The 242453-nt window shown below is 42.4% G+C and overlaps 4 protein-coding genes and 1 long non-coding RNA gene across 11 annotated transcripts; 2 read left to right on the forward strand and 3 right to left on the reverse strand.

The window, feature by feature from the left end:
- Window positions 1–828: 828 nt before the first annotated feature.
- On the reverse strand, window positions 829–78972 carry AFG1L (AFG1 like ATPase). The gene is made up of 13 exons (XM_048493185.1): window positions 78846–78972; window positions 75990–76213; window positions 69947–69998; window positions 67585–67686; window positions 65740–65870; window positions 57137–57236; window positions 49314–49372; window positions 29895–29977; window positions 26899–26969; window positions 26542–26642; window positions 19003–19143; window positions 9229–9342; window positions 829–2879 (listed from the first exon to the last, which is right to left on the reverse strand). Exons 1-13 carry the CDS (start codon window positions 78955–78957, stop codon window positions 2742–2744), a joined length of 1428 nt encoding a protein of 475 aa, XP_048349142.1. The 5' UTR covers window positions 78958–78972; the 3' UTR covers window positions 829–2741.
- A 33-nt stretch (window positions 78973–79005) lies between these two features.
- Window positions 79006–115084, forward strand: SNX3 (sorting nexin 3). Of its 2 annotated transcripts, none has more exons than XM_048493247.1 (4): window positions 79006–79140; window positions 112086–112181; window positions 112365–112489; window positions 114412–115084. In XM_048493247.1, the coding sequence occupies exons 1-4, from the start codon at window positions 79057–79059 to the stop codon at window positions 114515–114517; spliced, it is 411 nt and encodes a 136-aa protein (XP_048349204.1). In that variant the 5' UTR covers window positions 79006–79056; the 3' UTR covers window positions 114518–115084. The 2 variants fall into 2 exon arrangements, with proteins under 2 accessions (XP_048349204.1, XP_048349195.1); XM_048493238.1 differs by lacking the exon at window positions 79006–79140 and adding an exon at window positions 96019–96417.
- Window positions 115085–117649: 2565 nt separating this feature from the next.
- Window positions 117650–148150, reverse strand: NR2E1 (nuclear receptor subfamily 2 group E member 1). Of its 4 annotated transcripts, none has more exons than XM_048493200.1 (9): window positions 147258–148135; window positions 140214–140359; window positions 131177–131264; window positions 129332–129567; window positions 127987–128133; window positions 122353–122449; window positions 121811–121960; window positions 120626–120731; window positions 117650–119028 (listed from the first exon to the last, which is right to left on the reverse strand). In XM_048493200.1, exons 1-9 carry the CDS (start codon window positions 147280–147282, stop codon window positions 118866–118868), a joined length of 1158 nt encoding a protein of 385 aa, XP_048349157.1. In that variant the 5' UTR covers window positions 147283–148135; the 3' UTR covers window positions 117650–118865. The 4 variants fall into 4 exon arrangements, with proteins under 4 accessions (XP_048349157.1, XP_048349165.1, XP_048349174.1 ...); XM_048493208.1 differs by lacking the exon at window positions 147258–148135 and adding an exon at window positions 130269–130414 and having other exon boundaries at window positions 140214–140244; XM_048493217.1 differs by lacking the exon at window positions 120626–120731 and having other exon boundaries at window positions 147258–148150.
- Window positions 148151–176744: 28594 nt separating this feature from the next.
- Window positions 176745–238268, forward strand: OSTM1 (osteoclastogenesis associated transmembrane protein 1). 3 transcript variants are annotated; one of them, XM_048493277.1, is made up of 7 exons: window positions 176745–176836; window positions 181482–181608; window positions 219792–219906; window positions 226621–226718; window positions 232697–232846; window positions 234875–235040; window positions 235954–238268. In XM_048493277.1, exons 2-7 carry the CDS (start codon window positions 181603–181605, stop codon window positions 236007–236009), a joined length of 591 nt encoding a protein of 196 aa, XP_048349234.1. In that variant the 5' UTR covers window positions 176745–176836; window positions 181482–181602; the 3' UTR covers window positions 236010–238268. The 3 variants fall into 3 exon arrangements, with proteins under 3 accessions (XP_048349234.1, XP_048349218.1, XP_048349226.1); XM_048493261.1 differs by lacking the exons at window positions 176745–176836; window positions 181482–181608 and adding an exon at window positions 211952–212323; XM_048493269.1 differs by lacking the exons at window positions 176745–176836; window positions 181482–181608 and adding an exon at window positions 211952–212317.
- On the reverse strand, window positions 194148–211934 carry LOC125430924. Its single transcript, XR_007244258.1, has 3 exons — window positions 211757–211934; window positions 208802–208918; window positions 194148–197003 (listed from the first exon to the last, which is right to left on the reverse strand). It is a non-coding gene; the product is annotated as an uncharacterized LOC125430924 (long non-coding RNA).
- Window positions 238269–242453: the final 4185 nt, after the last annotated feature.

Genomic DNA, 242453 nt, shown 5'->3' on the forward strand with positions numbered 1-242453 from the left:
GACCGAATCTCTAGAAATTAATTGCTGGCCTTCTGTTTATTCAGCTTTGACAGTCTGAAGATCATGCTTTGTAGGTTGTGAGTTTTATATGTCTTAAGATGACACGATTGCTGTGTGTACCTTCCTTGTGAATACTGCAGGCATATCTGCCAGTGTTGCAATGTTCTCAGGATTTTGCTAGCATTGGATTGCTTTTTTCTGTACTGTTAGGATCACATAGGATAATTACTGTATTAGTATATACTCATGTATAAGTCGAGTTTTTCAGCACATTTTTGTGCTGAAAAAGCCCCCCTCGACTTATATATGAGTCAGGTGTATTTTAAAAAATATTTTAGGGTTTTTAGTTTGTCAGCCACCAGGGGGTGCAGTTTTTAAGCTAACGGCACCAAAATTTCAGGGTATCATCAGGTGACACTCCTGATAATACCTGCCAAGTTTGGTAAAGTTTGGTTCAGAGGGACTAAGTTATGGACCCCCAAAGGGGGTGCCCCATCCCCCATTATTTCCAATGGGACTTCATAGTAGATGGGGCTACATTTTGAGGGTCCATAACTTTGGACCCCTTGAACCAAACTTCACTAAACCTGGGTGGTATCATCAGGATAATCTCTTGCTGATACCAGCCAGGTTTGGTGATGTCTGGTTCATGGGGTCCAAAGTTATGGATCCCCAAAGAAGGTGCTCTCATCCCCCATTGTTTTCAATGGAAACTAATAGTAGATGGGGCTACCCTTTTGAGAGTCCATAACTTTGTATCCCCTGAACCAAACTTCACCAAACCTGGGTGGTATCATCAGGAGGGTCTCTTAAAGATACACTGAAATGTTGGTACTGCTAACATAAATATTCCTCCCCTGACAGGTTGTGTGAATGTTCCTTCTAAAATGACACCTGCCATGTGCAATTTTAAAAATATGTACACTAAAAATAATGAACTATTTTTGAAAACCAGGGTAGTTTGAGTCACAGTGAATAGGCATGTTCATTCCAGTTTTTATTGTAAGATCCATTGTTTAAAACCCTTCCTTACAAAAAAGCTAAGGTTTTTGTACTTTTAAAGTTATTGTTGGTACCATATTGTTCTTGTTGACCCTCTTTTCCACTTAAAGAGCTAGTTTACCGTTTCTCTTTGAAACAAATGTTCAAAAACATTTAACCTACTGATGCCTCAATTAATGTAATTTTATTGGTATCTATTTTTATTTTTGAAATTTACCAGTAGCTGCTGCATTTCCCACCCTTGACTTATACGCAAGTCAATAAGTTTTCCCAGTTTTTTGTGGTAAAATTAGGTGCCTTGACTTATATGCGGGTCGACTTATACACGAGTATATATGGTATGTTGCTATGTCATAGGGAGACAACTCAGGGTGGCAGGAACACTGAATTGTAGCTGGGTGATGATTTGTTACAAAATAGAATTGCCTGTCATTAACTGTTCTGACAACACATAGAAAGTCCTCAATGTACACACATATGTGTCTGTGTGAGAGTGAGATCTTCTTTCAGGGCTTGCTGAGATTCCATTCTGAATGTAGGTACAAATTGAAACCATGAGTTTTAAGGCTCCCCTACACATGAAGCCTGTCAATACAGTGCTGACTGGCAGTTCACAGCAAACACCATTGTTCTTGTGCTTTCTATGCTTTCACTTAATTACATTTTTACAATTATTCATATTGTCAATACATTCCACTATTAAAGGGATGAGGTCCTTTGTAGTGTATTGGTAAAATAATCTTAAAATCATTATACTCATAAAGGCAGAACCATAACTCAGAGAAACCGGTTACAACAATATGTGATGGGACATGGAAGTTCTGAAACTTCAGTAGGGCTCATTCCACACATGCAGAATAATGCACTTTCAAACTGCTTTCAATGCTCTTTGAAGTTGTGCAGAATAGCAAAATCCACTTGCAAACAGTTGTGAAAGTGGTTTGAAAATGCATTATTCTGCATGTGCAGAAGGGGCCCAAGTGTCTGGAACAAAATCAGAATAATTCAAAGAGAACAAACAGGACCTACCGCTTTACACCTCATGCCTATCCTTTGCAAAACACTGAAGGTGACCACAAATACTTTTGGACATCCAGGATTTGGCTTGTACAAGGTTGTAAGATAAAATTTTCATAAAAAGATTTAAAACTATCCTCCATTGGATAGTTAGCAAGTAAATCCCCTTCAACTTTGCTTTCCAAACGCTTGCATTTTTAAGGTTGAAATGCAAGTGAATGCAGCATAGGCGGAGCTGGGGGGGATGGGGGCGCTACGGCCTGGGGGTACGCCATTGGGGTCACATGGGGGTGGAAAATTGTCCCCACGCCCTCCCCCTTCTACCATGCTCCCTCACTTAACTGAGTTTGCTGCTACCTTCGAAAAAGCATCCTGGTGGGAACTACACTTTCCAGGAGACCTTGCGAGCCCCACAGGAGTTTGGGCCCGCTGCAGGTATTTGGCCTGGCAAGGTCTCCTGGGAAGTGTAATTCCCACCATGCTGCTTTTTCTAAGGTAACAGCAACCTCTTAGCAGCAAACTCATGAATTGCTAGGACATCTAAGGTACTATAGTGAGGGGGGGGCTGCGGTGGGGAGGGGTGCCATTTTGCCCCAGTTGCCATATACCCCTCCCCCATGGCACTTGGGATGCATTGTCAAATATATTTTCTGATTGAGCTAGAACTTTTTTTTGTCATGACCACTTTTTATGTTTGTTTATTGACACTGTAGCTTTTAAAGCTACAATACGCTCTTCTTGTTCCTGTCCCCATCCTTCCAGTACTGTTCAGTTTGCATTTCAGTGAGTCGTGAGATGGTACGCTGAAAAGCAAAAATCTCCTCTTCTCCCGTAAACATAGAGAGTGCTTTAGCAGAATCCTAAAGGGAGGCAAAAGAAAAAAATGTTTTAGGAAGTGACAAAAAAACCCAGTAATTTTTTTCTACAAAGAGAGATTTTGGACTATTCTCACATGCCCTGAAACATCTATTCCCCCCTTCCCTTTTGTATTTACCATCCTACCGAGTTGTGAGAACTCAGAGAACCCAAAAACTGCATTTACCATTTTGCTATATTTGAATTGTTCTAATTAGAAAGCATTTTGGACAATTAAAACAAGATTGCTTGACCAAGAACAGTAACATTTAGTTAGTCAAGCAAGATCGATATGTTCCCCCTTATCCCTTGGCATCGATCTTGTGGCTGGAAAGATGGCCTCATATTTACTACTGACTGATGAGCCCAGGCGACGTTGGGTTCTTACACGAGCCAAATGTAATGTCTTTTCCCCTGCACTTATCCAAGGCCGATTCAGGAATTTGTCCCTTTCAGACAGGGTATGTTCACATTGTCCATCCCAGGTTGAAACACTGGAACATATGTTATATTCCTGTCCAAATTATAACCTCTTGAGAGAAGCTCTGTTATCACAAGCTATGTGCAACATCTCCCCCCAAGTTTGTATAATAAAATTACAAAATAGTAATGATGTTGAGATTTTAGGGAATACGGCACATTATTTATTGCAGGTGCTCTCATCCAGAGAATTTTAAAATGCTTTTGTCACATGTGACGTCGCTCTGCCAATTGTTTTGATATTCATGCCGAATAAAGGTTGAACTTTACTTTTTAATTAGAAAGCTACATTACATTGTTTCTAGAGTTTTTCTTCAAGGAGCAACATAATTTTAATAAAATGAAGAGCTCCATGTATAGAAACTGGACTCAGAGGTCCCCAGATACCTATCTAGATTGAGTGTGGTTCAGCTCTCCTTTGCCCTATTTCATCAACAGTCATGCTTCTCTGGAACAGTAAAAACAATGTTTTTAAATATTAAAAAGACTAGGGTGGCTGCTAATGTGTCTCTGTGCAACTGAACACTTGATACAAACGAGAATGACACTTCTGGACATTGTTCTCTGAATGATCCAACAAGATTTTTTTTCTTTTCTGTAGCTCGGGCAATTTTCTGAGATGTTTGCTATTAGGCAGCTGTTTGTCGCATATGAACATCTTTTAATTTTAGATAGTTCTTTTGAGCTGACTCTTATCCTTTAAAAATACAAAGTTCTGAAACTGGGAAAAAGGGTTGCTTTGTGTGATTTTTACTATTTACAAACATTTTGTAAATTGAACAACACATATACTCTAGCCCATGTAGGTGCTGGTTGTTTTGGAAGCCTCTGAGACTTATAGTCTCTGTGTCACAAAACAATATTATCTTTACAGGTTGTTCATTCTCTATGATGGGCAAGCAAGCCTGGTATTCTCATAACTACAACGACAAACACATCTATTATTGCTAGTTAGTGGGAATGTCACTACATTAGATACATACATTCGCTTAATACTATTGACCTAATGGGGCCAAAATGTCAATGGGATGAATACACATCCAGTCCCATCTTCTCTTATCTACTTCTATCACCCACTTGTGTGCAAAATTGCAGCACAACATGGACATTGGCAGCATTTTTCAGAGACACCTTGTGTTTGACATTCCTAAAGATCAAAGAAATGTAGTTCTTCTAAAGTGCAAAGAAATTACCTACTGGGAAGCATGGATTCATAAAACTATTGTGCTAAGCCTGGCTGAGCTCAGGAGGGAATCATGTTACAGCTTGACGCAGCTGCAAAGCTGGAGGGAAGACAGAGTCTAGAGCAGGGGTCTGCAACCTGCAGCTCTCCAGATGTTCATGGACTACAATTCCCATCAGCTCTGCCACTTAGCCATGCTAACAGCCATGAACATCTGGAGGGCCACAGGTTACAGACCCCTGGTCTAGAGCTTACTGGGAGTCAGAGCAAGACAGGTTCAGTTCATAGTTGGAGTGGAAAAGCCGAGGGTTGTAGCATAGTCCAGGTAAGTCAGGCTGGTCCAGAGGTTAAGAAGTCTGATGCAGTCAGTAAGTGGCAGCAGCAATAGACTAAGGCTGTCTGCAAAGTTGCTTCTGCAACACTAGCTTTTCCACACCTTTTATGGTGCTTTCCTTTTACCTAATTGTCATCCTGGAGACATAGTAAGCTCTCTGTGCATCTCTGAGCATTCAGTCTTGCACTACGTCTTTTAACTTGTAACTCCTGGCAGCTGAATAACTAACGTTGCCTAACTGGTTCAGGTGAGCTAGGTGGGCCATCAGTTCTGGGACTGGCTCAGGGGAGTGAGGAGCTTCAGCAGGTACTCTGGCATCCTGCTGCCGACTTGTGTGTGGATCAGCTTCCTTTTGCTGAGCTCCGTCTTCCTCATTATGGGGGCTCTGGTTGTCCGGCCTACAGAGGCGTTCCTCCCATTGGGCAAAGTGGGCAGCTGCCCAGGACACCACCTTCTGGTGGGCGACAAAATTGCAGGTTCGTTTGTGGGGGATTTTGTATTTTCAGCGATTTTATGTTTTTGGCCTGCAGGGGGGGCAGATTTTAGGCTAGCATCACCAACATTTCAGGGATTTTTTGGGAGACGCTCCTGATGATATGACCCGGGTTTGGTGAGGTTTGGTTTAGGGAGTCCAAAGTTATGGACTCCCAAAGAAGTGCCCCCATCCCCCATGGTTTCCAATGGGAGCTAATAGGAGATGGGAGCTACACCTTTGAGGGTCCATACCTTTGGACCCCCTGAACCAAACTTCACCAAACCTGGGTAGTATCATCAGCAGGGTCTCATGAAGATACTCTGAAATTTTGGTGCTGCTATCTTAATAATTGAACCCCTGACAACAGACACCCCCTAAATTTCCCCAGATTCTCTTTTTAAATCCACTCCCTTTCTGTCAATGTTTGTTTTCTTTCTTTCTATTATTCTCTCAATGCCTAGTAAAGGTTGTTGTTGTTGTTGTTGTTGTTGTTGTTGTTGTTGTTATTATTATTATTAAATCCACCCCCTTTGGCATGGATTTAAAGGGAGAATCTGAGGCCCCCAGTTTTAACATTGAAAGGGATGCTGTTTCAGGGTGGGGGAGAATCCACCCCAAAATAGCATCACTTTCAATGTTGTTTAAACTGGGGACCCCAAATTCTCCCTTTAAGGTGGATTTAAAAGGAGAATCTGGGCTCCCTAGTTTAAACACAATTGAAAATGATGCTGTTTGGGGGCGGATTCCAGCATCACTTGTTTAAACTAGGGAGCCCAGATTCTCCTTTTAAATCCACCTTAAAGGGAGAATCTGGGGTCCCCAATTTAAATAACATTGAAAGTGATGCTGTTTCCCCCAATGGGGGGGACTGGATACAACACCATAAAATGTTTTCATAGCAGTAATAAAATATTTTGAAAGCATTTTGAAAATGTTTTCCAAAAATTATTTCTGCTGTGTGGCATGGCCCATTGCTGTGTTCAGATTTGTGAGTTGGGGGATGTTTTACAATGCGATGGTGACTTTGAAATGACCTGGTGGAAAAAAATCATTGTTTGGTCACGGTGGGTAGGGTGGCCGCCCACGGGGCGGGGGCATCAAACCCAGGTTTTGCCCAGGGCTCCAGTTTACCTAGGTACGACTCTGCTGGCCTGGGACTTCATCCAGTTGGGGCTCTGGTGATGCCGGGTCATCCTGCCAATACTCTGCGGCTGAGGATTCTTTGCTGACTGAGATCGGACCCATAATAATTATTTTCCTTTCACTACATGAGAAATTTTCTATTCTATCTCACAGCAAAACCAACATGGAATTAGGATATATGAAGAGTGTATATATATTGGACAGTTTAGGTTTTGGAAGCATTTGAATTTGCTTGCTGTCTAAAAACATGATGGCTCCCTAACACTAATCTGATGAATTCATCATGGGATTAATAGCATGTGTGAGGAGCTAAGGAGAGGCACGGGCTGAAAAGTCAGAATCTAAAGTGTTAATCCTTCACAGAGCCTATGTGTGTAAGTGATAGGCTGTGGATGGGCGGAGTTTTAGAAGGGGTCAGAACTAGGAGGGACAGAATTAGGAGTTCAGCTCTGAGAGCTAGAGACAACAAATGTGTCTGCAAAAGTCCTGTAGTGTTGGTGGGAAAAGAGTATTGGGGGGAAAGGGACCCTACTCTAGCCAAAGAAATGAATTTACTTCTAGGGAGATAGGAATTCCTAGGTTCTAAGAGCAAAGCTAGTTCATCATCTGAAGTTAGTGGCAGACCCAAGGGAACTGACAGTGAAAGAGTTTGTGTCAGAGCAAGACCATTCTCTAGTCAGAAAGGGAATTTACAATATATGTGGGATAATTTCCATCTCTCGTTCTTTAGAAGGATTTACTTCAAAGGCTGTGAAATGATCCTAAAATTTGGCAAGTTTGAAGGGAAAGCGAGTTAGGAGTTTACTCCTTTCAGTTTTGTTTACAGGCACCAGAGGGGACAAATGAACCTCTGAGTGCCAGTTTGGATTAAATCTGTGAAACATCTTGAAAGTCTGTCATGTTTTAAAGAATTAAGAGCTCTGCGACCAACTGAAATCTTGACAATCAGCCAAACGTAATCTGTGCTTAACTTTAAAAACAACTTCATAGTTGTAAAAAAACCTGCCGTTTTCCCTTATTATCAATATTCCCTCCATTTCTATTCCCCTGAAGTGTTTAACAAAATTCTATTTATTGTTGAACTTTAAAAAAATTCTCGCGTGGTTATCTGAGGTAAAACAGAGACAGAGTGAGCAGGTGGCAGGAGGGATCACCACAGTTTCCCAAGTTGGTTCAGATGTACAATTATTTTAAAGCGGTACAGGGAAGGACAACTGAAGAGAGACCCCCCCCCCCCGCAAAAAAGTTTATATATACCTATAGATATATAGGTAAACACAAAAGCTGATTAGCAGCAAAGATCAGAAGAAAATAAGATCTTAGGAGAATTAGGGAACATTATTTGCCTTTATATAAAAGGAAGATGGATGTTTTAAGTCTCATGATCCCCTGCCTTCACAGTATCTTTTAGGAAAGGAAAAAAAGTTGACCAAGCTTACAATGAATTAGCTGCACTCACAAAGGCATCAGCAACAAAAAGACAATATGAATTCTCATGGGATATGTAAACTCAAAAATTGTTTATTGCATTGTTACAAGCAGTTGTGTCTCTCTTCAAAAGATATACCAAGGTATAGGTTAATTACAGATAACTACTACTGGACAAACTCTGGAAATAGTTTGTCAAAAACAGTAGAGACTTTCTTGCTCTGTATACACATCCTGTGTGCATTACCATTAGGGTGTATGAATCCAGAGCAAAAGATACACTTTTACCAGTTCTGTATTCTAGTAGCCAGTAACTGAACAACAGATCTGCAGTGCAGAGACTGACTACCTTGTGTAGCTCACAGAATTAGAATTTGCATTAAGAACTATTCTGATATTGGCTTGGAACATAATCCCCTCTTCTGCTTGTGGAAGGGCAATTTTTGCAGATTCTCCCCTCTCATTGCAGCTCCCCTTTACTCCCCCGCCCCTCGTCCAGTGAAGCTCTGCCCCCGCCCCTCTTCCAATGAAGCTCTGCTTCAGTGCATAAAATCCAAGCCATTCTACTCCATGTATCAGAAACCTATGTACAGTAAAGGTATGAGGTGTCCCTTGAATTGTACTAAATTGATTGTGACTCATCTACCTTTTCACCAATTATTTATGGCATATGCAAAATTGCTCTGTGTAATATATCGTAATTTCAGTGCAAGCTCTCTTCTAGTTCTTTCCTCTAATATCTCTTTTAGCAATGCTATTTTGACCAATAGTTTTTTGTTTGTGGGAGAAATTTGGAGTTCGTTTTCCAAATCTTTAAGTTGTGCCTGGATATTGTGCTCTTTCTCTTTTCTCTGTTTACGAAGCTTAATTTCTGAGGCGATGAAAAACCCTCTCATTACTGCCTTGCTTGTGTCCCAAATCGTTGCTAAATTTGGGACAGGGTTTTTATTAATATTCCAGAATTCTTTTAAAATTTTAGAACCTAATACTCTTAATTTCTTTTCTTTTTTTAGTATCCAATCTTTTAGTTTCCAGTGGTACAGATTTTTTTTAGTTTCTAAGACCAACATTATTGGATTATGATCTGACTGGGATCTAGGAAAAGTCTGGATATCTGTCAGATAGGAGCACATGATTCAGAATAGAATTATGTTAAATTATACTAGAAAAAGGTGCTACGTTGACCCTGCCAGAAAGCAAGAAAATGACTCATTAAATACTAACTTTTTTGTTTTTACATTACTGCCAACACTCTCAGCAAAGCCAATTATACCATTTTGCAACTAAGGCCCTAATGTTCATAGTGCTTACCTGGCTTAACCCCAAATCATCCATCAGTATTCTACTTTCGTCCTGGCCACTATCATGGTGTTCTTGAAGAAATATGCTCTGAAGTGGTGCTGATGCAGAACAAATGACACGTACCTGGAAGAGAGGAAAATGGCCACCATTCAGAAGTGTAGCTGGGCAGGAGTGCACCCAGGGCACACTCCATGTTTTCCATCCCCCTGCGGACCCTCCCCCTGTGGCCCCCTCCCCCCATGCCCCTCTTCCCATGCCCCCCTATGCAGTGGCGTAGGAGGTTAAGAGCTCGTGTATCTAATCTGGAGAAACCGGGTTTGATTCCCAGCTCTGGCGCTGGAGGTTTATCTGGGGAACTCAGATTAGCCTGTGGACTCCCACAGATGCCAGCTGGGTGTCCTTGGGCTAGTCACAGCTTCTCGGAGTTCTCTCAGCCCCACCTACCTCACAGGGTGTTTGTTGTGAGGGGGGAAGGGCAAGGAGATTGTAAGCCCCTTTGAGTCTCCTGCAGGAGAGAAAGGGGGAATATAAATCCAAACTCTTCTTCTTACCTTTTCAGCCAGCAGAAGACAGCTTTCTACTGGCTGAAAACAGGCCAGGTGGAGCAGTGCTGTACCTTCAGTGTAGTGAAGACAGTGCTGCACTGCCTTCACAGAGCTTCAGGTGGAGTGGAAAGGACAATAATTTCAAAACCTTCCTACCACTCAAATTGCCCCATAACCCAAACAGGCTTACACCACACAAAGTCTGGCATAAGTCTGTGGGCTCTGACGGTAGTGTTCCTGGTCTGGAACAATAGTCAGCTCCACCCCAGGGAACACCCATTTCCAGGTTTGTCCACTGCAGAGCTTTGGAGCAGCTGAATGTTGACATGATTGTTCTCTGTAGTGCTGTGGGTGCTCCTTATACTGGCAGAGGGGGAAAACACGTCAGCATGGACCTCCGCCACTCCCAATGGCCATTCCCCATCCCAACCTGGATTGCGCTGATAGATAACAGCAAAAATTGTTTCTAATTTTCCTTAATGTATGAAGTTGTCAACATAATGTAAAATATAAGTACTATTATTCTTTCTTCAACTCTTTCAACCACCAGTTAATAACTTATATTTATCTAAACACAAACTTTAATATCGACTAGTATAATAGATTACCCCCCACAAGGAACTTTACATTCAGGAAGATGGGTAGCTCTGTTTGGACATTCAGTAATCTATTCTTGTCAGTCAGAGAAACATTAAATTGGCACCAGAGGCATGTAGAATTCAAACAAAGATTTAGATGTTTATTTATTTACAAGAAAATGGAAATAAATCAGGAAGGGTTTTAAGCCAAGAATCACATTAATAAGTATATACAAGAAGCTGGTTCAAAGAAGATACTTGTTTACAAGATGTTTTCAATAACTTTAAATTGCTGTTACAAGGGTAGCACTGGTCACTAAATCTACTGCCTTCAAGTTTGTTACAGTTATTTAGAAAAAAAAGTACTAATCCTCTGGAGGTGCTTCTTTTACTGTTTGGAATCTCTTATTCCAGTGCTGACAAGACTTAATTCCTCACTTCAGTTAAGTGTAAGAACATAAGAACAAGCCAGCTGGATCAGACCAAAGTCCATCTAGTCCAGCTCTCTGCTACTCGCAGTGGCCCACCAGGTGCTAAATGACTAACTCCTAGACCAGGGGTAGGGAACCTGCGGCTCTCCAGATGTTCAGGAACTACAATTCCCATCAGCCTCTGTCAGCATGGCCAATTGGCCATGCTGGTAGGGGCTGATGGGAATTGTAGATCCTGAACATCTGGAGAGCCGCAGGTTCCCTACCCCTGTCCTAGACTTTCTCCATTATTTAAACGTCTGTTTCACACAGCCAGAGGACTTGTGGTTTTCTTCCAGAAAATCTAATCCTTTCTCTATTTACACATCCATCACCCTCAGGTGCTTCAGTGCCCCATATCTAGGTGAGTTCTCCTCAGAGAAATTAAACCAAGTCATCAGTATGATTAATTAGAGCTTCTGTGTAACGGTTACCTACAGGACCTTGGCATAGATTCTATCACATAAATCTGCCCTTATTGGCCCTTACTTCGAACTTGAAGTAAGAATTGGCCCTCAATCTCCAGGTTAATCTGTCAGAATAACCTGCACACTCTGGTGTTCCCAACAATTCCCCCTCTGCACCAACTGCCTTCAGGTTAAGAACGCCCAGCAGTTCTCCCTAGCCAATCTGGCTGCAGTCTCCATTAGCCCTTTAGGCTCGCAACATTCTAACCAGCTTAATGTCAAACCCTGGATCTATGATCCAAATCAGACTCTGTAACTGAAAGGAAAATTAGAAACAATTTTTGCTATTATCTATCAGCGCAATCCAGGTTGGGATGGGGAATGGCCGTTGGGAGTGGCGGGGGTCCATGCTGACGTGTTTTCCCCCTCTGCCAGTATAAGGAGCACCCACAGCACTACAGAGAACAATCATGTCAACATTCAGCTGCTCCTCCTCTGGGCCTGCTCCTGGCCCACCCCTGCTATGCTGGTGGCAGGGATGTTGGGAAGCTGTGCAGCATTCAGCATGGTGTTTCAGTGCTGGGGGCAGGGCGGTGGCTGCTGCATGCCAGCAGAATCACCCCCACACCAGGGTAAATCACCCCTCCACCAGGGGATGGCAAATCCGCCAGAGCGGCTATGAGCTGCTTCCACAGGTAGATTTGGCCCACACCTCTGAATGGAGCTCTTGGTTGTTCATATAACTAACTTTAAGTTCAAGGCAGGCCCCCCAACCTTCATATAGTAAAGATCTTTTCACTAAAGCATCTACAAGTATGTGTGCCAATGCCATACAAATAGTGTAATGTTTATTTTTATTTATCCACAATATTTATATGTCACGTTTCCACTCAATTCAGGATCTTCAAGGCACCAAATCTTGAACATATCAGACATTAACAAAGATTTAAAATATAAAAATATATAAGACAATGTAAGATAATATATAAAACAATTAAATAAACATAAGTACATAACATATAAGCATGTGAAATCACATAAACAGGGAGCAGAGTTAGTAATAGTTAATGAGGGATCACCAAACAAAAAACCCCCCTTCGTCACCTACTGGCAGAAGGCAGTGATAGAGGGAGACAGATGAATCTCCTTGGTGACAGAATTCAAAATCACTCTTGGCCTATGTAAGAGAAGGGAAGGGGTCTCTACAGCATCTGGAAAACCTTACTGAAATATGTATGGATGTACAGATTTCTAATAATTAAGTGCAGATAATGATGAATGTAGTGAAATGATTCATAATTCTATAGGAAATCTTTGTAAAATTTACAGTAGTGCTGAAAAAATATCTAATTTGACAGTTTATGTTCAGGTATCAAAGTAAATCTGCCTCCACAGTGGCAGACTATTGTGAAATCAATATCCCCAGGTGAGACTTCAGCTGGAAACCCAGTTATCCTGGAAAAAAAAATATTGATACAAGAAAATATATTGAAACATAGATCAGTGTCCTAAGTGAAAAAAGGGACTCTACTGGAGTCATAACTAAGCCCACAGAAAAAAGTTACAGAAGATGACTGTAACAGAAATTATTGAAATCTCTTGGAAAGTTTTTGCAAATACAAGAGAACGGCTTTGACAAGGAATAAAAGAGGAGCGATCCCTTTCTTCCAGAAAGGAAGCAGAAGTTTGGGTGAGAAGAAAGAGATTGGAGTCCTCTTGAGGCTGCTGGACAAAAGGAAAAGGAGTTTTGCCTGTAGTCTTGATTTAAAGGCAATAATCCTGTAACCAGCAATAATCCTGTAACCAGAAACTCCTAAATAGAGTTTCACACTTGTCACTGAAGCCCACTGGCCTTGAAAGATCCAAGGACGGCACTGTACATTTTGGTGCCTATATTAGGTTGAATACAAAGATGCTGTTGTACAACTACTAGTGGAAGGACACTACCATTGATGGAAGATTATTTTTATAGACTTTTCTTTCCCCCCACTTCAGAAGCCCATACAGTCTGCAGCGCTTCCAGCTCTTAAGCAACAAACTTTCAGGGGGCTCACTGGACTGCAGCAATTGGAATATGTGAAAGTCCCCATTCATGAGCTTTGCTCTGCTCATGGTACAACATGTTTCTGTTGGTGGGGGAGGGCTGGGGGGGGGGCTGAGAGAGGAAAAGTCTCCTTGTTAAGGTATGGAAACTTGAGGAGGATTTTTTTTAAACCCATACTAAAGAAAGCAAAACATTCCACAAAATGGTAGGACATTGGTTGTGGAATACAAGAAGGTCTTGCTGGAGGGTTATGCAAGCATACCTGAATTTCAGTGACTGGAGGGGAAAATAATCTGTAAAAAACAAAAGCTTCTAAGAATGTTTTTAAAATGGGGCAGATTTGGAGGGAAGCAGGTTTATAACATTCATCCCTAGCAAGGTCATAAGCACCAGTCAGCAGGGCACACAACTCCCATTTGATGACAACACAGTCATAATTACATTGCATAAATTTGAATGAGGTAAAAAATAAATGTTGTCAGAATGCTGAGGAAAGTCACCAGAACCCACCAAAATGGATGGGTAACCTCTAAGAGCTTAAAAATGATTGTGAAAACGGCCCCAAGGATTTTGCTGAATTAGAGGTTTTTTTGTAGAATTCTTTGCCAAGACATTCTTGAGAAAGGTTTTAATCTCAATCGATATTTCCTGATTGCATAAATATGTAAGTATGTACCTATAATCATGCATTGGATGAGGCTTAATGTCTTCCATTACTTTTTTTTTTAAAAAAGAGCTTTTTAAAAGTTGTTTTAATAGTGCTGATTTTGCTTCCATGATTGGAAAACCTTTGCAAATTCAAGTTAAGTGCTGTGTTTATCATTACTATTTCATTAGAGGTCGCACAACCTGGACTAAAGCGGAGTGGCTGTTCCTTCAAAAATTAATATCACTTTGGGACAAATCCATTAACACTTCACTGTTTCGTACACTGTGAAAAGATTATGACTGGCAATCATTTAGGGAGTTAGTGCATTCATTGGCTGTACAAAGAAATATTAGAGCTATATCAGAATAGAAACACATCTAGATGATATCAGCAGTTTGGGGGTAATTTTGATAGGGCTACTGTTTGGCCTGTGAAAAGTTCTTCATTTATCAAGATAAAGACCTGAGAGTTAAGCTCAAAGGTTACTTTGTCAGAGAAAGAGTGGTGTGTGAAGACAGAATATGACAGCTGTCATTAAAAATCTTTTAAAAATGGGATCTACCGCTAATGAGCAGAAAAACTGCAGGGAAACCCCACCCATTGTTACATGCAATTAAAAAAATTAAGTAATTAGGAACTTATATGTCACAGAATTTAGGCAGTTGTTGTAATCTCAATTTTGATGTGGTAATTACCAAATTTATAATTTGGATAATTTATGGATATCTTTGAATCTGTCTCTCTGATAGAATTAACATCATTAAAAATGCTAGCATTGCCAAAATTTATCTAATTCTTCCAAAATGTTCCAATTGATTTGGTCTGGGGGAAAAATACTGAAGATTGATAGGAACTTGGCTAAAAAAATGGATAGCTAATCACGCCTGTACTTTCAGGCAGCAAAACTACTATGGCTATCAGGGTAGATTAACATAGATCATAACCCTGAAGTTGTTCAGAGAGAGCAATCCTTTGTGAAACTATCTTTAAAAATGTGGGCATTTTAAAGGAAAAGCAAACAAACAGAAATTCTGTTCTCAAGTATTCTGTGTCATAGACAACATTCTTTGACCTGCTGTAAATATCTCCCCAGGTATCTGTCTTCTGTAGTAATGGAGCTAGCTTCTAAAATCAATTGGTCTATGCTAGAGTATAAGCATCCTACCTTTTCACTATTGGAACCTGTAAAGTTTCCTTGCACAAGGGATTCATAATGAAAAAAATTCAGGAAGAGACAAATAAAATTCAACAGCACTTATTTTTTACAAAAGATAAAAGAATCTTTTCAAAAATTTTATGCTTTGCTGTTTTTGATGTGCTTTGGATATAAACTCAATGCTTTTTTCTATCCTCTGTCCTCCTCATTTTTGGGTGAGTTTCTTGTTTACAGAAAACAACTGTATAATGTTACAAAAGAGCAACATGCTAGGAGCCATATGAATTACACAAGTGATTGATTTAGTGATGAACCAAGGGCTGATTTCTTACACATTTGGTAGAACTGTGTTAGGGCAAAATGATTTTGGAAAAATGGCTATAGTCAGAGGATTTTGTGTCACAAGGATTTTGTAATCCACAACTGAGTTGCTCAATTGTGTGGTAACAATTCCACAATTATAGCTATTTATGTGTTCACCATGGATAGATTAAGTTTTGCTAAGCCTCAGAAGATAAATTGCTCCCTGAGAAAAAGTACTAGACTAATAGAATGAAAGCAGCTTATGGTTCAGTTAGAATCAGAGCAACACAGAATGCTTAACATGTTAAAAAGAAACCATTCACAGAACACAGTGTTTAAATGGACTGAATAACTATTGGCAGATGTTGTAAGAGGGAATGTGTAGATAAAACAACTAAAACAATTTTAATTACAACAAAGTATGTTTGGAGGACAGGAAATTACTCTCCAAGTATAGTCACCTGTTGCCCGCGGGCCTCAACATTTCCTATATCAAGAACCATCTATGTGCCATTCTGCTTCCATAGTACTGCCTACGGTTTACCGTATATACTCGTGTATAAGTCGACCTGCATATAAGTCGAGGCACCTAATTTTACCACAAAAAACTGGGAAAACTTATTGACTCGCGTATAAGTCGAGGGTGGGAAATGCAGCAGCTGCTGGTAAATTTCAAAAATAAAAATAGATGCCAATAAAATTACTTCAATTGAGGCATCAGTAGGTTAAATGTTTTGGAACTTTAAAAGTACAAAAACCTTAGCTCAACCAGCAACCAAGCTAAAACACAAGAGTTAAAATCCTTCAAAACTGGATTCCTCATCATCATCTGGATTCCTCATCATCATCTGGATTCCTCATCATCATCATCAGACACCTGTAAAATGAGCACAGGGGCCCCCCAAGGCTGTGTACTTTCACCACTTCTCTTCTCTCTGTATACCAATGACTGCATCTCAAACGATCCATCTGTTAAAATACTGAAGTTTGCAGATGATACAACAGTGATTGGTCTCATTCGAGACAACGATGAAACCGCATACAGACGGGAGGTTGAACAACTAGCCTCGTGGTGCCACTGGAACAATCTAGAACTGAACACACTTAAAACCGTAGAAATGGTGGTAGATTTCAGGAGAAACCCTCCCATCCTACCTCCTCTCACAATACTAGACAACACAGTATCAACAGTAGATACCTTTAAATTTCTAGGCTCCATCATATCTCATGACCTAAAATGGTCACCTAACATCAAAAATGTCATCAAAAAAGCACAACAAAGAATGTTCTTTCTGCGCCAACTCAGGAAGCTCAAACTGCCCAAGGAGCTGCTGATACAGTTCTACAGAGGAATCATTGAGTCTGTCATCTGCACCTCTATAACTGTGTGGTTTGGTTCTGCAACCCAACAAGATCGACACAGACTTCAGAGAATAATCAGAACTGCAGAAAAAACAATTGCTGCTAACCTGCCTTCCATTGAGGACCTGTATACTGCACGGGTCAAAAAAAGGGCTGTGAAAATATTTACTGACCCCTCGCATCCTGGTCATAAACTGTTTCAACTCTTACCCTCTAAACGTCGCTACAGAGCACTGCACACCAAGACAACTAGACATAAGAACAGTTTTTTCCCGAATGCCATCACTCTGTTAAATGAATAATTTCCTCGATAATGTTAAACTATTTATTATATATTTATTATATAATTACTGCACTACTTTTTTTTCATCATTCTTATTACCCATCTCCTCCCGCTTATGACTGTATGACTATAGCCTGTGCTGACATTACATTTTATTTCATTTTATTTCATTTTATTTTATGATTTTACATTTTATGGTTTCGTTACTATTGATTGTTTCCTGATTGCTTACTAGACCTATATGACAATCATTAAGTGTTGTACCTTATGATTCTTGACAAATGTATTTTTCTTTTATGTACACTGAGAGCATATGCACCGGAGACAAATTCCTTGTGTGTCCAATCACACTTGGCCAATAAAGATTCTATTCTATTCTATTCTATTCTATTCTATTCTATGTCCAAATGTAACCCAACTTAGATTTTAAGAGGAATATTATCAGAAATGGAAAATCTACTATTAGCTTCCATTGTAAACAATGGGGGATGGGGCATCCCCTTTGGGGGGTCAATAACTTTGGATCCCCTGACCCAAACTTCACCGAACCTGGCTGGTATCATAAAGAGACTCTCCTGATGAGACCAGCCAGGTTTGGTGAAGTTTTGGTTCAGAGGATCCAAAGTTGGTTCAGAGGGTCCAAAGTTATGGACCCTCAAAAGGGTAGCCCCATCTACTAATAGCTCCCATTGAAAACAATGGGGAATGGGGGCACCTCCTTTGGGGGTCCATAACTTTGGACCCCCTGAACCAAACTTTACCAAACTTGGCTGGTATCATCAGAAGAGTCTTCTGAGGGTACCCTGAAATTTTGGCACCTCTAGCATAAAAACTGCGCCCCCTGCTGGCCGGCAAAGTAAAAAAACCCAAAAAATTTTAATGACCCCATATAAGTCGAGGGGAGCTTTTTCAGCATTAAAAATGTGCTGAAAAATTCGACTTATACATGAGTATATACGGTAATTTCCTTTGCTTTACATTAAGTTTTTTTCCTTCACCTTACCTCTTGAGTGTATTCACATTTTAGTTTTGAAGGATATGCCTACAAAATGTAATGCATAAAGAGGTCTATAGAAAGAAAGCAAATGCTTTTCATGTCAGCAACATATGCAGCTTAGTTTATTTTGTAATGTTCACAACAACTCTGTAAGGTAAAGGAGTATTATTATGGCACCCATTTTGGATGGAGGTGAGCTGAAGCCAAGAGAGCGGATCACCTGAGGCAGAGGCGTAGCAGGGGAAATGGTGCTTGGGGCAAAATGGCACCCCCAGTACTCCCACAGCCTGCACCCCACTTACCTGAGCTGGCAGCGATCATGGGCTGCCTGGTGGGGCAGGGTGGAGGGGGCCCCGGCTGCAGGGCCCGGCCAAGGGGTGTTTAGCTGTGGCTGCTGCCAGGCCTGGCAGGGCCAAGCCGAGGGGTACTCAGCTGTGGCCTCCACCAGGCCTGGCGGGATTGGGCCAAGGGGAGCCCTGTAGTGGCTGGGCTGAGGGGCGCCCTGTGGCGGCCCAGCTATGGTGCTGAAGGAGCAGCCTGGCGAGGCTGGGCCCAGCTGAGAAGGGAAAGGGGATGGGTGTGGGAGGCAATTTTCTGCCCCCACGTGACCCAACAGTGGCCCACCCAAGGCATTTGTCCCCACCACGCCCCGTAGTAGCTACGCCACTGACCTGAGGTCATGTAGTGAGTTCAAGATAAAGATGAAACTTGTCTGGGGACACAGCTCAGTCTCTTCAGACTACAATTTGTGACAATAGTACACAAACCAGGCCATTTTAGTGGCTGCTCACAATGCTCATTTCTCTGGGTATATGTGGTTAAATTATTTTGTGAATTGTGCACCACGTATGTGTTAACTAGTTTTCAAACTGCAGCAGACAAAAGTGACATTAGAGTATTAGAAAATATCTGAATCTTCTCTTGGCACCTGTCCTCTAGAACAATGTATTAAATCTGCAAGAATCTGTAAGAATCTATAGTGTGCTCACCTTTTTGTCGTAAAATGTATCAATGAGAGTAATGAAGCGCCGAGCCTGTGTCCTTTTTGCCATTGTAAACAGAGGTACATAATGAATGAAGACCAAGTCAAAAACTGAGGCTACTTCCAAATAATCACTAGCACCAAGTGGCTGAAACAGAAAATGGGAAATGTGATAAATCAAAATAATTAAAAGATGGGAACCACACCACAATTAAAATGTTAATGTCATACTGCAGTGGAACAGAGCTACTTGCTCTATTTTGTTGATAAAAGTCTGAGTTACCAGGAAACTAATTCCATAATGTGTTTATTAAGCTTAGCTTTATGTTGTCCTCGTTAATCACCATGTAATTTGTGACAGCATCAACATGAAGATTTTAATGTTCCCTGATCATTTTTCAACAGATCCAAACATATCCTTAAAAACTAAAAAAAAAAAACACAACACTGTACAGGGACACATTAAAAAGAAAAAAGGAATCATGATAAAAAGTTCTATCCTCAGTCTTTCACTTTCTAGATGGCTCTCCTATTGATATCTCTAGCTATGAAGCCTAGAAATAAAATTTTCCTGGCACATGAACAAAATGGCACAGATAATTTACAGTCTTTTTTGATTGCTCATACTGAAAGGGTATAAGAAACTTATGGGTGCTATTGGTATGCAGACCTTGCTTATTGTGATGTAAAGTTTTATGGTTCTTAAAGATTTGATTTAATTTTTTTCTTTCTTGAATTGTGGTAGCTGCTGATATTTCATTTAATCATTGAGACATTCTAAGTCAAATCATTTATGGCATGCTGCTGTACTTCACTGTACTTTTAAAATATATGGACTGATCCAATAGGTATATAAATAAAACACAATGCAAGCACTTTTAATTTAAAATAATTAGAAAATGTATAACTAGATATAATTAAATCATGAACTGAAGCTCCAGCTACTGCTTTACAATGGCTGAGGAGAGATCATGTAGGAATAAATACGTTATTCATACGATATAAACTGGAATAAATTTATCAAATCTAACATCTGATTTTACAGAAGTTTCCACAAATTAAATAGCAGTCACAACATATGGAATAGAAGATGATGGATAGATCACTCAGTACATTATGACACGTTTGGGAAAATAATAGTAATACAGATCAACTACTGGAAAAGAGACTGAAAGCTAAGGCTTCGTCTTTTTTTATTCCAGGAGAACATGACCCAAATCCTATCATTTTGTCAAGTGAAGTTTGAAATGTTACTCTGGTATACGAAGCCTTTCCCCAACTTAAGTGTCTCTTTCACAAGAGGAACCCCTTTAGTCAGAGGAAAGCTCCTTAGATTGGAAAGCTTCAAACTATGCTCAGTAGTGTGGTAGGAGTTGAATTTATATACTATTCCATGTGTAGAACTGGGTAAATACTACTACTGTCTCCAATAGCATTTTTATGGGGAAGACAAAAATACCTTCACGTTCTGGGATATACTGAGCGGACCCCAGGTGTATTTATTCAGATGGTGGTGAAGCATAAGTGTAGCTGCCACAGGGACATTCGGAGACAAACGCTCCAGGCGCCCCCATGGGAGTCACGTGGGGGAGAATTGCCCTTCACACTTCCGGGAAGGAGGAAGGGCGTGGCTAGGCCTTAGTGCAATGTGCGCGCACCGGCCAGGCCAAGGCCTGCCTGGGCAGCATACGCACATCATGTCAAGGCCCAGCCACACCCCTCCTCCTTCTCAGAAGTGGCTGGGTCTCAGCCCCCCCTTCCCCACGGTGCCCCCCACTCCTTCATGCCCCCTCCACTTACCTGTTGGCTGCTTTTTGCAGCCTGGTGGGAAAAGCTTTTTGCAGCCTGGTGGGAAAAGCAGCCTGGTGGGAACTACACTTCCCAGGAGACTTTGAAAATGCGGAGGGGGGGGCAGGATGCCACTTTGTCCTGGACGCCATTCCCCCCCATGCCAGTTTGGTGAAGACAGCTTTGCCATCAATGCATCAGCTGAATCTTGTCCAGAACAATTGTTTTAGATGGTTTGTGACTTTTTGACATGCCTGATCCCACAGTTGGAAATAATTCAGCTACCAGCTGTGATTTCTGCAACATTCCTTGAAGGAAAAATCCCTCTTACTTAGTTTGTCTCAGATGCCAAGATAAATATATAATAAAATATAATAAAAATATAATAAAAACATTGATCCTTAATATACTCAGGCTTGTTTTAAAACCACTGTCTTTTCCCTTTACAATAACCACTGTCTTTTCCCTTTACAATAATCTACTGCCTTTTCCCTTTACAATAATCTACTGCCTTTTCTGAAATGACTTTATTACCAGGTATCGCTGTCTCTGCAGAACTGAATGTTAATAGAGGTGCTAAGTGTGCAGAGAAGTGACAAACTTATTGATTAAAAGATAGAAAAGCTGATAGAATCACTACCCTTACAGATGATCACTTGCCTATCCCCTGGTGAGTCTTCTCAGTTTCTTTACCCACTAGACACTGCTACTTCCAACAAAGAACAGGTGAACTATGACCAGAGTTTCTCTGTTTGATTCCTTTGGTAAACACCTAGTACCACTGAATTAGATCCTCCAATAAGAAAACATGTGGCCTGCACCAAGACTTTCTGAAAAGCATCACTTCAGTTTTGCCAGCTGCCCACCGTACAGCTGATGTTCTTTTGCAGGCATTGTGAGGGTGGTGGACACATCTGCTAAGGATATATCGAACTGGAAACTGGCAGTCTGTCGCTGGCAACACAACCTTTGTGTCTTCACAGACAATGTTTCTTTGTGCCAGGGCTCTCAGGACCAAGGACTCCAAAATGTATAAATGAGCCAAACTTGCATTTTTTAAAAAATAAAATGCTTAGGAAAAAGAAAATAGACCAATTACTCAAATCCAAGTGGGCCATATAAAGCCAATATGCTACAAATGTAGGAAAAAAAACTTGAAGTCTGGGATCCAACTTGGTCCTATGAACATATAATGGCAGCAGCCCTCCAGCACCTGAACCTCTTCCAAGTTATGCCACTGATGACTCTTATTTTCATGTACCAGACTAGACCAATCTCGTCAGATCTTGAAAAGCTGAGCAAGCTTGACCCTGATTACTAACTCAATGAGAGACCACCAAGGAAATCCCTGGTTGCTATGCAGAGGCAGGCAATGGCAAACCACCTCTGCTCATCACCTTGAAAACCCTATAGGATTGCCATAAATTGGCTGTGACCTGATGGCACTTTCCACCACCACCTGGGTTTAGTGATCCACGTTCTAGATTGGGGTGTGTGGAGGGGGGGGGGGGAGAATAAACCACTGTTTCCAGTTTCTGACACTGATCACTCTGAAACAACGTCCTTCAGTTTATCCCATTGGAAAATGGTTTTTATTTCCTTGAATAACCCACACAAGTCATTGAAGTTTATCTAGAGTCCATGGTGCTGCTTTGTATCAAAGATCGATTAGCACGAGACAACAGAGAATCTGGGTCATACAATTACCACAGTATCAGGATAGCCAATTGTGAAAGGTAAAATTTACGAAGAGAGTGATGTTTCTGTATCTGTCCACAGCACCCCACATACCTCAAAAATGCGGCTTTTGAAGAAATAATTATTCTAAAGTCACATAGCTTGCTCTATGAATAACTGATTTGCTTGATTTGAATACTCAATGGCACTTCAGCAAGCACCATCTTTGAGCGTGTTATTCTACCTCAAGTTTAAAACAAGATTATCTAGTACAACTCCTTCTCTTAATGACATTCTTTACCCTTGCACTTAATAATTATTGTAATAAATTATGGGGGTTTTGGTCATTAAAACTGGAGCAACCAAAAATCCCACTTCACTAACACTTTTGTTCTCTACCCCCATCAGATCAATCTCATCTTCCATCCTCTCTCTTTTCTTGTCTTACTCAGATCAAAAGCCATCCTACCCCCCATCCTCTCTCTTTCCTTACCCTGCTCAAAACAAATGTTAGAAAATTCTGGTCCCTTTGTTCCCATTTATACAAAACACTTTCATTTTTACATTTTATATGTATATTTATATTTTATATCACTTAAATTGTCATGGTTTTCCATGAAACTTTGGGAACTATTTGGTGTGATGCTAAGGACTGTCTGTTTAGAGGACAGCACCTTAATCCCTCTTCATGGCTACAGCTCTCAGAGTTCCCTGAAAATGAGTAACTACAAGGGTCACATTCCCCCTATTTAGTTTTCAATAATAATCACTGAAGGTGACTCTGTTCCAAATCCAGGCCTAAAGTCATATTGAAGTGGGTCCAGAAGATCCGTTTCTTCCAAGAGTCCCTGGAGCTGAAAATAAACAACCTACTTCAGCACCTTGTCTAAAAATGGCAGACTGAGAACTCACTAGAAATCTTCCATCACAGTAGAACTCAGGGTGAGTTTTTTCAAAACAGGTCTAATCACTGCTTCCTTGAGTGCTAGTGGCACAGTTTACACCCTCAAGGAAGCATTTACCATGTCCCTTGCCCATTTAGCTAGTCTCCCACTGGCAGCTTTTGTCAGCCAGGAAGGGCAACAATCATGAATACAGGTGGTAGGCCTCACATCTTCAAGGATCTTGTCCATATCCTTGGGATATATGGGCTGAAAATATCTGTTTAAATCAGATACGCAGATGTCAAAAGTACATAATCGGAACATGGATCCATGCAGTCATCTAACCCTGAGATAAGTTGGGCAAATTGATCACAACATGCCCGTGTGTGGTCAAAATGCTTAGTGGTATGATGTAATCGTCTACAAACAACACAAAACAATTGGATGATTATGTTCAGATACAATAGTGGCAAAGAAATATTACCTTTATATCATGACCTGGCCGTGGCATGAATGTTAAAGTAACTATGGCTCTGACTATGAATGGACTGATTCACCCACTGTATTCTCCACGCAGTTGCGAGCACATACATCACTACCTATGGTTCCAGATTCATCACATGGAACCAATTTTCTTTGTATAAACCAGACCCCAGTTCTTCAAGGGTATCTTAGAAAAAGAAAAGAAAAAACTTCCAAACCAGTGCTGAACTTCTGCAGGAGGAACCGAGGTGCTCTGCTAAGATCAGCACAAGCAACTCTTGGATGTGGTGGTGCAGAATGCCATCACAGCTGACTTATGGCGACCCCATAGGGTTTTTGAGTCAAGAGATGTTCAGAGGTGGCTTGACATTGCCTACCTCTGCACAGAAACCTTGACTGCCTTGGTGGTCCCCTCTCTAAGTACTAACCAGGGCCGACACTGCTTAGCTTCCATGATCTGATGAGATTGGGCTAGTTTGGGCCACCCAGATCAGGGCAGCTCTTAAACCATGTCTGAAAACCTTTTATATGGTATATTAAATTATTTTAATTAATATTTGAAGTTCAATTCAGTTCTTCCCTTTTAAAAGGAAAAAAACAAGTTTTCTTTCAGGCTGAAATTTACTACTAGAGGAAGAATCTGCAATTAGGAAAACAGAATGGCCTTTGCTTCCATAGTATGTCTCTGTGACATTTTTTACTGTTATCAAGCTACTACCACTGAACAATTGTTATTTGGTAAGGAACAAATTGATCCTGCTGCCACAGAGAAGTAATTGACTGTAAACAGTCTTAATTACTATCGAACTGACTGTTGTGGGTTTTCCAGGCTGTGTGGCTGTAGTCTGGTAGTTTTTTCTCCTAATATTTCACCCATATCTATGGCTGCATCTTCAGAAGTATGTCACAGTGAGATATGTTTTTCTCTGTGGTGTACACCTTGCTGTGACCACTGAAGAAGGAAGCTGTAGATGTGGGTGAAATATTAGGAGCAGAAACTACCAGACCATGGCTACACAACCTGGAAAACCCACAACACCCAGTCTTAATTATCTTAAAAAGTCACTTGCTACCATCAGAGGGCAGTATTTGCCATTATAAACTTGCTAAAATTTGTAAGGAGTCAGGAAATGTTGAGAATGGAAATATCCCAATACAATGAGAACATAACAATACTACATCTATACTTTATACTGGAACCTCAGAAAAAAAGTAGATATCAAAATACAATATTTCAGTATCAATGAGTTTATAATTTGGAGCAGCATATGCATTTTTTTGTATTATCTTCGTGGAGAAAATACAGATTTAACTTTTTTTACAAAAAGTAGTGAATTGGAAAAAAAACTAATAATACTTTACTAATTCATCACAATCCAGAGTTCAACTTGCAATGCCTAAAAACAAACATATGTGACTGCTCAAATGAAATAATCAAAATCTATACAAGGTTGTTGATTATAAAATTCTTCCTCTGGGGCTCTTTATATTTATATTAAAACCTCCGTGTACGCATTGACTGGGTCGTCATAGCATAAAAATCCTAGAAGATGCAGGTGACTTGAAATAGCTAAAAATAAAAGAACTATATTCCCATTTCAAACTATTTTATTGTTGAAGGAATTGTGAATATTTACTCTTTCTCACAGTCAATTGTCTTTAACGCAGAACTGTTAAAACTCTTTCTCTGAAAATTTGCAGGGCTTGAATACTTCATAGAAATACATTTTGTTGCATTTAAAATTTAGTTTGTAATCTACAACACTAGTAGAAAGAAAGCCCAGACAAACGAAGCAGGAATTTTCTTCAAGTACAAATGCACAAGATCAAGTTGTTAGTGATACCACATAGGCAATAATGACACGCTACCCTTTTACTATACATTTCTGTTGTCAAGAGAAATGACCTTGAACCAATACATTTGTTATAAGAGCACTTGTTTTCAGGGCTGGTTCTAAATGAACCATGGAAACGTCTGCCTATAAATTGAGATTTAGAAGGGGAATGGTTGTGTACACATGGATTTGGGCACATACAAAACCTACACACCATGTAAATCTTTAGTCACAAGATACCTGAACAAAAACCAGGACTAATCAGCAACATACGTCAAGGCAGCAGGACAGAAAACACTGCTTGGAATTTGCCAATCTGATGGCCCATTGCTCTGACCCAGCAAAACAGAACAGAAGTTCATTAATACCTTAAAAACTTAACAAAATGAAGCATGACTTTCCTGAAGTAGGGCTCAGTTCATTAGAGGCATCTAGTGAGGTGAGCCGTGCTTTATGAAACCTTGTGGTAGAGTTGATTTCGTTTGTTTTTAAGGTGCAACTGGACTGCTGTTTTCTTAAACTTTCCTATATAAACGATCCTTCTGTAATCAAAGTCCCTTAATTCTTTTTTTGACAATAAAAAAAAACTATGAATCACTTTGGGGCATTAATACAGCAGAATGCTACATTTCAGCATTTAAATTACACCGTTGATTACTTTCAAGAGTGACTTCTTGTGCCACCTCTCAGGGGAAACCATTTACCACATTTTTTGTCCATTCAGAGTTTAACTTTCTACTCTGCAAATTGAGTTTTGTTGTTGTCCAAATAAATTCAAATGAGACTGGAAGGCTTGTTTGGATCTGAGATATGATTAAAAAAAAAAAAAGGTGGGGGAGCCGAAAAGCCCAACTGATAGAGATTTGACTGGGTACTCACTCTGTCACACAGCTCTTCAAACGTGAAGTCTGCAACGGTTCCACATGCTTTATTCACTCTCAGCTCTCTGCCTTGTACTTTTAAAATCCTTGGTCTAGTTACTATGGGAACATGAACAAAGACTCAATCTTGTCTGGATAATTACTATAAAACTCATCTCTTACAGATAGGAAATGCATAGCTTGATGAATAATAGCACATGATTCAACACATAAATTAGACAAAATGCTGATACAATGACTGCCACTTGAGTGTGGCATCAACCCATATACAGCAGTGGAACTTATTAATTGGTCAGTGGAGATTGGGCATTGTGTTCTAAATGTATTCTCTTTCAAGAGAAATTAACTTACGTACAATCATTTTGTTTTTGAGCCAGCTCATCAAACAACTTATCCATGACAGCCTCCACATCAGCTTCACTTGTGCTACAGTGAAAAGAATAATAGAATATGAAATTAATAACACTTGAAGCCAACATCAAACAGCTGCCTGAGCTTGCTTAGCTTTTTGCCCATGAAAAAGAGAGAGAGAGACAGACAGAGAAAGAGAACAGGATGTTATATTGTAAATATAAACATTAGATTTAGAATACACTTAAAAGCAGAGAACATTAACTCTCAGGTAGAGGATTCTGTTTTATTTGCATACACGGAAAGACTTCTGTGTTTCAAGCTGTTTTCAGTAATGAGGCAACTTGGGCAAGGCAAGGCAAGGCCATCCACTATATGCACACACACAATGAAAAAGACAAGCTGCTGTCAATATCTCACATGCAAAATAAGAGCAAAGAGCAAAAAGCTGTCAAGCATCTGAAGCCTAACTCAATCAACCAACCCAGAAGGCTACAATGGCCAACGGCATCAAAAAGAAATAGAGAGCTCCAAGAATATTAGCAGACTCAAATTCCTCTGTCTCTCATTGCAAAGGTCTGGGAACGCTTGTGAAATGGACCCTGAAGCTCAATCCAGGTAAGACTGAGGAGGTGTTTTTTTTTTGACCAGGTGAAGGAATAAGCCCCAATTCCCTATTGGAAATTAAGGCAACTGTATACCTGGTGGCAGTTTACAAAAATCTGTTTAAAAGACTCCAAGCCATTGTTTGCTGTTCTGTCCTGACCACCAAAGTAGGAGCAAGAAGGGCTGAATCCCAGTGGGTATTGCTTGAGAATTTGTCTAGCTACTGGTGTGTTTATGCTTTTATTTCCCTTCTTCTTTTGAAGATTTTGTTGGAGTCCTTTTTGACTTTCAATCAGACTGATACTTATTCTGGACCCGCTTCCTTCGTCCTTCTGGATTTTTTTTGGTATCCAAACAAATTTCCTTGCTTTTACTTGGAAGAAATTGTTGCTAGATTTTCTTTTTGCATTGTCAGCATGTGTCTAGAGAACCATTCAACACAGCTACTACAGGGAACTAAATTCCATCCTACGCTGTATGTATTCTTTTCTTTTCCTTTCCTTGTCTGGGTCCCAGGCCAGTGTTCTCACTGAGCCTCAAAGTTCCATTAGGGTGGCTCCACCCCCTGCCCCTTGCTAATTCCACAGATAATAGCAACATTAAAAAAAATTGCCTGATGGAGGGCAACCCCCTCCCTTAGATCACCAAACTGGATCATCAAACTGAAAAGATTTGGATCTGGGTACTTAAAGACTAGCCTGCTCATATAAGAGGGGTCCATCAACACAGATTAACAGAGACACTGTATAACCTCTCCTTCTAAAATTATGTGCATGGTTACCAGAAATGGGTCTCTATGAAGGTGCCCACATGTGGATTTCTTTCCCATGGAAATTTAGACCTCCAGTGGATTTTTTCTTTCTCTCTCACTAGAGACTATTTTGATAAATGAAGCTCTGAGGTGGCTCACTAATTTTAACTCCAACAAAAGTACACAACAAAACCAAAAATGTTAGTAGCCTATTACTCCCTCTTATCTTGCCCCTAGGAACAGAATCCTCTGGAGCAAGAAGGCATTCTTCTGCCTTGACACACTATTGTCTTAAAAGGCTGAAAACAGTGCAAGTCATCCCCATAATATGACAGCTGAAACAGGTAAAAAGTATTCCAAATACATACAGTCTAAATTAAATGCAAATCAATTTATGACCAGACTGAGAAAAAAAACAGCTTGCAAAAAATAAAATCCAGAAAATCCAAAAATCCATTCATTGACCCTCTAATTTAATAGATTTATCAACAAATATTAATTCTATCAAAATATCAATTGATTCTTTCTCTACAGGAGATGGAATTCTGAACCCACTGCACGAAATGACTCACCATCTCCAACAGGAAAAACGAAGGAACTGCAAATCCACAGGAATTGTCTGTTAAAGAACCTCACCCTGAGATTTTTTTTCTCTTTTCCCTGGAGTCTCTAAAAACCTCTTAAACCTTGACTCAGACTCTCTGATCTAGCAACCCTAAGTATAAGATCTAAAAATTAAGTTTCAGCGCAGGATTCTATGAAATCCTTAAAGGTGAACAAAACAATAGAGACAGTCCAAACAGTAAACTGCAATTATAGTCTTGGACAGAGGCTGTTCATTTGCCCATTTTGCTTGACAGAAGCCCAGTAATTATTTAACATCTTCAAAAGTAATAAAAATATGAAAACAATGCGACAATACAGCTATGAGTAGATTGGTTCTTGTATTGGCTTGATTAAAACCACTTGCTTTCCTTAAATATTGAAACAACTTTGCATCACATAGACTTGTATTCTCAAATTGCTCTGAGGGTAAACTATCATTAGGGAAACAGAAATCAGAGCTATACAGATAAATTGTACTTATAGCTGTGTTATGGTATCATTTAATTTTTTTATCATTTCCAAATACAGAATAAATACTGAAGTAAATCAACATCCTAGATACAAGCAGATCATCTGTCAAAATAAGACAAGTTTTTGAATCCACAAATGGGAACACCCAACAGTAAATGAGTCCTTGTCAGAGGATTTGTATAAATAATTACTTTACTACAATAAAGGATGCTCTTTTATTTACCAGGGAATTGCACACTCTTTCACAAGAGGATATTCATCACTTCATAAGCCATCTGTCACTTCAGTTCTGCAAACACCACACCTCCCCAAAATCTAATTAGTTTTGATTCAGTCACACATTTTGAATAATGCCGCTAAGATACTGAAAATGTTGTTGGATGGAATTAGAGCTGTGGCAACCTGGAAAGCAGTTGGATTACTCTCTCACAGGGTAACAATCTTCCAGTTCTATGAAGGAGGTTTTTTTGGGGGAACTCCCCCACCCCCGCAATTTACTTGCCTCTGGAATGAATTATTGACTAACAGGAGAAAGGAAAAGAACATCCTCAACTTCAACAACTTACAGGTAGTAAAGTTTCCCTGCAGCAGGAAGTCCTTGTTTCCTGTAGTCTATTCCTGAATCCAGTTGAATGGTATTACAATATTTCTGTATACAGAAACAAAAAGACACAATTATTACTTCTCTTGAGCTGCTGTGGAATTACAAAAGGTTTTCCTGTCTAAAACGTATTTCTCCAGCCCACCTGTTCTCAGCATCACAAAGAAATTGAATGGCGGGTCTGACAAGCTACATACCAGGATGGATCATTCTCCTGGAAAATGGACTAGTCACATTATTGCTTCCAAGATCCCCATCCCCCCAATCATGCAGCATCAAAGATGCATTAATATGCACGTTGTAAGATGCCCTGGTCTTCCTTCTAAGAGCTCAAGATACTTTACAGGCCCTCTTTCCCCTCCTCCTCATTATCCCCATACCACTTGCATAAGGAAGGTTAGCCTGAAATATGACTGCTCCAAAATCATCCAGTGATCTTCATAACTAGAATTCCAGTCTTGCTGATTTCAGTCAAAATCTACAGGATCTACAGGTATCTACAGGATGCAGGTTCTCAACTTTGCTTATGTCAGCCATTAAGAAAATCACAGCAGCAGAGGACTGAGTAAAAGTTTATTGAAGATTTACAAAAGATGATGCAAATTTATTTATTATTATTTATTTACTTAGACTTGATAGACCGCCCAACCCCCGGAGGGCTCTGGGCGGTGTACAATAAACATAGAAAGCATTTACAATGTAAAATCATAAATAATATACCAATAAAAACACTAAAATACATTATAGCAGCAGTTCAAATCTGGCGAGTCCACAGTGCTTTGGGTTATTCAAGTACAAAATGGGCAATGAAGGCTTGCAATGGGATTAGTAATTTGCACGCAGTAGTTCTGCAAGTCAAAACAGCCCAAGTTCTATGTACACTCACTTAAAAGTGAGTTCTACTGAAACCAGTGAGGTTCACTCTCAAATAAGTGTGCAAAGGACAAGAGCCATAGCAAGGGGGAACTGCGCCTGGGGCATGTGAGCACTCTGCGCCCCCACTACGCCCTGGAACGTCCCCGCCCTGGAACGTCCCCAGTGCATCATGCCCCCCACCTTGGCGCTACGACACTGCATAGGACTGAAGCCCAAACACACCATGGTCAACACATGTGAATAAGTCCAACTTCTAAAATATAAAAACAGAGATATAATTACATCTGTAATCTAGATTTTTAAAATTAATTTATTCATATGCAGAATTCAATTGTACAAGTGGAGGGGGTTCTAAGGTACGTTGTTCTAAAACTATTACTTCTGCACATTTTCCCAGGGTTATAATGGAGGTTGTTTTAATGGGATGGGTTGTGCAAATTACAAGTGGATTGAATTTATAAATTAGCAGTGTTCCATAAACTCTTGTGCAAATCCTGACATAAGAATACACGCAACTCTTTGTGCAAAGACCAAGCATTGCATATGCAAAAATCCTATGCATCATTGCCAGTAGCATTGCCAACTCCTGCTTGGGAAATTCCTGGAGATTTGGTATGTGGTGTCTACAGTAGGGAGAATCTGGGGAGAGAGTTCACCTGAAATCTCTATGATATATTATAGAATTTGCCCTCTGAAACAGCTATACAGTGGAACCTTGGTTTTAGTTGGTAATCCATCTGAAAAGAATCGATGAAAACCGAAACCGATGAAAACCAAGGCAAACTTTTCCATAGGAATCAGTGTAAATCCAATTAATCCGTTCTAGGCACTCCAAAAAACATACAAAAACACATTTTTGGTGAATAAACATAGTGTTCAATGCTGAAAACAGTAACAAACAATAACACTAGGACCAGCTTCAGAGCCAGTGGACCAATGTCGCACCAGAAAGCTGTCCAAAGAGGTCTGTTTCTGATGCCTCTTTAAGATTTGTCTGAAATGGGGCAAGACATTGACATTAAACAAGTTGCAGACACAGCCTGCAACAGCTTTGTCTGGGTGATTTTTCTCCACAAACCCCTGCACCTTACTGCAAATCGATGAAAACCGAGGCAAATCGATGAAAACCGAGACAAATTTTTCACTGAAAAAATCAATGAAAACCGAAACCGATGAAAACCGAAGGCAATGAAAACTGGGGTTCCACTGTATCTCTGTAGTTTGGGCAGCCATTGTAATTCAAGGAGAATGCCAGGCCACATTGGAGGGTGGCAATCTACAGGGGTCCCCAGACTTGCTGATTCTGCAAGCGAAGCTACTGAGAACATCAAAATGGCTGGAAATGAGAAGGAACTGATTTTGGCCTTGGGGAAAAAATGCTGTTTAGTTGCCGTTTCCAAAAAAGGGGAAGATGAGCTCCCTGCACTTCCACAGGAAAACACTGCTGTAACGTAAGGGCACTTATATAAGTTCTGCTTTCTGCGCTGCCACCAATAATATTTTTCTTCTTTAGCCCACTCAATACTGATTTTCCACACGGCCACCACCCTGACTGGGGAACACAGACAAATAAAAGACTGGAAACTTAAAACGTTTATTTGCTGGCTTAAACAGAGGCTTCTCAGGTAAACTGGAGAGGAAACAAGCGTGCTGGTTTCAGAGAGAGTTTGCTTAAACTTAACGGTTTCAGGCAATGAATGTTTCTTAAAGCGTATGGTTGCCGGCTCTTCACGTAAGTTACACGATGGACACTCACAGGTGTCCCTTCACTTAAGGTTTTACTTTAAAGATGTTTCTCAAAAGATGTTACTGAGGAGGTTTCACACTCCCTTTTAAAAATAAAACACCTCAGTCCGCTGTTCCTCCTCACAAAAATAAAACACTCAGTTTTCGCCCTGTGGGATTCAGGCATACGGCCTCCCTCTCCCACAATCCCAAAACTTGGCTTCGCTGCCACAGGATTTGGGCCTCCCAAAAGCTGATGTTCCCTTTGAGGACAGACCTACAGACTTTAGAGGTTTCCCTCACAAACAAAACACCTGAGGGTGGACACTTGCCTTTAGGTGACACAATAGCTTTCTCAGCTATTCCTAACAACAGCCACACAGCAGTGAGAGAACTTGGTGGATTCATTTCACTCTGTCTCAAAAGTACCTGAGGGCACAAAAGCTCATACAGAGCCAAACAGTCCGAAAACTCAAAAGCAAGAACCCCTCAGCTGACAGTTTATAAAGACTCTGCCTTTTTTCCTCTGGCCAGGGCTTAACTCTTAAAGGGGCGGGTCCACCCTGTAACCTGATTGCAGTATAAGTGCATTCGTCACAACTGCCAAGCCAAGAGATAGCAGAAAGTCTGCATTTAAGGAGAAGCAGCAGGACCATGGCTGTGCAATCTAGAGCCAAACTTTCTCTGGTTGCCAAGAATGAATGCACAGGAACACAGTATTCTACTACTTCTCTGGAAGCATCCCAGGGTTCATCATCACCCCAAAAGCATCACAATCTTTAGTGAACAAAGATAGCTATAATGTAGGGCAGGGGTCCCCAAACTACGGCCCGGCGGCCAAATGTGGCCCCCTGAAGGCATTTATCCGGCCCGCCAGGCATGGCGGCGATGGCTCCATTCATGTGCAGTGGAGGCTCGAGGGAGAGGAGGAACCGGCCCCAACGGGTGTTGATTGCAGTTACATGATGGCACCCCCAAATCTCCATGAATTTTCTGACCCAGAGTTGGAAACCTTACATGTGGCAACGCCTGCTCCGCCCTTCCCTCTCAGCTACTCCAGGTGTTGTTCTCAGGCTTTCTGTTCCGCCTCACTCCCATTGGCATCAGCCAGGCTGGCGAATCGCTTGCTGGCTGCTAGGGAGGAAAGCACCCAGGAAGATACCTGATCCTGGGTTAGATGGAATGCTTCATTGGGAAAGTTCTGCTTTTTTTTTTACAGGGGAAGGTATTCCACAGCCTCCCCAACAATATTTGGAGCCCACCCTGTACTTGACATACTTTGGTTACTGTTCTAAAAATAGACCATGACAGAAAGGCTGAAAGGTGAAATCAAACATTTTACAATCATTTGTGCATAGGAATTTGTTCATAGTTTTTTTTAGTCTGGCCCTCCAACAGTCTGAGGGACAGTGAACTGGCCCCCTGTTTAAAAAGTTTGGGGACCCCTGATGTAGGGGAATAGCAACTCCCCTCTCCTGATATTCATACAAAAATGTGAGGAGGTAAGGCTTTCACTTCTCTTAAGAGGGGAATCCATACTACAGCTGGCTCCTGCCACATGCTAACATTTATAACAGTATGAACAGCCTAGTAGTTAAAGAGGAGTTCAATGTTATTAATTTAAAGACAATTTAATTCTTTCATTCAATAAGAAAAGGCCCCATTTTAGCTTTCAAAATTCCGTAGCAGAAAAAATCTGGAAAATTTTTTCTGAGGCAACAGAAAAACAGGCAAGCACTTATGTATCTAATAGTAAACTAGTTGGCATTCAACCCCCACACCCCATCCAAGGTTTTGTAAATATACTGGAAGAACAAAAAATCAGGAGTGTGTTACACTTGTATAACACACTTCTCTCTGTGATACACCTCTGAAGCTGCTGGCCACAGATGCAGGCGAAACTTAGGAACAAGATCCACCAGACCCCGGCCATACAGCCAGGAAAACCCACCACAACCAATTCTGCTGTACTTAGTTTGGAGAATGCCAGAAGCGTGGAGGCCGTCCTGGCCTTCATAGGCAAGACACTCCATCGGGTGGAGGTTACAACAAAGAATGTGCATGGACCCGTAGTTACTGATCATACCCACTTGCAATCTGGTGCCTTAAGATGATTAGTGTTCAGATTAGTGTAGTTGTTGTAGTGGGCATAGTGGGAGAGGCTGTCCTGTAGATATGAGGGCTCAAGGTTATGAAGTCAATACTTTGAACTGAGCTTGGTAATTGATAGGCAGCCAATGAAGTGACCACAGAATATGAATATGAATGCTTTGTTAACTCCTGACAGCAGTCCAGGTGTGGGCATTTTGTACCAACAGGAGCTCTCAAGTTGACTTTAAGGACAGATCTACATAGAGTGCATCACAGTAGTCTAGTTGCCAGATCACTGAGTCATGGTATGGGGCCATCTTTAAGGCTAAATAGAATCATGAAAAAAAGTGTGAAAAAAGTCCTTTTTGCAAATGTATTAACTTGCTTCTTCAGATGATCATCCATTTCAAATGACCAGAATGACCATCCATTGTCTAAAATGGTGATAGTTGTATGAAAATTAGTAAAAACAAGTTCGGGCTCATGAAGAATCAATGGGGAGGGGCAATTTAGAAATACTGCCCCACCACCCAAATAGTTCCCTACAAGTGTCTTCAAATTTTAAGAGGCTTGAGAAGGTTGATTTCTCCCTTCCACCATTCTTCCCATTAACTGACAAGGAACTGTTCTAAACATTTTTCTTCCAGAGCGCAGTCATTATACTTCATCTGTACTGAGCCAGGCGCTCTCTCTCTGTCTGTCTGTCTGTCTGTCTGTCTGTCTGTCTGTCTGTCTGTCTGTCTGTCTGTCTGTCTCTGTGGAGACCCAGGCCCTGATGGATCTTTCTCAGTTCTGAAGGGCCTGAAAGACAGAGATGTTCCAGCAGGCTTATGGTGAGGACAGCAATGGTGTACATCTACAATGATCTTAACTGTTGGCTTGGATTCTGAACCTGCTCCTTCTCTTCTCTTCTCTACTCTCTTCTTCCTCTAGCTCCACTTTCCAACCCCCATCCCTGAGTCTTCAACTGGCATATTTAATCTAGATCCTTTTTTTAGTTTTGGGGAGCAGTTGTTTTTAGGCATCATATGCCAGTCCTGGGCTATTTTTGTATAAGTAACTTTTTATTATATTTATATACTAGCAATAAAGCCCATTGTGCAAAAAAATACAATGAGCTCTAGAAAACTGTTGCTGATCATTGCTATCATTGTTCATGGCAGTGGTCAGTGGGCCCTACCCCTTTTTTGTTACACAACAAGCTCCCATCAGCACCCCCTCCCCCTCCGCTCGCATGCTTGCATAGCTCTTTAAAAAGTGAGTTGTCACCAACAGCATTGCCTTTTATATCAATAAGATATATGTAAATTGTTACATACCTGTTTTTATTTTCATGTTGTATGCTGCCCCAGTGCAGGGAGGATGGGATATAATAATAATAACGTTATACTTTTCTGTATGCCTGGAAAGTCCACATGGGGGTGCCGGGTGGTGGAGGTAGTTTTATTGTTAGAAAAGCAAGTGACTTCTCATAGGTTTTGTAAATAAAAAACTGAGGACTTTCTCAAGACTTGATATTCCTGAAGAGCTAAAGTTTTACTTGCAAAACTGAAGCGCACATGTACATCAATAAGAGTAACATTTAGGTGACACTGAAAGCATGTTGGTGTGCTATTCAGTGCAATAAATAATAATAATAATATTTTTTTTAACAAAACCCACTTAGGGTCAAAAAGAAACAGAAATGAATATTTAGGTTCATATGCTTCTAAACTGAGATGAAGTTTTTAGGAGAACATGGAAGCTGAACAGGTTACCCTTGTCTTCATCTTTAATTTTTTTTAAAAGAAAAATAATAAATCCAGTGGCAACAATACAATTCTGTTTAGGTAACTGACTTTTCCATCACAAGACTGATTAAAGCCTACAGGCATGATTGCATTTCACACTTGCTAATCACCATCAGGGAATTCTAATCAGCCGCTAAAGAACTTTTAACTGGAGTCTTCATATTTTAGCCTTTAATTGTCAAAGCTACAATCCTAACAATCGGTTTACTTTTTTTTAAGTCCTCAAACATTCATATTTTGCCAGATAGTATTAAATATCTCCTGCCTTTCTCTCCGGAAAAGAAAAAGCTAGCAAACTGCATAGATGCGTATTGTGCCAAAGGAACAATTGAATACCACAGCCTCGAAGGACTGTGACTTCTTACACCATTCAGTTTGAATGCTTCGAATTATTCAGCTACTCAATTTATTATGAATTGGTTTATGTATTTACATATAGCAAGGACAAACACAATTACATACTGAAAATGTAATTAAGAATGTTTTAAAAAGATTTGTCATACTCTCATTACTGTAAGAGAAAAAAAATAGGTTTCAAAAGCTTTTCAACTTAGCCAGACAGTAATAAAATAAATCATTTGTTTGAATGGAATAATAACCCTAATATTGTTATAGCCATTGAGAAGTACATAGTTATCCAATACAGGCATCATAAATTGGCTGTAACATTCAAACTCCTAACAGACTTTAAGGACTGTTGGGTATTAATATACAATATATATATTTAAAATATATAATTTTCAATAAAATACATTCACAAAACAGTTTAAAAAATTAAAGAGGCATGCATGCACATGAAAGCTTATATCAAGAATAAACCATTGTTGGACTGAAGGGTGCCACAAGACTCAAAGGGTGCCACGAGACTCAAACATTTTCCTGCCGCTTCAGACTAACATGGCTACCCACCTAAATCTTCAAAAATCAAAATCTAGCAAACAAAACAAAACAATTGTGAGGGATTAAAACAAAAGAATAAAACCCGTAATTATCCAAGCCACACTGAAACAAAAGTTTGCACTTGCTTTCAGAAAGAAAACAAGGGGAACCAAATTGACCTTCCAAGGAAGGGAGTTCTGTAGCTCCTGGACAGCAACACAACAGCAACTGGACAGTTTCCAATCCAGGCCAATCTCACCTCTTCTAGATTCAGTAGGTCTAGTAAGCACAAACATAAGGGTCACAGGTGCAAACAGCGGGCAGAGTACCATTGCTGCATCGGAACAGATAATGCATCAAGATGTATGTCATCTGACCTAAAAGCGTCTAGCAGCCCATGCCCCTTCAGGCTGCAAGGCATGGAAATACTCCTATTGAATCTATCTGGTATGCTAGGAACTCAGTTTAATCAAGGTGTCAACAGATTCCAGCTTGCCATGAATGGTGTGGTATCACATGACAATGATGTTCCCAAAGTTAGGGTGAAGTATTTAAGTGGTCCCTCAATACCCTCTTTACTCCAGGCCATTTTTTTACTTTGCAAATCTCATGCAGATCCTTTAACCCAGGAATATTATCCCTGAGGGGTCCGAAGCGACTGTCAAGGTGCGGGAGGGGGGGAAGAGGAACACAAGGAAAATCAGCATGCTGTTGGTGGTTGGCTGTATACAAGCCACTGTTATTAGTAAAAGGAAAAATTAAGGGAATGATCACAGGTCCGGTGAGGACTTTTACTACTTTTTCAACCAACTTAAGATCTCAACCAAAAGCTGTGGAGAGCTATAACATCTGTTTGTCAGTTATACCGAATTCCAGAATGAAGAGTGGGGACTACGGTGCACCCACAAGTCAAGACAGACCAGCATGTCTTTTTTGAGGGGGAATCCATTCGTCCGTCCGTCCATCCATCGCATTTATATCCCGCCAAATTCTCCTGAAGACTCAGTGTGGCTCACAGACAAAAGCAAAAATAACAATGCAATACAATAGAATATAATAAATAAGTATAAAAATATAAACATTATAAACTTTAAAAACAAATTACTATAGATGGCATAAAAAAATCTATCTGGGGACATAAAAACCGGATGCATGTATCATACCCAGATGGGGCCAGACAAGATTTAGAAGGAGGAATGCCCGGCAGAAAAGGCCTGGTGGCACCACTCTGTTTTACAGGCCCTGTGGAACTGAGACAGACTCAGTTCCGTAAAAGCCCTGGCCCATGTCATTGCCAGCTGAACATCCCTGGGGCCCAGGATCATCAACAGAGGGGTCTTTGAGGGCAACAGGAGGAGAGGCGGTCTCGCAGAAATGCAGGTCCAAGATCACTAATGGCCTTAAAGGTCAATACCAAGACTTTGAAGACAATCCAGTACTCGACAGGCAGCTAATGTAAGTCTTTTAGGACCATGTGTTATATGGTCCCGGCTAGAAGCTCCAGTTAGGAGCCTGGCGGCTAAATGCTGCACAAACTTCAACTTCCGGATCAACTTCAAAGGTAGGCCAGCGTAAAGTGAATTGCAGTAGTCTAGTCTAGAGGTGACCGATGTATGGATTACTGTGGCTAGGTTGGTCTGTGATAGGTAGGGGGCCAGCTGCTGCATCTGGTGCAGATGGAAAAATGCTGCCTGGGCTGCCAGAGTCACACCCAGGCTCCTCACCAATGAGGCAAGATGGAGTCCCTCACCGTCCAGGGCTGGCAGCTGAAAATTCCCCGATTAATCCCCCTGGCCAAGCCACAGAATCTCCATCTCCGATGGATTTAATTTCAGTCTGCTCGTTCACAACCAACCAGCTATGACTTCTAAACAGTGTTAGAGAGTATTGCCGAAGGCTTTGAATATGACAGTCACAGATGCAGGCGAAATGTCAGGAGAAAATGCAGATCCTCTGAAGATGCCAGCCACAGATGCCGGCGAAATGTCAGGAGAAAATGCTACTAGAACACAGCCATACAGCCCAGAAACCACACAATACCCCAGTGCTGGAGAGCCTTGAGGGGTGGGGGAGGAGGCCAGCCAGCTGGCCCTCCATCATAAGAATGAGCTGGGTGTCATCTGCATATTGATGACATCCCAGCCCAAAGCTCTGCACCAACTGGGCCAGGGGTTGCATATAGATATAAAACAGCATGGGGGAAAGAATAGCTCCCTGCGGCACCCCACATATAATGGGGCACCACCTGGAAGCCTCCCCCAACACTACCTGCAGCCCACGGCTCTGAAGGTACAAGGTCATCCAGCTCAAAGCTGTCCCACGAGCTCCAGCATTGGCAAGGGAATGGACCAACAAATCACACCATGTCAAACATTGCGGAGAGATCTAACAATACCAACAGTGCAGACTCTGCCCTGAAGGCGGAGCTCATCCATGATGGCAACCAACATGGTCTCCTTTCCATGGCCAGCATGGAAGCTAGACTGGAAGGGATCTAACATTTTGGCTTCATCCAGGAACGACTGAAGCTGCTTCACAACTGCTCTCTCAATTACCTTACCTAGAAACGAAAGATTCGAGACTGGGCAGTAACTGGCCAGATCAAATTGATCCAAAGTTGGTCTTGTCAAGAGCGGATGGACCACTGCCTCTTTCAGCCGTTCTGGAAACACTCCTTGCTCAAGGGAGAGATTAATAATCTCCATCAGGGAGCCGCATAACACATCCCTACTGTTTTTCACCAGCCAGGAAGGGCACAGGTCAAGAGGGCAAGTGGTTGCTTGAACTGCAGCCAGTATCCTGTTGACTTCAGCAGAGTCGAGCAGAACAGAAGATGGGCAAAGGGCCTCTAGTTCACTTACTGTATCAATGGTGGCAGGCAGGTCGTGGAGGAGAGAAAAGATTTTATCTGCAAAATAGTTCACAAAAGCCTCACAGCTAGAGGCCACGTTCTGCATTTTAGGACTTTATGGAAGAGGTTGTAAGAGTCCGAATTACCCTAAACAATTGGGCTGGGCATGAGATCACAGAAGCAATGGAGGTGGCATAGAATTTCTTCTTAGCCTCCTTCACTGCTCTCTCATAGTCCTTCATAAATGTCCTGTATATGAAATATGAGAATCTGTAACAATTCTCAACGTTTTACTAATAGGTAATACATACTGGAATTCAATGGTGGAAGAACCAGAAACAATTACTGACATTTGGTAAATTATCAAGTATGATGGAAATACTGCTGCTGGTGGCCATAAGGATGGCGGTTTTTGTTAGAATCTATGACAGTACAGCAGAAGGTCTCAATTTAAATACAATATTAGCGAGGCAAACCAACCTACCAGTTCAAATTCACATGATTAGCATCTGCTATTTATTTATGTAGAGCTCAACTTTCTCACTGAGACTCAAGGTGGATCATACAATATAAACAATGTAACTAGACAGCATAAGACAACCAAAAAACAATACAACAGGGTTGGGATTATAAAGTTAGAAAAACAATACAACAGAAAAGGGTCTGAGCTTTGCTAGCTCCCAGCTACACTCACTGAAAGGGGCAAATTGCCAGCTAAAGATTAGACTAGGTCTAACTCTCAGCTCCTCAACGTTTTGAGGACCTTTAATTCAACAAGTTCAGGTTTATTTTGACCCATTAGTTCTGATAACATTCAGTTTTCAGTGAGTGCAAATGTGTTATTTTGGTAGAAGAGACAGTCCTCTTCACCCCCTTTTTTTCTTTTCATTCTTTTCAATCTCTTGCTTGTTTTCTTTTTTTCTCTCTGTTAAGTTTCCTTGGTTTTTTTAACAGTACTGAAGGATTTTTTTTAAAAAAAATCTTTCTGGACGTTCTACGAACTGGTAGGCAAAAAAGAAGATGCACATGTACAGGCCCCTGTTGATCTTACTTGTTTAAATGGTCTTCTTCAGACGGCAGAGGCATAGCTAGGAAAAATGGAGCTTGGGGTAAAATCTGAGTTTTCCAGGGGCCACCCCATAGGCGGCCACCCTCCCTCACCACGACCAAACAATCTACTAGCAGCAAAGCCCATTGCTAGGGAGATGCAGTGGGCTCTAGAAAAGGGTAGAAGAGGAAGAACATCCCCAGCAATGGACTTTACTGGACTGTAACAGCCTCCACCCCACCCTTGCTCAAAGTGTGACATTTACCTGGGGGTGCATCTGTGGCTCGGGGGTGGGACAAGTTGAGGAGTGTGGCTTGAGGTAGAAAGGAAGGTGCAGATAGGTGCAGGGTGGTGAGGGGGTGGCAAAGGAGGGCTTGAGTGGAGGAGGATAGAATAGAGTGGGGTTGTGGGAGGGTTGAAAGGGCAGATTGGGTGGCAGATTGGGAGAAGGTGGAAGGCTTCAGGTGGGGAGATTGGAAAGGTGAGTGTTCGGGTGGGGCAGGATGGTAATGTGTGTAACTGACAACCAAGATCACATTTATTCATGCCATAGTGTTCCTTTTTACTCTATATGGGTGTGAAAGTTGGACAACGAAGAATGCTGACAAGAAAAAAGTAGATTCCTTTGAAATGTAGTGTTGAAAGACAGCGTTATGACTATTGGGGACTGCCAAAAAAACAAATAAGTGGGTTCTAGACCAAATCAAGCCTAAACTGTCCCTAGAAGCTAAAATGATTAAACTGAGGGTATCTTACTTTGATCACATAATAAGACAAGAATCACTGGAGAAAACAATAATGCTAGGAAAAGTTGAAGGCAGCAGGAAAAGAGGAAGACCCAACATGAGATGGATTGACTCTAGAGGAAGCCATGGCCTTCAGTTTGCAAGACCTGAGCAAGGCTGTTAACATCCGATAGAATGTTTGGGACGACACTGATTCATTGGGTTGCCATAAGTTGGAAGCAATTTCACGGCACTTGCACACACATGGCTTGCATTACTGTAAGCCAACCAGAGGTTTTATTTTTACACAGGAAGGTGGGATGTAAGTATTCTAAATAAATAAATCCCAAATGGGAAGGGGAGCCAAACAGCAGCAACCTGCTGCAGTTCTCTTAACTACAAGTTCTCAGCCTCATCTTTACATCTACACTAGCTCTGGAAATGCAACAAATGATTAGCTGTTCTTGTACCTGCAGCTGGGCAAGTTATCTGTAATTATGCTGCCCCCCTTATAGCTATGAACAATCTGACTGACCCCGTGTGCACTGATGCCAGAACTTCCTAGTTCCAGTGAAGCCTTAGACTTTTTGTACTGCTTACTCACTAGGTTTAAAACACTTGCCTCCCTCCTCTTCTATGTACTGTTCATTACTCTAATTCTCAGCAGAGCCCCTGAAAAAGTATCATGGTTCTTTTGTTCAACTGCTTGCTTATCTTTGTAACCTTTGTGTGTAAATGTATAAACACCTCAGTTTCACCATGATACTGCCCACTCTGAGGGTAAGTGTGAAGTTAGATGTATTTTGTAATCTAATAAAATAAGCTGAAGAGTCTGACTTACGGGCTGACAAAAGTCATAGGAAAGAGACTGGGCTTTTAATTAGCTCTACCTGGGGTTATAAAATGCATTCTACCAACAATAGGAGCAGTGTGAGGTTTCCACTGTTAATTGTATGACCTTCTGAAGATGAAGACAGTGATGGATATGATTGCTGTTGGACTCTTTAAAACAAAGATCTTCGACTTTCAGCACTTCTCATGGGAACACAAACTTCTATAACAAAATGGGGGGAAAGGGAATCATCCGGGATTTGACGGAATAAAAAACTTGGTCAAACTATTGTTCTGTATGCACTCAGTCTTTGTCTTCATGTTCAGATGTTGTTCAAACAGCAGACTTAAAAGAAAATAATGTCAATGAATCCTCCCAAGCACTATACATGACCTCTGGGGTAATTAGCAATCATTGAAAAGCAACAAGACTAAAATTTTCTATTCTTTATTACTGTCAGCTCTTATCTTGATCAGCATTTTAATAAAGATGGTTCGTTCCTAAGACAGTTCCATGAATCAGTCATAATTACATCCTGACACGCAGTGAATAGTAAAGCAATACTAAATATCACTTCATCAACCTTTCTAACCTTTATGCAAGTATTAACAGTAAATAATTTCTACACAATCCAACAACAGAAAATCTGCATATATCTTAGCTTTGTAGAGAGACTACCCGAAGTGAATTTGCTGTGACCTACACCAGCAAAACACAATTGGGCATAATTATTCAAGTTCCTGAGATATTCAGGTGTTGCTTTTTTCAGAGTGTACAACTTCAAGTACAAAAGGCTACTTGTTCTGCATAATAAACCCACAAAGGGTTAAGGCAAATGCTAGTTTCCTTCTTTCCTAGCATTTTGTACAGCTTGAAAGGTTTATAGAGGAAAATGGAGAATAGTGTGCCTATATATAAATGTTTCATTTTTTAAAAATACAAAGTTTTAAATTTAGAGATAAAAACATTTTGAGAACACATCCCTAGAGATGTTGGATCAGAACTATGGTATATGACAGAGCTTAGCTGCTCCTGCTGAGTTGCATCATGACAACAACTGCAACTTGGAAATGTGTCCTTATGATTGATTGAATTGAATTATATTGACTTTACAAAATATTTGTAAGTATTTATAAATTGATTTAGCTCTTGAATTTATTATTTGGTAAAACACAGTATGACAGGTTCCTTTCTGAACTGTATTGTGCTCTGGATTCTCAGAATAAGAGTCTTTTTGATTCAGCCAGTAAAATTTAAATTCCTACTGTACATTCTCATAAATCTACGCAGTAAAGTCAAACATCAGCTTTGGTTAACCAATACAAAAGTTTGACAAATAATACCCATCGTAATATACAAAATAAAATAATGTTACTTGGAGATTAGCAGGTGAAATCAACATTAACCATAGGAAACAATTAATTTTTTTTAAAAAAAGAAAACATACAAGATCACTCCCTTTTTTAAAAAGAAGAGGATTTATTATTTTAGGAACAAACTACCTCTTTTCTCACTATTGTACTCTTTTGGGGGCATGTTTTGTACTAATTTTTAAAAGCATAAACATCACTCACTGAAAGGATGAATATAAACCCATTGCAAAAGCTGATTCATAAGTCTATTCAAATAAGAAAGCAGTATATATATATATATATATATATCTTTTTGCAAAACAGAACAAAACTTGCTACAGTTTGCACTAGTCCAAGAGTGCATTTGTTCAATAGGAATACGTCAAATATAGAAGATGGCACATCCTTTGGTTTAATTCTGCCTGGGATGAAGTTTGCTTACTGTGCTTTATGTGCTTCAAATTTGATTTCTATTTCTTTATATTAGCCTGCTCCTGCCAGAGCTTCAGAGAAGAGAAAAAAAGAGACATGTTGATTTAAGGAACCAGATTTCCCAGAACCAAATAAAAAAAGGATTAATATCTAAGCAAAAGCCAATGTTGGCTTACGCCTAACTCAGATGAGGTCTCTTTACCAATAACTGAAAACTTTTGCTGCATTTTGTTTCAAGAGAATCCAAAAGTCCTTCCTGTAAAGCAGACAGGGAAGAGGGGGAGGGTGACACAGTCCATTCAGTTTTTCTGTATCACAACCATTATGTAAGCATAAAACACTGCCTTTATGCTGCCAAGCCACAATGACTCCTCTTACATCAAAGCAGTTTCACTCCTTGGGTTTTTTCTTCCAAATTTATTCAAGCCAAGGGCAGGGAGACAACAATTCATACACGCTAATTACACCTAATTATCTATTCCTCCCCCCACCCCAACTTTCGGCCAGTGTTATTTGCTATTTGGGTTTCTCACAACCTCCCCTTGCCCTGTCCATCCAGCTCAACAGTAAAGTCTTTGAAGAAAACAGTTGTGGCTTTTTAGAATATTCACAATGTAAGGTTCAACCAAAATGAAATTATTCCCATTGTTAGTTTTGCTACGTTTTGTGCATTACATACGAAGGCCTCTTTCTTAATTTGGCAAATGCTAACATCTTTGCACGGAAAGAATCGCCGGTTAACAGGAGCTTCTCCTCATGCTTTCTTTTCATGATCTAAATGAAATGTTTATTGGATTAAAGTTGTTCTCTGCAGACCTCCACGGTGGCCTGTGACAAAGCACTTAAAAGCTTTATTAATTGGCCTGGACTTTTGGGGTGGGGATGGAAGAAGAAGGGGGAGACCTTATTTCATGTTACATAACGAGCAAAGAAAACTACTGTGTGCTAATTAAATGAGCGCATCCCATTACACTAAGAATGCAATAGTAGATATGTCACAGGATTTTGAGTCAGATCAATTTGCTGAGGTAGAAAAGAAGGGGAACCATTATTAAGGTCATGGTGGAAGAGATTATGAGAGTTAGCTGTAATTATATAACCACTGGGAGACAAAAAGTGAAGAACTGCAACGTATAGCTTGGGGAAAATAATTGGTGCTATTACATGCATTAGAGACAATCTTACTAGAGTTAAAAAGCATCAGACTGAACTAAATGTTTTTTTCCCAATCCTTGTCTAATTTTTGTACACTATTCCTTTAAGAGAAAACTCAAGTAGTATACACAGTGTGTTACACATTGCTATACTGCAAGACATTTCCCAGAAAATCAGAAGACACTCAAATATTTAAAGCTCTGATTTTGTGGGGGCAAATATAGTCACATTCCAACTGAAATTCCACAATGCCATTCAAACAGCCGTAAAGTACAATGCGATGTGAACATGAATTTTGAGGCAGTTGGTTCTTGAATTATATTACTGTTTGCATGTGTGCATATGTACGCTCTCTCTTTTCTAATGCTAAGCACAGTGATTCACAATTGAACTGTATTGTAAATCCAAAAGTAATCCATTTAATTAATACAGAAGAAAGAGAAAGGCAGAGCCTACAACTTCCACAGCTTGGGAAAAAAGAGTCTTCTATTTAAGACTTACTTGGGTATTTACTAAGCAGGGAAACAAAAGGCCTAACATCTTCAGTAATGAAAAAGTCAATTGATAAATGAAGACATCACAATATCAAAGAACTAATCCTAGCAATTCTGACTCAGGTGACAGCTCAGCAGAGGTCAGGGTGCTGACACTGACCACAAAAGCAAGTTTGCACTATTCAACATGCTGAAAACTACCAGTCTGTCACAGCATTAGAATGGAAGTAACTGACACATCAATTTAATCACCAAAATGACTTTTTAAAACAGAAATTGCCAATTGACAAATCCGTGTGCCTGTAAACAGGTGGCTTGACAAAAGCAGAACATACAATCGGAGACATTCTGCATCTCCTAAAAGGGTCTAAAAAGCTGCATTTTTGACACTGATTTAGCTAAGATTCAAGTACTACATTTCCCTTGACCATCTATTTCACTATAATGACAAATTCAATCGTATTGCATTCATTAATAATGGGCTAGCAAATAGTCAAGGCAGACACTTAGTAGGAAATAAATCTAGAAGAAGAATCAAAAATTAATAATTCTACGCATGTTTACTTACAAGTAAATTAAATGGGGCTTACTTACAAGTACTGGATTGTTCTCTTAGTATCACCGCATAAAAGCTAACAAGCACCATAAGAGAGACTCATCAGCAGGCACAATGGCTAGCGTGAAATTAGGTCATTGTGTTGACTAAGAAGCATGAAATTAATCAAAACACTTCTAAGGGACAAGGAATGGCTGTTCTGGACCCCCCAGGCAGAAGGAGGAAACTTAAATAAAATGTTAGACTTAACAAAGAGAAAGTTTTGTTTCACTGAAACCATGTGCTTCAGATTCCCATTGACTTCAGTGGAACTTAAGGATAGTTATATGTTTTACATGGCACGCATTACCTTAAGTAGTTCTCCTGGAGTTATATATTTGATGCTGAAAAGCAAAATATATCTCCACTTTCTATCCACCACATTATTTTAAAATCCACCTCTTTCGTGCATCAGTTTTATACGAGAGTGATCCAGCCACTCTGAAGTGGAAGCTCACTGGGTGCCCTTAGGCCAGTCACTCAGCCGAACCTACTTCGCAGGGTCGTTGGGAAGACAAAGTGGAAGAGAGGAGGCGGTAAATTACTTTGGGTCCCCACTGAAGAAAAATCTGGGGCACAAATGAAATAAACATATGGTGAATTACTTTTAATTCCTTAACATCAAGGATACGTTGAACAGTCCCACGGAAACCAATGAGACTAAAAGCACATGGTTGGATCATGAACTATATGTTCAGCATTATCATTTCAGTATTACCAAGTAATCCTGATAATTGGATTTTTGTTATTGTAAATGTTTGGGTTGAGCTATTTGGATTTTTGTTATTGTAAATATAAGATGATGTCTCCTGATATACTGAAGTTGAAACAAAGTATGGTTTATTGGAGGGTTTATAAAATACCATCAATAAGTAACCCTTATTTCTTTCAACACAGTGAACACATTGATCTAAATAATGAAAGATTAGGTTCCAGTACAGGCCATAAGCAATTGGAAAGAGTGCTGCAACTAATACCATATGCAGTATCTGTGCACTAGCTGCCCCCCCCCACCCCCATTAATTCCAGTAGAGCTGTTTTAGATTCCTTTGTAAGAGCCAGTAAAGCAGATGGAAGAAGTACCTGCTGGACTTCACTCACTCACCCTCTTAAAAAATATATGAGTCCATAAAATCTACAGCAAGCCACAAGCCATCTTCGTTCACAATTAAAAGCCAACTCCAAGTGCTTCACTTATGGCTGCTTCCACATGCCAGTGATTCCTGTGTCGCTCTTGTTGCTGCAACTGCAGAGAAGCCCATGCTGCACTTTCCAGGCACTTTCAGCACACCACAGCCATCACTTTCCCCGCACTATTTTCAAGCTTTTTCCTAAATTAAAAACCCTGATGATTGCTATAGCATTACAATACTGTAACAATCCAGTGGCACAATCAACTTGCTCCTTCAAGTTCCATCTTCCGTTATAAGAGTTTGTAGTCTATGTTGTTGCAGTATATAAGGAGTATACTCCCCCCCCCTTTTCATCTCTGCAATGAAAAAGGCTACAACTAACTTTAAAACATTTAAGCTGAGAGTTCACGGAAGTCAACAGTTTGTATCAATTCATCATTGTAATGTTAGAGCAGTGTGGTAGCCACGTATTAAAAAATACACACACGCCTGACAATAACCGTTTAGTGACACAGGCTATAAAAATGGATGTTGTAAAAGGCTGAAGGAAAGAAAATGATGCCATTACGGGCAGGATCTTGGATAAAAAGCATATTCTAGCCCAGAAAGTCTGATAACTTAGTTACACTGTGCTTTTCCAAACAAGATAGATGAAAAGCATATTTGGAATAAAGGTTATCGATGGTGGGGAAAGGAAACTGGAGCACAATTTTACCACATGAGGATGCTCCCCCAATCAAATGCTGCTGTTGGATAGCCAAAATGCCCCCCACCCCCTCCATGTGAAAGCAGCCTAAGTCATTTTCCCCTGTAGTGGGGAAATCTGTAGTTCCCCTGTAGTCTGGAAATCTGGATTCATGAAACGTTAAGGCACAATTTTTTTTAAATTCCAAATTCTGATTTCTGGTAGGGACAATCCAGTAATGATAGAAAAAGAAATGTGCTTATTTCTGTTTCTGAAAAGCAACATTACTGGCTGTACAAATAACAAAAACAGGCAACTGTAGCTACTGCTGTACTGAGTTTTCCTAGGGACGGTACTGTCTCCAGGAATCCTGAATTGTTCAGTAAACTGATTAGATTAGTTTAAATAATACAGTTACATTTTTTCTCACTGCTGAGTTTTGCCACATCAATATTTGGGATGAAAGCAAGGTAGCAGTGAACAGAAGTGGAAACTAAACGTCTGGCTCAAAAAATATGGCACAGGAAATATTAACTTCTACCACTCTTATTTGGTTAACCTCTATATTGCTAAAACAAATAAATATGAACACAGCACTTCAGCAATAAATATATTTATGAGAACTTTGGGTGTAGGTTGAGATAAAAATACACAACAATATTTATTCATTTCTAAGGTAGAGCAAAACCAAGAACCCTAAAATAAGTGCATCTTCCCTTACCTTTAGTACTGCAATAAACGGCACAAAGTTAGCTCTCTGGAGCCCATTTTTATAGAGGTCTGAAAGAGAATACATTGGTATTACCTTTGCTATTAAGCTGTCTGCCAAGATTGTCTTTGGGACTTAAAAATAAATGCTCTACATGAATTGTGAAATGAAGAAAGAAAAGAGAAGAAATGCATGTATTTTCTTCTGCTGCAATTATATTCCAAATAAGAAAAAACCGAGTATTCCAAGAAGTCTCATGAAAGGTATCTGAGCAAAATGAGAGGTGTATGATAAGGTCTTTATATAATAACGCTGGTACTTACTGTTATTGAACTTCCATCATTAACAAATGTGTGTGTGTATGAAATATAATACGGCCCAATCTAAACAGAAGGATGAATTCACCTATGAAGGGGGTGCAAAGCCACGCTGGTGGAGGTGCCCTCCCCGGGACACTTACTCTGTTGGAGGGGCAAATCAGCCGGTGCTCTTGCGCCCCTGCCACTTCCACTGGCAAAGCGGGGGCATTCCAGAAGCGTGGCTGGGGATGGAGCCAAAATTACTTGGCTTCCAACTGGCCTTTGCCTGCCAGAACACCAGGGTCTGGGGCTTGGACATACCACCCTTTTGGGTGGCATAAGTCCATAAAGCCCAATGGAAGGCTTTTCAGTGATGGGGAGACTTTTTTTGTTTTTTGCTTCACTGCGCCACCAAGAAGCCTTCTTGAACATGGTGGCATGGTGCTGTTGTGGCGCTGCATCCCACTGCCAGGGGCGCTGGATTGATCTTTTAGTTTATGAACTTACAGAATTAAATATATATACCCAAATCATTATGTTAAAACAATAGGGGAATTAATTTCTAATCATACTGCAAGAAACACATTACTATAGGTCATAGCTGGATGTAACCGGACCAGGGAGGGAGGTACACTTTGTCCAGAAGCTTAAGCGGATCCAGCCTGATTTGCAAGTCATATAACATAATATGGTCTATTTATGGAATTTTAAGACTTTGTTTTCCTTTAGTGACTTCTGAGCATGGGATTGCATGCAGGAAGGGAGATGTATATGTTTTAAGTATGTTTTGGGCCCCCAAAAAGTAATGATTGGACTCTAGGCAGTAGCTTGTCATGATAACATGCATAAAGTATCATTTTAAAAGTCTGGAAAATAATATGACCCTATGAAGCACTACTAAAATCTATTTTAAGATGGCAGGCAATTGTTCATATCATTCCAGACAAAAAAGCAGATTATGACAATATATGGTTGTGTTGTTGCCAGCTCTGGGTTGGGAATTTCCTGGAAATATTGAAGATTTGATTGACTGTACAGTTTTTTAAAATGTTGCTTTGGCCCTAAATTGCCACCACAACACAAGAATCTACACTATGTTACTGAAATTAAGCTTTGCCAATTATTTTGTGGCTGACTCTGCCTTCTGCAGCTTGAGGAGGTCACAGTTTTAGGTTGAAGGGACATTGGTGGGATATACTGCCATTTAGTCCACCCTCTATAGCAGCCATTTTCTCCAAGGCAACTGATCTCTATAGTCTGAAGATAAGTTGTAATTCTGGGAGCTCTCCAGATCATCACCTGGAGGTTGGTACCTCTATGTGGTGGCTTTGAGCCATAGCATAAATCTTCCAGAGGATGATTCAGAAAACTATGTGGGAAATCATAAGAATCCACCTGCTTTTGACACCTGAAGTTTTTCTATTGAATTGTTTTAAAATGGAGGATGTTTCCCATCAAGCTGTGTTACAAAACATATTGCAGCAGTCTTTACTCATACCGTTGGAAGCAATGTTAACTGCGCTTAAATGCTGTGAAGAGATAAAACACAAAGTATTGTGCTGGCTCCCATAGCTCAATTATAGGCCCTTTCCGCATGGGCCATTTACAGCGCCCTAGGGACGGCAAAAACGCCGTCCCTAGGGAGCTGTTCGCATGGGAGGCGCAGCTGCATCGCAGCCACGCTGCCCTCGCTCCCCCTCAGCGAAGCCGCTGTTTTCAAACCTCGCTCCCCGAACGGCAGCGGCTGGAAGGCGCCATCACCCCCCCTTTCCCGATCGACGTACCTTCCCTGTGACCTTCCGGAGCATCGCCCAGGCCTGGGGACACGCCCCCCCGCCCTGCGACTCCAGAGCTGTCGTGCAGGGCAGGGGGGCGTGTCCCCTGGCCTGGGCGATGTGCCAGAAGGTCGCAGGGAAGGTACGTCGATTGGGCGACAGTGCAGTGCCGTCTTCCCTGTCCCTACCGGGATCGGGTGTGTTGGCATTGTATATGCCGACGCCCCCCCCCCCCCCCCGGATGGCCATGTGGAAACAGCCATTGTGTTAATTAAGTTAATTAATCAATGAGAATGCTCTGTTATTCATGTAACAGTGTTTAATGTATTGAGAACACTTTACATCTGTATCCCTACATGCACCATTCACACAGGAGCTGTTGTTCAATGAAAATAGAACAGATTGTCCCCATCAACAGAAAGAGAAAAAAAATGGCCACAACAGTAGTTAGGGGTTGGGGAAGAAGAACATGGTACAAGGGAAAGTAGTTTATTTTACCTTTTAGATCCCAACATGATTTGTGATGAATTTCATTGGGGATCTCAATAAGAAACTTCTCTAACTCCCACCCTGGACACACTTCCTTTTTTTCTCCCATCAAACAGACCCATCAGGAAAAACTAAAAATGAACACAATTGAATCAAATTGCACATCAACTTGGTGTTGTCAATAGCTGGGAAACCTCCTGAGAATCTTATGTATTGTATTTTGAGTTCCATAATAGAAGACATGATATAAATATAATGAATATAGTTTGCCACTGAAAGTGTATGACAAGGATTGCATCAGAGCACCTTATCGGTCTCTATCAAATGAAACAGGAGAGGATTCATGGCTAGGTAACAGAGCATTTAGTTTGTATAAGGAAGATTCAAGGTTCAATCCTTAGTATTGTCTGTTTAAAAAAGGATAGATGGTGATATGAAAATCTTCAATCTCCCTAACTCTGGATAACTCCTACCAATCACAGTATTTATTTATTTATTTATTTATTTATTTATTTATTTATTTATTTATTAGATTTTTATACCGCCCTATCCCCGAGGGGCTCCAGTAGATAGTACTGACCTTGACAGATCAATGGTCTGATACAATATAAGGCATGTGTCCATGAAATACAGTTGTGTCCATGAAATACAGTTTTCCCTAGTCTATAGGCCACTTCTCCATATATACTATCACACATTATTTGTAACAACAAAGACAAAAGCAATAGGGTGGGCAATAATGAATGTGAAATTGGGAAGTCATGGGCACCTTGGATTCTATCCAACACAATATGTTGGTCTGGTTGCTTGGTATCTATAATAGATCACTGGGTAGCAGAGGAGGAGCTGCAATGGGTATATCTGGGGCGGCTCGCCCTGGGCGCGGCCACTGCAGTCACATGTTGGGGCAGGGGCATGTCGGGGGGCGTTTTGGGGGCTCGCAGGTAATTCATGGTCCGGGGCTCAGTTTCCCCTCCCTTCATCACTGCTGGGAGGGAGGGGGAGGGGGCTGGCATCTGGACATGGTCCACCCACCCTAGCAGATGGAGAGGGAGGGGAGGGAGGGGTGGCATGCAAGGGAGAGAAGGGAGGGGGCCCGGCATCTGGACATGGCCCACCCACCCTAGCGGAGGGAGGGGAAGGGGAGGGAGGGGTGGCATGCAAGGAAAGGAGGGGGGGAGGGGAGGGAGGGGTGGCATGCAAGAGAAGGGGAGGGAGTGGCATGCAAGGGGGAGAGATGGCCAGGTGTAATCAGTTCACAGGACAATAGCAGATGGAAATGCAGTGGTTGCTCAATAACTATTGAACTGTCTTCTAATAAAGACTCAACAGCTCTCAAGTGTCACCATGCATCACAGTCACTATAAAGAATGTTTGATAGGATTGGTGTTTGAACCAGATTGATGTACAAACACTCATACTAACCTTTCCCATAAAGTTTTTGGGGATACTATGAAGAACTATACCACAGCTTTAAACTTCAGTAGCTTAATCAAAAACACTATACAGGATTAGGAATAATTTGTCAATAAAGTAGAGTGAAAAAGACAGAATTTTCATATATGCATTACTTTCCTCAGTACCCTGTGGGCGCTCTGCAGAGCCTGTAACTAAGAAACCAAGGATAAACGTTTTCTCTGAAGTGGAAACTTCCTCTTTCAAGCTTTTATTATCATGTAATATTTATGATGGGCAGCTCCACTTCATTAGCACTACTCACCATTTCCCCTATGGGGTTTCAACACTTACTAACAGCATGGGCCAACTTAGGAATACAGCTAGTGATAAAAATGCTGTTTAAAATTTCCTGCCATATGATATATGCTGTATCAGAATGGGGGAGCAGAAAGAAAGCTCCTGAAAAAAAAAGTCAACTGCACTTGACAGAAGCCAAAACTGTTTTGAGGAGAATATCCAAACTAAGAACCAATATCAAAAGAAATGGTGTAATGTACCATTTTTCTTAGATTTTTAATTCCTTCACCATGTACTTTAAAAACATTAAGAAAAAAAGATTTATTGATTGATTTTAAATGCTTATATGAACAAAGGGATAATTTTAATGGGTCACTTGTATGGGTCACTTGCTAATGATCTGCTGATATCAGTCTTCTGCAAAATTACTTTGCCTTCTATAAGATGATGTGACCTCTTTTTCGTATTCGACTGAGACAGTAAACATATAAATCGCATGGAAGGATTGTCAGCTGTAGCTTCAATCAAACTATCACCTTCTGTACACATGAGGCAGTTCTAAATGGGTCTATATGCAGACTGACAGTCCAACTTCAATGAATACAAAGAACAGATCTGAACTGGATTTCCAGGTGATCCAGCACTAGTGTCTGCTGGCCTGTAAAAATAGATAAGGCCCAACACAAACTATGATGTCTACACGGCTGGTTTCCTACAGCACTTGTGGGGATGTCCTGGGAAGATATGTAGGATTATGCCTATTGCCTGGGCATCATTCCAATCCATGTATCTCTGTCATTATAACACCAATTCCAAAAACCAGCCCAAATAGCTAATACAGACCTTCCAAAAGATTCTCACCCTTAAACGTAAGCTGGAGTTATACCAGTATGAATCAACTTTGCTTAGGATTACACTGTGAGTTAGCAAGTTTTCAAAGAGTTCCAAATATGCAAAGGAAGTATCATTTAGCATGTCTTAATTATATTGAGAAAAAATTGCTTGCTAATTATCTCAATTATCTCAGAGACTGTGAAGGACATAGAGGATGTGGTGGTTTCTAAGGTCTTCTCGGCCTCAACGTTTTAGAAGTTCACAGGAAGAGACCAGCGCCATGAACTATACTATTTTCTCTCCTTGTACCACACAATTCCAAAATGATGCCAGCTATATTGGTTGAAACTGCTACCTAAATATCAATTGGATACAGTCTCAACCATAGAGTAGTATTATATTTCACCACCTTACTTAGCATCACATTAGCATTATAGATTCTTGGCTTGTCCAATATCTGAATGGATATTCTTCAATGATTTTACTTGTATTTGGCAAAGTGGACCCAAATTAAAATATTTTCCCCAGGATGTAACTCTAAGGGGTTCCACAAAATTTTGCTTTGTTCTCCTTCCAGCGTTATTACATTATATATGAGGTACTCAAGCATTATGGATTTATTAGCTCACTCATAGCGGTATCTTGTTAGGTTAGTTCCTATTGAACTAGAGCCCCAAAATTTGATGCATATTTATCTTTATCACCTGGTTCCAGAACTGAAAACAGAAATGTGTAAACCTCTTAAAACAGGGGCCTGAAAGTGTACTTGCCAGATGATCATGGTGCTTGCAGGCCACTTGCAAAGTATGAATACTACCTATGCAGTTCAGAATATAACTGTTATGGAAAAGACCAAGAAGGAACTGTCTGCAGGTGTTTCTCTACAAATTGGTAGGAAACATATTCCCAAATATTTATATTCAGGTCATCCCGATAGCTGAAATACAGTACGTAGTGAAAAGGATGCAATAAAAATGTGAGGCATAACATTATTTCACAATAGAGGCGAATATTGGAGCTCAAACCAAACCAAACGAATTGGTTGAAATACTGGGCAGTGGTGGTTCACATACCTTTGGGAATCAAGCTATACCCTGTCTCACAGAAAGAAAGAACCTGAATGCTGAATTAAGCTGCAGGCACTACTTGGACCTTCTTTCTGTGGCAATGGAAGGCTCTGCTGTGGCCCTAGTGCCTGCCCAGTTCTCCCTCCTCCCCCATCCTGATTCTTCAGTTGCATTTTAGATGTTATTTTAAGCACCGCTTATGCCAAAAAGTTTATTTTGGACACTATTCAGCTTGGCACTTTGTTAAAATAACATTTTTAGTGCATCTAAAAGCTATTAGCAGAACTTGTATTTTGCTATCATTGTGCCTGGGCTTATATAGATACAAATATGTAATTCAGAGATTTACTAGGCGCCCCCGAAGTGCTGCAGAAAAGTGTTTTGCAGCACATTAAACACTAAAAATGTTTTCACTTTGTGAAATGTGAATGAAAGGGGAAGGGCATGCTAGAATTTTTAAAATTACTGGGCAACTCCAAGAACACTTTTCTGTGAACAAGCCCCATTAAATAGACCAGAACGGGATCAGAACACACCAGTTTAGGATGGTGTTATCAGTCTTTAAGGTGCCATAAGACCTGGAGATTTGTGTTCCAATAGACTCAACATGCCACCCCCCAAATACTTCTGTATTAGATTTACTGCCCTGACTATAAACCATTACTCATACACAGGAAGTCTGTCTATATACAGAAAGTCTGTCTAAGTCTGTCTATATAGTTATTCAGTGATTCCACAGCTGGTAGATTATCTTTTGTCCCCACTGTAATCCTTTTAAGAAAATAAAATGTTTTAAAAGGCAAGTACTTCTAAGAACAGTTTGCTTCCTTTTAGGCTTTTCCATAGCAATGAAGATAGGAAGAGTTTTATTTTCAGATCCCATTTAAAAAAAAATGTTTCTGTATTATTCAGTATATTTCCACTAAATTTTCTACTTAAAATAGTTTTAAAGGATTTTCATTTCAGTAATTTTCAGTTGTTTTCTACTCTGCTAATCCAAATTTATGATGATAGCCTTTGCTACTTTGCATTCACTTATTCTGGCCATATTTCACGACATGCTTACATCAGAGTAGGTCTCGATTATTTATGCTTGAGAACATGGCTGGAACCAGTGGTGGGATTCAAATAATTTAACAACTGGTTCCGGTGGTGTGATTCAAATAATTTAACAATTGGTTGTTTACAAGCACCATTTTAACAACCGGTTCTGCTGAAGTGGTGTGAACCTGCTGAATCCCACCACTGGCTGGAACCTCTGTCTCTTTCTAACCTTCTCCCATTTTATCCGGCATTAGTCTTTCTTTGTTATGGTTCCATTCACCCTGAAGTCAGCAGAAATTCCAGTCAGCTGTCTAGAGAGCAGTTACCCATCTTCCTCCTCCCTTATGTTGCCCACTGCTCAAGATATCGGCACTTCAAGCCTACCAGAAGGTACATATGCAACTCATACAGCCTTTATAGCCTAGCTGTGTTCTTCACTTCCACAGTGGTGATGGAATCCATGGAAGCCTGACACTGATGGACTACTGTAAGGCCTAAACAAAATAATAATAAAGGAGAAACAACCCAAGAGATCTATCTTAATTAGAAAACGAATACATGTAAAGCTAGCTTCTTGAGACATCTGTTACTTTCACTGAAAAGGCTAACAGCAACATATTGTTTGTTTCTACCTTCTGGCGGTCTGTTTGATGTTGCCACAACGACGACACCATTTTGGAACAGGTTTTCAAAAAGCTGCTTAAGTATCATGGCATCAGCAATGTCTGTGACCTGAGGAAGATAACACCATCATTAGGTCCCATTTTCTTCTGTTGGCAAATTTGCAACTGATTTTGTGGTTTAAAAAAGAGAGAGAGAAAGAAACTTATTGAGTAAATGGTGGAAGATTCTAATTACCACTTGCAGGAGAAACGGCAGAGATAATTAATAAGCAGTGAGGACATGGCAGTCTTTTCAGACAAGTTAGCTTTTTACTATAGAGCTCCACTGGTTTCTAAACAAACTGCTAAACAGCCCCATGTTAACGTTTGTTCTAAAACTACAGGTGGGAAACAGGAAAAAAAACAGAACTCAACATTTAAAAGGCCTCGTTAATTTGAACCAACAAACACACACACGCACACACAAGCCCCAAAAGTTCAAGAAAAGAAAATACACACCAGCTGCTTTAGATTTCTATTACCTTCCCAGCAAAGGTTCATGGAGGTGACTTTAAATGGTCACGGAACTTTTTAGAAAAAAGGACAAGTAGCCAAGTATACATAATTAGCTGCTGTTGAAAATAGAACGATATGACATAGATACTATTGTGCGATTGTTGCACAAAACAATTCAACAGATGGCCCATCACAAAAAATAAGCAATTTCATTGTTCTTTTTAAGTGCCTTCTATTACTGTCCATGAATAATCAAAAAGGCACTGCAGTCAGTTCCAGCACAGTCAGCCTCTTCTAACCTTCACAGACACAAATCATTCTCTCTCTCTCCCAGACACACATGCACACACCCTTAATAAAAATCGGGACAACAATTAATAATGAAAAGAAACTTTTGTCTGAAAATTTTCATTTTCCTGGTTATTGTTCATGAAATTATTACAGCTGGGCTTAAGACACTAATTTTATTATATGCAGATTTTTTTAAAAAAATGTAAACTTACAATAGAGGAAAAGAATCAGTATAAACAAGAGTATTAGAGAAAAGCCAACTAACAGCCCCATCTGGGAGGGGGGGCAAATCCACTCTTGGGAGCCACGGGGAAGCCATGGGATTTGCCTTCCCTGGGGTATCTACCTTTGCGAAGGAGCGATCCTGCTGGCGTTCGGCCACTTCCCCCCCAGATGCAGGAATGAAGCGCATGACACTGCAGCAGTTCTCTGTATCACTTTTGGTACAGCAGGGGTGAGCCATGGGCGTGGCTAGGGGAGGGGCCAACTGTAGTCTGCTCCCTTTTGGCTGTTTGCCGCCTAGCATTTCAGACTATAGCTTAAGTCTGAAAAGCCCCATAAGGGGCTGCTGGGTGGCGGAGAGGTCTGTTCTCTTTCCAGGCCTCCCCACACCACTTGAGAGCCCCTCTGGAAGTGGTGGCTGGGACCCAGCCTGTGCATGGGACAGTAAAAGGGCCATAAGAGAAGATAGCACTCTTGGACAAAGCAAATGGCAGCCAGTGGCAGAACTAAGTGTTTTTACTGCTACTTCAACCCACAGTTAACCTCTATGGTTTTCTAAAGTTCATGTGTATGACATTTAGAAAGGATTTCATCTTGTGAATTTACACAAGACTTTGAGCTTGACAACTAGAACTAATCGTGTGTTTGGTAGTTGCATGTGCAGAGATGCAAAGAAACAGTCAATTTTAAGTAAGCAGAAAATTTGGATATTTCAGCATGGAACTAAAAAAAAGCTACTAAAATCTCTGCGACCAGTCTTGATTAAAACACTGGTATATGCAGAACAAGCAGACAGAAAGGAGAGCAAGAAGGGAAACATATTCTAATTCTAGTTAAGAAACAGTGGCACAAGAATAGACAAATAATCTAGATTAGCAACAGAAAAGTATGGACAAGGAATAGCACTTTGGCACATTAGAAGGCAAACTACTGATGTGTTACAGGATAGTAATGGGGCCTCCTTGGTTGACGTTTTGATGTTGTACAATTTAAATCTATTTAACTACCAAAATACACTATTTTTTTAAAAAGCTACATAATTAAAAAAGCAAGAGTCACTTTGCATATTTGGATACCAATTTATGTCCTTTTGATCTTGTATAGCCTTGGAAGAGAAAGACAAAAGTGAAAACATTCTCAAAGCTTAGGTCCTTTCTGCGCCTAGCATTCATTACAAAATGAGAACAAAAGAAACGGATACAAATTAGCAATAAGAGGGATCTGCTAATGGAGAGAATGGAGAAATATCATTAGCATTTAAGAGAAAAGATTTTTATGACCTAAAGTTGCTTTCTTTTCACTTCAGTAAAAAAAAAAAATCAAATAGTTAATTTATGCGCACAAGAGCTTCAGGTCGCTCTGATTGGTACAGTTCCTTGTAATGAAAGACAAATATAACCATAGATAAGCAGTAATTAGTGCAAGGCCAGAAACAAGAGCCTAAGGGGTTTTTTTACTCCATGTTTTCAACAGTTTTGCCAGCTTACAAAGTCTATCTAAAATGTCTTTTTAATCAGATCTGTGGTACCAAAAACTGCATAGCATTCTCAATGATCTGTCATTTCAAGGAATAGGGAATCTATCTTTCTTGTTTACTATGGCTGAAATGCCTAAAAGAGCATCTAAACCATGGCCATGAGCTATGGAAGGGAATCAGTTTCTTCCCAGCTTTGCAACTGAAATGACAGGCAAAGGCATCAGCAGTGGCATACCTAGGCAAACTGGAGCCCTGGGCAAAACCTGAGTTTGATCCCCGCCCCCATGGACAGCCACCCTCCCGCACTGTGACCAAACAATGATTTTTTTCCACCAGGTCATTTCAAAGTCACCATCACATTACAGAACATCCCCCAACTCACAAATCTGAACACAGCAAAGGGCCATGCCACATAGCAGAAATATTTTTTAAAAAACAATTTCAAAATTTTTTCAAAATGTTTTATTACTGCTATGAAAACATTTTATGGTGTTGTATCCAGCCCCCCCCCCCCCAATTGAGGGAAACAGCATCACTTTCAATGTTATTTAAAGTGGGGACCCCAGATTCTCCCTTTAAGATGGATTTAAAAGGAGAATCTGGGCTCCCTAGTTTAAACGATACTGGAATCCACCCCCAAAAGCATCATTTTAATGGTGTTTAAACTAGGGAGCCCAGATTCTCCTTTTAAATCCACCTTAAAGGGAGAATCTGGGGTTCCCTAACTTTAACAATATTTTCATTAGAGAAGTGATGCTGATTTTACAAGTGGATTCCCATCTCTGAAACAGCATCACTTTCAATGTTTAAACTGGGGACTTCAGATTTTCTCTTTAAATCCATGCCGAAGGGGGTGGATATAATAATAATAATAATAATAATAATAATAATAATAATAATAATAATAATAATAATAATAATAATAATAATAATAATAATAATAATAATAATAATAATATAGCCTTTATTAGGCATTGAGAGAATAAAAGAAAGAAAGAAAGAAAGAAAGAAAGAAAGAAAGAAAGAAAGAAAGAAAGAAAGAAAGAAAGAAAGAAAGAAAGAAAGAAAGAAAGAAAGAAAGAAAGAAAGAAAGAAAGAAAGAAAGAAAGAAAGAAAGAAAGAAAGAAAACAACAATTGGCAGGAAGGGGGTGGATTTAAAAGGAGAATCTGGGGAAATTTAAGAGGTGCCTGCTGTCAGGGGTGCAATTATTAAGATAGCACCACCAAAATTCCAGAGTATCTTCGAGAGCCCCTATTGATGATATCACCCAGGTTTGGTGAAGTTTGGTTCAGGGGGTCCAACGTTATGGACCCTCAAAGGTATAGCCCCCATCTCCTATTAGCTCCCATTGGAAACAATGGGGGATGGGGCACTCCCTTTGGGAGTCCATAACTTTGGACTCCCTAAACCAAACCTCACCAAACCTGGGTGATATCATCAGGAGAGTCTCCTGAAAAATCCCTGAAATTTTGGTGCTGGTAGCAGCTAGCAGCTAGCCTAAAAACTGTGCCTCCTGCAGGCCAAAAATGGAAAAAACACTGAAAATGTTTTAAAATCCCACAAACGAACCTGCATTTTTGGCGCCCACCACAAGGTGGCACCCTGGGCAACTACCCACTTTGCCCAATGGGAGGAATGCCTCTGGTCTGAGTGAACTGGATCCATAGCCATCACTTGCATCCCGCTCTCTCCTTCACCCATTGTTAAGAAGAATTATCTGCTAGTCATTCTTTTAGGACTGCATTTGTACATAATGAAGAAAAGTTTTGGATTTATACCTTGGTTGGACCTTGGCAATTCTGCTAAGGATCGTCATGTGCCCAGGCCTGACCCCGAAGCCTCAGAGGTGTGTTGCGTGCCAGGAACAAACATTAAAGATATTGCAGAACGGATTCCAAAACTGATCCAACCTACAAATCACTACCTATTTGTGATGGTCCACATGGGAACAAACAGCACAGCCATGAACAGCATTACAAGCATTAAGGCTGACTATGAAGATCTTGGGTGGAAGTTCAAGTGAATGGGGGGGGGGGGAAGGCAGGTGGTTCTTTCTTTGATCCTTCCATCAGAGGAAGAGAAATGAAACAGGAACTGAAGAAAATGGAAACAAACCACTAGCACCACTAGTACGGCTGGCGGGGAAATTTGGATTCTGGGACCACAGGCTAGGTTTTCTGGAAGATGGTCTACTACCTCACAATGGACGTCAGCTGTCAAGATCAGGGAAGAATATGTTTGGCAGAAACCTGGAGGAATTCATCAGGAGGACTATACAACAGCACAAGGGGAAGGAGAAGACCAACGAAGGACAGCATAGGCCCACCTGGGAGGGCCAGGTTGCGGGCGGATATGATTGGTCTGTTTAAGTATTTGAAAGGCTGTCACTTGGAGGAGGACAGGGAGCTGTTCCTGTTGGCAGCAGAGGATAGGACTGACAATAATGGGTATAAATTACATGCAGAAAGGTACTGGCTGGATATGAGGGAAAAATTACAGTGAGAATAGTTCAGCACTGGAATCGACTGCCTAGAAAGGTGGTGAGCTCTCTCTCACTGGCAGTCTTTAAGCAGTGGCTGCTAGACAATCACTTGTCAGCGATGTTTTAGGCTGATCCTGCATGGAGCAGGGGGTTGGACTAGATGGCTTATATGGCTCCTCCCAACTCAATGATTCTATGAATTGGGGTTTTTGTTGTACTGAACTTACCTCCAAAAGAGTAATAACAGGAATTAACACAGTAAGACAGCTTCCAGAGCAGCCTCACTGCTCTAAAATGTAATATCTATCACCCTAAGCAAACTCCAAATTTTGCACACACTTTGATTTATACAAATATGTTATCAAGGTGGCAAACAGCATGAACTTATTTTGTTACATTTCCAGCCTATGCTTTATTCAGAATCCAATTGGGGGAGAAGGTTAATATTGATATGATCCTTTATTGCTTACAATTGCTTACAATTAATTCAATTTTTCAAAAAGAAGCTTGAAATCAAACTAACAGTCTAAACATTCCCAATGCTCAGGAAGCACTATTTCCTTAAAAACTAAGAGCTGTTGAGAAGATCTCCCATATTAACATAATCAGCTGAATAAACTATAGGGCAGTTATCCAGAAAAGAACCATCATTTAAATCAGTATTCACAACAGGGGACTGGAAGATAACTATCTGTAATTCCATTTTCAACTAATGGAATCAAAGTTTCAAGTAAGCACACTGAGCAAACTGGTACAAACAACACTGAGCTTAGAATTATCCATAGTTCAGAAGAGCTCAATGGTAGGAGGGAAAGTCCACAAAGTTGTACCCAGAGCAAGAAAGATATGGGTGGGTGTGGGATCAAAGTCAGTCCATAGACTAATTAGGGATAAACAAAAACCACAATTTTTACTAAAAATGTACAGTCAAACAAAATGACAGCCACAAAGCAGGGGCAAGGCACGATAACACATAGATATAAGGCAGCTTGAACTCTGCTTAGCCGACTTTAGAGGGAATGTTGCCAGCACATGTTGGATACTCCTTACTTCTCCCTGTCCCCTGGCCATAGCTTTCAGTTTCTGCCATAGCTGCCTAAATGATCTGGATGATGTTAGGAATGCTAACTATCATAAAGTGAAGACATGCACAAAAAAAGTTTTTTTTTTAATCTGCAAGCTTCACAAGGAATGAAGGTAACAATGATTCTACCAACAGATTGTATATGCATCTGCAGGACATTGCTCTTGTCACTCTATCCCAGTCACTTGACTGATTAAGTGGACAATCTGGAGAACTATTTTCCATGGATTATAAATAAACTTGATAGAAACATCCAGTCCCCTTTCAGATCCTCCCTAGCTGTTGAGCATGCAAAGGAACATAAGTGTCCTTTTTAATACTTTTTGCCACAGGAAGCAGAAGCGTGTTGGAGCTCTGACCTGTGGTTTAACGCTTTGAAACTCAGTGAGTGACCCTTGGCAAGCCACACAGTCAGAACTCAAGTCCTGATCTGCAAAAAAGCTAGTAACAGTGACATGTCCCGCAGTGCTGCTGTGAGGGCCAAAACTCCCAAAGCAGTATTTTATCAGAAACTATATTTTGTTTGGTAGTTTGGCAGACTGTAACCTGGATGGCCCAGGCTAGCCTGAGCTTGTTAGATCTCAGAAGCTCAGCCAGGTGAACCTTGATTAGTATTTGGATGGGAGATCACCAAGAAAATCCAGAGGAAGGCAACAGCAAACCACTTGTGTTTGCCTCTTTCCTTGAAAACCCTATGTGTTCATCATAAGTTGGCTGCAACTTGATGGCACTTTACTCCAGTTTGGCATGTGTTCAGTCTTATTCTTAAAAAATTAGGTACACAGTAGTCCAGTACTCTGTTCATAATTCCCTTCCACCTGGTAGCGCTTTGTGATTTCTATGCTCCTTTTCTCCATTGGGAAGACTATTGTTGCAGTATCTCAGACCCAAAGATACCATCATCATCTACACATCTATTGTCCAATCAGTTACCCCTTCAAAATCAAACCTCACCATACTTCAGCATGATGACAGTCCTCCGAATACATTTCCAGAGTTCACACTTACCTCAGTTACTCATTAAACAGTATCCAAGGCCTTAGAGTCAATATATACTACATATACTACATAACCATAGCCTACAATGCCAGATTCCTATCAAAGGAGTAAATTAGGCTGGAATGGGTGTAATTTGTTTCTGGCTAATTCAGGCTATTTATCATAATCCTATTCTCTACTGGTCATTTACAAATGGTCTATAGCACAGGAGACAGACATGGTAGAGACACAATGGGATTACAAGTATTTTAATGATGAACTCCTCAACAGATTTATCACCTGTCAGGAAACAAACACACTTGATTGCCTTGTGCCACCTTGATTACTCTTAACCCAGCTGTGAATTTACACATGCCAAAGTGAAAAAATATGGGTACATTGCAAATGGGAAGTGGCAGGATTCCACACAGTAATGTCTGCTCTCAGGAAAGATAGCTCTAATCCTGGGCTTCTTATAACAATAAAACTGGAATAAATTGTACAAAGTCTCTAGTCAAGATCCCAGAGTGACAGAAAACATTCTTAAAATATGAAAAGGTCACCCGAGGCCTCAGTGTAGAGAGCACGACTCTGCTGATTAAAGCGCTGTATTGGACACAGTGGTGGTGAAATTCAGAAAGGCATCCACAGCTTTGCTTCTTTGCTTTGTCTTTGCTTTCCTCTTATAATTTCAGTGGGTGTGCTGGCCAGAAAGCTGCACCAGCACTGCCTGTGCCATTTAGGCTACCATGAGGACCAGAACACTAATCAGCGTAGATTTTACTCTTTCTCAGCATAATGCAGAATGGAACTATTCTTCACAAGGCCAACCCTGTGTGTGCCTCAAAATGCTACCATGGGATAGGGGCATTTGCAGGGAAGAATAACCAGGAAATGAGAGGACTTATCAGTCCACTGATTTCCCTCTCCCTTACAAAGACACCCCCTCCCCCATCCCAGTGACCACCAGATCCGAAACTGGGTATGGCCTGGGACAGCATCTGAAGCAGAGAGTTGATGGGAATAAGAAAGGTTAAACACCTCTCTTATCCCTAGCTCTCCTGTATGAGGCTTCCACCTTGCCCTTGTACTCACATTACTCTCAGCAAACATGGATTCTGAAACACGCAGGTGCTCAAACAATACGTAATTCTATCCATAGCTCAAGGAAAGCCCCCTCAGGAGTTGCAAAGGTAGCGGTACAATTTCTTCTCTGCTTTTTCCAAACTCGGTAGATAAATTTGAATCCTAGGTCTTTGGCTAGATATACTGGATGTGTCCGGGAAGGCCATGCTATGATGCTAAACCATAAATCTGGAATCTCTGCAAATTCTTATTTAGGGCAGCATACGGCTGCTGGCTTTGCAGATTGGGCAGGCTTGCAAGTCATGCTTTTGGTAGCCTTTCTGTGACACATCGCAATCTTCCAAACATTTTCAGGTAAAGGATAGATCAAAGATTGTCTTATTGTGTGATATCCTGGTAATTAATATCAGACCAAAATTCTTATGTGGCTTCTTAGTACATCTTTGAAGTACACTGATATTTTCCAGGAAAAAGAGATGAATACGCATTTCTTACCTGAAATTCATCAAAACAGAGGAGACAAGCCTCCTCACTTATTTCAGTAGCTATAGGGGCTATCGGATCATACGACTTAGCCATTAACCCAGGTTTCCTCCTCGGTAAGCTCTGCTTAAGGCGATGTATTCCTGAAATGAACGCAATGTATACACAAGCTCAGTAAATGTGCTAGAGTACCTAAATTAAGTTAAAAATAAACATTACGTTTACACCTCCAGAAACATTACAACTAAATCAAAACTGTGAGCTGTTCTTCCATATTATGAACAAAAATAGTAATGTTAAGTGCTCTCCATTAGCTGTTCTCACTGAAAGTGTAAGATCCTCTTTTCTAACACATTTTTACCCTTTTGGGGTATGTATTATATGCCACGGCATGAGCCTATGTAACTGGCATTCTTCCTGTTCTTCTTCTTCCTAGGAATTACCAGAAAGACAATGGTGCCTATTAGCTTAAGACTTTCTGTACAATCTACAAAAAAAACAGCACTTCTATATCGAAGATGTACCACTTATGACTGGGTGGGAAATAAGGAGAAACACAACCTCAACTGCATTTGAAAATACTAGGAAAGCAAATCTTTTTAAAGTTCACAAAATGATGTGATCATGAAAAAAAGGAAAGAGGTGCTGTTCTTGATGTATCTCAAAAAATAATCACATACAGACTGAAAACTAGTACAAATATTGTAAAGAACTCTCTCCTGCAAAGGTTAGAGACAGGAGGAGAAGCTGTATAAGATGGCACTGGTAGAAGGTGTAGGGAGGTCAGAGGAGACAGGATAATTAACAGATACAAGGTCCCTTCACAGAACTGGATAAAAGGGAGGTAGCTGACTGAAATGCAGGGATCTTAAGGTAGAAGGTATGAGCGTATCCAAAAGTTGAAGAAAAAGAAGGATGAGGCAGTTCAAGGGGGAAGATGGCCAAGGAGGGAAGGAAGCAGTAAGAACCCGCAGACTAGACCACAGGAGAATCAGAGCTACACTTCAATGAGATATAAACTGTGCCTGTGGAGAAAGGTAAAGGTCTAAATTTTGTGTTTTTATTCATAACAACTAAACAAATGTACAGCTGAAGAGTCTGATGGAAATATGCTATATATAAAAACAAGCATCTTACTCCACTTAGGTCTTAGGACATCACTTACTACACAAAATGCTGCTATAATTGCAGAGGAAGGGGTTACTAAAAAAAAGTGCTACTAGCAGCTGTTTATACCTGTGGTAACATACACCTTTCATCACTGCTCAAGGATTAGTTTAAAACCTTCTCTAAGCTGACATGTATCCATTTTCTGAGATCGCAAACATTAACATATTCAGTGGCAGCTGGCAGAATGTCGGTATTCTTTGTCACCTTAAAACTTCAGTCAGTAGTCAATAAACAGATTTAGAATTAGCCAGAAGTGCACAAGGTGGAGAGAATTTGCATAAAAACCACACAGAATTTAATCTCCATTTTGTGCTCAGTTTTTTTTTTAACTGCAGTATCTCCAACTCATCTGTGCATGCCATGCCTACCACAAGAAGGTTCAGCAACCATTTCCTGTCAAAGCAAAGTTAGGGTAGCAATAAACCTGGTCCATTGCCTGAGCAAGGGAAGCTTGCATACTTCCTCGGCAGTTTGTAGGAAGAAGGAGCACTCAAGGTGACTCTCTCCTAGTTGAAAGGTCACATATTCCTAACAAGCAACCTAGTAACAACCCATTTCCTCTCAACTTTTCAATCCCAGCTCTCCCTGTGCCATCAGTTCAGTTCAAGAATGGAAAGTGGACAGGAGAGATTTAACTAAGATCACATCCGTACAATGCTGCATTATACTGGCAAGGTTTAAACTTACTTTTGTGCACGTCTAACATGAAGCCATGAAAATGGACTCTCTTTTTTCTTTCTACTTGTATATGGGAATAAAATATGTCCATCACCATTGTCTTTCCCGTGCCTTGAAATAAAAACACATGCCCAACAGGTTGTTAATGTAAAACACTATGTACTGATTACATTAATGACTATTCATTAGCACTGAGCTAATGGAATCATAATTGTGATCTGAATGTTACAAAATCATCACATTTGGAAAGAAAGACTTCAGTTTACATGGATTAGAAAGTTCACATTATCAGCACTAGAATCTAACCTCGTACATTATCAAATGGAAGCTGCTGATTCCATTTGAAATAACCTCAGTATTTTCCACTGTGAAGAAATGGTGGGTATTTCTTTTCTTCTTTCCTTTAAAAAAATGCACTAACTGAAAGAACTGCTTGCTGGATCAGATAAGAAAATTCCAACCAGTCCAGCATCCTGCTCATAACTACAGCCAACCAGACACTTCTGGGGAACTCACAAAACAGCGAGCAGACTCCTGGTTCTGGCGGGTTTTCCGGACTGTGTGGCCATGGTCTTGTGGATCTTGTTCCTAACGTTTTGCCTGCATCTGTGGCTGGCAGTGGCATATCTAGGCCACTGAGCAAAACCTGAGTTTGATGCCCCCCCCCCCCCACGGGCAGCCACCCTCTCCCACCGTGACCAAACAATGATTTTTTCCACCAGGTCATTTCAAAGTCACCATCACATGATAGAACATGCCCCAACTCACAAATCTGAACACAGCAATGGGCCATGCCACACAGCAGAAATATTTTTGGAACATTTTTCAAAATGCTTTCAAAATGTTTTATTGCTGCTATAGAAACATTTTATGGTGTTTATCCAGTCCCCCAATTGGGGGAAACAGAATCACTTTCAATGTTATTTAAACTGGGGACCCCAGATTCTCCCTTTAAGGTGGATTTAAAAGGAGAATCTGGGCTCCTTAGTTTAAACAGGTGATGCTGGAATCCACCCCCAAACTGCATTATTTGCAATGGTGTTTAAACTAGGGAGCCCAGATTCTCCTTTTAAATCCACCTTAAAGGGAGAATCTGGGGTCCCCAGTTCAAACAACATTGAAAGTGATGCTATCTTGGGGTGGATTCTCCCCCACCCTGAAACAGCATCACTTTCAATGTTTAAACTGGGGACGTCAGATTTTCCCTTTAAATCCATGCCGAAGGGGGTGGATTTAATAATAATAACAACAATAACAACAACCTTTATTAGGCATTGAGAGAATTAGTAAAGAAAGAAAAAAAAGAAAACAAGCACATTGGCAGGAAGGGGGTGGATTTAAAAAGGAGAATCTGGGGAAATTTAAGGGGTGCTCTGGCTGTCAGGTGCAATTATTAAGATATAATTTCACTTCACCAAAATTTCAGAGTATCTTCGTGAGACTTCATACTGATGAGGATATCAATTCCAGGTTTGGTGAAGTTTGGTTCAGGGGGTCCAAAGTTATGGACCCTCAAAGGTGTAGCCTCCATCTCCTATTAGCTCCCATTGGAAACAATGGGGGATGGGGCACTCCCTTTGGGAGTCCATAACTTTGGACTCCCAAAACCAAACCTCACCAAACCTAGATGATATCATCAGGAGAATCTCCTGAAAAATCCCTGAAATTTTGGTGCTGCTAGCCTAAACACTGCACCCTCTGCAGGCCAAAAACCAAAAAACACTGAAAATACAAAAAATCCCACAAGTAATAAACGCAACTCTCCATTTTTCTTTAGCGTTTCACCCACAAGGTGGCATACCTGGGCAACTACCCACCTTTGCCCAATGGGAGGGCAACACCCTCTGGGGGTTGGCAAATCCTAGAGGTGTAGGTCACAGAGGGAGAGCTCCTCCGCCGCCACACACTGTGTCCACTGTGTGTAACAGATTTCTCTCTGTGATACACTTCTGAGGATGCCAGCCACAGATGCAAGCGAAACATTAGGAACAAAATCCACAAGACAATGGCCACACAGCCCGGAAAACCCACCAGAACCAGTTGAATCCAGCCGTGAAAACCTTCGACAATACAAACAGACTCCTCTTTACATTTACCCCAGCAATTGGTCATATTTCCCTTAGAACCAGTAGGTTCCTTAGAAATCTGTGCAGCAAAAATGAAACAACGTTAATACGGATACATCCAACTGTTCCTTGGTTGTCAGCACCAAGACACCAATCAATATTTAGTCATATTGTTTGTTAGTAACAAAATTAAAATGTTTAATTATAACCATTGATTAAATTTGGAGGAAATATGTAAACATTAAGCTAGACCAACACTTAGATACTCATTGGTTGAATACACTGGCAAAACACTTCAAACTTACCAACATCTCCATAGACATAAAGGCCTTTTAAAAGTTTGTGTCTTGAAAATAACTACAGGTGAAGAAGGGAAAAGAACATTATGTTTAATTGTGTCTATATAAAAAAGCAAAGAAAAAAGAAATGTGCATTAATTAAAGGACGTCAGTATTGTTTCATCAGTTCAGTCAAGCTACTGTGTAAAACGGGTTGCCATCCAACATTAGATTTTGAGTTGTGTTGCCTTTATTTTCTACATTATTCTGTTTTAATTGTTTTTATGACTTTTAAGTGTTTTATTTGTACACCACCCAGAGCCCTTTGGGGGTGGGCAGTATAATAAATTAAACAAATAAAAAAATAATAAAAAGTCAAAACTTGGGGTGTAATTTAATATTAGACAATTTTAATTTTAAATCTTTCTGGAACCTTGGCACTTTTCTCAGACTTGTAGAACAAACTATCTTATCTATGCCCCCCCCCCCTCCACTTTGGATTTAAGTATCCTCAGATGGCCCATGTTAAGAATTAGATATATAGATTGATTCACATCATGAAGATATGCGTTCATACTGTAATATTTATCAAGATTCACATCATGAAGGTATGTATTCATACTGTAATATTTATCAAACTTTTTATCCAAGAATTGCTAAAAAGTGTTCCAACAACAGTTACTCTGTAGCAGCAAAATCCAGTCGATTTTCAACTGCTTATTCAACTGTTGACTAGCAGGCTGAACATAGCCCATGTGCTATTTACTAAAGCTCGCTAGATGCTTGACAACCTGTCCGAGGCCATAAAATAGAAAGTTTACCAGCCTTAATGGTATATATGTCTGGTGGGGTGCATTCAGCCTTGAAGATCACAAGTTATGAAGGTATGATAAGCAGACATTAAAATGATCACCTAACTATAACTTAGCCTCCCCACCCCTACTTTTTAATTGTCAGTTAGAAAAACCGGAAGTACAGTCAGTTTTAAATAAGATAAATGGCAATCCAAGCCAGAACACATTCATATTACAGCGGTCCTTACAATGGTCCTTGGAGGAAGGAGAGCATTAAAACTATTTATTCTATAAAATAAAAATGCAATGTTTACAAGTATGTAAAGTCAGTATTCAGGTCATGATTTTTAAAGATACAGTACAAGAGCTAATTTTGTGTCTCAAGTTGGATTTTGGTTAGAATTTAATAGATAGTGAAACTATTTGGAAGCGTTTTGGGTTAGAATCTAGGCAGAAGCCTAGACCTGGAGTCACCAAACTCTGCCAGGCATGTTTAGGAACTTGAGTTAGCTACGTTTTCTTGTTTTTACTCTATCTTGAATATCTTTTAAAATTGTTTTTTAGAACACTAGTTTAGTAAATCTTATCATCTTTATGATAAGATCATCCAAATTCTTTGGATTTGGCCAAATTTGGCATAGCTACTGCATGACTGATTTGGCTGGAACTCAGCAGGCAGTTGGTCAACCTTGCAGAGGTGGCTTACAGGGTTAACACCTGGATAAGGCTGGATACTTTGTTCTTCAAACTCTGAACATAGGATGTCAAAGAAATAGGTGGCAGCCCTACCTGAGGTTGAGGGACTAGGACCCCTTGACATCCACCATCTAAGCAGTGGCGTATCTGCCTAGGGACAAGGGGGGGTCAAATGCTGGAGGTTTGGTGCCTCCAGGTCAGATATTAGTCTTCCAATATTTTAGGTCTCAAGAAGAGATAGCTATATTAACTGTTCCTCCTGCTCTGACAACAAACTGTATTATAATGAACATGTAGGAAGAATATGGGAGGGGCAACATATCAAGGAGCAACTTGTAAATAGGCGGACCGGAGAGTTGTAACTCTTAGTATCCTCAGCCAATGGGAGAGCAGAGAGGGCCTAGTGGAATTGGGAATAGGAATAAATGTGCTGTATATGTAAAGAGCCAGTGGAGTCTGCCCATGTTTCTTTGAAAATAAACCTACTTAAAACTGTCTCCTGTTGGCTTGAAACTGCAAAACGAGCAAGCCTTCAGTAAACAGAAATGTATTGGAACATCTGAATCATGAGCTTTAAGAAGCTGCAGTCTGATTCTTATTTACAACTCAGGATTCCAAACTACGGTTCAATCCTTATTTGTAAGCAAGATACAAACCACAATATGTAAAACTGCATGAACTGGATGTAAAAACAAATTAGTTTTGACTATCTACTTTTCAATCCCAGCGTGATATGCAAGCAGAAGAGGAGGGAGTGTGTGAAAATTAATACTGCAGTCTACTGTAATCAAACAGAGTATATGTTGAGACATTTGCATGAAGCCAAAGGACTTTTTCAGCATCCCTATTAACACGGACAATTAAGATATATCTGCATTACAACACCCAAAAAACAAAATGACAAATTCTAAGCATTTCTAAACTGGTTGACTTCTGTGTAAAACAGGGTGCTGGACTGGTCGGATTCAGAAGGGCTCTTATATTCATTTTGAGTCATTCACCATTAGTTTTAATCTAAGGATTTGTTAAATGCAAGAAGTCAGTTTTATTCGTAAGTGATCTGATATTAGGGACAAGCTTGCAGATGACACACAATTCTTCAAGTTGGTAAAATCCCAAACAGACTGCGAAGGATCTCTCCAACTGAATAAGAAAGAGAGATCCATTGGAAGATGAAAAAATCCTAATTATATTTACAGATTAAAATTGTATAGGTCCAAACAAACTTGTAGGAATATATTTACGCCATACAAAAAACCCACTATTTGAAAATCCCTTAGTGGGAAAATCTCTTAGTGGGAAAATCTCTTAGTGGGAAATAATTGGAGACTTGAGGAGTGGAGTCTGTGGAAGGACCTCAGTGGGATATAATGTCACACATTTTACTAAGGAAATGATCTCTCTGGAGATCAGTTGTAATTCCAGGGTGGCAAACCTACAGCAAATGCTGATTATGGCTGAAAATGATGGTAAATAACTTGTACATAAGGGTCTGAGGAGAACTTGTACGTAAGGGTCTGAGACAAGGAAATGCGTGACCCTATTGCTCACTGCCACTGTCCCCTTTACAATGAATGGCACTATTAAAATATATAAACAGAATAGTTCAGAAATGTTGGCCTATTTCCTATTTAAAGGTAATACATGGCTTCATTCTAGTATTATAATGTTATCTAGTAATTCTGTTTTGACCTCAGATGAAACAGCTGCATGAATACCTAAAAAAATGAGACACACCATAGGACTATAGAAAGGTCAATACTGTCTACTGCAGCTCTCCAAGGTCTTTCGCGTCATCTGCTATCTGACCTTTTTAGCCGAAGATGCAATTTAGCAGCATGTAAAGCACATACTACTGCTTAGCCATGGCCCAATACATATATTCCATAGGCTAATGAAGATAGTTTTTCTTCTCTTGTAGGAGTACTGACACTATCTGCTATTTCAATCTCTAGTAAACTGCTCAAGTAACAGAATCCCTGCATATTATGCAAAAGACTCCAAGGACAAATATCCAATATCTCTAGGTAAAATACTCTTAAATAATAAATATGAAACAATGTATTGTCGAAGGCTTTCACGGCCGGAATCACTTGGGTGCTGTGTGGTTTCCGGGCTGTATGGCTCATGTTCGAAGCTAGCAGTATTCTCTCCTGACGCTACTCATGCATCCCTCTGAAGATGCTAGGCACAGACGAGGCTTAAATCGGCCAGGAGAGAATGCTGCTAGAACACGGCCATACAGCCCGGAAACCACACAGCACCCAAAATATGAAACAGTTTTGGACAGCTGATAAAAGCCAGTGTTGGGCTAAATAGAACATTGGTCCGATGTTATTATGGACAGTTTATCATTTTGTTAAATGTTCTCGATCTCATTATTTTGCCCAATATTCTGTATATCCTTTCTGTTTCATTGTTTTTCTATCTACTCCTGTATACCTATTGGCTCTCTGCCAGCACATGACTATTGTCTTCCATAAGATCTTTGTTTCCCTCTCCAACTACAGTTCTCACTTCAGGTACCAAACATAAGTGTAGTGGAATGTTTACAGTCTGACTCTGGCATCTTAGAACATAAGAACATAAGAACAAGCAAGCTGGATCAGACCAAAGTCCATCTAGTCCAGCTCTCTGCTACTCGCAGTGGCCTTCTGCGGCTGTTGCTCCCGATCACCTGGTCTGTTAAGGCATTTGCAATCTCAGATCAAAGAGGATCAAGATTGGTAGCCATAAATCGACTTCTCCTCCATAAATCTGTCCAAGCCCCTTTTAAAGCTATCCAGGTTAGTGGCCATCACCACCTCCTGTGGCAGCATATTCCAAACACCAATCACACGTTGCGTGAAGAAGTGTTTCCTTTTATTATTCCTTATTTCCTTTTATTATTCCTTTTATTCCTAATTCTTCCCCCCAGCATTTTTATTTATTTATTTTATTTATAATTGTATTTATAAAACCGCCCCATCCCCTAAGGGCTCTGGGCGGTGTACAACAAGTATCATCAACAATAAGGCAATAACATTATTAACTATAAAAATTACATAAAATTACATAAAATTACAGCGTTTCATATAAACCATATGGCGTCCAACATTAAACTATCAATAAGAACCCCCTCCCGGAGAGGGGGGCGGTATAGATGTTGTAACTCCCAGAGTGGTAATAGGGAGGGGCAGGAGGGGCGCACACTATCAGCGGCTGGCCTCCCCAAAGCGTCCCGGTGGAACAATTCGGTCTTACAGGTCCTCCAAGTGAACTCCTCCAAGATTCCGCAGGGTCTGGACAGATGGTGTGGGAGAAAGTGTCTCCACCAGGCTGGGGCCAGGGCTGTAAAGGTCCTGGCCCGGGTGGAGGCCAGCCGTACCGTTGAGGGGCCGGGGACCACCAGTAAATTGGCCTCTGCTGAGCGCAGAGGCCGTGTAGGGACATATGGGGTAAGGCGGTCCCGAAGGTACGAGGGCCCCAGGCCGCGCAAAGCCTTAAAGGTTAATACCCATACCTTGTGGATGATCCGGAACTCCACTGGGAGCCACTTTTCAATGAATGCCCCCTGGTTCTAGTATTGTGAGAAAGAGAGAAAAATTTCTCTCTGTCAACATTTTCTACCCCATGCATAATTTTGTAGACTTCAATCATATCCCCCCTCAGCCGTCTCCTCTCCAAACTAAAGAGTCCCAAACGCTGCAGCCTCTCCTCATAGGGAAGGTGCTCCAGTCCCTCAATCATCCTTGTTGCCCTTCTCTGCACTTTTTCTATCTCCTCAATATCCTTTTTGAGATGCGGCGACCAGAACTGGACACAGTACTCCAAGTGCGGTCGCACCACTGCTTTATATAAGTATCTTCTTGCAAAAGGTTCATTGCAGGGCCAGACTACTACCTTTCCACTATTAAAGCAGGATAATCCAATTACTTGAGGGTCTATCGGTTCATCTGTGGCATAAAACAGTGATTGTCACAGTAATTTTGTAGAGCACTTATAAGCTAAGCAGAGTCAACACAGTCTACTCACTGACAACAAAACAGATTTTGGAAAAAAGGAATGACCTTTGTAAAGCAGTAGAGGTGATTTTTTTGTAAACTGCCAATCTTCAATTCACATTGGAACTTTAATATATAGAGCACGCACAGCTACCTTAATAGCAAAATCCTCTTTTACTTCAGCTTACATGTTCCTGCTGGCCTTGTGAAGCTTCCCCTACTGAAATCAGTGGAAGAAATACTTGTGCTCACTCAGAGCCCACAGTGAAATTTGGGTGGAGGTTCTTGTCTATTATTAATACCTAAATAAGTAATCTAATTTTTAAATTATTTTATGTGGAAATAATGCTCAAACATGCTGCTGATTTAGCCTGCCAATGCAGCCTCGTGAACACTGATACTTTTGGAGACGAGATACCATGGTTCAAAAGCCAAGCTCATTTGTATTAGTGAGCTGACTCAACCCATTTCTTATGTGACTATTTCTAAAAAGGGATGGTTAAATAGTACCGCACAGTGGTCATGTGTCAGAAAATAAACCTAATCTGAACATTTAAAAAATAGGGATTCCTTACAATGATGACAATACAGCCTTACCTTTGATAAGGTGTGTTTTGAACTGATACTGTAGTCTTTAAGGCTTTCATGAAGCTTCTGTAAACACTGTATGACTTTCCGTTGTTGTTCATCATTCTTTAGCTCCTCTGATTTGACTAGAAATTCATAATGTTCTAAAGGTCCATTGCAAACCAATAGTGCCTTAGAATTAGCATCTGCTGGAGTGCTACTGGTTGCTTGCTCAGCTGCCTGAATTGCATAAGCTGTAAAATACAAATTATTTTTCTGTCAGTCTGAAAAACTGCCAAGTTCTTTCCACTTTTGCTGGACTAGATTTCCTTACTATAAACCTTTTTCTGGGGCCAATTTAGCTATTACTTTCTGCCTGTTACTAAAAAATACATAAGGTTTAGCATGCAGGTTAGCCTAAACAGAGACAAGTTGTGACCCACCAATCCAGCAAATTATATGCTCAGTGAAGCTCTTTTTCTTGCTTCCCATCCAGAACTACAAAAACATTTGTCAGACTCCTGCATTCTACAATGGCTGGTGGACTGTGTTTGTATTGATGGAGCACAATTTTGTTTAAATCAGTATGTTCAATGCAGGCATTTAAATGTTACTTTGCATCAAAGAATCTTCCACATGGAGCAATATTTGAGTGGCAACCACAAAGAAAAACATGTACATTAGTTGTAATTTATATTATGAGACATAATAGTTACCCCACAACTTTCCTATGCTGTTTGTTCTTCAGTGAATACTTCTACTATTTAGAAAGCCTACTTGAATTTTAGCTTATATCTTTTATTATTTTGTCTTCAGTTAATAATGTTAGCAACTGCTTATTTTAAATCTGTCAGTATGTTCCCCTCTTGCTCATCTTTTTCTCTCTCTTTTGCTTAAGATGATGTTACTGGATTTTTTGTTCTTTTCATATATTTGTAGTAAAAATATAGGAGTGACACTTAATAAGACTGTAATTTTCCATGTTCATACTTCTACTACCTTCTACCTGCTTCACCTTCAATATCTCACAACTCAAGTGTTTAATATTTATGATTTAATATATTCCATGACAGTTTACTGTTTATCTTGTACAAACCCCAAAGCTCAGGCTAATAACTTCAAACCTTTTCATTTGGATAATTTAAGTAAATGCACTGTCACTTAACTTTTATACTACGTACTCAAACCTACTTACCTATTGTAAATAAGAATATGAAAATGTACATAATTGCTCAGAAGTATGAATATAATCTTTTTACTTGTGCAGTTTTTAATTTAAAAGGTTATATTAACAATGAGAATGTAAGCTTTGCTAATAACAACTGAACTGATTGACACTGATTAACATATTTTTGATTGAAAAGTTAAGATTTATTGCTTTGCATCAATCCATAATTAATCCAGTAATGTGTTTTGGGGTTGGGGGTGGGGGGGTGGGTTTGAGATGTCATGTTTCAGAATGGAATTAACAAACACCTGTACTGTAAAAATGTTCATCCATATTTGTGACTAACATTTTCATAAACATAGGTAGTTGAAAGCAAAACTCTAATTTAATTTAACATGTTTCCATATGGGAGCATCAGAGCTTAAGATCTGCGCAGGAGCGATGATATTGTATCTTGGGTAATATTCAGACTTGGCCAGACTTTTTGTCAAAGCATATTGGATGAGACACCATCAGTTTCATTGACTATTCATGCCCTTATACTCATGAGAATCCAAGGCAACAATGATAATCAGGACAGACCCAAAAACCAGTCCAGTGTAGTGGTCAGTACTTGACGTCACTTAGGATCTGGGAGACCTAGGTATGAATTCACACTCTGCCATGAAAGTTTGCTGGATAACCTTACCCTAATTATTGTGAGGGGAAGGGAATGAGGCAAGACACTTTGAGAACAGTGAGGTGTAAATTAAATAAACACATGAAGAAGTGGCATCCTCTTCATGTTTATCTCATTTGGCTTTGAAGCACCTGTAAAACATTGGCTGAGCCATCTACTCCAGTGATGATCTGATGATAAGATTCTTTAGTCATCAACAAATTATAAAGGAGCTGCAGAAAGTCTGGTAGATGAACAACAGTCCTGGTCAACTCCTGATGTAACACCAGTTCAAAAGCTGCTTTACAATGGATTTAAATAAATCAGATAATAGCAGACAAATGTTGTGACAGTTCACCAGAGCACACTAATACACTCTCTTACTATGAGAAGACTTGCTCTAACCTTCATTTTTTTAATAATAGGCTAGTCCTTCTAGGGTTTTAATTCATAGCAAATAGCTGACTAGGATTAAAGACATGGAGCAGCTAAGGATACCTCGGTTGAAACTTCAGTCAGCAAATACACAAATTAACCCCAAGATTTCACTTCCCGTACCAGGTGACGGGAGCTCCAGTCCAGGAAATGTTGTGCTACATGAAGTATGCTAGTCCTTAAAGTGCCATAAGGCTCCCTTTTTAATTTTGGCATAACAAGCTAACACGGCTGCTCTGGAAATTAAAATGCACAGATGTTGTTCAGCTACTCTCACACGTCGCCGTTGTCGCCATAAAACAACCTGGACTTCCCCTGAAAGACCTAAGAGACCAAGCATCGCAATTCCGCAAAGGTCTCTTATATAGAAATGTAGGCCAAGGTGGGATCACCAATACATTTGCACCTACAGCGGAAAAGAAAAATAATTTGTTAAGTACCAAGGCTTTACCGGCCAGCGAATAGGAAGCGGCATCGCCGGCTCCTGGCTGGGGGAGGGTTCTCTCAGGACTCCGAAGTGAAGCGTCATCATCACACCCCAGTCTCAGCAGTGACCCCTCCGGATGGCCATTGGCCGTCACCGCCCCCCCCCCCACCCACCCCCACCCAACCAAGAGCCACTGACCTCTCCGCGGAGCGCCGACCTCAGACCACCCGGATGCCCAGAGGGCCGCGTGTCGAGCTACTGCCCGCAGAAAGCAACACCCAGTAACCAAGGGCGATACGGGCGGCGCCATCTTGCCGAAGCTCCGCCCACCCCTTCGCCCAAAACTAGCTGTATTGGAAATTAATAATCACGGTCACTGCAACGGCGGCCACCGCTTCAATCAAGGTGAATGCAGCCACTTTCGACTCGGACGCTTAGCCCTCCCTCAGAAAAACTACGAGATCCAGAATGCCGCGCGCGATCCAGAAGGCAGGTAGGAAACAACCGGATGCCATTGCATGCTGGGAAGTAGAGTTTTCCTGCCACAGTGAGCCGAACCAAAGGGTGGCCTGAGATGTGGTTAATACACGTCTCGTGTGGATACAACCCCGTCTATAAATGTGAGGCGAGTTATATTGCTGCTATTGATTTTAAGATATTTTAATGTATTTCTCTTATTATATTGTGTGTATTTTGTTGTATATTGCTTTGTTTGTTGTTTTTTATTGTATACTACATTTAATAAATAATAACAATAATAATAAATAATAAAAATAACTGAAAAAATGAAAATGAAAAACAATCATTGACCAACACAGTCAGAATTTTCAGTACAGATATATCAAAATTTGAACTTGAAAAATGCGCCTCAATAATTATAAATAAAGCACAAATAAAAAACAGTGAAGAAATTCAAATGCTCAATGGCTAAATGAGCAAAAACAACATGAACGAAGCCTACAAATACCTGGGCATTCTGGAACTAGATAACATCAAACATGGTCAAGTTAAAACTGCAGTCAGCAAAGAAAATACACAAAGAGTTAAAAAACACATTGAAGACAAAATTAAATGGTGGAAACACTATCAAAGCCATAAACACCTGGGCCATACCTGTGATTCATTACACTGCTGGCATCATTGACTGGACTCAAGCTGATTTAGACATTTTGGACAGAAAAACCAGAAAATTGATGACGATCCACTACGTTTTACATCCTCATAGTGACACTGATTGATTATATCTGCCCTGCAAAATTGGTGGCAGAGGATTACTGCAAGTAAAACAAACTGCAGAAAAAGAAAAGCATGCTTTTGCAGATTACATCAAGGGCAGTCAACAACCAGCCCTGAAAGAAGTAAAAAAAAATCTGAACTTATTGAAGGTGTCTGCTGCAAAAAAAGAATACTGAAGTAGAACTTTAAAAGAAAGAACAGAAAACTGAATTACATGGTCAATATGTAGATAAAATCAGTGGAAAAGTGGACGTTGCCAAAACATGGCAATGGTTAACATCTGGAACGCTAAAAAAAGAAACAGAAGGATTAATTCTCGCTGCTCAAGAACAAGCAATTAGAACAAATGCAATAAAAACAAAAATAGATAAAACATCTAACAATGCCAAATGCAGATTGTGTACTGAAGTGGATGAAACTGTGGATCACATACTCAGCTCATGCAAGAAGATCGCGCAAACTGATTATAAATTGCGGCATAATTCAGTGGCTAAAATGATTCATTGGAATTTATATAAAAATTATGGTTTTCCCGCAGCCAAGAACTGGTGGAAACATAATACTTATCAAAAATCAGCAAGCCAAATATTGGGCATTTCCCCACTTGCCACGACCCCCGTATGCCCCGCGCTGCTCTCAGCGCAAAGATCATTTATCGACTCTGAAAAGCGCCAGCCACGAGCTTCCACGGGCCGATTGGAAGAGAACCAGAAATGAAGCGCGCTGAGGGGGGCGGATTTATTAACAGCGTCGAGAGGCTGTTTTCATTGTCGCATAGCCTCTGGCGAAAGTAGTGGGGAGTGCCGGGGACCCCGCGCTACTTGCCTACAGTAGCGCGGGGCAGAAGGTAAATGGGGAAAGGCCCATCATGGGACTTTAGAATTCAAACAGATAAAGTACTGGTGCACAACACACCAGACATTACCATCATTGAGAACAACGAAGTGTGGATTATTGATGTTACAAAACCCAATGATGTCCGGGTCGAAGAAAAACAACTTGAAAAAATTACAAAATGTCAAGATTTAAAGATTGAACTGCAGCATCTATGGCACACAGTAGCAGCAGTGATCCCAGTGGTGATCGGTGCACTGGGTGCTGTTCCAAAATCCCTGGGACAGTACTTGCAACAACTTAACACCAATAAAATCACTGTCTGCCAAATGCAGAAAGCTACTCCACTCAGCTCTGCAAACATTTTACGCTGATACATCATGTCTTCCTAAGTTCCAGGGTGGAACTCGAAGCGCAAAGAAGGCCAACACCAACCAGTGATCCGACGGTTGTGATAAAATGTGTTTGTTGTTTTTGTCAATAATAATAATAAATAATATGAGGCATACAGGCTGCAAGCACAGTATTTCTTTAAAAATATGTCATTAATATCGTTAATATCTTTACTTATTCTGTGTCAGAGAACTGCAACTCTTCTGTACCACACTTCATTAAAAACGGTCGTTACAGACTTATAAGTACATTTGTGGAATTGCCAATTCTGGCTTGGGAAATTCCTGGAAATGTTAGAGGAGATGCTTAGATAGGGTCATCTTTGGGATGGCAAGGAACCTCAGTGAGGTATAATGCCATGGAGTTCCCATTTTCTCCAGGGGAATTGATCTTTACAGTCTGGAATCAGTGATAATTCTGGGAGAACTTCCAGCCCCACCTGGAGGTTGACAACCTTTGACGCGTGTCAGTAAAGTTGAAAAGCTTATGCAAGATCACTGGTGGTCCCATTCCTCTATTTTTTAACAAGCTTGTTTCCAAGTAAGCTTGTGAGAGTTTGCAGCCCTAAAGCCGATTCGCTGAACACAGGAATTTGGAGTTAGATCTTTGATGTACTATGGTTAGTATTTTCTGTTTTGACCGGTGTTGGCTGTCAGTAGTCAGGTAGGAGGTCTTTCACATCCTCTACAACTTGATCCTTTTATCTGGAGATGCTAGGATAGGTGAGGCCTGGAGATCTCCTGGAATTACAGCTTGAAAAAAACGGCTGCTTTGCAGAGTAAAACCTATGACATTATTATATCACACTGAGGTCCCTCCCTTGCTCAAACCCTGCCTTCCCCCAGGGTCCACCCTTAAATCTGCTGGAATTTCCCAACCCAGAGCTGGCAACCCTAGACACTGAATCTGGGATCTTCTATTAAAAAGTGCATATTGTTCCACTGAGCCACAGCCCCTCCACCAACTTGCCTGTAATATTATTTAACGCTCTTATGCAGTTTGACCAGGAAGTACATTCTTCCTTTGTCTCTCAAGACTTGTTTATCCCACCCTTCCTGTAAGGAACTGAGGGTGGCAGTTGTGATCCCCCCCCCCTTCCCCACTGTATCCTTGCATCAACCCTGTGTGTTAGGTGAGATGGAGAGCGTAACTCTCCCAAAGTCAGAGGCTGATTCCGCACGGGCCAAAAACAGCAGTGTGAAAATGGTGTGAAAATGGTGTAAAAGGATTTAAAACAGTGTAAAAGGGTTTATACTGTTTTCACGCCATTTTCACACTGCTGTTTTTGGCCCATGCAGAATCAGCCAGAGTCTCTTCAACTCACTGGCTGATCCAAGTGGCAAAAGTGTAGCATGGGAGAAGGAAGTAATAATCCCCCCCCCCCCCATTCCTGCTGCTACTGCCTGACCCCACCTTCTAGTGATGTGTTGGTTAGATTGTAGGGCTACCATCTAGGAGGATCAGGTTTGAATCCACACTCTGCTATGGAAGCTTGCTGGGTGACCTTGGGTCAGACACAGCCTCACTGGGTTGAGTTGTGAGAATAAAATCGAGGAGAGAAGAATGATGTAAGCTTCTTTGGGTCTATATTGAGGATAGAAGTAAATATATAACAAGTCTTATACTGGCTCCAGGCAGGAGGGGGGGTGCCACCCCCTATGTGTCCCTCTCCACTGACTCCTGCACCTCATTGGAGCCAAGATGGCAGCATAGGCATATTCTCCCTCTCCACATTTTGCTTCCTTAGGTCCAAGGAGGTGCAGAATGCCTCTAGAAGCTGTTGGAGCTGGGTGGCAGCAGCAGGTGAGATGGCACACACCTCCTTCCATGCTGCTCCAGGGCTAGGCTGCATACCCTTCCTGAGACCCAGTCTGGAAGGCAGTGACAGTTGCAAGTCATGCCTGTTGCCTCACACATTTTGGTACCCCAGGCAATTTTTAGATTTCTTAGGCAGAGAACTATTCCTGATCATGACAGATCAGGATTCTGAACTCAGGTTCCCCCGATTCAAGACAAACACTTTAAAGCCTTTTCCTGAATAAGGGTGTGTGGTATTGTATCTGTAGACTTTCTGCCCTCACACTTTTATCCCACTATTTAACAAGTTACATGACGTGTATTTTCTATAATGCTCAGCTTGAATAGGGTGGTGACCATCCCACAGGGAATGTGAGATGCTACCTGGGATACGAAGGTATGGCCGTATGTGTCTGTGAATGTCACTGAGTATAGCCTATAAAACACTGCCATGCTTGTTTTATTCATCAAAAGAACTTCATCAACAGATCTGCATGTGTTGATAACACACAGCACTCATAGCATACATAATCATGCCTATACAACAAATGGCACTACCATTTCAATATCAAGCTTTCTTTCATAATTCATGACAAAGGTTCTGGTTCAGTTTACACCAGATTCATGTGTCTGGGGAGGGGCTGCGACTCAGAGCATCTACTTGGCATATATAAGGACCTGGGTTAAATCCCTAAAATCTCCAGTTAAAAAGAATCAAGTAGGAGGTGATGTGATGAAAAGGACTGAAGAGAAGCCTGACTGTATTGTGGATCAGATTTGCACCTATTTTCAGTTTGCCTTTATCTAGTCCAGGGGTAGGGAACCTTTAACACTCAAAGAGCCATTTGGACCCGTTTTCCACGGGAAAAGAAAACACTTGGAGCCGCAAATAATTTTTGACATTTAAAATAAAGATAACACTGTATATATTGGAGTTTTTTACCTTTTACTCCACTCATTCTGAGAAGCGCATGGATGCACCCGCCCTGCTGCCTGCAGGGTGGGCAAGGATGGGGCCAGCGGCTCGGCCTTGCTGGCGGTCGGGAAAGCACCCACCCCACTCAAACAAGGCGGGCGAGAGGGGCCGCCCAGTTGGCCACGCATTGGTCCCGCCCTGCTGCCTGCAGGGTGGGCAAGGATGAAACCAGTGGCTCGGCCTCGCCGGCTGCCGGGAAAGCGCCCACCCTGCTCCAACAGGGCGGGTGAGAGGGGAAGCCCAAGGCGCGGCCCAGCCGCCCGCGGGCAATTGGTGCGCCCGTCCTGCTCCCTGCAGCGCTGGCAAGGATGAAGCCGGTGGCTCGGCTCGTGGAGCCGCAGTGCAAGGGCAGAAGAGCCGCATGCGGCTCTCGAGCCGCAGGTTCCCTACCCCTGATCTAGTCCTATCATGTGTATTGTACTTAAAAACACCTACAGAAGAAGTGTATTTCCACACAACAGTGGGAGTTGTAATTCTTCAGAACAGTTCTTCAGCATTCCTACTTAACATGGAAGCATCTCCCCCTTTTTCTTCATTTTAAAAAAATCTGAACTGGTACTTTCTTTTAATTGCACTTTCATGGTGTTGATGAAGTGGTCAGGCCAGCTACTCACTAGCTTATTTTAGACTGAAGAACAGCTTTCAGCTTTATGTAACAACAGCAGTTCCCCAATACTTCCATGCACTGAGTACAGGTTGATTTCCAACTGAAAAGTTATTTGAGCAACTTAAAACCCACAAATCCTCTATGTACTTACGTGGAAGTAAACTCCTATGACCTCAGTAGCACTTGCTTTTGATTTGACCTGTAAAGGATTTAGGGGGATGGACACGGCTAAGTGGTAAAGTACTTGCTTTCAATACAAGGTCCCAGATTCAAGCTCCAGCATCTCTAGCTTGAAAGGACCAGGCAGTAGAAGATGCGAAAGACCTCTGCCAGAGGCTTTGAAGAGCAGCTGCCAGTCTGACAGTACTGATCTTGATGGACCAGTGGATGGATTCAGTAAAAGGCAGATTCATGTGTGCGATAATTTTGTTAAGATTAAAGATGAAAGCTTGGCATATCTGTACCTTCTAATTCCAGCTGACTGAAACATTATGCTTCAAACATTTTCCCTTACTTACCAAGAACCTCATTTATAAGAAGGCTGTGATTACCTTATGAGAACTGCCTCTTTGCCCAAAGAACCACCTTTCTGTATAGCAGCTTCACCACTTTTGCTCTCTGACCTTTCTGTTACATTTGGTCATTTGCAGCCAATCATAGGGCTTTCTGGATGGTACCTCTGCATTTGGAGGATAGACTGCTATGCGAATAGCCTTTTAGGTGAGTTTTCATGGCAGCTGAGTTTTGGAGGGCTTTCTGCTGAATCTTGGATCTTTTATTGAAAGCTACAGAATTTTGTATGAGTACATTTGGCATGGTTTCACAGTGTGTCCTGTCTTAATGGTTTTCACTGGTGTATGTTTGCATATGATATGAGCACCTGACTCAAGGAAAAGACAGTTTCCAATTAAATAAATAAATAGCGATTGTCCCTAAAATAAATTTTTGCCAAGAAAGTGCAATACTCTTATGATAATTTTGGGAGGGGGGTATTAAGGAATTGAGTTATTGCCAGTGTGGTGTAGTGGCTAGAGTGCTGAAGTAGGAGCCAGAAGACCTAGGTTCCAATCCATGCTGTTCTGAGAACCTCACTTTGTGGCCTTCAGTTGGTTACATACTTGCAGCTACACAAGGTTGTTGGAGGAGGCAATAGAGGAGAGGAGAATGGAGTCATCCACTTCAGGTTCCTATAGGGGAGAAAGACAGGATATGAATGAAGCAAATAATGTATTGATTTGTGCCTGAATAGGTCAGCTTCAGTTGCTGGCCAGGGCCAAATTACTACACTGTGTTCCTTTTGCAGTTCAAAAGTCTAAAGCAGAATTCGAAAAACCTTTTAAATCTCTTTCACGGGTTGCCCTAGCAGTCTCCTTGACTTCATTTACAGGTTTTTTTTCCTAGCATGACCTGAACCATAGAGTGCAACTTCAAGCATCCTGCACGCTTCTTTAACAGTCAGCAGGTGGAACTATTGATTTAGCTACCTCTGCTGTAATGAACCAGCAGGCCTGAGCCCCAGAAACTAATACCAGACATTTGGAATGTCAAAAAATCACCAGGCACAGCAGTATCAACTGTGCCACCCTGAAGTGGAGTTACACCCTTCTCATTCTACTGGCTTCAATAGACTTAGAAGGGAGCAACTCTATTTAGGATGTGTATGATGTGAATCTAGCAGAATGTAGCAGAAGCTGCCATGCATTTGGGCCTGCTTTGTCAGATGCTAGTCCCCAAGGGTTTCTGTCTCAATAAATATATTTAAGCAACCACCAGACTTTGCTTTAATTGATAGGCATGACTATTCCTCTCAAATTTGCCAGAATAGAGTTAAACCAGTATACATAAGCTAGCACCGTCACATTCACTATATACTTATATAAAAGAATTTTATATATATAGGGGGAGTAATTTTGTACTATTGCCTCCCTTCAAAAATGTAGTTCCAGTTCTGCTATTCTACTTAAATTGAATTCAGAATGAATTGTATCTTCTAAGACTGTTACCCAGATATTTTTTCAGAAAAAATAAAACACTTGATTGAATTCCCAGTTAAGAAATTCAAGCATCAAAAAGGGTGTTACCAGCTCATATAGAAACTAGTATTGATTTGTTGACTACATAGCTTATGCTGATTTAATTTTTCCTGTATTTTGAAATCAGTCTTGAGTCTCAGTGAGAAAGGAGTGCTATAAAGTTAAATACCGTAAACAAATACCAGATTTTGTCTGTGCATGTTCAGGAGTAGGGAGAATGAGCATACAGATGCCTCACTTTGGCCATCTGTTACAGTATCCTGTCAATTCAGTGGTGGTAGTGGGGGGTGGGGGATCAGTGGAGTATTTTCCCAAAGTCCTTCTTCTTTGCATCCCATCCTATGCTATGCACATCACACCATTTGAAAGCTGTGCACATAACTCCCTAAGACACTAAGGAAAAATTTTATTTGTAAAGCCTCCTTCAGCATAAGTTTTGAATTGGCACCTTTTCCTAGATCCCAGAGGAGATGCCTTGCCCCTGAAAACCATGAGTTGGCAATGAGTGCGCTTTTATCATGTGTTGCTGTGACCAGATATCTGCTGGATAAGTCCGATCCATTTCTCAAGTGGAGAGGTGTCTGCAGATTGTTTTACAGTGCAGTGCTCATCTGAGTTGTATCTCTCTAGCGCACACACAGGCACACAGAAGTCCACTGAAGTGAATAAGTTTAGAAGGCAACTGTTCTTAGGATTGTACTGTTATGGAACAATCATAAGCAGGTCTATTCAGAATCCTACTCAATGGGGCTTATTCCCAGAGAAGTAGCTGGAGGATAGGGTGGCAGGCTATCCTGACATTTTTCACAAATACACACAAGCAGACATACAATTAAGGAGTTGTACTATGAAAATGTAAGCCCTGTTACACCCTGCTAAATCCATTGAAGTCAGTGAACTTAGAAGAGGGTAACTGATTAGAGTTGCACTGTTATAGACTGACATAGGTCAGTCCGTATTAAAAATCAGATGTGTGTTTTTCAGGTGGAGGCAAATGAACTTCCAAGGTGTTAGATGGGGTGGTTGCAGAATACACAGTCGCGGTTGGAAAACCAAGGGATGTCTCTAGAGGAGATCTATTACATGCTGCTCATCTACAGAATCCAAGGCAGACATTAGCACACAGACACCTGTCTGCCTACTTATCAATCTAGTGACTAGTCTTTCCTTCCTTCCTTAGAAGCTGTGTGCTGTCAGATTCCATTGGAGAAGAGAGGGAATGCCACTGATTCCTAACACTGGTGCCCATGTGTTCATACTGCCCGCCAGTGGGTTTTCTGGCACCCATTTGGTTCTTCCTTGAAGTATCTTTTCTCCAAAGCAGATAGATACTTTTGGCTTTCCTCTGCTTCACAGGCATAGGAACTGTTCCCGAAGAAGCAATGGAGCAGTACCTTTCCCATCTGCATGCAGTATATATTCAGAAATAGTTGTCCTTAATTGTAGAAGAGGAATACCGGAAACCACACAGCCCGGAAACCACACAGGACCCCGGAAGAGGAATAGTTTGGATTTATATCCCTCCTTTCTCTCCTGAAAGGAGACTCAAAGGGCCCTACAATATCCTTTCCCTTCTCCCCCCCCCCCCCAACAAACACCTTGTGAGGTGGGTGGGGCTCAGAGAGCTCTGAAGAACTGTGACTAGCCCAAGGTCACCCAGCTGGCATGTGTTGGAGTGCACAAGCTAATCTGGTTCACCAGATAAGCCTCCACAGCATAAGTGGCAGGGGGAATCAAACCTGGTTCTCCAGATTAGTGTGCACCTGCTCTTAACCACTACACCACATTGTAAAAGGATGTTTGGCTTGCAACCAAAAACCCCAGAACACCATGTTCCCCATTCCCCTTTTTCAAAATTCCAAGGATACCCACGATCTCAACAAGATTGGAAACCCTTCATGTATGTATACTGTGCAGAAAGGCTACTTTCCTGTGCTTTACTTGAGGAGGGAATATTGTTCCACTTACTATAGAACTGTATAGTCCTGATTTTTATTTCCTGTTGCCTAAAATGATCCTTAAGGAGCAATTCTAATAAGATCTACTTAGAAGTAAATCTCTTTTTACTCAGTGCATCTTACCTCCAGGAAAACACTGCAGCCTTAATCCCTGTGGTAAACCTCTGCGCTGAATAGAAAGGTTTCTGCTTTGCTCTGTAATATGAATTTTTAAGGTTTCCTAAGTAGCATATACATATCTCTATTTATCATTTTACTTGTAAATGTTCTTATGTAAATACAGTAAATACATTTTAAACAGTAATCATGACAAATTAGTTATGTATGTAATCCAGGCAAATTTATGATTTTACATGTCTCATTGACTTCCAATAAAGTTAAACGTGTGCCTAATTTTTCCACTGGAATCAGTGGGACTTTAAAATGTTTATTTTGTTTTTTACTCCATTTTCATTGAAAATAAAATCAACTTTGTATGTACAGAAAAAATAAAAATGAAAAATTTTGATAGATGAACTGGGAACTATGAGATTTGCAAAATATTTAACATTATTTTGTACTATATTATGTACATAGTTTGATAATAATATCATGTCTTTTTATGAATTTTATGAATGGATTTTCTCTTTTTTGTCTCTGAGTTTTTATGAGTTTTGACTCACTCTGAATTTGTTAAATATATCAGCACCTGGGCCCATTTAACAAAAAATTCCAGTACAAATCACTTTGAATTGAACAGATATCTCAAAAAAGCATTGCAATCGTCAGAAGCAATATTTTTAGAAACTCAAACAAGGAAATAAACAACTTCAGAAAAAGTGATTTAAATAACAAATAACTTCTCCTTATAAACAGCTTAGCTCCTTGAGAACAATGAATAAACAAGGAGACGAGAGTCTTCCCCCCGCCCCCCCTTTGCATTATTAACTCTCATCATGATATGAATGGGTGAAATGTCAGGAATAATTGGAGAAAATCACAGCATAATCTTCAGCAACAACATCTGATTTATTTAAATTGTCACTGCTCATTCTTAATAAATCCTCTCTTTAACCTTTTGATCTACAATCCGTAGGCTAAAAACTGTGTTTGTGTGCTGCGCTCATATTCTGTCTTATATGGTATCAACATATTGCATGTGGAATGAAGTAGCAAACTCTGAATCCTGTAGAATCACAGAATCATAGGGTTGGAAGAGACCACAAGGGCCATCAAGTCCAATCCCCTGCCATGCAGGAACACATAATCAAAGCACTCCTGACATACGATCATCCAGCCTCTGTTTAAAAACCTCCAAAGGAGACTCCACCACTCTCCGAGGCAGTGAATTCCACTGTCAAACAGCCCTGATAGGCAGGCAGTTTTTTCCTAATGTTTAGGTGGAATCTCTTTTCCTACACCTTGAATCCATTCCTCCGTGTCCTAGTCTCTGAGGCAGCAGAAAACAAGCTTGCTCCCTCTGCGACATGACGTCCCTTTAAATATTTAAACAGCTATCATGTCCCCCCTTAACCTTCACTTCTCCAGACTAAACCACCCCAGCTCCCTAAGTCTCTTTTTGTAGGGCATGGACTCCAGACCTTTTACCATTCTGGTTGCCTTCCTCTGGACATGTTCCAGGTTGTCAATATCCTTCTTAAATTGCGGTGCCCAGAACTGAACATAGTACTCTGGGTGAGGTCTGACCAATGCAGAGTAGAGTGGTACAATTACTTCCCTCAATCTAGACCAGTGGTGGCGAACCTTTGGCACTCCAGATGTTATGGACTACAATTCCCATCAGTCCCTGCCAGCATGGCCAATTGACCATGCTGGCAGGGGCTGATGGGAATTGTAGTCCATAACATCTGGAGTGCCAAAGGTTCGCCACCACGGATCTAGACACAATACTCTTATTGATGCATCCCAGAATTGCATTGGCTGTCTTGGCTGCCGCATCACACTGCTGACTCATGTTCAGTTTGTGGTCTACTAAGACTCCCAGATCCCTTTCACACGTACTGTTGTCAAGCCAGGTGCCACCCATCCTATATCTGTGCATTTCATTTTTTCTGCTTAAGTGTAGAATCTTACATTTATCTCTGTTGAAGTTAATTTTGTTAGTTCTGGCCCAGTTCTCTAATCTGTCCAGATCATTTTGAATCCTGCATTTTTGAAGATGGGGACAACATTAGCTCTCTTCCAGCGCTGAGACTTCTCCTGTTCTCCAGGAGTTCTCAAAGATTACACCTAAAGATTATAGCAAGTGGTTCTGAGATTATTTCTGCCAGTTCTTTTAATACCTTGGGATGTAGTTCATCAGGCTCCGGAGATTTGAATTCATTTAAAGTATTCAGGTATTCTGGTACTAGCTCTTTATTCTGTGTTGAATTTCCCCTACTGTATATCCTGATCCTTTCTTTTGGGGAAAAGCCAAGGCTCAGAAGACGTTGAGTAGAAGAAGAAGAAGAAGAAGAGTTTGGATTTATATCCCACCTTTCTCTCCTGTAAGGAGACTCAAGGTGGCTTACAAACTCCTTTCCCTTCCTCTCCCCACAGCAGAGACCTTGTGAGGTAGGTGGGGCTGAGAGAGTTCCGAAGAACTGTGACTAGCCCAAGGTCACCCAGCAGGAATGTAGGAGTGCGGAAACACATCTGGTTATGCCTTTTCTCTGTACCGTCTTTCTTGGGGCTGAACCGACCCTGGGGCATGCCTCCAATCACAGCATCTGGGAATTCATTTGAGACAAAATTTGTGCTAAATATAGCTATGAAGATTTCTGCAAGAAAAGCGGTATTGAGAAGATGGGTGCAATCTTGTCTGCATTACTTGGAATATACCTTTCCCATAATGCAGGTCCTTCTTTTCAATTACAAACAGCAGGGTTTTAATTGTGCATCTGTGGGAATGACATAAGCACGCCCGATCCAGCTGTACAATTATAACACTAGACAAAGGAGACAGCGTTGTTAAAGGCACAGTCAAATTTCCAGTGTGGGTCAGACTTGTTCTTGATAGCATACCAGAGTATGAAGTATGTGTTGCTGTATCTCCTTAGTCTAGTAGTGAATGAGGTAGGGAGAGACTTACAGAGCTCTATTAATTTTCTTTTTATATTTCTGCCTGTGAAACAGTGTTACGATCCATTCTGCTCTACCATGCCAATAGTCCTTCATTGCTAGTGAATAATAGGTGGTTTCTTAAGGTACACTAAGGGTGTATATGTCTTGACTGATTTCATACGGAGACAGTTTCTTCAAGTGTTCATCATTCCTGCTGTGAATACAGATGTGTTTACAGAGCATTCACTTCCCTTGCCGCATCATCCCCTGGTTGCAATCCCTGCCCTGCCACTAGAGGGCTTTTCTCAAGCTTTTTAACATTGGCATTTCCTATTGGAGCAAAAAATGTTAGTTGTTCCCATGATCTGACTTCCTCGCTTTAATCTAAGTAAGTCTCTGGCCCCTTTTCTTAGTGGATGTATGAAGTGTTGTCAAGTTGAAGCCAGTTTATGACAACCCCAGAAAGGGGCTTTCCAGGCAAGTGATTGAGCTGGAGGGATTTGTCATTGCCTGCCTCTACAGAGTTTCAAGTAGTGACCCTGCTTACCTTCCAAATTCTGATGAGACTGGGCTAAACCATGCCACCCTCCCTCCTCTTACCTGCCTACCTATCTATTTAATTATGATTAAAACGTTCAGTATAAAATTTCCCTGATGGCGATTTAGTTAATAGCCATTGTCCATATAGTAAACTTGCATTTCCACCCAGGAAGAGGGCACAGAGTGGGACCAATATAGCTCTGTCACTATACGGTGTCAATTATATGCCTGACAAAATATTTCAGTTTTGCAAACTCTGTGAAACTGCTTACTGTTTCACAGAGCTATAATGTCTGCAGGGAGTGCATTCCACCATGTAGAAGCCAGAGCTAAAAAGTCAGGAATTTAGGTAGGGAAATTGCTGCCTTTGGCTCCTGAGATGGGGGAGAGGGAGCACTTTGGAACTTTTGCAGTGCTTCAGGAAGCTTGTTATTCCAGTCAGTGGCATAGTGACCATGGGGAGGGGTGTGGACAGGCGCCCCGAGTGGATGCCGTTAGGGTCACATGGGTGGCAGAAAATTGCCCACACACTCCTCCTCCTTCCCCCCTCACCCTGCCCCACCAGGGCCAGTGGAGGCCGCTGCACAAGCCCCTGCCTGGCCCCATCCGGGGGGGGGGGGGCAGAATGGGGGAGGGGGGGCCCTGGAGCCCATGGGAATGGGCGGAAAACTTGGAGTCTGCCCCAGGCTCCATTTTCCCTAGCTACACTGCTGATTCCAGTCCACAGCCGGTCTGCACATGCACAGTCCCCATGTGGGACTGCACAATATACTGCCAAGATAAACTAAGATAGTCTGACAATATAAACAGGTACCCTTAGCTTTCCACAAACACCCATTTCGGTTTCTCTCCCACAAATGTTTTGATTCATGTAAGTCACACTAGTTAAAGCCATCAGAGATTGCAGGCTATGTACTTTTATCACTAAACATAAATGGCATCACAATGTTATGGGAAATCAGGTGAAAAATGGAGCCAATATTCATCACTTTGAAGGCTACTTAGTATTATAGAAGCCCTCCCAATAATACTAAATTAACAAGGGTAGCTGCAATTATGCAGAAGTGAAAGACACTCCAGATGTTCAAACACACTTCCCTCCGCTTGTAAGTGCAGAGCATAGCAATTCTGACTAATACATGATGTTGTTGATTCATGATCTAGGATTAAGAACAGACTTCTAATTCAGGATCTGAAACTGCTGAATCTCTCTTCAGTGAAATTGTAACTTTTGCTCTTTGGGCTACAAAAATGTCCTGGCCACATTAATCTAGTTGAAGAATGTGTCCCTGGTAGGGATTTACCTGTGAAACAAGCAACTTCTATTCTGATTTACAGTATCTAGAAAGTGTACTAGAAGAGGGTTGGAAGAAATCCTTACAAATATCATCCCAACATTAGAGGCTATACAAAATCTGGATTATATTTTCTGGACATGCAGAAATATTTTTAAATGTATGCATTTATTGTTATGTGCTTACAAAGTCGCCCCCCCCCCCCCCATTATTCTGATTTGGCAGTTTCAGCCATATTACATATAGTCAATCTTACAGTTTAAGACTATTCAAAGTTAAAGAACATTCTTTGACAAATAAGTTTTGCACAATTCGATTTATTTGTTTAGACACATTTCTTAAAATTCTGATGAAAGGCTCTTACAGAAATGATTTTTTCACCAGAGCATGCAAGAATTGTGAAGAGACAGGATGGATTTAGATTCTTTCCAAGAATATGACTAACCTGTTTTATCTGAAAGCCAAGTAACCAAGAACCACTTTACACAAGCACTGCTGAATATAGTGCAATCACTTTTCCAGTGATTTTGGAACACTGACATAATCTTGCATTTGCACCATATTTTATATTGCAAAGTTATCACCTCTTTCAGTAAAGTGTTTACAACCAGGTTAAACAAAGTATGATAATGTGCAGCCTGACGGCAAATTGAATTAGTCACAAAACTGACAGGACACACGACTAGCCCAGTCCTAAGCATGTTTTATCAGAAGATTTAGTGCAGGGGTAGGGAACCTTTAACACTCAAAGAGCCATTTAGACCCATTTTCCACGGGAAAAGAAAACACTTGGAGCCGCAAATAATTTTTGACATTTAAAATAAAGATAACACTATATATATAGGGTTTTTTAAACCTTTTACTCCGCTCACTCTGAGAAGCGCATGGATGCGCCCGCTTTGTTGCCTGCAGGGCGGGGAAGGATGAAGCCAGCGGCCTTGCCGGCTGCCGGGAAAGCGCCCACCCCGCTCCAACGGGATGGGCGAGAGGGGAAGCCCACGGCGTGGCCCAGCCGACTGTGAGCAGTTGGGGCCTGCGGCTCGGCTCATGGAGCCACAGTGCAAGGTCAGAAGAGCCGCATGCGGCTCTTGAGCCGCAGGTTCCCTACCCCTGATCTAGTGGGACTTCCTCCTAAATATACAGCATTAGAAGTTATTCACATAGGCTGCAATCTTAAGGACACTTTCCTACCCCGAACTGTATAACATGGGACTTACTTCTAAGTAAACCTGCCTAGGATTGCTCCTATAATTGTCTGAGCGTTTGGTGGCCATGTTTCTTGCCTATGCTTGGTCTATAATGTGCCACTAGATACTTTCAAATATCTGGTCAATTTACTTCAGGAGTACAGAAATGAGTGCTAGTAAGAACAAAGATGTGTTATAGTGACTAGTAAAAAGGATTTTTTTATGGACTACGTAAGCATTCAGGTAAGAATGATTGTGAAAAATCCCCACTAAGCAGGGTAGGCAGAACTGGTGTACTCACTGTCATAGAAGCCCTACCTAACAATACTAAATTTGAGAGGCACCAGTTGTCACCAACTGTTTTTAACGAGAACACCTTATATTCTGACATCATAATATTTTAAAAAATTAAAATTTTATTTTTAGTTACCTCATTTATACACCCCACCTTTCTTTCTCACTGGAACTCCAAGCAGCTATCTATCAATTGTATTCTCACAACAACCCGGTGAGGTAGGTTAGGCTGAGAGTCTATGAGAGGCCCAAGGTGAGCTTCCATGGCAGAGTGGGGACTCCAACCCAGGATCTCCCAGATCCTCGCCTAGCACTCTAACCTTTACAGTACCCTACACTGAAAAGTGTTGTGTCATAAATGACTTTGTTCTTTGAGAAAATTATTAGGTAGGCTAAATCAATGCTTTTAATTTTAAAATTGCAAAGTTCTCTTACATGACGTGAACAGAAAGGAGCACAGGTGCTAGCAACATCCAGTGTGATCTCCTGGAATTACAATAGATTTTCATATTCCAGATATTGAGCATGGGACCTTCTGCACACGAAACATGTGCTCTGCCTCTTCTTTAAAACTAAAGTCAACATGTTTGCACATGTTTAAGTCTTCCTGCAATGCGTTAGGAGTCTTGAATTGGGAGTTGCTACGGTGGAAGTCAGCAGTTATGCAGGATAAGGCAATGAAAACCAATGGACTTGGGGGTGCCTTATTTTATATATGATCGCAAGTTTATTTTATGTACCAGTATGATTTTAGTGTTAAAGATACAGCTACATTGGAAGCTTGGGAAGAGAGTAACCTTCCGTTTTCTATGATGTATTAACATTCACATGTCTTAACTAGTGCATGAATGGCACAAAAGGCCAATATTTCAAAACGCCTTCTGAGAAATAAGATGAGGGATCTTTTTTTCCCATTAATCCTTTGCCAACTATAGATGATGAGCATCTGAAAGATTAGACCAGCAATCTGTACGACCACTGAAGCCTTCTACCCCTTCCCCCTTTCACTCCCGGCGGGCCCTTAAAGAATATTCTTCAGGCTCTGTTCTCGTTCGCCTCCTCGCCCCGGTTCCGACGGAATTATGGGACTTGTAGTTCACTAAAGTCATGCTTAGGGCAAATGGATGTCACAGTAGACTACAAATCCCATGCATCTTTGCGCGAAAACTAAAGGTTGTGCTCTTTCTCCACGGCGGGCGGCGGCCGGGCCGGAGTGAGGCTTGGGGGCGTCGCTTTGGCTCTTCGACTGCGGGTAATACAGCGCGAGGCGAAGGGCGTCGGGTTGCTTGGGGCATCTGCGCGCCCCCTGCTCGTCGTCTCTCCCCCCCCTCCCCCCGCTGCCTCTTTTCTGCCAGTTTGTTTCTGCGACTCTCCGGCTGAAGTGAGCAGGCAGGGGTGGGCGGGCGGGCGTTGGAAATGGCCGAGACTGTGGCGGACACCAGGCGCCTCATCACCAAGCCGCAGAACTTGAACGACGCCTACGGGCCGCCCAGCAACTTCCTCGAGATTGACGTCTCTAACCCGCAGACCGTCGGCGTCGGCAGGGGCCGCTTCACCACCTACGAAGTCAGGGTCAAGGTGAGCGACGAAGGGGAGGAGGAGTTGCTGCTGGTCAGTCTTCCATTATGGGGCAGGTCTTGTCTGGGTAACCCCCAGGTAGTTCATGCCTTCCTACTCAGACCTCTGACCTCTCTGGTTAATTGGAAGGGCGGTGTATTTTAGACGGAAGAATCCTCTTCTTTCTCCCCCTTCCCATTTATAAGAGCCTGCAACACCTTTTTTGAAGGCCCATTGTGGCTTTCCATCGAAGATGCTGACCTTGCAGGGGAACGGCTGATGTGTCTTCATTATTTCCCTGCATCCCAATAGGTAGGCTTTGGAGGCATGTAGGCTTTGGAGGCACACTTCCCGATGCTTTGGTCTGGTCAGTACCGGCTTGGGAACCTTCCTGTGTAACTCATGTTCAAGGAGAGAGAGAAAGGTATCATATAAATCAACAAACCATGCTGCTAAAGCAGACTTGTAGTTGTAGGTGTGGGAGGAGGTTTAGTTTAACTGTGTCCTTGTGCAAGTCCAGAGAGAACATAGTGTCATGGTAGAGCATAGTGAAGATTTATAGTAAAGATTTTAAGAAATATATATATTTTACTTCTCTGTGAACACATTAAGTTCATCATGTTAGCAGCAGTGCTACGTAATAAGAGTGATACAAACTGGTGGCAGAGTGCCTAAGACAATTCGGGCAGTCTGCAGGGTTACTGATTCAACTAACTTTTCTGCTGCAAAATAAAATGGGTGTCCTGTGTGTGAGAGAGTAATGGAATTTACTCTAGTATAAACTTCTGTGAATCAGTGCTGACTTATCAGATACATGGACTATTAGGATGATCTGTGCGCGCACGCACACACACACACACACACACACAATGGGGCAAAGCCAGGGTGGTGTAGTGGCTAGAGTGTTGAACTAGGATGTGAAAGAATAGACTTAAATTTCTGCTCTGCCATGAAAACTTCTTGAATGACTTTGGGTCAGTCAGACACTCTCAACCTAACCTATCTCACGCAGAGTTGTGAAGATGAAATTAAAAAGTGGACAGTGATGTAAGCTACTTTGGATGTCCATTGGTAATGAAGATGGTGCAGTGGTTAAGAGCAGTGGACTCTAATCGTGAGAACCAGGTTCAATTTTCCACTTCTCCACATGAGTGGTTGACTCTTATCTGGTGAACTGGATTGGTTTCCCTGCTCCTGCACCTGCTGGTGACCTTGGACTAGTACAGTTCTGTCAGAACTCTCTCAGCCCCGCTTACCTCACAAGGTGTCTGTTGTGGGGAGAGGAAGGGAAAAGGAGATTGTAAACTGCTTTGAGATTCCTCTAACAGGAGAGAAAGGGGGAGGTATAAATCCAAACTCTTATAAATATTACAAAGAGAGGCCTGTTTAAAACAACATACAATCAAAAGAATAATCAGTTGTAAACTTATTAAGTGGTTTTAGGCAAGCTTCATTCTTTCTCAGTCCCTGTCTGGCACAGTAATTTATAGACCTGGGCAAAGTAATATATTGACTTGGTTACCACAGTACACTTCTCATATTCACCCTGGAAGAAAGGTGCTTGGAGACTTCCATTGCTTCAGCTAATACAGTCCTCATTCGAGTATTGGGAAAATAATCAGAATCAGCTGTTTACAGTGCTTGGTGTGTAGTAGAAAAGAATGCACATGTTTCTGGTTGGAATGGATTGGACTAATGTTCTTGTACAGAATTAGTTCCAGCACTAACCACCCAGATACTCCTTGAAAGATCACAAGCACAGCATGATAAGTACTTGCTGTTTGTTACTATTATCTTGTAATTGGTGACATATTTGTGGCCAGTGAATACGCAGGTTGTTTGAATCCATCAAGATTACTGGGACCAATGCTGATTCTTCGTCCCCAATGATAAGGTTGTCTCTGCTAACCAACATTCCTGTAGGTAACCAGGGCATATATTCTGTTGAAGAATACTACACATTGACTCTGTTAATCCTGTCCCTGTTAAAAGATAATCTCAGACTGATAGTTTTACTCTGTCAATTGGCTGAAGGCTATTAGGCCTTTTAAATCTGAGAAATAATTGTCAGCAGGCTGCCAGTTGTTAGTTTGGGAAGAACTCAGTAGATCGAATAGAAACTGCCCACCCTACACATGTACTTGCAGGTTATGGGTTGGAATTGAGAAACAATGGCTGAATCCAAAGAATATCCACATGATCAAATGCATCAATTCCTGCAATCTTCACTGGCAATAACATTTTGTCTGAGGCTTCTCTAGCCTTTATGAGCCCTTCTGGTGTATTGAAAGAAACTGTTTGGTTCAGCGTATTGTCGAAGGCTTTCACGGCCAGATTCAACTGGTTGTGGTGGGTTTTCCAGGCTGTGTGGCCGTGGCCTGGTGGATCTTGCATCTTCTGTGTCTGGCATCTTCAGAGGTGTGTTACAGAGGGATCTCTGTGACACACCTCTGAAGATGCCAGACACAGATGCAGGCGAAACGTTAGGAACAAGATCTACCAGACCACGGCCACACCCTGGATAACCCACCACAACCTGTTTGGTTCAACTTTATAACTGAAAACAAGTAAAGAATCCCTTTCTAGTATTTAACATTGTTCTGTTTCCTGCTTTGTATGTTAGGAAAGTTGAGGGTGATAATACAAACTAGATCTAATGTCTTGATATATCTAACAGCTAAGTAAGGAGTAGACCTTTTCCTATCTTAGTGTGATTGCATAAATGTACGTTCATACTTTATTCTTCCCAGCTTCTTAAAGAGTTCCTGGATTCAGTTCTTGATGTTACCAGTCAAAATGACATCCGGTAGGAGGACTAGAGAGGCAGGTGTACTAAACCTTGGAAAGCAGCTGTCAGTTGAAGTAAAGGCTACTGATCCCAATGCTGTGACTTTCATAAGAGCTGTATAAGAGGAACTTCACTTTAGAAACTGTCACAGTGGCATCCTTCTTCCTGTCCTCAGCCCCACCCCCCAGTAAAATCAGAGTGCTTTTTAATTTGAATTGTAAATTAGTTGCACTCTGTGAGTATGTTAGGTGGTTCTGTATGAATCTGTTGCCGCCCTTTCATTTTTACCCTAACCAAAAAAACTCAGGGCCTTATGTCAAATGTGTGCTGTATGTTCCATGCTGGGATCTTACACTCTGGCCCTGAGGCCCAGATGGATCAGGAGAGGGAGCTTAAACCTTCCTCCTGCATCATTTTTCCCAACCTTAAATGACCTGGCTTGGGGGAAAGAGACTATTTGACCTGTTGTAGAAAACTATACCTCAGCAGACTCTTGACCAAATAAAAATTGTAAAAAGAACTGTTGCTGCATCCTTCGTACAAAGTATCTCCAGATATAAGGATGATTCCTGAAATGACAATGCTGCAGTATGTGTAGGCACCAAGGTAACTTCAGTTTTGGGTTGCAAATGTTGCTTGGAATACACTTTGTCTATCTAGTTTATCATTGGGTGCTGACACTTAGATTGCAGTTTAGTTCAAAACATTACTGGGCTCTTAGTACCCCCCATATACCATCTGGTCTGTTTTAATCTTGACCACTCGATGTAGCTTGGTGGAGAGCATTCCCTAATCTTTGACAGTAAGCTGAGACTTGAATAAACATTTCAAAATGGGAAGCAGTGGATTGTGGGTGGCTTCCTTACATTCATCAGTAGGGTATGAATCCAGATTCTTCGTCTATATTAAGTTTCCAGCATTTGCAATAAAAGTAGCAAAATAATGGAACCTCAGGTATACCCTGTTCAGGATAAAGATGACAGGAGATTTGTGAATTCATCCTCCATTTCCTGGACCATCTTTGTTCTAGAGTGAGTGGAGCATTTTAAAACAAAGATGGTCCAAAAGATGGTGGATAAATTTACAAATCTCCTGTTGTCTTTGTCCTGAACAGGTTATGCTGGTAAAGCCAGAATTTAACCTAGAACTTCAAATGAGATTTTTTCAAGAGTGTATTTAGAAGTTGCTTGCATGTGCTTCCTTAAGTAGCCGTTAAAGTATTAGTAACCATTACCTTTTGCTTAGTGTCCTTCACTTGGTTCCTGTGTGTGTGCATGTGTGCAGGGGAATGTTTCCTGGTTGTTTAAAAAGCCATAGTCAATGTATGCACCTTAGTCTTCAGAATATCATAGAACAGAAGAACCTGTTTGGGTCAGAGTGGGGACAGGAGAGAGAAGGAAAGGGGAGAGGATCTGTAAGTGCTAGCAAGAGAAGGAACTTCTTTCTGGCATTCTTGTCTACTTCCTTTTGGGCGAAAGAGTGATGGACTAGACTCTACAAAGGGAGAAGTAACATGTTTGCTGCCCTGTATGTCTGTGACAATGAAACACTTGGCTTCTTGTGTCTCAGTTGGAGAATGTTGAAAAATATCTCTCCTGTGTATTGTCGAAGGTGTTATGGGGTTTCTGGGCTGTATGGCCGTGTTCCCGTAGCATTTTCTCCTGACGTTTTGCCTGCATCTGTGGCTGTATGGCAATGTATGGTAAGCCGTGTTCTTACCATACAGCAAAGGAATCACTGATCATATAGGGAAACTGATAAAGAAACATAACCTCTAAACAATCTGCAGACCCACTAAGAAAATTCAGCAAATGTTACGTTCACCAAAGGATAAGAGGGATCCTCTAACCTCTGCAGGAGTCTACTGCTTACTGTACAGCTGTGGACAAGTCTACCTACGAACCGCGAAATGCAGCACCCAGACACAAATCAAAGAACACGAAAGGCACTGCAGACTAATTCAGCCAGAAAAATCAGCAATAGCAGAACACATGATAAAGTTGGACACAGAAAGTTATCTGAAAACACAGAAATTCTGGGCCACTCTGACAACCACTACATCAGACTACACAGAGAAGCCATTGAAATCCACAAGCACATGGACAATTTCAACAGAAAGGAAGAAACCATGAAACTGAACAACATTTGGCTACCAGTACTTAAAAACACTAGAATCAAGACAATGGTTAGTGAACACCACTGAAACACAGGATGTCTCCAGGCAGGAAGCAATCAAATGGATTAAAATGCCAGGCAACTACTATGCAGGTGCCCTCACTAATTGATTATGCAACTTTATTGTTACTTACATATGCTAAAATGGGTGGATTCCACTCAATACATGCAAATCACACTTGCAAATTGCACCCTTCACACTTGTTAACCAATACAAATGGTTCTTTCTCCCACCCTGGACATTCCACAGGTATATATACTCCACTTGCTTTACTACCATCAGATCCTCTGAAGATGCCAGCCACAGATGCAGGCAAAACGTCAGGAAAAAATGCTATTGGAACACGGCCATATCTCTCCTGAGGGTAATTTTTGGATGTGTGTATCTTGTCAGTGAAGTGTAGAAGATATATCCTGTTAACTCTACTCCACAGATATTCTATGCTGTCTCTCTCCTTATGAGCCTGATTGAATTATGGAGTTCAAATGACTTGAGGTTCTAGTGTAAAGTTCCTTTTTGTGTGTGTCCTTTTCTTTATTTTAAATAGATTCCTGTTTCAAATTTTGAAGCTTATTTGCTAGCCATAGTGAAGGGAGCTTGCTCCCCTCCCTATTCAGTGGCTTTGTAATTAAAGACAAAATAATTATATTCAATATGGTATCTGGAGTCTGCTTTGGATTAACAACGTAAACAAATTGAATTCTTGCAGTCAATGACTTGTATCACCACGAGAGGTTTAGTGGGCCTACCCAAGCAAATTTTCTCCCAAAACTCCACACTGATGAAAGCAATGGGATTTTTGTATTCCTTTTATGCCATTTATACATGTATTGCAGGGAGCCCTTAAGTGGCTCAGAATCCCAAGGCTAAAACTAATTTGTAGACTACACTTGATTTGAGAGCTTAGAAGGCTTTGTAGCAATGGCTGGTACCAACTACATGAATCTGCACACAACTGGAGTACATTGCCTTCACAAAAGACAAGGACAAATACATTTCTATGACTTTACTTTATAAAGTTACTATTGATTCTTCTAATGGAAACCCCTTTCTGTGTAAGCCTCAAATCAGATACTTAAAAGCTTTTATTACATTTACCACTTAACCTGTATTAACTTTTAATACAAAGCACATGGATTTAATTCTTCCTGTTCAAATCTTTAAAGGTAATTGCTACCCTAAACATTCCATTCAAGAAAAGCTTCATTGATAAGTTGTTATAATGCTCTCTAACTAAATACAAATCCTGTTCTTACCCTTTTGGCTTTCCATTACGAAAGACTCTAGATGCTGTATTAGTGAAAAAATTGAAGGTGAGGAAGGCATAAAACTTCATTTTAATAGCACTTCATACTTCCTTTTATGTGAAACGGGTGATAATGGTAACTGCAGATGTGCAGTAACGTCTGCGGATTTTCAGTTAAAGACATGCTTTGTATTTTACAACAGGAGAATCTATATGCATGCTTGCAGTAACTTTTTAAAAATGGTTGATTTTAATATTGGGATATTGGACAAGTGGGTGTATCTGTAGACAGTTGCCAGGGTTTGGATTCTCTGCTAGTTATTTGTTGATGGAAAAAGTTACATTTAACAAGACTGATGATGGAGGGCATAGATATATAATGAGTGTGGATTAAAGAAATTGCCCGGATTGGTTTCTTGGGAAAACCTTTGAAACTTGTTGACTTGTTGGAAGATCCCTTTGGAAGACTACCTCATATAGAATATTGTGTCCTGCAATGGCAAACCAGATTGGGGCTCACTGCCTTTGGGGGCGTCATCTCAACTAGCCATAATGGCTGGTAGACCTCCATGGGAAATGCCATCCAATCACAGCCAACTTATGGTGCCACCACAGGGTCCTCAAGACAAGACAAATTCAGAGAGATGGTTTGCCACTGACTGCCTCTGATTGGAGAGATCTGGCTAGCCTGGGCCATCCAGGTCAGGGTCGACACATTTAGGATTGATAAAGTTAGGTCCCCTTTAAAACCATGTGAGCAAATGGCAATTGCTGTGTCTTGTGGCCATGAATTCCAAAAGATCATTCCAGAAGATATGGAAGGGGTAGACCTGATCTGTTGTCCCTAAACTTCCATTAGAGGGACTCCGAGTTTTGGTCTTATGGGAAAAAGAGGCCATTCAGTATACCATGCATGATTTTATAAATCCCAATCAGATCTATTCCTTCAGCTTCAAAACTGAGAGGCCCCAAATAATTTAATTGAAAGTATAATATTTACCCATAAATGATATGAACGTATTCTATTCACTTCACTTGTAGCCTGCCTTTCTCACTAAGATTCAACTATAATGTGAGAATGCCATGAGTGTTGCAGTAACTTGGGACAATAGAAGAAAGCCTTGCTATGGATTTGTTGTCTGGCTTAAGCAGAAATGACTAAAAGTGACTTACCTATATTTATTTCGATACCTTTATCTTGCTTTTTCTCCTTTGGGCAATTTATAACAAAGCAGCTTAATACACTGTTTCCCCCTCTTCTATTGTATCTTCATAACCCTTCTAAGGTAGGTTAAGCTTAGCCTGACCCTTTTGCCCACCCTCAAGGTCACTCAGTGAGCTTCTGTGGTAGAGTGGTGATTTGAACCTGGGCCTCCCAGATACTAGTCTAGCACTTTAACCATCATGCCTTTCTAGTTTGCTTCTAGTTTTGTTGTTGTGACCAGTTAGCATTGGACAGAATAATGTCTTCTATTAGTTAAAAGACCTGAGTTGGCTTTTGAGTTTAAAAATCTGCATCCTCAACTGGAACAAAGCATGTTTCTTATTTCTAAGAAAAGCTACTAGTATAGATTGTTGCTCACCTCCAGCATAGTAGCTGCTATACTAGTCTAGATTGAAGCCTTGCCTTCTGCCATTAAAGTTAAGTGATGGTCACAGAGGTTTATTCTTGAAGGCATCCTTCCTACTAAATTGCAGAAAGACTGATGAGTCCAAGTTCCATGGGCAATTAAAATTCTTACTTGTGGACTTCATTGAGGCAGGCACCTGGCGTCCTCAGAAGGCAAATGGCATTAGAGTAAGCGCAAGAAGAAACTTGAAACCCAGGGACAGTTTTAGAAGTTTGCATTTTGACATCTCTAGGAATTGAGAAGGGGTGAACAGTGGTTCTCTGGATGGATTCCAATCAGTATTCTAAATTCTTTCAGCAGTTTGCTAAGGAAAGAGTATGATAACAGCATAAAAATCTAATGCAGAGTTGTTGAAATAGGCTTTTCAGGATCTAGGGAAGACAGTAATGTGGAATAGACATCGGCTTGTATCTAGTATCCCAAAGCAGGCACACAGAGCTTGCGCCCCAGAAAGGCATCAAGCACTACAGCATCTGGAGGAGAACTCACCTCCCCTTATTTAGTCTCTTGATCATTTGTTTCCTCGCCATGGGCTTAGTAGAACAGAAGTTGATGGAAGTCCAAGCGAACGGACAACTACTTGATGTGCGTAATGTCCAAGATGTTGGTAGATTTGTGTGCAGCACAAGTCACAGTGACACTAATGACTTCTGGAGTTTAGGGCAGACTTTTATTAGAACCACTCTTTTGAAAGTTGGGAAGGAAGGGAAAAAATGTAATGTACAGCAGTGTTCTTGTTACTACTAAACGAAGTAATCTCACAAGTCAGTCTGCTAGTAGTGGCACAATTTCCAAAGCTATGTTAAGAACCTGAAGACACTTGGGCTTCAAGACAGCTTGGTCACTTAAGGTGTTTCTAGAGAACGGAAGGGGAAATGCATATGCTTCTACATTTGACTTTTCCTAATATTGTCTTTTCCAGTGGCTCTTGTCTTCTCATAAAGGGACCAAAGTACAATAGCCTCAGTTTAGTGATTTTAACTTTCAAGAAGAGTTCAGGCTTGATTTGATCTAGAACCTACTACTTTGCCTTTTTGGCAATCCATGGTAAAACTTTCTTCAGACTACGTTTCACATTAAATCAGTTTTCTTCCTCCCAACTTTCTTCATTGTCCAACTTTCATGTCCAGAGATAGGAATGGAGAATTATCTTGGTCTTGGTCTCTAGCAGACCTTTGTATACTGAAGGATCTTTTCTAGTTCCTACATGGCTGCCCTTCTAAGTCTCAGACTTCTTCTGATTTCTTGGATACAAACCCTTTTGGTTGATGATTGAGCCAAGGAACAGAATATGCAGGAATACCATTCACATATTGCTGGCTTGAAAGTTATGACCTTTGTCATTAGTTTGGCATGGTCATCAAACAGTTACTCACCATATGATTACCTTGTGCTATCCTTCACCCAGGTACTAAATTCAGTTGGCTGGTGTCAACAGTCTGAAGTCCACTATAATATACCATATTACCTTGTTCTGTTTGGTTTTGAAAATGTTGTGGAACATTTGTTTTGGCTTGAGCCTCTCCTCCCCTGCTTTTAAAACAAATGTGTGCAGATCAGCATATTTCTAAAAAGCTATGGCATGGTATCATGTGAGGGAGGGGAACAGACAAAAGTTTACATAGGAATTGCCCAATACATGTAGTTCTTCCAGTTTTTAAATTGGTATTCTATAGAGCATAACTGGAACTGTCGAGAACCATTCATACTTATACAATAGACGCGTGTGTGTTAGACATGTGAAGTTTTAGTCTTAGTATCTCAGGATATTTACATTCAGCATCACGAAATGAGTGTATAACTGCTAATCTCCTGAATGTGCAGCTGAGCTGCCCCTCTGTCTTAACAGGATGGCCAGATGAGAGCACAGACAGATTACTGGATAGATCCAACCAGTGGCTACTAGCAATGATGACTAAAGGGAACCTCCATATGCAGAGACAGTAAACCTCTGAAAGGCAGCACCAGGAGAAGGCCCTGGCCACTGTGCTCTGCTTGTTGTCCCTCCAAAGTAACAGCTTGTTTTTTGAAACAGGCTGCTGATCTGATCCAGCAGGGCAGTTATGATCACACAGCAACTAACTGACGGCCTCACACTGAGAGTATCTGAACTCTTGCTAATACTCTGCATGACTTGATCAGCAGGAAAGCTCTTGACTCTGAGTTTCAGACTTTTGTCTTTGACTTACCTTTTTGTTGAGATTTTATAGTGATTGTGCCTTGTTGGGCTTTTGCGTATGTTTGCTGAAAAGTACGGCATGAAACTAAAAATAAAGAGGGAAGAGATAGCTATATATGGTGGGGAAAACCTTGAATTTGCTAAACTTCCATAGTTCTGCTTACATTATCTTGTAATTCCGCATGATACTTGAGCAGCTCTTGCATTTGAAACTTGATAGTGAATATCACATAATCAGTTTCCACCCTAGGGTGTACTGTACTCTGCACCCACAAGGCTACATTACCCTGCAGTCCTTGGTATATACTAAATCAATAGTATAATATACTCAATCCACTAGGACTGTGCTGCGTGCTGTGTAGCCAAGCCGTTTAATTATTTTTTCCCCTCTGTGTGTTGTCTTGGTTGTGTTACATAGTCACCTTTCACTGTGGATAGTGTAACACAGTATCAGTACTCCCAGCTTTTCTCTGGTTAGCTGTATTGACTGTCCCAGAAACTTCAATTAGTTCAAAATGCTGTGATCACTCTTGACAGGAATGGGGCACGTGAGATTTCCATAATGAAACAACTCTCCATCCATCCATCCATCCATCCATCCATCCATCCATCCATCCATCCATCCATCCATCCATCCATCCATCCATCCATCCATCCATCCATCCATCCATCCATCCATCCATCCATCCATCCATCCGTCCATCCAATTTATAGGCCGCCCTCCCCTGACGGGCGCATTTGCTTTGTTTTTCAAGCAGTGCTGTGATTTGTGTTCTGAAAAACTTGTATTGGACTGTTAGCTATCCAAGAACTCTGCTGCTTTCAGCCTGGTGTAGAAACAGAATATAAGTTTTAAATTATTCTTTAATGAGATGGAGGGAGACACTCTTCCTGTATTTCAACAGAAACCCTGTGGCTCTAGTTCCCCTCAGAAGGGATCCTGCTAAAATCCTTTTCTGGAGATGGAAAATATCCTGAACAGCTGATTCCTCCAACCAGATAGGGAGACAGAACTACTGTCCAGTTCTCCTGGAGGCGGAGGCCATCTTACCCCTTCTCTCTCTCTTCTTTTTTCTCACTTCCTGTCCTTCTTACCAGGCTGCATCTTTGCCAGTATTGTTCCTGCCTCTAACAGGAGAGCATGGATCTCTACTAGGCTCCTCTGCTTTTCTACTTCTGTTACTATTTCTATGGTCTCATCCTCTTTCTGTATACCTTTAACTCTCCTTATAATTCTTCAATTTCTTACACTCTTCTCCTGCCCTTTCAATACTTGAAATTCCTCCCTCTCCTCTCTATCTTGAGCTTCCCGCCAAAACCTCCTATGCATCTTACCTGACCTGTGTTCACTGGCAAAATTGTTTTATGGCAGATTTATGTTGCCTTGGTCTGTTATGCCCTTAATGCATCCATTAATTTTATTGTTGCTTGTTAGTGTTGCTTTATTGTTGCATTTTTTTACTTAGCTACCTCAAGCAGCCTTCTTGAGAGGTATCATATAACACTTCTAAATAACTATCTTCTCCAGCAAATTCAAAAATGTCCTTCAAGTACCAAAAAAGCAAATGACATGTTAACCACTAGTGATTAACTAACAGAAGGCAGTGGAAGTACATTAACAGCTTCCAGATAACTACCTCGTTATGTGTATACATTCTTCACAGACTTGTAAATTCCTTTAGTGGGTTGCTGATTATCCTTTTGGTCAAATACCATGTGCAATATGACTTTCCAGTGGTGATCATTTTAATTATTATCTGTAGTGATTTCTGACATTTACATGTATAAGATTGTCTTATACCAATAGATAGCATAAAAATCAGTGCTACGGTAGTGGAATTATTTTGTGTAGAACCATGCTTCTCTGAAGGGGAAAGACATATGTTAGCAAGACTTTACTTGCATTTGTGCTACATCTTTAAAATGGTGGCCAAAATGGGAAGATCTGTAAAGCACCATATGGATTATACTAATTTGCCTGATTATGACAGTTCTACCCCTAATGGTTTTGAACACTTTTCTGATTCAGTGGCAGGCTTCTTCATATTGTGGGTTGGTGACTGATAGACTAATTCTGTGTTTCTCTTTTTGGAGTGGACAAATGACCAGCTTCCTTAAAGGAGCTAAGCCATCTGGACTTCTGTGGCCCAGTAGGTGGCTAGACCAGGATCATCTGATATGCATGCACAAGGTCCTGGATTTAGTCTCCAGTTAAAAGGATCAGATAGTAGGTGATGTACAAGACCTCCCTGAGTCCCTGGTGAGCCACTGAAAGTCAATATTGAATAGCATTGACCAGTGGCCTAATTCTATATCAAATGGATTACATGTTGCTGAAGTTACCTAGTCCTAACTTGTTATGCAAAAATGAGTCTCTGTGAGGGAGAGTGCCAATTATATGTCTCTCTCCCCAGAGTAAGCTGTTGTTTTCTCCCCCCCCCCTTTTTTTTTGCCATAGGGTGAAACAAATGAATATAGCTACATAAAGTAGCACAGATACTCTTATTTCTGGGAACTAGGTAGAGATGCTGGTTTGGTATGTGTATACATCCTATAATGTAGCCAATATCCTGATACCTGTTCATCTCAGTAGGACAATTTTCTAGGATATGTGGCTCTTTCTAACAGCTGAAGGATTATGCCATTGCACACTGATTCCAGGCATGTTCTTCAACATTTTAGTCAATTGAAAGAAGAGTCTACTTGCACTTCTGCTTGGAAATATAAGAAGATGATAAGGACAGCTGCTGTGTCCAGAATCTTTTCTGTCTACTCTACCAGGTTTGGTCATGCTGTGATCATCTTGGGACACTAGAGAGGCATATCTTTCTGCTTCTATGTAGAACTGTTTCCCAGACCATCAGCCTTCACAATAAAACCATGTGATGTCCATTTTAGCTATAAATTCCTATAGCGGGCTCTTGTTCATTTCCATATCTAGCACAACTCATTGATCTTTCCTTTCTGGGCTTCCCAGAGCTTCTTTATCTCTCTGCTGCTGTATCTAGATATTTTCATGTTGTCTAGCCACCTTCGCCTTTAAGCAACTTGACACATTATGCAGCTCTCTCAGAACACCTTGGTCAAATCCCCTTTCGAAACAGCTATCTTTGGTTCAGCGTCAGTCAACATCACTACTGGAAACTGAAGCTGAAATTCTATGAATTTCATTTTTAGCATGTTACGCTTGTTGCCTTCGTGTACATAAATTATGCTTGAATGTACTTGAGCACTCAAGTAACCTACAACAGCAAAGTCTTGAAATCACAGGTATAATCCTAATCTATTTTGGCTACCTTAAATTAGAGGTGATGGGAATTTTGTATTCTTATTGTGCAAGAAAATGACATTTTCTATAGTCTCTGATATTGCACAGTTGCAAAAGCAGAGTTGATGCACTGAAACTGGCTAGAATTGAAGGTATAAAAGCAAGGCCCAGTAAATTTGGCCCAGATTCGAATAGATCTTCTGTCTGGCCTAAAATTAGACTAGAGAATTTGCATGCTAAATCGCCAGCTAGATAAAATCTAGATAAAATGCTGGATATACAAGTTTTAAACAGTCTGTTGTAGGTGCTCTAGTCTCACTTTACAAAAGGTATTAGTGCAGTTGCAAAACCAAATGTTGCATTTAATATGAGTACTGAACCTTCTAGAGGCAGGCTCAAAATAATTTCTTCATCTTCTAAGGTGACAAGAAGTATGACAAATCTCCCTTTTGCCAAGACTTCAATTGATTGTTCGATAGTTTTTTCACATTTTGCTGAAAAGGAACCTATCTGGAAATGATGAGGAAAAGTTTAATGCATTAAAGTATAAACATGATTATGTCAAAAGTTCAAAGAAGGAAAAATGGAGGGTACAAGTACAGGTACAGCTCATTTTACCCAACATTGTGCTTGTAAGCTGAGTGTTGTCCAGAGATTAACTTTTATAAGCTTCTGTTCCAAGGAACAGGACAATATCTGAGGAACTCCTTTCACTGCTTCATCTTAACTTACTGAATAAAAGAGCAGTTAACAAGAAGGATTAAGTAATTTGAGAGAGTGGAATGTTAAAGGTGAAAATCTCACCTGCAGAAAACACTAAAACTGTACAGGGTTTACACACTTACAATGACTTAATTTGGAAGGCTGAGCACAGTTAAGAAGCCAAAAGGTGAAATCAGAGAGCAATAATCCAGTGTTTTATTTCTGGGAATCTTTACCCCATGCTCTGAGAGAACCCTGCAATGGTGTTCCCTACCAGGGATACAAATACCTTCATAAAAGCCAGCATCTTTTTCAATACAAGCATGACTTCTAGCATAAAGGAACTTGTTAAAGGGTGATTTTTCTCTTAGACATTAATACAATGAACAATGTTGTGCTTACCTGGGAAAACACAAGTGCGGTCCTAATGCTGCTTGGATTGAGTTTCACACGTGCATTTACAGATGCTGCTATATGTGATGAAATACCACAGACTTCATCACTAAACTGGGGTGTTCCTCGCTCTCATGACCAGCTTTCCAAATAAAAAGCTCCAATTGCATATTTGAATGTCTGGAGTAATTTTAATACACCTTAGAAAAACAAGTATATGCGTTTTCAATTGCTTGGCTTGTTATACAAATTGTAGTTCAAGGACAAGTCTTAAGAACTGACCTCCATACCTTTTCAGTGTAAAGAGCTAATAGAAGTGCTGCTTTTGTCCAGCCTCACTCAGTTCTTCTCATTACGACAACCTCTGTTCCACATGGCTCTTATGCATGGAGGTGCCATGATATCCAGCATAACCATTTTGGATAGTCAGAGAGGATACTTCCTCCTTCTTTCTCCGGTGGAAGAGCTGGTTAGATGTAACCCACTCACATAATCTTACAAGCATTGTTAAAACTTGGATTCTCTTCCAGCCCCTGTTAGATGTACAGCTAGTGACAAACTTAAGTCTGTTGCTGTGAAATGCCTTTACATTGCACATTTCCCTGGTAGTAAATTGCTACCACAATGGAAGGAGATAGTGGTGTATTTGGCCCTTCTGCAAATGCACCTCTTGGCGTAAAGTCTATTACTGAAGCCAGTAAACTACCTAGTAGATGATATAGCAAGATCTGGACTATTGTTTGACATATCCCAGGGTCAGCAGCAGTCTAATTTGGCAATCACATTGTTGGGATACGCTATCCCAGAATGTAGATAAGAATGGTATTGCCTCATACCAGCAATGTTCTGCCACTTCTAGATGTAGCAAGACAGTGACTGTATAATGCAAATAAGGCTGGATTATGACATAGCAAAGGCTAATCTCACAAAAGGCTGAAAATGTTATTCTGAATGTTCAGGAATTTTTTGAGCCCTAAATGGATTAGGATGGACCCAACTTGTGTAGTTCTAATGCAATTTTGATGCTGTGGAGCCATCTTCATACGTTTAAATGTATTTACCTGGCAGTGGGAACTAATGGGCTACATGGTAGTCTGTTGAGTGTTGTCTCTGGAGATAGATGAGGACAAACTGTTCTGCGTACTGCGTGTTTACACTTGGGACTGAATTTTCTTAATTCAGCAGTGAGCCTTAACAGTGTGATAGCCCTAATGGAGGAGGACTTGGAGCTCACTTGGAGCTATTCCTATTTTTAAACCTTCGTTGTTGATCTCTTTGAACTGACAGTTGGAAACCTCTTTTTCAGACAAATCTTCCTATTTTCAAATTGAAGGAGTCTTGTGTCAGGAGACGATACAGTGACTTTGAATGGCTTCGAAGCGAACTAGAAAGAGAGAGTAAGGTAAGGCAAAACATTCTGAGGGAAACTTTGGCTTGCTGCATGATCGAGCTTCACAGGGATCCAAAGAATTCTGGTGAGCTGAAGGGTGAGCCACTCTGAACCTAGACTGTACAGTAACTGGAACACAAGTTCATTTTAGTTTTCTGCATAAAACTAATGTTTCAATTCCTAATTATCTTTCAGGTCGTCGTACCTCCATTACCCGGAAAAGCTTTTTTCCGTCAGCTGCCGTTTAGAGGAGATGATGGCATATTTGATGATTCTTTTATAGAGGAAAGGAAGCAAGGGCTTGAACAGTTCATAAACAAGTAAGTGTGTGATTCTAATCGTTGAGGTAGGGAAGAAGCTCAGTGAGGCGTGTGGTGGCATATCAGACTAAACTGCTAGCAACATAGCCATAACTACCCAATACATGCTGAAAGATTCGATGTCTACAAGGGCCAGTGGAGCTTCTGCTAATGCAAAACTCAGCACAAATTATCAACAACTCCTGAACTGCTTTCCAGGCTGAGCTAAGTACTGAATAGTCACCAAATGCTTAGCACTTGCCGCAGTGAGGGAAGAATTTGTAGTGACCTGGGTTTTGCTTCAATTTGGCTTAATTTATGCAAATTGCTAAAATTGCAGCATGTGAAGATCGAATCGTACAAATAAGGCTGGGGGAAGGGCTGGGTAGGGGATGTGTGTTGCATCTGATAAACAAATCTGAAGACTGGGTTGTAAATCTCTGATCATAAGCATTCAAGGATGCGTAATATAACTTTTCATATGAAGTGTTGGCTTGATTTCTGCACAGTCACACCTTGGCCTTGAATGTGACACTCCATTGAGGGTAATGGGAGTTGAAGAACATAAGGACAATGACTAGCAGTTGTGGCTGTCAAACAGACTCTGCATAGGCTTTGCAACACAGAAATGCTGGAAGAAAAGAGCAGGTGGCCTCTTTCAAGTACTATTTAATAGATTTTCATAAGAGAAAGGTAGTTGTGCAGGTATGAACAGGTAGGTGGTTGTGAGGTGATCCTGCCCCACTGCTCAGCTGTCTTGAGTCTGAGAGGCTAAACATTATTGGCTGCATTTTACTCAGCGTGGTGTACTGCTTAAGAGCCAGCATGGTGTAGTACTTAAGAGCAGTGGACTCTAATCTGGAGAACCAGTTTTTTATTCCCCACTCCTCCACATGGGTGGCAGACCCTTCTCGTGAACTGGATTTGTTTCCCTTCTCTTCCACATGAAGCCTTCTAGGTGACCTTGGACTAGTCACAGTTCTTTGGAACTCTCTCAGCCCCACCTGCCTCACAAGGTGTCTGTTGTGGGAATAGGAAAGGAAAGTAGTTTGCAAGCTGCCTTGAGTCCCCTTACAGGAGAGAAAGGCAGTGTATACATCCAAACTCCTCCTCTTCAACTGCATCCCTGTTGGCTCCCATTCGGCAAAATTGAACCTGGACAAGTCAGTGAAATGTTCCCCCCATCCCATGAGGTCTTGGTCTTTAAAATTGTTATGAAGAAAGTTCGTTTAGACATGCTGGACAAGTTAAACTTTCTGAGATGAATTGTTTCAGTTGTGTGAGGATTCATGAGCATTGATGGAAACATAGCAGCCAACTCTGGTGAACAGTTAAAGTAGCTCTGATCTTCTTACTGCTGCCATCATTTTAACTTAATAGTTTTATCCATACTTAGGCCCCTTCTTCAGTTAAGGAGCTTGGGCAGCAAGACCTTGGGCTACTGCATTTGAAAGCAGGAGCAGCTGGACAGAATGTTTCTCTGCCAAGGTTTTGAAGGTCACCTGATCTTAGTGATCACTCTGCTTCTGCCTGGCCTGAGGTAAAATGGTCACCACCACTGAGCCTGTGGGTATAGATCAGTGGTAGCGAACCTTTGGCACTCCAGATGTTATGCTCTACAATTCCCATCAGCCCCTGCCAATTGGCCATGCTGGCAGGGGCTGATGGGAATTGTAGTCCATAACATCTGGAGTGCCAAAGGTTCGCCACCACGGGTATAGATAGTGGTGAATACCACACAGTGTGTACTTGGAGTTTTTACAAAGTCTTGCCTTAGGAAAGAACATTTAGGAATCCTGCTATAAATTCATCTTCAAAAACTCTCCTGAATTGTTAGTGGTTGTGCCAGTCGAGACAACAGTTAGCAATTATTCGTAACCTCTGAAATCACACAGGAAAAGTTGGGTCGGATGGAATAACCTTTCATCTTATTTTTTCTTTAGAGTTGCAGGCCACCCGCTGGCGCAGAATGAACGATGCCTTCATATGTTCTTGCAAGATGAAATCATAGACAAAAGCTACACACCATCCAAAATAAGACATGCTTGAATGCTGCCCAACCCTTAACTGGCATAAATGTTAGTGATTAACACACTTTGTCTATGATTTCTAGTTTAAGGTTTTAGCATGCTGCAGACAAACTGGCACAAGAAGTCTTCAGTATACTATCAGCACTGCTTGGTCTTTGCATCCCTTTTATGGCATTAAAGAACTCTAAGTAAATCTGTCATTTTCAATTAAATGTCTTTATAAAACAAAATCTAAATATTTTGAATTTCTTCCCTCTTTTCATTTGCAATGACCTTGTGACGTTTACTGACTTGGCCTTACTCAAACTTGCACTGTTCCGGTGTTGCACGTTCACTTGTATTTGATTAAGACACTAGAAATGTTTGTATTCAACCTGCAAATCTGATAACTAACATGGTGCATTGTTTTCAATACTCCTTGTGTAAAATAAGCACTTCTGTAGTTGTGTTCTCAAGATGGGGTGGGAGGGAACCTTTGTACTGAGAAGCAACCTAGGAACTATCTTTATATTGTGTAAAAAGAAATCAGATTTGTATACTAAGATCATTTGTCTAAAGCTGTTTTGAAATAAAAACTAAAAATACATTTTCATGTTTTTATTGATAATAAGAGAGATGGATCTTGGCTTCTTCCGTATTTTTGGTTGGTTCTTTATCCAGACAGGTGCTCAGCTGCAGTATATTGCAAGCCTGATATAGTCCCACTTCCAGTAGCAGTTTCTCTAGAACAGGGGTCTGGAACCTATGGCTCTCCAGTTGTTCATGGACTACAATTCCCATCAGCCCCTTCCATGGTGGCAGGGGCTTATGGGAATTGTAGTCCATGAACAACTGGAAAGCTGCAAGTTGCAGACCCGTACTCTAGAATTATTACTATACTTGCTGCTGGTATTAAACAGCCACATCAGCCTGCATTGTCAGACTCTCCCAGTGAAGCCGCAGTCATCAGTGTAAGTCACATTGAAGTGGGGGAGGGCACTCCAGAGTGAATATGAATAGGGCTGAGCTGTTTGTACTTTGGAGCTAAGTTTCTGTCTACTCCGAATCCAGTACTTAATCAGCCACTGCTATCTACACTGACCTTTTAAAATCTAACTTGTAGAATACAGACAGCCAGGAAACTTTAACTGCTTTTGAATGTTTGGATTAATACTAATACTTCATTGCTTTTGCTCCACGTATTTGCACGTTTGATGTAAGCCTTCTTTCTGTTTAAAAAATGCTAAGAATGTAAAAGGCTGTCCTGAACACTTAAAGACCCATGGAACAAATGTAAAACTGTGCTATAGAAATTTAGGGAGGAAGTGATAGTGTGTGTTGCTGCCACTCTGCATTACTTTATGGCACATCAAATAACATAGGGGGCAAATATATGTATACTTTAGTGGATAGTGTACTCATTATGTCAGTGGAACTGGAGGAGGTATGTTTAATGTCTACATATGCAGTAGAATATCAAATTGGTAAAATGGGATGTACTACTTCAGACCGGTAAAGCCCTTCACAGCTGTTTAATCTGCAGTTTCTGATATTTCTTTTCCTGTTTTTAAGGAATCCTATTACCTTGGATCAATATTCAAAAGTAGTATTGCCTACATAATGAAGCAGTACATTCTTCTGCCTAATTTTGCGGCAGGTATAGACACAATTAATTAAACCTCTGATGAGATAATCCAGCGTAAATGGGAAGCAAGTGGTTGTCCCCACTAGGTTTAAACCTGTGTCCCAGCATTTAGGACATCTAGTTTAGGTTGGGAAGAGGTTTAACTCCATCTAAATCAGTGATTTCCAAACATATTTGGGGCGTCATCCCCTTTGGCTCCCAGGCTACTTCTCTAGTGTCCCCCCCCCCCCCCCCGAACACGCATCTCTTTCTTGGTGTTAAGTCTACTGCAAATTCAAAACAACTTCTAACACTGTAAACACATGTATATATTTCACAAATAAAACATGACCTAGTCAAAGTAAATCAGTTTATTGATCTGTTTCAGCAATATGAAAGAGAATTAAAAGGAAGGAAAGAAGGATGGAAGGAGAAAGTGTGTGTATGTTCTGGCTGCTCCAGGAGAACTCAACATCTGTGGCAGCTTTTTTGCAAGGGAGAAGGCTGCCTGTGGCCTGTCAACAGGGGCGTATCTACAGAAAATGATGCTCGGGGCAAGCACTAAAATTACACCCCCCAACCACTGATACCCCTGAGCACCCTAAACCAGAGGTATAGGAACCATATCCCTTCAGCCTGGTTCCATCTAAAAAGCTAGTCCTTGTGCAAGCCCTTGGGTCATTATTGATCCATGAGGTGATGCCACATCATAATATTTATTAGGCAGACTATGTTTACTGATTGGTTTGCCTTCCCCAATTGTCTTTAAAGTTTGCTGCATGGGGAAACTTGAATTGGGTGAAGTGGAGGTTCAAAAATGGCTAAAATAAATAAAAGTTTCACCCCTGCAATTCCTCATTGTTAGGCTGTCTGTACTGGGCAAATGGCAGGATGGGTACTCTGATAGGGGAAGAAGAGGAAGAAAAATATATTACTATTAATAAACTAGTTCTTTTTGTCCCCCCAGAATCTGGTTTAACAATCCAAGTGGTTAAAATGCATCCATGGAGACTCACATGCTTTACTTCCTCACCCTCTCCCCAATAAACAGACAAAATCCTTGCCTATTCCAGTACTTAGGCTTAATCCCTGATTTTTATGATAATGTTGCATGAATTTATAAATCAATATTAAAACCAGGTTGAAATCAATAACTTTAACTCTGTTGACCAATAATAGCTGTTGACCAAGAAAAAGACAAAGTTAAGGTTAAATGGCATATGACTTTCAATCCACTATAACCAGTTTTCATCAAGCTTAATCTAAAATCAGTCTTCACTAGTTAACTGTTCAATTAAACATCATTTTGGGGGTGAAGGAGGTTTTCCAGGCAGCCTAAGTGAAGAGCAGAGCCAGGTCCAACTCTCACCTGGTTCCAAATGGAACTTACTTTCTGAATTAAAGTATTAAGAATGACTGTAATGTATAAGGCTGTTTCAAAACAGTGGCGTGGTGACTCAGTACATATTCAAAACACTCTGTGGTAAACAGCCATTTTGCACATTTTTGTTTGATAGAGCTAAATCAGCAGTTCATTTAAAACAACCATTTTAAACTTTAATATATTTTTATTCTTTGTAAATACAATGAGTACAATCTTAACTTCACAAATCAGTTAATCCACTTTGTACAAGAGAAGTTTTACTCAGTCTATGATACTTCAAGTGCTGATTCTTCTCAGTGCTAGTTTCTAAAACAAAAACGTGAAAAGTACAGCAGCTATCTTAATTTTTCCCTACGTTTTCCATAAGAATATTCTCGTCAAGCAGCTCATGATACATGTTCTTGTAGGTGGTAGTGAATGGATGAGAGATATAAAGGCTTTCAACAGTATCTGGACATTGTCTGTAAAGAAACTAGAAATGTTTGTATTGATCAACCATTTCCCATCATTGACATTTCAAACAATTTATGGTTATTGGCAACTCAGGTCTCCTTTTTGTACATCTCATTGACAAAGAGTTTTGGCCATCATTGCCTTTGGTTTCAGCACTGTGACAGTGGAACAGTGATCCATTCACTGAATCAATCCTCTTTATTGGCTTTTATTTGGTTTTGCTGTTTAGTCTTCTTTTACTGTACTTTTTTTTTAAAGCTCTTCTGTCTGAGATGTTAAACTGAACTGAAATTTTGGCAAGGTTCAGAAGCAAAGCTCACCAATTCATTTTTTCTCAACAGGAGCCTTGGCCCATTTGGATGCAAAATGTGTTTGCCAATGTACGCTACTTTTTTAAAAAAACATTACAAAGGCCACTTTTATGTTACAACTGAAGTAAATGTTTTGATAACCTGGTATTCAATGTTGCCTGTCATATAAAGAGCATTCACCAACAAGCTACTTTTAAAAAAAAATTTGAAGGCCACCTCATGACACTTTACAACAGAACAATGTTTGGTTACCCAAATTTTCAAAGAATGAAAAAGCCTAAAGTAACTTTTTTCTTTACCCTGTCAAATCTGTCAGCTAAATGACAGACTAGCACAGCCTTTGTTAACTATGAAAGACAACTGAATTGACTTCACCATATCACTATAGGAGAAGCCGCAGCCAAGATCCATTAGCTGCAGTTCTTCTGAGGAGCACAAGAGCTGTCCATGGACTTGTCACACTTTTCAAGGCGGCAGAATCCTAGCTATTGGGCTCATTTTGTCAATAGATTAAATATCTTCAGGCTTCCACTTCCTGTAGAGTTCTTAGCTGAGGCCTACTTTCCACAGACTGAAAAGTTCTCAGAAACGGATTTTTTAAAATTGCCAAGTCAATTTAAATGTCACTGGATTTGTACATATCTGAAAGTAGTCTTGTAATTGGCACATTTCCAATGGTTTTCTTGAAAAACACTTCTTCTATTGTTGAAGGACTAATTGAACGTAAAGCTGGCAAGAGCAACAAGAGTTTCCCAAAACGGCAGGGTTGTGTTGGGTACCTGCAGAGTTTTAAAAAAAGATTTTAATCCATGTCATTTGTCCTGATGAAAACTGGATCACATTAGCATGTCCACTTTGTTTTTTTTTAAGTTTGAATTCCAACCTTGAATCAATGTGGTAGACAAAGCAAGCACCGGCCCGTTTGAGACTGGTTCAAATCCCCATTAAGGCATGAAGCTCATGGGACAATGTTGGGCCACCCACTCTTTTCCCATGGAAAATGGGTTATCTTCTACAAACCTTTCCAAATTCCTCGGAGGAAGGCAAATTGAAACAGCATTTGAATAAGTCGCCTGCATCACATCTTCCATGGTGTACTTCTGAAGGTGTTATGCTACCACATTTTGTTTGCTGCCACCTGTTAAATCTTTCTTTAAGATCGGTTTTTGCACAGATTTCAACCCACTTTGCATTCAAATAATGCCTGCAGATCGGAACAGTGCCCCACTAGAAAGCACATTTTCATATTTTATTAGTTGGGAATCCCAGGACTAGAATACCTGCTGGGTTGTTCAACAGCCACCATAATATACTACAAATATCAGACTAACACTGCTACTAAATTTGCCATCTGTAAACCAGAGAATTATAACTGCCTGTGTGAGGGAGAAGGAAAGGATGGAACAATAGGCACGTGAAAGGGGAAGAAACATGGACATTTACTGGCATTTCTTTGGGAAGGTAGAGGAGCAACCTTGGCATGGGTAGGAAGGTGTATGGGGTTTGAATTCAATCCAATCCAATCCACTCATTTCCAGCAGGAAGGCTAAATAAACTCAAAGTGCTTGGGCTGTCACCTGTAAAGTGCTGCTCCATTAGGAAGCTAACTGTGTTTGCAGGTTAAAATAGCAGGGAAAAGCCTCTCTTATGAATCTAGAGTCCCTTACTTTCCGTTGTTCTCTTGACCAGAAAGGATAACAAACAGAGGCGTAGCTACCAAGGGGAAGTCTGGGGACAAACACCCCAGGCGGCTGCCATTGAGTCATGCCATTGAGCTCGGTCCTAAAAATGCTTATTTTTGCTGGCTTGTGCCCTTTGATTATATAACCTCCTCTGAAAAAGACTCATGAACCCCAACAAGATTACAGCCACCTCACCATCTCTTGAATCCTATACATGAAGGCTACTCCACAGCAGCCCTTCTTGAGAGTGCTGATAAGAACCTCCAGTGTGGTGTGGTGGTTAAGAACAGTGAAATCTTATCTGGAGAACCGGGTTTGACTCCTCATTCCTCCACATGAATGACAGATTCTAATCTGATAAACTGGGTTTCTTTCCCTATCTCCCTTACAAGGTGTCTGTTGTGAGGAGAGGAAGGGAAGGAGTTTGTAAGCTACATTGAGTCTCCTTATGGTTAAGAAAAGCAGGCATAAATCCCAACTCATCTTCTTTATTTCTGAATGTTTGTGACGGACTTTTGAGGCCCTTGATAAATTGATCTCAGTATCAACAGCTCTTCATTTGTTACTCCCATCAGATACACTTTAAATATGTTGCTCTTTATTTCTGCTAATGTATCTCAGCTAATTCAACTGCATTAACTGACTGCACATATGGCAGATTCTGTGTTTGAAGAGTTAAATTCAGTGTCTTCACCTGGTATGAATGTAGCTGTTCAGAGTGAGCTGAGCTTCATCTTGAAGAGCTGCAATGGCAGCAGCATTCCGAAAACTTCTCAGTTCAGAACCACTATGCGTCGGAACTGAAAAGAAAAGAGTCCATTATACTATTACCTGAAGACTTGATTACTTAACAATTTCATATGAACTCCTACAGGCATGGCACACCCTGGTGGGTTTTTATCTACTCATGACATTCTGCTGAACTGTACTGCTTATTCCTTGGGCACTGCACCCTAAAAGATCCCAGTGGATAACAATTTTAAGAAGAAACATAACATCCCATTAAATGGTAAGTTAAAAATGAAGTAAGAAATTAAAGTAATAACTGCTACTGGTTTAATATTAGCTGCCAGATACCAGCCAACAACCATGGACATGCTTTCACTAGATATCAAAGTTTGGACTTTGGTAAATATTTAAGGGAAGGAACTTGCATGTTTGTGTTGTTCCAGTATGTTGCTTGAATTGTACCACTAAGAGGGGCATTGTTGACTGAACACAGAGATCATAATAAGCTGCTAAAAAATTCTCTGCAATGAAGAAGAGTAGAAGAAGAAGAGTTGGATTTATATCCCCCTTTCTCTCCTGTAAGGAGACTCAAGGGGGCTGACAATCTCCTTTCCCTCCCTCCTCCCCATAACAAACACCCTGTGAGGTAGGTGGGGTTGGGAGAGTTCAGAAGAACTGTGACTAGCCCAAGGTCACCCAACTGGTGTGTGTTGGAATGCACAGCCTAATCTGAATTCCCCAGATAAGCCTCCACAGCTCAAGCGGCAGAGTGGGGAATCAAACCCGGTTCCATGTACACCTGCTCTTAACCACTACGCCACTACTGCTCCCTGCTGCTGGAATGCTTGTCCTCACATTGGTCCAGAAACCATAGACTCCCTCACAACTTAGAACAAAGCTGTTGCTCTCCCAAAGAAAGCAGCCTAAATATGCAGGGAATTTTAAGGGCATCCGGTTCAAAGGGCATGTGCATAATTTTTACATGGGCATATTTTCACTGCTGCTGGGCAGGGGTTCTGACTTGCAGCTTACACTGGATAATTGTTAATGCATGACATTTAGTGCAACATGACACTGGAGATAAGATCCTGATCCATCATGCAGCCTTTTGGTTTTGATTTAAATAAGACTATTTTTGTGTTATTCTTACCTGCTTTAAAAGTGACAATGCATTTGAGACAGGCAAATTCTGTAGCATCTAAACGAAGCTGGCGAAATCTGGCCACGACCTCTTGTAATGCCTGTATTTCTGAGATAATCTTATTCAGCTTCTGAGAATCCGTGTTGTCACCATTCATGCCTGGGACACAAACATGTGAAATAAATACGCTAATAAGCCATTTGAGGCCCTTGATAAATTGATTTCAGGGGGTGGGGAATCACAGTATCAATAGCTCTTCATTTGTTACTCCCTGAGATCTGCTTCCACACAAAACTGACTATATTGTAGAAAAGTTAGTATGAAATCTTCTCTTGGATGATAACAAACACAGTAATTTGCATTTAAATGACAATGCACGCAGTCATGAATGCAACAAAACAACATTATTTGCATTTAAATATAGATTTATAAATGACAGGTATACTCTATTGTTTAGAAGGGATTTGTTATTCTTTACATGTTGTCCTTTTTCAGTAATGTATTTTTATGGTAATTTCTATAACAAAGTCATTAAATTGTGCAATTCTTACCCGATACAGCCAGTAGAGTGTTAGCATCAACTGGAATGGCCCATTGTGCTATTCCTAGAACAAACAGTTCCCTCCAAGCATCTTCCAAAAGCATCAGCTGTCATATAATAGAGGTAGAATATAACATGGTGTATAATTTATAGATTGATAAACAATTTCAATATGTAAATTTCGGTTGTTTTAAAAATGGCTTTAAAAGGCCTGTGCCGCTGTTTCCTCCTTAGAATATTTTAGTTATCCCTTTCTCATTTCAATAAAAGAGCCCATGAGCTGCAAGGAATATTCACTGCATTTTTATTCTGCCTTTATTCCAACTGCAGACTCACAGGATGTTGCCCATCCAGTTGTGGACCAGGATAGATCTATTCAGCTTTAGCTTGGTAACAGGATCATTCACCCTCCAGTAATATATTTTGTCTGTTCAGATCTGTATTGGGGGAGAGCTTTGAAGAGTAATTAAGCCTTCATACAGGGGGTGGTATGCAAATACAAGAATACCTAAGCATTCTTTTATGACACCTACATGAAGCACTATTATTTATTCAAAACTGACTTAGTCATTGGCGTTATGCACTCCTTTTCACAGTTGTAAATAATGGGTTGGAGTCAATCAAGAGTTTCCAGCAGGTGCAAGGACTTCTGCCTTCAGAGCACAACTTTCTCAGCCTGGCTGCCATAGGAGGGAGGTGAACCAACTTCCTCCATGCAGGGAAGTTGCAGTGTCCACAGAAATTCTGCACTGCACCCAAACAACAGCTGAATTTATTACAGCTGAATTCAATAACTCAAATATGAGTTAAGTGCAAAGGCCAAATATCCCCTCCCCTGTGCTTCTTCAAGCCTCACAACCAACTTCCTCATATTTCTCCAGTGAAATGATAACATGATCAGACAGGGAGGTCAAGTTATGACAGCTAATTACCATCATAGGCTGGCTAGTACCTAGAAATGTTTTCTCTTAGAGCACATGCAGGTGTCTGCCTTCCCTGCTCTAGATTCAGCATGTTGCTCTAAGTGAGACAACTGATGTTTTTCTATTCAGGAGATTTCACAGCTTTTCATGGGAAGCTATTTATGTGGTCTGCACAGGCAGTGCTGGTCTTACACTGGATGACTGCAAACTTTGAATCAGCAGGATAAACACAGACGGAGGCACAACCACCTTTTGAGAGGTAGTGATCAGAAAGCACATGAAAGCACTTTTGATGCAACCAAGCCTGTGCAGCCCCTCCAAATACAGCATTTGGACCTGCTCATCCAGGCTGAAAAATATGCTGCCTGATCAATAATCATGTCAATTAATTACAGAGGGTTGGTTTGAATACCCTGTAAAGAGTAGCTTAGTTGATATGAAGCATGTTTTCAATTCCATACTGGTGTATAAACACTTCAACTTTGTCAGTCTTTTCAAGGATGTCAAAGATGTGTGATGAATTCCCAGAGTGACTTTTTGAACAACACATTTGGGTGACTGTCTCTACTGACTCTACTCTTTGTGGGAGAGGAACAGTCCAGAGAACTGAGTGTCAGTCTTCCCCAAGTGAGGAAATTAAGGGCCAACCATTTTGCTGGATCTCTCTCCCAAACTTTGCCATTGCATGGTCACTGCAAATCTCCTTGGAAGAGTGGAGATACAAGAGAGAGTTGTTTGTACTGTTCTCATTATATTGAGGACAGCATTTGATCTTTGTAGTTACACTACCTAGATGCAGCCTTTGGGACAATCAGCAGATAAGCTTTTGATTTTGTACTTGGGGGTCTAATTTAACCATATTTGTGGTCAGGAAGGAGTTGTCCGTATCTCATACCTATCCAATCACCATCCTGTTCCTATGTCTCTAGTAACCGTAGAATTAAGGCTGTAGTGCTATATACATTTTTGTAGGCATAAAGTCCTATTGAGTTCAGTGGTATTTGGCACTGAGTAAACATGCACAGGATCAGGTTACCCATAGAACAATAACATTCAAAGAACAATTTAAACTCTCTTTCTGTTAAAATTAAAATTTGCATTTCATGGAAGTTGGAAAACAATAAAGGGGGGAGCATCTGCAAATGGGAACACCTAAACTCTGCCACCAACTGCCTGGACACTAAAATCCTAAGAGGATAATGGTGCAATTAATGAAATCCTTGGGCTTTAAAGGCAGATTAATTTCATGAAGTGATACATGAAATTTGCCTTTAATTCCAATATTAGATGTGCAGCTAGTTCATTTAAAATGACAGGATAATCTGATTCCTGTCATGGATAATAAGCCTCTTTTACCGAGATATGCACAGTGATATCTTTAATCTACACTAAACCATCCCTACTACATTAAGGGGACTCTCACTTCAGAAAAAGTTTCTCTCTCTCTCTCTCTTACACTTTTCAGTTCAATTTTTCTCAACAGAAACATCCTTTTGGAAAAAGTTCCACAGTAAAGCAAATTAAGCCTAACCTTAAATAGAAATGCTATATAGTCACAGCTATAATGCTGAAAGGAGTTAAGTCAATTTCACCAGTTGTCAGGACTGTGCCTTTTCAGTACTATTGGAAACTTGGGACTGACAGTCTTTCAGAAACACAGTCAGAATTCTGCTGCTCTGAGGCCCCACCTTCAATAACTCAGCAAAGGCCCCAAACAAAACCTACAGCATTGCCAACTTTGGGTTTCCAAGTAGGTGCACAGCTGCAGTACAAAGCTTTCTGAGCATGCTCCACCTGGAGCACAAGAACTGTTGCTTCTTCTTTCCTCAGGCTTTCCCTCTGGAGCTGCGAGAGCCATGGGACTTGCTATTTCTGTCCCTCCCTCTTACCACAGCTACCTGCAGCTTCAAGCCCGTTTCCAGTGGGGAAATCTGACAAATGCACTCGGGTCGCTAACGCTGGGTTGAGAAATTCCTGGAGATATGGGGATGGAGCCTGGGGAGGGACCTTAGCAGGGTACAATGCTATCATGTCCACCCTCCAAAGCTGCCATTTTCTCCAGGGGAACCGATCTCTGTCACCTGGAGAGCCCTTGCAATTCTGGGAGATGACCAGCCCCCACATGGAGGCTGGCAACCCTACTCTGAAGTCAAGTGGGTATCACACACTCCCCCTCCAGCACTTCAAGAATGTGCATTTAAAAACCCAGTTCTCTAACTGAAACCAAACCCAACTCTTGCTGTTAGCTCCAAGAGGAAATAACAGAAGCCTCAGGAGGGAGCAGCTTTAAGAAAAGGGGGAACTAAAGGATTGATGAAGTCATTCTTGAACTGGTCAAGACTCTGGCCTGAAGCCTTGTCATGGTTCACTTTTTTAAAAAGTGACAGTGCTGCCATCCAGGTTCTGTGTAGTTTGGACCAGAGACAACTTGCTTCCCTCTGCTTTCCCCCCATCAATTAGGTTTCTCTTGCTTTGTCTCTTCCTCCTTGCAGATCTCCTCCTCACCTTCTTAGGCTGTACTCTCAAAACTTTTTGGGAATTGTTTTTGTTTTTTGTAAATGAAGCTGTAGAAGAAGGGGGGAAGCTATTTAATCGCCTCCTGCAGTTTTTTTGTCTGAAAACCACCCCTGACTTATTAATTGCAGGGGAAGGAAGAGTTAAATAGCTCATCTGCTCCTTGCCAGCTGCATTTGCAGAAAAAAAATGTGGTTTTAAAGAAAGGGGGGAGGGAAATGAGATGTAGTTTTACATTTAGAGTGGTGTACAAAAGCTGTTCTTCTTTCACACACACCCCATAGACACACACACACTATTGCAGAAGTCATAAATCTGATCACATTAATGAGAATTAATGTCAATTAATGTCTCAAATAAATTGGGAATATTGAAGCGGCATTTAAACTATCACCGAATTCAACTTCTGCATCTCCTCTTCCTGCAATTGTGATTTTGAGTGTGCAGAGGCCAGAATAGAGCCGTGCATCAACCACTGGCAGTTGTTTACATGCCCCCTCTTAGTTTTGTCAGTATTTCACTTGTACGAACTACAGTGTGAATTTCATTTTTTGTGCTGCAAGCTTACAGAGAGAGCTTCAGACCGACTCAGAATTCTCAAAAGCATTCAATACATTGGAAGGGACTCTTGTGGAATGTGTCGTCTGGGATTCACATTTGAAGTAGGTGAATAAACATTATGTAAGGATTAAGTCCAGAACTCTAGACATAATTCTTAACTGTGCACATCATTGCCTGTCACAACAAACTGTCATAATTTGAGGACAAATTAATCTAAGTGGGGAACCCACAGATTAAGTTCTACTCTGGCTCATACAAATCTCAGCTTAATTGACACCATGGGTCCTGATCCAAAAAAAGCTGCAACCCTGTTCTAAGCATGCTTTTTTAGAAGCAAGTGCCATATAAATTCAACAAGACACTCTCTAGTAAGGGTGCCTGGATCCGCAGACTTCATCTTGCCTAAATTCTGTTGAATAAAATCCATAGTCTGAGTGAGGATAGGATAGGCCACGAAATTTAATAATCCCCAACACTATGACTCTGTCTCTCCCAGCTGGCCTGTCAGAACTTCATTTATCATATTTTGATCTCCTTCCTCAGGGTGGAGTACGTGGCTTTCCCCCTCACCACAGACATATGAAGTTAGGCTGAGTGAGAGTGTCTTACTCAAGTTTCCCCAGTGAACTTCATAGTTCAAGTGGGGATTTATCTCCCGGGTGTAACCATTATACCACTCTGCCTCTTAATTTGGCAAAGTTAGAAAAAACTGAAGAATATTTTAAAAATAAATAATCAATTGTGTTTTCAAATAAAGGAATGTGACATGATTTACTTATATTGTAGGTCTGAATGTTTCTTCTGCCTCTACATCTTTCACTAAATCCTTTCTGCAGAGCCAGCTCCAGTCAACCAATTTGCTTTAGCAAATGCAGTGGAACAAACAGAGAACATGTGCTCTGTGGACAGATTCTTACAATGCAAAACAACCTGAGATGGCTCAGACAAACCAGCCAGTACCTGCTATAAAGGAAGGCAGTCGGGCCTGGGGGATAGTGCGTGTGTGTGTGTAGTGCAGTCAAGTCCAATCCTATGAATTAATGTCCTCCAAAATATCCTATTGTTACCAGCCCTGCTCAGGTCTTGCCAACTGAAGACTGTGGCTTCTACTTAAGTCAATCCATCTCATGTTGGGTCTTCCTCTTTTAATGTTGCCTTCAACTGTTCCTAGAATTATTTTATTTTCTTGTCTTCTAATAATTTTATTTTCTAATTTTTTCTAATTTTCTAATTTTAATTTCTAATTATTATTTTTTTGTCTTCTAATAATGTGACCAAAGTACGATAGCCTCAGTTTAGTCATTTTAGCTTCCAGGGTCTAGGGACAGTTCAGGCTTGGTTTGATCTAGAACCTACTTATTTGTCTTTTTGGCAGTCCACACAGTCCTAAATATGGCAGTTAGAGACAAACATGAGGAAAACCCATTCATAAAAGGAAACCATTCTGGTGCTCAATTTCACACTGCCTGGCAGCTAATACTGACTTGTAACAATTCTTGCCACAATACGAAATATACTGGATGACTGAGATTTTGCAGGGTTACATTTTTAATCAGTGGTTTTGCAAAGACAGTACTTCTAGTTATGTATGACCTGGATCAATTCTTTCCCCTCCCACACACAATTTCATTTTATTTAAATCTTACCTGGTCTTGTAATGACAGCGTAGAAAAGGCTGGAACGCTCTTGGCCCATTTAATACTCATGAAGAGAAGTCTTGCTGCTGATTCACAAACAGATTCTGTAGCCACTTCATAGAGATACATTGGAGTACCGCTGACTTCATGTGGATACTAATTAAAAAGGTTTGTTTTTTTTAAAAAAAATGTTAGTTGAGAAAGTGCTAAACTTTGTCTATAGAGTTTTTTTCCTTCTGTGAAGCAGGGTATGATCAAAGTGAAAAAGGAACATGGGCAGTGGTGGGGGAAGCTTTAGAAACCAATAGCATGACGGGCAACTGTTATAAGATCATCCCCCAAAGAAGATGCTGCTGAATAAAGCACATTGGTTAGATTTTCAAGAGATAATTGGATCTAGACTAAATTTTCTGCCAGTAGGAAATAACTGGAGAAGGTAGATTCTATACAAGAGAATGGCTGCTAATTCATTAAGCAAGGAAAACCAAAAACCTGTGAACCAGACTCTGTTGTTCCCCAAGCATGCTCACAACAGAAGTAATGCTGATTGGGAAGGCTGCTACTGGATCCATGTTTCCTGGATGGACTTGCCTTTGTCATAACAGCTAAAGAGCTGGGGGATGCTCATAGATCCAGCCTTAGTGACAGTGACAGAAAAGCTGGTTGGTGTAGTGGTTAACAGTGTTTTCCATCACATGCATCCAGTTTGCCAACTCTACCCTTTTTTACATTCAGTTGATCTGGCCATACTGAGCCATGCTTTTGTAAGTGTATGGTAGGATTACTCTGATGTGATGCCCTTGAGGTTGACTGGGAAACTGCAGCCACTCCAGAGCCCAGCAGCCCAACCATTGTAAGGGCTATCTGGGGGGAGCATATCTTGTCCAGATTTAAACAGCTACATTGGCTGTCAGATTATTTCAGAATTGACAATTCAAGGGGCTGATTATGTCCCTCATAACCTGGGACTTACATATCTGAAGGGCTATCTCCTCCCATGTGATACCGTGCACCAAAAACTGCCACTTGCTGTCTGTTCCTCCACTGAGGGTGGCCTGCCTGACACCAACCAAAGCATGCATCTTTTCCATCAAATACTTCCTGGGGAATCAACCCTGCTTAGCTTCTCAGATCAGAACTAGCCAAGTCAGGGAATAAAAGTTTCTTAATTGTAGTTGTGTTGGGTGATGTGTAGGTTGTATGAAACAAGTGAGAGTCATGTCTGTACATCACACACACACACACACACCATTTGGAAAGGCATCAAGATTGTAAAAGCTGACTGATATCATTTTCAGAAGTTTGTCAGGCTAACATTACTTCTTGATGAATCAGGAACAAAAAAGGAGCTGACCTTTGGGGTTGGTTGAGCCAAGCCCACCAGAGCCTGCCTTTCTGAAGTTGTAGAAACTGCAGCCAGTTCTAAATTATGGGGTTCCAGCTGGGTGACAGCAGTGAAGAAAGCCGGGGTTGGTAGAGCTGCAGAGGGAAAGTGAGGGGTGGCTCCATTATCTTCCTTGTGCCCTCTGAAATAAAGAGCTACTTGTTTCCTTATTGTGGATGTCCTTGGTCCCCTTTCATGTTGAACAGCTGGGGACAAACAAATAGTAAACAAATAGTAAAGCTCCTGTGAAGGAAGTGAAACATCAGCTTGGCTGGGGACAGAGTTCACATCAGGCTCTGGCAAATGAGAATGATGCTAATGGTACTCAAGGAAGTGATCTGTAATTTTCTGTGGGAATAGTCAGACAATACTACTTTGCAGACCATCCTGACCAATCAAAGCACTGGGACTGTCAAATTCAATCAATTATTTTTTCTCACTGCACTTCTTCGTGCCTTTTTTTGTTCTAGTGGTCTCTTTTTTGCACAGCCAGATTTTAAACAAAACTATCTCCAGCCAAACATTTGAGTATAAACATGGTAAAAGTCCTTCCTGGACTAACTCAAAATATGAAAAGACAATGACAAAACTTGCTGCTTTCTAGATAGGAATGATCTCTGCATTTCTTGAGGGACATGATCAAGTTCAGATATAGGCAACAAACATGCAAATTGTCCTTTGAGGGGACCACTATACAAAAATATCCTATTATTATAGCTCTGATATAGAAATAAGAGGTGCTCTGTTTACATCTTTAACAAAAATCAATCGCTTTGCATGGGATAATATAGCATAGCAGTTCCAATCCAGAGAGGTGTTAGCATTTCTAACACCTGAGGGTACAGTATCCCCAGTTCTCAGGTTCTTAGAAGCAGCTGGTTGGCCACTGTATGAACAGAATACTGACCTTTGGTCTGATCTAGCATCACTTTTCTTACGTTCTTAATGAATATAATTATTGTGTGGATGTGCAGAGGCATCTTCCTCCATATCACACAGCAATGGAGGCTGTTTTGTATGATACTTTGCTGGATGCTCATGTATATTCTTTGCCTGTCAGTCAGCAGAGAAGAGAATATACATGTTTAAGCAAATACAGCAATACCCACAAAGTAACAATTAGAGACAATCTCCATGTATGAAAAGTCGATCATGGGGCCTGTCCTTTTTTGCAGTGCAGTTTGCTGTACCCAACGCAGTAACTCTTGAATAAATATTCACTTACACAGGCATACAAACTGCTTCCTAGATGAGGCAGTTTGACTAACCTGTGTTCTATAGGCCTGCTGAAAGCCACAAAGAAATTATGGTTTTACGATCAATGCAGATGATAAGTTTGATGTCCTGCCCTTATGACAAGATGACAATTTAGCATTCTGGGACCATGTCACTGTACATGTTCTGTATGCTTAGCTGAAACCGCAAAACTGATACAAAATTAAGAGGAAAGTCAGATTATGTTACAATCCTAAATAGAGTTACATCCCTCTCGGTTCATTGATTTTATTGGGCATAAAAATTCATAATTCAGTTTAGGATTGCACAGTTAATTTTTGTCTGCCTCCTACTAAGTAGTCCTGCTGACATGCACTCACATAGTGTGTTATGTCAAGCAGTTTTATAGCATTTATGCCTCTAGCTGTAGTCCCAGTTGGGACTGTTAGGGACTGCTACCTGTAAGCAGGAGGTGGGACAGGTCTACCTTTGCAATATGGAAGGCATAATAAAGACAGAAACTGTTCCAAGGAAAAGACAACAGTTTTCAATCACTGTACACATTTGATGTCTCCACTGATAAGAAGTAAGCACAAGTACCATCTTTATTCATGTTGACTTCCAAGCATTTCTTCAGCCGGCAAGCCCTACATTGGTTCCGGTGTGTCTTGTCCACTGGACAGCCACCCTAAAACAGAGGATTCCTTTTGTGAAAAGTGGACAAATGGTGGATCTCAATAAGGAACAATAGGGAATGATATATTTCACCTAAGTTATATATACACCCTTCCCCTTTCAGCTCACATGGAGTCCATTTTGTGTTTCTACTAGGTAGTGAGTCATTATTTCCCCCCATAAAATCACTTGAGAAGAGAATCAGTAGTAAGCCATTTTAGAAGTTCTAGATTGCCTTCAGAACCCTGGTCAGCTCACTTCCAATCTATGCCTATTCAGATCTTCATAATGCAAGTATTTGAATCTCCAAGTTTCAGTGTCCAGTACCCACTTCCTTTCATCATTCCCCAGATCTCTGGCCCTTTTACAGATACTTGTTTCTAGATCTCTTCCTGTGGTGTCCCTCTGCTTTTCTCAGCACAGGGTTTCATTAATTGTGTACATCAGGTCACTCACTCCGGTTTTTGTCTATAAATGGTCTTTGTTGCCACCACACCCACCTCTTTGCTGCCCCAGTTAGCCATTATCTAGCCCAGGGGTAGGGAACCTGCGGCTCTCCAGATGTTCAGGAACTACAATTCCCATCAGCCCCTGCAAAGACAGAGGCTGATGGGAATTGTAGTTCCTGAACATCTGGAGAGCCGCAGGTTCCCTACCCCTGATCTAGCCAGTTACATGGCAGGAACCTACAAAGAAACTCACCAAGCTGGAACAAAATGGAGACAAAACTATCATCTATTGCATACAGATGCTTAATGCCTCTATATAATACACAGAAATCATGGTTGGCTGGATCAGGAGGTCTAAAACTACACCCATAAATTCTAGGTTGGACACCATCACTGAATAGAAGACACTTCAGTTTAAAACTGGATGTGATGAGCCAAGCTATAGTGTCAGTGTGTTCCAAGGACATTTTGATACTTAAAAAGAAGAGACCGGCCTATTTGTTCACTACTTTTTAACAAATTTGCAGGAACATAGACAAGATAAAACATTAAAGACAACTGGCCCATTTTGATGGTTCAACAAAGAGATAAGTTGGCTCCTCATGTTTTAAGGGCTGGCCCCTACAGCCACTTAACTGGCATGTGCTGACCACATCATAAGGCCAAATAAAAAAGTAATCCTACAGATCTGACTGTAAAATGTAAAATATAATTAACTGCTGTAATTTCTATCTTAATTTCCACTGCCATTTTTGGAACCTTCCTGCCAGAGGCATAGTGAGAGGGGCAAGGGGAGCTCTTCCCCTAGGCACAAGGCACTCTGCCTGCCACCCTGGCAACAAAAATCTGTAATCTGCATCTGATTTTTTTTACAAGTAGCAGCCAGTTCCTAAACCAATTTGCTCCATAGCTGTCACTTCCATGTAACACAAGTAGATAGCTATTCATTTTGATTTTTGTGGGATTCACTGCTTAAAGATCTGATACCACAAGCCTATAATGACATTTTTTCTAACCACATAAGGAAGATCTTCTGGAAAAAGCAGCAGATGGCCTTCATTTTTAAGCACAATGAAACCATAGAGGCTCCAGCTCTCTTGTTGTTTCTATCTGACACTGGATGCTTGGACTGAGCAGGAAGCTAGCTCCCAGGTGCCAGAGACACTCCTTCCCTTAAAGGAACATAGGAGGAAACTAAATTCATGCTCACCTGTGCAGAAGAGTGAGGGCTCGAATCATCACACACACACACACACAAAAAAACTCCAGACAGTTCCCAATACAGAGCCTTATTACATACTTAATATTTGCCCAGGGAAGGTAGTTCCTGTAGGATTGCCAATCTCCGGGAGGATGGAGGGGTGGAGCCTGGGGAAGTGGTTTTTACAACGGCCATCCAAACTCCAGGGATCAGTTCCCCTGAACAAAATAGTTGCTCTGAAAATACCTTTATGGTATTTTACCAGCTGAGGGGCCTTCCCTCCCCAAACCCCGCCCTCTCCAGTCTCCTCCCCTGAAATCTCCAGGAATTACCCCAGCCAGAACTGACAACCCTAAGAAGTCCATGGGCGAATCCCCACTGGGAAAATAAACCTTGCGCCTCCCCCCTCCCCTTCCATAAGATACAGCACCTTTTCATCCTGGTCTCTGCCTCCTCACCATAGTATGCATCTGTTGAGGGGGTCAAAGTTAATCCCAGGATCAAAAACTGTAATTATTTCTATGAGCCCGCGATCTGCTCTGCGGCTCTTTTTGATTGGCTGTTGCATTGGGGAAGGAACGCTACCCTGCGTTCCCTTCCCCTCTGCTTGAGGAAGGACTTTTTTGAAAAAATTATGGCTGCGCAGCTTCGTAGAAACATAGGAAGTTCTATTTTTTAACTTTTTGGTTGTGCAACTTTGTATGAACACTCTGCGCTAGATCTCATTCTCTTTGTAGGTTCATGCCTACAAAGCTACGACCAGCACAACCCCACCCAAAAAAACCCTTTCGAGCACTCTGTGCCCAACCCACTGCACTCTGATTGGTGAATGCCTCCTAGGGCAGGAAAAAGAAACCTTGTTGTTTTTCTGCTGCCTCTTTACCAGTGTGGCCTCAGCCCGCATTTTTCAGAAAGGTGTACCTTCTTGCCGTTTTTGAAAAACGCGGGAAAAGAAGGGAGAGCACACGCCAGGGCTGGGATGGAGCCGAGTTGGGCACTGAAGCCATGGGGACTCCTTGCCCAAACCGTGACTTTTACTGTATCACATGATTTTTTTGCCATGGAGAATCGCCCCATGTGTGCCCAGCAGAAGCTGGGTCCCCCAGGCTCTTCCTTATGCCCTCGACCTAGAAGTCCAGCAAGGTCGCAGCATGAAATCAGCCAGCTCATCCGGTGACTATCTAAGGGGTGATTGGCAGCTGGTTTCTAAAGTCATGTCGCAAGTAGGGTGTGGCTGAGGCAAAGTGGCTGATTCTACTAAGGCAGAACTGGTCCTCAAGAGGTACTTCCAGGGAACCAGAAGGCTCGCAGGGTCACAGGGTTCAGCAGATATCTGTCTTTCCTCACGCTGCAGACTATGAGTGAGTAACCGTTAGAGCTGTTTTTGCTTCACCCTGGGCCAGGGGGTCCTAACATTCACTTCTGGAAGTTTAGGCAGCTACCTAAGTTTTTTCCAACTTCATGGCTTCCACTTCTCCATCTTCTCTTGCAAACCATTGGTGGAAGGAACTGGTGCAAACTGAAATATATCTGAGATTAAGCACCATTGTATCCAGTTCTCCAGTGTTCAAGCTTGACAGAGCAAAATAACTCTATCTAGAGTTATTTCACCCCCTGTACCCATTGATTAGAGCAGTGACATCCCATTCTTGTGAATGGGAGAGTACACAGGGCCTAACCTGGACTGGATGGCTTCTCAGAGCCTCGGATTTCACTCAACAACCTATCATCACTGTCACATAGATGCAGCTGCCCCCTTGATTGGTTAACTGGAAACCGATAAGATTAACCATAGTAACAGGGGCATTTAATCGATTCTTTTTTAAATTCATTTTTATTTTATTAGTTGGAATACATATAAATTAACAGTCATTCTGACTTAGAATGGTTCTAGTAATACCAGATCTACCATATCCATTAAGAACTATGTAGTTTACATATGTAAGTAACAGTTACACAAGGAACAGTATCTTAAGATTTTGGTACACAAATACATTATGAAAATACAGATTAAAATGTGCGATAATAATTATAAATAAATATATAGGTAAATAACAATAATAAATGAATTAATTAATAGATTAATAATAGTCTTAAACTACGCAGATAGTAGTAAAGTTCTATTTTGAGTGTCAAAATTGTATATTGTAGTAAAGGTTTCCATACTTTATAAAAAGGGTCGAGGCATTTTTGTGACTAAGAGTTGTCAATTTGTCTGCTGTTCTGTAGTCTTGTATTTTTAACAGCCATTCATCATATGATGGCATTTAATCAATTCTTACGCAAGCAACGGAGTTATGGCTATTTTCCAAATCCATTTAACAAACTCCAAGTAGCCCTTGCATGGGGAAGTTTTCATGAATCACTTAGTTCTCAAGCAAACTAATGACATGGCAAAATAAAAACAGGATTATAGGTCCAGAACAGGGTGGATTTAGAGCCGGGAAATCTACAATTGACCACTGTCTCACTCTCTTTTCTTGTGGACAAATATACCAACCAAGGACAAAAGAAACTATACGTAGCATTTTTGGATCTGAGTAATGCCTTCGACAGTGTCTCTAGGACCCTTCTCTGGTCCAAACTAGACCAAATGGACATGGATCCTCGTTTATTCATGCTAATTCGGAAATTGTACAGTGCAACCTCCTGCCAGGTAAAATTGAACCATTCGGGCTCACTCTCCAACAAAATACCTACCTCAAGAGGAGTCAAACAGGGGTGTGTGCTGGCCCCGCACCTATTTAACTTATATATAAATGACCTGCAAGACCATCTCAACACGGTAGAAGGACATCCACCGAAAGCAGGAGGCCATCCTATTCCATTGCTACTGTATGCCGACGATACTGCTATTCTATCGCAAACCAGAGTCGGCCTTATGAGATATTTAAAAGCATTCTTCAACTACTGTGATATAAACGAACTGAAGGTTTAACTTCGTAAAATCCAAAATAGTAGTTTTCTCAACTTCGCTGTAAACAGATGAGATGAAAAATCAGTAACATCCATATTAATCAGGTCAAATCTTTTAAATATTTAGGCCTAAATTTCCAATATAATTTCCAGTGGTCACTACAAAGATCTTGCTCCATAATTTCCGGGAAAAGCCTGCTATCAGGTATCGCCCAATTCTATTACGGGAAGGGTTTTCAATCCATCATTGCTGCCCTGAAGATTTTCCAAGCAAAGGTGATTCCAAAGACTCTTTACGGGATCCCCATATGGATCAATGCTTTCAACTCAGAAATTGATCTAATCCAAGCATCATTTCTGAGAAGAGTAATGGGAGTCCCCAATAGTATCACCTTCACTACTCTGTGTCTTGAATGTGGACTATCCACAGTCAAAACCCTAGCTTGGATTTTCACAATAAAATTCTGGCTCAAGATCCACTTTAGATCCAAGGATGACGACATTACCGTACACCTACTTAAAGATAATTACGTCTCCAAATGGTCCAAGGCTATTACCAACAAAATTAGGAGCATTGGAATAGATCTAACTGTCCTTCAAAACAGCAATGAGAACTTTATCTTCTGCCAAATCAAAGACAGACTGAAAGACCATGAACGCCAGGCTTTCTATTCATCCAAAATTCCAGTCTGTTCTCCTCGAGCTTTGGGCATCCTTCCCAAGTATGGAGTTTTAGCCAATTACCTAGCAGCTACTTTACCGGTTGCCCACCGTCGGGCATTTATGTTAGCCAGATTCAACAGTCTTCCTTCAGCCTCTACCAACGGAAGGTATCACCAAATTCCAAAACAACAAAGACACTGCCGCTGTGGCTCCATTGACTCTCTTACCCATGTCCTCCTAGAGTGTCAAATGAATGCAGATGCGCGTCTCAGATTAATTCACCCTTTACTAGTGGCGAGGAAAATTTCTAACCCTACTGTTTGCCATATCGCTTTCTTCTTGGAGATTACAATGCTCATACAACACGTATGGTAGCTCTATACTTGACAACCATTTTAAAGTGCTAATTTATTCCCATTTTATTACTTTTAACTGTATTTTATATATATATATATATATATATATATATATATATACCAGTACACTAAACCAAATTGGTTCATTATTTGGCACAGAATCAAATTTTTAAATATAAAATATGATACATAAAACAAACGTAGAACTTCTTATAAAAGATAGGTATCGTCTCCAATCTGTCTAATCTGCATGGTAGGATACCTATTGCTGTATCATTTTGCTTTTAACTTGCTAAACAGATCTATTTTTATTGCAATTTTATATTGGATTGTATTTTTGCACTGATGTGTAGGGGTATTTGTTGTCATTTGCTCTGGCTGTTTCTTTTAAAAAAAGGAATCTGAAGTGATTTGAGCCCCTTGGGGTCAACCGTCAGGTTATGTGGTCTGTTTCCTTGCTGCTGAACTATACTTGAGACTGAAGAATGTGTCTGTGTAAATCTTGATCTATTTATGCCTATTAAAGGTTAATAAAGATAAAGAAAGATCACTTAGTTGAAGAAGAAGAAGAGTTGGATTTATATCCTCCCTTTCTCTCCTGTAAGGAGACTCAAGGGGGCTAACAAACTCCTTTCCCTTCCCCCCCCCCACAACAAACACCCTGTGAGGTAGGTGGGGCTTAGAGAGCTCAGAAGAACTGTGACTAGTCCAAGGTCATCCAGCTGGTGTGTGTTGGAACATACAGGCTGATCTGAATTCCCCAGATAAGCCTCCACAGCTCAAGCGGCAGAGTGGGGAATCAAACCCGGTTCCTCTAAATTAGATTCCACCTGCTCTTAACCACTACTCCACTGCTGCTCCTGGTGGCTGACATGAAGGCACCCAATGGCCTCCGCTTCCAGATCTAGAACCACAAACCTGGTGAAGTTAGAACCGAGATTAGGTACGCCTTACTGAGGGGCAGCACTGGATACCCCACCTTTGTTTAACATGGCATCTACTTCCTCCCGCCCTCCCAATGCGTTTTGCTGGGCTCCCGCATCAAGCAGAAATTCCACCAGTGAAACCGCATTGGGATGCAGGGAAAAGCTTCACCCGCTTGAGCCCCCTTCCCCCCCTCCACTCAGTTAGAAAGGGAGAGGGTGCCTGCGAGAGGGCCAGGGAGAGGCACGTGCAGCCTGAGCCAATGCACACTCACTCTGGAGTCAACCCCACTCTGTTCAAAAGATGCATAGGAGGCTAGGTTTACTCTAAATGGTTTTTTTTTTTTAGAAATCCCCCCTTTTCTAATGCAGATTAATTCCCCATATAGGTTTATAGAATAGCAGACTTAAGGTTTAGTGCTTGAGTCCCCTCACATTTTGCAGGGAAGAAGAAGAGGGCCAGTAGAGGTGAGAACCCCCAGGAGAGTGTGTGTGTGTAAAGTGCCATCAAGCCCCAAGTGACTTATGGTGACCACAGCAAGGGGCTTGCAAGAGAACTGATTAAGCTGAGGCGATTTGCTATTGCCCTCCTCTGCAAAGTTTCCTTGGTGGCCTCCCATCCAGGTACTGATCCTACTTAGCTTCTGAGATCTGACAAGATCGGCCCTTCACACCCTAAGTTTCTGAAGGCAGCAAAACAACAACAACAACAAAATTCAGATGGCTGCTGTGGGCTTTCCAGGTCAATATTCAGATGGTTGTTTCACAAGGAGTTCTGGAGCTTCCCAGCTGCCTTCTGATTTTTTTCCTTGGTACCATCAGAGTTCGTCTTTGTACAATGGGTTTAATTTTAATGGGGGTGGGGAGGAAAGAGGAGAAGATCACAACAGCTGGAGTTTGTGGGGTTTTTAAAAAAATGTTGCAAGTATGATTTTAGAGACTTACAAACACACCATGTTTATTATTTTTTAAAATAAAGAAAGTGAGGCCAGAAGCACCCTTAACCTAAAGGCTAAGCAGCGTTGCCAGCGGGGCTCTCCTGCCTGCCTGTGAGGCACACCAAGTCGCCCATGCCAAACACAGCACCAGCCCAGCCGCCTTTCTGTCAGCACTGCAAGCACTGCTGAAGGGGGGAGGCTGACCTGGCCGCTCTACAAGAGGGGGGCCCTTAGCCATACTCCTCTGCAGGAGGAAACAACCCACCCAGGGTGTGGGGGAGGGGCACAGCAATGATCCTTCACCTGCAATCAAGCGACCCAGTTCAGGGCACCACAAGCCAGTCTTGGCCACCCCACTCCTCTGCCTAGATCGGCTGGACCTCCACTTTAAAGGGGAGAGAGGTGAGTGTTCCTTTTTGGCCTCCCCCCCCCCCATTCCAGTGACTCCCTCCAACAGTGGGCCGCTAAACTGGTTTAGGGAAAAGTAAGCCGGCTGAACTCCCTGGGATTCCTTCCCAAGTAAGTGTGGGTGGGGTTGCGAAGAGCCCCTGGTGGCCTCACCCAGTGGGGAAACCAGAACACCCTAAAACTAACTCGTGGCCAACTCTTTAGAAGAAGAGCTAGGATTGATCCCCCCCCTTCCCTTCCTCTCCCCAACACAGGTGCCTTGTGAGGTAAGTGAGGCTGGGAGTGGGGAACGAATATGGTTCATCAGACGAAAGCCTACGGCTCATATGGAGGAGTGGGGAATCAAAGTCAATTCTCCAGATAAGACTCCACCTGCTCTTAACCACTACACCATACTCAGAGGAAAGACTAGAGAAAGCTAATGGGGGCTTCACTTGCTGGTAAAGGGGTTTAGAATTGCAACTCTATGTACAGAGTCATCTATGTTTACTCGGAAGTAAGAAATTACTCTCATACCCATGCTTCTAACTCTAATGGGATCGGCCTATGAGCCGTGCCAGCTTAGTGGACTGCAGCTGTCAAGAGGGCAAAGTTGAGGACAGGGCTGTCCCTTCAATAGGAGTCGCTTAAAATGTGGAAATGGGCAGCTGAAGCCTTTCAGGACTTGGTGATCAATGACAACCTTTGGCCAATAAGCTTCTATTAAAGGGACAGTACACACACACACTGTCCAGGCACATGGCAACCCTCCCAGAGCACATAATTTTAACTGGACCCACCCAGCCCTACCTGGCCAATCTCCTTTTCCTCAAGCAATTAAAGAGTCTGGGATGGGATCCTTCCTGAAACATACCTGAAGCCCACCGTGATTAGTGTCTGAGCAGTCTAGTTCTGCCTGCCCTTTTAAAAATAATCCCAAACTGGAGTGAACCCAAAGCGTTGATGAGTTTAGAAGCACGGAAACCTTTACCGTAAATATTCTAAAACTTTGACCGGAACATAGCATTTAATACGGTCGCTTGACTTCTTCTCCCCAAAGGGACCAACCCGTTTCGGGGTGTGGCTGAAATCATGCGGGCAGTTGGGAGAAGTGTACTGTAACGGGTACCTGGTTTCCAGATTTGCATACGTAAGTCCTGTTCCTTCGGATGCTTCGCTTGAAAAACCCGGAGCATCCATCGCAGGCATAAACCCCATAGTGCTTGCCGGAGCTGCGGTCGCCACACACTTTACAAGGGATGTCTAAAATCCGGCCTGGAAACAGAAGGACAGGCGAGAGGGAGAAAGTGAAAAGAGTGACCCGTGGGATGAGGGCAGCAGGGCTGGCGGAACAGTTGGAAAGCCAGCCTGCAGGGCTCTGGGCTGCTGTCTCGCAACAGGGACTGGGGGTTAAATCCCGGGCCTTCCATTTCCGAGCCCCCCCCCCCGCCCCCTTCTCGGAACAGAGACAGAAATCCCAGCGGGAGAAAAGTTTCCTCAGGAACGGCAATCCCCAGTGCACTGAACGGTTCCAACTCGATCTACTCTAGTTTGCTTAGAAACAAGCCCGGTTACTATCAGTGGGATGTAACGTCAGGTAAGCTTGTGTTAGGGATGCCAATCTGATTTCAAAAGACGCCCCGCCCACCCACGTTCAAGGGCATTTTAATAAGCTTTAAGTCGAAATCCTGAACACACCGTTGTGCCAGGTGATTTGTTCACGTGTTTAGGATCGCTTCAACAACGGTTGTCTGACCCTTAGTTGCGGCATAATTATCCCCGCCCACATTCTTCAACAGGATAGTCGGCCCGAAAGTGGCATTTACTCGCAAGTAATCGAATCCTCACTGACCCAACTAGGCCCAAAGTGATCCTTGCAAGTGTAAACGAAAGCCTTTTCGTCGCAGCGCATCAACAGGCGCTCCTTTGCAGCCGGTTTCATAGCATTTGCTTCCTGGGAACTGCGTCTAGGGCGGCGTCCAACCGCCAGGCCTCGAGCCAGGCCTTGAGTAACAGCGCCATCCAAGGCTGGTTTACTCCGAAGTAAAACCTATTGATCTTGAGAGGGTTTACTCCCATGTGAATTTGCCCACGAGTCAGACCAACTGAGTTTGGTTGGGCCGAACTTCAGGGAAGACATTTCATTTCGATGGCTACCACAGATGGACTAAGAAAGGGGTTTTAAAAACGAGAACAACAAACATTTGACATGCAAACAAGTGGCTCTTGGGGCGGGGGGGGGGGAGGTGTCGTTTTCCTTCCTTCGCATCTAAGCATATTACTGCGGGAAAGTTCGTGCAATGAAACCAAATAAACGTAGTAGAACGATCCCGTAACAAGTGTTTCTTTGCATTCAGCTATTTAAATAACGGAGAGTCACTTTTTAAAAAAAGGTGCAATGGGCAGACCGACCATTGAAAGTACCCCAAAACCTACCCAGAGAGGGCAACCCTGTGGCCTGCCTGCCTCTTCACTCCCCCCCCACCCCCACCCCCCGCAAGCCAATAGGAAAGCTCGCTCTGGGAAAGTCCAGACGAAACTGATTCGAAACAATCCGAAACTCTGTCGGGGGCGTCGGGTCGGCCTGCTGCTGCCCCCCAACTCTGCACGCCTCCAGCCAGGCTCCACCACACCGGCTCCTTCTAGGTCGCGGCGGTGCTGCCCGCCGCTGACTCTCCAGGCCGAAGGAGACCGCGGAGGTCCCGCCACGCCGCCTTGGTGCACCCTGGCCTGGCGTGTCCTCCTCGGGAGACGAGCTGGTTGACCGGTGCGGGGAGAGGGGGCACGCCGACCTGGGGCTTGTTCGCCGTGGGGGGAGCGCGCAGCGGCCGCGATCCGCCAGCCCAGGAACCAGGGCAGCCCAGGACGTGGCGGCGGATCTACGGGCGGGAGCGATGCTCTGAAAGTCCGGCCGCGCTTCCCTCCGGTTCTCCGGGGGTCGCCCCACCTTGACTCCCGGGGGCAGAGACCAGGGAGACATTGGGGGACGCGTGAGCTTAATGACTCCCCCCGTGGAGCCGTCCTGGGCTGCCTCCCATTAGTGCGGCAGCTTCTCCCCTCCATGAAACGCGGCAGCTGCTCTCGGCCGGCGGGGCCGCAGGCAGGCGGGGAGGGGGGCGGATTAGACGGCGGGGGGAGGACCAAAGCAGGCAGGACAGCGACGGCGAGGGGGGTGGACCAACTCTGGGGGTTCCCCTGCAGCGGGAAGCGCAAGTGGGGCGAGCGGGGCTTGGCTTGGGGAGCGGCGGGATCCCCCGCCCTGCGCGCCACCTGCCTATTGGGCCACCAGTGACCCGGCAAAAAGAGTAGCATGGGAATGCCGAGGCCACACAAAGGCCCGGGGCAGACGGAGCCCGCCGCTCCCCTTCCTCCTTCCCCTCCCCTCCCCTTCCCCGCGCTCGCTCGCTTGGCCGCCCCCCCCCCCCCGCCGGCCCACACTCCGCGCCGGGAAAGGAGGACGCTCCTCGCCTCGGCTCAGCGGATCCCGGAGAGCAACCCGTCCCCGCAGAATCCGGACGGCCACCCTCGGCCTCCTCCCGCGGCAGCGCCCCCCAAACCACCTCCCTGCGGATCAGCCCCCCCCCCCCCGCTGGGCTGAAGGCCGCGCTGCTTTCCTGCAACCCCTCCTCGGGAGAAAGCACCGCGCCACATAGGCGTGTAACACCCCCCCCCCCCTGCACTTCTCCGGCGGGTCCTTCGCGCAGCCGAGGGCGGCAGGACTGAGCCGGCGGAGCCTGCCCTGAAGCCTCCAAGTCGCGAACGGCATTCCTTCGAAGTAAGGCCGCGGGAGGGGGGGGGGGCACAGAAGTAGGTTCTGGGGGCAGCTATCAGGCAACTGAACCCACCTCTCTTCCGAACATGGGGGGATGGAACTTGCCCTCCACTTGTGAAACGCGAATAAAATTAATACCCATCGCTTTAAAGGTCAAAACGCACGCACCCCCCCCCGCACCCCCCTCCTGTGTCACGGACGCGAAAAGGTTTTTTTTGGGGGGGGGACGCTTTTTGAACATACAGAATATCAATATCGAACTGGATGTGGAGAATGAGCGAAAACCACTTCTTTTCGAAGCAGCCCCACTTCAATGGTGAATATTTCTTTTTGCTGAAATATTATCCATTCCGTTCCACGGGGCCTGTTCCCACGCGCAGCGCCGTGCCGTTAGGATCGGGAACGCCACGCTCCGCCGAGCAGCGCGCCTACTCAGCACACGGCGCAACCTCTGAGTAAACACAGAAGAGCGGCCTGCGAGGGGCTGAGCGATGAAAGATCTCTGATGGGGCACCTGGGGTGTAACAACACAAGTGCTGCTCCTTTGTACGCTGTTGCATCTCGCCGGCAAGGGAGTCGCTGGCAAGCTGGCGGCTGTCCTGCCTTCAACTTTGCCGGGACCCCAACTATGAAGTGACTTCAGGTGTCCATTTGAGTCCCTTTTGGCCGCCGGCCGGCCGGTTGGCCTCTCTTGCGCCGGCCGCCGCGCACCTTCGCCTACGGGGCTGGCCCAGATTCTCCTCTCGGGAATCCAGATTCCCTACCTGTTGCTCCTGCTCTGCGCAAGGCCAGGGAGCCCTCGACGGCCTCCACCGTATTTTAAATAAATATTGAACATTTTTTTAAAGACTGAAGCCTGTTGAAGATGCCTGCTTATTTATTTCTTCTCCCCGGAAGCACACACTCTGTCTCACAACTACTCAGTCCTCCTCGGCAGGCCCAGCGCACCAACAAAAGTGCAATTCAGCGAAGGCAACCGGGCACAGTCCAGCTCGTTCAGGGCCCGCTCATGTCAGTGGGGAGCAGGTCTGGGGGACGTGCCCGTGAAGTCGTGCTGGACGCGGGCGGAGAACATTATTTCAGGGTTTTTCCCCCACTCCAAACGTCCCCCCTTCTTCTGAAGCTCTGCAGGGATTTGTGGGGGAGGGCAGCAGTCTCTGGGCCCATTAGGCCGCCTGCCCTCCCCCCATCCCAAATGCCAGCAGAGAGCTGAGAAAATTCCTTGGGCCCCCGGAGTCCGCCAGGCGAGCGAGGCAGCCCCGTTAACTTGACACGAGGTCACCCGATAACTGATTAACCCCGTTTAAAGGCCCCAGAAGTCTAACGGGAAAGACAAACGGGGCCGGGGCTGCGCTGGGAAACCGTTTGGAGCATCCCTCGACGGGGCGTCCCGGGGGGCTTTTTGTGCCGCCTAATTGCTTAAAGATATATGGCAGCTTCGATTACTGTAATTACCATCAGAGGCTGTTGAAAGAAGCGAGGCTGCTCGGCCAGGACTCCTCGGCGGGGTCTTGTTACCACCCAAGCAGAGAGATCACATCTGACATCACTCCAGCCTGGCGGAAGGAGCCCGCGCCAGGCCCGGCCCAGCAGCCCCGGCCCCCGCCGCACCTCCCGCGGCTCCAGCACGACCTGCTCGGGTCAAGAAGCAAAGCCGCCGCCGTCCCGGGACCCAGCGCCCTCCCCCTGCCCCGCGCCCCTGCAGGAGGCTCTGGGTGGGCCGGGCCGGGCCGGCCCAGCCCAGAAAGAGCCCCCCCTCCCCGGGTCGGGAACTCAGGTCGCCCCGTCTGGGAAACGCAGGCCGGCGGCCACGATCCCGGCAACCCCGCGCGTACTGTTTACTCCGACCTAAGTCCCACTTTGAAAGCAAAGGAAGTGGGCGGCTACCCTGGTAGCCAGTACTCCAGGCTGGAAAAGCTCTGGTATTTCTGTGGGATTTATTTCACCGCAAGTATATTATACCGCAAGCCCAGGATCGCTACGCAGGGGCGGGCAGGCAGGCAGGCGATGGCGAACTGTGCGTCTTCTGCCTTTAACCCCCCAACCCCCCCCCCCCCCGTCGCCAAAAGTCGGCCGAGACTTGACAGCACTTTCCACCCGCTAGTATAGTTAGGACGGGGCAGTCCAGTCCTTTAGGGCATTTTAACTTGGAGACAAGTTTCACTGAGTTCGACCAAGAAGTTGCGGACGGGATCGCAGCCTTTGAGCAGGTGCCTCCACGCCGGAAATCAAACAGGACGGAAACTTGCCTTACGGGGTTGGGATTTTGGAGCCCAGCTCTGAGCGGTCAGACAGCCGGTTGGGATCGACGCTTCCTCGGCGGAGGAGCGCAACTGGGTCGGGTTGGGGGGCTCGATGCGGAGTAGAGAGTTTGGCCGCGAACTCTCAGGAACAACCTCCATCTCGGGCGGGTTACAGAGAAAGCCGCCGAGCCTCTGGAGAAAGGATTCCGGGGGAGCGGAGGGGACAGTATAGGACTGGGTTGTGCCTCTGGCTCCTACACCAGACCGTCCATGTTAGTTCCCAGAGGAAATGCAAGAAGCTGGTCGGACTCCTTCCTTCCTTCCTTCCGGATCTCCGGTTTCCCGGCAGGGCCCGTCTCCCAGCACATTTCACGGGGGTCTCAAGTCCCGCTGGTGTCAACCAGGCCCGTTTCCTTTCCAGTATTTGGAACTACAGTTTAAGAAGGGGGTCCGGGGGTGGCTGGAAAGGGCGCTCCCTCGAGACCGGAGGGGTTTCATTCTTCGAAATTCGTGGGACTTTCAGCCATCTGCCGGAATTTGAAATAGCTGTGAATTAGGTCCGGAAAAAAAATCTTTTTTAGTAGGGGGATATTTTAAGATGCACCCTATTTGTCGTTAAACTCATAATTTTTACTACCGGGAACTACTACGGGGATATAGTTGGGACTTCAAAGGTACAATAATTTGGGGATGTCCAAAAGCGTTCCGCGCCTTTTCGGTTTCTCCCATAGCCTGTATTTCGTGCTTGGGCCACGTTCTCCGCCAGGACCCCCCAGGTCCGGTCCAAAAGCGAAGCGATCGACACAGGCCTCCCGGCTCTCTCGGCTGCTGGTCGTATCCGAGAGGGGGCCGCGATGCCTGGTCGAGGAAGGCCAGCCGGGTTGCAATCCTCTGCGACTACGAAGCCCCTCTGGACTTTTACCTCCGAGTAAATTCTGGGGGGTGGGAAGCAAGGTCCCGCTGGGTCTTTTTCGCCGCTCCTCTGACCCTTTCCCTGAAACCACAAAGTCCCCTCGGGCACAATTTTGGCAACTCTTCCGTCTTGGCTGCAGCCTCAATGTTTCCCGCGCGCAGGCTGGGACCGGGGCTGGGAATCGAGTCTGCAAAACTTTCCTACGAGCTGCGTCCACATTCACGCGCCCCCCGCCCCCCGGCCGTCTGGGGTCTTGAGGAGCGACCGGGACGACCTGACTCTGCCGGATCGCTGCTCGGTCTTCAGGCAACAGCCCCTGCGGGAAGCGGCTCGGAGGCCAGAAGGCTGCGTGGAGACCGGCGGCTGCCTGCAAGAAAGTTTTGACAAGGAGGCGGGCGGGCGGCGAGGACATTGAGGCGAGTGAAGCCACGACGACAGCAAACAGGCCGGACAAGTCAGGAGGGGGGGGCGAGGGGGGGCAAGAACCAGGGAAGCTGCCCTCGGATGCGGCACTTTTTCCTCCCGGCTCCACGCACGTATTTCTCCCCTCCCCCCAACCCCCGGGCCGGTTGTAAAAATGGTCTCAGCCCCCCCCCCCCCCAGGATCTGGGTCTCCAACGGGATCAGTGCCCCCGGGGGGATGCTCGGCGTTGCCGACCGCCGCCCCCCCCCCTCCCGGTACCAGAAACTGGCCCCACCGGCGCGGGGGTTTTCAGCCGCTGGAGCTCCGCGGGGGCCGAGAGCCGTCAATCCGCCTCGATCCCGGCCAGTGACAAATCCGCCGCGGCTCGGAGGTGTTCCCGGGTGGAGGATTAAGGGGGAATGTGACTTCTCAGGGGTGGTTTCTGCTTCCCTCTTTCGCGGGATTATGGCGGGGACCGGCCGGGGACCGGCGGGGCTGAGCGGCTGCTCTGCAAATCCGCTTTGGCCGAGAGAGCCCGGCACTTGGCGGCCCTTCCAGCCGCGGGGGTTTCAGGGGACGGCGTGATCGCCCAAGACCTCGACCGAGGGACGGAAACTGACCACCCCCACCCCTCGCCCTGCCGCGGCAACCACCAGCGAAGGCCGCCCGTCCCGTCTCGGGCCAGCCCGCCCCGACGGGAGAGTTCCTTCCAGCCCCCCCCCCCCGCCTCCGCCTTGGTTAAGGCTCCGCGCCCTTTGGGTGCCTGGAGCGGCCCGCGCAGCCCCACTCCCCGCCGCGCACCCCCCTCCCCGCAGCCCCGCCGAGGCGCGCGCGGCACCCACTTGTTGAGCCGGCCGGCTTGCTCATCCTGCAACTCCCGCCGCCGCCGCCGCCGCCGCCGCCGCCGCCGCCAGAGGAGCCTCTCCGGGCCCGACAGGTGCTGCCGCCTCCCCGCGGAGTCACAGTCCCGGCCGCCGCCCAGGGGAGCCCCGCATCGTTCTCCGGCCGCCGCCGGCCTCCTTCTGCCCAGGCCCCTGCGCGGCTCCTCCGGGCGGGCGGGGCGGGGCGGGGGGCTGGCTGGATCTCTTGCGGGGGGGGGTGGGGGAGAGACTCTCTGCTCTCCAGGCGCGAAGAAGTTGGTCTTCCCTTTTTTGGGATCGCCGCGGGGACGGCCGGGGGGGGGGAGGGATTAGCCGCTGCCTGCCGGAATCAGCCGAAGGCAGCCGCGGGCCGGGGGAGAGCAGAGCCCGGCGGAGGGGCTCAGTGAGGCCGGCCACAGATCAGAGGCGGACAAATAGTAAACGGGGGGGGGAGTGGGGGCGCCCGAGGAGGCCGGGGCTGCTCCGCCGAAAGTGACTGGCTCTGTCCTGAAGAAGAAGGAGAAGAAGAAGAAGGGGGGTGGCGTGGAGGGAAGCAGAGGGGCTGCGGGAGTGCTGTGTCTGTGTGTGTGTGGGGGGGGGGAGGAGGAGGTTTCCCGAAGTTCATCCCATCGGCTGACTTTGTGCTTTGAGCCCTCAGCCTGAAAACGCCCGTAATATCCGCCGGCAGCGTTGACAGGCAGCCCTCGGGGAGGGGAGGGGGCTCTCCAGGCGCCTCTTGCCCCCCCCCCCGCCACCGCTCACCAGTGCTTGGCGGGGTGTGACGTCACCCAGGGCTGGGAGGGCGGCGGGGTGGGGGGGGGGGTACGAAGCGCTAATGATATTAATGAACCTCTGAGCGGCTTCTGCGCAAGAGTTCTCCCAAGTGGTCTGTGCGCCCCCTCCCCTGCGCTGGGGCCTCTGGACGGCGTGGGGGTGGGCAGAGCTTTCCTTTGGTGATCCTGGCGACGTCGAGCCTTTCTTTAAAACGAAACAAAAAAAAAAAGCCGACTTCGCTCCCGGCTGGCGGGGTGGGACGTGGGCAAGGCGACGCGAAACAACGGCGCCCCTCCGTCGGGCGCGCCGAGAGTCTCACTTCGGGCCAAGCGGGAGGGGGCCCCTCGGGCCAGGCTGGAGCCGAGTGAGGAGCGGCCGCGGGGCGGGGGCGGGGGCGGCCCTGGATGCCTCCTCATGCCTTGGGAGGAGAGGCCCGGAGCCGGCCCCAAGGCAAGCCCCACTTCCACGGAAGTGCCCCCCCTGCCCTCGGAGTTGCTGCCCGGGATCCCTCGCAAGGGGTCAAAAGGTGAGCCGCCAAGTCCCAAGTTCCCTGCCGCCTCCCGCGCGTCCCGACACCGCTCCGTGGCCTGAGGCAACAGCAGGGGGCGGCCGCCCGGTGAGAACAGCGGCCCAGGGGACTGCGAGGATGGGGGGGAGGGGTGCCCGTGCCTTCATGGGCCAAAACAATGGTGTGAAAACGGGGTAAACCCTTTTACATCTCTTTAAACCATTTACATCGTTTTCACACGGCTGTTTTTGGCCCATGCGGAATCCCCCCAGGGACACTCCCAAACCCGCCATGGAAAAGATCAAAATGACACCTGCCTTCGGAATACCCACCCAGCAGAATTGTTCTTCATAACTAATGAGTTCAAAACAAATTATTGCTTGTTGTGTTGGGGGGGGGGGGGGGGGGCTCCGACAGGCATGCACACACCCTACACCCCTGCTGCAGCAGGCCGGCCCCTGGAATGCCTTGGAACACCTCCTTCATGCCTGGTCACGTCCCTGCACTGGCGTGGGCCTGGGACATCAACCCCCTCCCCCCCTGCCCCATTAGTGCTAAGCCACTGGTCTCCCAAGATTTTGATCTGGTCTGCCTGGAACAGAAACAGGGCCATATCCAAAGGGATCATCCCAATTGGTCCTCTTGGGGAAAATTCAACCCAATAAACTCCCCCTCTCCACCTCCAACACCTCCATATCTTGTTACAGAGCACAGGTTAGTCTGTCAGAGTCAGATGTGAAAATGACCACCTGGAGGACCTTCCAACTCCTTATCTTCCCACCATCCTTGAAGGGCTGCAGGTTGACTGTGGTCCTGGTGGGCTTTGGGCAAGGATCTTCTGGAGGGCTTCAGATACCTTCTAAACACTCACAGGGGGAGAAGAGTTTGGAAGGCCTGATACCCCCCTCTTTCCTGCCTGCCTGCCTTGTGCTCTGTTGAGGAGCTGCAAGCCCTAGAGCAGCCTGGAAGGGGAAAGGACTGGCTCCTCCTTTAAAACTAGGAGATGAGATGTTTGGCTTTGCCAAAGGCCATGAGTAGATCTGACCCCTCGTCTGATAGGCTTGGCCTTCCCCAAAGAGCCTGATTTTACACCTTCTGGAAAGTGGGGGGAGGGAGGATCTGTTCACCTGCATTATGTATCATCAAGTCTCTTTTGATCTATGAATCAAGGACCTCCAAAATGTCCTCTCATTAATTGCCTTGCTCAGGTCATGTAAACTGAGGCCCCCAGCTTCCCTTACCTAGTCAATTGCTCTCATGTTGGGTTTTCCTCTTTTCCTACTGTCTTCAATGTTTTCCAGCATCATTGTCCTTTCAATGTTGTCCTTTTAGCTTCTTTAATTACCAGATAAAGCTTGGACTCTCTCTCTTTGTGTGTGTGTGCGTGTGTGCGTGTGTACTTCATCAGGTTGTTTAGGAGTGTGAAGCATGTTTAGTGTTTCCCATGTCAAAATTATGTGTGCGGTATTTTTTTAAAAAAATGTCCAGGAAAACTTTCTCCTTGGGTTAGGTTTTCACGAGAGGTTAAGGAAATATTTAAACATTAGAGATTGGTATAACAATGTAAAAGTGTAATTATTGATTAACTGTTCATAGAGGTCAACATAATTTATTCTATCCCTTAAAAGAGTTATTGATTATATATGTCAATTATATATGTAATATATAAAGACAAATATGTGTATAATCCATCGGGGTGTCATTTTGTACTTTTGTATTCTTAAAAAAGAAGAAGAGAGATTTAGGACCCAGCCCTGTTTTTGTACTGCCTCAGCCCACTGAACAAAAGAACCAGTACCAGTTCTGGGGCAGGGATTTGATTCCACAAAGGGCTGGTTTTAGACCTTGGTGGTGGCAGTGGCAGGGATTTCTCAAGTCTCCCTCGCCCCACCCCCCTCCATCACAGGCTGCCTGCTACCTCTCAGCAAGTTGTCCCCCATCCTCTCAATCCCCAACTGATAAAAGGACCAAGTGAAAGAGAGCCATTATCTCAGTCCCTGATCTTTAAGAGATTACTAAACTCAAACTTTAAACCCAATCAGAGGCTCTGTCAGTAGAACAAGAGCTTATTAACCTCCTCCAGGGAAGGGGACTTGTTTGGGACTTTGCATCCTTTCCACTGGGGGGTAAGGTAGATGGGGGGCAGGCAGGGGGTGCATGCAGAAGACACTGTAGGTCAATCCCATCAGTGGGGGAAGGGGAAAGATGAAAAGAGCCTGCAGCATTGTTTCACGGGTGTGTCAAGAGGATGTTTTTACCCCAGGTGCCCACAGATCTTGCTGCAGATCAGCTTTGGCTTCAGTTCCCTAAGGACATAAGGAGGAGGGGAGATTCCTGGATTCCCAGTCTCCATGCAGCACTTATCATGGTGTATTCATTGCCTGGGGATTTGCAACACAATCCTTTTACTTGAAGGAGGATGCGGGGGGGGGGGGGGGTTAGTGAGAGTTTCTGCTTGTCCCAGCAGTGGATTCCGAATTCCAGGTAGGCACCTACTAAGCCTGAGACAAATCTGCATAAGAAGAAAAAGAGGATTATGCAGTAGTGGGACAGACCTTGGGCAGGAGATGCGATGGATGGATGGATGGATGGATGGATGGATGGATGGATGGATGGATGGATGGATGGATGGATGGATGGATGGATGGATGGATGGATGGATGGATGGATGGATGGATGGATGGATGGATGGATGGATGGATGGATGGATGGATGGATGGATGGTGCTCCAGGTGTACAAAACTTTGGAACTACAGAAGGTCAACTAGGCCCACCTGGGCTGTGCAGGTAGAAGAACATTGCTGAATTTGAGCATATCCCAGGAAAAAAAATTCCTTCTCATTTCTGTTGCAAATTGGTACTCTCTTGCAGCACTATTCTGAATTCTATGGAACATTTCCTTATGGGAGCAGAGTTCTCACCAGATTACAGTTGATTGACTTTCTGAGTTGTGATTCACTTTCCAGATTTTGCAGTTGGAAAGCATTGTTTGTATATGTCATTCTGCATAAAAAATAATCTTCATTTTCCTGAAGAGTTGCTGGAGGAAAAAAAATAGAAATGGGCACTTGAAGCTTTCATGGTGTAGGTAAAGAACATCACCTGCTAAATAAGCCTTATTAAGGGGTAGAGGGTTTTTTATGGCAGATTAGTGACAGTCCTGTTTTTCTCTTCCCCCCTCCCCTCACACATACTTTGTAGCCAGCACCATATTGGAAGATGCATTTCCTCTTGTGTGGCAAGGAACGCTTCTTTTAAGATACTTCTCTTGACTATGGTTTCTTTTAAATAAAGAGTTAACTTCATAAAATGTATCTGCTGCTTGTTTTAGAATATCAGGTTTTGTTTGACTAATCCAGCAGATTGATTACTCAGCTTCAGGAAGTGCTTTGGATTGCTATTTAAGATATGGCTTACATCAGTGGTGGTGAACCTTTGGCACTCCAGATGTTATGGACTACAATTCCCATCAGCCCCCGCCAATTGGCCGTGCTGGCAGGGGCTGATGGGAATTGTAGTCCATAACATCTGGAGTGCCAAAGGTTCGCCACCACGGGCTTACATGCACAATCTCTAGCCATTGCTGTAGGCCTTGAGATGATTCCTGATCTTGTGAGCCCAGTTCATGAAAAATAGATTTTATTTGGATTATATAATTTTAAAAAAATCTGTTGTGGTGTATCTGTGAAAATCTGTGTACAGATGCAAGTCATCATTACAACATCCAATGTTTCTGTGTTACAGTTAATCAAATGTGAACCAGCCCTTGATGGTTGATCTTAGAACGTTAGAACTGTCTCCACCACAAGCTACTGGATTTGGGGTGAAGTTATATGAAAGTTCTATCTGTGGTACTAGAGCTGTGATCGTCAAGCCACACATACACACTGTCTCGTGATGTGGCATAGACATGAATATGAATCAGGCTTAGATTACTGCAACTTCAACTAACGTGTGAAAGGGCCACCACAGATGGAATGGCTCAGACATTCTTGGATCATATCTGGTGCTGTTCAGTGGAGCCAGTTTACTTTCCAGTCATTTGCCATTAGGGTTGTCAACTGAAAAAAATTGCCCTGACCTATTTACATCTAACAGCAGACTAGCTGTTTTCAGATTTTTAGTCCAACCTTGCACATGATTATTCAGGAGTCCCACTCCCATGGCTTTCAATGGGTATTTGGAGTACATGTGCATAGGATAGCAGCAGTTATCAGTGATACAGTTAATTGATTACTGTCATTCGTAGGCTTACTTTCTCTCCACTGGAGTCCCAAAGTGGCTTTTAACATTCTCCTCTCCTGTATTTTATTCTCATAGTAATCCTAAGAGGTAGGTCAGGCTGTGGGTGATAGGTCCAAAGTCACTCAGCATTCTTCTCTGGTAGAGTAAGAATTTGGACCTGTGTCTTCCAGACCCTAGTTCAACATGCTAACTACCACATCACCCTGGACTTTTTAGGCATGCTTTTAGCCTAGAATGCTAAACGCAATAAGATATTTGGGGTGTGTGGTACTCATAACGCAGGAACTGCAATTCCTGAATCTGAATAAGTTTGAACCTTAGCTAGAATTCCAGATGGGAGACCAGAATATTCTGCACTTGCTGTCTAAAAGTAAATATATTAGTTGGGAATTTTAATATGTGATCAAAGGTTTGCTTGATTATCTGCAGACAGACCCTTATGTAACTTTGAACTTAGGAAAGTATGGGTGACTCAGATATATCCCTAAATGCATGGATGCCACTAAAAATGGCATCTGTGGATCCAGCTATCTCTGTTGCTAAATAGGGATGCCACAAACTTCACAGAAAACATGTTCAATAAACAAACATACTCTGTTCAACAGCTCAAATCACGCAGGAGCTGAAGAATTGATCTGTTCACTTGTCCACTGTCTTGAATGGCTGTTGAATAGCTTTGCAGTGATACTGTAGCTGGGGTAAAGGTGTTTTCTTTTCTTTTCTTGCCTTGCAGGGGCTTTTGCATCTGCACGGTGAGGTGAGTCTACTCCAGGGCAGTGGCGTTCCTGCCTAGGGACAGGGGGTACCCTATGTCCCCGGGCGCCCCCCATTTGGTCACGTGGGGGGGCGCCAACATTTCAGGGTGGCTCTAGGAAGGCCTCCTGGTAATAGCATCCAGGTTTGGAGACCTTTGCTTCTGGGGGTTCAATTTTATGGGCCCCCAAAAGGCTTATTTTGTTTCCCCGCTCCTGCACATGAAAGCCTGTGGGCTGAGTTCTCTCAGAACTCTCTCAACTCCCCCCCCCCACCCAGAAGCAAAGCTCACCAAGATTGGATGCTATTACTCAAGGCCTCTTGGAGTCACCTTGAAAGTCTGGCACCTCTATCTTCAAAAATGTGCAGCCTGCCTCAGAAATTCCTCATTAGCTACAATGGAGCAAAGTCACTGCAAAACAAAGAATCTTGGGCAAATTTCTTGGGCTGCCTGGAAGGGGTGTATTTTTAAAGCTAGTGACACCAAAATTTCCGGGTATCATCTGGTAACTATTCTTAGGATGCCACCCAAATTTGGTGAAGTTATGTTCAGGGAAACCAAAGTTATGGTCCCTCAAATGGGTAGACCCCATCTCCTGTTAGCTTCCATTGAAAACAATGGGGATGGGGCACCCCATTTGGGGGTCCATAACTTTGCACCCCCTAAACCAAACATTGCCAAACTCAGGTGGTATCATCAGGGCAGTCTCTGGATGATGCCCTGAAATCATGGTGCCGCTAGCTTTAAAAATGCGCTCCCTGCAGGCTGAAAAAACACCAAAAATACCCCCCAAAACCCAAATACTTTGCATTCGCATTTGGTAATTTTTGGGCAGGACATAATCAGACAATTTTTGTCTGAATGTGCCCAAATTTGTCCAGATTCCAGCCGAATCTGCTATTTGTTTCATCTGAATCTCCAACCCTCAAAAGTGATGCTGTTTCAGGGTGGGGGAGAATCCACTCCCAAAAGCATCACTTTCAATTTTGTTTTAACTGGGGACCCCAGATTCTCCCTTTAAGGTAGATTTAAAAGAAGAATCCGAGCTCCCTAGTTTAAACACCAATGAAAGTGGATTCCACTGGAGGTGTTTTGTGAGAGATGATGCTGACATTTGTTTGGTAAATGTTTTGCTGGGGGTGATTTGTGAGAGATTTCCATGCTTAATACCCACTTGCACTAGCTTGGAATTGTTTCTCAGGCTAACAACCTACCTCATAGGGTCGTTGTGATTAGGAAATTAGGAAAAGAGTTGGTGGGTAGAGAGCCATGTATGTTTTGATGGGAGTGGGAGGTGATTTGTGAGCTGGTACAAAAATAATTGTTTGGTCATGGTGGGGGAGGGTGGCCGCCCATACACCGGGCCGGGGGGGGGGGCGCCAAACTCAGGTTTTGTCCCCGGGCGCCAGTTTGCCTAGGTATGCCCCTGCTCCAGGGTCATGGATAGTTGGATCAGGGAATTAAATGATGTGATGGAAGAACTAGAATTCTCATAAGGCTCATGTGTGAAATAACATCAAGAACACAGACTCAAATGAGCCCTAAAAAGTAAGTTTTTTAAAATACAGCATGATAACAATTGGCTGAAAGACTGATTTGCTGACTGTTTATTGATGCAATTCTTGCTGTGCAGCAAGAAGAGGTCTGTGAAGTAGGAGTGCTATGTGAGAATCTGCATTTATGAAGCACAGTTAACTGCACTGCGCTATACTACCTGAATATGTGAAAAGTAAACCAACAAAAGGCTTAAACGGCTTGTGAACAGCTGCTGAACAGACCATGAACCCAAACTGATGAATGCTGGAGCATCCCTACTGGAAATATATGTGTATGTGAGAAGTCCCAACAAGGGACAACAGACTTATGGCATCCCAGCAGGGTTTTCAAGGCAAGATGCATTTGGTTGCCATTGACTGACTCTCTATAGTTACCCTGAACTTCTCTGGTGGTGTTCTCTCCAAATACTAATCTGGACTGACCCTGCTTAGCTTCTGAAACCTAACAAGGTCAGGCTAGTCTGGGTCATATAGCTCAGGGCTGGTAATATCTAGTACAACTTTATTTCACTTTGATTCTTGCCTATGATCCACAAAACATAGGGGTGTTTTCTTTGTCTGGTGTATGTGTGCACTGTTGAAAGCACCTATCCTCCTTGGTTTAGGAGGTTTTCTGTTATTTCGGGGCAGCAGGAGCAAAAGCAAATTGTTTCCATACAAAAAAAGGTGTTGGAAATGCACTCAGTTACATATAACCCCTCCTCTTGCTAAGATTCAGGGTCACTACCTCTCTCATACTTTTTCCTATGACATGAGCATACTGGACAATTTTACAACAACTGATGATAAAATTAACTGCAGTTGTTGAGCTTCTGTACTGGGTTATGCTATAGGTCTTTGGCATACTGTGCTCTTTAGGTTCCTAAGAACCACAACCAGGGCTCTTCAGATGCTGAAGAATGGCTAGCCAGGCTAAGGCTGAGCAACATACTCTTGGAAAAGACAAAGTTAGGACCACATGTTTACTAATATAATTTCTATTTCTGCCTACAGAAAGAGGAACAAATTATGTATAATTTAATAAGGCTCTAAAAGAATTAAGGCACACTATAGAATAATGATAATGCAAAAATAAACACTTTTCATTTTTCTCAAAAATTATGTGTTTGTGTGTGTGTCATTCCTGCTTTAGCAGAATCACATCATAGGGCTGAAAGAGATGGAATGCTGGTTTTTCATGTGGGAATGAATGGAAACACTGCTATATCTAATAGTAAACTCGGTGGCCCCAGTGTGGATGGCAAGAAGGCCCATATACACACAAGACAAGAGTCTCTATGCACTTGGGACAATTCCCAGGTCTGCAGAAACATGTGGTCATATACATTAATCCAAAGAAAACCCAGATAGTTGATGGAGACTGAGTATGGTCCAGAAAGATTGGACTGTCAGGAGCAGTCGAGAGTCAATTAAAACATAGCACTGGGGAGAAGACATTGATCTGCTCTGTTGAAGGCTTAGAGACTCCTAGAGGGAAGATATTTGGAGTACAGAATAGGATTTCCACTTGCTTCTCTCCTCCCAGCATTTCCTGCAAATCTCCAGTTTGTCACTATGCTTAATATTCATGTGACTAGCTGTCACATCGTGGACATGCTACCCTTGGGAATAAGGGGTGGAGCAGAGTCATAGCCATAGATAAGGCAGAAGATCATTGCAGACCTGAAGAGAGAGCATGACACAGATAACTGGAAGGCCAACTGGTACTATTCCCCTATGGAGCAAAGGCCTCCTCTGGGTAAAAGCCTCCTCAACAGAAAGGGTCTGCTCAAGAAGCAAGGACTGGGAGTAGCCAGGAGAAGAGGAATGAAAAAGTCTCATCTGCAAGTAAAGGGGTGTCTGAGTGGAGTCTGAGATGGACCTGGACCCAAACAGACTTGGGGCCTTAGCACACTAGAGAGTCCCAAGCCTCCTGGAGATTTGGCAGGTGACATTCCTGGTCCCAAGAGAAGTCAGGAAGTAACTTCCATGCTTAGTTGGACCAACTCACCCTGGCTTAACCTTGCAGAAAGGGTGCAGAAGCCTGAACAAGAGTTTAAGGAGCTGGAGGGAAGACTTAGGTTGGGAAAGGTGGCCCAGCATCTTGGCATAAGCAAATAAAGGTGACGAAATATAGTATGACTGGGTTACAGGATGGTGCTTAGCCCCTAGAGATGGTATTGTTTAGGTACAAAGTAATTAAAATGCCACTTTTATGTTCTGGGGTTGATTGCCCTTGTGTCCTGACATTGGAGGAAGGTGGTAATACCCCAGGGGGATAAGGCCCTGGCCTTGGGAGCATCATGTTGGCACACATGCGAAAAATGATGGACACATAATGGGGCCACCCACAAACAAGATAGGGATTTTTATTTCCTCAGGGAATACTTGAGGTAAGCACTAAAATAAGAGTTTGTAAATTAACCCAAAATGAAAGTTGTCCCTGTCAAAACCAGCCTGATGTAGACTAAATATGTCCCAGAAGGAACTGAATGTTGAGAACAGTTGGGGGCTTGTTGGAATGTAAAGGGGTGGGTGTGAATGGAAAAATAAGCCTTGTTATACCTCTGACAATATAGAAAACTCCCAAGAGGAAGATGTTTAGGGGTGATATTCCTAACTGTGCCCTCTTGTCTAATGATTCCTAATAGGCCCCAATTTGTATTGCATTTAGTCTGGGGAAAAAATAACAATCTGTATTAGACATAACAGACTGGCACCATGAACAGCAAATAACAGTTGAAGGCATATTGAATATGAACATTATCATCACATCCCTTCATGCTGGCTGAGGTGTCTGTTCTCCTCCTCTCCCCCGCCGCCCCCCGGCTTTAGCTTTCAGGAAAGTAGACCAAACAGCAGAATTAGGGAATGGGGAGATGAGACAGGGCTCGATCAGGCGCAAGAAAACTCAAAGCAGTTCAAAAAACAGGATTGTGGGCACACAAGAATATCAGGAAAGGAGCTAACAGAAGTGTCAGGGCAGAAAGAAAGAGACACAACAAAGGAGCAGATCAGTCAGCTTTTGATGGATACAGGCTTTTGACTGATTGGCCAGCCAGCCAGCCAGTGGCCTCCTTGTACAGGGACTCCTGGAGGCAGATTCCCAAAGAGACTAGAATGCACAAGTCAGCCGCAGGTGAGCTGAACTGAGCCCGAAAGGCAAGCCTGATTGCTGACAGTCTCTTTCTAATGTATCTTCAATGAGAGGCAAGAGGAGGAATAATGCCAGAGACCAGCCTGCTTGCACTAACAAAAGCTATCAGTCACCAAGCATTCTCCTGGTCCCTCCATTCAGAGCTGAAGCAGTGCAGGCAATTCAGCTGCAGTTCACTTGCAGCAATGAAACGGCCCATTAACTTCATATGCCTTTAGAAAAGAACGTGCCCAACCCTGGCTTGGAGGCCTCCACTGGTATCTGGCCAGTCAGAACTCTGGGAGACAAACGGCCTCACAAAGTGATTCTAACAGCACTCTGAATTTACTTCTTAATTCATTTCTTAGAGAAGTTGATCCATTAAGCCAACTGCTAACTCCAGCCAAGATTAAGTGGGTCTAATGGTAATAGTCTTATGCTGTTGTTAACTAAAGAAGGGGGCAGCTCTGCTTCTCGTAGATTGCCAGTGCCACTCCCTTTTCACTGCCCTGGTTCCCATGGCAGAGAAGCAACCTGGGGACCAAACAGCACCTCCTTCTGCATGTGGGGCCTTTTTGCCTCTTTTCTGGCTTTTGTGGATGCTGCCTTGGGACGATGGGATGTACTGGCAAAGGCAGTTCAGAAGGCACTGACATCAATTACTTTTTGTACAACTAAAGCAGAGAATACAAGCAGGTCTACTCAGAATCCAACCCTAGCCTATTCAGCGGGGCTTAATGCGAAGGAAAGTGTTATTAGGATTGCATCTCAATTGCATGCAGTGTTGCTATATTTTTACTGGCTTCACTAAAGTCTTCCTCAGAGTCACTATTGTGTTTGCTTGTTTATGGGTTTTTTGTGTTTTCTATGAAGCAGCAGAGAGTCAATGTGGTGTAGTGATTGAGAGTGTTGAACTCTAATCTGGACAACTGACTTGAGTTACCCACTCCTCCACATGAAGCCTGCTAGGTGACCTTGGGCCAGTCACAGCTCTTTCAGAACTTTCTCAGTCCATGCAGAAACAGACAAAGGCAAACCACTTCTGAAGGTCTCTTGCCTTGAAAACCCTACAGGGTCACCATAAGTCAGATGTGACTCGATGGCACTTTTCACTACTACATAAAGCAACAACTTTTGCCCAATAAAATGTAAGGTATTAAAAATGAGTGGGCAACTTGTTCCTATCAGTTACTTCCATATTACAAAGAGTGTCTCTTGCTTAAATTCTTTGTTACAGCACAGAAGGGCCAGTATAAAACTGGCAACCTAATAGTGTATCATACCTACTTATAAAATGCTTACAGTTGGAACCTGACTTTCTTTTGCAGTTTAGGGAAGTAACAACTTTTATAAAAGGATCAAATATTAAATAGCATAATGAAATGTATCTCGTTCTCAACATCCTATTTAAAATCATTTCACAAAGATGAGCCTTGATAGCTAGACACAGCTCAAACTGCTGCGCTGCTTTTAGGCAAATTAATTTTGCTGCCTGCTGCATCTTGTGTGGAATGGTCTGGAGTGCGATGGATGAGAGGGATTCTGCTTTCTCCAAATGGGCTTTCCTCTAGCCTGCTTTGTACAAGTGAATGGGATGAATAAATTGGATAGTCACTTCTACCCAGTGGTGTAGTGCCAAGTGATGCACCAGGTGTGCGCCCCTGTGGGGGCGTGGCGAGGGCATGGCAGGGCATTCTGGGGTGTGGTGGATGGGGGTGTGGCAGGGGTGCAGGGCACATGCGTGGCCCGGACGCAGTTCCCCCTCGTTCCACCCCTGCTTCTACCCTATGGAAGTGAAAGCCACACAGGAGGGAAAGAGGTCTTGGAAGAGAGGGCAATTGACTCCACACACCTCAGTTCATGTTGTTCCAAGGGTCAGATAGAATTATGTTCCTTTTAGAGGTTATTGCCAGTGATCTGGAAGCCTCTGGCATTCTGCCCCCCTGTTTACCTGGTTGTATTGCCTATTAAATTTGGTCAGTTTTGTATAGAGTGCCTTACACCTGTAGGATAATCAGTGTTGGGGATCCTTAAGGTGATGGGGTGTTTTCTGACAAGTGTTTGTGGAAGAGTGTAAATATGCTGATCCAAAACTTGCAGCACGGGTGTACAGTCTACGGGGACAAGGGGTACCACATGTCCCCGGGCACATGCCATCTAATCATGTGGAGGGGAGTGCCGGGCCTGGGGTGCACTTCCGGCTCCGGGCGGTAGACCTAGGCACTGCCACCAGCTTTGGGCAGTAGACCTGGGCGTCGGGGTGTGTGTGTGTAAAACTCAGATTTTGCCCCGGGGTCTATTTTTCCTAGATATGCCTCTGACTCTCAGGTTTGGTATAGAGAAGCAAACTTTGTTGTCTTAGACATTTCAAAGGATATCCATTTTGGCCACGGCAAAATGACATCTTGTTTGGCCCAGAACTTGCCAGACACAGTGAGAGATTATTAGAAACGAGGCATGGCTCACTGTGGACTCTGAGTGCATAAGTAAACCTTTTTGGGGCCTTGTAAAGAGTTGGGTTGTGAATCAGTGAGCTAGAATAAAATACTACCAACCTCCACCATTAGGAAAAAATACATAGCCTGGGAAAACACACATTTTTGGTTCCTCAAAGACGTATTAATTTATTATTTCAAAAATCACTTTATTTATGAGTAAAAAGTTGCTTGGTCTAATAATGCCAAATCAAATGTCCTTTACAGGCATTGCTATTTTACAGTTGCCTTAAAATACATGATAAACATTTGTTATTGCAGGATGATTTGTGAAGATAGCCTTGAAGTTGTATTACATTCTGACATTGTAGGATTTCCAGGAAGTGAATATCACACTGCTAAAATGTGTTTCAATATCACCCATGTGTGATTCCTGTAATTATTCCTGGAGTCAGTTTAATGCTACTTAAATCATAATTTCTGTGCTTCTGGTTACTGGATTCTTGCAGAAAGTTTATAATATTTATTTATTTATTAGATTTTTATACCATCCTATCCCCGAGTGCACATGGTCCAGAATTCCAGCAGGTACTGGTATACCTAAGCATCTATGTTTACCCTCTACATAATTTTGAAATGTTCTGTGTTGTGGAGGGGAAGTTTATTAGGTTCTGCTCTCTGGGCATGTGGTAAGTAATCTACATTGTATGTGCAGCATATTCTTCAAGAGACAGATGCAGACCACTATATTGTACAATAAACTACAATTCTCTGTATTGCTGTTCATAAAATAATTATGCCAATTGACATCAGATACACTGAGATGCTCAAATAGTGCTAACACAAATGGATGTGGCCACATGCATACATAGTTATTAATGATTCTTCTAATTTATTAGAATTATTAATTTATTAGTGAATTCCTTTTAATAGGCCATTACTGCAATAACATGGATAGAGCATAATGCCTGTTAATCAAATGCAGAGAATCAGAAGAGGGAGATTTGTGTTGTCATAAATACCTTTGGTTCCAGGTATAATGGTTTGTTTGAGAAGGACTGTAATCATGCATGCAAACAACATTTTCAGAGCAAATGCACATAACAGATTATTGTACAGTCTCACAGCACTAGTATTTAACCACTTTCCCAGCATCAAGAACATTTGTTTAAATATTGTTGACACTGCGCATATAAGGCCATTGATGGTAAGTGGTTCAAACTAGTGAATACTTGTTAAAGACCTCCTGGGGTTTTGGTCTGTATGAGATTGAAGTATCCAATCACCTCATGGATAAACAACAGGTCCTTGCCTTTCAGTTCTTTGCATATGAGAAAGTGACTCAGAAATATGTTCATCAGTGTATAACCAAGGTGCACACTCCACACTAGAAGGAGAAAATGAGCTTGGCCAACATATTCAACACTAAGGACTGTAATATATCAGAAGCTTAAGCACCACAGCTGATTTTGTTTGTATGTAATTGCCACAAGGTACACCCATAGTGCCAGATCCTTCCTACTCCTCCCAACAAGCTTTATTTGGAATAGCAAAGTTGATGGGATTTTTTTAAAAAAGCAGTATAAGAATCAAACTATGGAATTTAAGGGGCTTTCCCACCCCTTAAGCAGTGGCAAAGCTACAAAATTCCCCGAAGCCACGTCAGCCGGTCTGAAGAGTTTGTGTATGATACATGTAATCCAAATCCTAATTTCTCTCTGCTTACTCACACTATACATTTTCATGAACATAATTAAAGCGTTTAAGGCATACCTTTTTTAAAAGGATAGAATATATGTAATGGTCCTGTGTGTGTGGGTTGGGGGGAGGAACTACCATAATGAGAACATGTCTTGATGGAGTAACCTCAGAATCCTCAGTATCATTACATACTTGAGCTATTTCTAGATAATTTTACTTGTGCCCCAAACAACCTGAAGTCTAGTAAGGTCTCATGAAGTGTTTCATATCGAGTGTATTTTCCACACATACACCATCTAGCACTCATGAATTAAAATGGCTGTTTAGGACTTATTCATATCTTAGCTTGTGCCCTGATGTGGCGGTACAACAGCACACCCTTCCTCTTCCACTGTGCAGATCACAACATAGAAGCCTTCACACATATAATACATTCAGTGACATTACATATAACTATAAATTGATAGTTTATGCAAATAAACAGATTTAATTGGAAACAAATATATCATGACCTTGGGAAAGTATGGGAAACGGTACTGACAGGATAAAAAATAATAAAGAACAGTGAATGAAATTGGCAAATCTGTCTGGAGGCTTCAATCTTGGGCAAAAATCAGTTGGCAAGGAATAAAAATGGGGCAGGACACAACTTTGGTAGGGCATGCGTGATTCATAGCAAGATTCAAAGTTCTGGATAATAATATATTCAGCGTATTACAAAAAAGGTGTAACTTCTGTACCTCACAATAACCAGAAACTGTAGGGTAATAATTGTAGCTCTTGAAGAGAAACAGGAAGGGAGCCATGTAGGACAGCGAAGAGTTGCAGCATACCTCTTAAATCCTTGATCAGTTTCCTGTGGTTTTGGAGACTGACTCGCTTGAAATGTGACAGAAACTTACCCATATATACTTGTGTATAAGTCGACCCACATATAAGTCGAGGCACCTAATTTTACCACAAGAATCTGGGAAAACTTATTGACCACGTATAAGTCGAGGGTGGGAGATGCAGCAGCTACTGGTAAATTTCAAAAATAAAAATAGATAGCAATAAAATTACATTAATTGAAGCATCAGTAGGTTAAATGTTTTTGAATATTTATTTCAAAGGAAAACAGTAAACTAGCTCTGTAAGTGGAAAAGAGGGTCAACAAAAACAATATGGTCTCAACAATAACTTTAAAAGTTCAAAAACCTTAGTTCAATCATCAACCAAGCTAAAACACAAGAGTTGAAATCCTTCAAAACTGGATTTTTGGTCAGGGGAGGAATGTTTATGTTAGCAGTACCAACATTTCAGAGTATCTTTAGGAGACCTTCCTGATGATACCACCCAGGTTTGGTGAAGTTTGGTTCATGGGGTCCAAAGTTATGGACCCCCAAAAGGGTAGCCCCATCCACTATTAGCTCCCATTGGAAACAAGGCGGGATGGGAGCACCCACTTTGGGGATCCATAACTTTGGACCCCCTAAACCAAACATCACCAAACCTGGCTGGTATCAGCAAGAGATTATCCTGATGATACCACCCAAGTATAATGAAATTTGGTTCAAGGGGTCCGAAGTTATGGACCCTCAAAATGTAGCCCCATCTACTATTAGCTCCCATTGTTTCTAGCAACCCATGGCATCCATAAAACTCTACTCCATCACCACCTTTCTAAAGCATTTACTTTCTTCCTGTTAGCTTTCTTCATTGTCCAACTGTCCCACTTGTACACAGTAATGGGGGAATGCTATGGTCACCAGTAACATATCATTACACTGATTAATTTCATATAGCTCCTTCATGGCTGCCCTTTCCAGTTTCAATCTCCTTCTGATTTCATGGTTGCAGTCTCCCTTTCAGTTGATGGTGAAACCAAGGAGTAGAAGATATTTTTTGAAAATAATTTGTATTGCATTATAATAAAAATCAAACATAATAATCATTGTGAAGTTTGCATATATCTGCTATTCATCCAGTTTGCATATATCTGCTATTCATTCATCCAATATCATTACATTCTAGTTCAATTTTTTAAACATCTAATAATTAATATAAAGTTCAATAAATTCTTATCTATATTGTCCTTAATGTCTTTGTTGACCAGATTGTAGTTTATAAAATTAGTCCATTTATTGTTCACTGATTGATATAATGCAAAAGAACGTTATATCTTTTCTTGTACTCTGCAGAAGGTCCGCTATGCACCAAAGATGTCAGTTTTGCCATTTCTGGATATTTGGTGAGTCTTCTCATCCATTCCATGAGATCTGGGTGATGTTCAGCTTTCCACCTTGTTGCAAATACAATTCACCTGTCGTTACCACATGTTTAAACAATTCATTACATACTTTTTGTATATTATTTGGCATAATACTTAATAGCATACATTTAGGATCTAATACAAAATTTATTTTCAATATCTTTTACATCTCACCATAAATTATAATCCAATATTTTTTTGTTTTGGGCACGTCTACCACATATGATAAAAAGCTGCATCAGTATTTTGACATTTACAACATTTTGGCTTCAAACTTTTAAAACTACCTTGGCACTTTCTGCTTTAACTATCACCAAGAGTTGTTTCCAGTCTTCACTGTTTTCTGCCAGTAATGTACTGTCTTTGCAGATATCAAATTGCTTGTTCTACCAATTTTCACTCAACTTTCATCTAAATTTAATCCAGCTTTCCTTATGATATGCTCTGCATATAGATAGAGCAGATGGGAAATAAAATACATCCTTGTCTGATAGTTTTGCCAATGAAAACCACTTTGTTTCCTCATATTTTATCCTAACAGTAGCCTTGTGTCCAGAGTAAAGATTGCACACACCCTTTTTAAAACCAACCATAGCTTTTCATGATCTACACAGTCAAATGCTTTTCAGTAATCTATGAAACACATAATGATTTTCTTCTGAAATTCTTTTGTATGATTGAGAAACTAACATACATTTGCAATATGATCTCCTGTGCCTCTTCCTTTTTTAAAATACAGCTGAAATATCTGGCATTTCTTTATTCATATATGGTAACAGTCTTTGTTGAAAGATTTTGAGTATCACTTTACTGGCAGGATAAATTAATGTGATGGTATTATAGCTGCTTCAGTCTTTGGCATCTCCTTTTTTCAGAATTGGAATGTAAATATTCTAGCCTGTCAGTCATTTTTTTGTTTTCCATATTTGTTGTCATATTCTTGTTTAAATTTTGATGGATTTTGTTTCTGTGGCTTGAAATAGCTCTACTGATATCCTATCTACTCATGGTGATTTGTTTCTCCCAATGGCTTTGAGTGCAGCTTTCACTTGACTTTCTAAAATTGCAGGCTCTTCTTCAAAAGTTTCTTCTTGGAAGAAATCTGTCATCCTTCCATCTCTTTTGTACAGTTCTTCAGAGAACTGTTCCTTTTCTTTATTGTGTACTATTCAGTTAATGTATTTCTGTGTTGAACTTTCAGAATGCCTGACTGTGCTTTAAATTTCCCTTTGATTTCTTGGATCTTGTGGAACCGATCTTTTGTTCTGCCTTTTTTATTGTTCTATTTCTTAACACTTGTTATTAGAAGTCCCTGGAACACTTATACTTCTGTTTTGGTCACCTTTTACTTTGCTTCTTGTCTATCTTTAGGAATTTTAAGAGTTTCAGTAATCCACTGAGCTTTTTCATTTCTTTTGGCCACAGGAAAAGTCTCTGTGCATTATTCCTTGATAATAGCTCTGATTTCAATCCATAGTTCTTCAGATTCCCATTCACTAAGTTCAATATGTTGCTTATATGATCTTTAAATTTTTCAGGAACATTGCTTCAATTGTATTTTGGCACCATGAATACATTGGTGTTTTTCTTCAGCAGTAGTATACCATTATAAAATGGCAATTGGGGCAAGCTCTAAGCACTGCACCCTCTCCCACACAGTTGCACCCCCCCCCCAAAGACAGAGGCATAGACTTTCTTACTTGTGGGGGGGCTGGGGCTGGAACAGAGGCCCCAGTGACATCATAGGGAGGGGCCTCCATTGTCACTATCTGTGCAGGTGGGGCCATGGGGGATTTAGGGATGGGCAATGTACAGAGTTCAAAATAGTAGCTATCATCAAAGTCCTGTAAATGAGTATAAGCATATTTTGAGGAAGTTCAGAACAGTGCCTATGGTCATGACCCCAAAGAAAACCCATAGTTATGCCACCTAGAATTTTATATACCTTGCTTTCTTAGCACACTGCTTAAAAACTCCACCTTAAACACACAGACATTCAGAATAAATTATTAAATCACATAAAAATATAAAAACACATAAATCAGTTTATGAGAAATGACTGCATTCCTGTGCATAGTTAATTTCTGTTCTTTAGGTTCAACTTGTAAAACACATTTGGCTTCAACAAATGATATTCAGATAGCTGAAGTACAACATTAGCTTTTAATTAACAACACAAGCTATTTCTTTATTCACATTTTTAAAAATTACATTACAATCAAATACTCCCCTAATCTCCTTTTACCTCTACTCCTGCTCCCATAAGCATCCTCTCCTGCCATATTCACCCATCCTTCCCAATTTTCCTATACAGATTGCCTTATCTAAGTACAACCCACTTGTTAAGATGTTACAATTCAAAAAAGCTGTGCTTAAATGACACTGAATGTGTTTGTTCTAATTGATGTTCTTTGAATGAACTAATTAGCTATAACATTAAGATCAATTTCTTGAGAGATCTGTTTATGCTCATGAAGAAGAGCCATCTGATTGAGCCTTGCCTGTCTCATGCTTGAGCATAAAAAGGTCTTAATTCTATGGAGCCATGAGAATGACTTTTCTGAGGTACAGAAGGAAACAGGTAAGGTAAGGCCTGTTCTGATAAATTTAGCTAATTCTGGTATTGGCTTTACACAGACATTAATTTTCTTTGTTTCCCAGACACATCCCAAAGAGCTAAAAGTTTAACTTTCCTCTTTCTTCCAATGTCTAAAAACATACCCCATGGAGCTGTAGTCGAGCAGCATCCAAGTCAGTTTTGTAAATGTTTAAAATACATATACCATCATCCTCTCCTATAGCAAACTTTTCATTTTGTGCATGGGTTGGGATACAGCTGAAAAGTGATTATGTAAACTGCTGTAGATATCAATGATTTCATAAAATATTTTCCTGTAGAAATCCTTAGGAGATGGAAACTGGTGAGGATCACATCCAGCATCAACACGTTGTGTAGGCTTTTTGCACCTCGGAACAGTAACACTGTCTAAAGTCTTTTGCTGTCATGACCATTTGGGACCAGAACTGTTCAAAGTTGTTCTGCAGTTGCTTTGTATTCGCCAGTCAAAAAGCAGAAGTTCTGCTTGATGGAACCGTAGAGTACTTTTTCTGCCAAACAGAAGCAGTGATAACGGTAGCATGAAGTAAGAAGCAACTCTCAACAAGCTTCATGTATATCCATCTGCTTTGGATATAGTGCCCTTGGTTCTTCAACCTTCACAAGATCCACTAAGATGTCCAGCATCATTTGATGCTACATTATAGCACTGGCCATGACATCCGTCAAGAGAAAAATCAAAGTGACAGAGTACATCTTTCAAAATAGAAAAGAGAGTTGTAGCAGTGGTGGATTCAGTTTCATAAAATAAAATTAAAAATTCTCCACAAACATATCCTTGTAGCAATGCAAAAGCAAAATGAAACCTGTTCTTGTGTGGTGATATCTGTGGTCTCATCAATAATTAAACTGTATTAAACAGCTTTTTAAATCTCACTAGTATATACAGAACACTGTGACACACCATCTCAAACATTTAATTAACAATGGTAGGTGAAATCCATTTGTAGTTTGTATGACTCAACCACGATTTCGCTGTGGAATATCTTCAGCACATACCCTGTTTCCCCGAAAATAAGACCTACCCCCAAAATAAGCCCTAGCATGATTTTTTGGGATTTCTGGAGGATGCTTGAAATATAAGCCCTACTCCAAAAATAAGCCCTAGTTACAGATTCCCCGGCACAGCTGATCTGCTCACAAGGGGGGCGCAAAATCATGGGGGAAAAAATAAGACTCCCACTGAAAATAAGCCCTAACGTATCTTTTGGAACAAAAATTAATATAAGACCCTGTCTTATTTTTGGGGAAACACAGTAGCAGCAAGAACTGTTTCAGGTTTGACTCTTCCTCATCATGGCTGTGTATTGCACTGCCCTAACAGATTCCTCCAGATCTCTCATTCGGGTCTACACTATAGGATGTTGTAGGTGTACAAGAGTAGCACAAGTATATCTTTGTTTTGGGTTGTCTCATCATAGGGTTTTTGAGATAAGAGTTAATCAGAAGTGATTTACAGTTACCTTCTTCTATTCAGTACTAACCAGGGTTAACTGAATTGTTGCTGCCATTCTCTATGATAGATCCTCTGTCGGTGTCACCTTCTACTGCTGCTACTGTCCAGTAGCTACCTTTCAAAGATTTCTGCATTCCCATCACCATTGGAACTGTCCATTCTCTTCAGCTGATGTAACTGTTGATCCCTTTCATATTACCCATTCCAATAGTTCTTTGGTGTGCATGTTTGTGCCAGTTTCTGTTCTATGCAGCCTATTAAGTTTACCTTGTTTTTGGTCACCTATAGAATTTGCAAGTATTGATTGTAGCCAGCCCTAGTGTAAATGCACAGATTGCTTTGCTACCCATTCCTGAACACATATACAGGTGGCAGGAAAATAGCAGAAGTTTGTTTCTTTGCTGACCCACAGTGGACAATGTCAATATACATAAAATGTCCCCTCTTCCCCACTTATTTATAATTTATTGTATTGGTTGTATGCCTCCCTTCCCCTTTCCCAGTCTTAGAAAAACCTGTTTGAATAATTTATGTTGATATGTTAGTGAGTTATTTAGAGGCTGTAAAACCTGCTTGGACTAATGCAATGCTGCATTGCAATCATGACAATTAGATGTAAGAGACTCCCCCCTCCCAGCTCTAAGAAGTCACAGCAGCTGTACAAAGAAACTTGCCTCTTAGGTCTGTCTCCAGATGAACAGGACCGCCTCATCCATCCCACAGATCCCTTCTTTCACTCCTACCTCAGACAGTGAGTTAGCTTGCCGAATCTGCCCAGGATAGGCCTACATGGGGAGAGACAGAGAGAGAACAAGGTAGATGCACCATTAAAAAAAATAGTGTGGCATTTGCTTTTAGAGGTTGCTGCTGACAAATCTATCTATTTAGGGCAAATTGTCAGTGAGAAACTTCCGCTCGAACTCTTTGGGACAAAACTGGCTCTTTGAAAGGATAAATCCCATTGCATGAAGGCCTGAACAATGGCCAAATGTGTTGCTGTTGCCTTTGCTGCTGCTGCTGCGGCTGTGGCTGGGGCTGGGCCTCTGACAAAGGGCGGATTAATTGGTGCTGTGGCTGACTGGTTCGAGATGGCTCCACTCAGAGTGCTCTGCGGGGAGCCCCATTGACTGGGCCCCGAGTCCCACTTTTCACAAACTCCAAACAAAAGTCAATTTCTTTCTTATAAGATGGGCAAGGATAGAAAGAGAGCGAGCGAGTGAGAGAGAGAGACAGAGAGAGAAATCACTTGGTGTTTGAGCTGGGGAAGGTGACTTGTTGGATTAGAAGACGTCATGCTCTCCCGGGCTGTCTCTCCCATGCTTCAAAGTTGTCTCTCTAAGAACACAAAAGATTTTTTTTAAAGTAAAAGCAAGTCATCTATTTGGGTGTGTATTTCTCTCTCTTTCTCTCTCTTCTGTTTTCTACGTGTGTTGTATAAATTACACCTAACATACCATGCACAGTCTAGTAAGGTGAACACAACAGTATATGGTATGGAGAGTTTGTACATTATTTACATTATGAGGTGTAATTTTAAGTCTTTCATAATAGTTGAAAGTATATTTTTTACAGTGAGATCACTCTTAAACTTACTTATTTTAATAAGAGGGGGCTTCACTTACACAGTTATCAGAAATGTTATTATTTTAAAGAATGTTTCCTAAGGAGTGTTTGTTGTTGCATTACATTGCATTGTTATTGCATTACAGCCGCATGAAAGTCTCAGAATGTAGCAAGGAACAGACCTCCATAGAACAGCTCCTCACTTATCAGGATCCTTTTTTAAAAATCCAGATCAGGTGAAGTTTTTATTTTGGAAGAGGTTCCTTGTAAAATGGGAAGTAGATGTCAACTAGAATGGTTATGAGTTTCAGTTTACAATGACACAACAGTGTGAAATGGGGCACAGAGAAGTCAATGGGAGATGAAATTTCACAACCACCAATTTCCATAAGCAGCAAAGGAACATAACTTAAGCAGAAGCAGTTGAATGAGAAGCAAGGGGAAATCAACATAACCCGGCTCCCTGCAGATTTCAGATTCCAGCAGTTCTTCAAGAGGCAGAATTTAGAATGGATTTTTTTGTGCACTACTTAATTACTTTAGTCATTATGATGATTGCATAATAGTTGATTTCTTATTTCATCATCGTATTCAGACCTTTTAAAAGCCGCAGTCCTCATAACACCATACAAGGGGAATGAACAAAAACATTGCTTGTGCCTGCTGGATCCCTCGTTTCAATTAGTGTCGGGGAATAGACTTATTCTACTTCCTTAGCACAGGAGAGAATAAAAATTTGCTTGAGTTGCCTGGGTCTCCTGCTCATGGCAGCATTTATGAAGAGAGAGGATTTAGGCTTCCTTTTACCCCCATTCCTAACCCCTGGAGTAGATATCTTGAAATTATTCTCATTAATATTTCCTCTAGTTTGATGAACTTCGGCGAAATAAATTAGAAAGAATATCAAATTGGTGCCAATTCACTTATAACACCTAAAAATATTGCTTGCGATGCAATTGTATGAATTTGAAATAGTGCTTTTTAAACAAATAGCTGTGAATCTATAAATCAATTTAGATAAAGAGCTTTGGTTTAAGCTAATTGATAACCTAGTCCCCAAACTTTGCTCCAGCAACAAATAATTGAATTGTACAAACTGCTATTTCTGTTTAACACAGTGTAATGTGTAGTCTCAAACAGTTAACAGCTTCACACCTAAATATCCTTTTTGGGGGTAAAGGAAGAAAACCCCACTGATTTAAATGGAGTAGACCCCCAAGCAAGACCGAGGCCCCATAAACAGCAGATCAAACACAGTTTCAGACTGCAAGAAGGGTGATTGCAAAATTGACCCTGCCCCTTCAAATTTCATGTTAAAAACAAAACTATCCCCTGCATATAGATATGAGGGAGTAGGGCATGATCTTGTTTACTACCTTTCTATGTGTTAAAACCATATACATTCCTGAGATAATTGTATAAGCTCACTGTTCTTGGCTGGTCATAATTTTTGGCATCCTATGAGATGATTTGTTTGCTGGTTTTTATTGGTGCATACTAAGGTTGTAAAATAATTAAAGAATTTTAATTGATTAATCATCTGCCTACATTATAACTGATTAATTTAGTAAATGTAAATACATTTTTGGTTACCTAAACCTTAATCTAGACTTCCTAGATATGAAAGGAAACCAATAACTTGAAGCTTATATCAAATGTAACATTAATTATTAGAATAAAATTGTTTAGTTACTGTTTTTCTTTTAATTCTGCATTGGTATACTATCAGAATAACCTAAACTTAGCCTTTCAACAGCCCAACAAAATATATTTTTATCTATACTTCTATTTATACTTTTATCATAGCCTATATGATTAAAATGTAGCCTTACTGGTCAGTTTTTTTCAGATTAGCGTCTGTGGGTGGTGCTGCTACCATGCTGCCCGGTCGCCTCCATAAAGCTTTCTGGTGATATGGGGAAGCAAAAAAATAAAATAAAAATCAAAGACTACCCCCCTCCCAGCCCCTTGAAAACCCTCCATAGGAAAACCCCAGGATGCAACATCACTGCCTGTCACTCCCAGGAATGCTCTGCTCTGCTCCTTCTCCATGCCAGTGTTGAATCAGCCCCCAGAACAACTTTGCAGTGGTCCCAACCTACAGGCTTAACCAGTTTTAATTACCAATGCCAACTTTGCATATTTATGTGAAGTGAAAATTCTTTCTAGTCCTCTTTCTAACCAGGTTAGATATATCAGACCAGAATCCAGGTTCATTCTTTTGATAGATCTAGCAAAAGGGAAAGGGTTGTGGTCAGAGAATCTACTTGGAATGCAGAAAACTCATGTTCAGTTTCTGGCATCTCCAGTTAAAACTCAAGTTGTAGGTGATGTAAAGGATCTCATCCAGGGACTCCGAAGACCCACTGCCAGTCTGAGTAGATAATACTGACCTTGATTGACCAATGGTCCGATTCAGGGTTGGGTTGTGGGGTTTTTTTGTACCATCAAATCACAGCTGATTTATGGTGACTCTGTAGGGTTTTCAAGGCATTGCCTGCCTCTGTGTCATAGCCCTGGTATCCCTTGGAGGTTATCCCTCCAAATATTAACCAAGGCCCACCCTGCTTAGCTTCTGAGATCTGACAAGGGGCGAATTCCCAATGGCGATTAATCCTGGGATAGTCACCCGAAATATCCAGGTTCCCTCGATATCTCCTCACAGCCAAACTGCAGAACACAGATCAGTCCCGTTTCTGGTGCACCTCCCCCCTCCCTTATCATGGGATTTTCCTGGACCTGCTTTTTATGCACCTTGAAAAAACACTCCTATAGGAGCTAATAGGAGATGGGGGCTACACATTTGAGGGTCCATAACTTTGGTGCCCCATGAACCAAACTTCACCAAACCTGGTTGGTATTATCAGGAATGTCACCTAAAGATACTCTGAAAATTTGATGCTGCTAGCTTAACAATTGCACCCCTGACAGCAGGCACCCCTCCAAGGGGCAGGCCTAGATGTTTTCTCTAGAAACATGCTGCAATGAGGATGATGGAATCTGAATGAAAAGGTGCCGATTCTTTTGAAACTTGGTTGTATCTAGATTAAATTTTCAGTGGGAATTTGGCCAAGATCGGGCTATCCTAGGGCTATCCTGATTTGTTATAAGGCTGATTAATGTGTTAATCATATGTTCAAGCAGGGGCATAATGAGGCAGCCCTGGGCAAACTGTAGCCCTGGGCAAAACCTGAGTTGGATGCCCCCCCCCCCCACCATGGGCGGCCACTCCACCATGACCAATTTTTTTTTGCACCAGGACATTGGTGCCTGCAGGGAGTGAAGTTTTTAGACATATCAGCACCAAAATTTCAGCATATCACCAGGAGACTGTCCTTATGCTACTCCCCAAGTTTGGTGAGGTTTGGTTCAAGGAGTCCAAAGGTATGGACTTCCAAAGGGGGTGCCCCATCCCCCATTGTTTCCAATGGGAGCTAATAGGAGATGGGGGCTACAGTTTTGAGGGTCCATAACTTTGGCCCCCCTGAACCAAACTGCACCAAACCTGGGGGGTATCATCAGGGCAGTCACCTGATGAGACCCTGAAAGTTTTGAGACTGTGCCTTCAGAAATGTCCCCCCCCCACCTGCAACCCCCATGGACAGCAATACAGAAAACTCAATGCAGAACAAAGATTCTTGGGCAAATTTCTGGGAAGTTATGGACCCTCAAAGGGGGTACCCCATCCCACATTCTTTGCTAAGGAGATGGGAGCTACCCTTTTGAGGGTCCATAACTTTGGGCCCCCTGAACCAAACTGCACCAAACCTTGGGGGTGCCATCACGACAGTCTCCAGATGATACCCTGAAATTTTGGTGATGATACATACAGGAATGCCCTCCCTGCAAGAACATCCCAAAATTTGCCCAAGAATCTTTGTTCTGCATTGAGTTTTCTGCATTGCTGTCAATGGGGGTTGCAGGCTGGGGGGGCAAATTTTTGAAGGCACAGTCTCAAAGCTTTCAGAGTCTCCTCAGGAGACTGCCCTAATGATTCCCCCCAGGTTTGGTGAAGTTTGGTTCAGGGGGGCCAAAGTTATGGACCCTCAAAACTGTAGCCCCCATCTCCTATTAGCTCCCATTGGAAACAATGGGGGATAGGGGCACCCCTTTTTGGAGTCCATAACTTTGGACTCCCTGAACCAAACCTCACCAAACTTGGGGGGTAGCATAAGGACAGTCTCCTGATGATACACTGAGATTTTGGTGCCACTAGGCTAAAAGGTGCGCCCCCTGCAGGCCAAAAATGGAAAACCACTAAAATACCCAAAAACGAACCCAGCATTTTGATGCCCCCCACAAGGTGATGCCCTGGGCCGCTGCCCACCTTGCCCAATGGGCATTACGCCAGTGTGTTCAAGCCAGTGATGGTGAACCTTTTCAAGACTGAGTGCCCAAACTGCAACACAAAACCCACTTATTTATCGCCAACATGGCAATTTAACCTGAATACTGAGGAACTGTCACAGTGGGTAACCTGGCAGGACTGTTCTTTTTGTACAACATTCTGCCTCTTTGATGTGTTGTGTGGTTTCTGAGCTCTTCTGCCTCTTTTTTTCTCACTCTTCCTCCCAAGGGTTCAGGATGACATGCACTGTTCTTTCCTTTTATCTTTATGGTAACCCTGTGAAATAGATTAGGGTGAGGGACAGACATAGTGTATTTCCAGGAATTTCATAGCAAAGTAGGGATCTGAATACATTCTAGCCCTGAAAACCTCTATACAACACTGGTTGTCCTAAATGTCAGTTCTAGAAAAGCAGGTACTTGCCAACATTAACCATGGGGAACACTGCCTTCCCTGGGCTATGGTTTTCACCTCCTCTCCAGTGTGCGTGTGTGATTGGGCCCATAAAAGTCAAACAGTATAATTAGTAATACTATTGACTCTATTCATAATTATCATTATCATGCTTCAACCAGTATAATCTATAGCTGAAGGTGCTCGTTTTTAGGACAGCAAGCAGCCAAGGGCTATGCTGGCTTCCAGGTGGAGGAAAGACCAAGGAGAAAGAGGCTGGCCTGCCAGAAAGAAGATCGTTTGTGATTTTAGTGAGAACAACTCCACCAGAGTGAAGTGTCTGAAATGGAGCTGAAGAGCGTCAGAGAAGAATAGAAATAGACAGGGAGTAATTTCATCATCTGAAGAGAAGAAGGCTAAATAAAAGGGGGTTAATGTAATGACATAAAAAGAGATGGGAAAGATTGGAAAGCAATAAAAATTCAAGGGACACAAGGAAAATATGGGATATGGGAAAATGGAATTAAAGAAAGATGGGACTCGGGAAAAGGGTTTTTCTCAGGTGCCAATATCATAAGAGCAAGCTGTGGTTTTGCACAGGGGTAGATAAAAATGTCAAAATACATCGGCATCAGCACTATCTTCTTAGGGATGAAAAGGATTTTTGCACAAGACAAAGGGTGATTCCCCACGATCAATTTATCACATGATACTCATGGTAAGAGTCCTGGTTTGGGCAAGGAGTCCCCATGGCTTCAGTGCCCAACTCAGCTCCATCCCAGCCCTGACGAGTGTTCTCCCCCTCATCTCACGCTTTTCAAAAACTGGCAAGAAGGTAAACCTTTTTGAAAAATGCAGGCCAAGGCCACATCGGTGGGGAGGCAGGAGAAAAACAATATGGTTTATTTTTCCTAGGAGGCACGCACCAATCAGAGCGCGCAAAGAGGTTTTTTGTTTTGTTTTGAGCTGGTCGTGGCTTTGTAGGCATGAACCTGCAAAGAGAAGGAGAGCTAGCGCAGCGTGTGCATACCAACGAAGCTGCAGCCAAAAAGGTAAAAAATAGAACTTCCTATTGGTTGTGGTGGGTTTTCCAGGCTGTGTGGTTGTGGTCTGGTAGATCTTGTTCCTAACGTTTCACCTGCATCTGTGGCTGGCATCTATGGTCAGCCACAGATGCAGGCAAAACGTTAGGAACAAGATCTACCAGACCACAGCCACACAGCCTGGAAAACCTATCACAACCAGTTGAATCCAGCCATGAAAGCCTTCGACAATACATAGAACTTCCTATGTTTAAACAAAGCTGTGCAGGTAGAATTAAAAAAAAACTACCTCAAGCAGAGGGGAGGGGCCTTGGGGTCGCGTTCCTGCCCCATCACAACAGCCAATCAGAAAGAGCCCCACAGCAGATTGCGGGCTCATGGAAATACTTACTGTTTTTGATCCTGGGATTAACTTTGACCCCCCTCAACAGATGCATGCTGTAGTGGGGAGGCAGAGACCGGGATGAAAAGGTGCTGTATCTTATGGAAGGGGGGAGCGGTATTTTCCCAGTGGGGATTAGCCCAGTGTCTGCATATGAAAATCCATTCCAGTACCTTTTAAAATCTGAAATGCCTACTCTTCTTTGTCTAGAAAAGTAAACAGAGGAACATTTGTCACTGTAAGGAGTGAAGATTCCTACAGCAGTATTTGTTCTGACTCCATGATCCCAGTTGGATGTTAATAACCACAGTAATTCAGGGTGGTTCTAAGCTTTTGGAGCCATGAAGTCATCACAACAGTCCTCTTGAATCAATTAACTCTTACAGTTTTGTAATCATCTTGCCAGCAGCAAAATAATATGTGAATATTCTAGTTTTTACACTACTCTAGTTTACTTCTAATCTTCCCAGTGTATTTTGATTAATTTTCAAAAATATATCAGTTATCTCTCTCCTCTCATTTAATTTGACTGCTGCTTACATACTTACTTGGTATATCTTACTTAGGAAGCTCTTATTTTCCTGGTATATTTTTTCAGAGAACCTACCCATACTCAGATAGGGAAAGCTGGTTAATAGGGCTTGTAATGATTAGAGTTTACTGATGCTATACAAATTAACAGCGAGAAGAAATCTCACAATAGCAGCTTAAATTGTAGTACAGCTGTTTGGAGAAACTTGCCCATGCTGAAAAATATGCACCATTCTATATTGGTTTCGCTAACCATTTAGGTGAAAAATTACTTCCTGACAAATTCTAAGATTTTCTTTGGAACATTTTTCATAGTGCCAAAAATGTCTCTTCTCAGGGTACAGTGTTCTACAAGACAAATAAGATCACCAGTACTCATTATGGTTACACCTTGAACATACCAGAAGCACCATCATGGATTCACAAATCACACTGGATCGTATAAGCTTTTCAGTGATCTCAAGATCTGCTACAAGAGCTCCCAGTCTCTTTGAAATAATCAATATGGTGCTGGTTGCTCAACCAGTGTTCCATCCAAATAGGAAATGTATAAAGAGGAAATTACAAACAGGTGTGTTCAGGTTGTTAATCCTCTAATTTAGAGATACGTAAATTCAAAGGGGCAACTAGCATTAATCCATTGAAGATGCAATGACTGCACATACATTAATCTACACCACTACACCAGCATGATGTAGTGGTTAAGAGCAGGTGGATTCTAATCTGGAGAACCGGGTTTGATTCCCCACTCCTCCACCTGAGTGGCAGAGGCTTATCTGGTGAACCAGATGTGTTTCCACACTCCTAAATTCCTGCTGGGTGACCTTGGATTAGTCACAGTTCATCAGAACTCTCTCAGCCCCACCTACCTCACAAGGTGTCTGTTGTGGGGAGAGGAAGGGAAAGGAAAGCCACATTGAATCTCCTTACAGGAAAGAAAGGTGGAGTATAAATCCAAACTCTTATCTATCTATCTATCTATCTATCTATCTATCTATCTATCTATCTATCTATCTATCTATCTATCTATCTATCTATCTATCTATCTATCTATCTATCTATCTATCTATCTATCTATCTATCTATCTATCTATCTATCTATCTATCTATCTATCTATCTATCTATCTATCTATCTATCTATCTATCTATCTATCTATCTATCTATCTTCATATATATTTTCTTCATATATATTTTCTTCCTCTTAATATATATATATGTATGTATATAAATCAGAATGGGCTACATTTAAACCCTAACCTCTCTTCTCAGTAAAATAAATTTAGAAATTAATTGCCAGAGTGGAGTACAGGGGTAGAGAAAGAGTGCCTCTGAATATACATGAGTTTTCTTGACCGTCTCTCACTGCTGAAGAATCACAGCCAGCTTCTACACAGCTGAGACTTCAGAATGCTGGGTGTGATTTCCATGAAGCCATGAACCCTGGAACTTCTCCGCTCTATCCCTATGCTCGACAAGCTAGGGATAGAGGGGAGAATTATCTGCTGGGGCCTCTTGGATTTTCTTTCCCCAGCAGGACCTCTGCTCACTGTGGTGGGGAAAGAACCTGGCAGCCCCAGCAGCCGCTTTCCATCTTGCCACAGCAACTGCCTTTCCCCATCTCAACTGCCTTTCCTCATGGCAGCTGTGAAAAAGGCTGTGAAAAAACTCTATGCTGGGGATCATTAGGAAAGGAATTAATAATAAAACTGCAAGGATTGTCATGCCCTTATATAAAGCAGTGATGTGACCGCACTTGGAGTACTGTGTCCAGTTCTGGTCGCCGCATCTCAAAAAGGATATTGAGGAGATAGAAAAAGTGCAGAGAAGGGCAACAAGGATGATTGAGGAACTGGAGCACCTTCCCTATGAGGAGAGGCTGCAGCGTTTGGGACTCTTTAGTTTGGAGAGGAGACGTCTGAGGGGGGATATGATTGAAGTCTATAAAATTATGCATGGGGTAGAAAATGTTAACAGAGAGAAATTTTTCTCTCTTTCTCACAATACTAGAACCAGGGGGCATTCATTGAAAATGCTGGGGGGAAGAATTAGGACTAATAAAAGGAAACACTTCTTCACACAGCGTGTGATTGGTGTTTGGAATATGCTGCCACAGGAGGTGGTGATGGCCAATAACCTGGATAGCTTTAAAAGGGGCTTGGACAGATTTATGGAGAAGTCGATTTATGGCTACCAATCTTGATCCTCTTTGATCTGAGATTGCAAATGCCTTAACAGACCAGGTGATCGGGAGCAACTGCCGCAGAAGGCCATTGCTTTCACCTCCTGCATGTGAGCTCCCAAAGGCACCTGGTGGGCCACTGCGAGTAGCAGAATGCTGGACTAGATGGACTCTGGTCTGATCCAGCTGGCTTGTTCTTATGTTCTTATGTTCTTACCCTCTTCACCTCTTCCAAAAGAGGTGGCAGTTGCAGGAGTGACCTACAAGCTTCTCTTGTTGCCAGGGAAACAAAGCAATCTGGGAGGCCCAGCTAGGATAAGGTTCAGTGGGGAAAGCCCAAAGGAGGCTTGGCCAAAATAGGGTGCAAGGGGTGCAACTGGGCAAAGGATGGTAGTTAACACAATAACAAGCTGAGGAGGCTGAAGCTGGTTTCCAGTTTGTGCAATTATCATCAGTATTTCTAGATGGTGTCACAAATAAGAACATAAGAACATAAGAAAGAACCTCCTGGATCAGACCAGAGTCCATCTAGTCCAGCACTCTGCTACTCACAGTAGCCCACAAGGCAGGAGGGATTGGATCCCTTGGTGGGCACCGTTAATCTACCAACACTTTTCTAGAGACCATTAACTTGTTTGTACAACGAGCTTTACTGCTAGACCTTATATTTGTGGACATATCACTTTTATAAAACATCAGATTTTGTCAACTTTACTGCATATTAACAATTGAAGAAAATCATTGACTTAATTCTCTGGCTTTGGGTATTAGTGAATATACAGTCATTGCATATTCAGTGGAGTAATGGTAGCTGTTTCCGTTAAACTCATGTGCTGCTAAGTTAGAGGACTACCAAGCTGAGAACACCTGTCTTTATAACTTGGTGCAATTTCTACTTGGATTGAACATTGGTTGAGCAACCATATTGGTTGTGCCTAAAGTAGGCCACACCAAACTGATCACACTTGCAATGCACCCACACCAGGCACCAAGTGCCATGGATCAGCCGTGTATCTGTGTGGGCTGACAATAGCAGCCTCAGCACCTTTGCCAATTCCCACAGGTAATGGCGCTGGCTTCCAATGTATTTGCATTGAAACCAATAGAAATAAAAACAAATGTAACTATGAAACGAAAACACATGATATTGAATGTTATTAAAAGGAATAACACCTTGAAATGAAAATGAATTGCCCATTCCTGACATTAGGAGGAGAAAATTGATGAACAGGCAACATTTGGCCACAATAATTGCATTGAATGCAGGAAAGAAGGTGGTCATTCGCACAATCTAACAGTTTTATTTTACAAGGAAAAAAACCCTGTGCTGAAATTATTAATTTCCATTTAAAAATTGCAGCTTCAGTCCTAGATTGTCATTAGGTGTTATAAATTCTGATGCAATTAGTCATGAACGTGGTGAAATGAGCCATCAAACATAAGATATAACTTAGGCTAGACTTTGATGTTTACTCATATGTGTAGTCTAGTGAATAATATCACCATGTATTGTCGAAGGCTTTCAAGGCCTGATTCAACTGGTTGTGGTGGGTTTTCCGGGCGGTGTGGCTGTGGTCTGGTAGATCTTGTTCCTAACGTTTTGCCTGCATCTGTGACTGGCATCTTCAGAGGTGTATCACAGAGAAAAGTTGGTAGACACAGTGTGAAACAGACTTTTCTCTGTGATATACCTCTGAAGATGCCAGTCACAGATGTAGGTAAAATGTTAGGAACAAGATCTACCAGACCACAGCCACACCGCCCGGAAAACCCACCAGAATCAATATCACGATGGTCTGATAATGATCTAAGGAGAACAAAAGTATAAAATAGAATCCCTGGAGATTCTTATGTCAGTTCATTTATCTTCAGAATGATGGTTTGGTGGTTTGACCCCTTCCTTATACCCCAAATACATAATTCAAGGATTGTGCATTTCTTTATGAAAAACCAGAACATCATCTATCCTTCAAGACATTATTGATAATTCACTTTTTAATTCTATATACTACATGTAATGACAATAAAGACTGGAAATAGTAATAGATTAATTAATGTGGATTATCGGACAATTATTGTTAGATGCAGATAGCAAGATAATGTTTTCAATGAACATCTTCCTCAAGACATGGGGCTGTAGCATTGGGACTCTTTAAAGTGAGATTACTGGGAGTGCGAAGAAATAAACCAAGTGTAAGAAGTGAGATTACTGGGAGTGCGAAGTGAGATTACTGGGAGTGCGAAAAAATAAGCCAAGTGTAAGAAATACTTTTCATAAACAAGGAAGAGTCATGTGTCATTTTGCCTGGATCATCACTTTTAAAGGAGAACTATTTGCTACTTCTGCTTGCAGGTCAAAAGTCAAATAATCTGAGATTCCACAGGAGGCCTAAACGCAATTTTTTTGGGAATGATTCCACTGGGACCTCCTTTGAACATTAAACTGAACAAGTTCTGTGTGATTGGAATACATCATGTTGGTATGTATGAGAGACTACCATTAACTCAGACTCTGCCTAACGACATTCAGAATAACTATTGTACAAGTGATAGCTGTTGCAGTAGCAATTTGCTTGCTAAACTGAAATCCTTTTATTGACTTGCTGAAGTTCACATTCCTCCAAAGTAATTGGAAAAGATGCATCTGAATTTAGATGGACTTTGCTAATTTGTTTTATTATGCATGGAAATATTAGTATAAAAAGGTGTTTCAATTATTTTCTAAGGCAGGGACCTATGTATTCTCTGTGGGCACAAAGACTTTAAATGGAGTTATTTTTCCCTGCTGTAGTCATCCCCCCACCCCACTTTTAAGTACCCAGGCAGAAAAAAGTAAGTTTACTGCTCGTAGCACAATGGCCCTCTTCACTTTTAGGTTTGGGAGACCTGGGTGACCTAGGAAAGTTAATTAGAAGGCTAACAAAGACTAAGGCAGAGTAGAATACATCGCCTCTCCTCTAGCCAAAGATGTCATCCATTAATTAGGGAAATCGTTAAGGTGGCCTTTATTGAATCCATTGAAAATCAGCAGTTGGCGGTCGACAGTTTTGATCAGATTTTCTTCTCCCCAATAAAGCTGCCCTTAATGGTACGAAAAGTAGAGGGGCTGAGTATGGTAAGGAGACAGAAAGCAAGTGGGGGAGTTAGGAACAAGGGGGGGGGGAGGCTGGTGGTGGCTGGGAAGTATGTGTTTCAGTGTAGGGGGAGGCTGGTGGTGCTGGGAAGTATGTGTTTCAGTGACATTACAGTTAAACAGCCACCAATTGTGTTGGATTTGATTCTCAGGCTACATGGCATAGTTTCTCCATGATGTAATCTTTATTGAACCTGGAATCAGGAGAGGAAGCTAGCTGTTGCTGGTCTTGCCTCTCTCGGATTTAGGGAGCTTTGGAAGTTGATAGCACAGTTGTTGTAGGCCAAGCACACTCGTTTGCACGTTTTTGTTAGCTGGAACTACTTTTGACTTTGATTTTAGGCGTCTCTGGTTTCTTCCTTTTGCTTGTTTTTGGTTGTGATTTCAAAATGTGAGGCTGGGGTGAAGGCAAGGAATAAGTATTTCAAAAAATTAAATAACTTTGAGCTAGCTGGTGACTATCAACATTTCCATTAGCATGACGTGACAAATTCTACACAAGTTGTTCTTTTGGTCATGGGACACATTTTCAAGAGGTTTTTATAAACATTGATTTTAACCCACATGCAGGTATATGTTCCCTCCCTCTCTGAGCTGCAACGTTTCAAAACTATCTTGAAAATATGATGTAATGCAACATAAGTTCCCAAGTATTTTCACCTATTAATTTTGGTGAAGCTTTTGATTGTGGGTAATTGTGTGTACGTGGGGGGTGGGGTGGGGTGAGGTGAGGTTTCAGTACTTCTATTTATAATTTCACATTCTTCAGAAAATGATTTTTTCTGCCTTGCCTGTTAAATAAGCTATACTTCTTATAAGCATTTAAGAATCTGATGTGTTTAAATAAAATGGATAAGGACCAGCCCCATCACTATCTGCCCATCTGAACAGGCTTCTTGTATCAAAGCAACATTGAATTTGGGGTGTGGGGGAGTTAGGAACAAGGAGCCATGTTACTTTGCAGAGAGTGCAACATACAAAACAGCTACTCCAGAATGGCATGTTTACCGTCCAAGAATTGCAGCTCTAATCCTATATTCATTGTACCTATCCAGTGAGAGCTTTAAGTACTTAGAGAATGGCAGATCAGACGCCATTAGAGTGTCTGGATAAGTGCATATCTTCTTTCTTGAAGGCTGTGCAAAAATGTTTTAGAAACTTTTTTTTAAAGAGAGAGAAATGAAAGAATCAATGATGCTTCCCTCTAAACTATAGTCTTAAACTAGTCCAAGAACACTCAAATTTTGTATGCAAAATCTTTATATTTTGTTGTTTATATATTTATAATATAAAATAACCATCATCCTATGCTGAACCTGCTGCATCACATTTTGCAGAAACTGAGAGTGGGTTTTTTTTTTGGAAGGACATAGGAGGTACATCTCTTAACCACAGAGGCTTTTGTTAGATATTGGAGATGGGACAGGGAAGAGCAATAGAAGCAGACTTTTGAAGTATCCATTGTTTAATACAATAAACATGTTCCTGGAGTTGGAGGCCTAAGATAGAATGGAGGTTGTGTTGCTATTTCGGCTGCTCACAATACGTGCTGTTTTGAAGTATGTTCGAGAATATTAATCTGAATTATAGCATTCATAGATATATCACTAATTATATTTTGCCCAAACACATAGCAGGACATATGTCAAACAACTGCATTGACCTGAAACAAGGTGAATTGCAATGCAACTGGCTTAGATTGGGCCAACTCTACATAGGACTGCACCGTTTATTCATTTATTTTGAAAAATAATTATGCTGCCTCTAGGAACCTATCTGTAGAGGCTTCCAAAACAAAATAATGAAAACAAAGCATAATAATTAAAATCCAGCATTAAAAAAACCCTGTCCAGAATAAACATGTAAACCATAAAAACTGACCACTTCCAGATTAAAATAGCAGTTTCCAAGCTAAAATACTGTCAAAAAATCAACTTCTTGACAAAAAGCCTGCAAGAACAGAAATATTTTTCTAGGACTGGCACCTAGAAGAAAGAAGAATAAGAAACAAGCAAAACTCAGGAGGAAGGGCATTTCAAAAGCCAGCACTTAAAAATCATGTATTTTTTTGCCACTTGCCTGACCTCTGAAAGTGGGGCACAGAAAGCAGGACTGGTGAGGCAAATCTTAACTGCTGGTATCTGGAGATGTTGACAAGGTTTTATTCTCTTGATCAGATTATTACTTCTTAAAGGTACAAGTCTCTGCCTTTCTATGGCTGATTCCTCATGGACCAAAAACAGCAGTGTGAAAACGGTGTGAAAATGGTGTAAAAGGGTTTAAAACGGTGTAAAAGGGTTTATCCTGTTTTCACATCGTTTTCACACCACTGTTTTTGGCCCATGAGGAATAAACCTATGACTTTATTGAATGGTGGAAAAGTTATTTTAGTTCACTCTAGAATCAGTTGGATTTTAGACTATTTTGGGAGTTTTCCCATTGGCTTCCATTTCTTCTTGGCTGATAGATTCAGATTGGTAGCCATGTTGGTCTGAAGCAGAATAAGTAACTAACTAACCCTAAATGACCCTAACCAGCCCTTCTCGGTAACACCCTCCTCACACCCTACCTATGTATAATGGGTGGTGACTTCTGTTTCAGTGTATCTGAAGAAGTATGCAAGCACATGAAAGCTTACACCAAGAATGAAACAGTCTTAAAGGTGCCACTGGGCTCAAACTTTTTTTTTGGTTGATAGTCTGGCTGTGACATCCCTCTAAGTCACTGAGGTCAATGTGCTCAGGATGACACTATTGTTATCTTGTGAAACAGCAGACATCCCCGAGTCTTTGACAGAGTTACTTCTAAGAAAACTTTCCTATAACATTTCCAGTGCTAGTCTTCCTAGTTTACAAACATCCTTAAGGGAGACAATAAAAAGGGTTAAGTGGTTTTGGAATTGCCCCAACAGGAGCATGAATAATTTTTACAAGACTGTTCTTTATAGTGGCAGAATAAAACACAACACAACACACTTTTCATTGCTTCTACAAAGTGTTCAACGTCCAAGTCAGTCTGTCTCCCTCCAGAAAGTGACACATTCACTTTCCTTTATTACATTATGGAACTATGTCTTACCTTGTACTTCCAGCATTGCATGCCCCTTTAGTTCTGATGCTTACAATTTTATTCTTCATAAACTCGTATATAAAAATCTGCCTAGTGAGACCCCCAATATGCATCTGCCAAGGTAGGCTCTAGTCCACAAAAATTGATAGCAAAGTTGGTCTTTAAGGTTCCCCAAGACTCCTGTTTATTTTTGCATATGAGTTCACTCGCAGCCAACTTTGCTAGAAGCTGCTATGGAGAAATACTATTCTGTGGGCTGTTCACTAGATTCCTTCTCTCCTGATGTTCAACAAATAAATATTTCTCTTTTTTCTCTCCAATGTTTCTTGGGAAGTTATCATTTATATTTTGAGTATCTACTGTTTTGAGTAATTCCGCTCCAGCTGAAAATAACCTCCTTCAGCCTATTGGCTCTCACTTTTCCTAACAAAGGGTAATTACAGAGGGACCAGCATGCACCCTGTGCCCCTGCCACAGCATTGACCACCCCCACCACACCCCCTCAATGGCCCGGCCACGCCTCCACCGCTGCTCAGCCAGGGGTGTCGTGCCCCCCCACTGCCCTGTGGGTGCTATGCCACTGGGTAATTATAATTATGTAAAGAAAGAAAAATACAATTTAACTCTTCCCCGCCCCTCAGTAAACTTCAACCCTTCACATAAGTAGTTACTTTGTTCTAAAAGCAACCAACCAAAATAGTACAACACAATGCACAAGTTTTTGAGTGCTGCAGAATGCTGCATCAGGCTAGATTAAAACAAAACTAAACTAAAAGATTTCAGGCCATAATATTAAGGCCCCTTAGTTGCATTTCAGTGTAGGATCTACTGCCAACTTCGAGGGACACAAAGCAGAGTAAATGTCACATTGGATCCTTGACCTGTGGGAAGAAGAGTAAAAAGTGGAATTAATCCACATGAAAACATAAAACACAATAGCTAACCAACTACCTGGCTAAAGGACTGGTAGGCCGCTTATATGTAAATACATGATTTGTTTCTGATCTTTAAGTCATATTAATAGTGGATCAGTAACATCTCCTCCACTGCTCAGCACAAGGCTTTCCTAGAACTCATGGCAGTCCAAATCCTGAATCCTTGAACCTGGGAACAATCCCTGAAGCACTTATTTGAAGGACATTAAGTATTCTACCCTACACGTAATGGGCAAACTATACATTATATTTGCCATGTGACTGCCATAGGGACATAGAGTTGATCGAGTTTCTCAGCCCAAACTCTCAGCACAAATAGCTTGGAGGGACAATGTATGTCGCAAGGTTGCCTTTAGATGTACTGATGACATAACAAGCAGCTGTCAATGAACAAAACAGTGTCCCCAGTGCTGATCAGAGTCAGGAAAACAGCTGGAGAAGGTGTGGGGGAGGCAGAAAGGCTCCATGTCCCTCAGTTCCAGTCTGAGCCTGGGACCCGCCTGCTTGACAACTGAGTTCCGGTGAGGCATTTGCAGCTGAAAATTGACTTTAAGTTCCTGTGGTTGTCATATGTCAGATGTAATATGTAGTTCAGCACTAAAGTCTGTTGTTTCAATGATACCAGCGGAGAAAGTAAATCCCATCAATCTGAAAAAGGTTTGGTTACCTAAACCCCATCTAAAAATGTCCAGGCCAGAATTATGGCCTCTTTCCCCACTTCAGCTGAAGGAAGACCCAGAGCAAATACAAAGAACTGTTTTATCACTTTAGGGTAGATCTGAAATCTGGTCTTGTTGGAGTTGCCTGGATGCTGATTTAGATCCTGCAGAGTCTACTTAGTGCTACTTGCTTCCTTTCACCAGCAGTCCATCCCAGGGACCAATTAATAGGCACCTCATGGGCCAGTTCTGGCAGCTTTGAAGAGCACAGATAACAAAGGTAATGCAAAAGCTGCCAACCAACTTCAGGGAAGTTTCAGTAGTGGTAAACAGCTGTACTGACAGGCATTGAGAGAATGGGAAAATGCCAGAAAAATGTGAATGACCAGAGATCCCCCCCCACACACACCAATAGATGAGCAGCATTTTCCAGAATGAGCAGAATTTTCTTTCTTGGGAAAGAAAAGAGGGATGGATAATAAATGCAACATAGCTACATAATCAAGGATATAAGTGACAAATTAAGAACACAAAAATCTCTCCGAATTTGACTGAGACAACCTCAGGGTTAGCTGTCAGTTTTACTCTTTCCTCACTGCCTGGCAGATTTCCCCAAACTTGTTGTGCCCAATAACTGCTTTGATTTGTCTTTTGTGATGCCTAGGTTAGCTTTTTTTGGGGGGGGGGGCAAACTCTTCATGAGGACAATACAACTGTTTGGTGAAGGTCCATCTTCCCAACTCCTGCATTCTTTGCAAGGATGTGCATAAAGATTTCCTGTGTACAGAAATCCATACATAGCATTCTTTAATAGGCTTCTAGGCACATTTTGGAACTTATTTTGACAGATGTTTGCTTTGACTAATGCTCATAATATAGACAGACATTTAAAAATATGTTGACAGCATAAAACAAAACAATAATACAGGAGTCTTGATGTATTGTAGTAACCCTCTCAATCATTGCACTCATTCGGTTATATGTGGCAGTCACCACATAGCCTAACAAGAAGACTGTGGCAAGCATAAAATTAGCCTGAATCCACCACTTTTAACTCCCTGGAGGAAGAGTGGGATAAAAATCTGCTTAATAAACAAATTATCACACTATTCATAATTGCAACAAAAGCAAAAGAGGTTATAAAATAGATACATCAGGACACCTCTTACATTATAACCTGTACATTATAACCTCTACATTATAAGATCTTAGATGTTCAAGGAGCTACAAGTGAGAATTTTTTGGTTGGGGGTGGGGTGGGGGGGACCTTATGTCTATAGTAAAAACAAATTATATCAGTGTTATGCTTATAGAAGAAAAGGAATTTACTCTGAAGCTTTGAAGTCAATGGATTCTATTCCAAATGAATAGCAATCCTTAGCCTATTTATTTGCCACATCTTGTTGAGGAAATAGTTATTTATAAACTTGTACTTCTGTACTATGAGAAAATGTATCCTGGTATGTCTTCTGCCTTTCTTGATGCTTCAAATGGTCCAGTTGAGGCCAGAAAAATTCTTTGTAACAAACCAGTCACATTAGGTAGCAGGAAAATGCAATATCCAGCAAGAGAAATGTAGCTTTGGACCAAAAATAATAATATTTTGAGTGTGCAAAAACACATTTCCAGGAAAAGTTTTTACAAGTTGTAATGGAAGTGTCCCTTGCCATAATAAAGCTGGCATGTTGGCACCATAAAGTATTTTAGACAAGAGAAGAAGTGACACCCTGAATGGCAAATAAATGACTTGAATGGAAGAAGAAGAAGAAGAAGAAGAAGAAGAAGAAGAAGAAGAAGAAGAAGAAGAAGAAGAAGAAGAAGAAGAAGAAGAAGAAGAAGAAGAAGAAAGGGGTAAAGCTGATGTCTGGTAGTCATTTTTTGGGGGACCCCTCCCCCTATAAATGACTAGACAGACACCAAACATTTCTCCCCTTTTTCTCCTTTCCCCCAAGCCACTTATTTTACATACAGGGTGCCTACTCCTCCTTTTAGCTAAAAAAGAAAGAAAGAAGGGGGGATAGGAGAGAGAGAGAGAGAGAGACATTTTCTTTCACACGAGCCCTCAGAATTACAGTTCATGAACTATTCAGTAAACTGACCGGCCTGAACCTCCCCTTCAACGGCCTAATCTAAGGGGTGGATCTATGTGTTTTGTTGCTTGTCAGAAACAATCACTCCTCGGCCCATTACATTTACAGCACGTCGTCCTTTAATTGGTGTAACACACTGAAGGCTGAAAGGAAGAAAGTCCTACAAAAGAACCCGAGTGAATGAACCCTGACTCACACAAAAATACTCTTCAGAAGTTCAGAGCTGGGCACTAACAAGGAGGTAGGGAGTTAGCTTGAAAAGAGGTTAAGTTCAGAAATGTGCCACCTTGAAGATCCTCCCATCAAAGCCATGATAACATTGACAAGATGAAGGGAGGGAAAAAGTTAATCATTCCTGGGCTAGGGAGGATTTGGCAAAATAGATCGCAAGGATCCCGGTCCCCCCCCCCCCTTCTCCCCTTGCATCTATTCAAAAAGACCCAGATGAACTTCTTTCGCTTCAGTGTTTGTGTGCGTCTTTCCCTTCGAAATATTTTCACTTAACCTCTCTCCACAATTGCCTTTCCTGGTTCTGCAGGCTTGCTCTAATTAGCCAAATCGCTGCTTAGAAAGAACGTCTAAGAGACGACGGTTCCTTTAGAGAGGTGGGAAGGAAAGAGTCTGGAGCGGCCACAAGGACAAGCAAGAGCCGAGAGACTTTAAGACTGGAACGCTAATGAAGGAGAAGGAACCAGGGAGGGAGAAACCGGGAAAGGAGAATAAATAAGGGGCTGGGGTGAGATGGGGGGGGGGGGAGGATTGGAGGAGTGGGGGGGGGGAGAGAGAGAAACCGAGCCCTTTCTCTGACAACTTTGATTACTGTGATCTGCGTGGAATAATTACAACATATCTTCTGTGTCACAAAGTTCCAAGGAGACTTTTCTTTCTCTGAACTCCCAGCCATCTCTTCTTTGCTCAGGGCCTGTCAGGGAATGGAGGGAGGGAGGGAGGGAGGTGGAGAGGGACTTGCTACTTTTTTTCAGGCTTCAGTTCAGCAGAGCCGAAAAAAGTCAGATTCCTGCGTTGTCCCAATTTGTTGCTAATGTTCCGTGATGGACGTTCCCGGAGTTTCCTATCAAACAAGATGGCCTTGCCTTTTTGTTTCAACAAAAATGGGGGGGGGGGGGTTGGAAAGGTGGAGGTGCCTGTGGCGGAGATGAGGAAAACCCGCGCTATTAAAAATATTTCCTATTAGATCATTTATTTAATATCAACAATAATAACAGGGTACTCTGGACGGCGAAAGTTCAGTGCATCTGAATCTCGAATAAAGAGGTGGTGTTTGTAAGGCTCAGTCTTGTGGAAGACAGAACTGTCCATTAAGGGCAGATCAATATCTTTTAGCATGCTCTTTTACAGGGGATAAAGTCAACTCCCTCCCCCAGTAATTGCCAGCATGAATGAATTTTGCTCAGGATTTCATTCCTACTCAGCTTTCTTTCTTTCTTTCTTTCTTTCTTTCTTTCTTTCTTTCTTTCTTTCTGTCTGTCTGTCTGTCTGTCTGTCTTTCTGTCTGTCTTTCTTTCTTTCTTTCTTTCTTTCTTTCTTTCTTTCTTTCTTTCTTTCTTTCTTTCTTTCTTTCTTTCTTTCTTTCTTTCTTTCTTCTGTCTGTCTGTCTGTCTGTCTGTCTGTCTGTCTGTCTGTCCCACCAATTCTTTCTTTCTTTCTTTCTTTCTTTCTTTCTTTCTTTCTTTCTTTCTTTCTTTCTTTCTTTCTTTCTTTCTTTCTTTCTTTCTTTCTGTCTGTCTGTCTGTCTGTCTGTCTGTCTGTCTGTCTGTCTGTCTGTCTGTCTGTCTGTCTGTCTGTCTGTCTTTCTGTCTTTCTGTCTGTCTTTCTGTCTTTCTTTCTTTCCATGCCATCTTTTTCGTGAGTGCCTGAAGGAAGGGGTCAAAGATACATTGTTCTTTCCCTCCTCCCCTTTGCAACCATGTTAATAAATTAATTCACCTTTCATTACTCCTACACGCATCAAAACCTCAGCTTTGTGTTTTGCGGACTGACCCCTGGTCCTTTTACTTTTGTGGGTAAATTGCCCCCATGCTAAAGCTGGGGGCACTTTTTAAATTCAGCTCCCCATAGTCCTACCCGGGTTTGTAATCCGTCAAAAAGCCGTTGATTGCTGCAAGCGTTACTTTTCATTAGGAAAACTTCGAAGCAATTTGATAGAACCCGGCTCAATGAATACATTCACCCCCAAATGCTCCCCCCCCCTTCCCCTCTTTCTTCGCCTGTACTTGATGAGTTTCTCTGGCACAAATCAGTCCTTGCAGGCACAGAATGGGCAATCCCTTGATCCCCATCAATTGTCATCCAGAGTTTGGGCCACTTTGACCGCCAATAGTGGGGAAGTCAGAGCTAATCCTCAGAAGGAATCACGGGAAAAGAAAAGCAACAATAACTAAGTCAAGCGTAAAAAATGAAAGAGAAATCTCTATTATCACCCACTACATTTCCCAGCGATGTACTGAAAAAATCAGCTCGTTTGTCATTCGAGTCAGACACCCGGAGAAGAATATGGGGTCGTGGTGGGTTGGTAGACTCACACGACGTCAGGAGCAATATTTGAGAGCAAAAAGCCTCTTCATTTGCCAAATCCTCCTCACATCCGCCATAACCATTAAATACAGACTGACTTTATTCTGTATGGGAAGGACAAGGGGGTGGGGGGAAGGAGCCCTTCGCCACATATCTAGACAAAAAAGTCCAAACAGCTCGGCATAGTCAGGCGAGGTGGAAGAAATGGGAAAGCTCCCGGCCTCCTCCTCCTCCTCCTCCAAATGAATAAATGGCTGGGGATGGGAGCGAGAGAGAGCATGGGGGCCGGGTGGGGGTGTCTGTGGGTGCGAACTGCGAAGGACGTGGGCGTTCGGGTGAGGACAGAACCGGTGTGCCTCATGCTGTATTTCACAGAGGGGAGTCTTGGGTTCCAAGAACATTGACAGGGAAAGCGAGTGTGTTTTGTGCAGGTGTGACGGGACGAGTTTGATATTCTGCTTCAGAGAGGGAAGCCCCCTCTCCAAATGTTTGTGTGTGCAGAGACAGAAAGAAAATTCGTCTGCGTCGGCTCGTGTGTTGGAAAAATGTGATGTCAGGCAAAGTTCGCCCTAAGCCAAAACAATGTGACTTGTAGCAAAAGACTACAGGGGGAGAGGGATTTGTGTGAGAAGGCTGCGGTAGGTTCATATAGCAAGAAGGCATGAAATGTGTGCGTTTCTCGGAGGAGTTGAATTGGCACAATGGAAAGACTGAAAGCGGGAAAGATGTGTGTGTATTTGCAGCAAAGAGCCAGAGTAGAGGGGGCGCCAAAGAGAAGAGGTGGAATGCATATGGGAGAATCATCCAGTACAATATTACGCTTTGTATGGGATTGTGACAGAGAAAGCCGGAAATATCCTGATGAGATCAAGGAAATAAGTTGAGCATAATTCACAAAGGCAAGCAATATGAAGTGTGCTTGCAATGACACAGACCCCGGTGAATGTGTGTATAAAGTGCTACGAAGTCGCAGCTGACTTATGGCAACCCAGTAGGGTTTTCAATGCAAGAAGTGGTTCGCCATTGCGTAGCGACCCTGATGTTCCTTGGTGATCTCCCGTCCGCACACTATCCAGGTCTGCCATGCACAGCCAGCTTCTGAGATCTGAGAAGATCAGGCTAGCCTTGCCTAGACCATCCAGGCCAGGTCTCAAGGCCCCCGACGTGGTTGGTGAATTCAGGAAACCACCCAGAGCACCTGTGACCAGGAGGTGAAAGCACGTGTTCCGGCTGGGCGCCATCTGTGTAAAAGCCTGTGGGCTTTTCCTTCTCAAAGATCACTGTGTGCCTTGCATCCCTGGACAGCCAGGATGCGTGCAAGGGCCATGCTGCTTCTCAGAGGGAGCTGAAAGCCTCCTGCTCCTTCGCGCGTATTCGAATAAGAGGCGAGGGAGGCGCCCACATGCCCCTCACACTTGTCTGCCCCGCTCTTCTTTTAATCCCGTCGGCGTTGACTGCCAGGAGTACGTTGGTTGCCTTGTGCTGCGTGGACGGGTGTCTGTAAGAGAGAAAGGTTTAGATGTGTGTTGGGGTGCGTGGGTGAGTTGGGTGCTGTGGTTGATACATAATACCCGCAACCACGAGGAAAGTCGGTGAGGGGTGTGCTTTGTCGGAGACCACAAGGGAGCTGCCTCCACAGCTGGAAGGCTCAGGGTCGAGAGACCGGCCTCTGGGCTCGTGTGAGGGGAGCAGGGTGCACGCGCGCGCCTGTGGCACGGGCAGCGCGTCCCCGAGGAAAGAAACTGTACCGTCGGGGAATCGGGAGTGATGGACACATGAAGGGCCCGCTATGTCTCCCCCCCCGCCCCCGCCCCCGCCCCCGCCCCGCTCGGAGCCTTCTTGCCTGCCTGCCAGCACGCAAAATTCCCACCCTCTGGCGGGTCTGGTCAGCTTTTGGCCCTGTACGTGGGGGGGGGGGATGAGGTAGGGGCCGTGCTGCTAGGAAGAGGAAAGGAGGACCCCACTGCAAGGAAGAAGAGGGGGGGGGAGTCTAGAGCAGGGGTAGGGAACCTGCGGCTCGAGAGCCGCATGCGGCTCTTCTGCCCTTGCACTGCGGCTCCACGAGCTGAGCCACTGGCCCCCATCCTTGCCCGCACACCAACTGCCCGCAGCCGGCTGGGTTGCACTGCGGGCTTCCCCTCTCGCCCGCCCCATTGGAGCAGGGCGGGTGCTTTCCCGCCGGCCCCATCCTTGCCCGCCCTGCAGGCAGCAGGGCGGACACATCCATGCGCTTCTCAGAATGAACGGAGTAAAAGGTAAAAAAACCCCAATATATACAGTATTATCTTTATTTTAAATGTCAAAAATTATTTGCGGCTCCAAGTGTTTTCTTTTCCCATGGAAAACGGGTCCAAATGGCTCTTTGAGTGTTAAAGGTTCCCTACCCCTGGTCTAGAGAGACCCTGACACGCACAATTAACCAATCTCAGGGTGTGATTCCCTTTACTCCTCAGCCAAGCAAGAGGCGACGCTTAGCAGTCGACCGGCCAAGCGCTGGGGTGAATGCTGGAGGATCTGGCTGAGACTAGTAAACAACTTGATAGACTGGACAACCCCCCAGGTTCACGGGAGGACACGGCCCCGACCCTTTCTTTTGGAACTATCTCAGCAGGTGGGCTCGGGGGTTCCTTTAAAATGCAGGGATGTTGCTTCTTTTGGGCCATTCTTAAGTCATCTGGGCCATGGGGGAGAGAAAAGAGGGTAGCGTCAAAATACATTAATTTCACAGTACTCATTTGACCTTAAAACATTGCTATCCAAAGTACTACAAATAAACATACGTTAATTGAACTTTCTGACTCATAATAAATTATTACAGTTCATTTTGATCCATTTCTGTTTTTAGAAGTTTCAGCTTTAGTGTTAAAATTAAATCGGTCCACCTGCACATGGGACAGAGAACGAACTGATTTTTATTTTGTTTTACTGTATAGGATTTAGGGAGAAATCTACTTTCTACAGGTCTACTACATAGTGTAGTTTAAATCTCTCTCTCCGCCCCTCCCCCTTTAGCATTACAAACGGTGAGGAAATATGCAAATTTCTGCTGGTCGTCCTGCTTGGCGGCTTCTGTTCTTGAGCACCAAGTTCTCCTAGGAGAAGGTGGACTTGACGATTTTATCCCGTTTTGAGCTTCAAAAAAGGGCAGTCCAACCTACAGCAAATGCTAACTTGCTGAATTGCTTTCTTATGGGTCTCTAGCAACTAAGCGATGTGCGCAACTGATGAAGCATTTTCCCCCTTCGTGGTCGTATTGGTGAAGGGCTGCAGCTTCCTTTTAGACTCTTGAAGAGGTCTGTGCCACTCAAACGTTTGTGCAGATACATCTTCGCAGGTCGAATGCCGGAGGAAACCCATTCGCCCTGATATAACAAGGCTTATTTACACCTACTTTTCTGGAACCGTTAGCAGGCCAGAAAGGAAAGTGGGGAGATGCGCTTAAATGGCACCCCCCTCCCCAAAAAAGAATTGTTTAAAATAAACGCTGGAATTTGTTAGAGCCTGCTTTCCTATAAAGAAATTGTCAGTGACTGGCTACCTAAAGTGGCCAAAGTGCAGTCAAGTAAGTTTTTTTTTTAAGAGGAAGTAGGTGGATGATCCCAGACTGACTGTAAATGAGTCTTCCAGAAATCTTTCCTTCTGGCCGCGTCGGATTCCGAACATGCGTCGAATTTTGATAAACCCACGTATCCTGATCGTATCCTCGACACTGACTCAACAAAAAACTATTTTGCAATGGCCAATTTTGGCTCAACTTGGGGAGGGGGTGACCGGGCTGGGGACGAGGGTTTTTTTTTGTTTTGAAACCACGCAGCAAATGTTGACTGCTCAGTCGTGATTTCCAGCCGCGGGGAGAGAATTGAAGCGGGCGGGGGGGGGGGGGCTTTGGAAGGGCCAAGGGCTCCCCCACTCAGCGGCGTGGGTTGTTCAGGCGGCCAGTGGGCCGTCGCTGGCGGCTGCCGCTTTCTTTGGAGCCGGAGTGGCCGCTTCTGCTGACAGGCAACCTTTCGACTGCGGTGTCCTGGCCCGGATTTACATAAAAGCGCGCCCTGCGCATCCTGGCGGCGGCTGCGAAGGGTGCTTGACGAGCGCGGGAGGCCCTCTGCGAGCCCTAATTAGTGATTTTTGTCCTCTTGTTACTGGGCTCAGCATCTCATGCAAATGAACTCTTCAGCGCAGGCACCATCACCCTCTCTCTCCCTGCTCCAGAATTAACTGACTCTTATCTTTAATTATATGCCTCTGAACTTCGCCGAGCCCGGCTAGCTTTTTATCTTGATTACTCTAATCAATAAGAAATGATAGAGTAGAATTATAAACTCTATTGGCTTTTTAAATGTTGCCGACAAGCCCTCTAGATAGATGCGCTTCCCTTTCATTGTTATTTATTAACACGATCTTCAGCCAACAGGGGATGCAAATAGGGAAATGAACGCGGGGGGGGGGGGGAGAGGCGTTATTACACGCAAGTGCCCCCTCGCTGACTCGTCTTCCTTCCTCTCCCGTGCAGACGTTTATCGACTCCAGCCGGGTTGTTAGCGTTATATTTAAATGGGAGAGGAGAAAAATTCTCGGGGTGTTTTTGCAAGTGGGAACACCGATAAGAGACTTTTCTTCCCCCTCCCCCCCGTCTTTCTTCCATTGGGCCACGACAACTGCTTCATTATCTCTCTCTGCTGCAGGTTGGTAATAAAGACGGACACCTTCTTGTTTGTAACGAGGAGTGAGACTCCTTCAGCAACACGAGGATTGATCCCGTTTCCTTATGCTATGCTTGCACCATCAACCCCCCCAAAAGTACATCAGTGTTTAAATAAAAAAAAAATCATTCAAGTTACTGGCCTTCATGAAGGTCTCACATCCTTGAATTCTTTCTACGGTTACAAGTATTGCAAGTTTGCTTTACAAAGGTCGGTCTGGGTCTGTTTCCTGCACCCTGGGGTGGTGGCGGCGGTGACTATGCCAGAGAACGTCTAAACCCCTCGTGCCTGTGGCGGCACTGGGGATAATCAACCTACCCCCCACCCCCCAATTCCTTCATTGGTCATGTGACATAATCTGAACCGAAGAAGAAGGGAGAAAACGATCTAAAGAACACCCTGCTGCCAATTAAAGACGCGGATCTTGAAAAACAGCAGCCAAATCTCCAGCTGCTGATTTCTGTTAAAAATGAAGTTATTGGATATTCCACCAGTAGGAAAAAAATGGCAGAAGGGACACACTCCTCTCTTTAAGAACCGCAACAGTGTTTCACACCCTCTTTCTCTAGACTGCGAATGACAGAGGAAATGAAAATCAGAGGAGGAGGGTGCAGAGGCTCCGGTGTTCTCGGCCTCCGTGAGCAGCGGGCGCGGAGATCTGGCAAACGCATCATCTTGCCGAACCACACGGGGTATCCCGCAGCGTCCTGGGGCATCTTACAGGCCGGGACCACAATCAAGAGGGCATCACACACTAAGTGAAAAAACAAACAAACAAATAAAATGCATTTGTGTGTCTCCCGTTCCTCAGCAACATGTCCCTGGCGCGAATAAGCCCCATTGGACACCGAGGGGTTTTTACATCTGACTAAATTGCAGCGCGGAAGAAGGGCTGCAGTGGAGTGTGAGCTGTTGTTGGCAAGAGTCGAGCCCCCCGTAGGCGAGCCAGAAAGCCGATTGATTCCCACCCGCGAAAGCTCAGGCAGGCCGCAGGCGGAGAAGGGTCGTTTTTTACTCCTCCTCGCCTCCCCCTGCAACTATCGCAGCGCCGCTCGGTTGGGGCGGTGAACAATACGCGGAAAGTTGCGTCCTCCTTCAGCGCGGCACTCTTGGCTGTGGGGGAGGAGGGGCGGGCAGGGCTTAACGCAGCCAAATCATGTCGAAATCTCTCCTCTTCCTAGCAACATCCTCGTTATTAGGAATGATGACTAAACTGCCAGGATTATTCTGGACTGTAAGTTATCAAGAGCCCACTAATTTCACATTAAAACCCATTGACTGCAACAGCGTGATTGAAGGGTTTTTAACAATTAACATAATCAGAAAATGAGCGGAGATAATTTTTATTCAACTCATTACTTTTTAATCATGTATTTCTTTTAATTAATATCGTCTCGGTGAAAATAACAAAAAAATGAGGGGGGGGGGGCGGGGGAGTCTACACTGCCGGTCCTGGCGGCGAAAGTGAAATAGTCGAAGGCACTTTTCAGTCTCACGCCAAACCGCAAGATTACGAACTGTAGTAACTTGCGCTGTGTGTGTGTGTGTGTGTGTGTGTGCGCGCGCGCGCGCGCGGTAGAAGGGATGGGAAGGACATGGACCCTGCCAGAAAAATCACATTGGAAACTTTCCAGAGCGATCTATGGGCGTTTGCTCAGAAATAAGCTTCTCTGGCTTGCTGTCGGTTAGGTGTGTGTTTTAGGGGTGTGCGTGTGTGTCCCCTGGTGCGGACAAGCAGTCTAACGCGTCTCGCGGAAACTGATGTTCTTTCCTGATACCCACGCGGCTCGCAAGAAAAGAATTGGGCCAGCAGCCGGGCTCAGGAGAAACGTTTTTGGCCGAACAGCTGCCGGAACTGGTGCTTGACGGTGGTGGCGAATGATCCACTTCAAGCCCAGAGACGGGGCTGACATGATCCGGGAGGTCAGAAGGAGAAAGCAGGGGAGGAAAAGTCACTCGGAGCGGGGCGGGTGTGAAGGAACTCCTTGTGCCGGAGCTTTCCGGGTGACGAAGCCCGACCTGCCACAGTGGAGGCGGTGTCACCTCCAGCTCAGTCTCTCTTCACGGTCGCCTGCAACTGCCTCGACGTTTTGGAGGGCCTCTCCGGCTCCCGGTTTCCACCACAAACCAGCGAGGGCGGAAGGTTGCGCGCTCTTGAGCACTGAAGCCTTTGCGACGCCCGCAGGCCTCGAGGAACCATCTTCTAGCCCAAATAGGGTCAGATGTCGGACAAACTCACCGCAACGGAAAGGTCGTTTCAGAAAGCTGCCATGTTGGTCTGCAATAGAAGAGCTGGGTGTTGTTTGCAGCCAGTCGCCCCTTCGAACGCAAGAAGATTTGGGGGAAGTTTTGACTCTGGCAACTTTATACCCCGAAAACCTTGTTTGGTCCTTAAGGTACTACTGGACTCAATCAAACAACAAAGAAAGGCTCGTTTTCAGCCATCCCTCCGTTCCCACGCATCATTTCCCATAAATAATTATGCATTCATCAGGTTAATTTGACTAGCAGAGTTTACCCCCTTTCTTTCTGATGGAGACCAAGTCCTCATTTAGTTCGAGGGCAGCCGGGTGCAGATAAGTGTACTAACAACGGTATAAGGGCTGGTTGTAGGGATTTAAACTGAACCTTTTTTTGAGAGAGGGGTGGGGTGCAGAGGGCTCTGTGGGTGGGTGGGATGAACACGTCTACTAATCCCTCCCTCGGCTTATCTGAACCAAGAAACCCGCGAAGTTCACTGTGAGAAACAAGAAACAAAGTCGACCTCTCCTGGAAGAAACTGGAAATAGGTGGTCTTAGTGGCTCAGATTCAGGGGAATCTTGAAGTTTTCACATTTGAAAATGATAATGAGTTGAGAAGGGGGAAGGGAGATGCTACTGATTGCCATATGGTGGGGTGGGGGGGAGAAAATCTTTCACTCTGCAAATCTGGTGAATGGACCTTGAAATAGCTGGCATGTTCTGGCCCAGCTGTATCCCCCCCTTAAAGTTTACTTGTTTGCACCAGCAGCTGGCCCTTCCTTTTCTAAAAGGGACAACAGAGTGTAACATATTTTCTGAGAAGTATTTTTCCTTGAGTTCAGTGGGATTTATTTTCTCCAAATAAGCATTATTAGGGTGCAGTCCAGACTAGCATCCGGGAAAGCTAGGTTCGAACCCACCCTCTGCCAAAGAAACTTGCTGGGTGACCTTACATCAGTCACACACTCTCAACCTAACCCGCCACACAGGTTTAGAGTGATGGGGATGAGAATGATGTTAGCTGCTCAGGGTCCCCAGTGGGGAGAGGGGCATGGCAGAAATGAGGTAAATGAAGTGGGAACTTTCCTACTGACTTCAAAAAAAGTTGAATTGCACCCAAAGTGTGTGAGATGAGGACTTCCTAGAAAATTATAACATATGCGTAAGCAGGAAAAGTTTACTTGTGGGATTCCAATACAACTCCTTGGAACAAGAATATGGGGGGAATGGAAATTTAACAAGTATAAATTTCCATATGACATAAATGTGACCTGGTTGGGCCAGGTCATGGGTGGGGGTAACTGCCTCAGTTGGCGAGACCCCAGCAGACTCACCAGCCCAGATCAGAACCAGAGTGGGAGGTAGCCAGCTCAGCTGGTGAGCCCGCAGAGGGCTGGCCAGTCCAGATGAACACTGAAGGGGGTGAATGGCTCGCTAGGTCAGATTGGGAGTGAGCAGGTGGCTGCCTGCAGTGGTAAACCTGTAGGGGGCTCTGCAGCCCAGCTCAGGGCAGGTGGTGGCTGCCTCACCTAGTGAGGCCACAGCAGGCTTGCTAGCCCAGATCAACCCTGCAGATGGGGGTGGCTGCCTCTGCAGGAGAGTCCTCTACAGGCTGACCAGCTCAGATTGGCTTGGGATGGTGGTGGTGGTGGCTCTCCAGGTTAGATTGGGAACAGGGTGGGGCGGAGGATGGTTCATGGAGGATGGTTCATGCCAGGCCAGATCGGGAACAAGGGGGATTGCTTCAGCTGGCACATTGATGGTACCCAGATTGTACCAAAAGCCAACTTTAATCCATTTCAGATGGGTTTCTAAAGGTGGGTGTATCCTATTAAAATATATTTGTATGGGAGTAATGCTATCAGATGCATTAACTGCACATTGAATTTGCAATAATATGGAAGGGGAAAACCCAGCAGTGGCTTCAAAAGATCATGAAGTGAAAGAAGTATAGTATGGGTAGTTTGTTTGCAAAACTCAGAAGTATGAAAATAACTCCTACAAACTTTTTAAGTTTTGCTCCTCTGGTGTTCCGTGGTCATTGAACGCCACTGGCCACAACCTTCTGCCCTTTATGTTCATTCCTGTATGTATCAGTTGACACACCTCATGCATGAGCTAGGTTTTAACCCATGAATGCTTCTGATGCAATAAATGTGTTAGCCTTTAAAGTGCCACAAGGATCCCTTTTGGTTCTACTCCAACAGAATATCCTGGAATGATGCAACTGCTGATGTGAAAAAACAAAGCCAAGCTGGATCACTAGACTTAAATGTCATAATATCAGAGAGTTCTTATTGTTTTGCTTTCTCTGGAGCAAACAATTATTCTTTTTGTGGTAGAAACAGAAAATTTGGAAGAGGTATTATTCTGATAACATTTTAACGGACGAACGGATTATTGGAAGAACCAGCTCTACCAAGGAAGAATCAGCTTTGGTGCTCTAAAGGGAAGTATTGTCTCACTAGTGTTTTGAAGCTCTTTGAGAGACTTCATAAACGTGTGGACAAAAGTGATTCAGTAGACATTAGGTTTGGATCTTATACTTCTTTTTCTGCTTCCAGTCTCGCAATACTGATTTCGTTCAAGGAGCTGAAAAGTGCCTACCTAGTATAAGAAAAAGATATTCTGCTGTGAAGAACTACCTCATTGGATAAAGAGCAATGTGAGCAGATACAAGGTATAGTATTGACGCCTAGGTCATTGGTCTTCCAAAAAAAGTTTGAAGAAGTCTCTTGCTGAAGTCTTTTGAATAGTTAGCAGTCACGGGGTAAGAGGACAGGTCATCTCATGGATGAGGAACTGATTGAATGACAGGATGTAGTTTGCAGGAATTAGGGCTGCCAACTTCCAAGTAAGGACTGGAGATCTCCCAAAATTACAACTGCTGTCCAGACAACAGTGATCAGTTCCCCTTGGGAAATGGCTATTTTATTGGCATTATAAATTACAGTATTAAAAAGGGAACGTTTATCTATTAAGTGAACCCGTTGAAAAACATTAAAATATGCATTAAGTATCTATATACAGACCCTATATATAAAACACGTAGAGAAATAAATTAACCATGACTGTTTGGGAGAAAATAATTATGCTTAGCCAGGTAATGCTTCAGAAAGCTCGCAACATTTTCACAGATAAGGTCACAAAAACCATTGAGTAAAAAGTTCATAACAGTTTATGACATGTCAATATCATCTATCTCTCTATCTCAGTATCAATACTCTCTATCAAGGGATGGATATACATGGAGCGAGGGGAATCAGATACATGGAGCGAGGGGAATCTAAAAGTACATGTCAGACAATCTCAACAACAGTCATTTTACACTAGCATAGCCTATTCTCATAAGGGATATTATTATATCTGCCAAATGTCATGGCATTAGGCAGAGCATTGAAACAAGCTAGTGAGTATACTCTGTGTTGTTTGGGATCGCTCAGGATACACAAATAATTGGCACAATAATCTGACCAGTCAATTCCCAAAGACTGTGGCGAGCAACTCCCCCCCTGCATCATTCCCTGTTTCTCTCGTTCAATTAATACGTTATAGATTCTTGTGGCAGACATGTTTTGAAAGTGATCAGTTATTAGACCTACGTTGTTGAGCTTCTTATCTATGTCTACTAGCCATTTTACAGAAGCAGATTCTGACAAAAGTTGATATAAAAGGCTAGTAGAACTGTATCTGAAAGCTCTTGTCCATGCCATCAGTTCCATGTTATTTTGCCAAGTTTCTCTACATAAGGTGGCATAAGAGACACACCTTGGTGACCCCAGAATTCTTTGTAAGAAATATGACTGTGCAAAGTTGAAAGATGACTTGATTTGGGTGATCCATATTGGAGCTCCAAATAATAACTGAGGAGTGATCTTAGCATTAAAAATTCTCAGTGCAGCGGGAACAAACTGATGCCCTTTAGAGTAGAAAATCACCACATTGTTCACCTTAGCTTTGTTCTCCACTAATTTACAATGGGGAGCCCAAGATAGATTCTAGCGGAATAGGAGCCCTAAGTATCTAAATTGGCTTACTTGCTGCAAAACATGATTGTTCACTTTCCAACTACGTTTACACCTAGATTTTGCAAAAATCATAACTTTCGACTTGTCATAATTGAGAGTCATCCTGTTTGCATGACAATGGTCTGCACTGCAATTTAGTAGGCGTTTCAAGCCTACTTGAGAAGATGACAGAAGAACAGTGTCATCAGCATAGAGCAGAGTGGAGATGTGTAAAGAGCCCAGTTGTGGGGGATGGCCATCTGTTTTAGTTAAGGCTGCAGGAAGATCATGGAGAAACAGGCAAAATAGACTGGGTGCCAATGGGCAGCCCTGCTTGACCCCTCTGTTGACCTTAATTGCTTCTGTTATCGTGCTGTCCCTTGGAGTTCTTGCTTGACAAGTTGTTTGTATGGAACGCTTTGATTAAAGCAAAGAGTCTTTTTTCATATTTAAGGATTTTAATTTGTGCCATAGAAGTTCCCTATCTACTGAATCGAAGGCACCCTTCAAATCAAGAAAAGCAACATAAAGCTTACTTTTCCTTGTGCATACATATTTGCTTGCTAGATGTTGGAGGACTAGACAATGGTCTAGAATAGAGTTGCCTGCATGAAACCCAATTTGTTCTGGGCTGAGAAGCTGATGTTGGTCTGTCCAGGTCTTTAATTTTTTTAGTAGGTGTTGGCATACAATTTGCCTACGATAGATAAAAGGCGGCCTATAGTTAGAGGGACACTTGGGATCTCCTTTTTTAAAGAGAGGCAAAACTATCACTTTTAACCAGTCTTTGGAAATCATTAAGGAGTTGTTAATGGATGTAAATAATGAAGCCAACACTGGTGCCCACCAGTCTGGGTCAATTTTAAGTATTTCTGCTATGGTGTTGTCGGGACCAGCTGCTTTTTCTGATTTTAATTGGTGAATTAATTCAGTGACCTCTTGATTGTTAACTGGGGCCCAGTAAGGCAGATCCTTGTCTGGGGTCATGCTGGAGACTTGGCCGTTCTCTCAGTCAATAAAAAAGATTTCAGAGTAATATTTTTGCCATAATGAGGGAGTAATATCAGCTGCTATCAGGAGATTTTGATACATGCCCTTGTTTGTTAATAGCCAAAATTATAACTTTCTAATTGAGCTTCAGTAGTTTATTAATAAGGATATATGCTCCATTAAGGACAATTATATACTGTCCCCTCTTTACTATAGCTCTTTTATCAATGAGAATGGAAATTAAACCACTACATTTAGAGAAACTGAAATCTGTATAGGTGTGCCAACTCTTAACCCAGAGACAGCACCTGTGGTTTTAGAACATGTAAGCAATGGGAGACATTGTCAAGGAATCAGATGGATTTCATCAATCGGTTCTATAATGGCCCACTTTCCAGACCTGGAATTCTAACTGAGAGCGTAGGACAGAACCAAAGGTGAGAGATCAAATGTGGGTACTGTTCCTGAACAATGTCACACCACCCTTCAACAAATATATAATTTTCTTTTTAAAAATGCTACAGTGGTAAAGCTCAAAAGCAGCAAATTTAATTTTATTTGGCCAAAAGATCAGGTGCTTCTTCATTAACATGCATGAATCTTCTGATATGTAGTTAGTAAATCAGAGCCTTAAAACACAGCCACTGTAAAGGATATATGGTAGCACAATTCAAGCTCTTCCAGATTCAGTCTCCAGTTTTGCCATCAGAAAGGCAGATCCAGGACACTTAGAACTATTTTACACCTACATGGCAAACAGTTTCCACTTACGTTTCCCTTAACAAACATGTAACATGAAAGAGTAACATGGCTAAATATTCACAAATACATGCTGGGGAGATGCAATCAACACAAGCTCCTTAGCACTGCATACTGCCTGCCCTTCATACTTCATATCCATAGAATGTGACCATTTCTGCTGTTATTAAAAGTTCTTCTATTCGGTTTTTACCAAGTTCCATTTCAAATTCTTTTATCCATCTAGCATTTTTGTTATAATCTTTTTAATTTTCCACAGATCTTTCCAGAACTGAGTTGTTTCATTTCTGTCTGGCTTTTCATCTTTAATATTTCTATTGCCATTAATACTTTGGTAGAATTGCCTCTGGTCTGATCGAAATAGTTGACTTGGTGAAACTGGATGATTCGTGCCTTGTAGCAGTCAATTTTCTCAGCAATTTCCCCAGCAATTTGTTGATTTACTGTTTCCAATACTTCACTGATTTTTCTGGTGTTTAGCAAATACTTTTAAAATTAAACCTCTGTTGATCTTTACATTCTTCAATTTTTGCTCTTTCGTGTTCTTTAAATTGCTTGCATCTGATAGTATCTGTTTATCTTGGCCTTCAGTCTGATCTTCCACTTTGGCTCTAAATGTGATTTTGATTTTCTAATTTCACTGCCCAGTTCTTCTGTAACTATCACTGCTGTGCAATAGATAATCTGATTAGTCTGTCCAATAGATGCTATTTCAATTAGTGTGAGTGCCTTGTTGACATATTTCATTACAGGTGTTAAATGTTTTTTAGGCACTCCCTTCAGGGCTTGCAATCTCTGTGTTTCTGCTGCTGGGCATGCTCTACAATTTTCTCTCTTAATTCTTATTCTTTAACATTCAGTTCTTGGTTTGTTTCAATTCTGATTACCTCTAGCTAGTAAAACACTTTTTTAGTATTGTTTTCAGATCTTTTGTTTTCCCAACTTCTTGACATTTCTATATCCCTGAACATCTTATGTCTTGTGATGAATCACCTTTCGTCAGATCACCTTTATTAAGCAATTTTTGAATCTGGATAACAAACATTTGTTTTAAGTAGTCTCTCTTTGTTGGTTCGGATTTATAATAGCAGGTCATAACAATATGATTTTCACACATAGTGGATTTTTGTCACTTCTGTGGTTGTTCTTCCAGTAACCCTGCAGGGCTAGGCCCTGGTTGCTCAGCCATAGCGCCTGAGCATGTAGCCCACTTGCTTGATGGATGCCGAGGGATCCTAGCATCTGATGAGGTCCTTGTTGACCCGGACAATGACTGATCCAGTATGAGATTCTTTTTCTGTTTCTCACCATGGTTAATGAGTTGGAGATAGTCTCACTCTTTAGCTGAGACCTATCTGGCATGGATGACTCTTCTGGTAAAATACACTACCTCCAGTATATCTCTCAACTTCATTAAAGCACACAAGCCCCTCCCCCAAAGCAAGGGGATTTCCAAGGAGGGTACTATTGTTGTTAATATGTATTTATTTGTTTGTTTATTTATTTCATAGATTTGATATACCGCCCCATCCCCTAGGGGCTCTGAGTTATTATGCTGAGTTAATAGAGTTGAGTAGCGAGCTGTCAGTTCTGAGAAATACAGAACTTGTTCCATACAAGCTTTTCTTTCACTTGGACATTGGTGATACGTGGCTATTTTGAGTATTGGAACGACAAATGGATGCTACAGGTCTAATATCTTATGTACAGTGATTAAGAGTTTTGTTAAGTACCTGCATTGTTTTATATGTTTTATATGTTGTTGAACCTTTATCCAGCTGCACATTAGTTACCATATATACACAATATACCTCTACGAATGGTTCATGTCTTTTCAATTGTCTTTACAATGTGGTACATTTGCATATACCAATAAGTTCATTTGCCTTGCGTCTGTATATGCAGTCCATGTTTTCCAGGCTTGGCTGGCCTTAGATTTTTAGACTGTGTTTTGACTGTATATTTTTGCTACTCAGATAGTTCTGAGAAATATCAATCTGTTGTTCTGTGAATAGTTAAAGGAGCACATAAAGAAGACTGTGGATGAGGAAGTCCAAGTTGCTTTTCAAAAAGTGAACATGATATTAACATTTATCACTGTGCACATTATGGTGGTTAAGAGCAAAAATTTTACTACAAAACTTTGCTTATGAGAGACATGCTTAAATGCCCCCCCCCCCCCATTTTATTCTTTAGGGAAGGATCGTCCTGTTCTCTTGTCATGAAAGATATCTAGTATAACAGGTTTTCTTTCATTTTATAATGAATGGCCCAATTATGGCTTAATTAGATGCATATGAGTAAAGCAACAGTCGCTTGTCAAAATCCTTAGAAATGACATACCATTAAATTGCTCATATGTAGAATCCCTTTAAAATCATGTAAACTTATTTCAAGAGAACTCTTCAAAATAGAGTGATTGCTTATTAAAACCGAGCTCTTTGCTAGTTATGCTTTCACCAACAGAATCTCTTCCTTTTTCTGCAAATAAAGCAAACAGGTGCATTAAAATACCATTTTTATTGTGTTAAATTAAATGTAAACATTTCAAGGCAAGAAGAAGCTTCCAAAGATGCCTTTTCCATTAGATTTGCAATTAGAAATTACAAAATAAAAAATTTAATTCTTCTCTCTTCATTTCAATTTAGAGTGAAGATAGTAGCAGTATAATGTGAATCCTGCTCCAACAATTGTGATTAATCATGCCAAATCTGTCATTTTTTTTTAAATCTGCAAAGTTAATTCTGGGAACAGCATTTTCATTGGTACCAAACCTTACATTTTGCATTGTTGTGATATCTGAATTCTTGTAACATTTTATTACTTTCAAGTAAAACTGATACAGGATTGTGGTATTTTAATTTTTCCCTACAGTCTCTGTAAACTAGATATCATCTGCAACCTGAAAAACTATGTCACACTCATCAACCTCATTGGGCGCCCTCAAGGTGTAGCATTATGGGAGAAGGAGAGAATGTTCGATCTCAGTCCACTTTTTCCACCCCACGCAAGTTTTATAAACCTCTACATGTTCCTGGTTTAATTATATTTTCCTTAAACTTAAAAGTTCCAGATAAATAACAAATCTATCTTCGGACCATGTACAAGGTGGTACAGATTTACCTGAGTATACATATTACTGAACTCTCTGGAAGCTTTTGAGTAAAAATACATTGGATTGGGCTGTTAGTCACATCAATATATCTTTTATAGAAAATTTGTGCATTTGAGTGTCTGTGTACTCAAAAAAAGCTTATAAAGCAAAACAACCATCCAATCTGGAACCAGCTAATCTGCAGTGATCTTAAGTACACCATTTCTTTACCAAAACAGAATAAGATCATGTAATTTCAGAAATTAATTTGAATGTGCTACCGAAGGGTTTGTTTTACTGATTTTACCATTGACTGTGGTTGTTTTCACAGTTTACTATTTAAATAGTATTTTAATATTTTATGAGCATTGTGTAGTGCTTTGAAGTTAGGGAATAGGCCATAAGACAGATTAATAATAATAACATTTATTTGTTTAGAACATGAATGTAACTTCCCTATGTTAAATGGTGCTCAAAGTGGCCTATTATATAAAATATATAATAAAAAGTCAATTATCATAATCAGCAGATAATAAACATAACAAATTTGGTGTAAACAATGAGAGGAACTCAATAAAATTGTTGATAAAATAATATTAAACACCAAAGAAAATGGAAGAATTAAGGCTGATAACTGTCTTGTGGTAGAGGATTAAACTATATAGAGTCATGAAAGAGAACTATAACATCTACCAGAATAAAGTAAAATGGCAAGTTAAAATGCATCAAGATAAAAAAGGACAGCCCCCACCCCAAAACCCACTTACAAATGGTAAAGATCAAGGTGATGACAGTGGCATGGCCATTCAGTAAAACTACAAAAGCATGGATTTTTAAAATGTCTTCTTCACCTGGTATCTCATGTGGAATGAGAGTGCTGGGCTATGGATGTACATGAGAAAAAAATTAAAATTCGGTATCATGATTTATGAAAAGGAAGGGGTATTGATTTTAAGAATGTTCAGAAATGTTGATGCCACATCATGATGTTTCATTGGGTTCCATTTTCATTAAGATCAGATCAGATGTCATTAGAACATAAAAAGAACCATGTTGGATCAGATAAAAACCCCATCAAGTCCAGCATTCTGTTCACATGGTGGTTGACCAGCTGCCTCTAGGAACTCCATAAGCGGGATAAGTGCAACACCATCCTCCTGCCTGTGGTCTCCAGAAATTTATATCTCTGCTTGTTTTTTTATGAGCAGAAAATGGCAGATTTTCCTGAGCAGATGTTTTTTCATCAAACAGTATCAACATTTAGTCCACCATATTTTTTAAAGACTTCCTAAGTTCCAAGTGAATTGGATAAAGTGGTTTGAGCCAGCGGCGAAGCTCCCAGGGGGTGGGGGTGGGTGGGGTGCGCGATGCACCGGGCGCACAAATTTGGGTTACGTGGGGGGGTGCAAAATCCCGCCGCCCCCTCCCCCTTTCCCCTGCCCCCCCCCCCCACGCACTTACTTTAGAAAACCGAGCAGGCTGGAGAACAGGCCTTCCTGTTCTGGTGGGAAAAGGTACCCTGTTAACTGAAGGCATTCACAGGGGTCGCCTAAGACTCTCTGCATCAGTGTTCTCCATCTGTAAAATGGATAAATGTTAGGGTTGGGGGTCACCACAACATGAGGAACTGTATTAAAGGGTCGCAGCATTAGGAAGGTTGAGAACCACTGCACTAGGGGAAAAGGATGAAGGAAAGGCTAACTAGTCATAATAATAAATTATTCAGACCAGTGTGTCGAGAGAAGCATTATCCAAACAGGATCTGTACAGCCAGGACTTAACATAATTGAAGCCATGATCAACAAGAGTAGCACACAGGCAGCACAAAATGGCCAATGTAATGGATGACTGCAGTTTCAAATTTCCCTTCCAGAAAGATGGTGTGATTGGCCAAGACAAATTGTCTGATTGTCCTAAGGCTAGGATTGGCTGTGAGAAATGCTGTTTCCCAGGGAATAGGGATGAACACTTTTTGGGAGGGACAGGTCAGGCAGGTTCTGCTAAATTCCTGGTAATTAATTTTTGATGTTAAGAGATCTGGGAGTCATTCTGGGAAGACTTTGACTGCCTCAGATATAGCCTACGACCCAATCAGGCACCAAATAAATCAAACAACTTTTAGGTTCAGTGGTAGCCAATTGTACAATCCCTATTTAGGGGCAGGGAATTCCTCAGGGGCACGAACTTGGGAAACCTACTTGTGGGATAGAAGAAGGGAGAACCATGTATGCTGCGCTTAGTTCCTTAGAGGAAGGTAAAAGAATAAAAATATCATAAACACAGGGGAATCCCCTAAACTGATGTCATTTAATAGGCAAGGTGCCACCAATGGCAACCCTGTTTCTGGTCGCTAGTCAACTAACTTCAGAAGATGGGAGTGCACATAGCAGCGTTTGAATTGAAAATGTTCATTTATTTATTTAGAACACTTATATATGCTGTCTCTCTTGAGATGTGATTGAGACATTTCATAAAGTAGAACACTACCAAATACCTATAGGACAAAGGCATAACAGTTATCAGAAATAAACAAGCCACAAATGAGTCAGAGCATCAAACAGTATAAAACAACAGCCTCCAAATGACACTCATAAAAATCGTCAGTGTAGAAGAAGCCCATAAAAACAGTCCCACCCCCTCTACCTCTTCTTATGCAGTGGTGATGCCAGCTGGCGGGGGGGGGGGCCTTGGGCCAGCCCCTCCTCCTCCTCCTGCCACTACTGCATAAGAAGCCCAAAGAGTTTGCTTAAACTTTAATTATGTTTAGCTTAGTTTCAAGTGAGCGGCCTGGAGGACACTGGGGACAAGGCCAGGGAAAGGGCACCCTCCTTGGCCTTCTCCCCGTCTCCTCCCATGCTCCTCCCATTGCAAAGCCAGGATCCCACTTAGCAAAGTGGGGGAGGGGGCACTATAAAACTCTCCCCATCTTCACAGGCACCCTGCTGGCTCCTCTCCCTTTGGAAAGCTGGGATCCAATTTTGCAAATGGGTGGTGCCTACTGAGATTGGGAGGACTGTCACCTTCACAGGCACCCTACTGGTCTCCCCCCCACTTTTGCAAAGAGGAATTCACATTTGCAGAGAGGGGGTGCCTATAGAGATAAGGGGATGCTGGCTGTCCCTCCTTTGCAGAGGGGATCCAGCTTTACAAATGGAATGAGGGCTATTGAGATGGGGATGGTCTCCCCATCTTTACAGGCAACCTGCTGCCCTTCCCCCCTTGCAAAGCCAGGATCTAACTCTGTAAATAGAAAGATACCTATGAAAATGGGGAAAACTCTCCCCATCTTCCAGTGAGGTAGGTATAGATTTTTTATGGGGAAGGTTCGGAGGCGCACCCCCCCACTTGCCCCTGGGGGCATGGTCACACCTCCCCAAGCCCCGCCCCCAGCCTCAGTGCTTATAAAAGCAGTTCTCCAAGGCCAGGGATGGCAGACTTCCCCTGCCCCACCCCCCACCAGCTGGGCTCCCAGCCAGCAGTTGGTGCAAAATCTGAGTTTTGTGCCCCTCACCCCATGGGCTGCCACTGTGATGCTGGATCCACCCCCAAACAGCGTCACTTTCAATGGTGTTTAGACTAGGGAGTCCAGATTCTCCTTTTAAACCAATTTTAAAGAAAGACTCAGTCCCCAGTTGTGTCGGCTGACAGGTGCGGATGTTTCAGTGGACATCTCTCACCCTGAAACAGGGACCGCAGATTCTCCCTTTAAATCCCTGTCAAGGGGGATGGATTTAAAAGGAGAATCTGGGGAAATTTGGGGGTGCCTGCTGTCAGGGGTGCAATTGTTAAGCTAGAAGCACCAAATTTTCAGGATATCTTTAGGAGACTCTTCTTCTGATATCACCCAGGTTTGGTAAAGTCTGGTTCAGTGGATCCAAAGTTATGGTGTAGCCCCCATCTTCTATTAGCTCCCATTGGGAGTCCATAACTTTGGACCCCCTGAACCAAACCTCACCAAATCTGGGTGGTATCATCAGGAGAGTCTCCTGAAAGATCCCTGAAATTGTGGTGCTGCTAGTCTAAAAACTGCACCCGCTGCAGGCCAAAAACCGAAAAAACAGGTAAAAATACAAGAAAACCACAAACGGGTGGCGGAGCTTCGGAGATGTAATTGAGGAGGGGGTTTGAACCCAAGGACCCCCCCCCCCATTTACGTCCCTGCCATCTTCACAGGCATCCTCCTGCCCCCTCCCCCATTTCCTGTAGATACTGCCCAGTGGGGAATCAAACCGAATTCTCCAAATCGGACCTCGCCACCACATTATGCTGTTTACTAATGTTTGCATATGAACATTCTTGATCTCGTACAATTGTTCTGCCTGGTGGATAAGTGGATTTCTAACGAACTGCAAATAATAATAATAATAATAATAATAATAATAATAATAATAATAATAATAATAATAATATTCTTACTCTAGATAACGCCATCCACTTATCCCACGCCTGAAAACCGGAGACCCAGGTTGGCCCCGCCTCTAATTCCCAGCAGCCAATGAGAGGACGCGTTAGAGTCAGTTCCTGAATGTTGACAATCTTTCTCCAGGCTCCACGTGACCGTGTTTGGCTTCTTCCAGCGGCCCCGATAGGAAGGAGGTGCCGGTGGCAGAAATGGCCCCGGCCCTGGTGCTTTTGCTGCACGGAGCCCTGCTGGGCCTCTGCTCCGGGGACAGCCTGTTTCCTAGCCGACATCTCGTATTGCAGAGCGGCCAGGAAGGCCGGGTGTTGGAGGACTGGCGCCAGCCTCTTTCACTGAAACTGATGCAGGAAGCTGAGGACCTGTCTCTGCTGGGATCGAGGGATCTGGCCGAGCTGGAGCCGGAGTGTAGGGAACTCTTGACCGCCTTCGCCAACAGCAGCATGAAGCTGACAGGTTGCTTGGTGCGGAGTGCCCGGCCCGTGAGGCTCTGCCAGAATTGCTTTCGCCAGTTTCGGGAGATCAACGAGCAGCTGGAGAACATCACCAGGGCTGTAGGGGTGCGTGTGCGTATTTGCCGGAGCGGGAATCGGGGACTGCGGATGATATATTTTATTATATGCAAGAGTAAGAGAGATCTGTGGGCCCGATCTAATGCCTGTCTAAAAGCCAGTTCCCAGAATAAGAAATCACAGAAATGGTAGCAATCACATTGTAAATGGGGAAGTACTTTGGATGCCTCCTGACTGCTGTGGGGTAAAACCAGAAGTGGATGGGGAAACAGGATCAGGGCTGTATCTGCAGGAAATGGAGTCTTGGGCTTCTGGGGCAAACACTGAAATTGCGTTCACCCCAAATATCCTGGCTTTGCAAAAGGGTGGGGCAGGTTGCCTGTGAAGATGGTGAGAGTGTTCCCCATCTCCATAGGTACCCTCCACCATTTGCAAAGTTGGAGTCGGCTTTACAAAAGGGATGGTGGTTGTAGAGCCGTCAAGATGCCTGTGAAGATTAGGAGTTCTCCCCATCTCCATAGGAACCCCTCCCCCAATTTGTAAAGCTGGATTGTGGCTTTCCAAAGGGAGGGGAGAGCCAGCAGATTGCCTGTGAGGATGGGGAGAGTTCTCCCAATGTCCATAGGCACCCCTCCCCAGCTTTGCCAAAGGGGGAGCCAGCTGGGTGCCTGTAAAGATAGCATGATTTCTTCCCATGTCCACAGGCATCCCCATTAGCAAAACTTAATTTTGGCTTAGCAAAGGGGAGTGGGGAGCCAGTAGGGCACCTGAGAAGATGTGGAGTTCTGCCCATCTCCATAGGCACCCCCATTTTGCAAAGACGGATCCAGCTCCTTGCTCCTGGATTGGGAGGGAGTAAGTCTCTGACTTCTCCCAACTGCCTCTTGAAGCTGATGTGCCCATCAATCTCTCCAATGCACCCAGCCCCTGGCAGAAGCCTGAGCAGAGGGCAGGTGGCTGGCAGTGGCAGAGGTGGCCAGGCAGCCAGTGGCTACAGTGGTAGTGACAGCAGCCTGAAGAGCTGGGGGGCAGAGGCTGGGGAGCGGGGGGGGGGGGAGGAGATGCAGGAGGATGTGGCAGGCAGTGCCAGTGCTCCATCTCTTGACTCTTGGGGGTGGGAGAGAGGGAGGGGGCGGATCTGATGGTAGTAAAGCAAATGGAGTATATATACCTGTGAAATGTCCACAGGTATATGTACTCCACTTGCTTTACTACCATCAGACCCTCTGAAGATGCCAACCACAGATGCAGGCGAAACATCAGGAGAAAATGCTACTGGAACATGGCCATACAACCTGGAAAACCCACAACACTCTAGTGATTCTGGCTGTGAAAACCTTCAACAATACATTAAATCTAATCCCTGTTCAACAATGAAACCCACTGGATGGCCCTGAAACTAAGCACTCTTTGCAAAGTGTTTGTGATTCTATTGACTGATCTGTGTGCTGTGTATGACTAGACCAATTGTTGCTTTGCATTAGTTACTTGAAAAGAAACAAGTTGTGTGTGTGCTTGCGGTGGGGGAGGGGGAGGGCTAGAAAATGAGTCTGGGTATGACTAATTCTGTCACACCATTGATATGAAGTACAGTCAACTGTTCATGATTAAAAGTAGTTCATGAGGGATAAGTTAATGGAAAATGATGAATATTCTTTTCTGAACAGTCTAATTTCTGCTGTCAGCTATCTTTCCAAAAAGGTGAGAGGAAAAGTTTAGTGAAATCTAAAATAGTGCAAAATTACTAGAGAATTGTTCTTGAGTAACTGATGAAGCATTGCAAGATGGCAAAGGGCTGTAAGGCTGCATTTGACAAATAGTGTGGTGCAGTGGTTAATGTTAGATTTGGCCTGGTGAAACCTGGATTTGAATTCCTTCTTGTCTTTGAAACTTGCTGGGTGATCTTGGACCAGTTGCTTTCTCTCATCCTGATCTATCTCACAGATTTATTGTGAGTGTGAAGTGGAGAAGGAGAGAACATATATGCCATTCGGAGATCTGTGGAAGTGAGAAAGGGGGATATAAATCCAACCACCACCTCCTCCTCCTCCTCCTCCTTCTTCTTCTTGACCATGAATGTTGGTAAGGTATCAGTCATACCAAGGATAGCTGTGTAGTTCTCATTCATCATGTATGGACAGAAACCTTAGTGGCTTAAATGTCTTTGTGAATAGGTTGTCCAGTGAGCATCATTGCTAAGTGCCATACTTTCTGATCAAAAGTAAAATGCAGCAGGGGCTTGTAATATGCTCAAGTAATCTAAATTCTGTGCTAAGAAAAATAAAACAGAAGTCCAGGGGCACCTTAAAACTATCAACATTTATTTCACCACTAGCAGTATAGGCTGCTGTAGTGAAGAATACAGTGGGCTCTAGACAGGGGTGAGGTGGGAATGGGCGAGCAGGAAAAGCGGCGGGAAGTCGTGACGATAGCTGCTGCGCAGGCTGCTTGGGGGTCATGCAGTGGAGGGAGGACAGGTAGGTACCCTGATTAGTTTGGGGGAGAGGGAGAAAGGGGGGAGCTGGACTGGCTTGGTTTGTGAGGAATGGAAGAGGGCAGGTGGGGGAATGGGGAGGCAGATGGCAGCCTCGGCAGGCAGTGGGCAGCAAGGTGTTGCTCCCTCATCAGGCTTGTCTGGGGGTGGGGGGTGGGATGGAGAGCTCAGTGGTGGGTTCAGCAGGGCAGCGAGTGGCCAGATGCTGCTTCCTCACTGGCCTGACTCGTCTTGGGGGGAGAGCAGGAGACGGGGGGAGAGGTGCTTCTGCTGGGACCTGCCTGGTGGGCGATGGCGAGTGGGGGATTGGGGGCTTCTACTGGGATCTGGGTTTTCCCGCTTTTGCAGGACTGGAAAAAGTCCCCTTTCCTGGATTACTGAAGGCTCAGCAATGTGGATTCCAGGACAACAGTCAGGCATTCTTGACTGGCAAATGGGACATCTCCGCTGGAGATTCTCTGCTCAGATAATGGCAGCCATACATTCTGCAGGAACCTTAGGTTTCTGCAGCTTAGAATTTTTGCTGAGGCAATCGTGGCCAATAGGGAGAGTCAGGCTAGAGGCAATACTGCTGTTCGGCCAATCACAGAGGAGTTTTTCCCCCCTGGAATATGTTCAGATTTTTTCTGTGCTTGGCCAAAGACTATACATTGGAATCCTGGTTCCATTGTGTTCCAGAATTCAGAGTGGAATTGAGAGGTAGTTCCAGCAAAGATTTGCTTTTGGCCGTTGAGCATTCCTCTCTTTCTGGTGTGAGGCTATGAACAACTGAGAACCTTCATTGGACTTTTCCTACTGTCTGCCTGGAGGAGAGAAGAGGAGGGGTTTGACCAAACTGGTTTTTTTTTTTAATAATTGGGTTGATGTAATTCTTGATTGCTCTTTTGTTTTAATTTCTTTCATCTGTGCTGGCGGGGGTGGAGGCTAGGCCCAGCTGGACCCAGGCCAGGCCTGCTTTGCTTTCTGAGTGAGTTTCTGACGCTCTAGGGCAGTGGTTCTCAACCTTCCTAATGCCACGACCCTTTAATACAGTTCCTCATGTTGTGGTGACCCCCAATCCTAACATTTATCCATTTTACAGATGGAGAACACTGATGCAGAGAGTCTTAGGCGACCCCTGTGAAAGGGTCGTTCGACCCTCAAAGGGGTCCCGACCCCCAGGTTGAGAACCACTGCTCTAGGGTTTCACTGCTGTTGTTCTTGTTTGGTGTTCTTTCACTGTTTTTTTTTGGGGGGGGGGAGGAGGTTCATAAATCTGACTCTTTGTTTGTCGAGGTCTGGCAGTTTCTGTTGCCTTGTGTAGGATGGTGGTGGTGCCTCCACAGCTTCATGTTCTTCATGGTTCAATTAGCTATGAGGCACCGCCAGTATGAACCTATGTTTTGATGAATTGTATTGTAGTTTTGTCTGAAGGGACTCTGGGCTGGCAAAAGTGCCCCCAGGTTTGGTGTTCTTGCATCACGTATCTGTGTTGTACTCACTTTGGTTCTATTGGTTAGTGGTTGGTATGTGTAGTGTTGGATAGAGTTCTTCTGATATCCTTCTGTTATGTGATCATTGGTTATTGGGGTAGAAGGAATGGGTAGGGATGACATGCCTCTCTTTCTTTTCCCTGGAGGAGAAACTGTGCATTGGAAACTGTGGGAGGATTGTGGAGATTGCTTTCAGTCTCTCTGCAATTGCATTGTGCTGGGGATTTGGGTGGGGGGAGTTCTGGGGCCACTGTTCTTATAGGTTGGGGTACCAAATTTGCAGCACATCTGCTGGAGGCTCTCTTCAGAAGAACCCGAAAGTGTAATGAGGTTTGGTTCAGGGGGTCAAATTTTATGGGCAACCAGGTTTCTTCCCCTTCACCAAACTTTGGGGTTCTTCTCAGGATAGGCACCTGCAGCTATCCTACAAATTGATGGTTCTACCCATTACCCATAATAATGGAGCTGAATAGTTTCAGCTTTATTGAGAAAGCTGAAAAAATAGTGATATTTGGGGAAGTGGGGTTTATCTTTATCAATAATTTTAAAGCCAAAAGAATGTCTCTGAATTTTCCTTACTTTTTTTGTGCTCACTCCTAGCCTAGTATATGTTCCTAGCTGTTATTTCTTTCCCCTCTATGCCAAGTAACATAGAATTCTCCAACGTTTATACATTGTGTAGATTTGCCTAATGTCTCCTCTTTTGCATATAATTTATCTTGCAGTGTATACTATTTTGTGTAATTTATTGTACTTATTTAAGTGATAGACAAGATCATGAGCCATTTAGGTTACTGAAACCTTACCTCCAACCATTTAAAATCAGTCACTTCTAACTAATGAAATTTCACCAGTGATTGCTCATTCTACCCTGTCCTTACATCTGTAGGTGCTGAAAACATGCTTCCTTTTTAAAAAGGAAGCTAAAGATTCTAGAAAGCAAAATTTTGCACCCAGTGCTTTATTCAGCACTGTTTTTTTTAAACTTCAAACTTCACAACAATGTAATGCTATAACAAAAGCAACCATAAAAATAACTCTTCAAGTTGAAACTTCCCTCAACTTTTGTCTGGAACCATATGATTTCTATAGCTTCCCTGTTCTGTTGTACATATTCTTTTAATTATGAGATATGCAAGCTCCTCATTTTGGGACTCCCCAATTTAAATGGAAGAGAACTTCCAACAGATGAGTAAGGTAGCTTAAGATTTGTCTGTAACATCCACTGTCACTTCATTTCAGATTGTCCCCAGTACTAATGCCAATCTTCATGAAATGGTTGTATATTTCATGTCCCCTCTTGGGACTGTGGACTACATTTTTAAATTTTCTCCAACAGAAATGCTGCATTGGCATAAGTGGTGGATATCATAGTGGAATATTGTGCCAGAAAAGCGGGGATAGACCTGGACTCCGAATAGGGTCATGGTGTCACCAGGGTCAAATCACATGCCGCCTCCTTAAAAAAATGAAACTATTAGTAGATATTAGAAAGGTGTCTACGGCAGACAGTTTTTTCATACAAAATCAGGTTTAAAATGGGGTAGGTGTAATAATAGCTAGGAAGAGGGACACGCTGAGATATTTGTCCAGACCAATTGTATGTTGTGAGAAGTAAAGCTGAGTAAGTTCCTGTTAAACAGGAACAGTTGGAGAGAAGAATGGTGGAATTGCTTGGAGCGACTGACTGCAAAACTAATGGGTGTGAATAGTTCCTTAAGCTGAGGTCCATAAACCACTTATTCAAGTTATCTTCAAGTGGATGTAATGGGTCAAATTAACAGGATTATATCAATCTAAGCCAAGCACTTCAGCATTGCTGTTTCTTTTGGACTGGGCGGTAAGCCAAGTTCAGTGTTGACATTTTCACATTGGCCTTTTCCACATGAGTAGTTTACAATGTATCTTGCTGCCAAATACTATGTTTTTTTCTTTTAATTCTGCACAGTTTTTCCTCCGTTTGGTTCCAGAAACATTTTCCCATCATTATTCCTCTGTTGTTTTCCCGAGCACTTTCACTGCAATGGTTTTTTGATCCATTTTTGAGGCAGCTTCCTTTGAGCATGAAATCATGTTGAAATGATCCTTATTTTTCCATTTCATCAAACACCTGGTCCTTGTCTATGCCCCACTGTAGTTGCCCAACCTCCCATTGAATCTTTTTCTTCTTCCCCTTCTCCTGCAAAGCAATATTTTTTTAAAAAATATTAGTCATGTCAAATTAGTGATAGAATGTGAGGACAGAGAGTGATTGCCCCGGAACTGAAATTACCCTGCATCTAAATTACTCTCTGCCTCTGTGTAGTTGCCCAACCTTTCCTTCACCCAGTTTCTCCATCCCCTCATCCTCCGTCTTTGAAAGGGATTTGATTTTTTTCCTCTTTGTCATATCACATTAGCAATGTAATATTAAGGCAATGATGCACTTTGTATCTAGGAGCCAGTGAAATTGGGACTGTTGCAGTAATGGTGCATTACATGCAGCTCTAATTTGGCTGAAAAATGGGTTCATGTGGGAATGGACATGTTTCTGTTCCTTCAAAATGAATGGTGCCTACAACAGTAGGGGGGTTTTTTGGCTTCCATTTTGTCTGGGTAGTTTTCAGTGGTAGAAACGGAAACAGAAGCATTTTTTAATTGTCGCTTCCTTGTAACTGCACAATAATCTAAGAGCACCCGGCCAAAAGAAAAAAAAAGGGGATGGTTGTTCTTTTTCATGACACGTGACATCCTACCACAATTAGGAATAATATATTTTCAGCAATAGCATGTGGAATCAATGCAACTGAAGAGAACAGGGGGAAAATGACAAGGGGAGGGGAGGTGTGTGGAAACATTTCCAAGACACAAAGTTTGAACATTGGGAAAATCAGTGGTAAGCTGTATATGTGGAAAAGGCCATCCTCTTTTTCTGCTTTTGAAACATGTATTGGACATTTTTGGTGGAGTGCATGTACTGCATAGGATGCAGACAGTGGCGTACCATAAGAAAATGGTGCCCAGGGCAAGCCCTGAACTTGTGACCCACCCCCCACCCCCAAATTGTGGCCTAAGAATTGCACCCTCCCCTCAAACTGCATTCCCAGGCAAGGTGGCAGACCAAGCAAGATGGCGGGCTGTGTGAGGTGGAGGGCAGCTGGTGGCGGGCTGTGCCAGGCGGCGGGTGGTGGGCAAGCAGAGGCTGTTGGGGGGGGATGCAGGGGGGAAGGGGCATTGACAGTTATCCTGCATTGGAAGAGATAAAGAATACAGTGTCCTGAATTTCTGCAGATTGATCTTAGATCATAGAGAGAACATTGCTTGAAACCCCCTTTGACTGGGGTTTGAACTTGAAGTGTTTTCAAGTTCCATGCAATCTTTAAGGCACTGTATTTCTTGAGTGGCTTTCTGTCCTGTCTTTGGAAGTGGTACAACCTGTTGTTAAGTGGCCATTTTTCTTCTGCTGGGTAAAATGAATGACTTCAGTGTTCAGTAACTGCTAAAGAAATGGTAAAACCTGCGTAACAACGAATGTATAACAATGTCTTTTCCTTGTTTTTCTCATCACCCCTTTTAGAATTTTTCAGATAGCAGCAAGTGTTCCAGCAGCCTCTTGATGTCTGATAGGCTACAGATTGTGTTGATCCTGTCGACATTTTTTAATGACACTTGGGAGAAAGCAAACTGTGCAAGTATGTGGCGACCTTCTTGTTTCATATTGGCATTGTGCACATTTATGTGATAGCTTATTTTCAAGTGATTTTGACACAGGCTGTATACCAAGGGATCCTTAATAACGTGTTTCCACATTGGTATTATCTTGAACATGGGAACTGGTAGACTTTTTAAAGCTAAAAATGTTATAAAGTAACAGTCGTCAGCCTTAGTGTTCTCAAGATCCAATTATGCTTTCGTTATGAGTCATGTCCTCATTTTTTAATGATTTGAAATGCTAAAACTTAGCTGCTTGAGTTGTTCTTTTGTTTCTCTTGTTCTGTCAGTTCATTTTTCTATTGTGACCTATAGCTTATGTGGAAAATATACTTGAACCAGAGTATGTTGCCTTAAATCATAAGTTAAATAATGTACTGTTCATTGTGATGTCTGAATATAGTCCCAGTTCAGACAGAATGTGAAACCAAGGTAGAATTAAAATAACTGCAGTCAGATGCTTCCAGGAACATCTAGCCAGACTGATGTCAGAGAAACCAGGGTATGTTGAGGCAGACTATGATTTAAGAGATAATTTGTGAGCCATGTCTTGTTTTTCAAGTCAAGAGATGTTCAGAGGTGGTTTGCCATTGCCTGCCTCCATGTTATGTCCTGGTATTCCTTGGCAGACTCCCAACCAAATACTTGCCAGGAAACTCACTAGTGAGTTTCCATGGCAGAGTGGGGTTTGAAAGCTGGGTTTCTCAGATCCCATTGTGACACTTTAACCACTACACCATGCTGGCTCTATTAAAATAAAGTAGGCTTTTCTGCAATGTCTGAACTGAACCTTTATCTCTTCCAGTGCAGGAGAATTATGTAGTGCCAATGTGCTGGCTGTGATTTAAAGGTTAATAAAGTAGGATAGTTTTTTAAAATCTTTCCCCTGGTGCTGTAAAAACTATACTGTCAAACCTTGAATCAGTAACCCAAGTCAGACTCTGTAACTTGATGGTTAAGAAGCCTTTATTGGTAGATACATAGGTAAGAGGGAAAAAGCTGGTTCTACTGGAGGTGGAGGACATCTTGTGTGGGTCTCTTCTCCACCAGTTGCAAGGAGGCAGGAAACCAATCAAAAATCTTCATGTCATTTCCTGTAGCGGTCCTGGAGGCCATTTTCACCTCAGTATTTTTCCTGCCCCTGCAGGGAGTTCATATTTTGCGTTAGGCTTTTACAGGTTCCTAGTTCTATTCATGTATATCAGTCTATGTGTTGTCCTGATTGGTGTGTTTGACCCTTTGTGTCATTTGTTGTCCATTCTGGGCAGTGTGTTTGTCACTGGGGAGTGTGTAGGAGTGGTTAGAAACTCATTCTGCTAACCGCATTTTAAATGGTGGCACTGCCTCCACGGCACAACCTCTTCCCACCTTTTTTGCTCCCCTCACTGATTGAAATGGTAGTCAGATCTTTTTCTCCCCCTTGGGATGTCTTCGCTCGTTCGTCCGCAGAAGGGACGAGAGCAGCCAGCAGCAGCCTCAAGAAGGCTCCCTCCAGCTCGGGAAGCTCCCAGCCTCGGTCTGAGCAGGAGAATTGCCAGAAAACTCAGCACTAAAAGACGGCAAGGCATGCAGACAGACCTCCCGCACCTAACAAGAAACACTGCATTGTCCTGCCTAGAAGCTCAGCACCTTCCCAGACGAGGAGGAAGAGGGCTCAGTTATTGAGGAGAACAATGATTATGATCGGTTCTCTAAGTCTGAGGAATTGCCCTCAGATTCCACAGAACAATCTCCAAAATTCTTTAAACAAGAGGATCTGCAGCTTCTAATTTCCTAATTTCCAAGACTATTTCAGCACTTGAATTACATGACCCAGGGGATGCTGAGGACCCCTCAGTCTCATTGTTTTCTTTTGCTTCTTCTAAACCTCTTAAAGGTTTCCCAAAAGGCAAGGCAGATTATTTTCCCCAGGAAAGTGACAGAGAGAAATTCTTTCCAGTGCCTGAGTATTTTGTCAAACGTATTGGGAGTGGTTAAATCCTGCAGCACACAAGGGTCTCCCTCCAGCTTTCAATAGAACCTACCTAATGCCTCAGCAATTTCACACTATGTTGCAAATTCCACCGGTGGACTCCCCAGTAGCGATACTTCACTCTGGGGCCTGGTAGCTAAGGAGGGAAAAGGCAATATTAAAGACTCCTTAGACAGAAGGTCAGATGCAGTCTTACACAAATCTCATGATTGGCTGGTGGCAACCCTCATCCATGGTGGCAAAAGCCACTATGGTGTGGCTAAAGAGAATATTAGAGATGTTATCCCCAGAGGAACAGGATCTCAGGGAGGGGGTAAAGAGTGTCCTCATTGCCAATGCATTTATAACTGATGCCACCTTTGATGCCCTGACCTTAGTGGCTTGTTCAGTGGCCTCAAACATGGTGGCACGACGCAATGCCTGGTTGCACCCGTGGCAGGCAGATATGCATTAAAAAAATATCGTATCGGGATACTCCTACCATGGAGGGGCACTCTTTGGCAAGGAGCTAGACCAGGTGTTAACTGAAACTTGGTACAAGAAAAAGACAATGCCAAAGTTTATCAGGCCAGAGCATCCACAGGGCACCAACAGACCCACATTTCACTCACACGGAACCCTCCCTAGAGCACCAGGAATGGCGGCTGCCCATCCTGGCAAACACAAAATTCCTTTCAGAACAAGAATTCCTTTTGTCCGTTCAACAACAGGGAAAGCCATTTCGACCAGACCGCAACAAGCAATGATTATCCAACTATACCCGTCAGGGGCCACCTTCGCCACTTTCAAATGACCTGGCAAGGCAACCATGTGGGCAGATGGATGAGAGAAGTTAACACAACAGGATATGTCATAGAGTTCAACCATCTTCCCAAGCAGCACATCATAATATCTGGTCTGGAGGACAGAGGAGACAAAGCCAACAGAACTTTGAAAGAGGTCCTTCACTTCTAAAACTACAAGCCATAGAACCAGTACTGCCATTGGAGAAGTTCTCAGGTGTTTATTCTCATTTTTTTCACAGTACCCAAGTGCAACAGAAATTGGAGAGCCGTCTTAAACCTTCAAACGGTCAACACATTCATACGACTACCGAAGTTCCATGCTCTACTCCATCACTACGGTGCTTCATCATGAGGAGTTTCTAACATCTCTAGATTTGAGGGAAGCCTATCTTCACATCCCTGTCACAAGCCTTTATTGGCATAAAATAAACATACAAAATCAGCATACAAAATTTGCCCATTATTGCTCACAATTATAGACACTGGTACAAAATACTAAATACTAAAATATATACATGGTCCTTCTGTAACTATAGGACATTCCTTCAGCTAAGTTAACTCACTTAAACGTCATCGGATACTGACAGAAGCTAGCAAAATTACTGCTGGCTATATGTGGTCATAATACATAGACATTGGTTGGTATTCATCTAGACTTACGTCTATTATTGTTAGCAGAAATTTTGCTACATTCTCACACACTGTGGGATCCATGTTGTTCAAAAGCATAGGTATCTTAAGAGCATCAGTTAGATTGTTATACAGAAATGGGATAAGTGCAGATTGTGACATTCTGATTTTTGCAAACCTTACACAATGAAAGAGGGTATGATCGAGTGTCTCCACCTGACCCATATTGCATGGACATAGCCTCCTCTGTTTATCAATTTGTTGATTCACATCCCTGTCAATCAATCTCACAGAAGGTTCCTCAGGTTTGCAATAGGAGATCAGCTTTTTCAATACCGTTCGCTACCCTTCGGATTAGCTACAGCACTGAGAACCTTCTCCAAAGTTCTACTGACCCCCATTACTGTATTGAGAGAGCAAAGGATACACATTCACCCTTATCTAGATGATCTGCTCAAGATCCAGGCAACAAGCACATCAAGATGTCGCCAAGATCCAGGCCATGCTTCACCAACACGGGTTTCTTGTCAATCTGGAGAAAAGCACATTAACTCCAACACAAAGGATAGAACATCTAGGAGTGGTCTTAGATTCGACAAGAGACTCATTCTTCATTCCGAGAGACAAAATACTAAAGATTCAGCATGTGACGTCAGCAATAATCTCGGCAAGACAGTCTTCCCTTCTGCAACTATTAAGTCTGCTGGATTTTTTCATACCAGTGATCGACTTGACCCAGTTCCACGCTCGGCTCCTTCGACGATTTCTCCAACCTTACCAGGTGGACATTATCCTAAATCGGGAAAAGAAGCTGATGGTGCCCTCATCCCTATGCAGCAGTCTACGATGGTGGATGATTCACCACAATCAAGAGCAAGGCAAATGTTACCTTCATCACAACTGCCCTCAGCTATTCACAGATTCCAGTCTGCAGGGCTGGGGAGCCATGCTGAAGCAGAAATTTGTACAGGAAACTTGGTCCACAGCAGAATCCAAACTTTCCATCAACCTGATCTTCCTGGCACTACAATCAACCTGATCTTCCTGGCACTACAATATTTTCATCAGGAATTTCGTCACCAACAGGTCTTGATTCGAACCGACAATGTGTCATCCAAAATGTATATCAACAATTGGGGGGTTGAAGTCTTCAAAACTACATCAAGAAGCTACAAAAATCCTAAGCTGGGTGGAAAAGCACTTGCTATCTTTAGAGGCACACCACATATGGGGAATACAAAACAACAGGGCAGAAAAAATATTATGGAAAGCGAATGGCGACTGAATCCTGCAATCTTCAATCAGATCTGCCAAACATTCGGCATCCCGGAGATAGATCTGTTTGCATCCCTGGAAAACTTGCAACTCCAACTGTTCATGACAAGGAATTTTCACCAGAGGGCCTTAGCAACAGATGCCCTGGCCTCCCAGCGGCCTCACACTTTCCTGTATGCCTTCCCACCGTTCTTTCTGATCCTTCAGAAAATCTCCTTCGGAAAATCTCCAGCATGCATTATCTCCTTCGGAAAATAATGGCGGAGAAAATGATGGTAATATTGGTAGCACCGAGATGGCCCAGATGGCCATGGTTCTCCACCATTCAGGAGTTGTCAGTCTCAACTTCCATAATTCTACCGCCAACTCTGGACTTCCTGTCTCAAGGTCCCATCAGACATCCAAATCCAGAATGGCTCAAGCTCACCGCCTGGCTCTTGAGAGGAGAAAACTAACACAAAAAGGCTACTTGGAGAAAATCACATCAACTATCCTGGCTACCTGCAGACGTTCAACAATTAACATCTGTAACTCGTTGTGGAAGGCATTCATAAGTTGGAGCAGGTCCTGAACATCCATCTAGTAATAACATCTTAGACTTCCTCTAACAGTGTTTTGAGATGGGCCTCAGAAGTGCCACACTGCGACGTCAAGTCTTGGCTTTGTCAACGGTGTGCCAACTCTTTAACGGCATCTCAATATCAAAGCATCCAGACTTCTTAAGCTTCCTGAAGGGAGTTAGCTCATTGCATTGCTTGATGCGAGTTATTTTCTTCAGGAAAATAGATCTAGGGGAAAGTTCCTGCCCTCTATTCTGATTACTTCTTTTACCGGTCATATTAATGCATGCTGGAAAAAACTCCCAAAGCTTTCCAAAAACACCCAAGAGCAACATTGAATATATTGTTTTATTTTTATTTGTGACTGATATAAGCTATAAAACTGATGGGCAACATCCAACTTAGGACCAGGTTACATGGCCTATAAAAAATCTGTGAATCTCATCTTCTTAGTGTTACTGTTGTATGTCTTTAACTCCCTCCCCCTGAAATTCTAGTCCATATGACTGCAAACATATATGAAACTGGCAAATGATTTAAGTGTATTTAATCAGAATGTATCAAATTTTATACTTTCTGGGGCTTAGTTTCACAATGGCTCTGGCAACATGTCTCTGCACAATAAACTCATTTCATTTTCTGCGCTCTGTCAGACTGAATTGCTATGGAATGTAGCCTGCGCAGTGCTACATTTGCAGGCTGCTACAGTTACATGGCCTTGGTTGACTTGAAAACTGTCTTGTAGGTCACCTTGAATACACTGAGGCGAGGGATATGGATGTTAAAGTACATAAAGGGCTTTAAATTGTTCTCATTTTTCTAAAAATACAATGTTTGTTTTATTGCTGTTTAACAAGACTTCGTTTAAGTCTTGGAGATTGTATATTTGATCGTGACTGAAGAACCTGCAAATGGAATAGTTGTTTACTAAAGACTATAAGATAAGAATAGTAACACTTAAAAAAGATATTTCTTTGGAGATTCCTCAGTGGATACCTGGAGGGTGGTATCCTCAAGGTATATCTGAAATGTTTGTAAGAAAGTAGGCAAAACTGGTTCCCCCACCCCACTCTTTAGAGGTGTGTGTATATTTGGCCTCAGTTCTTTAAAATGCAGTGTATATTTAAAAGTTGTCCTCCTCCCCATTGCGAACTACCTTTTTTGCACCACATTTCTTCCCTGGATCATGTGAAGCACCACTTGTGTTGCGTGAAAGCCCAAGGGAAGCTCCACTTCACAATGAACTCAATTTCTTCTTTCATAGCATGAAGGTGAGTTAATTCAGGCACAAATTGTATAACCTCAAATGACATGAGGGCTGCCAGCAAATTACAGCAGTATCATGACCTTACTTGAAAAAAGCAACATGAATGACATTTTAAAAGTGGGGCAACAGTGCTTGGCCTAATGATGCTTTTTGGAAATAGGTACTGGCAAATATATTGACATGCCTGTTACCTTTCTCTTTTGCAGATTGTTTAAAGAACAACAGTGAAGGCTTATCCAATAACACAGTGATGTTCCTGGCCTTATTCAATGCATCACTGACGTGCTTTGAACACAACCTCCAGGTACTTTATGCTGTTGACAGAAGGGTACAGTTGAGACCTCTAATTTTGTAGTGAAAACGTCTTATTTTTTTTCCAAAGTGAGATGTGGCAAATACAATTCTCAAACTCTTATGCAGTTTAAGCAGGTAGAACAATTATCTATAAAATGCAGGTGTTCACCACTGAGAGAACAAAATGCATTCTAATTAATGTTCACCTCCATTTCATATGCAATTATGGTGCTGTTTTGGTCTCACAATAGTTGGTAATTATATAGGAAGAGTTGGGTAATCTGTGCGTATAGTAAATCACTTTCCTTCCTTATTCTGGGCCTTGTTACCTTCTGATTTAACTACATGGGTCTTCTGATATATTGTTACAGCATGGATTAACCATAAAAATCTATTTATTTGAATACATTTTAAAACAGTTGGTTTTTAATATGTCAGAACATGAGACATTAAAGTCTAACATAGTATCTCCCTTTGTACTGTGAAGATGTGATGCTTTCTTCTGAAAGAGTAGCCCTTTACATAAGGGTGATTGAGCATTTGACTTTGAACTGTTACAGTAGCTTTAAATCTAAATTTGATTTAAACAAACACTGTTCTTGGGTCCCCAGAAGGTCGATGTACAAGTTAACGCTGTAAGCCTCAATTCTCTTGTCCTGGAATGTTTTCACTGGCTCTTTTTTTTTAGTCTGCTGTGGAATCCCAGCTCACTGGTATGTTTGTCAAGTGCTTTTCCTCATACAACACATGAATAATATTGACCTGTTTTTCATGATTAGTTTGAGAATAAACAAGACACTATTGATAAAACTGGAAAACAACAACCCTGAGAGAGATATTGGCGGACTTGCTGACCATGGCCACGATCCAAAGAACTGTTATTTGTTTATTATTTTAAAACATTTTTATGCTAACTTCCCACCCAGTGGGGCAGCAGTGGTGTAGTGGTTAAGAGCAGGTATACTCTAATCTGGAGGAACCAGGTTTGATTCTCCGCTCTTCCGCCTGACCTATGGAGGTTTTTATCGAGTGATTCACAGCCTGACAAAGTGAGATTTGCCTGTTTCGCCATTCAGCTCCAGCCCCCTGAGACCACTAAAACCCTATTCTTGGGGGTCAGTGGATCCTAGGAACAGCATTTTGGGCAAAGTAGGGGAAGGGGAAATCAGCAGAAGTTGCTTTCTTCTCTTTAGAATATTGAAGTGCCCTTAAGACTTCAGGACTATGTGGTTAGATGTGTGTCAGTGTGGTGTAGTGGTTAAGAGCAGGTGCACTCTAATCTGGAGAACCGGGTTTGATTCCCTGCTCTGCTACTTGAGCTGTGGAGGCTTATCTGGTGAACCAGATTAGCTTGTGCACTCCAACATATACCAGCTGGGTGACCTTGGGCTAGTCACAGTTCTTCAGAGCTCTCTCATCCCCACCCACCTCACAGGGTGTTTGTTGTGGGGATGGGGAAGGGAAAGGAGATTGTAAGCCCCTTTGAGTCTCCTTACAGGAAAGAAAGAGGGCTATAAATCCAAACTGTTCTTCTTCCATAAGTACAAGACATAAATTGAAACTTCAGCTCTATAAAAGCCCACCTTATATGGGAAAAATGTACATTCTCATGCATATCCTGTAACTATCCCCTTTAAGTAGCCTATATCATCTGGGGAAGTTGGTAGTTTTTTTCAAATCTGTATCAAGCATACTAGCATCCTGTCTAACCCTGTTTAACAATATAAAATTTTAGACCCTGACAAAACTAACTCTTCCAAAGACAGTTACTATATCCCCATCCTGCTTTTTAAAGTTGTTCTAAAAATTATTTTGGGCAGATGTTGTTTTGTTATCCTGTAAACTGTCTTGCTGAACAGACAAACATATGCATCTCTGTGACAATAGATGGCAGCCAGTGTTCTAAGAAGTACTGCCAGGTGGTAGAGATAATAAACTTCTTAAAAACTTATCCTGGAAAGTCTCCAGCTCAGCATAATTCTCTGTACTTTGGATCTCAGAACCATCTAATTTTGGATTCATATTGTAAAGTGCTTTGGAATTTTTGATCACATTCAAGAATGCTTTGATATTCACCATGGTGGATGGGATAGTTGTGGGAGAATCACAAAGGAAAAGCCCCTAGGAGTTGTGAATTCCTTGCATGATCTTTTGGATCTTTTGTCTAACGTGATTTGAAGAATGAGTATAGTCCCTCTTTCTATTGAAATCAATGGCAAATCTCAAGGTAACTAATGGAAATCAATTACACCCTAGATGTAACTAAAATTACAAACGTGTGCCCTTGTTTAATCTGACAGACAGACCTCGGTGTTAAATTCTTTGAAAATACACCGTATTATTATTTGTGAAAATGACTGCCCAGTAAATGTGCTTATCACATCAAGTCCTTGTTATGCTAAATATTTATTGTAAATGATGGTTACCTTTCAAAATGTTGTGTGCATATAAATGATCCTAACAGCTACTCTGTGTCTACAAACTTGTCCCTGATAATGGAAAAACATAGATAATTTTCAGTGCATGCACATCTTTTTTCCCCTTTTGTTGATCAAAGTATCAAATGTTAAAATATGCTGTTGTGATGGTTTCTCTTAGCACCAAAACAAACCACCTATTGTTGATATACAGTCATTAGCACAAATGTTTTGCATTTATGCTGGAATAGTCAATAGCTATTGAATAATAAGTGTTGTCAGCAGGAGGTAAATGAAAAGAATAGCGCAACTTGGGGAGGAAATGGATCTATTGGCGGCTTGAAAATGTACAAATGAAGTTCACCCAAGACCTACAATAAGCCTCTCCAGGAAGGTTCTATTCATTGCTTTCTTGAAGTATGATATATATCCCTTGTGTACCATTCTTGCCTTTTCTGCCTAGCTTCCTCTTTGCACATCTGCTTCCCTGATTTAAGTAGAAGCAAAGCACTTCCTTTAGCAGTGCAGCAAAGGAGCTTTCTGTACTTACATCCCCCCTGCCCCCACCATTACTTTCATTCCCTTGTTCATTTTAGAGTGAGACATCAGCAGGGGAGACGATACTTAGTGTTTGTTTTGCTTTGCAGTATACCAGGCTTCTGACTTGTGTTTTAGTGTTTTAATTTGTTTACATGTACACTCTTTCATTTCCTTTGACATAGTTATGTAGAATCTGTAACCAGGCAGGATGAGATCTTGTGGCTGAATAGTGTTAACTCAGTTGGACAAGTTCCATAATCTGCTGTGGGGAAGGCTTTGCTGCCTAAAGCCTCTGGATGGGATGTGCAGGTTTGCTAAATTAGGGCTTGGGCAGCCCAGTCGGGGGTGGGAAGGCATGTGTGTATGGGTGTGGCTGCCTTGGCTGGTGAACCCCCAGCAGGCTTGCTAGCCCAGATCAGCTCTGGGGCTGGGGTTTGTTTACCTTAGCTGAGGTAAAAGCACTGAGGGTCATGGTCAGCACAACTGATGGGGGGGGGGGGGTTGCTTTCAGAAGGCTCACCAGCCCAGACTGATATAGTGGGATGACTTGTCAGGTCAGATCAGAAGCAGGGGTGGGGGGTGAGTTTGCCTCAGCTAGCTGGTGGGTCTGAAAAGCTCTCCCAAGGAGCCACATCTGACCTCTGGACTGCATATTTGACTCCCCTTGTCTAAGGGGCTATTCAGGCGACAGGAGGATTTTTGAATTTTCCTTCTTCCTTCGCCACCCCAAACCCCTTTGGAGGTAGTGCAGCACTACCTTGGCTGTGCTGTCCCTAGCTGCTGCAGACCCCCTCCCCCACCCTGCGATTGGCCAGTTAGGAAACCTTGTGGGAAAGAAAAGCTGTATTTTTATTGTCTCTTTTATTGTCTCTTTTGCTTAGATATAACAGAGGACAACTGGTTTGGGTGTTCTTTGAATTAACTGAGATACTTCTGTCTGAAACATCAATTATTTGATGTAGTAATTTATCCCATAGATTCACTCTATACATTTTATAATTTCTCTGTGGATCTTTCCGAAACAGTTGTCTGTTTATTTGTTGTTGCTCTCTCTTCTTTCTTCATGGTTTTATTTTTGTTGTTGTTCTCTCCTGCTCCCCCTTTTCCTGTTTTCTTTATTACACTGCTTGTTTCACTTTTTTTCTGCCTCACAGTGGAAAAAACAAGTCAGGTCAGGGAAACCCTGATCAGATGTACATTTTTTTTTGAAAGAGGGCAAAATTACAAAATGACACCCCCATATATTACACACACACACACACACACACACACACACACACACACACACACACACACACACACACACACACACACACACACACACACACACACACAGAGTTATAGAGTTATATATAGTTAGTTATACATAGTTATACATAGAGATAGATATGCACACATACATGTATGCACATATATGTATGTGTATGTATACACACACATACATATGATCAACAACACTTTTAAATAACAGAATAAACTAAATTGTCCTCTATGAATTGTTAATGAATAATGACACTAACATTATTTTATCTCTAATGTTTGATATTCCCTCAATCCCTCTGCATACATTAAAAAGCCCAACCCAAGGAGAAAGTTTTTAAGTCTAGCCTTTTCTGGACATTTTTGAAAAATACAGAACATACACAATTTTGACATGGGAAACATCAAACACCTCATGCTCCTTTGCTACCTGATAGACAGTCCAAGAAAAGCTTTACCTGGTAATTATGCCACTAGAAGTCAAAATAACTAAATTGAAACTAATGTACTTTAATCACTAGAAGAGACAATAATGCCAGGAAGCATTGAAGACAATAGGAAAAGAGGAAGATGTACCATGAGATGGACTGATTCAATAAGGGAAGCCGTGGACCTCAGTTTGCAGAACCTGAGCAAGGCAGTTAATGAGAGGGCATTTTGGAAGTCATTGATTAACAAATCAGAAGCAATTTGATTCAAATAAAGCACATTTACAGACCCTCCATTCTTGGCCTCCCCCCTTAGCCAAGGCATAAAATCAGGCTCTTTGGGGAAAGCCAAACCTATCAGATGAGGGGCATAATACAGCTCCCAGTGAGGTGTAGGGAAGAGGACCCTGTCCTCTTCCCTGGCACCCCATTCAACTCCAGGCTGCTCCTGAGCTTGCAGCACCTCATCAGAGCTGAAGATGGGACTGCGGGAAAGGGAGGTGTAGCAGCCATTCTAATGATCATCAGCCACCAAAACTGTTCTCCCTCTGTGAGTGTTTAGAATGCTCCCTAAGCCTTCCTTCCATACCCACAGCATACCACAGCCACAGTTTTTGAAAGCGGGGGGCAGACAAGGAATTGGAAGGTCCTGTAGGTGGAAGAGTAGAGAGTACCTTAGCCAGGAAGGGAGATTAGTGAGGCCAAGGAATGTTACCTGGGGGGCCTGGGTCCCCCACTGCATAGAATCTTTGAACATCTCCTGCAGAACCTGTGGTTCCCCCTCCTCTTTACTTGTCATAGTCTCCCCTGACTAATAGCTGCAACCTCTACCTTACCAAGAATTGCAACTCTTCTCTGAGACCCAGAGTCTCCCCCCGCCCCAATATCCTAGCAGCTTGTTCAGGGGTACAGGGTACTCACAGTGCAGAACAAACTCTTCCATACACTTGAGCCTGTCCCAGTTCCTAGCAGCAGTCTAATTAGGGGAAGAAACTCTGTAAGCTGGGTAACGAGACATCTATTCCAAGCAATTGAGCCTTCCTTGCCTCCGAGCAATTGAGACTTCCTTACCTTCTCCCACAATTGCCATTCCAGAGAATATGCCTTGAGGAAGAATGAAAGATCTGTGGCTATTTTAATTGTTTTTGAAAAACGTCACATGGTAGTGCACTTACCCCAACATCCATACTGCATGAAAACGAACTGAACCACAAATTAGGCTGCCTAAGTAAAGCAGCTTGAATTATTTACACGTGTGCTGTTTTCTTGGTCTGGATTTTTCATCAGAAATTATGCACTTTGAAATCTTATATTTAAAATGTAATTTCTGGTTCTTACCATAGGCACAGGAAGACAGTAACTACACACAAGTATGCAAAAACTGCAGTGTGACATATAAAAACCTGAATGCTCTGTACAAGAGGATGCAAGAGAGCAAGCAGGAACATGATGCTGAAGAACAGTCTCATTTGTGCATTGATGTGGAAGATGCAGTAAGTACTCCTTTCATTCTGTGCCAGCACCCACCCCATGCAGATTTTCAGTTTTCAGAATTTTAATGCTCTGCCTTTCAAACATACTCGATGTGGATTACATTATTTTAAAAGGAGCTGCATGAAAACAGCAATCAAATACAGAGTGCTATTTAAAACATTTATCAGCTGCCTTTCACCTTTGCAATACTGAAGGCAAGATAAATAAAGCAACAATTATTTAAAAAAATAAAAGACCACAATTTAAAATGTCCAGTTAAGATTGTGTGTATATCTGTCTTCTATCTATCTATATAAAAAGCTAACAGTGTTTTTGTTGTTGACAGTATACCTCAGTAACTGCTGGGCCAATTCCTCTGAAAATTCCCAGCCACCACAGTCAGCCAGGCAAGCGTGTTTTTAGATGTTCACATACCTGAAATTTCACACCTGGCCCAGGTAAAATGCCTTTTTCCTGGTGCTCCCTGGTGAAGGACATACAGCTGCCTGTGTGTAACTGTCACCCTTAGAATGTTCGTGCTGCTTAGACTGTTCACTCAGACGGCCAGATATGAGTGGTGAAAACAGTGCATAGGCAGTAACTTGAGTGGAAGTGAAACACATACACACATATACACATGAGGAAGAGGGAAGGGAGGGAGGAGAAGAGGAGTAGTAGGAGTAGTAGTTTGGATTTATATCCCCCCTTTCTCTCCTGCAGGAGACTCAAAGGGGCTTACAATCTCCTTGCCCTGCCCCCTCACAACAAACACCCTGTGAGGTAGGTGGGGCTGAGAGAGCTCCGAGAAGCTGTGACTAGCCCAAGGTCACCCAGCTGCCGTGTGTGGGAGTGTACAGGTTAATCTGAATTCCCCAGATAAGCCTCCACAGCTCAGGCGGCAGAGCTGGGAATCAAACCCGGTTCCTCCAGATTAGATACGAGCTCTTAACCTCCTACGCCACTGCCACTGAGAGGAGGGGATGGCATCAGAGGTGGGATCCAGCAGGTTCTCACAGGTTCCCGAGAGTAGGTTACTAATTATTTGTGTGTGCTGAGACGGGTTACTAATTGGTGATTTTGCCACGTGATTTTTGCCTTAGTTATGCCCCTCCTCTCAGAAGTAGCGCGCAGAACTTGAAGCAGTCTAGCAGGAGGTGCACCGGCATGCGTGGCAGCCTGCGCCTGCGTGCATTTGTTTCCCACCCAAGGACCAGTGCAGTGGCTGAGTCCTTGCCACAGCCTCGGCCAGGAATGCCCCGCCCCTGGAAAACCTGGCCACGCCCCCGTCACGCCCTGCCCCGCCCCATTGGCGCTACGCCACAGTTTGAATCCCACCACCATGGGAACCCGTTACTAAAATGTTTGGATCCCACCACTGGAGAGCCCTCCTTAATCTCCTAAAAAGTCATTAGGGCAGCTTTATTTTATTTTTTATTTCTGTGTTTAAAGGGGGAAGGAACAGAACTAGGTAGGCACTAAGATCCCTGTGGAGCATTCTAGTACAAGAAGGTCCAGGATATGGCATTTTAATACATAATTGTACTTTTATTTTTTGGTGGAAAAGAATATGTCATTGTTTTGGTTTTTTTGAGAAATGCCAGCTGTCAGTCCCTGCGAGAAGTGGAGGGAGACAAAAACAATGATAGCAGGCCATACAATATTGATATAAGAAATATCAATATTTCATTTAAAGGACTAAAAAAAAGCTTGCATTGGATGGGCTAGTGACCCAAAAGGAGTGAAACCCCAAAGCAAGCGTGAAACATTAGGTTTTTCCCCCTTTTGGTAACCACGGGGCTTCCAGGATCTTCAGCGCCACAAGTGGGATGATGTCATTACAAAAATGCCTGCCCTGGAGTAAATTCTTGCTGTGGGGAAGAGCACCAGTAAATAATCAGCCAACATTTGGGTTCAGGGGCAACCTGGTCTGATTTGCATAAAACAGCTTCTGTGTTCAAATCAGTTGGTATATAGCTGGTAAAACAACATAACAGAACAACAGCCTGACAAATATATATTTTTTTAATTCTGCATTTTCTTCCGTTTAGATGAATATCACACGGAAGCTTTGGAGCAGGACTTTCAATTGTTCTGTCCCCTTCAGTGACACAGTGTCTGTGGTTGCTGTTTCTTCATTCATTCTCTTTTTACCTGTTATTTTCTACCTGAGTAGCTTCCTTCACTCGAAGCAGAAAAAGCGTATCTTGATTCTCCGTAAGTAACATTTTCTAGAAATTTCTGCTTTGAGTTAAAGTCACTGATAGCTGGTGCCTGAGAACCGATTTTTGGGATGCTAGCCATCAAAGGCGGCACAACCATTAACTTGGGAATCTGGGATGTAAACTGTGCAGCTATATTTTTAAGCCTTTCAGGCCACAAGTGAAGAGGATTGTTTGACTCTGATCAGCAGCTGATTTATTTTTAAAAAAGCAGGGTCATATTTTCATTTGATAATGCTGAAAGTCCGGCAACATTGGTTCTGCCCACTTACTGCAAGCTGAGGCCTAGGCCACATACTCTTTTACCTCCTATCCCTCACAGTGAACAGTAGCAGGAATTTTGCCAGTGCCTCCTTTGGGTCGCTTGGTTGTACATTGTCATATCCCACTATTCTGGCCTAATGTAAAGAAGTAAAGTGTGTAGTAAGGGAAGAGCTGTGCTAAACCTTTTCTTTCTCTTTGCACTGCAGCAAGGGGATTAAAGAGTTCTTTGTGTTTGTCTCAGTTTGAAAGATAATGGCCGGGGTGAATAATAATGCTTGCAATGCGTGGAGGTGGGTGGGATGGTGGGAAACATTTTTGAGATTCAAAGATATACTGAGACCAGATGGACAATCTTTACCATGTCCCCCTCCCTTCAGCATTTAATTGCCTTTCCCTATAGAATGATGATCCAGTGTATGTTTGGCTCAGGACTCTGCCAATAGTCAACAAATGGTACAGCAGGAAAAGCTGTATCTTGCGATGCTCCTGCATCATAACCTCCCTTTCCTCCAATGTTACTTGTGTGTGGAAATGACCCTTTTACCAGAGCTGTTGTGTGGGTACCCTCTGCCTAAATGATCAAAGTGAAAGCCTTGCCCTTGTGGAATTTAAAAGAAACAACAACCCTGTTTTTCTCTTTCTAGCTAAGCGGATCCAATCAAGTGCCAGTCTTGTGAACATCCAAGAAAAATGCCACTGAGTCTGCAGAATGCAAACCAGAACAGGGTGTATACTTGATTGTTCTAAAGGATACAATTATGATTTAGCTCTGCATTTAGTGTATTGTAACCCATTAAAATGCCCTGTAACTCTCCAACAATTACATACACTAATAGGGCAAAGGTTTCCCACTGAAGACAAAATATGGTCTCCAAAGTGAAAGGAAATTGAGACTCCCTTTCCCCCCAATCTATACAGTTGCTTTTGAATCACTTGGTTTCTCATGGGTAATCATTCATATTGACTTGTTTTCCATATACCTCCTAAACTGTCACAAATCTCCAATTGTGTTGATAAGCCTAGTGTTAATGTCTGTATATGAACTGAAAATGTTCCTGGTGTTTGTTTTGATTTAGATTTAGAAATGTAGTTATTTGTAGAAGTTTTTTCCAGATATTTTCAGGAGTTCTGCTTAACTGCTAATAATTATCTGGAATTTTCGGTTATAAATCTTAGTTCTCTAACCAATCCAAATTAATTGATTCAATGTTATAGTTTTAAATGCCTCATTGCTGGCATTAATAAAAGAGCAGAACTACTGAATTAAGTAAAATTTGTGGAATTTTGCCTTGGCAGGGTTTTTATCCCCTGATACTGCTGTGGGTTGGGGCCCAATCCCCCAAGAACTGAGCTTCAACAAACTGTACTAATCTGAGTTGCATGAGAGAAGTAACTGAGGGGTCCAACCAACTGAGGAACTGCTACTTTTTCTCCTTTGATTTTAACAGGGTTTATTTTTCTCTCTCAAAACTAAACTTTATGAAGTGGCTGTATATTTCATGATGCAAAGTATAAATATATTTATAAATAGAATATTTTGCTATTTTTGTATATATTGCCAGATGGAAAATTACAATTTTTTAACAAAAAAAAAATCACTGAAGATGCTGAATTGCTTGGACCGAAATTGCTTGGGCCTAAGATATAAATGGGTTTACATATATTTTATGGAAAGTTGTGATGCTTTGATTTTGTTTTTACACATAGTTTTGAACATTTCTAAGTAGAAATATTTTAGTAACAAACTGGGCACATAGATTTTTTTCTGTCATTTTAGCAAGATTTAAAAATATTTTTAAACCTGAATTCTCTGACTAGTGTGTTTTAAATATTGATATGAATTTTTTTAAAGATCCTGGCTTGAAATTCTCCCCCCCCCCCCCCAACAAACAATAGGCTGTTCAATTTGACCACTGCCTTGCGTGGTATATTATTTTTCTCAGATTCTATTTCAACTGTTCAGTTGGAGGCTTTAGTATCAGTAAATTACACACATTAATTGAAAGATATAAGAGAGACAGAATAACTGTAACACAGACCTAATGAATACTATAATAGGTTGAAGGAGTGAGACCTGGACTCCTGCAGGTCTCTCTTTTCTTTTCTTTTCTTTTCTTTTCTACTTTTCTTTCTTTTTTTACTCTTGCAGGTCTCTCATTGCATATAAACTGTTCTGTATGAGTGGATTTATAGCACATATGTCCTGCCTGCATGAATCATGATCTATCTACTAGAAGGAGGAGGTGGAAAGGACACGTGGGTGAGGCACTTGTAGAAATAAATGTTCCGTTGAATGGCATGTTTTATGGGGGAATGAGTAGCATGGCATGTACAAACATGGCATTAACTGTCAAGCCACACAATGTGTAGAACGTGCACTGGCATGTGAACAGTCAAGTGATGAGAAAAATCTCACGTGATTTTTGTACACTTTCAACCCATAGTTTATATTTGTAGTAATTGCCATTCTGAGCATTTGACAGCAGTTTATCTGGTTGTGCCATTTCTCCCTGGAGAGAGTTAACGTGGGAGTCCACAAGGACTTACAAAAGGCATCTCATTTCCCCTCCACCACTATTTCCTCCTTCCTTTTCCGAAAGTCTTCATAGTCTCTTTTCTTCCTCTGCCTCATTCGCTTCTCATCCAATCACCAATATGCCTTTTATCTGCTTCCCACTATGAGCTATTTTTACTATTATTTACTTCATTTATAACCCCACCTTTCTCCACAATGGGGATCAAAGCAGCATACATTATTCTGCTTTCCTCCTTTTTATCTGAACAACAACCCTGTAGGATAAGCTAGGCTGAAAGTAAGGATGCATAGAAAATAACAAATCTGACTGTCTACTTACTGGGTTCCAAATAAAGCATAGATAGCATTATTGAGATGTAAAGTTTCCAGAGCTTAATACAGTTGTCTTTCTGGCAGCAAGGAGGGGTAAGTGGGGAAAAAGGGAGAAGAATCATCAGGGGCGTACCTAGGCAAACTGGAGCCCGGGGACAAACCCTGAGTTTGCCCCCCGGCCATATGTGGCGATGGCCAATTCCTCCCCTACCATGACTAAACAATGATTTTTTGTACCAGCTCACAAAACACCTCCCACTCCCAGCAAAACATACATGGCTCTCTCCCCACCAATTCTTTTCCTAATTTCCTAATCACAACAACCCTATGAGGTAGGTTGTTAGCCTGAGAAACAACTCCAAGCCAGTGCAAGTGGGTATTAAGTATGTAAATCTCTCACAAATCACCCCCAGCAAAACATTTACCAAACAAATGTCAGCAGCATCTCTCACAAAACACCTCCAATGGAATCCACCCCTAAACAGCATCACTTTCAATGGTGTTTAAACTAGGGAGCTCGGATTCTTCTTTTAAATCTACCTTAAAGGGAGAATCTGGGGTCCCCGGTTAAAACAAAATGGAAAGTGATGCTGTTTGGGGGTGGATTCTCCCCCACTCTGAAACAGCATCACTTTTGAGGGTTGGAGATTCAGATGAAATAAATAGCAGATTCGGCTGGAATCTGGGCAAATTTGGGCACATTCGGAAAAAAAATAGTCTGATTATGTCCTGCCCAAATATGAACAAATGCGAATGCAAGGTATTTGGGCTTTTGGGGGGTATTTTTGGTGTTTTTTCAGCCTGTGGGAGCAAGATTTTTAGAGCTAGCAGCACCATGATTTCAGGGCATCATCCGGAGACTGCCCTGATGATACCACCCGAGTTTGGTGATGTTTGGTTCAGGGGCAGCAAAGTTATGGACGCCCAAATGGAATGTCCCCATCCCCATTGTTTTCAATTGGAGCTAACCTGAGATGGGGGCTACCCATTTGAGGGACCATAACTTTGGACTTCCTGAACCTAACTTCACCAAACTTGGGTGGCATCATAAGAATACTTAACAGATGATACCCTGAAATTTTGGTGTCACTAGCTTTAAAAATACATCCCCTCCAGGCACCCCAAGAAATTTGCCCAAGATTCTTTGTTTTGCAGTGACTTTGCTCCATTGTAGCTAATTAGGAATTTCTGAGGTAGGCTGCACATTTTTGATGATAGAGGCACCAGACTTTCACGGTGGCTCCAAGAAGCTTGAGTAATAGCATCCAAGCTTGGTGAGCTTTGCTTCTGGAGTGGGGGGGGGGGGGAATTGAGAGAGTTCTGAGAGAACTCAGCCCACAGGCTTTCATGTGCAGGAGTGGGGAAACAAAATAAGCCTTTTGGGGGCCCATAAAATTGAACCCCCAGAAGCAAAGGTCTCCAAACCTGGAGGCTATTACCAGGAGGCCCTCCTGGAGCCACCCTGAAAGTCTGGTGCCTCTATCTTCAAAAATGTGCAGCCTGCCTAAACACTCAGAAATTCCCCATTGGCTACAATGGAGCAAAGTCACTGCAAAACAAAGAATCTTGGGCAAATGTCTTGGGGTGCCTGAAAGGGGCGTATCTTTAAAGCTAGTGACACCAAATTTTCAGGGTATCATCTGTTAACTATTCTTATGATTCCACCCAAGTTTAGTGAAGTTATGTTCAGGGGGACCAAATTTATGGTCCCTCAAATGGGTAGCCCCCATCTCAGGTTAGCTCCCATTGAAAACAATGGGGATAGGGGCACCTCCTTTGGGGGTCCATAACTTTGCTTCCCCTGAACCAAACATCACCAAATGTAGGTGATATCATAAGGACAGTCTATGGATGGTACCCTGAAATTCTGGTGCTGCTAGCCTTAAAAATGCGCCCCCTGCAGGCAGGAATGTGAAAAAACACTTAAAAATTTAAAAACACACAAACGACCTTGAAATGTTGGCGCCCCCCCCCACGTGACCAAATGGGGGGCACCCGGGGACATAGGGTACCCCCTGTCCCTAGGCAGGAACGCCACTGAGAATCATATTTCTCATTGGCTACATTTATGGAGAAAACTGGCTCTAACCTTCTGATCTCTACAACCAATCATGGAGCTGTCTTCATGGAAATGTCCAGGGTGTGAGTGCATTTATGCCTCACATCTTAGATTCTCAGTTGAGACACGTGATCCAATCTAGCTTACTTGAGAACCTGTTCTTGAAATGAGGCTGCTATGGGGAGGAATATTGTGCACCTGCAAAAGGCATAAAGAACTTTAGGCTAGAAAATTTTCCAAAGATGGGTTCTCTCTTGACAGCCTCCCACCTCCCCCCCAAAACCTTCCCTCATTAGACTTCATCACAAAATCTCAAGGAATTTTCCAACCTGGAGCTGGCAAGCCTAGCCCAAATGAGTTCTTCCTCAAAGGCCAAAATAGGCCTGGAAAGAGCCCTGCCCCCATCCCTGCCGTTTTACTCACGGAAACCCCACCTGGAGTACTGTAGTTGTCTAGTAACAGCCACTGAGCAAATCTGTTGCTTAAATCTACAGACACTATTTTTATCATTTTGGGTTTTTTAACCCACATTTTTTGTTTTGCTTTGATTTTTAGATTTCTCATTTATTTGCAAACCAAGGACATTTTTTAGGTTTGTAGAAAGATTTGTCTTCCCTATTCATAGCTTCAATTACCAGATTTAAGTGTCTTCAGATTTAGCTGACTTGACTATTAGTATGTAGACAGGTGGCAACCTACAACTACTTGTGGGTGTCATCCAATCCCCCCTGTTATTTCCTCTCTCCCTTCCCTTATGTATTGCACTGCATGGAGAGTAGGGGAAAAATCAGTCTTGTACCAGAATCAGGACATTTTTCTATAGAAACATGAAAATAAGAGAACATCCTATTCCAGAACAATAAGTTGCTCTCTTTTCCCTGTATCCCCTTGTTTCCTGGCTGTTTAAACTGTTCTTTCTTACATCTATTATGCCCACCACTCTTGGCCTGAGTAGCATACTGAGCAATAAGCTTCATGGTTTTTCTGTGCAAAGTGGAATGTTTCTGGAAGCCATCATTCTCCAGTTTTAAGTTGAAAACATTATGTAGAGTGTTCAATAAATCCAGTACTCTTGATGATGCTTGAAACTGGAATGTGCAAAGTGAGATTAAAGTTGGAGAACCGTGGCATTTTCAAGACTCTGAATATCGCTGTTGAGGACATATTGGAAGTATTTCCTCCTAGCTTCTCAAAGAGCATTAAATTACATACATGTTTTGTTTTCACACTGCTCTTTCAGCAGCAAATTGTTTATTTACTTCATTTACATCTCTACAAAGTGGCTTACGTTATTCTCCATGTTATCCTCACACCTGCCCTTTTTGGTAGGTGAGACTGAGAATGTGTGAATGGTCCCAAGTCACCCATAAAGTTTCCTTGGTAGCATGGGGATTCACACCTGGTTCTCTCAGATCCTAGTCCAACACTGTAACTACTATGCCATGCTGACTCTTCATTTCTGTATCATTTATACTGCCATGGTTTGTAGAATGTAAACTATTTCTTTTTGTTTATCGTAGCTCAAGTCTGAGAGGGAGAGCAGTATCTATGCCATTTTCCCTTGCATTTACTTAGGGAATATGAATCATACTACTGGTGAAATGGATGCCAGTTATTTGTACCCAGGAGGACAGAAGTTGTAGCACCCTGTTCAAAAATCTTTCTGGAGTCTCTTTCAATCAATCATTAGATAAGCCCATTAACTACTCCTGGATCTTGAGCAGTAAAATAAAGTCAAACTACTATTGCTAAAATGCAAACTGCACAATGATGGCAATGCATTTGGCAATAAATTGCCAGTGTAAATGCATCCATCCATCCTTGAATACTTGGAATGTTTGTCAGTTCAGTCTCTTAATACTACATCAGTGTGGATTTTGAGTAATCCAAGGTGTTTGGTATGGTCTCTTTTAATCATGTGAATTGCCCTTACTGATTTTGAGTGGTTCCTTTGGCCTACGAATGAAATCCACAAACCACTTTACTTGATATCACAGCATTTATGGCAGGTTTAGTTCTGAAGAATCAGCCGGGTTAAGCTCCTTTACAATGTAAGTGTGCTGGTCTGAACTGTTCTTGGGTTTCAGTCAAAATAAGAAAGGACTTCAAGTTGCAGAATGTGTCTTTCAGGGAGATCAGAGCGGTAGAATAACTTTCTGCTGTTCAATATGTTACTGTTCAAGCAAGCTGCCTGTTACTATTTGTTTTTAAAGATGTCTGTTTTTGTACTGCTTGCA

This window comes from Sphaerodactylus townsendi, linkage group LG01 (genome assembly GCF_021028975.2).
Source record: "Sphaerodactylus townsendi isolate TG3544 linkage group LG01, MPM_Stown_v2.3, whole genome shotgun sequence".
Classification (NCBI taxonomy): domain Eukaryota; kingdom Metazoa; phylum Chordata; class Lepidosauria; order Squamata; family Sphaerodactylidae; genus Sphaerodactylus; species Sphaerodactylus townsendi.

What these genes read in the sequence shown, in the direction of transcription:
- AFG1L (XM_048493185.1), bottom strand. Translation starts at nt 78,957, where the DNA reads ATGGCGCCGCCCGTATCGCCCTTGGTTACTGGGTGTTGCTTTCTGCGG. An exon ending in GGCTCAAAAACAAAATGATT is followed by an intron (nt 26,643 to 26,898) that starts GTACGTAAGTTA and finishes ATGTTCCCATAG; the next exon opens with TAACTAGACCAAGGATTTTA. An exon ending in ATGATTTGGGGTTAAGCCAG is followed by an intron (nt 2,880 to 9,228) that starts GTAAGCACTATG and finishes GCCTCCCTTTAG; the next exon opens with GATTCTGCTAAAGCACTCTC.
- SNX3 (XM_048493238.1), top strand. Translation starts at nt 96,256, where the DNA reads ATGGCCGAGACTGTGGCGGACACCAGGCGCCTCATCACCAAGCCGCAG. An exon ending in AACTAGAAAGAGAGAGTAAG is followed by an intron (nt 112,182 to 112,364) that starts GTAAGGCAAAAC and finishes ATTATCTTTCAG; the next exon opens with GTCGTCGTACCTCCATTACC. An exon ending in CTTGAACAGTTCATAAACAA is followed by an intron (nt 112,490 to 114,411) that starts GTAAGTGTGTGA and finishes TTTTTTCTTTAG; the next exon opens with AGTTGCAGGCCACCCGCTGG.
- NR2E1 (XM_048493200.1), bottom strand. Translation starts at nt 147,282, where the DNA reads ATGAGCAAGCCGGCCGGCTCAACAA. An exon ending in AGTCAACATGAATAAAGATG is followed by an intron (nt 129,568 to 131,176) that starts GTACTTGTGCTT and finishes GTTTGTCCCCAG; the next exon opens with CTGTTCAACATGAAAGGGGA. An exon ending in AACAGCTACATTCATACCAG is followed by an intron (nt 119,029 to 120,625) that starts GTGAAGACACTG and finishes AAAACTCTGCAG; the next exon opens with GTACCCAACACAACCCTGCC.
- OSTM1 (XM_048493261.1), top strand. Translation starts at nt 211,952, where the DNA reads ATGGCCCCGGCCCTGGTGCTTTTGCTGCACGGAGCCCTGCTGGGCCTC. An exon ending in CCAGGGCTGTAGGGGTGCGT is followed by an intron (nt 212,324 to 219,791) that starts GTGCGTATTTGC and finishes CACCCCTTTTAG; the next exon opens with AATTTTTCAGATAGCAGCAA. An exon ending in GCTTTGAACACAACCTCCAG is followed by an intron (nt 226,719 to 232,696) that starts GTACTTTATGCT and finishes TTCTTACCATAG; the next exon opens with GCACAGGAAGACAGTAACTA.